We start from the raw sequence: 226,808 nt of genomic DNA, 5'->3' as shown, positions 1-226,808 counted from the left end.
TTGAACATTTTCTGAACCCCCTCAGCACCCGACACCCCAGCTATATTAAGGACACCTACGATTTCATTGATAAAATCCGAACACTGCGCTTACCTGTAGAATGTCTATTGTTCACGATAGACATAGACAGTCTGTACACAAACATAGACACGTCGGCAGGGCTGGAAGCAGTCCAGGAGTGGTTTACCAGGTACCCGGATAAAAGCAGACCAGACAAACATTTATTAGATTTGTTAGAAATTAATTTGACAAAAAATGATTTTGAATTCAATTCGGAACTCTTTCTGCAAATTAAGGGAACGGCTATGGGAAAGCGATTTGCCCCCTCCTATGCCAATATTTTTATGGCTAAATGGGAGGAGGAAGCCCTGGCAGCCTGGCCTGTTAAACCACTTCACTATTACAGGTTCCTGGACGACATCTGGGGGGTCTGGCAGGGGTCAGAACAAGAATTTGAAAAATTTGTCAATCATCTTAATCACTTCAGCAAATCTATACGAGTCAAATACACACTACACTCATCCGAAGTTAATTTCTTGGACACAGTTACATACAAAGGGGAAGATTTCATAGAAACTCAACAATTGCAGGTCAGAGTCTACTTTAAGGACACAGACACCCACGCACTCCTACATAAGGAGAGCTTTCACCCGAAGCATACCTTTAAAGGGGTGATAAAGTCTCAGCTCCTGAGATTCCACAGAATATGCTCCAGGACCGAGGAATTTTGGAGGGCAACCAAAACACTATTTGGGGCACTCAGGAAACGGGGATATTCCCGCTCATTCCTGAGAGGGTGCCTGAGGAGATTCCTGACCTGCATAAGACGGAATGAGCAGACCCCACGAGAGGGCACTGAAATCATCCCCTTTGTGTCCACGTTCTCTGACGGCAGTACAGCCTTAAATAGAAAAATTAAAGAAAATTTCGACAAATTCATGACAGAGGGGGAAATCTTACATAAATACAGAGTCATTTCAGCCTATAGGAAAAACAACAATCTGAAAGATCTGTTGGTTAAAAGCAAATTAAGACCGCTACAGAAGAACAGAACGAGGGACATTACGAGGACCAGATTTCGACCCAAACGCTACATTACTAATCCCAACACAAAAGAAATTTTTACAATTCGGCCAATTTTAAATCTACGGGTCTCCAATTGTGTTTATTTAATTTATTGCAATAAATGCAATATGCAATATGTGGGGGAAACGGGGAATGCCCTGTCAGTGAGAATGACCCAACACCTCTATAATATCAGGAAGGGGAAGGAGACACACACATGGATCGTGCGGCATTTTCTGCACCATGGCCTGGGAGAACTGAGGTTTATGGGACTCCAACACAACAGGAACTGGTCCTGTAATGCCCGAAGACGGGCAGAAGGGGACTGGATCCAAAAGTTGGGCTCAAAACATCCGTGGGGACTGAATGAAAAGGGACAATGAGGATGACCAGTGATCTGACACTAGGCAGGCCCGTGCCAAACGTTGGTCTCAGTCCCTACTGGGACCACGGTTTGGGGACCCTAATCCTAACCCTAATCCTAATCTAAACTTAAACCTAACCCCAATCCTAATCCCAGCCCTAAACCTAACCTCAACCCAAACCCTAATCCCAACCCTAACCCCAACCCCAACCCTAACCCCAACCCCAACCCTAAACCTAACCCCAACCCTAAACCTAACCCCTAACCTAACCCTGATCCTAACCCTAACCCCAACCCTAACCCTAACCCCAACCCTAATCCCAACCCTAAACCTAACCCCAACCCTAATCCTAACCCTAACCAAAACCCTAATCCCAACCCTGATCCTAATCCTAACCCTAACCCCAACCCTAATCCTAACCCTAACCCCAACCCTATCCCCCAACCCTAATCCTAACCCTAAACCCAACCCCAACCCTAATCCTAACCCTAATCCTAACCCCAACCCTAACCCCAATCCTAATCCTAACCCTAACCCTAACCCCAACCCTAATCCTAACCCTAACCCTAATCCCAACCACAACCCTAATCCCAACCCTAAACCTAACCCCAACCCTGATCCTAACCCTAATCCCAACCCCAACCCTAATCCCAACCCCAGCCCTAATCCTAACCCCAACCCTAACCCCAACCCTAATCCTAAACCTAATCCTAACTCTAACCCCAACCCCAACCCTAATCCTAATCCAGCCAGTGCCGCCTGGAGCCATTTCTGGACATCCACCCAGGTCTCTTATTGGGCTAATCACCAGCACCTGGAAGGAAAAGAAAGAACAAAATATTAGATCACAATAACACAATTAATAAATAGGGAATTAACTGAACTAGGACATCAGTGATACACATTAGAGGACTATCACATCCCGGTCTAGGGAGAATCCTCATTGTAAATAATTAATATAGTATATTATTTTATTATATCATTATCCTATTATGATTACAGTGACATGTTCATTGAATGCTGTAGATAATTTTTAAGGCACCATGTTTTCATTGTTAAACTCTTTAATGTAAAAAAGTAGCTAAATTTATTAAGAAAAAACGTACAGAATTATTTTTCCAAATATTTTTAGTTTGAATTCAGAGCCCTTTTCAAATTGACCAATAGCGACTGAGAGTTTTTTGAATTTGGTCCGTTGGAGGAAAAGGGGCGGAGCCTCCTCTTTAAATAGGCAGCAGCTGCTACCAGGCACTCATTTGCCAGACCGAATTGTGCAGCAGCTATCACATTGCCATTGAGCCTTTCAGTTTAAAACTCACCCATCTTACTGTTTAATTTAATTGTTTGCCACCATTTAAATTTCACTCAAAATTCATTTGATTTTTTTTCTTTAAAGCATCTTTAATTTTATCTTCCCCTTAAAAACCTTTTTTTTCCTTTTATTTATTTTTTTCCCTTATATTTATTTTTGTTTAATTATTTGCCAAACCCCCCCCCCCCTTTTTTTTCATTTAAGACTCATTTGATTTATTTCATTTAAAGAATCTTTAATTCATTTTATCTTTCTTTCTTTTTAAAAAAAACAATTTTGTTCTGTATATTTATCTTTCACTTATTTTTCAACTTTTTTCTGAGAGAATAAATTCTATTCCAAAACACTATTTCTTTCAAGACCCATTTTGGTTGATTTCATTTAAAGAATCTTAAATTAATTTAATTTTTACGTTTTAAAAGAAACATTTTTGTTCTGTATATTTATCTCTCACTGATTTTTCACCTTTTTTCTGAGAGAATAATTTCTATTCCAAAGCACTCTATAAAAAAGTTCTCCTTTTTTACTATAAGGCAAGTCAATGCCTGATGAAGGTTTGAGATAAACCGAAACGTTGCGCAACTGACTTGCCTTTTCATTTCATTTCATTTAATCCAAAATGCCTTTTTATTTAGGACCAAGGGCTGGTCAATATAGACTAACTTCTAGACCAGCTTCTAGGCCTAATTATGTTTCTCCTCACCCCAGACTAGAACGGCATGAGCCTCTGTCTTTCCAGAGGAGTTACAGTGATGTTGTGGCTGGGAGGTATAGACCCCCACATAATACACAAATTTACTCTCAAGTGAGAAATTTTTGGAACCATGGGGAACGCCCTTCCAGGCGCTCCCCACAAAGAATAACCCCTTCTTCTCAATGGCTAAGACCTACACCTAGATCCTTGAGTGCAGGCCGTAAACGTGTGGATTTCCAGAGACCTAGATCTCTTCACAATAAATTCACACAAAAACAATCCCAACAAAAAGTGAGGTTTGAGAGCAGAGTTCAGAGATCCCACAGTAGACAAGATAACAAACCCTCACTTACTCACAATAAACAGGACCCAAATTACCAAAAGTTCAGATCGCTAGTTAAAAAAATATTCGAACTTCTTAGGTCACATCACCATCACCAAAAAGTCTTGAGGGACCAAAACACAGAGCCCACTACTTTTTCACGGCTCACACACTACCTTACAGAGGTGATTAAACCAGCTAAATTGACATCCCGAACCAAAACACTGATAGAGGGTAATGCAAAGAACTGGGCCTATACAACCAAATTGATCTTACAGGATCATTACGCCCAGTGCATTGCCGGGGAGGGAGAGGTTTTGGCTGATTGGATCGTGGATGACTGGAGGTCGGCTTTTGCCATTGCCGTAAAATGGTACCAGAATAAATTCAAAAAGAGACACATGGCAGAGCCGATCGAGGAGGTAAAAGCGCTGCTCACCTCACTAGCATGCAAACCTGATCGAGCTCCCCCGCCCACTGACATTGCCCCACAGGGGGAGGAAATTCCTAACACCACGGAATTTCCACCCCTCACCCGAAACTGGTACTCCCCTCCGCCAAGCCCTGACGCACTACCACCTCTGCAACTTAGCTCTTTACCACCTACACCGCTCCCACCCAGGACGCCCAGAAAGCCCAGAGTGGCCGTTAACAAACCAAAACCCCTAAAACAAAATCCGGCAGTAGTGAACGTGGATGACATCCCGGATATGTTCGCAATCAGTACATGCCCGACGACCCATGAGGTCACTGAGGCGGCCACTCCAGCAGGTATTCTGAAGCCTCGGAGCGCCACCCAGGACGTACTGTCACAAATTGTAACCGTTCACCACGAAATGCCCAATCCCCAACAGACAACTACTGCCGGTGATCTGTCGGTAGACTCTCTGCTCTGCATCTCAGAGCGGGACATAGAGCAGAGTCCTCTACCTATGCCCCAACTGACCCCAATTGTAACACCATCCCCATCACCTAGGGTATTCAAAGCCACCAGGCATTTGAGCACCTCTAGAAAAATGGTAAATTGGATGTTTACTGCCAAAAAAAAGTGGTGCATTGTGGGTGACTCTAACCTGAGCAGGATCCCTCCACATGATCTGGAGAACCTGCAAATAGACAGTTACCCGGGGGCTACATTTAGACATGCAGAGGCATTCATATCCAGGGCCAGTATACAAACCGAGGTGGAGACGATAGTCCTGGCCTTCGGTATAAACCACAGGGGTCAAAAGCAGAGGGAGACGGCAGTCAAACAACTCCAGAGGGCCGTAAAGATGACAAAAGAACGGTTTCCTCAAGCGGCCATATGGATCCCTCTGATCAATTACAGCCAAAACCTGAAAAAGGAAGAAAGAGATGTATTAGCAGGGTTAAATGCACACATTAAAAAAAACATGCCATACTTACCTCTGTTACCGGAGGCTCAATTCCAGGTCGGTCAGGACCAGATCCATTGGACGCCGAGCTGTGCTAAGTCAGTGTTGGAACACTGGTGCAACCACCTAAACTTCAAAGCCCTGTAAACCCTAGTTGGGGGCTACAGAGGGGTCTCGAGGTGGTAAACCTTTCTAAACACTTCAGACCCACTAAAGACCAATATAGGGTTCTAAACAAGGGCTTAACGTTTGTTCCAACACCGAAAATCGATAGGGACATGAAAAAACAACTCGCTCTTGATATGCAGCAGTATCATAGAAGACTGCTGCTAATGTCCTATTTTAGATACAGGGGCGAGACAGAACCTCTTCCCTTCACCCCAAAAGCCAGTTGGACTCCCAGGCTGTCCCAAGTCCCCAATCAGGTCAGAAAAGTAATCAGGGCCGATAAATATGCATTTAAAAGCCTATCGTGGAATCGGTCACAAAAATCTAACTTGAGTATCCCTGAAAGACGGGCGTTAGTCCAGCTCAGAAAAAACAAAAATGTGGTTATTAAACCGGCTGATAAAGGCAGTGCGGCGGTGATTATGGATAGAACTGCCTATATCCGGGAAGCTTATCGCCAACTAAATCAGCCACACTATTATCGGAAGCTGGACGAACCCCTATTTTTAAAAACAGGCCCAGAAATCAGGAGAATCCTGGAAAATTTGAAAGAAGAGGGTTTTATAAACAAAAAACAGTTAACTTACCTGATGGGATCAGACAATCCACGCCCAAGACTTTTTTACCTCCTTCCCAAGATCCACAAGGATCCCGAATCATGGAGCGTCCCATTTGAGATGCCTCCGGGCCGCCCCATTGTCTCCGACTGTGGTAGTGACACCTATGCGACAGCGGAGTACATTGAACATTTTCTGAACCCCCTCAGCACCCGACACCCCAGCTATATTAAGGACACCTACGATTTCATTGATAAAATCCGAACACTGCGCTTACCTGTAGAATGTCTATTGTTCACGATAGACATAGACAGTCTGTACACAAACATAGACACGTCGGCAGGGCTGGAAGCAGTCCAGGAGTGGTTTACCAGGTACCCGGATAAAAGCAGACCAGACAAACATTTATTAGATTTGTTAGAAATTAATTTGACAAAAAATGATTTTGAATTCAATTCGGAACTCTTTCTGCAAATTAAGGGAACGGCTATGGGAAAGCGATTTGCCCCCTCCTATGCCAATATTTTTATGGCTAAATGGGAGGAGGAAGCCCTGGCAGCCTGGCCTGTTAAACCACTTCACTATTACAGGTTCCTGGACGACATCTGGGGGGTCTGGCAGGGGTCAGAACAAGAATTTGAAAAATTTGTCAATCATCTTAATCACTTCAGCAAATCTATACGAGTCAAATACACACTACACTCATCCGAAGTTAATTTCTTGGACACAGTTACATACAAAGGGGAAGATTTCATAGAAACTCAACAATTGCAGGTCAGAGTCTACTTTAAGGACACAGACACCCACGCACTCCTACATAAGGAGAGCTTTCACCCGAAGCATACCTTTAAAGGGGTGATAAAGTCTCAGCTCCTGAGATTCCACAGAATATGCTCCAGGACCGAGGAATTTTGGAGGGCAACCAAAACACTATTTGGGGCACTCAGGAAACGGGGATATTCCCGCTCATTCCTGAGAGGGTGCCTGAGGAGATTCCTGACCTGCATAAGACGGAATGAGCAGACCCCACGAGAGGGCACTGAAATCATCCCCTTTGTGTCCACGTTCTCTGACGGCAGTACAGCCTTAAATAGAAAAATTAAAGAAAATTTCGACAAATTCATGACAGAGGGGGAAATCTTACATAAATACAGAGTCATTTCAGCCTATAGGAAAAACAACAATCTGAAAGATCTGTTGGTTAAAAGCAAATTAAGACCGCTACAGAAGAACAGAACGAGGGACATTACGAGGACCAGATTTCGACCCAAACGCTACATTACTAATCCCAACACAAAAGAAATTTTTACAATTCGGCCAATTTTAAATCTACGGGTCTCCAATTGTGTTTATTTAATTTATTGCAATAAATGCAATATGCAATATGTGGGGGAAACGGGGAATGCCCTGTCAGTGAGAATGACCCAACACCTCTATAATATCAGGAAGGGGAAGGAGACACACACATGGATCGTGCGGCATTTTCTGCACCATGGCCTGGGAGAACTGAGGTTTATGGGACTCCAACACAACAGGAACTGGTCCTGTAATGCCCGAAGACGGGCAGAAGGGGACTGGATCCAAAAGTTGGGCTCAAAACATCCGTGGGGACTGAATGAAAAGGGACAATGAGGATGACCAGTGATCTGACACTAGGCAGGCCCGTGCCAAACGTTGGTCTCAGTCCCTACTGGGACCACGGTTTGGGGACCCTAATCCTAACCCTAATCCTAATCTAAACTTAAACCTAACCCCAATCCTAATCCCAGCCCTAAACCTAACCTCAACCCAAACCCTAATCCCAACCCTAACCCCAACCCCAACCCTAACCCCAACCCCAACCCTAAACCTAACCCCAACCCTAAACCTAACCCCTAACCTAACCCTGATCCTAACCCTAACCCCAACCCTAACCCTAACCCTAACCCCAACCCTAATCCCAACCCTAAACCTAACCCCAACCCTAATCCTAACCCTAACCAAAACCCTAATCCCAACCCTGATCCTAACCCTAACCCCAACCCTAATCCTAACCCTAACCCCAACCCTATCCCCCAACCCTAATCCTAACCCTAAACCCAACCCCAACCCTAATCCTAACCCTAATCCTAACCCCAACCCTAACCCCAATCCTAATCCTAACCCTAACCCTAACCCCAACCCTAATCCTAACCCTAACCCTAATCCCAACCACAACCCTAATCCCAACCCTAAACCTAACCCCAACCCTGATCCTAACCCTAATCCCAACCCCAACCCTAATCCCAACCCCAGCCCTAATCCTAACCCCAACCCTAACCCCAACCCTAATCCTAAACCTAATCCTAACTCTAACCCCAACCCCAACCCTAATCCTAATCCAGCCAGTGCCGCCTGGAGCCATTTCTGGACATCCACCCAGGTCTCTTATTGGGCTAATCACCAGCACCTGGAAGGAAAAGAAAGAACAAAATATTAGATCACAATAACACAATTAATAAATAGGGAATTAACTGAACTAGGACATCAGTGATACACATTAGAGGACTATCACATCCCGGTCTAGGGAGAATCCTCATTGTAAATAATTAATATAGTATATTATTTTATTATATCATTATCCTATTATGATTACAGTGACATGTTCATTGAATGCTGTAGATAATTTTTAAGGCACCATGTTTTCATTGTTAAACTCTTTAATGTAAAAAAGTAGCTAAATTTATTAAGAAAAAACGTACAGAATTATTTTTCCAAATATTTTTAGTTTGAATTCAGAGCCCTTTTCAAATTGACCAATAGCGACTGAGAGTTTTTTGAATTTGGTCCGTTGGAGGAAAAGGGGCGGAGCCTCCTCTTTAAATAGGCAGCAGCTGCTACCAGGCACTCATTTGCCAGACCGAATTGTGCAGCAGCTATCACATTGCCATTGAGCCTTTCAGTTTAAAACTCACCCATCTTACTGTTTAATTTAATTGTTTGCCACCATTTAAATTTCACTCAAAATTCATTTGATTTTTTTTCTTTAAAGCATCTTTAATTTTATCTTCCCCTTAAAAACCTTTTTTTTCCTTTTATTTATTTTTTTCCCTTATATTTATTTTTGTTTAATTATTTGCCAAACCCCCCCCCCCCTTTTTTTTCATTTAAGACTCATTTGATTTATTTCATTTAAAGAATCTTTAATTCATTTTATCTTTCTTTCTTTTTAAAAAAAACAATTTTGTTCTGTATATTTATCTTTCACTTATTTTTCAACTTTTTTCTGAGAGAATAAATTCTATTCCAAAACACTATTTCTTTCAAGACCCATTTTGGTTGATTTCATTTAAAGAATCTTAAATTAATTTAATTTTTACGTTTTAAAAGAAACATTTTTGTTCTGTATATTTATCTCTCACTGATTTTTCACCTTTTTTCTGAGAGAATAATTTCTATTCCAAAGCACTCTATAAAAAAGTTCTCCTTTTTTACTATAAGGCAAGTCAATGCCTGATGAAGGTTTGAGATAAACCGAAACGTTGCGCAACTGACTTGCCTTTTCATTTCATTTCATTTAATCCAAAATGCCTTTTTATTTAGGACCAAGGGCTGGTCAATATAGACTAACTTCTAGACCAGCTTCTAGGCCTAATTATGTTTCTCCTCACCCCAGACTAGAACGGCATGAGCCTCTGTCTTTCCAGAGGAGTTACAGTGATGTTGTGGCTGGGAGGTATAGACCCCCACATAATACACAAATTTACTCTCAAGTGAGAAATTTTTGGAACCATGGGGAACGCCCTTCCAGGCGCTCCCCACAAAGAATAACCCCTTCTTCTCAATGGCTAAGACCTACACCTAGATCCTTGAGTGCAGGCCGTAAACGTGTGGATTTCCAGAGACCTAGATCTCTTCACAATAAATTCACACAAAAACAATCCCAACAAAAAGTGAGGTTTGAGAGCAGAGTTCAGAGATCCCACAGTAGACAAGATAACAAACCCTCACTTACTCACAATAAACAGGACCCAAATTACCAAAAGTTCAGATCGCTAGTTAAAAAAATATTCGAACTTCTTAGGTCACATCACCATCACCAAAAAGTCTTGAGGGACCAAAACACAGAGCCCACTACTTTTTCACGGCTCACACACTACCTTACAGAGGTGATTAAACCAGCTAAATTGACATCCCGAACCAAAACACTGATAGAGGGTAATGCAAAGAACTGGGCCTATACAACCAAATTGATCTTACAGGATCATTACGCCCAGTGCATTGCCGGGGAGGGAGAGGTTTTGGCTGATTGGATCGTGGATGACTGGAGGTCGGCTTTTGCCATTGCCGTAAAATGGTACCAGAATAAATTCAAAAAGAGACACATGGCAGAGCCGATCGAGGAGGTAAAAGCGCTGCTCACCTCACTAGCATGCAAACCTGATCGAGCTCCCCCGCCCACTGACATTGCCCCACAGGGGGAGGAAATTCCTAACACCACGGAATTTCCACCCCTCACCCGAAACTGGTACTCCCCTCCGCCAAGCCCTGACGCACTACCACCTCTGCAACTTAGCTCTTTACCACCTACACCGCTCCCACCCAGGACGCCCAGAAAGCCCAGAGTGGCCGTTAACAAACCAAAACCCCTAAAACAAAATCCGGCAGTAGTGAACGTGGATGACATCCCGGATATGTTCGCAATCAGTACATGCCCGACGACCCATGAGGTCACTGAGGCGGCCACTCCAGCAGGTATTCTGAAGCCTCGGAGCGCCACCCAGGACGTACTGTCACAAATTGTAACCGTTCACCACGAAATGCCCAATCCCCAACAGACAACTACTGCCGGTGATCTGTCGGTAGACTCTCTGCTCTGCATCTCAGAGCGGGACATAGAGCAGAGTCCTCTACCTATGCCCCAACTGACCCCAATTGTAACACCATCCCCATCACCTAGGGTATTCAAAGCCACCAGGCATTTGAGCACCTCTAGAAAAATGGTAAATTGGATGTTTACTGCCAAAAAAAAGTGGTGCATTGTGGGTGACTCTAACCTGAGCAGGATCCCTCCACATGATCTGGAGAACCTGCAAATAGACAGTTACCCGGGGGCTACATTTAGACATGCAGAGGCATTCATATCCAGGGCCAGTATACAAACCGAGGTGGAGACGATAGTCCTGGCCTTCGGTATAAACCACAGGGGTCAAAAGCAGAGGGAGACGGCAGTCAAACAACTCCAGAGGGCCGTAAAGATGACAAAAGAACGGTTTCCTCAAGCGGCCATATGGATCCCTCTGATCAATTACAGCCAAAACCTGAAAAAGGAAGAAAGAGATGTATTAGCAGGGTTAAATGCACACATTAAAAAAAACATGCCATACTTACCTCTGTTACCGGAGGCTCAATTCCAGGTCGGTCAGGACCAGATCCATTGGACGCCGAGCTGTGCTAAGTCAGTGTTGGAACACTGGTGCAACCACCTAAACTTCAAAGCCCTGTAAACCCTAGTTGGGGGCTACAGAGGGGTCTCGAGGTGGTAAACCTTTCTAAACACTTCAGACCCACTAAAGACCAATATAGGGTTCTAAACAAGGGCTTAACGTTTGTTCCAACACCGAAAATCGATAGGGACATGAAAAAACAACTCGCTCTTGATATGCAGCAGTATCATAGAAGACTGCTGCTAATGTCCTATTTTAGATACAGGGGCGAGACAGAACCTCTTCCCTTCACCCCAAAAGCCAGTTGGACTCCCAGGCTGTCCCAAGTCCCCAATCAGGTCAGAAAAGTAATCAGGGCCGATAAATATGCATTTAAAAGCCTATCGTGGAATCGGTCACAAAAATCTAACTTGAGTATCCCTGAAAGACGGGCGTTAGTCCAGCTCAGAAAAAACAAAAATGTGGTTATTAAACCGGCTGATAAAGGCAGTGCGGCGGTGATTATGGATAGAACTGCCTATATCCGGGAAGCTTATCGCCAACTAAATCAGCCACACTATTATCGGAAGCTGGACGAACCCCTATTTTTAAAAACAGGCCCAGAAATCAGGAGAATCCTGGAAAATTTGAAAGAAGAGGGTTTTATAAACAAAAAACAGTTAACTTACCTGATGGGATCAGACAATCCACGCCCAAGACTTTTTTACCTCCTTCCCAAGATCCACAAGGATCCCGAATCATGGAGCGTCCCATTTGAGATGCCTCCGGGCCGCCCCATTGTCTCCGACTGTGGTAGTGACACCTATGCGACAGCGGAGTACATTGAACATTTTCTGAACCCCCTCAGCACCCGACACCCCAGCTATATTAAGGACACCTACGATTTCATTGATAAAATCCGAACACTGCGCTTACCTGTAGAATGTCTATTGTTCACGATAGACATAGACAGTCTGTACACAAACATAGACACGTCGGCAGGGCTGGAAGCAGTCCAGGAGTGGTTTACCAGGTACCCGGATAAAAGCAGACCAGACAAACATTTATTAGATTTGTTAGAAATTAATTTGACAAAAAATGATTTTGAATTCAATTCGGAACTCTTTCTGCAAATTAAGGGAACGGCTATGGGAAAGCGATTTGCCCCCTCCTATGCCAATATTTTTATGGCTAAATGGGAGGAGGAAGCCCTGGCAGCCTGGCCTGTTAAACCACTTCACTATTACAGGTTCCTGGACGACATCTGGGGGGTCTGGCAGGGGTCAGAACAAGAATTTGAAAAATTTGTCAATCATCTTAATCACTTCAGCAAATCTATACGAGTCAAATACACACTACACTCATCCGAAGTTAATTTCTTGGACACAGTTACATACAAAGGGGAAGATTTCATAGAAACTCAACAATTGCAGGTCAGAGTCTACTTTAAGGACACAGACACCCACGCACTCCTACATAAGGAGAGCTTTCACCCGAAGCATACCTTTAAAGGGGTGATAAAGTCTCAGCTCCTGAGATTCCACAGAATATGCTCCAGGACCGAGGAATTTTGGAGGGCAACCAAAACACTATTTGGGGCACTCAGGAAACGGGGATATTCCCGCTCATTCCTGAGAGGGTGCCTGAGGAGATTCCTGACCTGCATAAGACGGAATGAGCAGACCCCACGAGAGGGCACTGAAATCATCCCCTTTGTGTCCACGTTCTCTGACGGCAGTACAGCCTTAAATAGAAAAATTAAAGAAAATTTCGACAAATTCATGACAGAGGGGGAAATCTTACATAAATACAGAGTCATTTCAGCCTATAGGAAAAACAACAATCTGAAAGATCTGTTGGTTAAAAGCAAATTAAGACCGCTACAGAAGAACAGAACGAGGGACATTACGAGGACCAGATTTCGACCCAAACGCTACATTACTAATCCCAACACAAAAGAAATTTTTACAATTCGGCCAATTTTAAATCTACGGGTCTCCAATTGTGTTTATTTAATTTATTGCAATAAATGCAATATGCAATATGTGGGGGAAACGGGGAATGCCCTGTCAGTGAGAATGACCCAACACCTCTATAATATCAGGAAGGGGAAGGAGACACACACATGGATCGTGCGGCATTTTCTGCACCATGGCCTGGGAGAACTGAGGTTTATGGGACTCCAACACAACAGGAACTGGTCCTGTAATGCCCGAAGACGGGCAGAAGGGGACTGGATCCAAAAGTTGGGCTCAAAACATCCGTGGGGACTGAATGAAAAGGGACAATGAGGATGACCAGTGATCTGACACTAGGCAGGCCCGTGCCAAACGTTGGTCTCAGTCCCTACTGGGACCACGGTTTGGGGACCCTAATCCTAACCCTAATCCTAATCTAAACTTAAACCTAACCCCAATCCTAATCCCAGCCCTAAACCTAACCTCAACCCAAACCCTAATCCCAACCCTAACCCCAACCCCAACCCTAACCCCAACCCCAACCCTAAACCTAACCCCAACCCTAAACCTAACCCCTAACCTAACCCTGATCCTAACCCTAACCCCAACCCTAACCCTAACCCTAACCCCAACCCTAATCCCAACCCTAAACCTAACCCCAACCCTAATCCTAACCCTAACCAAAACCCTAATCCCAACCCTGATCCTAACCCTAACCCCAACCCTAATCCTAACCCTAACCCCAACCCTATCCCCCAACCCTAATCCTAACCCTAAACCCAACCCCAACCCTAATCCTAACCCTAATCCTAACCCCAACCCTAACCCCAATCCTAATCCTAACCCTAACCCTAACCCCAACCCTAATCCTAACCCTAACCCTAATCCCAACCACAACCCTAATCCCAACCCTAAACCTAACCCCAACCCTGATCCTAACCCTAATCCCAACCCCAACCCTAATCCCAACCCCAGCCCTAATCCTAACCCCAACCCTAACCCCAACCCTAATCCTAAACCTAATCCTAACTCTAACCCCAACCCCAACCCTAATCCTAATCCAGCCAGTGCCGCCTGGAGCCATTTCTGGACATCCACCCAGGTCTCTTATTGGGCTAATCACCAGCACCTGGAAGGAAAAGAAAGAACAAAATATTAGATCACAATAACACAATTAATAAATAGGGAATTAACTGAACTAGGACATCAGTGATACACATTAGAGGACTATCACATCCCGGTCTAGGGAGAATCCTCATTGTAAATAATTAATATAGTATATTATTTTATTATATCATTATCCTATTATGATTACAGTGACATGTTCATTGAATGCTGTAGATAATTTTTAAGGCACCATGTTTTCATTGTTAAACTCTTTAATGTAAAAAAGTAGCTAAATTTATTAAGAAAAAACGTACAGAATTATTTTTCCAAATATTTTTAGTTTGAATTCAGAGCCCTTTTCAAATTGACCAATAGCGACTGAGAGTTTTTTGAATTTGGTCCGTTGGAGGAAAAGGGGCGGAGCCTCCTCTTTAAATAGGCAGCAGCTGCTACCAGGCACTCATTTGCCAGACCGAATTGTGCAGCAGCTATCACATTGCCATTGAGCCTTTCAGTTTAAAACTCACCCATCTTACTGTTTAATTTAATTGTTTGCCACCATTTAAATTTCACTCAAAATTCATTTGATTTTTTTTCTTTAAAGCATCTTTAATTTTATCTTCCCCTTAAAAACCTTTTTTTTCCTTTTATTTATTTTTTTCCCTTATATTTATTTTTGTTTAATTATTTGCCAAACCCCCCCCCCCCTTTTTTTTCATTTAAGACTCATTTGATTTATTTCATTTAAAGAATCTTTAATTCATTTTATCTTTCTTTCTTTTTAAAAAAAACAATTTTGTTCTGTATATTTATCTTTCACTTATTTTTCAACTTTTTTCTGAGAGAATAAATTCTATTCCAAAACACTATTTCTTTCAAGACCCATTTTGGTTGATTTCATTTAAAGAATCTTAAATTAATTTAATTTTTACGTTTTAAAAGAAACATTTTTGTTCTGTATATTTATCTCTCACTGATTTTTCACCTTTTTTCTGAGAGAATAATTTCTATTCCAAAGCACTCTATAAAAAAGTTCTCCTTTTTTACTATAAGGCAAGTCAATGCCTGATGAAGGTTTGAGATAAACCGAAACGTTGCGCAACTGACTTGCCTTTTCATTTCATTTCATTTAATCCAAAATGCCTTTTTATTTAGGACCAAGGGCTGGTCAATATAGACTAACTTCTAGACCAGCTTCTAGGCCTAATTATGTTTCTCCTCACCCCAGACTAGAACGGCATGAGCCTCTGTCTTTCCAGAGGAGTTACAGTGATGTTGTGGCTGGGAGGTATAGACCCCCACATAATACACAAATTTACTCTCAAGTGAGAAATTTTTGGAACCATGGGGAACGCCCTTCCAGGCGCTCCCCACAAAGAATAACCCCTTCTTCTCAATGGCTAAGACCTACACCTAGATCCTTGAGTGCAGGCCGTAAACGTGTGGATTTCCAGAGACCTAGATCTCTTCACAATAAATTCACACAAAAACAATCCCAACAAAAAGTGAGGTTTGAGAGCAGAGTTCAGAGATCCCACAGTAGACAAGATAACAAACCCTCACTTACTCACAATAAACAGGACCCAAATTACCAAAAGTTCAGATCGCTAGTTAAAAAAATATTCGAACTTCTTAGGTCACATCACCATCACCAAAAAGTCTTGAGGGACCAAAACACAGAGCCCACTACTTTTTCACGGCTCACACACTACCTTACAGAGGTGATTAAACCAGCTAAATTGACATCCCGAACCAAAACACTGATAGAGGGTAATGCAAAGAACTGGGCCTATACAACCAAATTGATCTTACAGGATCATTACGCCCAGTGCATTGCCGGGGAGGGAGAGGTTTTGGCTGATTGGATCGTGGATGACTGGAGGTCGGCTTTTGCCATTGCCGTAAAATGGTACCAGAATAAATTCAAAAAGAGACACATGGCAGAGCCGATCGAGGAGGTAAAAGCGCTGCTCACCTCACTAGCATGCAAACCTGATCGAGCTCCCCCGCCCACTGACATTGCCCCACAGGGGGAGGAAATTCCTAACACCACGGAATTTCCACCCCTCACCCGAAACTGGTACTCCCCTCCGCCAAGCCCTGACGCACTACCACCTCTGCAACTTAGCTCTTTACCACCTACACCGCTCCCACCCAGGACGCCCAGAAAGCCCAGAGTGGCCGTTAACAAACCAAAACCCCTAAAACAAAATCCGGCAGTAGTGAACGTGGATGACATCCCGGATATGTTCGCAATCAGTACATGCCCGACGACCCATGAGGTCACTGAGGCGGCCACTCCAGCAGGTATTCTGAAGCCTCGGAGCGCCACCCAGGACGTACTGTCACAAATTGTAACCGTTCACCACGAAATGCCCAATCCCCAACAGACAACTACTGCCGGTGATCTGTCGGTAGACTCTCTGCTCTGCATCTCAGAGCGGGACATAGAGCAGAGTCCTCTACCTATGCCCCAACTGACCCCAATTGTAACACCATCCCCATCACCTAGGGTATTCAAAGCCACCAGGCATTTGAGCACCTCTAGAAAAATGGTAAATTGGATGTTTACTGCCAAAAAAAAGTGGTGCATTGTGGGTGACTCTAACCTGAGCAGGATCCCTCCACATGATCTGGAGAACCTGCAAATAGACAGTTACCCGGGGGCTACATTTAGACATGCAGAGGCATTCATATCCAGGGCCAGTATACAAACCGAGGTGGAGACGATAGTCCTGGCCTTCGGTATAAACCACAGGGGTCAAAAGCAGAGGGAGACGGCAGTCAAACAACTCCAGAGGGCCGTAAAGATGACAAAAGAACGGTTTCCTCAAGCGGCCATATGGATCCCTCTGATCAATTACAGCCAAAACCTGAAAAAGGAAGAAAGAGATGTATTAGCAGGGTTAAATGCACACATTAAAAAAAACATGCCATACTTACCTCTGTTACCGGAGGCTCAATTCCAGGTCGGTCAGGACCAGATCCATTGGACGCCGAGCTGTGCTAAGTCAGTGTTGGAACACTGGTGCAACCACCTAAACTTCAAAGCCCTGTAAACCCTAGTTGGGGGCTACAGAGGGGTCTCGAGGTGGTAAACCTTTCTAAACACTTCAGACCCACTAAAGACCAATATAGGGTTCTAAACAAGGGCTTAACGTTTGTTCCAACACCGAAAATCGATAGGGACATGAAAAAACAACTCGCTCTTGATATGCAGCAGTATCATAGAAGACTGCTGCTAATGTCCTATTTTAGATACAGGGGCGAGACAGAACCTCTTCCCTTCACCCCAAAAGCCAGTTGGACTCCCAGGCTGTCCCAAGTCCCCAATCAGGTCAGAAAAGTAATCAGGGCCGATAAATATGCATTTAAAAGCCTATCGTGGAATCGGTCACAAAAATCTAACTTGAGTATCCCTGAAAGACGGGCGTTAGTCCAGCTCAGAAAAAACAAAAATGTGGTTATTAAACCGGCTGATAAAGGCAGTGCGGCGGTGATTATGGATAGAACTGCCTATATCCGGGAAGCTTATCGCCAACTAAATCAGCCACACTATTATCGGAAGCTGGACGAACCCCTATTTTTAAAAACAGGCCCAGAAATCAGGAGAATCCTGGAAAATTTGAAAGAAGAGGGTTTTATAAACAAAAAACAGTTAACTTACCTGATGGGATCAGACAATCCACGCCCAAGACTTTTTTACCTCCTTCCCAAGATCCACAAGGATCCCGAATCATGGAGCGTCCCATTTGAGATGCCTCCGGGCCGCCCCATTGTCTCCGACTGTGGTAGTGACACCTATGCGACAGCGGAGTACATTGAACATTTTCTGAACCCCCTCAGCACCCGACACCCCAGCTATATTAAGGACACCTACGATTTCATTGATAAAATCCGAACACTGCGCTTACCTGTAGAATGTCTATTGTTCACGATAGACATAGACAGTCTGTACACAAACATAGACACGTCGGCAGGGCTGGAAGCAGTCCAGGAGTGGTTTACCAGGTACCCGGATAAAAGCAGACCAGACAAACATTTATTAGATTTGTTAGAAATTAATTTGACAAAAAATGATTTTGAATTCAATTCGGAACTCTTTCTGCAAATTAAGGGAACGGCTATGGGAAAGCGATTTGCCCCCTCCTATGCCAATATTTTTATGGCTAAATGGGAGGAGGAAGCCCTGGCAGCCTGGCCTGTTAAACCACTTCACTATTACAGGTTCCTGGACGACATCTGGGGGGTCTGGCAGGGGTCAGAACAAGAATTTGAAAAATTTGTCAATCATCTTAATCACTTCAGCAAATCTATACGAGTCAAATACACACTACACTCATCCGAAGTTAATTTCTTGGACACAGTTACATACAAAGGGGAAGATTTCATAGAAACTCAACAATTGCAGGTCAGAGTCTACTTTAAGGACACAGACACCCACGCACTCCTACATAAGGAGAGCTTTCACCCGAAGCATACCTTTAAAGGGGTGATAAAGTCTCAGCTCCTGAGATTCCACAGAATATGCTCCAGGACCGAGGAATTTTGGAGGGCAACCAAAACACTATTTGGGGCACTCAGGAAACGGGGATATTCCCGCTCATTCCTGAGAGGGTGCCTGAGGAGATTCCTGACCTGCATAAGACGGAATGAGCAGACCCCACGAGAGGGCACTGAAATCATCCCCTTTGTGTCCACGTTCTCTGACGGCAGTACAGCCTTAAATAGAAAAATTAAAGAAAATTTCGACAAATTCATGACAGAGGGGGAAATCTTACATAAATACAGAGTCATTTCAGCCTATAGGAAAAACAACAATCTGAAAGATCTGTTGGTTAAAAGCAAATTAAGACCGCTACAGAAGAACAGAACGAGGGACATTACGAGGACCAGATTTCGACCCAAACGCTACATTACTAATCCCAACACAAAAGAAATTTTTACAATTCGGCCAATTTTAAATCTACGGGTCTCCAATTGTGTTTATTTAATTTATTGCAATAAATGCAATATGCAATATGTGGGGGAAACGGGGAATGCCCTGTCAGTGAGAATGACCCAACACCTCTATAATATCAGGAAGGGGAAGGAGACACACACATGGATCGTGCGGCATTTTCTGCACCATGGCCTGGGAGAACTGAGGTTTATGGGACTCCAACACAACAGGAACTGGTCCTGTAATGCCCGAAGACGGGCAGAAGGGGACTGGATCCAAAAGTTGGGCTCAAAACATCCGTGGGGACTGAATGAAAAGGGACAATGAGGATGACCAGTGATCTGACACTAGGCAGGCCCGTGCCAAACGTTGGTCTCAGTCCCTACTGGGACCACGGTTTGGGGACCCTAATCCCAACCCTAATCCTAATCTAAGCTTAAACCTAACCCCAATCCTAATCCCAGCCCTAAACCTAACCTCAACCCAAACCCTAATCCCAACCCTAACCCCAACCCTAAACCTAACCCCTAACCTAACCCTGATCCTAACCCTAACCCCAACCCTAACCCTAACCCTAACCCCAACCCTAATCCCAACCCTAAACCTAACCCCAACCCTAATCCTAACCCTAACCAAAACCCTAATCCCAACCCTGATCCTAATCCTAACCCTAACCCCAACCCTAATCCTAACCCTAACCCCAACCCTAACCCCAACCCTAATCCTAACCCTAAACCCAACCCCAACCCTAATCCTAACCCTAATCCTAACCCTAATCCTAACCCTAACCCTAACCCCAATCCTAATCCTAACCCTAACCCTAACCCTAACCCCAACCCTAATCCTAACCCTAACCCTATCCCTAACCCCAACCACAACCCTAATCCCAACCCTAAACCTAACCCCAACCCTGATCCTAACCCTAATCCCAACCCCAACCCTAATCCCAACCCCAGCCCTAATCCTAACCCCAACCCTAACCCCAACCCTAATCCTAAACCTAATCCTAACTCTAACCCCAACCCCAACCCCAACCCCAACCCCAACCCTAATCCCAATCCTAATCCTAACCCTAACCCTAACCCCAACCCTAATCCTAACCCTAACCCTAATCCCAACCACAACCCTAATCCCAACCCTAAACCTAACCCCAACCCTGATCCTAACCCTAATCCCAACCCCAACCCTAATCCCAACCCCAGCCCTAATCCTAACCCCAACCCTAACCCCAACCCTAATCCTAAACCTAATCCTAACTCTAACCCCAACCCCAACCCTAATCCTAATCCAGCCAGTGCCGCCTGGAGCCATTTCTGGACATCCACCCAGGTCTCTTATTGGGCTAATCACCAGCACCTGGAAGGAAAAGAAAGAACAAAATATTAGATCACAATAACACAATTAATAAATAGGGAATTAACTGAACTAGGACATCAGTGATACACATTAGAGGACTATCACATCCCGGTCTAGGGAGAATCCTCATTGTAAATAATTAATATAGTATATTATTTTATTATATCATTATCCTATTATGATTACAGTGACATGTTCATTGAATGCTGTAGATAATTTTTAAGGCACCATGTTTTCATTGTTAAACTCTTTAATGTAAAAAAGTAGCTAAATTTATTAAGAAAAAACGTACAGAATTATTTTTCCAAATATTTTTAGTTTGAATTCAGAGCCCTTTTCAAATTGACCAATAGCGACTGAGAGTTTTTTGAATTTGGTCCGTTGGAGGAAAAGGGGCGGAGCCTCCTCTTTAAATAGGCAGCAGCTGCTACCAGGCACTCATTTGCCAGACCGAATTGTGCAGCAGCTATCACATTGCCATTGAGCCTTTCAGTTTAAAACTCACCCATCTTACTGTTTAATTTAATTGTTTGCCACCATTTAAATTTCACTCAAAATTCATTTGATTTTTTTTCTTTAAAGCATCTTTAATTTTATCTTCCCCTTAAAAACCTTTTTTTTCCTTTTATTTATTTTTTTCCCTTATATTTATTTTTGTTTAATTATTTGCCAAACCCCCCCCCCCTTTTTTTTCATTTAAGACTCATTTGATTTATTTCATTTAAAGAATCTTTAATTCATTTTATCTTTCTTTCTTTTTAAAAAAAACAATTTTGTTCTGTATATTTATCTTTCACTTATTTTTCAACTTTTTTCTGAGAGAATAAATTCTATTCCAAAACACTATTTCTTTCAAGACCCATTTTGGTTGATTTCATTTAAAGAATCTTAAATTAATTTAATTTTTACGTTTTAAAAGAAACATTTTTGTTCTGTATATTTATCTCTCACTGATTTTTCACCTTTTTTCTGAGAGAATAATTTCTATTCCAAAGCACTCTATAAAAAAGTTCTCCTTTTTTACTATAAGGCAAGTCAATGCCTGATGAAGGTTTGAGATAAACCGAAACGTTGCGCAACTGACTTGCCTTTTCATTTCATTTCATTTAATCCAAAATGCCTTTTTATTTAGGACCAAGGGCTGGTCAATATAGACTAACTTCTAGACCAGCTTCTAGGCCTAATTATGTTTCTCCTCACCCCAGACTAGAACGGCATGAGCCTCTGTCTTTCCAGAGGAGTTACAGTGATGTTGTGGCTGGGAGGTATAGACCCCCACATAATACACAAATTTACTCTCAAGTGAGAAATTTTTGGAACCATGGGGAACGCCCTTCCAGGCGCTCCCCACAAAGAATAACCCCTTCTTCTCAATGGCTAAGACCTACACCTAGATCCTTGAGTGCAGGCCGTAAACGTGTGGATTTCCAGAGACCTAGATCTCTTCACAATAAATTCACACAAAAACAATCCCAACAAAAAGTGAGGTTTGAGAGCAGAGTTCAGAGATCCCACAGTAGACAAGATAACAAACCCTCACTTACTCACAATAAACAGGACCCAAATTACCAAAAGTTCAGATCGCTAGTTAAAAAAATATTCGAACTTCTTAGGTCACATCACCATCACCAAAAAGTCTTGAGGGACCAAAACACAGAGCCCACTACTTTTTCACGGCTCACACACTACCTTACAGAGGTGATTAAACCAGCTAAATTGACATCCCGAACCAAAACACTGATAGAGGGTAATGCAAAGAACTGGGCCTATACAACCAAATTGATCTTACAGGATCATTACGCCCAGTGCATTGCCGGGGAGGGAGAGGTTTTGGCTGATTGGATCGTGGATGACTGGAGGTCGGCTTTTGCCATTGCCGTAAAATGGTACCAGAATAAATTCAAAAAGAGACACATGGCAGAGCCGATCGAGGAGGTAAAAGCGCTGCTCACCTCACTAGCATGCAAACCTGATCGAGCCCCCCCGCCCACTGACATTGCCCCACAGGGGGAGGAAATTCCTAACACCACGGAATTTCCACCCCTCACCCGAAACTGGTACTCCCCTCCGCCAAGCCCTGACGCACTACCACCTCTGCAACTTAGCTCTTTACCACCTACACCGCTCCCACCCAGGACGCCCAGAAAGCCCAGAGTGGCCGTTAACAAACCAAAACCCCTAAAACAAAATCCGGCAGTAGTGAACGTGGATGACATCCCGGATATGTTCGCAATCAGTACATGCCCGACGACCCATGAGGTCACTGAGGCGGCCACTCCAGCAGGTATTCTGAAGCCTCGGAGCGCCACCCAGGACGTACTGTCACAAATTGTAACCGTTCACCACGAAATGCCCAATCCCCAACAGACAACTACTGCCGGTGATCTGTCGGTAGACTCTCTGCTCTGCATCTCAGAGCGGGACATAGAGCAGAGTCCTCTACCTATGCCCCAACTGACCCCAATTGTAACACCATCCCCATCACCTAGGGTATTCAAAGCCACCAGGCATTTGAGCACCTCTAGAAAAATGGTAAATTGGATGTTTACTGCCAAAAAAAAGTGGTGCATTGTGGGTGACTCTAACCTGAGCAGGATCCCTCCACATGATCTGGAGAACCTGCAAATAGACAGTTACCCGGGGGCTACATTTAGACATGCAGAGGCATTCATATCCAGGGCCAGTATACAAACCGAGGTGGAGACGATAGTCCTGGCCTTCGGTATAAACCACAGGGGTCAAAAGCAGAGGGAGACGGCAGTCAAACAACTCCAGAGGGCCGTAAAGATGACAAAAGAACGGTTTCCTCAAGCGGCCATATGGATCCCTCTGATCAATTACAGCCAAAACCTGAAAAAGGAAGAAAGAGATGTATTAGCAGGGTTAAATGCACACATTAAAAAAAACATGCCATACTTACCTCTGTTACCGGAGGCTCAATTCCAGGTCGGTCAGGACCAGATCCATTGGACGCCGAGCTGTGCTAAGTCAGTGTTGGAACACTGGTGCAACCACCTAAACTTCAAAGCCCTGTAAACCCTAGTTGGGGGCTACAGAGGGGTCTCGAGGTGGTAAACCTTTCTAAACACTTCAGACCCACTAAAGACCAATATAGGGTTCTAAACAAGGGCTTAACGTTTGTTCCAACACCGAAAATCGATAGGGACATGAAAAAACAACTCGCTCTTGATATGCAGCAGTATCATAGAAGACTGCTGCTAATGTCCTATTTTAGATACAGGGGCGAGACAGAACCTCTTCCCTTCACCCCAAAAGCCAGTTGGACTCCCAGGCTGTCCCAAGTCCCCAATCAGGTCAGAAAAGTAATCAGGGCCGATAAATATGCATTTAAAAGCCTATCGTGGAATCGGTCACAAAAATCTAACTTGAGTATCCCTGAAAGACGGGCGTTAGTCCAGCTCAGAAAAAAACAAAAATGTGGTTATTAAACCGGCTGATAAAGGCAGTGCGGCGGTGATTATGGATAGAACTGCCTATATCCGGGAAGCTTATCGCCAACTAAATCAGCCACACTATTATCGGAAGCTGGACGAACCCCTATTTTTAAAAACAGGCCCAGAAATCAGGAGAATCCTGGAAAATTTGAAAGAAGAGGGTTTTATAAACAAAAAACAGTTAACTTACCTGATGGGATCAGACAATCCACGCCCAAGACTTTTTTACCTCCTTCCCAAGATCCACAAGGATCCCGAATCATGGAGCGTCCCATTTGAGATGCCTCCGGGCCGCCCCATTGTCTCCGACTGTGGTAGTGACACCTATGCGACAGCGGAGTACATTGAACATTTTCTGAACCCCCTCAGCACCCGACACCCCAGCTATATTAAGGACACCTACGATTTCATTGATAAAATCCGAACACTGCGCTTACCTGTAGAATGTCTATTGTTCACGATAGACATAGACAGTCTGTACACAAACATAGACACGTCGGCAGGGCTGGAAGCAGTCCAGGAGTGGTTTACCAGGTACCCGGATAAAAGCAGACCAGACAAACATTTATTAGATTTGTTAGAAATTAATTTGACAAAAAATGATTTTGAATTCAATTCGGAACTCTTTCTGCAAATTAAGGGAACGGCTATGGGAAAGCGATTTGCCCCCTCCTATGCCAATATTTTTATGGCTAAATGGGAGGAGGAAGCCCTGGCAGCCTGGCCTGTTAAACCACTTCACTATTACAGGTTCCTGGACGACATCTGGGGGGTCTGGCAGGGGTCAGAACAAGAATTTGAAAAATTTGTCAATCATCTTAATCACTTCAGCAAATCTATACGAGTCAAATACACACTACACTCATCCGAAGTTAATTTCTTGGACACAGTTACATACAAAGGGGAAGATTTCATAGAAACTCAACAATTGCAGGTCAGAGTCTACTTTAAGGACACAGACACCCACGCACTCCTACATAAGGAGAGCTTTCACCCGAAGCATACCTTTAAAGGGGTGATAAAGTCTCAGCTCCTGAGATTCCACAGAATATGCTCCAGGACCGAGGAATTTTGGAGGGCAACCAAAACACTATTTGGGGCACTCAGGAAACGGGGATATTCCCGCTCATTCCTGAGAGGGTGCCTGAGGAGATTCCTGACCTGCATAAGACGGAATGAGCAGACCCCACGAGAGGGCACTGAAATCATCCCCTTTGTGTCCACGTTCTCTGACGGCAGTACAGCCTTAAATAGAAAAATTAAAGAAAATTTCGACAAATTCATGACAGAGGGGGAAATCTTACATAAATACAGAGTCATTTCAGCCTATAGGAAAAACAACAATCTGAAAGATCTGTTGGTTAAAAGCAAATTAAGACCGCTACAGAAGAACAGAACGAGGGACATTACGAGGACCAGATTTCGACCCAAACGCTACATTACTAATCCCAACACAAAAGAAATTTTTACAATTCGGCCAATTTTAAATCTACGGGTCTCCAATTGTGTTTATTTAATTTATTGCAATAAATGCAATATGCAATATGTGGGGGAAACGGGGAATGCCCTGTCAGTGAGAATGACCCAACACCTCTATAATATCAGGAAGGGGAAGGAGACACACACATGGATCGTGCGGCATTTTCTGCACCATGGCCTGGGAGAACTGAGGTTTATGGGACTCCAACACAACAGGAACTGGTCCTGTAATGCCCGAAGACGGGCAGAAGGGGACTGGATCCAAAAGTTGGGCTCAAAACATCCGTGGGGACTGAATGAAAAGGGACAATGAGGATGACCAGTGATCTGACACTAGGCAGGCCCGTGCCAAACGTTGGTCTCAGTCCCTACTGGGACCACGGTTTGGGGACCCTAATCCTAACCCTAATCCTAATCTAAACTTAAACCTAACCCCAATCCTAATCCCAGCCCTAAACCTAACCTCAACCCAAACCCTAATCCCAACCCTAACCCCAACCCCAACCCTAACCCCAACCCCAACACTAAACCTAACCCCAACCCTAAACCTAACCCCTAACCTAACCCTGATCCTAACCCTAACCCCAACCCTAACCCTAACCCTAACCCCAACCCTAATCCCAACCCTAAACCTAACCCCAACCCTAATCCTAACCCTAACCAAAACCCCAATCCCAACCCTGATCCTAACCCTAACCCCAACCCTAATCCTAACCCTAACCCCAACCCTATCCCCCAACCCTAATCCTAACCCTAAACCCAACCCCAACCCTAATCCTAACCCTAATCCTAACCCCAACCCTAACCCCAATCCTAATCCTAACCCTAACCCTAACCCCAACCCTAATCCTAACCCTAACCCTAATCCCAACCACAACCCTAATCCCAACCCTAAACCTAACCCCAACCCTGATCCTAACCCTAATCCCAACCCCAACCCTAATCCCAACCCCAGCCCTAATCCTAACCCCAACCCTAACCCCAACCCTAATCCTAAACCTAATCCTAACTCTAACCCCAACCCCAACCCTAATCCTAATCCAGCCAGTGCCGCCTGGAGCCATTTCTGGACATCCACCCAGGTCTCTTATTGGGCTAATCACCAGCACCTGGAAGGAAAAGAAAGAACAAAATATTAGATCACAATAACACAATTAATAAATAGGGAATTAACTGAACTAGGACATCAGTGATACACATTAGAGGACTATCACATCCCGGTCTAGGGAGAATCCTCATTGTAAATAATTAATATAGTATATTATTTTATTATATCATTATCCTATTATGATTACAGTGACATGTTCATTGAATGCTGTAGATAATTTTTAAGGCACCATGTTTTCATTGTTAAACTCTTTAATGTAAAAAAGTAGCTAAATTTATTAAGAAAAAACGTACAGAATTATTTTTCCAAATATTTTTAGTTTGAATTCAGAGCCCTTTTCAAATTGACCAATAGCGACTGAGAGTTTTTTGAATTTGGTCTGTTGGAGGAAAAGGGGCGGAGCCTCCTCTTTAAATAGGCAGCAGCTGCTACCAGGCACTCATTTGCCAGACCGAATTGTGCAGCAGCTATCACATTGCCATTGAGCCTTTCAGTTTAAAACTCACCCATCTTACTGTTTAATTTAATTGTTTGCCACCATTTAAATTTCACTCAAAATTCATTTGATTTTTTTTCTTTAAAGCATCTTTAATTTTATCTTCCCCTTAAAAACCTTTTTTTTCCTTTTATTTATTTTTTTCCCTTATATTTATTTTTGTTTAATTATTTGCCAAACCCCCCCCCCTTTTTTTTCATTTAAGACTCATTTGATTTATTTCATTTAAAGAATCTTTAATTCATTTTATCTTTCTTTCTTTTTAAAAAAAACAATTTTGTTCTGTATATTTATCTTTCACTTATTTTTCAACTTTTTTCTGAGAGAATAAATTCTATTCCAAAACACTATTTCTTTCAAGACCCATTTTGGTTGATTTCATTTAAAGAATCTTAAATTAATTTAATTTTTACGTTTTAAAAGAAACATTTTTGTTCTGTATATTTATCTCTCACTGATTTTTCACCTTTTTTCTGAGAGAATAATTTCTATTCCAAAGCACTCTATAAAAAAGTTCTCCTTTTTTACTATAAGGCAAGTCAATGCCTGATGAAGGTTTGAGATAAACCGAAACGTTGCGCAACTGACTTGCCTTTTCATTTCATTTCATTTAATCCAAAATGCCTTTTTATTTAGGACCAAGGGCTGGTCAATATAGACTAACTTCTAGACCAGCTTCTAGGCCTAATTATGTTTCTCCTCACCCCAGACTAGAACGGCATGAGCCTCTGTCTTTCCAGAGGAGTTACAGTGATGTTGTGGCTGGGAGGTATAGACCCCCACATAATACACAAATTTACTCTCAAGTGAGAAATTTTTGGAACCATGGGGAACGCCCTTCCAGGCGCTCCCCACAAAGAATAACCCCTTCTTCTCAATGGCTAAGACCTACACCTAGATCCTTGAGTGCAGGCCGTAAACGTGTGGATTTCCAGAGACCTAGATCTCTTCACAATAAATTCACACAAAAACAATCCCAACAAAAAGTGAGGTTTGAGAGCAGAGTTCAGAGATCCCACAGTAGACAAGATAACAAACCCTCACTTACTCACAATAAACAGGACCCAAATTACCAAAAGTTCAGATCGCTAGTTAAAAAAATATTCGAACTTCTTAGGTCACATCACCATCACCAAAAAGTCTTGAGGGACCAAAACACAGAGCCCACTACTTTTTCACGGCTCACACACTACCTTACAGAGGTGATTAAACCAGCTAAATTGACATCCCGAACCAAAACACTGATAGAGGGTAATGCAAAGAACTGGGCCTATACAACCAAATTGATCTTACAGGATCATTACGCCCAGTGCATTGCCGGGGAGGGAGAGGTTTTGGCTGATTGGATCGTGGATGACTGGAGGTCGGCTTTTGCCATTGCCGTAAAATGGTACCAGAATAAATTCAAAAAGAGACACATGGCAGAGCCGATCGAGGAGGTAAAAGCGCTGCTCACCTCACTAGCATGCAAACCTGATCGAGCTCCCCCGCCCACTGACATTGCCCCACAGGGGGAGGAAATTCCTAACACCACGGAATTTCCACCCCTCACCCGAAACTGGTACTCCCCTCCGCCAAGCCCTGACGCACTACCACCTCTGCAACTTAGCTCTTTACCACCTACACCGCTCCCACCCAGGACGCCCAGAAAGCCCAGAGTGGCCGTTAACAAACCAAAACCCCTAAAACAAAATCCGGCAGTAGTGAACGTGGATGACATCCCGGATATGTTCGCAATCAGTACATGCCCGACGACCCATGAGGTCACTGAGGCGGCCACTCCAGCAGGTATTCTGAAGCCTCGGAGCGCCACCCAGGACGTACTGTCACAAATTGTAACCGTTCACCACGAAATGCCCAATCCCCAACAGACAACTACTGCCGGTGATCTGTCGGTAGACTCTCTGCTCTGCATCTCAGAGCGGGACATAGAGCAGAGTCCTCTACCTATGCCCCAACTGACCCCAATTGTAACACCATCCCCATCACCTAGGGTATTCAAAGCCACCAGGCATTTGAGCACCTCTAGAAAAATGGTAAATTGGATGTTTACTGCCAAAAAAAAGTGGTGCATTGTGGGTGACTCTAACCTGAGCAGGATCCCTCCACATGATCTGGAGAACCTGCAAATAGACAGTTACCCGGGGGCTACATTTAGACATGCAGAGGCATTCATATCCAGGGCCAGTATACAAACCGAGGTGGAGACGATAGTCCTGGCCTTCGGTATAAACCACAGGGGTCAAAAGCAGAGGGAGACGGCAGTCAAACAACTCCAGAGGGCCGTAAAGATGACAAAAGAACGGTTTCCTCAAGCGGCCATATGGATCCCTCTGATCAATTACAGCCAAAACCTGAAAAAGGAAGAAAGAGATGTATTAGCAGGGTTAAATGCACACATTAAAAAAAACATGCCATACTTACCTCTGTTACCGGAGGCTCAATTCCAGGTCGGTCAGGACCAGATCCATTGGACGCCGAGCTGTGCTAAGTCAGTGTTGGAACACTGGTGCAACCACCTAAACTTCAAAGCCCTGTAAACCCTAGTTGGGGGCTACAGAGGGGTCTCGAGGTGGTAAACCTTTCTAAACACTTCAGACCCACTAAAGACCAATATAGGGTTCTAAACAAGGGCTTAACGTTTGTTCCAACACCGAAAATCGATAGGGACATGAAAAAACAACTCGCTCTTGATATGCAGCAGTATCATAGAAGACTGCTGCTAATGTCCTATTTTAGATACAGGGGCGAGACAGAACCTCTTCCCTTCACCCCAAAAGCCAGTTGGACTCCCAGGCTGTCCCAAGTCCCCAATCAGGTCAGAAAAGTAATCAGGGCCGATAAATATGCATTTAAAAGCCTATCGTGGAATCGGTCACAAAAATCTAACTTGAGTATCCCTGAAAGACGGGCGTTAGTCCAGCTCAGAAAAAAACAAAAATGTGGTTATTAAACCGGCTGATAAAGGCAGTGCGGCGGTGATTATGGATAGAACTGCCTATATCCGGGAAGCTTATCGCCAACTAAATCAGCCACACTATTATCGGAAGCTGGACGAACCCCTATTTTTAAAAACAGGCCCAGAAATCAGGAGAATCCTGGAAAATTTGAAAGAAGAGGGTTTTATAAACAAAAAACAGTTAACTTACCTGATGGGATCAGACAATCCACGCCCAAGACTTTTTTACCTCCTTCCCAAGATCCACAAGGATCCCGAATCATGGAGCGTCCCATTTGAGATGCCTCCGGGCCGCCCCATTGTCTCCGACTGTGGTAGTGACACCTATGCGACAGCGGAGTACATTGAACATTTTCTGAACCCCCTCAGCACCCGACACCCCAGCTATATTAAGGACACCTACGATTTCATTGATAAAATCCGAACACTGCGCTTACCTGTAGAATGTCTATTGTTCACGATAGACATAGACAGTCTGTACACAAACATAGACACGTCGGCAGGGCTGGAAGCAGTCCAGGAGTGGTTTACCAGGTACCCGGATAAAAGCAGACCAGACAAACATTTATTAGATTTGTTAGAAATTAATTTGACAAAAAATGATTTTGAATTCAATTCGGAACTCTTTCTGCAAATTAAGGGAACGGCTATGGGAAAGCGATTTGCCCCCTCCTATGCCAATATTTTTATGGCTAAATGGGAGGAGGAAGCCCTGGCAGCCTGGCCTGTTAAACCACTTCACTATTACAGGTTCCTGGACGACATCTGGGGGGTCTGGCAGGGGTCAGAACAAGAATTTGAAAAATTTGTCAATCATCTTAATCACTTCAGCAAATCTATACGAGTCAAATACACACTACACTCATCCGAAGTTAATTTCTTGGACACAGTTACATACAAAGGGGAAGATTTCATAGAAACTCAACAATTGCAGGTCAGAGTCTACTTTAAGGACACAGACACCCACGCACTCCTACATAAGGAGAGCTTTCACCCGAAGCATACCTTTAAAGGGGTGATAAAGTCTCAGCTCCTGAGATTCCACAGAATATGCTCCAGGACCGAGGAATTTTGGAGGGCAACCAAAACACTATTTGGGGCACTCAGGAAACGGGGATATTCCCGCTCATTCCTGAGAGGGTGCCTGAGGAGATTCCTGACCTGCATAAGACGGAATGAGCAGACCCCACGAGAGGGCACTGAAATCATCCCCTTTGTGTCCACGTTCTCTGACGGCAGTACAGCCTTAAATAGAAAAATTAAAGAAAATTTCGACAAATTCATGACAGAGGGGGAAATCTTACATAAATACAGAGTCATTTCAGCCTATAGGAAAAACAACAATCTGAAAGATCTGTTGGTTAAAAGCAAATTAAGACCGCTACAGAAGAACAGAACGAGGGACATTACGAGGACCAGATTTCGACCCAAACGCTACATTACTAATCCCAACACAAAAGAAATTTTTACAATTCGGCCAATTTTAAATCTACGGGTCTCCAATTGTGTTTATTTAATTTATTGCAATAAATGCAATATGCAATATGTGGGGGAAACGGGGAATGCCCTGTCAGTGAGAATGACCCAACACCTCTATAATATCAGGAAGGGGAAGGAGACACACACATGGATCGTGCGGCATTTTCTGCACCATGGCCTGGGAGAACTGAGGTTTATGGGACTCCAACACAACAGGAACTGGTCCTGTAATGCCCGAAGACGGGCAGAAGGGGACTGGATCCAAAAGTTGGGCTCAAAACATCCGTGGGGACTGAATGAAAAGGGACAATGAGGATGACCAGTGATCTGACACTAGGCAGGCCCGTGCCAAACGTTGGTCTCAGTCCCTACTGGGACCACGGTTTGGGGACCCTAATCCTAACCCTAATCCTAATCTAAACTTAAACCTAACCCCAATCCTAATCCCAGCCCTAAACCTAACCTCAACCCAAACCCTAATCCCAACCCTAACCCCAACCCCAACCCTAACCCCAACCCCAACCCTAAACCTAACCCCAACCCTAAACCTAACCCCTAACCTAACCCTGATCCTAACCCTAACCCCAACCCTAACCCTAACCCTAACCCCAACCCTAATCCCAACCCTAAACCTAACCCCAACCCTAATCCTAACCCTAACCAAAACCCTAATCCCAACCCTGATCCTAATCCTAACCCTAACCCCAACCCTAATCCTAACCCTAACCCCAACCCTATCCCCCAACCCTAATCCTAACCCTAAACCCAACCCCAACCCTAATCCTAACCCTAATCCTAACCCCAACCCTAACCCCAATCCTAATCCTAACCCTAACCCTAACCCCAACCCTAATCCTAACCCTAACCCTAATCCCAACCACAACCCTAATCCCAACCCTAAACCTAACCCCAACCCTGATCCTAACCCTAATCCCAACCCCAACCCTAATCCCAACCCCAGCCCTAATCCTAACCCCAACCCTAACCCCAACCCTAATCCTAAACCTAATCCTAACTCTAACCCCAACCCCAACCCTAATCCTAATCATAACCCCAACCCTGATCCTAACCCTAATCCTAACCCTAACCCCAACCCTAATCCTAACCCTAACTCCAACCCCAACCCTAATCCCAACCCTAAACCTAACCCCAACCCTGATCCTAACCCTAATCCCATCCCCAACCCTAATCCCAACCCTAACCCTAACCCCAACCCTAATCCTAACCCTTAACCCCAACCGCTAACCCCAACCCTAACCCTAATCGGCCCGTGCCTCATGTTTGCAGTAAACTCAACTGTCCACAACTTCCTTTTTAGAATCGGTATAATAATTTTAATAAACACAAACTGTGGGGAACATGGAAAGATGGGTTTATTATTTTATTTATTTTATTTTTTCATTTATTAACATCAACATCACTTATTTATATCCAGATATTAATAAAAAACATTTTGTCATTTTTTGGAAAAGACAGCTTTTTTCTGATTGGTTTGGAGCTGTTTCTTTTTAAACTGGAGCATGGAAAAGGCTTCTATTGGCTCATTCAAATTGAGTCCCGCCCCCCACATTATAAAAAGGAACAACTGAGGATGCAGAATTTTATTCATTGCTTCCAGCTCTTTAGAGAGAAAGCCTCTAACACTTTTTGCATTCCAAAACCTTATATTCTGATCCTAAATACACATTGGTTTCTTTTCATTGTTTTATTTTTCAATATTGATTCATTTTTGGAGCTCATTGGTTTCAAGATTAGAACAAGCCTGCCTGAAGAAGGTTCCAAGAGAACCGAAACGTTGCAACGGCTTGTTCATTTTTGAATTTTTCACACACATATGTACAAAAAAATATCTCTATTTTCAATTTTGGAAAAAAAAGTTTGTTATTTTGATTTGTTTAAATTTTCATTTTCTAAAAAACTTTTTTTATTTGATTGGTTTATATTTACATTCATTTTATAGATAAAGAATTACTGATCACAGGGTTGGAGAACACTTGTGTAAAGTTTTAGATCATTCTCACCTCTATAACTGGTTTGAAATATATATAAAAAACATTTTTTATTTTCATTTTCTAAAAAAATTTTTTTTTTTTTTTTTTTTTTTTTTTTTTTATTTCATTATATTTACATTCATTTTATAGATAAAAATTACACAAAAAAACATACAAGACAGATTTTGAGTTATACTTTCCTGACTTCAATTTATTTAACAAGTCCTTGCTTTTGTTTTTTCACAAAAAATTTCCTAAATCATGGCTTTGCCACAGAGAGATGGTTGGACGGTGGTCACACATAAACGCAGGCATGCCATTCAGGGCACAGTCTGGCCTCTGCCCCGTCCGTACCACAATACTCAACATCATGCACAGGGAGAGAGAATGCTCTCCTATGCAGAAGCAGTTAAATATGGTGGCCACATGAGGGCAGCAAAGACCATAACTCACCATAGTGAGCCTTATCAGCGGTCTTACAGACCACAATTTTTTGAACCTCGGGCCCGTTCAGGACCCGGTACTTTGATGTTCTGGCAAAAATCCTTTTCGAAGGAACCAAGGGAGAGGGTGCAGGACAGAACACGGGCAGTTCGTTCACACCTGCAAAATAAAAACACAAATCAGAAACAAAACATAAAGCCCAAGCATTCAGATGACCCTAATTTTGTAGTAAAAACTCGCGCCTTATTTAAAATAATTAAATTGGTGCATCACAAAAACAACATCAGCCAGGAACAGCCTCCTGCAATTAATAAAATTGAAAAACACCTGTCGGAGGTCATCAAACCAGCTTTGCCAAACCCCACAACGCAAGCCTTTATTGAAGGCAATGCTAAAAACTGGGCCTACACCACCATGCTGATTCTTAAGAGCCATTATGAAGATGCATTGGTGGAGGAAATGGCTAAGCTCCAGCACGTTCCTTCCCAGGGCTGGGAGGAATGCTTTGATACGGCCATTCTGTGGGCTAAACGGGGTATTGGTAGAAGACTGAGGGACAAAACAATACATGAGGCTCATATGTTGGTAGGGGAGAAATGGCAGACCCCTGTTCCTGTTCCTGCTACCGATTCTGGGGAGAGGAGGGAGGAAGCGGAGACCCAAAGTGTCCCTCTTGCTCCTCCTCTCCTAGAAAACACAACGGCTAAAACCGTTACGGTACAGGCTTCGGTGCACACTGGGGAGGATGTACATTCTCTTTCGGGAATATCCACCCCATTAGTAATAAAACCGACTAAAACAGCGTCCACCATGACAGACCCGCTGAACGACTGGTCCCCTGTTAGGGAGGAGGACTCAGACAGCCGTTCAGACATTATGTTTAATTTCCCGGCCTCCCCAAAAGAACAACGGACTCCTCGCGTGCGTCTCAACCCCTGCGTCAGACAGGAACCAGACCTTATCCTTGTTGAGGACCAAGGGGAAGGCGAACAGGGCAATTTCAGCTCACAAAGAGTTACCCTGAGCCCCGACAAAGTCACTAGCCTCAGGACAGCCACACAGGCCCGTTTAAGTGTTGAACTCAACACACCTTCTGGAGTACAATGTGACTCCCAGGAGGACGGGCCTAACAGACACATAAACACGATCAGAAAAATGGTTGAATGGAAGCTGACTGTCCGAAAAAAATGGCTCATTATCGGAGACTCCAATCTGTCTAAAATCCCACCGTTTAAGAATCCTGACCTCCAAATAGAAAGTTACCCGGGGGCTACGTTCAGACACATCGAGGCTGTGATCAATAAAAATACTGCTTCCGCTGACGTGGAACACGTTATTTTGGCGTTAGGGATCAACAGCCGGACGCAGAATGCCAAAGACACTGCCATCAAACAGATGCAGGCGGCTTTGAGAGCGGCAAAAGAAAAGTTCCCTCTGGCACAAATTTGGGTTCCAGAGGTGAACTTTTCAGGAATGCTCCCAACAAGGGAGCAGACACAATTGACCGTCCTGAACGCCTATATCTGTGCCAACCTAAAACATATCCCAGCCCTGTCCAGAACTGAGTTCCACACGGAAAGTGACAATATACACTGGACAGTGGACACTGCCAGAAACATGCTCCAGCACTGGCTCGAATATTTAAAATAAATCTCCCCATAAGCCTGCATGCACAGGAGGGGAATCGAAATGTTGTCATCTTATCCAAAAAATTCCATATTACTCCCCCACAACTTAGCCTGCTCAACAGGGGTTTGACCTTCATTCCATCTGGCAAAATGAGCAGAAAACACCATGTAATGCAAACACGATTCGACCTACAACAATATCATAGGAGACTTAAATTGGCATCTTACTTTCAAAACGACGACGATTCAAATCCCCCTCCGTTTACACCCAAATCGAACTGGGTCCCACCTGCAGACAAATTACCCGCAGAACTTGGCACGTTATTTGAAAGGGATCTGGAATATTTTAAGAAATATTTCAGACCGTCCCGGGAAGAGCCTAACCTCACCCCGGCGGAAATTAATGCTCTAAAACAACTAAAGGACAATAAGCAGATGGTCATTAAACCTGCAGACAAGGGCAGTGCAATAGTAATATGGGACCGGGAACAATATTTATGGGAGGGATACAGACAATTGAACGACCCCAAATATTACAAGAAATTGGATAGACCCATTTATTTGGATACAATACCCATGGTTAAAGATATAGTCCAATCTCTATATTCAAAAAAATATATCAACGCAAAACAAAAGTCCTACCTGATGGGGAACGGGGAACCTAGAAATAGGAGGTTTTACATGCTCCCCAAAATACACAAAGACCCAGCTAAATGGAGCAAACCCTACGAAATTCCCCCAGGTAGGCCTATTGTATCCGATTGCGGCAGTGAAACGTACTACACGGCCGAATTCTTAGATTTTTACTTAAATCCCCTCTCGATTGGCCACCCCAGCTATATAAAAGACACGTATGATTTTGTCCAGAAAGTCAAAGGACTTAAAATTCCCCAAAAGGCTATCTTGTTCACTATGGACATAGATAGCCTTTACACAAACATTGACATCCAAGAAGGAATACAGGCCATTAAAAATATTTTCCAAAAAAATCCGGACACCTCCAGACCTGACAAAGAAATTATCCGATTATTAGACATAAATCTAAACCGAAATGATTTCGAGTTTAACGGGGAATTTTTCCTGCAAATCAAAGGCACGGCGATGGGCAAGAAGTTTGCCCCAGCCTATGCCAACATATTTATGGCAGAGTGGGAGGCTTCGGCCTTATCCCGATGCCACAAACAGCCCCTCCACTATTTCAGGTATCTGGACGATATCTGGGGAGTATGGACTCACTCTGAGGATGAATTCAAGGAATTTGTGACCACACTAAATAACCATAACCCATCTATAAAATTAAAATCCACCACCAGTCAGCTATCGATAGACTTTTTAGACACCACGACTTACAAAGGTCCAGATTTCAATTCGACACAAAAATTGGACATAAAAGTCTTCTTCAAAGAAACTGACACGCATGCCCTACTGCATAAAAGGAGTTTCCACCCCAAACACACTTACTCCGGCCTTATTAAGTCGCAACTCCTGAGGTTCCATCGCATATGCACCCGGGAACAGGACTTCACAGAAGCGACGCAAACCCTCTTTAAAGCACTCAGGCCCAGAGGATATAATAGGTCCTTCTTGAGGAAGGTTTTTAAATCCTACCGGACAAGAGGGACCCCGGCAGAGGGCACCAGCGTGCCCCTCGTCCTGACATTCTCCTCGGCCGCTCTGAAACTGACCAGAGAGGTAAAGTCTAATTTCCAGAGCATATTGGGACAAACACAAATATTTAAGGACCACAAAGTCATTGCAGCATTCAGAAAAAACAAAAGTTTACAGGACCATCTAATCAGAGCTAAACTTCATCCTCTCCATAACACGAAACCCAAACATCAGGGACAATATTGGGAACAAAAGGAATTCGTACAAAACAAATTCACAAAAGACGTTTTCTATACTCACCGATTAGGCACGGTACACAGTAAAAACTGCATTTATCTGGTCACCTGTAAACAATGTGGAGCCCAATATGTGGGAGAGACGGGCAACACCATTCTGGTTAGAATGACACAACATAAATACAATATCCTAAGAGAAAGAGAAAAGAACACTTATCTGGTACAGCACTTCCTGAGCCACGGATGGGGGTCCTTCCGGGTCACGGTCCTGGAGGCCAACCTGCAGTGGTCCGTGCTTCAGAGAAAAAGGGCAGAGAGAATTTGGATTAATAAATTAGGCACTACATATCCCCAAGGCCTGAATGAGAAGTGAATCCAGTTGAGTGAGCAACACTGATGGCCTGTGCACATAGGTTAGCACCTACCCTCCTAAGCCCTAACCCTAACCCTAACCCCAATCCTAACCCTAATCCTAACCCTAACCCAAACCCTAATCCTAACCCTAACCCTAACCCCAACCCTAATCATAACCCTAACCCCAACCCTGATCCTAACCCTAATCCTAACCCTAACCCCAACCCTAATCCTAACCCTAACCCCAACCCCAAACCTAATCCCAACCCTAAACAAAACCCCAACCCTGATCCTAACCCTAATCCCATCCCCAACCCTAATCCCAACCCTGATCCTAACCCCAACCCTAACCCTGATCCTAACCCCAACCCTGATCCTAACCCCAGCCCTAATCCTAACCCCAACCCTAACCCCAACCCTAATCCTAAACCTAATCCTAACCCCAACCCCAACCCCAACCCTAACCCTAACCCCAACCCCAACCCTAACCCTAACCCCAACCCCAACCCTAATCCTAACCCTAACCCTAACCCTAACCCCAACCCTAATCCTAACCCTTAACCCCAACCGCTAACCCTAACCCCTAACCCTAACCCTAACCCTAACCCTAACCCCTAACCCTAACCCTAACCCTAACCCTAACCCAACCCTAACCCTAATCCTAACCCTAACCCTAACCCTAACCCTAACCCTAACCCTAACCCCCTAACCCTAACCCCCTAACCCTAACCCCTAACCCTAACCCTAACCCCTAACCCTAAACCCTAACCCTAAACCCTAACCCTAACCCTAACCCCTAACCCCTAACCCCTAACCCTGACCCTGACCCTGACCCTAACCCTAACCCCTAACCCCTAACCCTAACCCTAACCCAGTAGAAGCTTGTTGGTCTGCATCGGGGTCATCCGCTGGGACTAACGGCCCCCACCCACCTCGCGGGGCAGAGAACTCTGCTAGAGTGGCTTGGGAAACCTTGCGGTGTTAACAAAGAGCCACTCGCAGAGAGGTAAGATTCTCAACTGCACCTACATGTAGGAAATAATAAAAAAATAAAGTAAAATAAAATTAATTAATTAATCAAGCAAACAAATAAAAATAATAAATAAATAAGTAAACCTATTTTAATATTAACAAGTAATGTTTAATATTTGTCATATTTAAGGCATGGTAACTTTATTATAAGTAACATTTTATTAGAAAAATCATCTCCAAACAAGCATGCTAGGGACACAAATAATTAACAAAAAACAAACAAACAAAAAAATTTAACAAATAAATAAATATATATAAATACTTAATTAAATTAATTAGTTAAACTAAGAATGAATATGGAAACACTGTCCAATTGGTTATGGGACACAAGCCGAGGACTGATCCACCTGCGGCTGGCCGCCTCAGACGAGGGTGTACAGTGTTTAAAAGGCCGAAACACCTGACGACTCTGATGTACACTGCTGATGATGTGTCCTGAAATTCATTAGATAAGGCTTAATATTCTAACACTGAAATTAAGTAATTTGTCTTTATTAAATTGAATTAATTAATAAGTTAAATTAAATTAACTAAAGTAATTAAAGCAGGATAAGATCAAACTTAAAACACTAAAACATATATATCAGCTACAAACCTTCCAGCCCGAAGCCCGATCGAGTTTTACTCGATTGGATTTGTTAAATTAGCAGGCCCCAAGCGGGTCCCCAATCCTGACATTGACCCTGACCCTAATCCTTACCCTAGCCCTGAAGTCTTGGCCCTATTCCTGTTACCTAACCCTAACCTTACCCTAACCCTGGAACCTTGGCCCTAATCCTAACACCTGACCCTAACCCCCACCTTAAGCCACCTGACCCTAAACCTTGAATCTCAGCCCTAAACCTAACACCTCACCCTAACACTTACCACTTACAATCCTTTTTCTCACACCTGCCCAGCCTTAGATTTGTCAAATGATGGTAAAAACGATGGGTAGGTGAGCAGAAATATGTCCATACAGACATAGGGGGTTGACCTGCTCAGTCTAGTGGCTCGCCCTCACTCTGCTCTCCCTCCCATAACACCTTAAACTAATCAAAATCCAACTGAAAGTCAACAGTGACAATTGAAAAGCCCAGTAGTTACCAGAGCTATAGCAGTGCTTCCTCGTGTGGCAGCAAACTCTGCTAGTGTGGCTTTGGGAAACCTTGGGGTGCTAACAAAGAGCAACTGGCGGTGAGGTGAGTTTTTCACGTTCACCTACGCTTAGAAATCATGAAACACAACAGGTGATAAATAAATAAACAAATAAATAAGTAAAACAATAAAATGAAAAATATATATGAATTTTTAACTTTAATAGTTAATATTAACAGCTAATGTTTGATATTTAAATGTTGACGTGTTCAAAGCATTGGTGTGCCATTGGAAGGCAAGTGCAGTAAAATATAACCTTGTGGGAGTTTATGCAGGAAAGTTGATCTGGGACCAAACAAATATGCTAGGTACACAAATAATTATTTAAATGAATATTTAAATAAATTATTAAATAACTTATTAATTGGATATGGGACACAAGCCGAGGACTGATCCACCTGCAGCTGGCCGCCTCAGCTCACTGAGCCTCACTGGCGTACAGTGTTTGAAAGGCCGAAACACCTGACGACTCTGAGGTACACTGCTGATGATGTGTCCTGAAATTCATTAAATAAGGCTTCATATCTTAACACTGAGACTAATTAAAGTAAAATAGGAGGAGGTTTAAAAGGCTAAAACATTTACATCAGCTCCAAATCTACCAGCTTAAAGCCTGATTGAGTTATGCTCGATTGGATTTGTTTAATTAGCAGACGGCAAGCAGGGGTTTGCTACAGGAACAATGGCAATGCTTAACAAGCACCGCCCCGTGCACTTTCCTTGGTTCCCTATTCAACCACGCAATAATCTTGCAATGGGGGGATCATTGTACTTCCACCACGCAGTGGTGACCCGAACCCCTAACCCTAACAACTTAAACACCTTAAACTTCACCCTAAACCCAGTCTTAACCCTACCTTATACTTTACCTCAGTCCTAAAACCAACCCTACACTTAATTCTAAAAAAAAAAAAAAGTCAACAACTAACTATGTGCCTAACTAATCCAGGCCTTCAGCATGAGACATGTTGTCTAGTCTTAGATTTAGGCCTGTTTGAGGACACAGGTAAAAAACAGATGAGGGACACCCATTAAAATCAGCAAATTTCCATGATGGACCCCTTCCTGTTCAATGCAGCTTCCACTGAGAGCAAGTACAAAATTAATTATTATTCCCACCCTTCATTATTATTCGCAGCACCTTTTCAATATTCGGAAAAGAAGATCTTGATCCTTTTTCACGTGACAACTTTGTGAATATCTGCAGTGATTTGAGCTATTCATGCACATTTTTTTCTTTTTACACTATTCCCTATCAATGACTTGGTTCAGCTTGGCTTCTTGCACTCCAATTCAGGGGGCAGCTACGCCAGTAGAAGCCTGATCTCTTTCCCGAGACTATTCCATAAGAGGTAGCTTTTGGAGTAAGGTAAGGAAAGAATCTGCTGTCATTTGCTTAACCCCTGGGGACCCAACCCAGTAGAAGCTTGATGACTTCCCGAAGGGTTCCAACACTTTGTGAGGTGGAGCAGGTAGGGAAGTCAACCAGGGTCATCTGGAGGTGACATATTGCATGGGACCTACCTCCTGGACCCCTGGTTTAGTAAGACAGGGCCTAACCAAGCAACTCGGATACCTTGCAGTGTTAATGAATAGAGGCATGGCAGAATAGATAGACAAATTTTGGCTGGATAGACCTAGTCGCAGGCTCTACTTGGGTGGCCCAGGAATCCTTGCAGTGTTGACAAGAGTCATTCTGGGCAGGGCAAGGTAAGTAGCCAGCCTCCCTGGGTCTATAAGGAAAGCACGCAGGGCAGTCGTCTGAGGCCAACAACACTTAAATGGGGCCAAGCCTTCTACCTGGTGACTAGCACCACTCACACACCAGTCCATTGTGCACCACACTTTGTTACAATTAGACAAACTCTTACTTTGGGTTCCTAATAAGTTTATTATAGGATATGTTAAAATTAGTGGACTTCTACCCATACTACTCTAGTCATAGTGAAAAATCCTTGGTAGATAGAGGCACTGTTTTATTCAATTAAATTTTGTTCAACCAACCTGATAGAGCTCGAAGCTGTTTATTTAAAAAAAATCATAGGTAAAAAAACTATACAAATGAAATTAAAAAGTGGCTATGGGATATAGGGCATGGTAACACCATTATAGATCAAATGCATAAAAATTTAACCTAGGGGAAGCATATCCAAAATTTAATAAAATGCTAGGGACACAAATTAAATAAATTAAAATTAATTACTAAATAAATTAATTAAAACAAACAAATAAATAAATAAACACCATCCAATTGGACAAGGGAAACAAGCCGAGGAGTGATCGACCTACGGCTGGCCACCTCAGACGAAGGTGTTTAAAGGCTGAAACACCTGATGACTCTGAGGTACATGTCCTTAAAAAAATACCTTAATTAGTCATTCCCTATTTAGCCATGATTTAGCTATAAAAAATAAACAAATAAACAAAAAAATAAATAAATAAAATTGTACATTGTAAATTCAGAAACCCTGACCCTAACCTTAACCCTAAACCCTAAAGTTAAAATCTTAGCCTTAGTCCTGACCCTAACCTTAAGACATAAAGGATTTTATTCTTTTCATAAACCTAACCTTCATAGCAATCCTAATCTGACCCTTAGGCTAGCCATGAATCATGAACATAATCCAAACCTCAACCCATTCTGGGATAAAATTTTGAATCTATAATCTTTAATACAACTGGAGAGAAATATGCAGTTTATTCAAATTAGACAGACTACAGAGGATTAAGGGAATAGGAGTTTTAAAATAAATTAGCAGACCCCAAGAGGGAGTTTCCTTGGTTCTCTATTCAACCACAAAATGGATTATTGTGATGGGGGAATCATTGTAACTTCACCAATACCTAACCCTTAACCATTAACTCTAACCCTTAACAATAACCATAACCTTTCCTTTCCATCTATACCTAACTCTAACATTTCTTGTTCCTCTATGGTTAACCATAACTTTTTTTTTTCCCTTCATACCAAACCATAATCTTTCATAATCTTTAAAAGCTAATCATAATTGTTTCTTTACTTTTATGCCAGGCCTTAATCAAATCAAGCCTGATCAAGCCTGAAAAATTTGACCAAGATGGCGGTGCGTACACATCGCGAGGCTCAGCGTCTCTCCAGATTTACCGTATTAGTGGTTATTTACCTACTAATCACCTGTATGTTCTTTCGATTTAGTCGTGCGATTTTAACATATGACAGCCAGTCGCTACTTAACATCAATTATGCATACACTAATTCTGTTTTGAACTATGTTTTTGACTTTGACCAGTTACCACCGGAGCTTGTGAGGAAGTCACCACACAGCGAGCCCCTTGGTCCGATCAGAAGAGTCTGGCGCCGGCACAGAGACCGTAAACAAAGACGGGGGAAACGTGGAGGGCTACAAGCTAAGCTAAGGCTAAATCCACACTGACCAGCGCTTCTGAGTGTTTTTCTCGCCAATGTTCGGTCCTTGACGAACAAACTGGATGAGCTTAGAATTTGGACACTTAGACAGGGACAGATTACGGACTGTAATATAATGGTTTTCTCAGAAACTTGGCTTAACAACGGCATCCCGAACAGCGTGCTGGAGCTGGAGGGGCCCGCTATTTTCAGGGCTGATAGAGAAGCAGCAGCCACAGGTAAAAACAGAAGTGGGGGCTTATGTATCTACGTAAACAAAACATGGTGCACTGTCTCTATCACTGTTGGTTCCTGTTGCTCTGCTGATCTTGAATACCTGATTATTAAGTGCAGACCCTTTTATTTACCACGTGAGTTACATGCGTTGTTGTGATAGCAGTGTATGTCCCCCTGGATGCAAAGGCTAATGTAGCCATGAAAGAACTTAGTGCTGCTATTAACAATCTGCAGACAGTGCACCCTGACAGAGCCCTTATCGTCGCTGGGGATTTTAATCACTGCAACTTAAGATCTGTTCTGCCACAGTTTCAACAGAATGTCGCCTGCTTCACTAGAGGACACAAAACTCTGGACAATGTATACACTAATGTGGCTAATGTTTACAAAGTCACACTCCTCCCCCACCTTGGACAATCTTACCTTCTTTCATTGTTTCTGCTGCCCAAGTTCTCTCCAATCATCAAATGTGTGTAACCCACAATCAGGATTGTTAAAGTCTGGCTGGACGGGGCTGACGCCACTCTCCAGCAGCAGTTCTCACACACTGACTGGAGTGAATTTGCTGACCAGGCCACCGTAGACTCAGACACCAACATTAACACCTACACCAACTCTGTTCTGGAGCACATCAACAGATGTGTGGACCAGGTGACCACACAGAAAACAATTATAATGTTCCCCAACCAGAAGCCCCGGATGAACTGTGAGGTTCGCCTTCTGTTCAAAGCACGCAACACAGCCTTCGGGTCCAGAGACAGGGAGGCCTACAGCATCGCCAGGACCAAACCGAGGAGGGGAATCTGCAAAGCCAAACATGAACACAAACAGCGGATTTGAGGTGCATTTCAACTCTGCTGACCCCAGGCGCATGTGGCAAGGGATTCAGGCCTTTACTGACCTCAAACCACTCAGCACGTCACCTCCAAAAAGCTCTGCCTTACTCCCAGACGAGCTCAACCACTGCTATGCATGTTTTAAAAAAAAGAGGATGGAGCCCATGCTCAAGGCTGAGCTACTACCAGGTGAGCAGCCACTCACTCTCTCCACCTCTGAAGTGTGTGCTTCTCTGAACAGGGTTAACACACATAAAGCAGCTGGTCCCGATGGCATCCCTGGCCGGGTATTTAGAGCCTGTTGCACTCACTCAGTGCTTCGAAAGGCTGGTCCCACCTCCAAGCCTGTCTACCTCCCACTCAGGATCCATACCAGTTCGCTTATCGCCGCAACAGGACAACAGAGGATGCCATCTCCACAGCACTCCATTCTGCTCTGACTCACCTGGACAACCCCAACACCCCTCTCCTATACTCTCTTTTCACCCATGACTGCATACCCTTACATGCTTCTAAATGCATTATCAAGTTTGCAGATGACACCATGGTGATAGGCCTGATCAGAGGTAATGATGAGATGGCTTACAGGGAGGAGATCCAGCACCTTGTGGCATGGTGCGGGGACAATAACCTGGAACTAAACAACAAAAAAACAAAGGAAGTCATCGTGGACTAGACGTGCTGGGAATCACGCTCCCATTCACATTAACCGTTATTTATACTGGCTCTGTTAAGAATGATTCTTATTTGTATCTTTGTATTTTATCTCTGCTTGTATTTTATTTTATTGTATTGTTTTAATTTGTATTTCACTGTATCTTAATTTATGTAAAGCGCTTTGAGATGCTAATTTAAAAGCGCTATATAAAATAAAGTTTATTAGTATTATTATTAACAGAGCTACTGTTGAGCGTGTACCCAGCTTTAAGTTCCTTGGGGTTCACATCTCTGAGGACCTCACCTGGTCCCTGAACTCCTCCTTTCTGGTTAAAAAGGCACAACAATGCCTTTATTTTCTGAGGATTATCATTATCAAAGAGGCCTCTCGCCCGAATCACGGACTATTTACCCTCCTCCCATCTGGAAGGCGCTACTGGTGCCTTAGCACCCGCACAAACAGACTGAGAAATAGCTTCTTCCCTGTGGCTGTTTCAACACCGAACAGCTGATCACACTGTACACTGTAATATCTGTTTTCAGTTACTTACTTCACTGTTTATTCACCTTGCTTCTTTGCACTACATAAATTATAATGCAGTTTTTGCACTACTGTACTTACATACATGCACATATGTGTGTGTGTGTGTATGTATGTGTATATATATATATATATATATATATGTGTGTGTGTGTGTGTGTATGTATGTACATATTCATTTGTATATCCTGTTCATATTCCTGTTATATTCTTAACTTGACTTCACCACTGTACATTGATTGTACATACATATATAGATCACATTTATCCCTATTTATAATACCTACTGCACCTCTTGTACATAAGTCATCCATTCCCCTGTACATTTCACCCTCATAGCTATATATCCTTATTTGTAATTAAATGTAAATATGCCACTAATGCACTTCTGGTTAGATGCTAACTGCATTTCATTGGCTTTACATTGTACTTTGAACAATGCTTATCAAATGCTGGCCCATGCACTTTGCTTGGTTCCCTATTACACCACACAATTAATTATTCTAATGGAGGCATCATTTTACTTTCACCAATACCTAAAACTAATCCTAAACCTAACCTCCCTAACCCTTTCCAGTGACACCAGCCCCATGCTTCTACAGTTCCAGAGATATAAGGCACTCTATTCAGGACTTTTTGGCCAAATAAAACTTCTTTCCCATTTTAAATGATGCCTGCACTGCTGCCACAGATCTAGTAGGCTTCAAAGTCAAATACTTGAAAGTCCCCATTTCAAAGACTTTTTTATGAAGAATAAGACTTCACAGAAATGGAGCCACTGTGGTCACCCACAGTTCACTCTCTTGGCCGGCCTTCTCATCTCAGCCATGGTCTTGGTTCACAAAATTGAAGCCCGATAGCTCTGGAGGGCAGTGGCTGAAATACACCTAACTTCTTTCTTAGCTCTTTATGGGAGTCTGTACTGATGTTAATGCTGCTGGATGTTTGGAAAAATTGTCATTGCCAAACAGATGGCAATGGTCAGAGGTACTCACATTCTTTGACATTGAGTTGCATTTTTGTGTAGCTGTCTACTTGTGACCAGATATCATTACTCCATTTAAATTTACATCATTTAGCAGATGTCCTTATATAAAGCATCCTTATGCTAGTTCATTAGTTCAGGGACTAAGAGTACCATCAGTCTAGGAATCCTTTTGGGATTTTAGTACGGCATGAAATAATACACAAGATAAGCATTTTTATAACAGATAAACAAAGTGCTTGGTGCTTGATAAATTCAAGTCCTTGGTGAAGACATAGATCTTTAGTCTTCATTTGCAGACAGCCAAGGTGAGACAATTCCACCACATAGTTTCCAGTACAGAGAAGAGTCTTGATGCATGTCTTCCTTGTACCCTGAGATGTGGTGAGTCCAATCAGGCTTTGCTAGACACTCAGAGGGCGTGAGGTGCACAGCAGGGTGTGATAAATGCTTTAAGATAAGCAGGTGCTGATCCATTTCTGGCTTTGTACACAAGCATCAGTGTTTTAAATCTGATGCAAGCAGCTACAGGAAGCCAGTGGAGGGAGCTTAGCAATGGAGTGGTGTGGGAGAACTTGGCAAGGTTGTGTAGCTGCACTGCAAACCAGTTGCAAAGGTTGGATGGCATGCAGAGGCAAATGTGCCACGGTCCAGTCTTGATGACAAGGGACAGAACAAGCACCCAAGTGCCCTCTGTGAATATAAATGGCCAGATCCTTCTGATTTTGTAAAGGAGAACCCTGGATGGATGAGTCAATTTAGCAATATTAGATGAGAATAATAGCCAGTTGTCTATGGTTACCCCCAAGGTTTTGACATGGGGATGCATCTCTGTTGTATTTTTCACGTTCTCTTCTACTGTATTTTCATTTTTCTTTCTCTCGAAGTGCGCTTTTGTATTTTGTCAAGACAGCCAGTGGAGGCCATTCACACCGGATCCACGCCGTCTGCAATAATATCAACAAATCTTCGACTAAGGTGCGTTAAACAACATGTCTAACATTCAGCTTGTTCAGTGTGTTGAGTGCAGGATGTTTAGTCACTCTTCCTCCGTCGTTAGTATTAGCTTTATTTGTGATAAATGCATGTTAGTTAGCTCTCTGATGGAGAAGATTGCAGCATTAGAGGTGCGCATCCAGACTCTAGAGAAGGTTAGTGAGAGTGAGAGCAGCGTAGTTTCTGTAGGGGAAAGTCTGGATGCCTCAGGCGGAGTTAGTAATCCCCCAACTCCGGCATTAGAGCCCTCACAGCGGGGCGAATGGGTGACGACTCGGTGGCATAATCGCAAAGCCAAAGCTAACGCTAAGGCTTGCCCACGGGAGCACCACTCCTCTCCGCTTCACGTGTCCAACAGGTTTGCTCTCCTCAGTGAAGCACCCGCTGAGAAACCTGAAAGAGCTCTGGTTATAGGTGACTCTATGTTAAGGCACGTGAAATTAGCTAGGCCTTTAGGGGCACCAGCAGCTTTAGTTAGGTGTATACCGGGAGCCAGGGCGCCAGACATAGCAGGTAATCTTAGGGTCTTAGGCAAGCACAGGTTCTGAAAGATAGTTTTTCATGTAGGAGCTAATGATATACGCCTTCGTCAGTCTGAGGTTACTAAGAGTAACTTGGTAGAGGTGTGTAAATTAGCGAAGGCGATGTCCGATGCTGTAGTATGCTCTGGCCCCATCCCAATGCGGCGTGGCGATGTAGCTTACAGCAGGTTATGGTCGCTGAACTGCTGGATGTCCAGGTGGTGCTCCGAAAACAATGTGGGCTTTATAGATAATTGGACTAACTTTGAGGGCAAGGCTGGCCTGTTAGGGCGGGACGGTGTCCATCCCACTCGGGAAGGTGCTGCTCTCATTTCTTGCAGCATAGCACATAGTCTCAGAACAGGCCTAGTTAATCGGTGACAATCCAGGGCCAAGGCCAGGGAGCAGACAAGCAGGCTAAACCGACCATCTGCTAGCTGCACTGAGTCGTCACTTAGGTTCCACCGTATTGAGACTGTGTCTGTTCCCCGAGCTAAACAAAATTATAGACATACTCAGACAGTTTGTTTTAGTAACCTAATTAACATTAAATTAAACCAAACCGAACGCATAGCCAGCACCGTTGATCTGAAGCTAGGACTGTTGAATATTAGATCTCTTACGTCTAAAGCGCTTATTGTTAATGAAACCATTACTGATCAGGAGTTTGATGTACTGTGTTTAAAAGAAACGTGGATTAAACCAAACGAGTTTGTAGCATTAAATGAAGCTAGTCCTCCCAGATGCAGTTACATACATCAGCCCCGTCTAACTGGCAGAGGAGGAGGCGTCGCAGTCATTTATAATGATAATCTAGCCGTCACACAAAAACCTAGTCATAAATTCAACGCATTTGAAGTTCTTTATTCTAACATAACATACGTAGCCACTAAAAATAAGTCTACCCAGGTGATTCCAGTAATTATTATTTACAGACCCCCAGGGCCATATTCTGAATTCCTGTGTGAATTTGCGGATTTCATCTCTAACCTGGTTGTTTCTTTAGATAAGGCATTAATTGTTGGAGACTTTAATATTCATTTTGATAATCCAGATGACCCTCTGAGAACAGCAGTTGTGTCCATTCTAGATTCTGTAGGGGTTAATCAGAATGTAATAGGACCCACCCATAGTGGTGGTCACACTCTTGATTTAATACTAACATTCGGATTAAATATAGAAAATATAGTCTCATGTCCACAGTCTGAAGCTATCTCAGATCATTACCTCATCTCATTTAAAATGTGTATTAATCATAGTATATGCACCTTGCCACGTCACCATGTCAAACGTACGTTCACGTCAACAACTGCACAGAGTTTTATCAGTAATCTTCCAGATTTATCAACCATGATTGGATCACCATCTGATCCCGAAGAACTTGACCAGGCAATTGAATGTTTAGAATCAATGTTCTGCAACCCGCTAGATAAGGTAGCTCCACTAAAAAGAAAAATAATTAGGGAGAAAAAGCTAGCACCCTGGTATAGCGATCACACACGAACTTTAAAACAGACCACTCGAAAACTTGAACGTAAATGGCGTCAAACTAACTTGGTAGTATTTCAAATAGCGTGGAAGGAGAGCCTTTTGAGCTATAAGAAAGCTCTTAGTGCTGCTAGATCAATGTATCTCTCCACCCTAATTGAAGATAACAGAAATAATCCTAGATTCCTATTTAATACTGTAGCAAAATTAACTAGGAATAAGACCACAATAGAAACACGCACACAATCATTATATAGCAGCGATGACTTCATGAATTTTTTCAATGGTAAAACAACTAGAATTAGATAAACAACTACAACACTTTACTCCCCTTGAAGAGACTGAACTAATTTCACTAATTTCATCATCAAAATCATCAACCTGTATGCTAGATCCTTTACCTACTTGTTTCCTCAAACAGATAATTCCTGAAACAATCAAACCTCTTTTAAGGATAATCAATTCTTCCCTTAGCATTGGCTATGTACCTAAATCTTTTAAATTAGCAGTTATCAAGCCCCTGATTAAAAAACCTGACCTTGACCCCTGTCAGCTGTCTAACTATAGACCAATATCAAACCTCCCCTTTATTTCCAAGGTCCTAGAAAAGGTTGTAGCACAGCAGCTATGCTCATACTTACATAGGAATAACATTCATGAAATGTATCAGTCAGGATTTAGGCCTCATCATAGCACAGAGACAGCACTGGTAAAAGTTGTAAATGACTTACTACTGGCCTCTGATCAGGGTTGTGTCTCCTTGCTGGTGCTGCTTGACCTTAGTGCAGCTTTTGATACCATTGATCATGCTATTCTCCTCAATAGACTAGAAAATGTAGTAGGCATTAAGGGAACAGCCCTTTCCTGGCTCAGGTCTTATTTGACTGATCGTTATCAGTTTGTAAAGGTAAATGGTGACTTCTCTTCTCATGCTAAGGTAAAGTTTGGTGTCCCGCAAGGCTCTGTTTTAGGCCCACTGCTCTTTTCTCTATATATGCTACCTCTGGGCAAAATTATCCGTAAGCATGGTATTAGCTTCCACTGTTATGCTGATGACACACAGTTGTATGTTTCAGCAAAGCCAGATGACAGACACCAGCTTAATAAAGTTGAGGAATGTGTAAAAGACATTAGAAACTGGATGCTTATTAACTTTCTCTTACTTAATTCTGACAAGACAGAAGTACTTGTACTAGGACCACATGCAGCTAGAAGTAAGCTTTCTGATTACATAATAACTCTGGATGGCCTTTCTGTTTCATCATGTGCAGCAGTAAAAGACCTTGGTGTGATTATCGACTCTAGTCTTTCTTTTGAAGCTCATGTAGATAATATAACTAGGATTGCTTTCTTTCATCTCAGAAATATTGCTAAAATAAGAAATATATTGTCACTACACGATGCAGAAAAATTAGTTCATGCTTTTGTTACCTCTAGGTTGGATTATTGTAATGCCTTACTGTCTGGATGTTCCAGTAGATGCATAAACAAGCTCCAGTTAGTCCAGAATGCAGCAGCGAGAGTCCTTACTAGAACCAGAAGATATGACCACATCACCCCTATCTTATCCACACTGCACTGGCAAATTTCATATTGATTATAAAATACTACTATTGACCTATAAAGCACTAAATGGTCTCGCGCCACAGTACCTGAGTGAACTTTTGGTCTTTTGTGATCCGTCACGCCTACTCAGATCAAAAGGTGCAGGCTATTTGTTGGTACCTCGAATAATGCGGGCTACAGCTGGGGGTAGAGCTTTCTCTTACAAAGCCCCACAGTTATGGAACAGCCTTCCACTTAGTGTTTGGGGCTCAGACACAGTCACAGTGTTTAAGTCTAGGCTGAAAACATATTTGTTTAGTCAAGCCTTTTGTGAATAGTTTTCTTAGGTACAGGGGCAGGTCTGGAGGGTTTCACAGGCATAGAGTGTTGTGGTGAACTGGGATGTTTGGATGCTGTCACCCCCCACTCTCACACGTTCACTCAGGTTTGTCGACGGTGGAGTGGCTGGCTGCCTTATGTCCCAGGGTGCCTTCATGTCTGTGTTAGCTTCTGGCTCTCCCTTTTAGTTATGCTGTCATAGCTAGTCTTGCCGGAGTCCCTGCTTGCACTCTGCATGCAAAGTACATCGTGCTTAACCATTAGAGGACAAAAGCTCACCTAACAATCTTTTCCTTTCTCTCCATCTCTCTCTCTCCCTCACTCTCTGTCGAGCTACACACGCTACTCCTGAGATGCCAGTGATGCCAGTGATCCTGACCCCTTCTGCTCCTCCTCGCTGCCTGACCCATCCTGATGCCCTACTTCTGGTTGGAGTTCTCATCGGTTGAGTTCGCTCGCTGCTGCTGGGGGTGGCCCCATATGGACTGCCTGAAGAACTGTTTGGATTGCTGGGGATGGTGCCACCTGGGGGCTGTGGAGATGGCTTGGGGATCACATATGGGGAGCTGTACTGTAATGGCTTGGGACTGCGATTGCTGTAGTGGCTTTGGGGCTGCAGTTGCCATGAGCAGCTTCATACTCAGGACTCCATCAGTGGACAGTGGATAGATTTTCAACCAGCCGGACTTCTTACAAAATCTGTGATGAATTTATTGGTTGCAAAATTGCACTATTTGTCCATATAGTACACAATAGAAGGGATTTATTTATAATCGCACTATCCGTTGCACCCAGATGAGGATGGGTTCCCTTTTTGAGCCTGGTTCCTCTCAAGGTTTCTTCCTCATATCATCTCGGGGAGTTTTTCCTTGCCACCGTCGCCACTGGCTTGCTCATTAGGGATAAATTCATGGTGATAAATTCAAATATTTACAATATATTTTTGTGGATCCATTTATAACTGTAAAGCTGCTTTGTGACAATGTCCATTGTTAAAAGCGCTATACAAATAAAATTGAATTGAATTGAATTGAATCTCAGTCTTGCTGGGATTTAGTTTCAGCTGATGACAAGATATCTGCCAGACATGTTGAGAAACATGAGTATCTTAGGAAGGAAGAGAAAGGATGAGTTGAGTGCCATAGGATAGGAGTGGTATGAAGGCGTAGGAGTAATATGAAAACCTCAGAGAGAGTGGGTCTAGAAAATGAATATGACCTTGCTGAGAGAGCAGATATAGAGGAAGAACAGAAGAGGACCCAGCACTGAGTCTTGTAGGACACCAGTACAGAGTCTGCACAGAGCAGATTTGGATACCCTCAATGTTACCTGATATGACCTTTTCTCCAGGTAAGAAGCAAACCATTGCCATGCTGTGCCCTGAATTACAAGATGCTTGAGGATGGACAGGAGAGTCTTATCCACAGTAGTACAATTCAGAATAATTTACAGTGAGGTCTCTAAGTGACACCCACAACATTGCCAGAGTCAGTGTCATCAAAAAATTAGAACTTTTCTTTGTCTACCCACTTGTTTGCAACAGTCTGTGTTTGGTCTATAGTGTGAGTTATACTTGCACTTAATGAGGATTAATAAACTGTTTCTTTGTTGGAGGCTCCACCATCTAAAGCAAGGCCAAATATACATCTGAAACACAAAGCAGACACTTTGTTTAGACAAAGTTAATTAGACACTGCAGCTGATAACAAGGATTATTATAAATTTCATTTTCTTACCTGACATCAAACAGAGGATGAAGGTGAAGATGGCATTCATTCTAAGTTTTCTAAGATCACCACACTAACTCCACGTCAGAAAAATAGTAAAGGTTCTGTTTTTTATTTCCCCCTCACTTTATCTGCCTGATTCTGTGACTGTACCTATCGCTCCAGTCTTTCTCGTTTAATATTCTCCACATTTATCCAGTCTCTCTCACTAAATGCTCTCAACACCTAAATCTTCGCCTGCTGTGTCGTGCATCACAGATGGTAAGGAATTCGACCTTGATCAAGTTGGTTAATTCGGGATCACTGTCAAATAAGACATTTATTCTGAATGATTTTTTCACGTCACAAGACTTGGATTTCTTATTTGTGACTGAGACATGGCTGAATGTTGGGGAGTTAACACCTTGTGCAGAACTTATTCTCCCAGATTGTAATTTTATTAACACTCCTCAGACTATTGGTAGGGGTGGAGGCATTGCAACCATTTTAAAAAGCAGTTTACAGTGTCGTATTTTAAGGACAGACATTTTTTTCCAGTTTTGAACTCCAAATGATTCATTTAAACATGACTGTTCCTGTGCTGTGTGTGGTGATTTATCGACCTCCAAAATATAATAACGATTTTATTTCTGAATTTTCTGAGTTCTTGGGGAAACCCTGCCTACATATGATAGAGTTTTAATTGTGGGAAATTTCAACATTTACGTTTGCTGCCCAGTAGATTCTCTGGCTAAAGACTCCTTAAATCTCATTGACTCTTTTAACTTGGTACAATCTGCAGAGGTCCTATGCATAAATATAGTCACACACTGGACCTTGTTTTATCCTTTGGTTGTCCTATCAGTTATACTGAACTTTGTGACACTGTACTCTCTGACCATAAGCCTGTGCTTTTTGGTGTTGCATTCCTGCATCAAAATATCGAACGTCACTCTCCTGCGCGCTTGTCTTGCGTCATTAACTTTTCGGTTATTGACCAATTTTCTTTAGCATATACAAATGCTCCGCATCTGTCTGTACTTGGAATTCCTCTGTCTCACTTGAGTTCGGAAGCTGTGCTTACTTTGTTTAATTCTACTCGTTCCACAATTTTGGACAATATTGCTCCTACGAAAGTTAAGCACGCTAAGCTTAAATCAGAGCCATGTATAAATGATGTTTCTCATGCTCTTAGACAGGCTTGTAGGAGAGCAGAGCGCAAATGGAAGAAGAATAAGTTGCAGGTGTCTTATGACATTCTAAAGGATTCTTTATTAACTTATCAGAAAACAGTCAAAGCAGTTAAGACAAAATATTTTTCTGATATTATTGTAAAAAAATAGACCCAGAGTCATAGACCCAGAGTTTTGTTTTCCACTATACAGTCATAGACCCACTATACACTATACAGGGAGTGGTAGCTCAGTGGTTAAGATGTTGGACTCCTGATCGGAAGGTTGAGTGTTCAAATCCCAGTACTGCCAAGCTGCCAATACTGGGCCCCTGAGCAAGGCCCTTAACCCTCAACTGCTCAGTTGTATAAATGAGATAATTATAAGTCGCTCTGGATAAGGGCGTCTGCCAAATGCCTTAAATGTAAATGTATATCTTCAACCTGTGAAGATACTAATCATGAGACCTTTATAGTCTAGTTGGACAGTCTGTGGGTATCCGAGGAACTGCATTGGAGTGGTTTAAATCATAGTTGAGTAACAGAAGTTTTTCAGTTCAGATGAGTGGGTTTACATCTAATGTTGCGCCCTCACATATGGGATTTCCCAAGGATCTGTCCTTGGCCCCATCCTGTTCTCATTGTATATGCTCCCAATTGGGTCTATCTTTATACACATACATGGTATGTAATAATAACTCTAACTCTTAAATCTTGAATGGCTCAATTTTTTTTCACACCTTAATGTAACCAAGACTTAGATTGTTGTATTTGGGGATTCTGATGGCACTTCAAAATGTAATGAAGGCCCTCTAGCTTTCTATAGTAAATTGATGGTGAAGAATTTTGGGGATAATATTTGACAGTTCTCTCAAATTCAACAAACAAACAAATGCTGTTGTCAAATCAAACTTTTTTCATCTACGATTACTGGCCAAAGTCAAGTCATTTCTTTTGTTTAATGACTTTGAAAGGGTGACACGTGCATTTGTATCCTCACACCTGGATTATTGTAACTCTCTTTATATAGGAGTTAGTCAATCATTTTTGTCACAACTGCAAGTGGTTCAAAATGCTGCTGCTAGACTACTGACGAGGACTTGTAAACGAGACTACATATCCCCTATACTAGCTACTCCTCACTGGCTGCCGGTCTGCTATAGAACCGAATTTAAGATCCTATTGTTAAATCCTTAAGGTGGTTAGCACATTGCTATCTTTCAGACCTTTTACATCTGCACAAGCCCCACAAATGTCTTAGGTCTGTGGGTCAGAGAATGTTGACTGTTACTAGATAGAACGTAATATATAAAATATAATCCAGGCTGAGGAAAGGAGACCACGCCTTGCAGTAGTGGCCCCAAAATGGTGGAATAGTCTACCCCTGCATATTAGAACAGCTCTGAATCTGGTAGCTTTTAAATCTCAATTAAAAACTTATCTTTTCACTAAAGCTTTTAATTAACCATGTTTGTTCTCATTGTCATATTTTATTTAGTTTAGTCTGAGTTACTCATTTTTTTTTTCAGCACATTGGTTGATAGTTTACTCTTTTTAATTGTGCTTTATAAATAATCATAGTCATTGTCAATGTACCATGTCTTTATCTACATCTTAAACAGGTGTTGGCCAATCTCACTTCCTCTTTTGATTAGTTGTGAAAGAGGTCCAAACCAACAACCATTTCAACAAATTCGTGTACAAACACTTTTACACTGTAGTGACTGTGTAATTGACTTGAATAGATGGAGCTTTTCTTTGCACTTGATGTTCCCCAGCTGCCTCAGGTCAGTTAAGCAAACAAATGAAGATTTACAGTTAAATATTAATATTCTCCCCATGGAGTATGTCTGTCTAGTACTAACAGAGTATCAACGCTGTCATCAAGTGCATATAACTCCATCCTTGTTATATTCTTGTTTAAGTAGTTGAGTGTATAGTGCAGTGCCAGAAGGCCACTGCTGCCATCTAGAGCACAACATGTTTAACAGTGGAAGACAGATACAGTATGACGAAACTGTGCATTCTTCGCTTTGGAAGAATCCATATGGAATTAATGACAGAGATGCTCAGAGCAAGGCTTTGACTGGACTGTAAAAGTTTATGACGTTATTCTGGGAAACATACCACCACATATTTAAATATTCTGAAGTTCTGAGCTCAGTGTCCTGCACACTGACCTCTCTGCTGTCTGTGCATGTAGTTGATGGCATTAATATGCTGGAGGATCTTTTTGTTGTCTTAGCTTAGGTTCATAGGTTCAGTGGTGTTATGTCTGCATTCCTGCTTTACCAGTTGAAATAGTTTGTAAAAAGTGCTCTCTTTTACATCAAAGGCCTTCTATGACCTGTAAATCTATGCTAAAATAATACAGCAGTCTGATTAAGAAGAATGCATTTTTATTCACACAGAAAGAAGGGAGATAGCTGTTGTCTTACATTAAAAATGTAATTCTTAAAATAGGGTTAATTGTACAAACAGGATTATTTGGGTTATCTGTTTTTATTATTTTTTACAATAATAATTTCTACAGGAATAACATGTGGCCATATCTAACCATGAAGTTTCAATGGGTTGCAAGGACTTCTAATTGCAAAAAAAAATTCAGTTGCTCTGATAAATTTATTTCCATCAGCAGTATGCCAAACTTGCATTCTGTGCATTCTGTGAGACAGATTTCACTCATAATATTTGAACAATACTGAAGAAGTTTTAATGTTACATCTCTTTTTGTTAGAGCCTACACTAAACATTGTTTGGAAAGATTGTGTATTGGAAACACTCTAAGATTACATACTCAGCAGGGGTGGACAAATCAGTAGCCCAGATTTCGTACAAGTTCAACAATGAGAGAAAGAAGATAAACGTTCCTTTCTACTGATGACTGCAAAACAAAAAAATTCATTTAGTACATATGGTAAAACATAATGTACTTCACAGTAGTCCAGTGCATGTTGTGGCTGTACCACATACTTCCAAATCTCACCGCCTGCTGCACTACACAGACCAACTAGGGATCTGTATGATTGTAGAACAACTTGTACTAGGTTGATTAGCATAAGTAACATTCAGTTGCGTGGAAATACTAATGAAACTAAGCAAAATAAATTGCAGAGCAAAGCCATGATTAAACATATCAAAAGAAAATAAAGATGTTAGCCAGACTTGAATCTTTATTTGTGATGTAAAGAGTGAACACCTCAGCTTGTAACCAAAACAATTGGCAACAACTGGGTGACTTTTCTTAAAGATTGCAAACGTGATGTGCTATATTGGAAACTTTATGAGATGAAGATGTGGAGTCTGTCTACACAGTTGTCTCCTCCACAGAAATTTATAAGCTGCTTTGTTTCACTTAGTTTGTATTAATGCAGCAAACTAGCCAGCCATGCATTATTCCTTACTTTAGTTACTAATTTTAGCCTCGTGAATTAGGATTCCAGGCTGAACAGGACTGGACAAGCACACTGGAGGTTTCATTTGGGGAGAAAACATGGAACAAAAGAACAACATTTCTAATGGAACAGAGGTTTGATATAAAGAACAAATATTACTAAACCTAATAATGACACAAAATCTTGTATCAGTAGATATTTTAGAAAATAAACTATAATCATATTAAAAAAATATAGGACAAAGGCTAATTGTGATTTTGAAGATTAAGACAATTTTGCATTGATTACAACATATATACCTAGATTAAAACCATACTGAAAGAAACAAAGGTTATAGATTATTCAAAAGATTAATTGTTTAAAGAATAAAAATTACATTAGATTAGTTATACCCCAAAATTTGTATTCAAACTAATAGACCTCATATGCAGAAACATAGGGAATCATCATAAACAAACATCTACAGAAAATGTATCAGAAAAATGTTGGTAATAAAATCTATAATAATAATTAATTATGACAATAGACTACATGCTGAATAACAGCAATTAGATGTGATTATATAAATTAGTGATAGTAGTTAAATGTTGATGTTATGTTGTGTGAAGAGAGTGTGTGATAGTCAAGAGTCCTACACACAGAAGGAGGAATGGTGCTCCAGCATGAAACCTAGATGCACCCGACACTGAAACACACACACAAACACACAAACAATTAGACATAAATGTTAGATAACATTTGTTTAACATCTTTTTGTATGTCATTACACTAGGACTGGGTATCATTTAAATTTAATACCACTGCCAGTAATTCATTCATTCCCAACCATATTCTTTGGTCATTACCCATAGCTCGTGACCATAAGTGAGAAAAGAGACATAGACTGACAGCTTCATCCACAATCTGAGCTCCTGTTTCATCACCACAGACTGGTGCAGCGACTGTAACACTACTGCTGCTGAAACGTCCGTTTATCAATACTGATACCAAAATGATTCTTGCTTGAAGGCTTACTGTACTATTTAATTTTTTTAATGTTCTAAGATAGAACATGCATCTTGTACATCTACTATGTGACAGTTGCTAACTTTAGGCATCTGGCTCTGGTATTTTAAGTAAACCTGAACTTTAGTTGAAAGTTCTTTGGCTGTCGCATCAAAATTCCAGGTTTTCAGGAGTAACATTTGTGCATGAGTATTGTTCTGACAGTCCCATTTGGTAATAGTTTATTAGTACCCAGGTCTAATGAACAGAATAATGTGGATGCTAATATAACAATAAACAGTAACAGTAATTAAAATACATAAATTATTATGACAAAAAATACAGTAAATGTGGAATTGAACACTACACTGGTGATAGGGTAAACTCTAGCTTACTGTAGCAGTGTGCTTTTTGATAAACAGTGTTCTTACCCTGAGCTGTGGTATTGGCAGAAGTCGTTTGGTTTGTCTGGCTGGTGGTGACAGTAGTGATTGTTGATTGAGATGTCACAGGGGGGATTTTGCCCCCAACTAGGCCAATGTTCAGGGTGTTCAAATCAGACTGGTACTGCTGAGCCACCCAGGACTGAACCACTGAGGACTTCTCAAACAGCTTCAGATCAACCAAATTCACCCCAAGTAGACCTTGCACTGTGCTCACATTTAAGACCTGAGTTGCACACAAAAACATCACAAATTTACATTTACATTTCTGGCATTTGGCAGATGCCCTTATCCAGAGCAACTTACATTTATCTCATTTATACAACTGAGCAGTTGAGGGTTAAGGGCCTTGCTCAAGGGCCCAACAGTGGCAGCTTGATTTGAACTTACAACCTTCTGATCAAATATTAACAAACATTTTTTTCATTATATTATTGTATCAAATAAAAAAATCTCAGCTATTAAGCTCCACTTTTCAGTAAAAAGGCAGCACCTCTGTGGGCAGATCTGCTAAATCAGCTGTATTGACATTTCATACCATGATAACCGCAGGGTTTAAATTCATGAAGGTGGTGATGTCCATGTTGACATTCTTGGTAGAAAGAGATTGTATATCTTGTACAGGAGCACCACCTACACACACACAGTTACATTAATTTGGTAAGTTTGAGTACTATAAAAGTACAGCGTGTCCCCAAAGTCTCCAAACATAGAGGAAATGAACACGTTTCAGCAAAATATCTTCCAAAATTTTTCATACTTAGTTTATATTATATTCTTTTTCAGATAGCCTTTAAAAATGCCTTTGACAAAAGAAGAACAAATTGAAATCATTCTCATGGCTGGATCAGAAAGCTGCCGCAAGGTTGCACATTATATGTGACACTGTTACCAAACTGGGAGACAAAGTTGGAAGAGATGACTCCGTGTGTGCAATGGCAATCATGTAGCAAAATGTAACATTTGTAAATAAAGTTACACTATGCTAAAAACTGTTAATTATCCCTATGTATGGAGCCTTTGTAGATTGTAGATTTGTAGTCCCATGTAGATTAGAGCTTGCCTTTATGGTTTTGTGATTGAGCATCAGCAAGAACATTATATTTTTTTAATGTTGATCCTGTTTCCTCCCAATTTTATCAATACTCATCCACATATTAGCCAGCTATAGGGAAGGGTGAAGTTTATCACATGCTTCCTCCAAGACACATGAAGCCAGCCAGCCACATCTTTTCAAACTTCTGCTCATGCTGCATCACATGGCTGGGTAACACACTCAGATGAGAGTCCTATCTGCCCACATACATGATCTCACAGATGCCCATGATTGGCTAAGCATTGCTCTGATTGATAGAGGAAAGAGTATGCCCCTCCCACCCAGAGAGCATTGCCAATTATGGTCCCTTGGTTTCCCTGCCACAGATGGCAATATAAGGCATGATTACTTTGCAAAATGTTATAGCTTTACTGTTCTAGGCAAATTTATAGGTTTTATGTACATGTGTATGAATGATGATTGTGGTTTTTTTTGTTTTGTAAAGTGAATGAGCATGTAATCATAGTGTTTGGCTTTGTGTGTGGAAGCTTGTTACCCAGGTAAGGCCCGATGAGTTGGTAATATATTCTGGCATTGCTGCGTTGTCTGCTGAATGAGGAGTTGCCAATGGTGTACAGAGCAGACTTCTGTTGAATGGAACATGAGGACAGATCCAGAGTGTTTGCATTCCTGCAAAGTGAAAAAATATAACATGATCCATTATTTTTTATGTTGGTTTTTAGAACTATTTTGCTAGATTCCTGAACAGAGCAACCAAATTAATTCCCCTATTGATAAAGATATAGCTCTACAAACATAGGAAACAAACATAACCACTTAGGACAAAGTACCTTTTCAAACAAATTTGAATACTATCCACTTCCCAACAAAATGGAAACTGTTTTAAAATGTAAATAATTATTTTTAAGATGAAATTAAGTAAGTCATAATGAGGATGAGCTATTTTTTAGATGTTTCTTAAACTTGGGTATATATCCTTGGCCAAAGAATAGGTTATTCTTTGCTTTAGTCCTGTAGCTGCAGTGCTTTTAGCCCTAGCTGCAGTGCTGTTAAAACTGTCAAACTCGGGCGAGGGCTCCCTCTGGCGGGCAGGTGACGGTGGTGATGCTACATAGACTCAAAAGCGGTCCCCATGTCAACTGGTTTTTAGCATGCTCTCTGTTTTTTCTTTTTTTGGTGTAGTTAAATAGGTTTGTAGCGTTATGGTTTGGGTCCTCAATTTGCTAATCTTTCTTTGCATATTTTGCAAATAGGTGTTTTTGTACCCTTTGTTGGGTAAAAATCCAAACCAGTTTCATATAACTGATGTTGATCTTTTTAAGCACTAACTGCTCCATCTATTCAGCCTACAGTATCAAACAGACCCCACAGAACACCACATAGAGACTCCTCCAGACATGGTGGTACACAAATGCCCCTACCGGCTACCTCAACACAAAAAAAAATGTGGTTCAGGGATGAACTCAATGCTATGCTTGACATGAGAGTAATATAGGAGTCCCACAGTGATCAGAGTAGCCCCATGGTGCCCAAGGCCAATGGGTCATTCCATTTTTTGTGTGGAAGTCAACATGGTGTCTAAATTTGACGCATACCCAATGAGATGCATTGATGAACTGTTCAATTGGTTAGGCACGGCTCACTTTTATTCGACACTGGATTTAACCAAGGGATATTGACAGAGTCCCTTGACTCCAACTCCACCTTTTCCACTCCGTTTGGGAAACATGAATTTGTCAACCTAACCCTAACCCTTCTGTTTGGGTTTTTTTTTGGACATTTCAATGTCTCATGGACAGAATACTCTGCCCACACAGTGCCAGTGTTGCTGCTTATTTAGATGACAGTGATTTATAGCAATTATTGGCAGCAGCATTTACAACATCTAAGAGCTGTCCTGAGATCCTTGAGATGGGAGGGCTCACAACAGTACAGTATCTGGGCCACAGGCAGGTGTGTCCCAAAATTGATAAGACAGCAGCAATGGGCAGGCCTGCCCAAGACCCAAGACCAAAAAGGGGGCGAGGCAGTTCTTGGGGCTGGCTGTTATTGCAGGTTTGTACCTAATTTTTTGGACGTCACCAGCCCACTGACTGACCTCACTAAAAAGGAGCACCAGATCCTTTCCAGTGGACAGAGCTGTGCCAGCGGGCTTTTTGCCAGGTAAATGTGGTTTTGTGTATGGGCCCACTGTTGCATTCTCATGACTTTTCTCTCCCTTTTGTTCTGCAGCCTGATGTGTCAGGTAGAGCTCTGGGGGCTGTTTTGTCCCAGGTGATCATGGGAGAGGAGGGGTGTTGGCTGCAGGCTAGATGTTTCCCCAGCCTGAGATGGGTGGTGGAGGTATGTGGCAGTGGGTGCGTGGTTGAGTGTCAGCTGTTGACGAAGAGAAGGCGAGTTGAACTGTCAAGTAATGTGTGATGATTCTCACCTGTGTGCGATCATAGCAAATTTGTTTATGTGTGGTTTTGTTTATCTTTTATGGGACGCCATGACCCGGAGAGAGAGAGAGAGCTGAGGTGAACTCTGTGTATTTGTGTTTGTGCATGTGTAAATGTGTAAAATGCTGATGAGCATTCACATAAAACAATAAAAATAAAAGAAGCATGAAACTTTGTAAAAAGTTGCCTGTCTCCTGCACAATGTGCACTCATTTTGGTCTCCAAACTGAAGATCCAGACTTTAAAATAAGAATCTGTGTATTTTGTGTGTTTATATTTGTGTATGACTGTGCATATATGTGTGTACTTACTTCAAGTTCTCAGAAGTGATATTTTCCAGTACACTGACATCCAAAGAACAGATATTGGAACCAACTGCATTTATTTCAGCAGTTCCCAGAGTGTGATTAGACACGCTCAGATACCTTGTAATCACTGCATTACTCTATAAAACACACACAAATTACTCTTTTACCAAATACATCCATATCTGAGAAGTACTTACATGTTAGGTTCTTAATGTCACTAGCTCCATTTAACAAGAAATCTACAGCCAGAAGTCATCATCTGATGTGATCTACTGTACCAGATGTACATCATAGTTCTCTCGCTCTCTCTCTCTCGCTCGCTCTCTCTCACACACACACACACACACACACACACACACTACTTCTTTATTACCATCTCTGGTGCCCAGTTTCCATTATTTGAGTTCATCAAAGAGGACAGTGTGTCAGTTACTGTTATCTTCCACTTGCTGATGTCATCAATTGTAGCCACACGAGACGTAGGGCCCAGGAGCTGTAGCACACTGTCATTAAGGCCTGATGGGTAGATCTACAGCAAACACACACACATATTACCAAATCAAACACCATATACAACCTAACAACTGTTCACAATCTCTTCTGTCCTACAGCATTTATAAGTCCAGTGTTCAGTGCTGCTGACCTGGTTTAACTTGTTTAGAATGACAGTCTGGAAACTGGTGTCCACCACTTTCTCAGTGATGGCTGCCAGGTTGTCTTGCAGGACAGTGATATTCAAACACAAATCAAACTGAGTGGAGTCATATCCCACAGGAAATGATGCGTCTGCAATTGTCACAGCTGTGATGTTGCCAGTGGTGCATACTGTTAGAGCCAGAGAGAGGGAAACAATTCGCATTCAGTGCTGAGATACAAAGAGCACGCACTGCAATCCTAGACTGTCCCTGATGTCTTTTTGATTTTGCATTATTAAAGACCACCTTTAATAACAAAATCACCTCATTGTGTCTGGGTATGTCTTTATGCTTTAAGCGCTGTTACCTGCAGCACGATGGACTCTGGACACTTTGGAGTTGCATTCCATAAAAAATTTCCTCAGTTTCTGTATCGGGGTCTTTTGATTCCTCAGGAAAGGCATGAATTTCTTCAAAAACATCTTTTTTAGATCCTACAGGGAAATTACACAACAATTCCAATCACTGGGGAATGTCTATTCTAAATAAAATATTACATAAACACAGAAAAGTTGGAGGTAAAATAGATAACAAATGTTAGCAAAATGATAGCAAAAAAGCTAATGTTTTTTAAGTACATTAAAGATTTATTTTAGTAAAGATTTACATACAGAGCTGAACTGTCCCCAGAAGTCTGATTTGAAATAGAGAGGCAGGATACTCAGCTGTTCCAGAGTCTGCGCATTCCACTTTAAAGGATTACTGATTAATGACAAATCAGTCATAAAAAATAAAGTTTTTATGCATATTTAACACAATACAATACAATTATATGTATATACACATACCACTTTATTTAAGACATGCAATTAAAGCTTGGTCTTTACTAAAAGATTCATCACAGTAAAGTTATGCAGCTGTTTGCACCAGTTGAAGGTAAGTACCATCATAGCCTAATTTGAACTAATTTGAAATGGCGAATAAGTCTGAGTATGAACTATTAAAAAATTCATGGTTGCACCAAGTAAGTTTCAACATATCCTTAAATTATAATGTAAAAAAAATTGCACAGTCCTGCTAGTAGTGTAATGTTTGCTGTTATTAACACATCTCAGTGATTGTGTTCAAATTGAACAATGTTACCATATGCAGTGTATAAGAGCATTAACCCTCATATTTGTATTTTGTTAGGAGAATTTCTTCAAGTGAATAGTTTCTTCATGGTCTATGATAACTAGACATGTATACCTCATAGAAATTCAGTTTCTATAATGGAACATATAACATATAGGTGTTATAAGACTACAAATTGGCTGTTTTAGCAAGCTCTTTAACTCTATAGTGCAATACGTCATCAAATTGAAATAATGGCAAGGTACACAACAAAAATATACATTAGTATAATTGTAACATGTTGTTCAGTGTATTCAAATGTGGAATAAGTTTGTAGGGGTTAGCTATTTTTCATTGTTTTGGTTTGTTACCAAAATGCTGTTAAATTTGTCACAGAAGAGCCCAAGCAGTAGAATAGGACACGTGAATATCAGTATAAAATCAATGATAAATTGAGTCACCACTTAATTGCAAAGCACAAGCCTTTTGCTTTTGTTCCTATATCTATGGTTAAAATATAACTAACTTGATGTAAATAAAATAAACTGAAAAAAGATTGACATTAACCACTTCTTTATGTCTCAACACATTTCGATCATGAATGTACAGTGGGGTCCAAAAGTCTGAGATCATTAGTGAAAATGCTTCTGCTAGACATTCTTTTTCAATTTAACACAAATGTTTTAATTACAGATGATATTATCAGCAACAACTTAAGTGAAACATAGAATCCTAAAAATATTTACAGGAATTTCATAGTTTCTTTGTATTTATTATATCCCCTTTTTGCTTTAATGACAGTATGCACTCAAACCCATGCTTCAATAGATGAGATAAGGAAAATCTGACCTTTTGTACAAAGGAGTTAGCATAGTCAATATCACAAATGCGCTTAAATTTAAATAGTGACCTAGAAATTGTGCAACATTCCTTTTTTTTTACGATTTTCAAAATTCTAAAACTTTATCTTTATTTCCAGTTTTAAATTTTAAAAAATCCCAGTTTTTCAATGTGGTCTCAGACTTTTAGCCCCCACTGTAAATATTGTTTGTTTGGATTATGTTTGATTGGCTGGTGAAGGTGAAATATAGCACTCTCTGTGACAAAGTTTTCATCTATGATCACCTTACACAATACTAGTTATATACATTAAGTATCTGTGGTGCAACCGAAATTCAGAGGAGTTTTAAACAAACTCCTCTCAGCTTATGGTTTAGAATCAACTCTAACTTACAGTAACACTTACATTCAGCTGGTGTAACTGGCCCCTGAACCTTTTTTTCTACCTCTGGTCTATTTTCAGATTTCGCTTTAAGCTCTCACTCTCACCCATAAGAGGTGTTTCCACTGAGGAGTAGTGACTGTATAGCAGTGATCTGAGAGTCAGAAAGATCTCCACAGTTCTTCAGTTTCTCCAAAATGAGAGGGTGAGAGTTCTGGATGTAGGAGGAGTCCAGTGTGCAGGCCATATTCCCTAGAACCTCCACCTGATCCCTGGTCAGACTCACACCAGATATACCCTACAACATCATAAACCATGCAGAAAAGTCATGCAGAGGCACACAGGCTGGTTTCTGATGTATGTAGGTCTGTATGTTAGCGAGCTGTCCTGTGTGATTTAAGTGAACGAGTCAGTTGCATGTGTGAATTGTAAGGATTACTCTGTATTAAATTATTAAATTACAATTTTTATTGGCTATAAGCTAGCATCTTGTAACATTAAAGGACAGGGATATGCAATTGAAATGCCTTGTGCTTTAGGAAGCATAATGCACCTACGATAAGATGTGTGCAAGGTTTTAGAAATTTTTTATTCTTTTTCTCTTAGCAGTTGGGCTTCTGGGTCTTGTAGTAGTAATGTTGCTATGTAGTTCAAATGTTGCTATGTTTTCCAAAGCATTTCAGTTCCAATAATCAGTGCATGGACTATGAAATAATTTTTTCTACTTTTTGTATTATAAGTAATTGTACAGTTTGTATCTGTGCTTATTACCAGGCATTCCCGTGCATTGTTGAACAGGGTGGCTGCTTTATTGAGAACACTTGAAGGAACAAAGAAATCTGCTCTTCCCAAAGCAGTGAAATATGATCTGCAATTCCCATGCTTCACTTTGTCATAGCTATGTTAACACACACGCACACACACCCACACACACACACAAGTAAAGCATAACATATAATATATAAAACAATTCCACAAAAAAATCCAAATATGCAACATAGCAACCAATACAGATGAATACAGTGTGCATTTTATTTTACACACCTGTAGTAGAGGAGCATGTCAGAAGGGACATCAGTGAAGTTCTCAGAGTCTTCTTTCATGTTGTTGTACATGCAGGTCAGCTACAACAGAGAACACCTTGAATTATGCACTGTTACATTCAGCATCCTTTTTACTTTACTTCAATTTACCACGCCACTCTCATGGCATCGATAACTTCAAACAATCTCAAAAATATTTAACATGTATGATGCATGACGGTTTCAGAAAACTGTTGCTACACCAACATTTGCCCTTATTTTTCAGATGTTCTCCCATGGTTAAACCTAGTTGGCTAATGTAAGGTAACATGACAGTCAATGTATGTAACTTGCTAAAAAGTGTTAGCTGATTAACAAATTAACCAGCAATATTTAACCTGGACTTTAATCTGTCTACAGGAAACAAATTTTAACTGTTAATGCAAAATGCAAAGTTACTGTTACCTGCCCGGAGATTTTTATTATTGTTTTTTTTATTAACAGCACATCCCCAAGAGTTTTATTTCTCTTATGGCATGGCAATTTACCAACAATTACAATTTTTATTTATTAATGAAAGACACATCAAACTTTTTATCCATTTAGAGTTACATTTAAAGTTGTGGAACGTCAGTGAAACGAGTTAGTTCCTGTTCTCACTGGCGAATAATTTTAATATATAGCATCTGCTATAAAAGTACCTGTGAATGAACCATTACATAGAAACAATAACACATAAGAACAAGCAGATTAATATAGACCAGTAATCTGCCTTTCAGCTGACACTCCATCATAACCATGTGAGGAAATAATAGAAAATTAATCCTGATCAGATTTTAGAATTCATCTGCAATGTAGTGCTATACATTTTAAAGCATGAAAAATCTTGAACAACCTGACATAAAACAGGTGTATTAAAATGCTCAACTGCTAGCATTCATGATTAAAATGAACTCATTCTGGAAGAATATCAGAGTGTATGTACCTGAGCCTCTTTCAGGAGGACCTTGTCTCTGCCTGCACGTGGTCTACAGGCTTTCACCAGATCTTTGATTTTCTGCCGTGGGAGAGTCTGAACTGAGCTGCAGGTGAATCCCTGCAGTACTGATGCTGACAGACTATGGGGGGAACCAACACACATACACAAACACATAAACACACATACACACACTTGAACACCTTGATTTTCAACACCAAAAAGATATGCGATAAACCATAATATTATAATGCTTAGCTGGACATGTACAGCTGTTGCTCACACACTGTGGACCTATTCTGGCAGTAAATATTTATATAATGAAAAAAATATGTATAAGAATATGTGTTTTTAACTCACTTTTCTGGATTATCACTGGCACTGGTCACTGCACCAAAAAACATCAAAGCCTGGTAAAAAAAAAAAAAAAAACAAAGAATTCAACAGTTATTAATTTTTTACACATATCATGACTCCACAAGCATTACATGTCTTAATGTGTAACAAGTTACTCTATTCCATACAAAAGCAATTTATATGTTCTACTGTTTGAAATCCTTTCTGAAGTATTTAATTGTGTGTATGTTCTGTTACCTGTTCATGACTCCAGCTCTTGTTATTAACAAGTGAAACCTCAACAGAGCTCAGAGATGACAGTAGAATAACTGGGATATACATGACCAGTGCATCTGGGACATTCTCTATCACTTTGGTCTGGTCTACAGAGATGATCTGAAAGAGTATACATGTGTGTGTGTGTGTGTGTGTGTGTATATATATATATATCACATTTTGTTATAATTATTTATAAAAACTGTGATAGAATATGGCATATACGCATGTGTGATTGCGAGATGTGAGTACCTGCTGGACATAGGTTTCTTGTAGAATAACTGGTGCTGACAGAATATTATTGATGAATGTTGGATTCTGGGATAAAGACAGAAGCTGAGAAGATGGGATGCTGGAGATGGTTGCAGAGGGAACTCCTTCAATTAGCGTGCCCAGAGATAACAGAGAGGAGGCACTGCTAATCTGTTAACAAAAACAATAGCCAATCAGATTACAGCTCAACAAATTCCAACCAAAACTCAACCTAAAATCAACTGTTCTCTTTTAAGTGCATGCTATATTTACACCATATAGGAGTTGCAACCTTCTTTAAACATACCCCACATTTCAGGGGGTTGAAATTGAACTTGACAAATGACTGCTTAGTGGCTTGGTCTTCTATGTAGTGTTGCATCATTATGAACATTCATAAAAATGTGTGCTAAGAAAGGCATTTGATTCTGGATGTGGAATTTGCATCTGGAATCTGTCCAGATGGCAAGTAACTGACTGAAAGGTAACTGAAAGGTAATATTTCTCCACTCGAACAATTGCATCTTCGGTTCTACTGAAAGGTAGGAATTAAAAAAAAACTCTATGGCAAAACACCTGACAGGAAGACACTCCCATATTATAGAAACATTTTTGTGTTGGGTAGTGTGCAGTGTACACTCACATTTAAGCCTGCACTAATGATGCTCTGGATGAGGGCATTTGCTTGGCCCTGGTTCCAGCCACTGACGTTACTAAGTGTAGGCAGAGCATTGGTTATCACACTGTAGGAAGCAGAATTTATCTGGCCAACAGTCAGGCCAACACTCTGGCTGCCAAGCAGCTGAACTGTAGATGCCGACAAAGTAGAAAACTTCGCCACAAGTGTTGCTGTGATCTGAGAGAAAAGGAGGATGGGAAACTTACACTGTTACAGAATGATTGATTAGACATGCTCATTCAAATGGTAGAAAATCTGGTACCATTATTGGGATTGGTATTCAAAATGGACTGATTACCTCTGGATTGGTTTCACTGCAGAATTTGTTGATGCTCGACACAATGGTCTGACTGTCTGCATCTCCAAGAGGAACAAACACAGAGCCAGGGGCTTTACAGAGAAGTCCATCTGGTAATCTGCACACAAACACACACATGGAGTCTGATCAGCGTCTGCCTATATACATAACAAAGATGAAGGACTTGCACCTGATACTTCCTGTTAATCAAGAAACCATGTACTACACCATTTTTCCAAGCTATACATTAATTTTAGTTTTTGTTGTAGTCTATAGTGCAGGGGTGTATTAATGTTGACCACTAGTGAAAATGTTCTGAGAGCACTAGTGAAAATGCCTCAATTTTACATTCTTTTCTAATTTAATACAACAATTTTCTTTACATTACATTACATTAATTTACAAATTAAATTATTTACAACAACTTGAGTGAAAAGTAAAATCTTTATTTTAAAGTTTCCTCTTTCTACCGACAAATAGTCACTGCACAGTTGTGTGGTTGAACAGACAATGCCAAAACAGTCGACTCTTAAAAATTTCTTGCTAAAAGCAGGGAACTTTGATCAGCCTAATTGAGACAGTGAGGAACACGGTGCACAGGTGGTTTGCATAACATAGCAACATTTGAAATTTGGCTTAATTAATTTGAATATTAAAAAAAAAATTAATTTGGCATAAATTGACTCCGAATATGCCTACATTATCAAACATAAATTTTGATGTAACTTTTGGACTTAAGTTGCTGACTCTGAACAGGGTTGTATGTTAATAAATATTTTCTCAACAGAACACTCAGTCCTCACAGTCCAGAATATGTCAATTCTGCAAAAATCATCAACTTTTGTCAGGGTCTATGGGCAGTTTCCTTCACAGGCCTTTACTCAAACCTATAGACCGTTGATTTCTTCAAGACCTGCCTCCCTCTTTGGTTTTGTACTATAATCCTGGCTTGTCACACTACCCAAACTATAAAACAGCCATGAAGATGACAAAATTAATATTCATGAAGTAATAGTCTTTATGGTTGCATACTTAACAAAATGACTCCAAAAAGTACCAAACTTTTACCAAAAAGTACTCATATAATAAGGTTTTGGTCTCAACAGGATTGCCTCTTTTAAATGAATTTTACCAAACATTCTGCAGTGTTCTGTCATTCTAGGACTTGAATTGGGCACCCCTAGTTAGTGATTCAATTGTGGATTTTGAAATTAGAGATTAGTATTATATAGTGTACATATAATGCTTCACCTGAGAGGGTTAAAGTTGGGATTCTGGATGTATAATTGAGTTGTGTAGTATTCTGTGACACTGGCTGCAATTTCTGAGTTATTAAACAACTGAAGATTTTCCGAATTCTCCAGGAACACACCAATCTACAGGACACAATAAAAACACAATCAATAAACTGTGAGGTCATTGTGTGTTTACATATTTTGCATTCCATATGTGTATACACTTTATTAGGAACACCTGTACACCTGCACATTCATGCAGTTATCTAATCAGCCAATCATGTGGCAGCAGCACAGTGCATAAAATCATGCAAATACAGGCCAAGAGCTTCGGTTAATGTTCACATCAAACATCAGAATGAAGAAAAAATGTGATCTCTGTGACTTTAACTGTGGTATGGTTGTTGGTAACAGAGGGGCTGGTTTGAGTATTTCAGAAACTACTGATCTCCTGGGATTTTCACACACAGCAGTCATTATATCTCTATAGTTTAGCGGGATTGGAAAGACCAGGTGATTTTTTTCCCCAGACTTCATCTGGCCAGTTTGGGTGAGTGTGTGCCCATGATAGCCTCAGATTCCTGTTCTTGGCTGACAGGATTTGAACCCAGTGTGGTCTTCTGCTGTGGTAGCTCATCCACCTTTTCTGCTCACCATAATTGTAAAAAGTCATTATATGAGTTACGATATCCTTTCTGGCAGCTCGAACCAATCTGGCCATTTTCCTCTGATATCTCTTATCAACAAGATATGATCTATCTTATCTGATATCTCTTATCTTTTCTGTCCGTAGAACTTGCTCACTAAATGTTTTTGTTTTTTGCACCATTCTGTGTAAACTCTAGAGATTGTTCCCAGGAGGATCTTCCCAGGAGATCAGTAGTTTCTGAAACTCTCAAACCAGCCCTTGTGGCACCAACATCCATGCCTCGATTAAAGTCACAGAGATCCCATTCTGATGTTTGATTTGAATATTAACTAAAGCTCTTGATCTGCATCTGCATGATTTTATGTATTGCACTGCTGCCATCTGATATATTATATATTAGGCATGAGATGATACATTAAAGCCGAGACGAGATGATTTTGACACAAATAAAATTACATTTTTATATATTTATTTTTTAATGACAACAAATCTAACCACCGCAACATCAATACAGTGTATTATAAGAAATGTGAGCAGGATTTATAATATAAGGTGTAATTTTCGCATATTATTATTATTATTGTTATTTTATTCTTTTTCAGTGTGATAAATGTATATCATGGTAATTTTATTAATATGGAAAGATGATCATAGATTGTGCCTTAAATGATTCAGGTGATTTCATCCACCTGAAATGCATGAGCATGTCACATTTACTAATTTAATTGTACAGATGAGGAAAAAATAATTGTGAATATTGCCTCATTCCACTGAAATTAATTTCTGGCTATGCCACTGCCAGCACAACACACAACATGCTTCTGAATCATTTCTAGATGCAAGTGTGACTTACATTAAGCAGAGTATGCAGGCGTTGATTTAACCCATGTTTCAGACCACAGCCAGGCCAGCTGCAGTAGAAACTGGAGTGCATGGATATATGGCAGTTTATGGTAACTACCTTCAGATGGCTATGCTACGAATCTGCTGTGAATTATGAATAATGTGAAAACATTGGGCAGTAGTGTACTGTGTGTATGTGTGTGTGTGTGTGTGTGTGTGTGTGTGTGTGTGTGGTGTGAGAATATATATATACATTATATGGCCAAAAGTATGTGGACGCCTGACCATCACACCCATATGGGGGCCTTCCCCAAACTGTTGGCACAACATGTAAAGCACACAGGTGTCTAAAATGTCTTTGGATGCTGTAGCATTGACTGTTCCCCTTTTCTGGAACTAAAGGGCCCAAACCTGTTCCAGCATGACAATGTCCCTGTGCACAAAGCGAGCTCCATAAAGACATGGTTTGCCAAGGTCGATGTGAAAGATCTTGAGCAGCCTGCACAGAGCCCTGACCTAAACCCCAATGAACACTTTTGGGATGATTTGGAATGTTAACTGTGAGCCAGGCCTTCTCGTCCAAATTCATTGTCTGATCTCAAAAATGTTCTTTTGACTGAATGGCACAAATTTGCACAAACTTACTCCAAAAAAGAAAGCCTGGAGTGGAGTCTGTTATGGCAATTTTTGAACAGGTCGGGTCAGGTGTCCACATACTTTTGGCCATATAGTGTACATATATACAGTGGGGTCCAAAAGTCTGAGACCACATTTGGGATTTTTGTTTTTCAATTAAAATTGGAAATAAACAGAAACAGAATTTTTAAATATTTAAAACAAAGAAAGTAATGTTTAATATCTTGAATATTTAATATTCAAGATTCTGCACTATTTCTATTTAAATGTAAATAGATTTGTGATATTGACCTTGTTAACTGCTTTGTACAAAAGGCCAGAATCTCATCAGGCCTAATTTCTTCTATAGGAGTGCATGCACATGTGACACTCTGATGGATTTGATTTAAAATGGATCATAAGATTTTGCACAAATTTGTGGAGTCAACTGGAGTTGACACTGTCATTAAACCAAAAAGGGGACATATCAAATACTAAGAAGCTCTGAAATGGAAATATATGGATATATATATATATATATATATATATATATATATATATATATATATATATATATATATATACAGTCAGGTCCATAAATATTGGGACAGTGACACAGTTTTGGTAATTTTGCCTCTGTACACCACCACAGTGGATTTGAAATGAAGCAGTCAAGATGTGACTGAAGCATAGACTTTCAGCTTTAATTCAAGGGGTTTAACAAAAATATTGCATTAACCGTTTAGGAATTACAGCCATTTTTTACAGAGTTCCTCCATTTTCACAGGCTCAAAAGTAATGGGACAAACTAATATAATCATAAATATTAGGATTATTTTTATTACTTGGAGGTACATCCTTTGCAGTCAATGACTACCTGAAGTCTGGACCCCATGGACATCACCAAATGCTGAGTTTCCTCCCTTGAGATGATTTGCCAGGTCTTTACTGCAGCCATCTTCAGTTGCTGCTTGTTTGTGGGTCTTTCTGCCTTCAGATTTGTCTTCAGTAAGTGAAAAGCAGCTCAGTTGGGTTGAGGTCAGGTGACTGACTCGGCCATTTAAGAACATTTAATTTCCAAGCTCTTGGGCTGCTTTCACAGTATGTTTTGGGTTGTTATCCATCTGTACTGTGAAGCGCTGTCCTATCAGTTTTGCAGCATTTGACTGAATCTGAGCAGAAAGTATAGCTCTGTACACTTTAGAATTCATCCTGCTACTTCTATCAACAGTCACATTATCAATAAACCCCAGTGACCCAGTTCCATTGGCAGCCAAACATGCCCATGCCATAACACTGCCTCCACATGTTTGACGGATGATGTGGTATGCTTTGGATCATGAGCCCTTCCTTTCCTTCTCCATACTTTTCTCTTCCCATCATTCTGGTACAAGTTAATCTTGCATCAGAACTGGTCAGGCTTTTTTTAGAGGTTTTTTAGCAAAGTCTAATCTGGCCTTTGTGTTCTTGAGCGTTACCAGCGGTTTGTATCTTGAGGTAAACCGTCTGTATTTACATTCATGAAGGTGGCTCTTGATTGTAGACTTTGACAATGATAGGCCTACCTCCTCCAGAGTGTTCCTGACTTGGCTAGATGTTGTGAAGGGGTTATTCTTCAATAAGAAAAGAATTCTGCAATCATCCACTTTAGTTGTTTTCTGTGGTCTCCCAGGCCTTTTGGTGTTGCTGAGCTCGCCAGTGCATTCCTTCTTTTTAAGAATGTACCAAATTGTTGATTTGGCCCTCCTAAAGTTCCTGCTATCTCTCTGATAGGTCTGTTTTGGTCTTTCAGCCTAATGATGGCCTCCTTCACTTGCATCAACACCTCTTTGGACGGCATACTGAGAGTTCCCATGAACAGCTACCAAATGCAAATTCAACACTTGGAATCAGCTCCAGACCTTTTATCTCCTTAATTTATCATGATATAAGGAGGAAACAGGCCACAGCTGGCCATGAAACTGCTTATCAGTCAATTGTCCCATTACTTTTGAGCCTGTGAAAATGGAGAAACTCTGTAAAAAATGGCTGTAATTCCTAAACGGTTAATGCAATATTTTTGTTAAACCCCTTGAATTAAAGCTGAAAGTCTACACTTCAGTCACATCTTGACTGCTTCATTTCAAATCCACTGTGGTGGTGTACAGAGGCAAAATTACCAAAACTGTGTCACTGTCCCAATATTTATGGACCTGACTGTATATGTGTGTGTGTGTGTGTATACAATAATATACAGTAATTTATGATGAAAATTGTTGTATTAAATTAGAAAGGAATGCAAAATAGAAGTATTTGCACTAGTGCTCTCAGACTTTTGGATCCCATGTGTGTGTGCATGTTTGTGTTACCTTGCTATCTGATATAAATGACTGGAGATCGGTGAGGGTGATGAAGGTGATGAAGAATCCAATGTTATGAGCAAACCAGGCAGTAGAGTTCAATAGAGGATCTGAGGAGCTATAGCAGTGGGGACTGCCATCTGAAAGATATACACAGATAGACATGTAGACATAGAAATTTGCACACAGAAAGACTAATTAAAACTAATGTGCTGTACTATTTAGCAGAGAGAGAAAGAAGTGTAGTTATTCATACCACTGCTTTTGAGATAGATCTTTATAGAGCTGTACACATCAGCTGGGGTGAAATCGGTTGCGGAAAAAGTGTAGTTGTCCCCCAGAATAGACACCCTGCTCAAAAACGCATTTATATATAGGTGATTTTAGTACAGATCCTCAATTTTTTAGCCAAGAGACAGGGGGCAGTGTTTGTGCTGACAGCCCTGTGTAATGGTACATCAAACAAATACTCACAGTTTCCTGTATGACAGACAGGAGGCGCCACTGAGCTGAGCAGAGCTGATGAGCTGAGAACTGAGGTAGGGCAGGTAGTGAACCAGTGTGACCTTAAACCACTGTTCTACATCAGCCTGAGATGAGGCATTGAGAGCACGAGGCCACACACACTCCAACGTGTGGCTGGCCAAAGCTGAGGATAAAACAGACTCCTGTAGAGAGAAACAGGGATTATTCTATGAGCTAATCCTGATATAATAAAGGCAAGTAATCCAGATGGACTAAAAGGGTATGTGAAATGAAGACAGGTGTACCATCTCCAGGTATTGATTGGTTCTATTGTAGTTGTTGAGGAGTGTGCAGAGCTCAGAACCATCAATCACTGTGTTTGGCCTGTTCAGAAACTCTCCGAGTTCTTCCGGAGAGATGGAGCCCAAAAGCTAGAGGACACAGAGCAGAGACAACACACTCGTTACAGAGGGAGATGTTGACAGTTCATTGGCTGCCGCTTAAACTATTAGTGAGCGACTCACTGACACGATCAGTGTTATACAGCAGAAATACCTCTGGCTGTCGGTCAGCTGGGATCAGAGACAGGAAATCTTTCAGGTCAGGGAATCCAAAATTGAGGAACATCTGTTTCAGGAACATGTAGAAGCTTCCTCTGCTGTAGCAGCTCAGGCCTGTGAGGCAATATAGGGCACTAATGAAAAAAGTCTGTGCTGAATTCAGATTGATATTAGACCAGTGAATGTGGGACACTCCTGACTTAGCCCAAATTCTTCATCTGCCAATCACATCTACTGATCACTGCCTGCACACTGGACTAGGCTGAGTCAGCAAATACACAAGCAAGAACACGCACACTTGAAACAAACCCCCCCCCCCCCAACACACACACACACACACAGACCTTGGCTGGACTGGTACTTGAGATAGTCTTGTGTGTAATTGAAGACAGTATCGGACTGTGTTGCGGAGAGGTCACTGTACACATTATCAAGTCCTTTCACTCTGTAAACACAACGACATAGAAGTAAACAAGTTAAAAATCAAAGAAAGTAAAGAATAGATCTGTGCGTTCACGTTGAGGAGGAGCTCACATCTCTCTGTAGGAGTCACAGCTGATGTTCATGGGGATGATCGACAGGGTGTTTGGACCAATCCCAGGAAGGAAGAAGGAAAGGTAAGTCTGGAACCACAGGGCAAAGTCCCCTGGGCTGAAACTTTGGAAGTGAGGCACCAGATCCAAGAGTGTCATGTTCAGAATGGTGTGTGATATTGCTGAAGGAATGCTAGTCATGTTCATCTGCAAACACACAGCAGCACGGATTAACAGTCTGGACACACTCGGACTTCATCGATTAGTATGCATAGAATAAACGTGTCTTATTGCGAAAAGAAATGTGCCCTGGTTTGTAGACTACAGAGATCCTCACTTGTATTGCAGTCTGGTGGAAGACTGTGAAGAAGCTGCCAAGTTGATTCCGATCTAAAGATGTGATCACACTGCTAAACACCTCTCTAAACACAGAGTCATTTCCCAACACTCCTGAATCCGGCTGCAAGATGAACTGTGCCTTCTGCTCACTGGACAGTAAGCCTAACACTGCAACCTGCAGGACAAAACATGCATTTCACACATTCTGTTCACACCAGCTCAGTGGTACAGCAGCTGCCTGCCCTCTCCACCAAAATCCAGAGGCCAACTGGTACTACTATAGTCAATTGCAAACTCACAAGAAACATAAAGTTGGTGCAACTTTGATGTTACTCACGCTGGAGAAATTTGCATTTAGAATTTTGAGCTTTTCCAAGGGGGCATAATTGGAGAAATTGCCAAGGTTCTTTTCAAGCCACTTATTGCTGCCAGAAGTGTTGGAACGACAGCCAGGGTCTACAAAGATCACAGACCATTAGTTAAATTAACCAGAACATTCTCAATGGCTCTTGGTTTATTTCATTCAGGCAATCAATTGGCTTAATCTCAACAGGCTAAAACAAGTAGAAGACTGCCAGCTTTCTCTAGTAGAACAATTAAAAGGGGCCTATGTACCTGGGAGGTCAACTCTTGACAGGAAGGGAAAGATGAATGAAGTAAAGACCAACTGCTTCTGTTCCTCTTTCATGAGTGATTCTTGACTGCTAAGAGCTTCCACCCTAAGTTGGATGAGAACAGATCAGATTTTGTCATGAATTACTTCATCTTCATGTCCTAAATAACACATGCAGAGTTCTAAAATTCCATTGTCCATACTTACACAATCTGGTAGCTCTCACAGCTGAAGCTTTTGGAACTGAGGCTGGACAGAAAGTCTGCGGACACTGATGACAAAAATGGTCTGAGCCTCATCTGGAACCACTCAGTGATGAAAGCGGCATTCATCAGCTGTGCTGCAGTGAAGTCCTTGATTATCACCTCCCAGATGGCATCAAGTATATTTGAGTCAGACCGAATGCTGCTGTGGGTCTACACGAATGAGTACATACTTCAGTGCATAGCAGTGCACAAATGTTTTTTTGTTTTTTTTTTTTAACTACAGCACCAATCAAATTTTCATACCATGTGTGAAAACCTGTCCAGTACATCATCCAAAGGTGCAGGAAAATTCTGGAAGAAAAGCTTCCATGTTTCTTTAGAGTAGTTCAGGCTACTTGGCAGTTTGCATGTGAGCAGTGTGGCCAGATCATCAGAGGACAGAACAACAACCTTGAAAGACAAGAAACAGAGGTTTCTGTGGTCAACTCATCTTCTGCGTAAAAGGACTGAACCTGAGAAGAGGTATTTTGTTCATAGAGGACTCACTGATGAACAGGCATAGGCAGGAATCCTGAAGTTACACAGTACTGCAGAAACATTTCCAGATGCGAACTCGCTATCAAGTGGGTGACTGTGCAGAAAAAAGAATAATGTTATACATCTACTAAAAACTTTCTCTATAAAGTTTGCTCCTTTTCCATTTGATAAAAAAGCTCACCTGTCTACACCATAACAAGGGTTGTGGTTGATGATGCCAAGATTCAGTGTGTTCAGATCAGATTGGTTCTGTCGTGACACCCAGGACTGAACCACTGAGGAGTTCTCAAACAGCTTCAGATCAGCTATGTTTACCCCCATTAGATTCCTCACTGTGCTCACATTCAGGATCTGGCACACACAAAAACAGTTTTCATCAAGTTCATCTGCAGTTTTCTTTATTTTACTTCTTATAACTCAAGCATCCACTATGTTCAGTTTATGTTTTATACCTTGAGAACAGCAGGGTCCAGACTAATGAATATGGTGATGTCCATACTGATGTTCTGGGTAGAAAGAGCTTGTATATCCTCCACAGGAGCTCCACCTACACACACACACACACACACACACACACACACATGTTAACAACTAAATTCATGGTGTGTGGGTGTGTGTGTGTGTGTGGGTGTGGGTGTGTGTGTGGGTGGGTGCATGTGGGTGTGCATATGTGCATGCGTTTGTGCAGCTACTTTTCATTCAATCCAACTACTGCTGTTCTAAAACACTACACCTGTGTGTGTTTAGTATTTCTGTGTATGTGGATGATTGTTTTACCCAGGTAAGGTCTCATAATTTGGTAGTATGCTTTGCTGCGTTGATTGCTGAATGAAGTGTTGGCTGTGATGTACAGAGCGGATTTCTGTTCGATGGAACATGAGGAAAGATCTGGAAACAGGACCTCCCTGCATAGAGAAAAGAAATGTAAACTATATGTGCAGTAATGCACTCAAATTATTCTCAAATCTCTTTATTCATCCATGTTTGTGTATGTATGTACCTATGAGTTTGTACTTACTTTAGGCTCTCAGCATTGATATTTTCCAGTACACTGATGTTTAAAGTACAGATGTTGGAACCAAATGCATTTATTTCAGCACTTCCCAGAGAGCGATTCCCCATGCTCAGATACCTCATAATAACCGCTTTACTCTACAAAATACACAAACATTATTCTAGTAGCAAGCACATGAGTGTCTGAGGATTGAAAATGCTTAACTAGTATGGTTTTGATCTATTACTGGTTTAAACAAACTCTGACATACTTTAAGTTTAAGATAAAGACCAGACCTGGAGCTCCACCTTCTTCTTCTACACCAACTGTAGGAAAAGTAAACACTTCCCTTCATACTAAAATTTCTCTCTCTCTCTCTCTCTCTCTGAAGGATCATAGATAATCCCTCTCACCCTCTATGAAGGATGGCAGATATTGTCTCACTTTCTCTGTAGGATCTCAGACAATCTCAATCTCTTTCTCTGTCTCTCCCAGAGGTGTTGAAAACATGGTCTTAATTCACAAATTGGTTGTAATACACATGAAGACAACACTGTGGTTGTACCCACAGTAGTAATCAATCCAAAAAATTTTTTACAGGTCTCACACACACACACACACACACATACACACCCTTCTATTACCTTTTCTGGTTCCCAGAGTCCACCATTTGAGTCCATCAAAGAGGACAGTGTGTCAATTATGGTAATGTTCCACTTGCTAATGTCATCAATAGTGGCCACACGAGAAGTGGAACCCAGTAGCTGCAGCACACCATCATTAAGGCCTGATGGGTAAATCTACACATGCACACAAAATCAACAATTTATTATATACCACCTAACACACACTGTGCAAAATGTTGTGTGGGTGAATCCACCATACACACAAAGACAGACATTAAACTCACAACACAAAAACAAACCCTGTTTGACAGGGGTACATTTTCAAAACATACAATATGCAAGTATCTTATTTAAACCGACACTGTCAGTAATGTCAGAATTTTATGACTGAAAGGCACAAACAACCTCCTCTTTCGTGTAGTGCTACTGTAGTGCTAAAGAGTCCCAGTGTCACAGTGTTCAGTGCTGCTGACCTGGTTTAACTTGTTCAGAATGACGGTCTGGAAGCTGGTGTCCACCACTTTCTCAGTGATGGCTGCCAGGTTGTTCTGCAGGACAGCGATGTCCAGATACAGATCAAACTGGGTGGAGTTAAAGCCGAAAGGAAACGACGCATCTGCAATTGTCACCGCTGTGATGTTGCTCACTGTTAGACACAGAACAAAGTTAATCACTGAAGGACAGAATCTAAAATATATCCCTGTATCTCAGTGCTTTTTACACTGTAAAGTACTTTTACCTGTAGCACTTTCTGAGTTGCATTCTGTAAAGAATGTCCTTAGCTTCTTCATCGGGATCTTCTGCTTCCTCAGGACTGAAAAGAACTTCCTCCTTACATTCTTCAACAATGGGCACACACAGATAACATTAAATTAGTCCCAAAAGGTCTAACATTGGGTCAATAAATCAATCACAAGCGCAAATTTAAAACTGAACAGGTTTACATACAAAGCTAAGTGTGTTGCAGAGGTCTGACTTGAAATAGACAGCCAGGATGCTGAGTTGCTCCACGGTCTGCTCATTCCACATTGAGGGATTACTGATTTTAAAAAAAATGTCTATGAGATCTTATTCATATCTAATACAATACAGTTATAGACACAAATCATTTCATTTGGTTTATGCCATTTTAACACCAAGCCTAACATTATTAGAACAATTTAAATGCAGTGACGGTTCAGAAATATTTTTCTACAGCTGAACCAAATTCAAAGGTATGCACTGATCTGCAAAAATCTTTGTCTCACCCATAAGCGGTGTTCCCACTGAGGAGCAAAGACTGTACAGCAGTGATCTGAGAATCAGAAAGATCTCCACAGTTCTTCAGTTTCTCCAAAATGAGAGGGTGAGAGTTCTGGATGTAGGAGGGGTTCAGTGTGCAGGCCATATTCCCCAGAACCTCCACCTGATAACTGGTCAGGCTCACACCAGATATACCCTACAATGTCAAAAACCACGAAGGAGTGTCACATTAAAACGCAGAATCTGTAAGAACGGGGGTCCTTGTGAGGATTCCAATGTTTAGTGTCAAGATCTCTGACTGTCTTATGTTTGAACATTTGAATTATGATCTCAGAGATTTGGAGTTCTTGTCTGAAATGTTGCGTTTGCCTCAAGACAGTTTAGTGTCTCCTGAGTGACTGAGCGATTTCCATCACCGCACCCTCTATGCCCAAAACTTTCTTTTCAGTATTTAGAGGTCAGCAAACCTGAGTACAATTCCTGATCTGGGAACCACCCAAAAGCATTCTATTGTTGTTCTATGTCACAGTCGGAATTGAACTTTGCTCACATGGATTTTCATATGACTGCTATGCTGATGACACTTGATGACACTTGATGACACTGATGACACTTGATGCTGACTGCTAACATCAGGAGGATCTTGAGGCCATTTCTATCCACAAAGCTCACTCAGGTGCTTGTTCATTCCCTCATCATCTTGAGACTGGACTACTGAATGTCGCAGTTCTGCCCCTGCATACTGCATACCACCCGCCCCCTGCAACTGATCAAGAGTGCAGCTGCCAGACTTGTTTTCAACCTTTGCTCCCTCCAATGGCTTTCTGTTGCTACTGCATCAGATTTAAAACACAAAGACAAAAACGGACAAGCACATGCATACCTGAAGGCACTTATCACAGACCACTCTCTACCATACTCACTGGCTGTCTTCAAACAAAAAAAAACTCAAGACCCAACTCTTCACCAAGCCCTTGTATTAAAACTTCCATTAAACAAATCCCTTGTCTTTTGTCTCTGTTTTTTATTCTGTACTAACCACCAATACAGTTTCAGCTGAATGGTATTCTTACTTCCTATTCATAGACATAGTGAATTAGCGTATTAATATATGTTTTTGATAGGGCACAAAGCACTAATGTAAGTCACTCTGTAGAAGGGAATCTGATAAATGCCGTAAATGTATATTTCAACATTGGAATTTCATGAGACACAAATTGATTGAAAGATTGGGTGACTTGTTTTCCGTAATATTTAAGTGCTAATATTGAGTGTTGGTCTATGAACATGTTATTGTGTATGTTTTACCAGGCAGTCCTTTGCATCATTGAACAGGATGGTCTTTTTGTCAAGGCCGTGGGAAAGAACGGAGAAATCTGCTCTGCCCAGGGCAGAGAAATATGACCGACAGTTCTCCTTCTGTATCTTCTCATAGCTACAACACACACACACACACATTACAGATAGCATATGACCCATATTCTTAACCTCAGATATTTGAAAATTGGGAATGCAGGGGAAGTGTGCCTTATCTTTTATATACGGTACATTGTGTATGTGAACGTGTTACACACCTGTAGTACAGAAGCATATCAGAGGGGACGTCAGTAAAGCTAACAAATGGATCGTCTTTCACGTAGTTGTACATGCAGGTCAGCTGAAACACAAAACGCACCGTGACTGTGTGGTATCTCAGGTACCAGTAAAAGTTTGGGTCCACTTGCTACCTGTGTTTCAGACTGTGTGCGGAATGTGAATGAATATCAGAGTGTATGTACCTGAGCCTCTTTCAGGAGGACCTTGTCTCTGCCTGCACGAGGTCTACAGGCTTTCACTAGATCTTTGGCTTTCTGCTGTGGGAGAGTCTGAACTGAGCTGCAGGAGAATCCCTGCAGTATTGATGCTGACAGACTGTGGGGAGAAACACACACACAGTCACACACAGACATACACACACTGATGAACCAAAACACGACATCTTATTGGACTCTCGCAGAATCATATGCGTTATCTGGATTGTTCGCCCAATAGTTATTTACACTGCCTATGTAAGCGAGTCAGGCTGTGTGTGTGTGTGTGTGTGTCTGTTTCTAACTCACTCTTCTGGATTATCACTGGCATTGGCCACTGCACCAAACAACATCATAGCCTGGTAAAAATCAAACAAAAAAATTCAAAATTTTATTGATTCGTTTTACCCCCCGAGATCCAAACTTGACAGGAATTCAGACCTCTGTAAGTGCTGTGATCACAGTCAAGCCATGTTACTCTAGGTTTTCAGTATAACAAAGTGATTTACATTTCTCTGACAATGTGGGTCTGTTCAGTTACCTGTTCATGACTCCAGCTCTTGTTATTGATGAGTGAAACGTCAAAAGAGCTCAGTGAGGTCAGTAGAACAAGTGGAATATACATCACGAGTGCATCCGGAACATTCTGTAGCACTTCAGTTTGGTCTACAGAGATTACCTGGGAGAAAGTGTGGGAGCAGACCTTCAACTTTTCCAGAATAAACAAACTGCATTCTGAACAAAGGATTGATTTTAAATTAAATTAAACTGGTATAGAACACAGTAATGTAAATCTCCATTTCAGTAATGTGCTGTAATGTATTTTGCATGTGTGTGTGCGTGTGTGTGTGTTCTGTGTGTGTAAGAGAGAGAATACCTTCTGGACAAATGTCTTTTGCAGAATAACTGGTGCTGACAGAATGTTATTGATGAATGTTGGATTCTGCGATAAAGACAGAAGCTGAGACGATGGGATGATGGAGATGGTTGCAGAGGGAACGCCGCCGATGAGTGTTCCCAGGGACTCCAGAGAGGAGGCACTGCTGATCTGTGAGGCAAAACAATCAGATCTTCAACTTTAAAAAAAGGAAAAAAAAAATATGAATCTGCTGTTTTGGATCTGAACGCAGGGAGTATTTAAGGGAGTATTTAACTTACAGCACTTTTCTTTATATACAGTGTAGTTGGTTAGTATTTGAACAGTAATACAATTTTGTTCTTTACAGGGGGATTTGGTGAAATTGCTCTAAACAGACTTGGTCTCGCTTCCAGTATCGTAGACTGACGTTCTTGACAAGTGTACAGTGTACACTCACATTAAAGCCTGCACTAATGATGCTCTGGATCAGGGCATTCACTTGGCCCTGGTCCCAGCCACTGATGTTACTGAGTGTAGACAGAGCACTGTTTATCACACTGGAGGGGGTGGAGCTTATCTGGCCCACAGTCAGGCCCACACACTGGCTGCCCAAAGATTGGATGGTGGATGCAGATACACTGGGGAACTTTGCTACCAGCACCGCTGTGACCTGAGAGGAGAAGAGGATTATAGTTAGCTTGCACTTTGACAGAATAACTGACTGACAGGGTCTCATTGATTGATCACCTCTGGATTCATTTCTGTGCAGAAGTTGTTGATGCTCGTCAGGATGGTCTTGATGTCTGCATCTCCAAGATGAACAAACGTGGAGGAAGGAGTTCGACACAGCAGCTCAGCTGGCAATCTATAAGATCACAAACAACCTTTTAAAAATGCGTACAAAGATATTTATCCTTGTATGTAGTCCGTTACCTAAGGGGGTTGAATTGATGAGGCTGGATGAATGAATAGAATTTATAGTTAACAATAGTTGTTAGTGTGGAGTGTTACCCGAGTGGGCTGAAGTCAGGATTCTGGATGTATAACTCTGTTGTGTAGTACTCCAGGACACTGGCTGAAATTCCTGGGTTGTTGAACAGCTGAAGATTTTCTGCGTTCTGCAGGAACACACTCGTCTAAAGGACACAATAAAACACACACATTAATACGTCACTATGGGTGTGTGTTGTGTTAGGTAGATAATACATTATATGTAGATGAGCAGAAATAATCATGTGTGTAAATGTCTGAATGACTAACATGTATGATTACAGGTATGTTTGTTTGTTGGTGTGTGAGTTTGTGTGTGTGTGTGTGTGTGTGTTAGTATGTTACCATGTTTCCTGGTAGGAATGACTGCAGGTCAGCGAGGTTAATGAAAGTGATGAAGAATCCGATGTTGTCAGCAAACCAGGCAGTGGAGTTCAGAAGAGGATCTGAGGAGTTATAGCAGCGGGGGCTGCCATCTGCAAGATACACATACAGATAGTTATGTTGAGACTCACATACTGTGCACACACAATTATAGGAAATGAAGCGTGGATTGCTTGGATTGAAGGATATGCAGTACTATTCAGCAGAGAGAGAGAGAGAGAGAGAGAGAGAGAGAGAGAGAAGAGAGATGTAGTTATTCTTACCGCTGCTGTTCAGATACACTTTTATGGAGCTATACACATCAGCTGGGGTGAAATCAGTTGTGTAAAAATTGTAGTTGTCCCCCAGGATAGACACCCTGCTCACAAACACACACAAACACACATTTATACATACATACATATATACGTATAGAAGTGATTTTAGTACAGATCCTCAATTTTTTAGCCAAGAGACAGGGGGCAGTGTTTGTGCTGACAGCCCTGTGTAATGGTACATCAAACAAATACTCACAGTTTCCTGTATGACAGACAGGAGGCTCCACTGAGCTGGGCAGAGCTGATGAGCTGAGAACTGAGGTAGGGCAGGTAGTGAACCAGTGTGACCTTAAACCACTGTTCTACATCAGCCTGAGATGAGGCATTGAGAGCACGAGGCCACACACACTCCAACGTGTGGCTGGCCAAAGCTGAGGATAAAACAGACTCCTGTAGAGAGAAACAGGGATTATTCTATGAGCTAATCCTGATATAATAAAGGCAAGTAATCCATATGGACTAAAAGGGTATGTGAAATGAAGACAGGTGTACCATCTCCAGGTATTGATTGGTTCTATTGTAGTTGTTGAGGAGTGTGCAGAGCTCAGAACCATCAATCACTGTGTTTGGCCTGTTCAGAAACTCTCCGAGTTCTTCCGGAGAGATGGAGCCCAAAAGCTAGAGGACACAGAGCAGAGACAACACACTCGTTACAGAGGGAGATGTTGACAGTTCATTGGCTGCCGCTTAAACTATTAGTGAGCGACTCACTGACACGATCAGTGTTATACAGCAGAAATACCTCTGGCTGTCGGTCAGCTGGGATCAGAGACAGGAAATCTTTCAGGTCAGGGAATCCAAAATTGAGGAACATCTGTTTCAGGAACATGTAGAAGCTTCCGCTGCTGTAGCAGCTCAGGCCTGTGAGGCAATATAGGCCACTAATGAAAAAAGTCTGTGCTGAATTCAGATTGATTTTAGATCAGTGAATGTCGGACACTCCTGACTTAGCCCAAATTCTTCATCTGCCAATCACATCTACTGATCACTGCCTGCACACTGGACTAGGCTGAGTCAGCAAATACACAAGCAAGAACACACTTGAAACAAACCCCCGCCCCCCCCCCCACCAACACACACACACACACACACACACACACACAGACCTTGGCTGGACTGGTACTTGAGATAGTCTTGTGTGTAATTGAAGACAGTATCGGACTGTGTTGCAGAGAGGTCACTGTACACATTATCAAGTCCTTTCACTCTGTAAACACAACGACATAGAAGTAAACAAGTTAAAAATCAAAGAAAGTAAAGAATAGATCTGTGCATTCACGTTGAGGAGGAGCTCACATCTCTCTGTAGGAGTCACAGCTGATGTTCATGGGGATGATCGACAGGGTGTTTGGACCAATCCCAGGAAGGAAGAAGGAAAGGTAAGTCTGGAACCACAGGGCAAAGTCCCCTGGGCTGAAACTTTGGAAGTGAGGCACCAGATCCAAGAGTGTCATGTTCAGAATGGTGTGTGATATTGCTGAAGGAATGCTAGTCATGTTCATCTGCAAACACACAGCAGCACGGATTAACAGTCTGGACACACTCGGACTTCATCGATTAGTATGCATAGAATAAACGTGTCTTATTGCGAAAAGAAATGTGCCCTGGTTTGTAGACTACAGAGATCCTCACTTGTATTGCAGTCTGGTGGAAGACTGTGAAGAAGCTGCCAAGTTGATTCCGATCTAAAGATGTGATCACACTGCTAAACACCTCTCTAAACACAGAGTCATTTCCCAACACTCCTGAATCCGGCTGCAAGATGAACTGTGCCTTCTGCTCACTGGACAGTAAGCCTAACACTGCAACCTGCAGGACAAAACATGCATTTCACACATTCTGTTCACACCAGCTCAGTGGTACAGCAGCTGCCTGCCCTCTCCACCAAAATCCAGAGGCCAACTTGTACTACTATAGTCAATTGCAAACTCACAAGAAACATAAAGTTGGTGCAACTTTGATGTTACTCACGCTGGAGAAATTTGCATTTAGAATTTTGAGCTTTTCCAAGGGGGCATAATTGGAGAAATTGCCAAGGTTCTTTTCAAGCCACTTATTGCTGCCAGAAGTGTTGGAACGACAGCCAGGGTCTACAAAGATCACAGACCATTAGTTAAATTAACCAGAACATTCTCAATGGCTCTTGGTTTATTTCATTCAGGCAATCAATTGGCTTAATCTCAACAGGCTAAAACAAGTAGAAGACTGCCAGCTTTCTCTAGTAGAACAATTAAAAGGGGCCTATGTACCTGGGAGGTCAACTCTTGACAGGAAGGGAAAGATGAATGAAGTAAAGACCAACTGCTTCTGTTCCTCTTTCATGAGTGATTCTTGACTGCTAAGAGCTTCCACCCTAAGTTGGATGAGAACAGAATTACTTCATCTTCATGTCCTAAATAACACATGCAGAGTTCTAAAATTCCATTGTCTATACTTACACAATCTGGTAGCTCTCACAGCTGAAGCTTTTGGAACTGAGGCTGGACAGAAAGTCTGCGGACACTGATGACAAAAATGGTCTGAGCCTCATCTGGAACCACTCAGTGATGAAAGCGGCATTCATCAGCTGTGCTGCAGTGAAGTCCTTGATTATCACCTCCCAGATGGCATCAAGTATATTTGAGTCAGACCGAATGCTGCTGTGGGTCTACATGAATGAGTACATACTTCAGTGCATAGCAGTGCACAAATGTTTTTTTTTTTTTTTTTTAACTACAGCACCAATCAAATTTTCATACCATGTGTGAAAACCTGTCCAGTACATCATCCAAAGGTGCAGGAAAATTCTGGAAGAAAAGCTTCCATGTTTCTTTAGAGTAGTTCAGGCTACTTGGCAGTTTGCATGTGAGCAGTGGGCCAGATCATCAGAGGACAGAACAACAACCTTGAAAGACAAGAAACAGAGGTTTCTGTGGTCAACTCATCTTCTGCGTAAAAGGACTGAACCTGAGAAGAGGTATTTTGTTCATAGAGGACTCACTGATGAACAGGCATAGGCAGGAATCCTGAAGTTACACAGTACTGCAGAAACATTTCCAGATGCGAACTCGCTATCAAGTGGGTGACTGTGCAGAAAAAAGAATAATGTTATACATCTACTAAAAACTTTCTCTATAAAGTTTGCTCCTTTTCCATTTGATAAAAAAGCTCACCTGTCTACACCATAACAAGGGTTGTGGTTGATGATGCCAAGATTCAGTGTGTTCAGATCAGATTGGTTCTGTCGTGACACCCAGGACTGAACCACTGAGGAGTTCTCAAACAGCTTCAGATCAGCTATGTTTACCCCCATTAGATTCCTCACTGTGCTCACATTCAGGATCTGGCACACACAAAAACAGTTTTCATCAAGTTCATCTGCAGTTTTCTTTATTTTACTTCTTATAACTCAAGCATCCACTATGTTCAGTTTATGTTTTATACCTTGAGAACAGCAGGGTCCAGACTAATGAATATGGTGATGTCCATGCTGATGTTCTGGGTAGAAAGAGCTTGTATATCCTCCACAGGAGCTCCACCTATACACACACACACACACACACACACACACACATACACACACATGTTAACAACTAAATTCATGGTGTGTGGGTGTGTGTGTGTGTGTGGGTGTGTGTGTGTGTGTGTGTGGGTGGGTGCATGCGGGTGTGCATATGTGCATGCGTTTGTGCAGCTACTTTTCATTCAATCCAACTACTGCTGTTCTAAAACACTACACCTGTGTGTGTTTAGTATTTCTGTGTATGTGGATGATTGTTTTACCCAGGTAAGGTCTCATAATTTGGTAGTATGCTTTGCTGCGTTGATTGCTGAATGAAGTGTTGGCTGTGACGTACAGAGCGGATTTCTGTTCGATGGTACATGAGGAAAGATCTGGAAACAGGACCTCCCTGCATAGAGAAAAAAAATGTAAACTATATGAGCAGTAATGCACTCAAATTATTCTCAAATCTCTTTATTCATCCATGTTTGTGTATGTATGTACCTGTGAGTTTGTACTTACTTTAGGCTCTCAGCATTGATATTTTCCAGTACACTGATGTTTAAAGTACAGATGTTGGAACCAACTGCATTTATTTCAGCACTTCCCAGAGAGCGATTCCCCATGCTCAGATACCTCATAATAACCGCTTTACTCTACAAAATACACAAACATTATTCTAGTAGCAAGCACATGAGTGTCTGAGGATTGAAAATGCTTAACTAGTATGGTTTTGATCTATTACTGGTTTAAACAAACTCTGACATACTTTAAGTTTAAGATAAAGACCAGACCTGGAGCTCCACCTTCTTCTTCTACACCAACTGTAGGAAAAGTAAACACTTCCCTTCATACTAAAATTTCTCTCTCTCTCTCTCTCTCTCTCTCTCTCTCTGAAGGATCATAGATAATCCCTCTCACCCTCTATGAAGGATGGCAGATATTGTCTCACTTTCTCTGAAGGATCTCAGACAATCTCAATCTCTTTCTCTGTCTCTCCCAGAGGTGTTGAAAACATGGTCTTAATTCACAAATTGGTTGTAATACACATGAAGACAACACTGTGGTTGTACCCACAGTAGTAATCAATCCAAAAAATTTTTTACAGGTCTCACACACACACGCACACACACACACACATACACACCCTTCTATTACCTTTTCTGGTTCCCAGAGTCCACCATTTGAGTCCATCAAAGAGGACAGTGTGTCAATTATGGTAATGTTCCACTTGCTAATATCATCAATAGTGGCCACACGAGAAGTGGAACCCAGTAGCTGCAGCACACCATCATTAAGGCCTGATGGGTATATCTACACATGCACACAAAATCAACAATTTATTATATACCACCTAACACACACTGTCCAAAATGTTGTGTGGGTGAATCCACCATACACACAAAGACAGACATTAAACACACAACACAAAAACAAACCCTGTTTGACAGGGGTACATTTTCAGAACATACAATATGCAAGTATCATATTTAAACCGACACTGTCAGTAATGTCAGAATTTTATGACTGAAAGGCACAAACAACCTCCTCTTTCGTGTAGTGCTACTGTAGTGCTAAAGAGTCCCAGTGTCACAGTGTTCAGTGCTGCTGACCTGGTTTAACTTGTTCAGAATGATGGTCTGGAAGCTGGTGTCCACCACTTTCTCAGTGATGGCTGCCAGGTTGTTCTGCAGGACAGCGATGTCCAGATACAGATCAAACTGGGTGGAGTTAAAGCCGAAAGGAAACGACGCATCTGCAATTGTCACCGCTGTGATGTTGCTCACTGTTAGACACAGAACAAAGTTAATCACTGAAGGACAGAATCTAAAATATATCCCTGTATCTCAGTGCTTTTTACACTGTAAAGTACTTTTACCTGTAGCACTTTCTGAGTTGCATTCTGTAAAGAATGTCCTTAGCTTCTTCATCGGGATCTTCTGCTTCCTCAGGACTGAAAAGAACTTCCGCCTTACATTCTTCAACAATGCACACACAGAGATAACATTAAATTCGTCCCAAAAGGTCTAACATTGGGTCAATAAATCAAGCGCAAATTTAAAACTGAACAGGTTTACATACAAAGCTAAGTGTGTTGCAGAGGTCTGATTTGAAATAGACAGCCAGGATGCTGAGTTGCTCCACGGTCTGCTCATTCCACGTTGAGGGATTACTGATTTTAAAAAAAATGTCTATGAGATCTTATTCATATCTAATACAATACAGTTATAGACACAAATCATTTCATTTGGTTTATGCCATTTTAACACCAAGCCTAACATTATTAGAACAATTTAAATGCAGTGACGGTTCAGAAATATTTTTCTACAGCTGAACCAAATTCAAAGGTATGCACTGATCTGCAAAAATCTCTGTCTCACCCATAAGCGGTGTTCCCACTGAGGAGCAAAGACTGTACAGCAGTGATCTGAGAATCAGAAAGATCTCCACAGTTCTTCAGTTTCTCCAAAATGAGAGGGTGAGAGTTCTGGATGTAGGAGGGGTTCAGTGTGCAGGCCATATTCCCCAGAACCTCCACCTGATAACTGGTCAGGCTCACACCAGATATACCCTACAATGTCAAAAACCACGAAGGAGTGTCACATTAAAACGCAGAATCTGTAAGAACGGGGGTCCTTGTGAGGATTCCAATGTTTAGTGTCAAGATCTCTGACTGTCTTATGTTTGAACATTTGAATTATGATCTCAGAGATTTGGAGTTCTTGTCTGAAATGTTGCGTTTGCCTCAAGACAGTTTAGTGTCTCCTGAGTGACTGAGCGATTTCCATCACCACACCCTCTATGCCCAAAACTTTCTTTTCAGTATTTAGAGGTCAGCAAACCTGAGTACAATTCCTGATCTGGGAACCACCCAAAAGCATTCTATTGTTGTTCTATGTCACAGTCGGAATTGAACTTTGCTCACATGGATTTTCATATGACTGCTATGCTGATGACACTTGATGACACTTGATGACACTGATGACACTTGATGCTGACTGCTAACATCAGGAGGATCTTGAGGCCATTTCTATCCACAAAGCTCACTCAGGTGCTTGTTCATTCCCTCATCATCTTGAGACTGGACTACTGAATGTCGCAGTTCTGCCCCTGCATACTGCATACCACCCGCCCCCTGCAACTGATCAAGAGTGCAGCTGCCAGACTTGTTTTCAACCTTTGCTCCCTCCAATGGCTTTCTGTTGCTACTGCATCAGATTTAAAACACAAAGACAAAAACGGACAAGCACATGCATACCTGAAGGCACTTATCACAGACCACTCTCTACCATACTCACTGGCTGTCTTCAAACAAAAAAAAACTCAAGACCCAACTCTTCACCAAGCCCTTGTATTAAAACTTCCATTAAACAAATCCCTTGTCTTTTGTCTCTGTTTTTTATTCTGTACTAACCACCAATACAGTTTCAGCTGAATGGTATTCTTACTTCCTATTCATAGACATAGTGAATTAGCGTATTAATATATGTTTTTGATAGGGCACAAAGCACTAATGTAAGTCACTCTGTAGAAGGGAATCTGATAAATGCCGTAAATGTATATTTCAACATTGGAATTTCATGAGACACAAATTGATTGAAAGATTGGGTGACTTGTTTTCCGTAATATTTAAGTGCTAATATTGAGTGTTGGTCTATGAACATGTTATTGTGTATGTTTTACCAGGCAGTCCTTTGCATCATTGAACAGGATGGTCTTTTTGTCAAGGCCGTGGGAAAGAACGGAGAAATCTGCTCTGCCCAGGGCAGAGAAATATGACAGACAGTTCTCCTTCTGTATCTTCTCATAGCTACAACACACACACACACACATTACAGATAGCATATGACCCATATTCTTAACCTCAGATATTTGAAAATTGGGAATGCAGGGGAAGTGTGCCTTATCTTTTATATACGGTACATTGTGTATGTGAACGTGTTACACACCTGTAGTACAGAAGCATATCAGAGGGGACGTCAGTAAAGCTAACAAATGGATCGTCTTTCACGTAGCTGTACATGCAGGTCAGCTGAAACACAAAACGCACCGTGACTGTGTGGTATCTCAGGTACCAGTAAAAGTTTGGGTCCACTTGCTACCTGTGTTTCAGACTGTGTGCGGAATGTGAATGAATATCAGAGTGTATGTACCTGAGCCTCTTTCAGGAGGACCTTGTCTCTGCCTGCACGAGGTCTACAGGCTTTCACTAGATCTTTGGCTTTCTGCTGTGGGAGAGTCTGAACTGAGCTGCAGGAGAATCCCTGCAGTATTGATGCTGACAGACTGTGGGGAGAAACACACACACAGTCACACACAGACATACACACACCGATGAACCAAAACACAACATCTTATTGGACTCTGGCAGAATCATATGCGTTATCTGGATTGTTCGCCCAATAGTTATTTACACTGCCTATGTAAGCGAGTCAGGCTGTGTGTGTGTGTGTGTGTGTGTGTGTGTGTGTGTGTGTCTGTTTCTAACTCACTCTTCTGGATTATCACTGGCATTGGCCACTGCACCAAACAACATCATAGCCTGGTAAAAATCAAACAAAAAAATTCAAAATTTTATTGATTCGTTTTACACCCCGAGATCCAAACTTGACAGGAATTCAGACCTCTGTAAGTGCTGTGATCACAGTCAAGCCATGTTACTCTAGGTTTTCAGTATAACAAAGTGATTTACATTTCTCTGACAATGTGGGTCTGTTCAGTTACCTGTTCATGACTCCAGCTCTTGTTATTGATGAGTGAAACGTCAAAAGAGCTCAGTGAGGTCAGTAGAACAAGTGGAATATACATCACGAGTGCATCCGGAACATTCTGTAGCACTTCAGTTTGGTCTACAGAGATTACCTGGGAGAAAGTGTGGGAGCAGACCTTCAACTTTTCCAGACTAAACAAACTGCATTCTGAACAAAGGATTGATTTTAAATTAAATTAAACTGGTATAGAACACAGTAATGTAAATCTCCATTTCAGTAATGTGCTGTAATGTATTTTGCATGTGTGTGTGCGTGTGTGTGTGTTCTGTGTGTGTAAGAGAGAGAATACCTTCTGGACAAATGTCTTTTGCAGAATAACTGGTGCTGACAGAATGTTATTGATGAATGTTGGATTCTGCGATAAAGACAGAAGCTGAGACGATGGGATGATGGAGATGGTTGCAGAGGGAACGCCGCCGATGAGTGTTCCCAGGGACTCCAGAGAGGAGGCACTGCTGATCTGTGAGGCAAAACAATCAGATCTTCAACTTTAAAAAAAGGAAAAAAAAAATATGAATCTGCTGTTTTGGATCTGAACGCAGGGAGTATTTAAGGGAGTATTTAACTTACAGCACTTTTCTTTATATACAGTGTAGTTGGTTAGTATTTGAACAGTAATACAATTTTGTTCTTTACAGGGGGATTTGGTGAAATTGCTCTAAACAGACTTGGTCTCGCTTCCAGTATCGTAGACTGACGTTCTTGACAAGTGTACAGTGTACACTCACATTAAAGCCTGCACTAATGATGCTCTGGATCAGGGCATTCACTTGGCCCTGGTCCCAGCCACTGATGTTACTGAGTGTAGACAGAGCACTGTTTATCACACTGGAGGGGGTGGAGCTTATCTGGCCCACAGTCAGGCCCACACACTGGCTGCCCAAAGATTGGATGGTGGATGCAGATACACTGGGGAACTTTGCTACCAGCACCGCTGTGACCTGAGAGGAGAAGAGGATTATAGTTAGCTTGCACTTTGACAGAATAACTGACTGACAGGGTCTCATTGATTGATCACCTCTGGATTCATTTCTGTGCAGAAGTTGTTGATGCTCGTCAGGATGGTCTTGATGTCTGCATCTCCAAGATGAACAAACGTGGAGGAAGGAGTTCGACACAGCAGCTCAGCTGGCAATCTATAAGATCACAAACAACCTTTTAAAAATGCGTACAAAGATATTTATCCTTGTATGTAGTCCGTTACCTAAGGGGGTTGAATTGATGAGGCTGGTTGAATAAATAGAATAAGTAGTTGTTAGTGTGGAGTGTTACCCGAGTGGGCTGAAGTCAGGATTCTGGATGTATAACTCTGTTGTGTAGTACTCCAGGACACTGGCTGAAATTCCTGGGTTGTTGAACAGCTGAAGATTTTCTGCGTTCTGCAGGAACACACTCGTCTAAAGGACACAATAAAACACACACATTAATACGTCACTATGGGTGTGTGTTGTGTTAGGTAGATAATACATTATATGTAGATGAGCAGAAATAATCATGTGTGTAAATGTCTGAATGACTAACATGTATGATTACAGGTATGTTTGTTTGTTGGTGTGTGAGTTTGTGTGTGTGTGTGTGTGTGTGTTAGTATGTTACCATGTTTCCTGGTAGGAATGACTGCAGGTCAGCGAGGTTAATGAAAGTGATGAAGAATCCGATGTTGTCAGCAAACCAGGCAGTGGAGTTCAGAAGAGGATCTGAGGAGTTATAGCAGCGGGGGCTGCCATCTGCAAGATACACATACAGATAGTTATGTTGAGACTCACATACTGTGCACACACAATTATAGGAAATGAAGCGTGGATTGCTTGGATTGAAGGATATGCAGTACTATTCAGCAGAGAGAGAGAGAGAGAGAGAGAGAGAGAGAGAGAAGAGAGATGTAGTTATTCTTACCGCTGCTGTTCAGATACACTTTTATGGAGCTATACACATCAGCTGGGGTGAAATCAGTTGTGTAAAAATTGTAGTTGTCCCCCAGGATAGACACCCTGCTCACAAACACACACAAACACACATTTATACATACATACATATATACGTATAGAAGTGATTTTAGTACAGATCCTCAATTTTTTAGCCAAGAGACAGGGGGCAGTGTTTGTGCTGACAGCCCTGTGTAATGGTACATCAAACAAATACTCACAGTTTCCTGTATGACAGACAGGAGGCTCCACTGAGCTGGGCAGAGCTGATGAGCTGAGAACTGAGGTAGGGCAGGTAGTGAACCAGTGTGACCTTAAACCACTGTTCTACATCAGCCTGAGATGAGGCATTGAGAGCACGAGGCCACACACACTCCAACGTGTGGCTGGCCAAAGCTGAGGATAAAACAGACTCCTGTAGAGAGAAACAGGGATTATTCTATGAGCTAATCCTGATATAATAAAGGCAAGTAATCCAGATGGACTAAAAGGGTATGTGAAATGAAGACAGGTGTACCATCTCCAGGTATTGATTGGTTCTATTGTAGTTGTTGAGGAGTGTGCAGAGCTCAGAACCATCAATCACTGTGTTTGGCCTGTTCAGAAACTCTCCGAGTTCTTCCGGAGAGATGGAGCCCAAAAGCTAGAGGACACAGAGCAGAGACAACACACTCGTTACAGAGGGAGATGTTGACAGTTCATTGGCTGCCGCTTAAACTATTAGTGAGCGACTCACTGACATGATCAGTGTTATACAGCAGAAATACCTCTGGCTGTCGGTCAGCTGGGATCAGAGACAGGAAATCTTTCAGGTCAGGGAATCCAAAATTGAGGAACATCTGTTTCAGGAACATGTAGAAGCTTCCTCTGCTGTAGCAGCTCAGGCCTGTGAGGCAATATAGGCCACTAATGAAAAAAGTCTGTGCTGAATTCAGATTGATTTTAGACCAGTGAATGTGGGACACTCCTGACTTAGCCCAAATTCTTCATCTGCCAATCACATCTACTGATCAATGCCTGCACACTGGACTAGGCTGAGTCAGCAAATACACAAGCAAGAACACACTTGAAACAAACCCCTGCCCCCCCCCCCCCACCAACACACACACACACACACACACACACACACACAGACCTTGGCTGGACTGGTACTTGAGATAGTCTTGTGTGTAATTGAAGACAGTATCGGACTGTGTTGCAGAGAGGTCACTGTACACATTATCAAGTCCTTTCACTCTGTAAACACAACGACATAGAAGTAAACAAGTTAAAAATCAAAGAAAGTAAAGAATAGATCTGTGCATTCACGTTGAGGAGGAGCTCACATCTCTCTGTAGGAGTCACAGCTGATGTTCATGGGGATGATCGACAGGGTGTTTGGACCAATCCCAGGAAGGAAGAAGGAAAGGTAAGTCTGGAACCACAGGGCAAAGTCCCCTGGGCTGAAACTTTGGAAGTGAGGCACCAGATCCAAGAGTGTCATGTTCAGAATGGTGTGTGCTGAAGGAATGCTAGTCATGTTCATCTGCAAACACACAGCAGCACGGATTAACAGTCTGGACACACTCGGACTTCATCGATTAGTATGCATAGAATAAACGTGTCTTATTGCGAAAAGAAATGTGCACTGGTTTGTAGACTACAGAGATCCTCACTTGTATTGCAGTCTGGTGGAAGACTGTGAAGAAGCTGCCAAGTTGATTCCGATCTAAAGATGTGATCACACTGCTAAACACCTCTCTAAACACAGAGTCATTTCCCAACACTCCTGAATCCGGCTGCAAGATGAACTGTGCCTTCTGCTCACTGGACAGTAAGCCTAACACTGCAACCTGCAGGACAAAACATGCATTTCACACATTCTGTTCACACCAGCTCAGTGGTACAGCAGCTGCCTGCCCTCTCCACCAAAATCCAGAGGCCAACTGGTACTACTATAGTCAATTGCAAACTCACAAGAAACATAAAGTTGGTGCAACTTTGATGTTACTCACGCTGGAGAAATTTGCATTTAGAATTTTGAGCTTTTCCAAGGGGGCATAATTGGAGAAATTGCCAAGGTTCTTTTCAAGCCACTTATTGCTGCCAGAAGTGTTGGAACGACAGCCAGGGTCTACAAAGATCACAGACCATTAGTTAAATTAACCAGAACATTCTCAATGGCTCTTGGTTTATTTCATTCAGGCAATCAATTGGCTTAATCTCAACAGGCTAAAACAAGTAGAAGACTGCCAGCTTTCTCTAGTAGAACAATTAAAAGGGGCCTATGTACCTGGGAGGTCAACTCTTGACAGGAAGGGAAAGATGAATGAAGTAAAGACCAACTGCTTCTGTTCCTCTTTCATGAGTGATTCTTGACTGCTAAGAGCTTCCACCCTAAGTTGGATGAGAACAGAATTACTTCATCTTCATGTCCTAAATAACACATGCAGAGTTCTAAAATTCCATTGTCTATACTTACACAATCTGGTAGCTCTCACAGCTGAAGCTTTTGGAACTGAGGCTGGACAGAAAGTCTGCGGACACTGATGACAAAAATGGTCTGAGCCTCATCTGGAACCACTCAGTGATGAAAGCGGCATTCATCAGCTGTGCTGCAGTGAAGTCCTTGATTATCACCTCCCAGATGGCATCAAGTATATTTGAGTCAGACCGAATGCTGCTGTGGGTCTACATGAATGAGTACATACTTCAGTGCATAGCAGTGCACAAATGTTTTTTTTTTTTTTTTTTAACTACAGCACCAATCAAATTTTCATACCATGTGTGAAAACCTGTCCAGTACATCATCCAAAGGTGCAGGAAAATTCTGGAAGAAAAGCTTCCATGTTTCTTTAGAGTAGTTCAGGCTACTTGGCAGTTTGCATGTGAGCAGTGTGGCCAGATCATCAGAGGACAGAACAACAACCTTGAAAGACAAGAAACAGAGGTTTCTGTGGTCAACTCATCTTCTGCGTAAAAGGACTGAACCTGAGAAGAGGTATTTTGTTCATAGAGGACTCACTGATGAACAGGCATAGGCAGGAATCCTGAAGTTACACAGTACTGCAGAAACATTTCCAGATGCGAACTCGCTATCAAGTGGGTGACTGTGCAGAAAAAAGAATAATGTTATACATCTACTAAAAACTTTCTCTATAAAGTTTGCTCCTTTTCCATTTGATAAAAAAGCTCACCTGTCTACACCATAACAAGGGTTGTGGTTGATGATGCCAAGATTCAGTGTGTTCAGATCAGATTGGTTCTGTCGTGACACCCAGGACTGAACCACTGAGGAGTTCTCAAACAGCTTCAGATCAGCTATGTTTACCCCCATTAGATTCCTCACTGTGCTCACATTCAGGATCTGGCACACACAAAAACAGTTTTCATCAAGTTCATCTGCAGTTTTCTTTATTTTACTTCTTATAACTCAAGCATCCACTATGTTCAGTTTATGTTTTATACCTTGAGAACAGCAGGGTCCAGACTAATGAATATGGTGATGTCCATGCTGATGTTCTGGGTAGAAAGAGCTTGTATATCCTCCACAGGAGCTCCACCTATACACACACACACACACACACACACACACACACATACACACACATGTTAACAACTAAATTCATGGTGTGTGGGTGTGTGTGTGTGTGTGGGTGTGTGTGTGTGTGTGTGTGGGTGGGTGCATGCGGGTGTGCATATGTGCATGCGTTTGTGCAGCTACTTTTCATTCAATCCAACTACTGCTGTTCTAAAACACTACACCTGTGTGTGTTTAGTATTTCTGTGTATGTGGATGATTGTTTTACCCAGGTAAGGTCTCATAATTTGGTAGTATGCTTTGCTGCGTTGATTGCTGAATGAAGTGTTGGCTGTGACGTACAGAGCGGATTTCTGTTCGATGGTACATGAGGAAAGATCTGGAAACAGGACCTCCCTGCATAGAGAAAAAAAATGTAAACTATATGAGCAGTAATGCACTCAAATTATTCTCAAATCTCTTTATTCATCCATGTTTGTGTATGTATGTACCTGTGAGTTTGTACTTACTTTAGGCTCTCAGCATTGATATTTTCCAGTACACTGATGTTTAAAGTACAGATGTTGGAACCAACTGCATTTATTTCAGCACTTCCCAGAGAGCGATTCCCCATGCTCAGATACCTCATAATAACCGCTTTACTCTACAAAATACACAAACATTATTCTAGTAGCAAGCACATGAGTGTCTGAGGATTGAAAATGCTTAACTAGTATGGTTTTGATCTATTACTGGTTTAAACAAACTCTGACATACTTTAAGTTTAAGATAAAGACCAGACCTGGAGCTCCACCTTCTTCTTCTACACCAACTGTAGGAAAAGTAAACACTTCCCTTCATACTAAAATTTCTCTCTCTCTCTCTCTCTCTCTCTCTCTCTGAAGGATCATAGATAATCCCTCTCACCCTCTATGAAGGATGGCAGATATTGTCTCACTTTCTCTGAAGGATCTCAGACAATCTCAATCTCTTTCTCTGTCTCTCCCAGAGGTGTTGAAAACATGGTCTTAATTCACAAATTGGTTGTAATACACATGAAGACAACACTGTGGTTGTACCCACAGTAGTAATCAATCCAAAAAATTTTTTACAGGTCTCACACACACACGCACACACACACACACATACACACCCTTCTATTACCTTTTCTGGTTCCCAGAGTCCACCATTTGAGTCCATCAAAGAGGACAGTGTGTCAATTATGGTAATGTTCCACTTGCTAATATCATCAATAGTGGCCACACGAGAAGTGGAACCCAGTAGCTGCAGCACACCATCATTAAGGCCTGATGGGTATATCTACACATGCACACAAAATCAACAATTTATTATATACCACCTAACACACACTGTCCAAAATGTTGTGTGGGTGAATCCACCATACACACAAAGACAGACATTAAACACACAACACAAAAACAAACCCTGTTTGACAGGGGTACATTTTCAGAACATACAATATGCAAGTATCATATTTAAACCGACACTGTCAGTAATGTCAGAATTTTATGACTGAAAGGCACAAACAACCTCCTCTTTCGTGTAGTGCTACTGTAGTGCTAAAGAGTCCCAGTGTCACAGTGTTCAGTGCTGCTGACCTGGTTTAACTTGTTCAGAATGATGGTCTGGAAGCTGGTGTCCACCACTTTCTCAGTGATGGCTGCCAGGTTGTTCTGCAGGACAGCGATGTCCAGATACAGATCAAACTGGGTGGAGTTAAAGCCGAAAGGAAACGACGCATCTGCAATTGTCACCGCTGTGATGTTGCTCACTGTTAGACACAGAACAAAGTTAATCACTGAAGGACAGAATCTAAAATATATCCCTGTATCTCAGTGCTTTTTACACTGTAAAGTACTTTTACCTGTAGCACTTTCTGAGTTGCATTCTGTAAAGAATGTCCTTAGCTTCTTCATCGGGATCTTCTGCTTCCTCAGGACTGAAAAGAACTTCCGCCTTACATTCTTCAACAATGCACACACAGAGATAACATTAAATTCGTCCCAAAAGGTCTAACATTGGGTCAATAAATCAAGCGCAAATTTAAAACTGAACAGGTTTACATACAAAGCTAAGTGTGTTGCAGAGGTCTGATTTGAAATAGACAGCCAGGATGCTGAGTTGCTCCACGGTCTGCTCATTCCACGTTGAGGGATTACTGATTTTAAAAAAAATGTCTATGAGATCTTATTCATATCTAATACAATACAGTTATAGACACAAATCATTTCATTTGGTTTATGCCATTTTAACACCAAGCCTAACATTATTAGAACAATTTAAATGCAGTGACGGTTCAGAAATATTTTTCTACAGCTGAACCAAATTCAAAGGTATGCACTGATCTGCAAAAATCTCTGTCTCACCCATAAGCGGTGTTCCCACTGAGGAGCAAAGACTGTACAGCAGTGATCTGAGAATCAGAAAGATCTCCACAGTTCTTCAGTTTCTCCAAAATGAGAGGGTGAGAGTTCTGGATGTAGGAGGGGTTCAGTGTGCAGGCCATATTCCCCAGAACCTCCACCTGATAACTGGTCAGGCTCACACCAGATATACCCTACAATGTCAAAAACCACGAAGGAGTGTCACATTAAAACGCAGAATCTGTAAGAACGGGGGTCCTTGTGAGGATTCCAATGTTTAGTGTCAAGATCTCTGACTGTCTTATGTTTGAACATTTGAATTATGATCTCAGAGATTTGGAGTTCTTGTCTGAAATGTTGCGTTTGCCTCAAGACAGTTTAGTGTCTCCTGAGTGACTGAGCGATTTCCATCACCGCACCCTCTATGCCCAAAACTTTCTTTTCAGTATTTAGAGGTCAGCAAACCTGAGTACAATTCCTGATCTGGGAACCACCCAAAAGCATTCTATTGTTGTTCTATGTCACAGTCGGAATTGAACTTTGCTCACATGGATTTTCATATGACTGCTATGCTGATGACACTTGATGACACTTGATGACACTGATGACACTTGATGCTGACTGCTAACATCAGGAGGATCTTGAGGCCATTTCTATCCACAAAGCTCACTCAGGTGCTTGTTCATTCCCTCATCATCTTGAGACTGGACTACTGAATGTCGCAGTTCTGCCCCTGCATACTGCATACCACCCGCCCCCTGCAACTGATCAAGAGTGCAGCTGCCAGACTTGTTTTCAACCTTTGCTCCCTCCAATGGCTTTCTGTTGCTACTGCATCAGATTTAAAACACAAAGACAAAAACGGACAAGCACATGCATACCTGAAGGCACTTATCACAGACCACTCTCTACCATACTCACTGGCTGTCTTCAAACAAAAAAAAACTCAAGACCCAACTCTTCACCAAGCCCTTGTATTAAAACTTCCATTAAACAAATCCCTTGTCTTTTGTCTCTGTTTTTTATTCTGTACTAACCACCAATACAGTTTCAGCTGAATGGTATTCTTACTTCCTATTCATAGACATAGTGAATTAGCGTATTAATATATGTTTTTGATAGGGCACAAAGCACTAATGTAAGTCACTCTGTAGAAGGGAATCTGATAAATGCCGTAAATGTATATTTCAACATTGGAATTTCATGAGACACAAATTGACTGAAAGATTGGGTGACTTGTTTTCCGTAATATTTAAGTGCTAATATTGAGTGTTGGTCTATGAACATGTTATTGTGTATGTTTTACCAGGCAGTCCTTTGCATCATTGAACAGGATGGTCTTTTTGTCAAGGCCGTGGGAAAGAACGGAGAAATCTGCTCTGCCCAGGGCAGAGAAATATGACCGACAGTTCTCCTTCTGTATCTTCTCATAGCTACAACACACACACACACACATTACAGATAGCATATGACCCATATTCTTAACCTCAGATATTTGAAAATTGGGAATGCAGGGGAAGTGTGCCTTATCTTTTATATACGGTACATTGTGTATGTGAACGTGTTACACACCTGTAGTACAGAAGCATATCAGAGGGGACGTCAGTAAAGCTAACAAATGGATCGTCTTTCACGTAGCTGTACATGCAGGTCAGCTGAAACACAAAACGCACCGTGACTGTGTGGTATCTCAGGTACCAGTAAAAGTTTGGGTCCACTTGCTACCTGTGTTTCAGACTGTGTGCGGAATGTGAATGAATATCAGAGTGTATGTACCTGAGCCTCTTTCAGGAGGACCTTGTCTCTGCCTGCACGAGGTCTACAGGCTTTCACTAGATCTTTGGCTTTCTGCTGTGGGAGAGTCTGAACTGAGCTGCAGGAGAATCCCTGCAGTATTGATGCTGACAGACTGTGGGGAGAAACACACACACAGTCACACACAGACATACACACACCGATGAACCAAAACACAACATCTTATTGGACTCTGGCAGAATCATATGCGTTATCTGGATTGTTCGCCCAATAGTTATTTACACTGCCTATGTAAGCGAGTCAGGCTGTGTGTGTGTGTGTGTGTGTGTGTGTGTGTGTCTGTTTCTAACTCACTCTTCTGGATTATCACTGGCATTGGCCACTGCACCAAACAACATCATAGCCTGGTAAAAATCAAACAAAAAAATTCAAAATTTTATTGATTCGTTTTACACCCCGAGATCCAAACTTGACAGGAATTCAGACCTCTGTAAGTGCTGTGATCACAGTCAAGCCATGTTATTCTAGGTTTTCAGTATAACAAAGTGATTTACATTTCTCTGACAATGTGGGTCTGTTCAGTTACCTGTTCATGACTCCAGCTCTTGTTATTGATGAGTGAAATGTCAAAAGAGCTCAGTGAGGTCAGTAGAACAAGTGGAATATACATCACGAGTGCATCCGGAACATTCTGTAGCACTTCAGTTTGGTCTACAGAGATTACCTGGGAGAAAGTGTGGGAGCAGACCTTCAACTTTTCCACACTAAACAAACTGCATTCTGAACAAAGGATTGATTTTAAATTAAACTGGTATAGAACACAGTAATGTAAATCTCCATTTTAGTAATGTGCTGTAATGTATTTTGCATGTGTGTGTGCGTGTGTGTGTGTGTGTTCTGTGTGTGTAAGAGAGAGAATACCTTCTGGACAAATGTCTTTTGCAGAATAACTGGTGCTGACAGAATGTTATTGATGAATGTTGGATTCTGCGATAAAGACAGAAGCTGAGACGATGGGATGATGGTGATGGTTGCAGAGGGAACGCCGCCGATGAGTGTTCCCAGGGACTCCAGAGAGGAGGCACTGCTGATCTGTGAGGCAAAACAATCAGATCTTCAACTTTAAAAAAAGGAAAAAAAAAATATGAATCTGCTGTTTTGGATCTGAACGCAGGGAGTATTTAAGGGAGTATTTAACTTACAGCACTTTTCTTTATATACAGTGTAGTTGGTTAGTATTTGAACAGTAATACAATTTTGTTCTTTACAGGGGGATTTGGTGAAATTGCTCTAAACAGACTTGGTCTCGCTTCCAGTATCGTAGACTGACGTTCTTGACAAGTGTACAGTGTACACTCACATTAAAGCCTGCACTAATGATGCTCTGGATCAGGGCATTCACTTGGCCCTGGTCCCAGCCACTGATGTTACTGAGTGTAGACAGAGCACTGTTTATCACACTGGAGGGGGTGGAGCTTATCTGGCCCACAGTCAGGCCCACACACTGGCTGCCCAAAGATTGGATGGTGGATGCAGATACACTGGGGAACTTTGCTACCAGCACCGCTGTGACCTGAGAGGAGAAGAGGATTATAGTTAGCTTGCACTTTGACAGAATAACTGACTGACAGGGTCTCATTGATTGATCACCTCTGGATTCATTTCTGTGCAGAAGTTGTTGATGCTCGTCAGGATGGTCTTGATGTCTGCATCTCCAAGATGAACAAACGCGGAGGAAGGAGTTCGACACAGCAGCTCAGCTGGCAATCTATAAGATCACAAACAACCTTTTAAAAATGCGTACAAATATATTTATTGCTTGTATGTAGTCCGTTACCTAAGGGGGTTGAATTGATGAGGCTGGATGAATAAATAGAATAAGTAGTTGTTAGTGTGGAGTGTTACCCGAGTGGGCTGAAGTCAGGATTCTGGATGTATAACTCTGTTGTGTAGTACTCCAGGACACTGGCTGAAATTCCTGGGTTGTTGAACAGCTGAAGATTTTCTGCATTCTGCAGGAACACACTCGTCTAAAGGACACAATAAAACACACACATTAATACGTCACTATGGGTGTGTGTTGTGTTAGGTAGATAATACATTATATGTAGATGAGCAGAAATAATCATGTGTGTAAATGTCTGAATGACTAACATGTATGATTACAGGTATGTTTGTTTGTTGGTGTGTGAGTTTTTGTGTGTGTGTGTGTGTGTGTTAGTATGTTACCATGTTTCCTGGTAGGAATGACTGCAGGTCAGCGAGGTTAATGAAAGTGATGAAGAATCCGATGTGGTCAGCAAACCAGGCAGTGGAGTTCAGAAGAGGATCTGAGGAGTTATAGCAGCGGGGGCTGCCATCTGCAAGATACACATACAGATAGTTATGTTGAGACTCACATACTGTGCACACACAATTATAGGAAATGAAGCGTGGATTGCTTGGATTGAAGGATATGCAGTACTATTCAGCAGAGAGAGAGAGAGAGAGAGAGAGAGAGAGAGAGAGAAGAGAGATGTAGTTATTCTTACCGCTGCTGTTCAGATACACTTTTATGGAGCTATACACATCAGCTGGGGTGAAATCAGTTGTGTAAAAATTGTAGTTGTCCCCCAGGATAGACACCCTGCTCACAAACACACACAAACACACATTTATACATACATACATATATACGTATAGAAGTGATTTTAGTACAGATCCTCAATTTTTTAGCCAAGAGACAGGGGGCAGTGTTTGTGCTGACAGCCCTGTGTAATGGTACATCAAACAAATACTCACAGTTTCCTGTATGACAGACAGGAGGCTCCACTGAGCTGGGCAGAGCTGATGAGCTGAGAACTGAGGTAGGGCAGGTAGTGAACCAGTGTGACCTTAAACCACTGTTCTACATCAGCCTGAGATGAGGCATTGAGAGCACGAGGCCACACACACTCCAACGTGTGGCTGGCCAAAGCTGAGGATAAAACAGACTCCTGTAGAGAGAAACAGGGGTTATTCTATGAGCTAATCCTGATATAATAAAGGCAAGTAATCCAGATGGACTAAAAGGGTATGTGAAATGAAGACAGGTGTACCATCTCCAGGTATTGATTGGTTCTATTGTAGTTGTTGAGGAGTGTGCAGAGCTCAGAACCATCAATTACTGTGTTTGGCCTGTTCAGAAACTCTCTGAGTTCTTCCGGAGAGATGGAGCCCAAAAGCTAGAGGACACAGAGCAGAGACAACACACTCGTTACAGAGGGAGATGTTGACAGTTCATTGGCTGCCGCTTAAACTATTAGTGAGCGACTCACTGACACGATCAGTGTTGTAGAGCAGAAATACCTCTGCCTGTCTGTCAGCTGGGATCAGAGACAGGAAATCTTTCAGGTCAGGGAATCCAAAATTGAGGAACATCTGTTTCAGGAGCATGTAGAAGCTTCCTCTGCTGTAGCAGCTCAGGCCTGTGAGGCAATATAGGCCACTAATGAAAAAAGTCTGTGCTGAATTCAGATTGATTTTAGATCAGTGAATGTGGGACACTCCTGACTTAGCCCAAATTCTTCATCTGCCAATCACATCTACTGATCACTGCCTGCACACTGGACTAGGCTGAGTCAGCAAATACACAAGCAAGAACATGCACACTTGAAACAAACCCCCCCCCCCAACACACACACACACACACACACACACAGACCTTGGCTGGACTGGTACTTGAGATAGTCTTGTGTGTAATTGAAGACAGTATCGGACTGTGTTGTGGAGAGGTCACTGTACACATTATCAAGTCCTTTCACTCTGTAAACACAACGACATAGAAGTAAACAAGTTAAAAATCAAAGAAAGTAAAGAATTGATCTGTGCGTTCATGTTGAGGAGGAGCTCACATCTCTCTGTAGGAGTCACAGCTGATGTTCATGGGGATGATCGACAGGGTGTTTGGACCAATCCCAGAAAGGAAGAAGGAAAGGTAAGTCTGGAACCACAGGGCAAAGTCCCCTGGGCTGAAACTTTGGAAGTGAGGCACCAGATCCAAGAGTGTCATGTTCAGAATGGTGTGTGATATTGCTGAAGGAATGCTAGTCATGTTCATCTGCAAACACACAGCAGCACGGATTAACAGTCTGGACACACTCGGACTTCATCAATTAGTATGCATAGAATAAACGTGTCTTATTGCGAAAAGAAATGTGCCCTGGTTTGTAGACTACAGAGATCCTCACTTGTATTGCAGTCTGGTGGAAGACTGTGAAGAAGCTGCCAAGTTGATTCCGACCTAAAGATGTGATCACACTGCTAAACACCTCTCTAAACACAGAGTCATTTCCCAACACTCCTGAATCTGGCTGCAAGATGAACTGTGCCTTCTGCTCACTGGACAGTAAGCCTAACACTGCAACCTGCAGGACAAAACACACATGTCAAGTTTACACCACATCTTCTGAGCTGTGCTAAAAAGTAACATGGAGACAGTGGTACATAACAGCTGAGAGTTCTTCCCCAACAAAGTCTTGAAAATAGCTGTTACTGCTGATTTATAGCTCATAGAAAACCCATAATGAATGTGCATGATCTTACTTACACTGGAGAAATTTGCATTTAGAATTTTAATCTGATCCAAGGGGGCATAATTGGAGAATTTGCCAAGGTTCTTTTCAAGCCAGTTATTGCTGCCGTAAGTGTTGGAAACACAGCCAGGATCTAAAATAATCAGAGACCAGTATGGTAATCAATCAAATCAGACAAGTCAAAGACTGCCAGTTTTCTGTATTAAAACAAGTAAAAGGGGTCTATGTACCTGGCAGGTCAGCTCTTGAGAGAAAGGGAAAGATGAAAGAAGTAACGACAGACTGCTTTTGTTCCACCTTCATGAGTGACTCTTGACTACTAAGAGCCTTCACCCTAAATTGGATGAAAACAGATCAGATTTTGTCGTGAAGTACTTCATCGCTATGTCCCAAATAAGACCTATAGAGTGCTCACATTCATACTTACACAATTTGGTAGGTCTCACAGCTGAACTTCTTGGAACTGAGGCTAGAAAGAAAGTCTATGGACACTGATGACAAAAAGGGCCTGAGCTTCATCTGGAACCACTTGTTGACAAAAGTGGCATTCTTCAGCTGTGTTGCGGTGAATTCATTGATTATCACCTCCCCGATAGCATTAAGTATACTTGGGTCAGCCTCAACACTGCTGAGGGTCTACAAGAAAAAATACTTACAATATATAGTTCCAAAGAAATTTTTATTTTTATACTACAGTGCCACTCAAATTTTCATACCACATTGTAAACCTTGTCCAGGGCTTCATCCAAAGGTGCAGGGAAATTGTGGAAGAAAAGTTTCCAAACTTCTTGAGGGTACTTTATGCTGCCTGTCAGTTTACATGTTAGCACTTTGGCTAGATCATCAGTGGACAGAACAGCAACCTTGAAACACAAGAACATGCAAGATGAAAAGATTTTTATGTAGTCAAATGACAGACAAACAATTATTAAACAAGGCTCAAATTCAGGACAGGAATTTTGCAACTGGTTATTAGATGGCTCACTGATGAACAGGCATATTCAGTGATGCTGAAGTTGCACAGTACTGCAGAAGCATTTCCATACAAGAGCGTAGTCTCAATTGCTTGACTGTGGAGAAAATAAGTAAATTATTACAGGAAGAATTATTGTCTTGTTACTACTTTCTAAATTACACACTTTTTTGATTTTATCAAACCACAGCTCACCTGTCTACACCATGACATGGGTTGACAGTGACACTGGACATGTTTTCAAATGAAGTGGTAATTTTGATACTTGTAGAGGGAGAAGCAGTGGTGGTAAGGAGGGCATTGGTAGTCGTGTTGACATTTGTCCCAATAGGAGTGCTGATTTCAAAACTTGTAGTGGGGGATGCAGTGGTGGTTAGGCTGGTATTGGTAGTGGCAGTCATGTTGACATTTGTTCCAACAGAAGTGCCGAATTCAAAACTTTTAGTGAGGGATGCAGTGGTGATTAGGCTCGTATTTGTAGTGGCAAGCGTGTTGACATTTGTTCCAATAGAAGGGGTGATTTCGAAACTTGTAGTGAGGGAAGCAGTGGTGGTTAGGCTGGTATTGGTAGTGGCAGGCGTGTTGACATTTGTTCCAACAGAAGAGCGGATTTCAAAACTTGTAGTGGGGGATGCAGTGGTGGTTAGGCTGATATTGGTAGTGGCAGGCGTGTTCACTGTTGTTCCAAAAGAAGTGCTGATTTCAAAACTTGTAGTGGCGGAAGCAGTGTTGGTTAGGCTGGTATTGGTAGTGGCAGGCGTGTTGACATTTGTTCCAATAGAAGGGGTGATTTCAAAACTTGTAGTGGGGGATGCAGTGGTGGTTAGGCTGGTATTGGTAGTGGAAAGCGTGTTGACATTTGTCCCAACAGAAGGGGTGATTTGAAAACTTTTAGTGAGGGATGCAGTGGTGGTTAGGCTGGTATTGGTAGTCGCAGACAAGTTGACATTTGTTCCAATAGAAGGGGTGATTTCGAAACTTGTAGTGAGGGAAGCAGTGGTGGTTAGGCTGGTATTGGTAGTGGCAGGCGTGTTGACATTTGTTCCAACAGAAGAGCGGATTTCAAAACTTGTAGTGGGGGATGCAGTGGTGGTTAGGCTGATATTGGTAGTGGCAGGCGTGTTCACTGTTGTTCCAAAAGAAGTGCTGATTTCAAAACTTGTAGTGGCGGAAGCAGTGTTGGTTAGGCTGGTATTGGTAGTGGCAGGCATGTTGACATTTGTTCCAATAGAAGGGGTGATTTCAAAACTTGTAGTGGGGGATGCAGTGGTGGTTAGGCTGGTATTGGTAGTGGAAAGCGTGTTGACATTTGTCCCAACAGAAGGGGTGATTTGAAAACTTTTAGTGAGGGATGCAGTGGTGGTTAGGCTGGTATTGGTAGTCGCAGACAAGTTGACATTTGTTCCAATAGAAGGGGTGATTTCGAAACTTGTAGTGGGGGAAGCAGTGGTGGTTAGGATGGTATTGGTAGTCGCAGGCGTCTTCACATTTGTTCCAATAGAAGGGGTGATTTCAAAACTTGTAGTGGGGGATGCAGTTGTGGTTAGGCTGGTATTGGTAGTGGCAGGGGTGTTGACAGTGGTTCGAAAAGAAGTGCTGATTTCAAAACTTTTAGTGGGGGAAGCAGTGGTGGTTAGGATGGTATTGGTAGTCGCAGACATGTTGACATTTGTTCCAATAGAAGGGGTGATTTCGAAACTTCTAGTGGAGGAAGCAGTGGTGGTTAGGATGGTATTGGTAGTCGCAGACATGTTGACATTTGTTCCAACAGAAGGGGTGATTTCGAAACTTGTAGTGGGGGAAGCAGTGGTGGTTAGGCTGCTATTGGTAGTGGCAGTCATGTTGACATTTGTTCCAACAGAAGTGCTGATTTCAAAACTTTTAGTGGGGGATGGAGTGGTGGTTAGGCTGGTATTGGTAGTGGCAAGCATGTTGACATTTGTTCCAATAGAAGGGGTGATTTCAATACTTGTAGTGGGGGAAGCAGTGGTGGTTAGGCTGGTAATGGTAGTGGCAGGGGTGTTGACAGTTGTTCCAAAAGAAGTGCTGATTTCAAAACTTTTAGTGGGGGAAGCAGTGGTGGTTAGGCTGGTATTTGTAGGGGCAAGCATGTTTACATTTGTTCCAACAGAAGTGCTGATTTCAAAACTTGTAGTGGGTGAAGCAGTGGTGGTTAGGCTGGTATTGGTAGTGGCAGGCGTGTTGACATTTGTTCCAATAGAATGGGTGATTTCAAAACTTGTAGTGAGGGATGCAGTGGTGATTAGGCTCGTATTTGTAGTGGCAAGTGTATTGACATTTGTTCCAACAGAAGTGCTGATTTCAAAACTTTTAGTGGCGGAAGCAGTGTTGGTTAGGCTGGTATTGGTAGTGGCAAGTGTGTTGACATTTGTTCCAATAGAAGGGGTGATTTCGAAACTTGTAGTGAGGGAAGCAGTGGTGGTTAGGCTGGTATTGGTAGTGGAAAGCGTGTTGACATTTGTCCCAACAGAAGGGGTGATTTCAAAACTTTTAGTGAGGGATGCAGTGGTGGTTAGGCTGGTATTGGTAGTGGCAGGCGTGTTAAAATTTGTTCCAAGAGGAGTGCTGATTTCGAAACTTGTAGTGCGGGATGCAGTGGTGGTTAGGATGGTATTGGTAGTGGCAGGCGTGTTAAAATTTGTTCCAATAGAAGGGGTGATTTCAAAACTTGTAGCATGGGATGCAGTGGTGGTTAGGCTGGTATTGGTAGTGGAAGGCGTATTGACATTTGTTCCAAGAGTAGTGCTGATTTCAAAACTTGTAGTGGGGGAAGCAGTGGTGGTTAGGCTGCTATTGGTAGTGGCAGACATGTTGACATTTGTTCCAATAGAAGGGGTGATTTCAAAACTTGTAGTGGGGGATGCAGTGGTGGTTAGGCTGGTATTGGTAGTTGAAGGCGTGTTGACATTTGTTCCAAGGGTAGTGCTGATTTCAAAACTTGTAGTAGGGGAAGCAGTGGTGGTTAGGATGGTATTGGTAGTGGCAGGTGTCTTCACATTTGTTCCAATAGAAGGGGTAATTTCAAAACTTGTAGTGGGGGATGCAGTTGTGGTTAGGCTGATATTGGTAGTGGCAGGCATGTTGACATTTGTTCCAATAGAAGGGGTGATTTCAAAACTTGTAGTGGGGGAAGCAGTGGTGGTTAGGCTGCTATTGGCAGTGGCAGTCATGTTGACATTTGTTCCAACAGAAGTGCTGATTTCGAAACTTGTAGTAGGGGAAGCAGTGGTGGTTAGGATGGTATTGGTAGTGGCAGGCGTCTTCACATTTGTTCCAATAGAAGGTGTAATTTCAAAACTTGTAGTGGGGGATGCAGTCGTGGTTAGGCTGCTATTGGTAGTGGCAGTCATGTTGAAATTTGTTCCAACAGAAGTGCTGATTTCAAAACTTGTAGTGGGGGAAGCAGTGGTGGTTAGGCTGATATTGGTAGTGGCAGTCATGTTGACATTTGTTCCAAGAGGAGTGCTGATTTCAAAACTTGTGGTGGGGGATGCAGTGGTGGTTAGGCTGGTATTGGTAGGGGCAGGCATGTTGACATTTGTTCCAACAGAAGAGCTGATTTCAAAACTTATAGTGGGGGATGCAGTAGTGGTTAGGCTGGTATTGGTAGTGGCAGGCATGTTGACATTTGTTCCAACAGAAGAGCTGATTTCAAAACTTTTAGTGGGGGATGCAGTGGTGGTTAGGCTGGTATTGGTAGTGGCAGGCGTGTTGACATTTGTTCCAATAGAAGGGGTGATTTTAAAACTTGTGGTGGGGGATGCAGTGGTGGTTAGGCTGGCATTGGTAGTGGCAAGCGTGTTGACATTTGTTCCAACAGAAGTGCTGATTTCAAAACTTGTAGTGGCAGATGTAGTGGTGGTTAGGCTGGTATTGGTAGTCGCAGGCGTGTTGACAGTTGTTCCAAGAGTAGTGCTGATGTCAAAACTTGTAGTGGGGGAAGCAGTGGTGGTTAGGCTGGTATTGGTAGTGGCAGGTGTGTTCACATTTGGTCCAACAGAAGAGCTGATTTCAAAACTTGTAGTGAGGGATGCAGTGGTGGTTAGGCTGGTATTGGTAGTGGCAGCCGTGTTGACATTTGTTCCAACAGAAGTGCTGATTTCAAAACTTGTAGTGGCAGATGCAGTGGTGGTTAGGCTGGTATTGGTAGTGGCAGGCGTGTTGACATTTGTTCCAAGAGGAGTGCTGATTTCAAAACTTGTAGTGGGGGAAGCAGTGGTGGTTAGGCTCATATTGGTAGTGGCAGGCGTGTTCACTGTTGTTCCAAGAGAAGTGCTGATTTCAAAACTTGTAGTGGGTGAAGCAGTGGTGGTTAGGCTGGCATTGGTAGTGGCAAGCGTGTTGACATTCGTTCCAATAGAAGGGGTGATTTCAAATCTTGTGGTGGGGGATGCAGTGGTGGTTAGGCTGCTATTGGTAGTGGCAGGCGTGTTGACATTTGTTCCAAGAGGAGTGCTGATTTCAAAACCTTTAGTGGGGGATGCAGTAGTGGTTAGGATGGTATTGGTAGTGGCAGGCGTGTTGACATTTGTTCCAATAGAAGGGGTGATTTTGAAACTTGTAGTGGGGAAAGCAGTGGTGGTTAGGATGGTATTGGTAGTGGCAGGTGTGTTGACATTTGGTCCAACAGAAGAGCTGATTTCAAAACTTGTAGTGGGGGATGCAGTGGTGGTTAGGCTCGTATTTGTAGTGGCAAGTGTATTGACATTTGTTCCAACAGAAGTGCTGATTTCAAAACTTTTAGTGGCGGAAGCAGTGTTGGTTAGGCTGGTATTGGTAGTGGCAAGTGTGTTGACATTTGTTCCAATAGAAGGGGTGATTTCGAAACTTGTAGTGAGGGAAGCAGTGGTGGTTAGGCTGGTATTGGTAGTGGAAAGCGTGTTGACATTTGTCCCAACAGAAGGGGTGATTTCAAAACTTTTAGTGAGGGATGCAGTGGTGGTTAGGCTGGTATTGGTAGTGGCAGGCGTGTTAAAATTTGTTCCAAGAGGAGTGCTGATTTCGAAACTTGTAGTGCGGGATGCAGTGGTGGTTAGGATGGTATTGGTAGTGGCAGGCGTGTTAAAATTTGTTCCAATAGAAGGGGTGATTTCAAAACTTGTAGCATGGGATGCAGTGGTGGTTAGGCTGGTATTGGTAGTGGAAGGCGTATTGACATTTGTTCCAAGAGTAGTGCTGATTTCAAAACTTGTAGTGGGGGAAGCAGTGGTGGTTAGGCTGCTATTGGTAGTGGCAGACATGTTGACATTTGTTCCAATAGAAGGGGTGATTTCAAAACTTGTAGTGGGGGATGCAGTGGTGGTTAGGCTGGTATTGGTAGTTGAAGGCGTGTTGACATTTGTTCCAAGGGTAGTGCTGATTTCAAAACTTGTAGTAGCGGAAGCAGTGGTGGTTAGGATGGTATTGGTAGTGGCAGGTGTCTTCACATTTGTTCCAATAGAAGGGGTAATTTCAAAACTTGTAGTGGGGGATGCAGTTGTGGTTAGGCTGATATTGGTAGTGGCAGGCATGTTGACATTTGTTCCAATAGAAGGGGTGATTTCAATACTTGTAGTGGGGGAAGCAGTGGTGGTTAGGCTGCTATTGGCAGTGGCAGTCATGTTGACATTTGTTCCAACAGAAGTGCTGATTTCGAAACTTGTAGTAGGGGAAGCAGTGGTGGTTAGGATGGTATTGGTAGTGGCAGGTGTCTTCACATTTGTTCCAATAGAAGGTGTAATTTCAAAACTTGTAGTGGGGGATGCAGTCGTGGTTAGGCTGCTATTGGTAGTGGCAGTCATGTTGAAATTTGTTCCAACAGAAGTGCTGATTTCAAAACTTGTAGTGGGGGAAGCAGTGGTGGTTAGGCTGATATTGGTAGTGGCAGTCATGTTGACATTTGTTCCAAGAGGAGTGCTGATTTCAAAACTTGTGGTGGGGGATGCAGTGGTGGTTAGGCTGGTATTGGTAGGGGCAGGCGTGTTAAAATTTGGTCCAAGAGGAGTGCTGATTTCGAAACTTGTAGTGCGGGATGCAGTGGTGGTTAGGATGGTATTGGTAGGGGCAGGCATGTTGACATTTGTTCCAACAGAAGAGCTGATTTCAAAACTTTTAGTGGGGGATGCAGTGGTGGTTAGGCTGGTATTGGTAGTGGCAGGCGTGTTGACATTTGTTCCAATAGAAGGGGTGATTTTAAAACTTGTGGTGGGGGATGCAGTGGTGGTTAGGCTGGCATTGGTAGTGGCAAGCGTGTTGACATTTGTTCCAACAGAAGTGCTGATTTCAAAACTTGTAGTGGCAGATGTAGTGGTGGTTAGGCTGGTATTGGTAGTCGCAGGCATGTTGACAGTTGTTCCAAGAGTAGTGCTGATGTCAAAACTTGTAGTGGGGGAAGCAGTGGTGGTTAGGCTGCTATTGGTAGTGGCAGGTGTGTTCACATTTGTTCCAACAGAAGTGCTGATTTCAAAACTTGTAGTGGGGGAAGCAGTGGTGGTTAGGCTGGCATTGGTAGTGGCAAGCGTGTTGACATTCGTTCCAATAAAAGGGGTGATTTCAAAACTTGTGGTGGGGGATGCAGTGGTGGTTAGGCTGCTATTGGTAGTGGCAGGCGTGTTGACATTTGTTCCAACAGGAGTGCTGATTTCAAAACCTTTAGTGGGGGATGCAGTAGTGGTTAGGATGGTATTGGTAGTGGCAGGCATGTTGACATTTGTTCCAATAGAAGGGGTGATTTTGAAACTTGTAGTGGGGAAAGCAGTGGTGGTTAGGATGGTATTGGTAGTGGCAAGCGTGTTGACATTTGTTCCAACAGAAGTGCTGATTTCAAAACTTGTAGTGGGGGAAGCAGTGGTGGTTAGGCTGGCATTGGTAGTGGCAAGCGTGTTGACATTCGTTCCAATAGAAGGGGTGATTTCAAATCTTGTGGTGGGGGATGCAGTGGTGGTTAGGCTGCTATTGGTAGTGGCAGGCGTGTTGACATTTGTTCCAAGAGGAGTGCTGATTTCAAAACCTTTAGTGGGGGATGCAGTAGTGGTTAGGATGGTATTGGTAGTGGCAGGCGTGTTGACATTTGTTCCAATAGAAGGGGTGATTTTGAAACTTGTAGTGGGGAAAGCAGTGGTGGTTAGGATGGTATTGGTAGTGGCAGGTGTGTTGACATTTGGTCCAACAGAAGAGCTGATTTCAAAACTTGTAGTGGGGGATGCAGTGGTGGTTAGGCTGGTATTGGTAGTGGCAGCCGTGTTGACATTTGTTCCAACAGAAGTGCTGATTTCAAAACTTGTAGTGGCAGATGCAGTGGTGGTTAGGCTGGTATTGGTAGTGGCAGGCGTGTTGACATTTGTTCCAAGAGGAGTGCTGATTTCAACACTTGTAGTGGGGGAAGCAGTGGTGGTTAGGCTGATATTGGTAGTGGCAGGCGTGTTCACTGTTGTTCCAAAAGAAGTGCTGATTTCAAAACTTGTAGTGGGGGATGCAGTGGTGGTTAGGATGGTATTGGTAGTGGCAAGCGTGTTGACATTTGTTCCAACAGAAGTGCTGATTTCAAAACTTGTAGTGGGTGAAGCAGTGGTGGTTAGGCTGGCATTGGTAGTGGCAAGCGTGTTGACATTCGTTCCAATAGAAGGGGTGATTTCAAAACTTGTGGTGGGGGATGCAGTGGTGGTTAGGCTGCTATTGGTAGTGGCAGGCGTGTTGACATTTGTTCCAATAGAAGGGGTAATTTTAAAACTTGTGGTGCGGGATGCAGTGGTGGTTAGGATGGTATTGGTAGTGGCAAGCGTGTTGACATTTGTTCCAACAGAAGTGCTGATTTCAAAACTTGTAGTGGGGGAAGCAGTGGTGGTTAGGCTGGCATTGGTATTGGCAAGCGTGTTGACATTCGTTCCAATAGAAGGGGTGATTTCAAATCTTGTGGTGGGGGATGCAGTGGTGGTTAGGCTGGTATTGGTAGTGGCAGGCGTGTTGACATTTGTTCCCACAGAAGTGCTGATTTCAAAACCTTTAGTGGGGGATGCAGTAGTGGTTAGGATGGTATTGGTAGTGGCAGGCGTGTTGACATTTGTTCCAATAGAAGGGGTGATTTTGAAACTTGTAGTGGGGAAAGCAGTGGTGGTGAGTTTGGTGTTGGTAGTGGCAGGTATGTTGATAATTGTAGTCATTGTAGTAAAATTGGTGACACTAGATATGGCAGTGTCAGTAGCTGTTCTGGTACTAGGAGTGGCTGTACTGATGATGGCAGTATAATTATTGCTGTTGGTTTTGATGATGCCAATATTCAGCATATCTAAATCAGACTGGTTCTGTTGTGACACCCAGGACTGAACCACTGAAGAGTGCTCAAACAGCTTCAAGTCAGCCACATTTACCCCCATTAGAGCTTGCGCTGTCATCACATTCAGGGCCTAACACACACACACACACACACACACACACACACACACACAATGCATTTTCTGTCTTAATTCAAAACCAGCTATTTCTCAACACATTTTTCACATTTTCATATGTAAAAATTGAAAAAACTTTTCTTTTTGTATTTCATACCTTAAGAACAGCAGAGCTCAGACTAGTGAACACGGTGATGTCCATGCTGATGTTATGAGTTGAAAGGGCTTGTATGTCCTCCAGTGGAGCTCCACCTAAACATACATATGTTAAAACCTAAACTAAATTTACTGTAAGATCCCCCCTCTACAGATAACACAAACACAACACAAAGATCAAAACTTAAAAGCAAAATGTATAGCAAACATAAAAGCTAAATGTTTTTCATTATCTATATCTATGAATTACATTTTATATTTTTACTTAAAATCTGTCCGGGGACAGATGGAGTGTCATTGGACATTTCTCAGCCTTCAAATTAAACTTTGTTAATGTTGCTCTTAGCCAAAGCTTTTTTTGACATTTATCTTGCTTGAATCTTTCAGTTTCCATCCTGGGCTTTTCCCTTCTGCATGATGTTAGCTATTCCCCTCAGAGGTGTCCCCTATAACACCTCTCAGTTATCCAGTGTTGTCTGTGCTAGCTCATTGTCCACTATTTTCCAAATTCAATGTTCGTCTCTGGTTATTTATCTCAAAACTAAGGAAAAGGAGGGAGTAAGACCCCTAGCTATCCAGTTTGGATGTACATGACTTGAGCTGAACATGACCACAGAATAATAGAGAAGGGGGGCTTTGACTGAGGAAGTCCAGGCCATTTTGAATCAGGAAAACCTAAACCCTTTCTAGCAGAGGAAAGGCTGTGATGGGGGTTTGGGGGGGAAACTTTTTTCCCATATCCTTAGCCACTAGTGTATTTCACTCTGCCGCCATCTCTTGTGAGGTCCAGCAACATAGTCAATATGAAGGGACAATATGAAGAAGAAACCTTGAGAGGAACCAGATTCAAAAGGGAACCCATCCTCAGCTGGGTGACACCGGATAGTGCAATTATAAATAATTCTCTTCTATTACTGTATACTATATGGTCAAAAAGTTCAATTCTGTAACCACAAAAGTTCACTGTATTTTACACAGGAAGTCTATTTTGTTGAAGTTACCAATTGTTCACTGTTGGAGACTTGAGTGCAAAACTGTTTGTGGAAATTGCAGTCCTAGATCTATCATAGCAATTGTAGTCCTAAGCCACTGTGGAAAAACTCTTCATATCAGTTGAAGTCCAAAGCCATTTTGATGGTTTCTATGCGGTACCGTCCACAGTGATGTAACTTTGGGCTGTCCATGTGGGGCCATCCTCAGCACCAGTGGATGGTTTCCAAGTGATGAGAAATCCAACCAGAAATAGGGCATCAGGATGGATCATGCAGGTCCAGAGAGCAGAAGGGATCAGGATCACTGGCATCTCAGGAGTAGCATGTATAGCTCATCATCTAGCCTTTGTGCCTCTCATTTGGCAAACAGTTGTATACTTTGCTGTTCCCTCTCATTTTTTTTTTTTAGAGTGTGCAATTATGCTAGGTAATTGAATGTTCCACCTGCATGGTGACTGAGTTACCTTTTTATGCTACCTGTCTCTTTACTGTCATCTTCAGTACATCAGGTGCTTTGCTTAGTACTTGGCCTGTTTTCCCAGAAAAAACACATCCCTTGATCTGGTGATGTTTTTCTTCTTTAAATATCCAGTTTTAGTGAGCCCGTACCCAAAATAGCCTCAGATTCCTGGTCTTGGCTGACAGGAGTGGAACCCAGTGTAGTCTTCTGCTATTGTAGCCCATCCAAGGTTTGATGTGTTGTGCATTCTGAGATGCTAGTAAAGGCAGATGTAAAGTGCTGTTATTTGAGTTAGCATAGCCTAGCCTGCCTGTCTGGAACCATTTATTTGCAGAATTGATGCTCAGTGAATGTTATTTTCCCCACATCATACTATGTAAATTCTAGAGACTGTTGAGCAGAAAATCCCAAGAAACAGCAGAAAAATATAACCCAAACCAGCATGTTTGGCACCAACAACCATGTAATGGTCAATGACAACTGAAGATCTTGATCTGTATGCGCATGATTTTTATTTTGGTGATTGGATGTTTGCATGAATAAGCAGGTGCATAGGTGTGCATATTGTCGGGTGAGGATATATTATATATTTGAGTATGTTGTGTACATATGTGAGCATGTATTTTACCCAGGTAAGGACTCATGAGTTGGTAGTAGGTTTTGGCATTGCTGCGTTGATTGCTGAATGAAGAGTTGGCGATGATGTACAGAGCAGATTTCTGCTCAATGGAACATGAGGACAGATCTGGAGACAGGACTGCCCTGCATAGAGAACAAAATGTAAACTACATGAGCACTGCTGTATTTGAATTATTCCCAAATCTCTTTATTTTGTTTATCCATGTTTGTGTATGTATGTACATGTGAGTGTGCACTTACTTCAGACTCTCAGCAGTGATACTTTCCAGTACACTGATGTCTAAAGTACAGATGTTGGAACCAACTACATTTATTTCGGTACTTCCCAGAGAGGGATTCCCCATGCTCAGATACCTCATAATCACCGCTTTACTCTACAAAATACACAAAAAATTATTCCTGTAGCAAGCATATCAGCGTATGAGCATTAAAATGTTCAAATAAAATGTTTTTATGTCTTAAACGACTTATGAAATAGTTTAAGAACTGAAGCAGCAGTTTAACCAGAACTGATGCTCAACCTTCTTCCTACATACCTTGGTATACACATCCATCTCAATTATAGTGATGATGTTTTGAACGTCATGGTGCTTCACATCAACTGTACAAAATGTAAACACTTCCCATCATAATAAAATATTTCTCTCGCTCTTTCTCTCTCTCTGGGAAAGAACGCAGATGCCCTCTCACTCCCTGTCTCTCTGAGTGATCACAAATGCACTCTCTGTTTCTCCCTCTCTCTGAAGGATTGCAGATGCACTCTCTGTTTCTTTTAAGGATAGAAGATTCTGGCTCTCTCTCTCTACCTCTCGCAGGAACGCAGATATTGTCTCACTTGTTCTGAAGGATCTGAGATGACCTCTGTACCTTTCTCCGTCTCTCCCAAGGTGTTAAAAACATGGTCTTAATTCACAAATTGGTTGTAATACATCACGGCAGTAATCAATCCCAAACATTTTTTTACAGGTCACACACACACACACACACACAGACACACAAACACCCTTCTATTACCTTTTCTGGTTCCCAGAGTCCACCATTTGAGTCCATCAAAGAGGACAGTGTGTCAATTATGGTAATGTTCCACTTGCTAATGTCATCAGTTGTTGCCACACGAGAAGCGGAACCCAGTAGCTGCAGCACACCATCATTAAGGCCTGATGGGTAAATCTACACATGCACACAAAATCAACAATTTATTATATACCACCTAACACACACTGTCCAAAATGTTGTGTGGGTGAATCCACCATACACACAAAGACAGACATTAAACTCACAACACAAAAACAAACCCTGTTTGACAGGGGTACATTTTCAAAACATAAAATATGCAAGTATCATATTTAAACCGACACTGTCAGTAATGTCAGAATTTTATGACTGAAAGGCACAAACAACCTCCTCTTTCGTGTAGTGCTACTGTAGTGCTAAAGAGTCCCAGTGTCACAGTGTTCAGTGCTGCTGACCTGGTTTAACTTGTTCAGAATGACGGTCTGGAAGCTGGTGTCCACCACTTTCTCAGTGATGGCTGCCAGGTTGTTCTGCAGGACAGCGATGTCCAGATACAGATCAAACTGGGTGGAGTTAAAGCCGAAAGGAAACGACGCATCTGCAATTGTCACCGCTGTGATGTTGCTCACTGTTAGACACAGAACAAAGTTAAAAATATATCCCTGTATCTCAGTGCTTTTTACACTGTAAAGCACTTTTACCTGTAGCGCTTTCTGAGTTGCATTCTGTAAAGAATGTCCTTAGCTTCTTCATCGGGATCTTCTGCTTCCTCAGGACTGAAAAGAACTTCCTCCTTACATTCTTCAACAATGCGCACACACAGACATAACATTAAATTAGTCCCAAAAGGTCTAACATTGGGTCAATAAATCAATCACAAACACAAATTTAAAACTGAACAGGTTTACATACAAAGCTAAGTGTGTTGCAGAGGTCTGATTTGAAATAGACAGCCAGGATGCTGAGTTGCTCCACGGTCTGCTCATTCCACGTTGAGGGATTACTGATTAAAAAAAACAATGTTTATGAGATCTTATTCATATCTAATACAATACAGTTATAGACACAAATAATTTCATTTGGTTTATGCCATTTTAACACCAAGCCTAACATTATTAGAACAATTTAAATGCAGTGACGGTTCAGAAATATTTTTCTACAGCTGAACCAAATTCAAAGGTATGCACTGATCTGCAAAAATCTCACTCTCACCCATAAGCGGTGTTCCCACTGAGGAGCAAAGACTGTACAGCAGTGATCTGAGAATCAGAAAGATCTCCACAGTTCTTCAGTTTCTCCAAAATGAGAGGGTGAGAGTTCTGGATGTAGGAGGGGTCCAGTGTGCAGGCCATATTCCCCAGAATCTCCACCTGATAACTGGTCAGGCTCACACCAGATATACCCTACAATGTCAAAAACCACGAAGGAGTGTCACATTAAAACGCAGAATCTGTAAGAACAGGGGTTCTTGTGAGGATTCCAATGTTTAGTGTCAAGATCTCTGAAATGTTGCGTTTGCCTCAAGACAGTTTACTGTCTCCTGAGTGTTTGAGCGATTTCTATCACCGCACCCTCTATGCCCAAAACTTTCTTTTCAGTATTTAGAGGTCAGCAAACCTGAGTATAATTCCTGAGAACCACCCAAAAGCATTCTATTGTTGTTCTATGTCACAGTTGGAATTGAACTTTGCTGACGTGGATTATCATATGAGTGCTATGCTGATGACACTTGATGTCTCCTTTCCTCCTTTAGACAATCGTTTTTCTGAACAGAGCATGTAGTAGATGGCAGCTCATCAGCTGAAACTAAATCCCAGCAAGACTGAGTGTTGGCCAGAGTGTTGCTGTTGTGGAGATGCATGCCCACATCAAGATCTTTAGATCTCCTTGGACAACTCTCAGATCTCAACCTTGGGGTATTTCTGGACAATCAATTGTCCTTCACTACTCATATTGCTAAGCTGACTGCTAACATCAGGAGGATCTTGAGGCCATTTCTATCCACAAAGCTCACTCAGGTGCTTGTTCATTCCCTCATCATCTTGAGACTGGACTACTGAATGTCGCAGTTCTGCCCCTGCAAACTGCATATCACCCGCCCCCTGCAACTGATCAAGAGTGCAGCTGCCAGACTCGTTTTCAACCTTTCCAGATTCTCCCACACCAACCCAATGTTGTGCTCCCGCCACTGGCTTTCTGTAGCTACTGCATCAGTTTTAAAACACAAAGACAAAGACGGACAAGCACATGCATACCTGAAGGCACTTATCACAGACCACTCTCTACCATACTCTGGCTGTCTTCAAACAAAAAAAAAACTCAAGACCCAATTCGTGTTTTTTATTCTGTACTAACCACCAACACGGTTTCAGCTGAATGGTATTTTTACTTCCTATTCATAGACATAGTGAATTAGCGTATTAATATATGTTTTTGATAGGGCACAAAGCACTAATGTAAGTCACTCTGTAGAAGGGAATCTGATAAATGCCGTAAATGTATATTTCAACATTGGAATTTCATGAGACACAAATTGATTGAAAGATTGGGTGACTTGTTTTCCGTAATATTTAAGTGCTAATATTGAGTGTTGGTCTATGAACATGTTATTGTGTATGTTTTACCAGGCAGTCCTTTGCATCATTGAACAGGATGGTCTTTTTGTCAAGGCCGTGGGAAAGAACGGAGAAATCTGCTCTGCCCAGGGCAGAGAAATATGACCGACAGTTCTCCTTCTGTATCTTCTCATAGCTACAACACACACACACACACATTACAGATAGCATATGACCCATATTCTTAACCTCAGATATTTGAAAATTGGGAATGCAGGGGAAGTGTGCCTTATCTTTTATATACGGTACATTGTGTATGTGAACGTGTTACACACCTGTAGTACAGAAGCATATCAGAGGGGACGTCAGTAAAGCTAACAAATGGATCGTCTTTCACGTAGCTGTACATGCAGGTCAGCTGAAACACAAAACGCACCGTGACTGTGTGGTATCTCAGGTACCAGTAAAAGTTTGGGTCCACTTGCTACCTGTGTTTCAGACTGTGTGCGGAATGTGAATGAATATCAGAGTGTATGTACCTGAGCCTCTTTCAGGAGGACCTTGTCTCTGCCTGCACGAGGTCTACAGGCTTTCACTAGATCTTTGGCTTTCTGCTGTGGGAGAGTCTGAACTGAGCTGCAGGAGAATCCCTGCAGTATTGATGCTGACAGACTGTGGGGAGAAACACACACAGTCACACACAGACATACACACACCGATGAACCAAAACACAACATCTTATTGGACTCTGGCAGAATCATATGCGTTATCTGGATTGTTCGCCCAATAGTTATTTACACTGCCTATGTAAGCGAGTCAGGCTGTGTGTGTGTGTGTGTGTGTGTGTCTGTTTCTAACTCACTCTTCTGGATTATCACTGGCATTGGCCACTGCACCAAACAACATCATAGCCTGGTAAAAATCAAACAAAAAAATTCAAAATTTTATTGATTCGTTTTACACCCCGAGATCCAAACTTGACAGGAATTCAGACCTCTGTAAGTGCTGTGATCACAGTCAAGCCATGTTACTCTAGGTTTTCAGTATAACAAAGTGATTTACATTTCTCTGACAATGTGGGTCTGTTCAGTTACCTGTTCATGACTCCAGCTCTTGTTATTGATGAGTGAAACGTCAAAAGAGCTCAGTGAGGTCAGTAGAACAAGTGGAATATACATCACGAGTGCATCCGGAACATTCTGTAGCACTTCAGTTTGGTCTACAGAGATTACCTGGGAGAAAGTGTGGGAGCAGACCTTCAACTTTTCCAGACTAAACAAACTGCATTCTGAACAAAGGATTGATTTTAAATTAAACTGGTATAGAACACAGTAATGTAAATCTCCATTTTAGTAATGTGCTGTAATGTATTTTGCATGTGTGTGTGCGTGTGTGTGTGTGTGTTCTGTGTGTGTAAGAGAGAGAATACCTTCTGGACAAATGTCTTTTGCAGAATAACTGGTGCTGACAGAATGTTATTGATGAATGTTGGATTCTGCGATAAAGACAGAAGCTGAGACGATGGGATGATGGTGATGGTTGCAGAGGGAACGCCGCCGATGAGTGTTCCCAGGGACTCCAGAGAGGAGGCACTGCTGATCTGTGAGGCAAAACAATCAGATCTTCAACTTTAAAAAAAGGAAAAAAAAAATATGAATCTGCTGTTTTGGATCTGAACGCAGGGAGTATTTAAGGGAGTATTTAACTTACAGCACTTTTCTTTATATACAGTGTAGTTGGTTAGTATTTGAACAGTAATACAATTTTGTTCTTTACAGGGGGATTTGGTGAAATTGCTCTAAACAGACTTGGTCTCGCTTCCAGTATCGTAGACTGACGTTCTTGACAAGTGTACAGTGTACACTCACATTAAAGCCTGCACTAATGATGCTCTGGATCAGGGCATTCACTTGGCCCTGGTCCCAGCCACTGATGTTACTGAGTGTAGACAGAGCACTGTTTATCACACTGGAGGGGGTGGAGCTTATCTGGCCCACAGTCAGGCCCACACACTGGCTGCCCAAAGATTGGATGGTGGATGCAGATACACTGGGGAACTTTGCTACCAGCACCGCTGTGACCTGAGAGGAGAAGAGGATTATAGTTAGCTTGCACTTTGACAGAATAACTGACTGACAGGGTCTCATTGATTGATCACCTCTGGATTCATTTCTGTGCAGAAGTTGTTGATGCTCGTCAGGATGGTCTTGATGTCTGCATCTCCAAGATGAACAAACGTGGAGGAAGGAGTTCGACACAGCAGCTCAGCTGGCAATCTATAAGATCACAAACAACCTTTTAAAAATGCGTACAAAGATATTTATCCTTGTATGTAGTCCGTTACCTAAGGGGGTTGAATTGATGAGGCTGGATGAATGAATAGAATTTATAGTTAACAATAGTTGTTAGTGTGGAGTGTTACCCGAGTGGGCTGAAGTCAGGATTCTGGATGTATAACTCTGTTGTGTAGTACTCCAGGACACTGGCTGAAATTCCTGGGTTGTTGAACAGCTGAAGATTTTCTGCGTTCTGCAGGAACACACTCGTCTAAAGGACACAATAAAACACACACATTAATACGTCACTATGGGTGTGTGTTGTGTTAGGTAGATAATACATTATATGTAGATGAGCAGAAATAATCATGTGTGTAAATGTCTGAATGACTAACATGTATGATTACAGGTATGTTTGTTTGTTGGTGTGTGAGTTTGTGTGTGTGTGTGTGTTAGTATGTTACCATGTTTCCTGGTAGGAATGACTGCAGGTCAGCGAGGTTAATGAAAGTGATGAAGAATCCGATGTTGTCAGCAAACCAGGCAGTGGAGTTCAGAAGAGGATCTGAGGAGTTATAGCAGCGGGGGCTGCCATCTGCAAGATACACATACAGATAGTTATGTTGAGACTCACATACTGTGCACACACAATTATAGGAAATGAAGCGTGGATTGCTTGGATTGAAGGATATGCAGTACTATTCAGCAGAGAGAGAGAGAGAGAGAGAGAGAGAGAGAGAGAGAGAGAGAGAAGAGAGATGTAGTTATTCTTACCGCTGCTGTTCAGATACACTTTTATGGAGCTATACACATCAGCTGGGGTGAAATCAGTTGTGTAAAAATTGTAGTTGTCCCCCAGGATAGACACCCTGCTCACAAACACACACAAACACACATTTATACATACATACATATATACGTATAGAAGTGATTTTAGTACAGATCCTCAATTTTTTAGCCAAGAGACAGGGGGCAGTGTTTGTGCTGACAGCCCTGTGTAATGGTACATCAAACAAATACTCACAGTTTCCTGTATGACAGACAGGAGGCTCCACTGAGCTGGGCAGAGCTGATGAGCTGAGAACTGAGGTAGGGCAGGTAGTGAACCAGTGTGACCTTAAACCACTGTTCTACATCAGCCTGAGATGAGGCATTGAGAGCACGAGGCCACACACACTCCAACGTGTGGCTGGCCAAAGCTGAGGATAAAACAGACTCCTGTAGAGAGAAACAGGGATTATTCTATGAGCTAATCCTGATATAATAAAGGCAAGTAATCCAGATGGACTAAAAGGGTATGTGAAATGAAGACAGGTGTACCATCTCCAGGTATTGATTGGTTCTATTGTAGTTGTTGAGGAGTGTGCAGAGCTCAGAACCATCAATCACTGTGTTTGGCCTGTTCAGAAACTCTCCGAGTTCTTCCGGAGAGATGGAGCCCAAAAGCTAGAGGACACAGAGCAGAGACAACACACTCGTTACAGAGGGAGATGTTGACAGTTCATTGGCTGCCGCTTAAACTATTAGTGAGCAACTCACTGACATGATCAGTGTTATAGAGCAGAAATACCTCTGGCTGTCGGTCAGCTGGGATCAGAGACAGGAAATCTTTCAGGTCAGGGAATCCAAAATTGAGGAACATCTGTTTCAGGAACATGTAGAAGCTTCCTCTGCTGTAGCAGCTCAGGCCTGTGAGGCAATATAGGCCACTAATGAAAAAAGTCTGTGCTGAATTCAGATTGATTTTAGACCAGTGAATGTGGGACACTCCTGACTTAGCCCAAATTCTTCATCTGCCAATCACATCTACTGATCACTGCCTGCACACTGGACTAGGCTGAGTCAGCAAATACACAAGCAAGAACACACTTGAAACAAACCCCCGCCCCCCCCCCCCCCCCACCAACACACACACACACACACACACACACACACACACACACACACACACACACACAGACCTTGGCTGGACTGGTACTTGAGATAGTCTTGTGTGTAATTGAAGACAGTATCGGACTGTGTTGCAGAGAGGTCACTGTACACATTATCAAGTCCTTTCACTCTGTAAACACAACGACATAGAAGTAAACAAGTTAAAAATCAAAGAAAGTAAAGAATTGATCTGTGCATTCACGTTGAGGAGGAGCTCACATCTCTCTGTAGGAGTCACAGCTGATGTTCATGGGGATGATCGACAGGGTGTTTGGACCAATCCCAGGAAGGAAGAAGGAAAGGTAAGTCTGGAACCACAGGGCAAAGTCCCCTGGGCTGAAACTTTGGAAGTGAGGCACCAGATCCAAGAGTGTCATGTTCAGAATGGTGTGTGATATTGCTGAAGGAATGCTAGTCATGTTCATCTGCAAACACACAGCAGCACGGATTAACAGTCTGGACACACTCGGACTTCATCGATTAGTATGCATAGAATAAACGTGTCTTATTGCGAAAAGAAATGTGCCCTGGTTTGTAGACTACAGAGATCCTCACTTGTATTGCAGTCTGGTGGAAGACTGTGAAGAAGCTGCCAAGTTGATTCCGATCTAAAGATGTGATCACACTGCTAAACACCTCTCTAAACACAGAGTCATTTCCCAACACTCCTGAATCCGGCTGCAAGATGAACTGTGCCTTCTGCTCACTGGACAGTAAGCCTAACACTGCAACCTGCAGGACAAAACATGCATTTCACACATTCTGTTCACACCAGCTCAGTGGTACAGCAGCTGCCTGCCCTCTCCACCAAAATCCAGAGGCCAACTGGTACTACTATAGTCAATTGCAAACTCACAAGAAACATAAAGTTGGTGCAACTTTGATGTTACTCACGCTGGAGAAATTTGCATTTAGAATTTTGAGCTTTTCCAAGGGGGCATAATTGGAGAAATTGCCAAGGTTCTTTTCAAGCCACTTATTGCTGCCAGAAGTGTTGGAACGACAGCCAGGGTCTACAAAGATCACAGACCATTAGTTAAATTAACCAGAACATTCTCAATGGCTCTTGGTTTATTTCATTCAGGCAATCAATTGGCTTAATCTCAACAGGCTAAAACAAGTAGAAGACTGCCAGCTTTCTCTAGTAGAACAATTAAAAGGGGCCTATGTACCTGGGAGGTCAACTCTTGACAGGAAGGGAAAGATGAATGAAGTAAAGACCAACTGCTTCTGTTCCTCTTTCATGAGTGATTCTTGACTGCTAAGAGCTTCCACCCTAAGTTGGATGAGAACAGATCAGATTTTGTCATGAATTACTTCATCTTCATGTCCTAAATAACACATGCAGAGTTCTAAAATTCCATTGTCTATACTTACACAATCTGGTAGCTCTCACAGCTGAAGCTTTTGGAACTGAGGCTGGACAGAAAGTCTGCGGACACTGATGACAAAAATGGTCTGAGCCTCATCTGGAACCACTCAGTGATGAAAGCGGCATTCATCAGCTGTGCTGCAGTGAAGTCCTTGATTATCACCTCCCAGATGGCATCAAGTATATTTGAGTCAGACCGAATGCTGCTGTGGGTCTACATGAATGAGTACATACTTCAGTGCATAGCAGTGCACAAATGTTTTTTTTTTTTTTTTTTAACTACAGCACCAATCAAATTTTCATACCATGTGTGAAAACCTGTCCAGTACATCATCCAAAGGTGCAGGAAAATTCTGGAAGAAAAGCTTCCATGTTTCTTTAGAGTAGTTCAGGCTACTTGGCAGTTTGCATGTGAGCAGTGTGGCCAGATCATCAGAGGACAGAACAACAACCTTGAAAGACAAGAAACAGAGGTTTCTGTGGTCAACTCATCTTCTGCGTAAAAGGACTGAACCTGAGAAGAGGTATTTTGTTCATAGAGGACTCACTGATGAACAGGCATAGGCAGGAATCCTGAAGTTACACAGTACTGCAGAAACATTTCCAGATGCGAACTCGCTATCAAGTGGGTGACTGTGCAGAAAAAAGAATAATGTTATACATCTACTAAAAACTTTCTCTATAAAGTTTGCTCCTTTTCCATTTGATAAAAAAGCTCACCTGTCTACACCATAACAAGGGTTGTGGTTGATGATGCCAAGATTCAGTGTGTTCAGATCAGATTGGTTCTGTCGTGACACCCAGGACTGAACCACTGAGGAGTTCTCAAACAGCTTCAGATCAGCTATGTTTACCCCCATTAGATTCCTCACTGTGCTCACATTCAGGATCTGGCACACACAAAAACAGTTTTCATCAAGTTCATCTGCAGTTTTCTTTATTTTACTTCTTATAACTCAAGCATCCACTATGTTCAGTTTATGTTTTATACCTTGAGAACAGCAGGGTCCAGACTAATGAATATGGTGATGTCCATGCTGATGTTCTGGGTAGAAAGAGCTTGTATATCCTCCACAGGAGCTCCACCTATACACACACACACACACACACACACACATACACACACATGTTAACAACTAAATTCATGGTGTGTGGGTGTGTGTGTGTGTGTGGGTGTGTGTGTGTGTGTGTGTGTGGGTGGGTGCATGCGGGTGTGCATATGTGCATGCGTTTGTGCAGCTACTTTTCATTCAATCCAACTACTGCTGTTCTAAAACACTACACCTGTGTGTGTTTAGTATTTCTGTGTATGTGGATGATTGTTTTACCCAGGTAAGGTCTCATAATTTGGTAGTATGCTTTGCTGCGTTGATTGCTGAATGAAGTGTTGGCTGTGATGTACAGAGCGGATTTCTGTTCGATGGTACATGAGGAAAGATCTGGAAACAGGACCTCCCTGCATAGAGAAAAAAAATGTAAACTATATGAGCAGTAATGCACTCAAATTATTCTCAAATCTCTTTATTCATCCATGTTTGTGTATGTATGTACCTGTGAGTTTGTACTTACTTTAGGCTCTCAGCATTGATATTTTCCAGTACACTGATGTTTAAAGTACAGATGTTGGAACCAACTGCATTTATTTCAGCACTTCCCAGAGAGCGATTCCCCATGCTCAGATACCTCATAATAACCGCTTTACTCTACAAAATACACAAACATTATTCTAGTAGCAAGCACATGAGTGTCTGAGGATTGAAAATGCTTAACTAGTATGGTTTTGATCTATTACTGGTTTAAACAAACTCTGACATACTTTAAGTTTAAGATAAAGACCAGACCTGGAGCTCCACCTTCTTCTTCTACACCAACTGTAGGAAAAGTAAACACTTCCCTTCATTCTAAAATTTCTCTCTCTCTCTCTCTCTCTCTCTCTCTCTCTGAAGGATCATAGATAATCCCTCTCACCCTCTATGAAGGATGGCAGATATTGTCTCACTTTCTCTGAAGGATCTCAGACAATCTCAATCTCTTTCTCTGTCTCTCCCAGAGGTGTTGAAAACATGGTCTTAATTCACAAATTGGTTGTAATACACATGAAGACAACACTGTGGTTGTACCCACAGTAGTAATCAATCCAAAAATTTTTTTACAGGTCTCACACACACACGCACACACACACACACATACACACCCTTCTATTACCTTTTCTGGTTCCCAGAGTCCACCATTTGAGTCCATCAAAGAGGACAGTGTGTCAATTATGGTAATGTTCCACTTGCTAATATCATCAATAGTGGCCACACGAGAAGTGGAACCCAGTAGCTGCAGCACACCATCATTAAGGCCTGATGGGTATATCTACACATGCACACAAAATCAACAATTTATTATATACCACCTAACACACACTGTCCAAAATGTTGTGTGGGTGAATCCACCATACACACAAAGACAGACATTAAACACACAACACAAAAACAAACCCTGTTTGACAGGGGTACATTTTCAGAACATACAATATGCAAGTATCATATTTAAACCGACACTGTCAGTAATGTCAGAATTTTATGACTGAAAGGCACAAACAACCTCCTCTTTCGTGTAGTGCTACTGTAGTGCTAAAGAGTCCCAGTGTCACAGTGTTCAGTGCTGCTGACCTGGTTTAACTTGTTCAGAATGATGGTCTGGAAGCTGGTGTCCACCACTTTCTCAGTGATGGCTGCCAGGTTGTTCTGCAGGACAGCGATGTCCAGATACAGATCAAACTGGGTGGAGTTAAAGCCGAAAGGAAACGACGCATCTGCAATTGTCACCGCTGTGATGTTGCTCACTGTTAGACACAGAACAAAGTTAATCACTGAAGGACAGAATCTAAAATATATCCCTGTATCTCAGTGCTTTTTACACTGTAAAGTACTTTTACCTGTAGCACTTTCTGAGTTGCATTCTGTAAAGAATGTCCTTAGCTTCTTCATCGGGATCTTCTGCTTCCTCAGGACTGAAAAGAACTTCCGCCTTACATTCTTCAACAATGCACACACAGAGATAACATTAAATTCGTCCCAAAAGGTCTAACATTGGGTCAATAAATCAAGCGCAAATTTAAAACTGAACAGGTTTACATACAAAGCTAAGTGTGTTGCAGAGGTCTGATTTGAAATAGACAGCCAGGATGCTGAGTTGCTCCACGGTCTGCTCATTCCACGTTGAGGGATTACTGATTTTAAAAAAAATGTCTATGAGATCTTATTCATATCTAATACAATACAGTTATAGACACAAATCATTTCATTTGGTTTATGCCATTTTAACACCAAGCCTAACATTATTAGAACAATTTAAATGCAGTGACGGTTCAGAAATATTTTTCTACAGCTGAACCAAATTCAAAGGTATGCACTGATCTGCAAAAATCTCTGTCTCACCCATAAGCGGTGTTCCCACTGAGGAGCAAAGACTGTACAGCAGTGATCTGAGAATCAGAAAGATCTCCACAGTTCTTCAGTTTCTCCAAAATGAGAGGGTGAGAGTTCTGGATGTAGGAGGGGTTCAGTGTGCAGGCCATATTCCCCAGAACCTCCACCTGATAACTGGTCAGGCTCACACCAGATATACCCTACAATGTCAAAAACCACGAAGGAGTGTCACATTAAAACGCAGAATCTGTAAGAACGGGGGTCCTTGTGAGGATTCCAATGTTTAGTGTCAAGATCTCTGACTGTCTTATGTTTGAACATTTGAATTATGATCTCAGAGATTTGGAGTTCTTGTCTGAAATGTTGCGTTTGCCTCAAGACAGTTTAGTGTCTCCTGAGTGACTGAGCGATTTCCATCACCGCACCCTCTATGCCCAAAACTTTCTTTTCAGTATTTAGAGGTCAGCAAACCTGAGTACAATTCCTGATCTGGGAACCACCCAAAAGCATTCTATTGTTGTTCTATGTCACAGTCGGAATTGAACTTTGCTCACATGGATTTTCATATGACTGCTATGCTGATGACACTTGATGACACTTGATGACACTGATGACACTTGATGCTGACTGCTAACATCAGGAGGATCTTGAGGCCATTTCTATCCACAAAGCTCACTCAGGTGCTTGTTCATTCCCTCATCATCTTGAGACTGGACTACTGAATGTCGCAGTTCTGCCCCTGCATACTGCATACCACCCGCCCCCTGCAACTGATCAAGAGTGCAGCTGCCAGACTTGTTTTCAACCTTTGCTCCCTCCAATGGCTTTCTGTTGCTACTGCATCAGATTTAAAACACAAAGACAAAAACGGACAAGCACATGCATACCTGAAGGCACTTATCACAGACCACTCTCTACCATACTCACTGGCTGTCTTCAAACAAAAAAAAACTCAAGACCCAACTCTTCACCAAGCCCTTGTATTAAAACTTCCATTAAACAAATCCCTTGTCTTTTGTCTCTGTTTTTTATTCTGTACTAACCACCAATACAGTTTCAGCTGAATGGTATTCTTACTTCCTATTCATAGACATAGTGAATTAGCGTATTAATATATGTTTTTGATAGGGCACAAAGCACTAATGTAAGTCACTCTGTAGAAGGGAATCTGATAAATGCCGTAAATGTATATTTCAACATTGGAATTTCATGAGACACAAATTGATTGAAAGATTGGGTGACTTGTTTTCCGTAATATTTAAGTGCTAATATTGAGTGTTGGTCTATGAACATGTTATTGTGTATGTTTTACCAGGCAGTCCTTTGCATCATTGAACAGGATGGTCTTTTTGTCAAGGCCGTGGGAAAGAACGGAGAAATCTGCTCTGCCCAGGGCAGAGAAATATGACCGACAGTTCTCCTTCTGTATCTTCTCATAGCTACAACACACACACACACACATTACAGATAGCATATGACCCATATTCTTAACCTCAGATATTTGAAAATTGGGAATGCAGGGGAAGTGTGCCTTATCTTTTATATACGGTACATTGTGTATGTGAACGTGTTACACACCTGTAGTACAGAAGCATATCAGAGGGGACGTCAGTAAAGCTAACAAATGGATCGTCTTTCACGTAGCTGTACATGCAGGTCAGCTGAAACACAAAACGCACCGTGACTGTGTGGTATCTCAGGTACCAGTAAAAGTTTGGGTCCACTTGCTACCTGTGTTTCAGACTGTGTGCGGAATGTGAATGAATATCAGAGTGTATGTACCTGAGCCTCTTTCAGGAGGACCTTGTCTCTGCCTGCACGAGGTCTACAGGCTTTCACTAGATCTTTGGCTTTCTGCTGTGGGAGAGTCTGAACTGAGCTGCAGGAGAATCCCTGCAGTATTGATGCTGACAGACTGTGGGGAGAAACACACACACAGTCACACACAGACATACACACACCGATGAACCAAAACACAACATCTTATTGGACTCTGGCAGAATCATATGCGTTATCTGGATTGTTCGCCCAATAGTTATTTACACTGCCTATGTAAGCGAGTCAGGCTGTGTGTGTGTGTGTGTGTGTGTGTGTGTGTGTCTGTTTCTAACTCACTCTTCTGGATTATCACTGGCATTGGCCACTGCACCAAACAACATCATAGCCTGGTAAAAATCAAACAAAAAAATTCAAAATTTTATTGATTCGTTTTACACCCCGAGATCCAAACTTGACAGGAATTCAGACCTCTGTAAGTGCTGTGATCACAGTCAAGCCATGTTACTCTAGGTTTTCAGTATAACAAAGTGATTTACATTTCTCTGACAATGTGGGTCTGTTCAGTTACCTGTTCATGACTCCAGCTCTTGTTATTGATGAGTGAAATGTCAAAAGACCTCAGTGAGGTCAGTAGAACAAGTGGAATATACATCACGAGTGCATCCGGAACATTCTGTAGCACTTCAGTTTGGTCTACAGAGATTACCTGGGAGAAAGTGTGGGAGCAGACCTTCAACTTTTCCACACTAAACAAACTGCATTCTGAACAAAGGATTGATTTTAAATTAAACTGGTATAGAACACAGTAATGTAAATCTCCATTTTAGTAATGTGCTGTAATGTATTTTGCATGTGTGTGTGCGTGTGTGTGTGTGTGTTCTGTGTGTGTAAGAGAGAGAATACCTTCTGGACAAATGTCTTTTGCAGAATAACTGGTGCTGACAGAATGTTATTGATGAATGTTGGATTCTGCGATAAAGACAGAAGCTGAGACGACGGGATGATGGTGATGGTTGCAGAGGGAACGCCGCCGATGAGTGTTCCCAGGGACTCCAGAGAGGAGGCACTGCTGATCTGTGAGGCAAAACAATCAGATCTTCAACTTTAAAAAAAGGACAAAAAAAATATGAATCTGCTGTTTTGGATCTGAACGCAGGGAGTATTTAAGGGAGTATTTAACTTACAGCACTTTTCTTTATATACAGTGTAGTTGGTTAGTATTTGAACAGTAATACAATTTTGTTCTTTACAGGGGGATTTGGTGAAATTGCTCTAAACAGACTTGGTCTCGCTTCCAGTATCGTAGACTGACGTTCTTGACAAGTGTACAGTGTACACTCACATTAAAGCCTGCACTAATGATGCTCTGGATCAGGGCATTCACTTGGCCCTGGTCCCAGCCACTGATGTTACTGAGTGTAGACAGAGCACTGTTTATCACACTGGAGGGGGTGGAGCTTATCTGGCCCACAGTCAGGCCCACACACTGGCTGCCCAAAGATTGGATGGTGGATGCAGATACACTGGGGAACTTTGCTACCAGCACCGCTGTGACCTGAGAGGAGAAGAGGATTATAGTTAGCTTGCACTTTGACAGAATAACTGACTGACAGGGTCTCATTGATTGATCACCTCTGGATTCATTTCTGTGCAGAAGTTGTTGATGCTCGTCAGGATGGTCTTGATGTCTGCATCTCCAAGATGAACAAACGCGGAGGAAGGAGTTCGACACAGCAGCTCAGCTGGCAATCTATAAGATCACAAACAACCTTTTAAAAATGCGTACAAATATATTTATTGCTTGTATGTAGTCCGTTACCTAAGGGGGTTGAATTGATGAGGCTGGATGAATAAATAGAATAAGTAGTTGTTAGTGTGGAGTGTTACCCGAGTGGGCTGAAGTCAGGATTCTGGATGTATAACTCTGTTGTGTAGTACTCCAGGACACTGGCTGAAATTCCTGGGTTGTTGAACAGCTGAAGATTTTCTGCATTCTGCAGGAACACACTCGTCTAAAGGACACAATAAAACACACACATTAATACGTCACTATGGGTGTGTGTTGTGTTAGGTAGATAATACATTATATGTAGATGAGCAGAAATAATCATGTGTGTAAATGTCTGAATGACTAACATGTATGATTACAGGTATGTTTGTTTGTTGGTGTGTGAGTTTTTGTGTGTGTGTGTGTGTGTGTTAGTATGTTACCATGTTTCCTGGTAGGAATGACTGCAGGTCAGCGAGGTTAATGAAAGTGATGAAGAATCCGATGTGGTCAGCAAACCAGGCAGTGGAGTTCAGAAGAGGATCTGAGGAGTTATAGCAGCGGGGGCTGCCATCTGCAAGATACACATACAGATAGTTATGTTGAGACTCACATACTGTGCACACACAATTATAGGAAATGAAGCGTGGATTGCTTGGATTGAAGGATATGCAGTACTATTCAGCAGAGAGAGAGAGAGAGAGAGAGAGAGAGAGAGAGAGAGAAGAGAGATGTAGTTATTCTTACCGCTGCTGTTCAGATACACTTTTATGGAGCTATACACATCAGCTGGGGTGAAATCAGTTGTGTAAAAATTGTAGTTGTCCCCCAGGATAGACACCCTGCTCACAAACACACACAAACACACATTTATACATACATACATATATACGTATAGAAGTGATTTTAGTACAGATCCTCAATTTTTTAGCCAAGAGACAGGGGGCAGTGTTTGTGCTGACAGCCCTGTGTAATGGTACATCAAACAAATACTCACAGTTTCCTGTATGACAGACAGGAGGCTCCACTGAGCTGGGCAGAGCTGATGAGCTGAGAACTGAGGTAGGGCAGGTAGTGAACCAGTGTGACCTTAAACCACTGTTCTACATCAGCCTGAGATGAGGCATTGAGAGCACGAGGCCACACACACTCCAACGTGTGGCTGGCCAAAGCTGAGGATAAAACAGACTCCTGTAGAGAGAAACAGGGGTTATTCTATGAGCTAATCCTGATATAATAAAGGCAAGTAATCCAGATGGACTAAAAGGGTATGTGAAATGAAGACAGGTGTACCATCTCCAGGTATTGATTGGTTCTATTGTAGTTGTTGAGGAGTGTGCAGAGCTCAGAACCATCAATTACTGTGTTTGGCCTGTTCAGAAACTCTCTGAGTTCTTCCGGAGAGATGGAGCCCAAAAGCTAGAGGACACAGAGCAGAGACAACACACTCGTTACAGAGGGAGATGTTGACAGTTCATTGGCTGCCGCTTAAACTATTAGTGAGCGACTCACTGACACGATCAGTGTTGTAGAGCAGAAATACCTCTGCCTGTCTGTCAGCTGGGATCAGAGACAGGAAATCTTTCAGGTCAGGGAATCCAAAATTGAGGAACATCTGTTTCAGGAGCATGTAGAAGCTTCCTCTGCTGTAGCAGCTCAGGCCTGTGAGGCAATATAGGCCACTAATGAAAAAAGTCTGTGCTGAATTCAGATTGATTTTAGATCAGTGAATGTGGGACACTCCTGACTTAGCCCAAATTCTTCATCTGCCAATCACATCTACTGATCACTGCCTGCACACTGGACTAGGCTGAGTCAGCAAATACACAAGCAAGAACATGCACACTTGAAACAAACCCCCCCCCCCAACACACACACACACACACACACACACACAGACCTTGGCTGGACTGGTACTTGAGATAGTCTTGTGTGTAATTGAAGACAGTATCGGACTGTGTTGTGGAGAGGTCACTGTACACATTATCAAGTCCTTTCACTCTGTAAACACAACGACATAGAAGTAAACAAGTTAAAAATCAAAGAAAGTAAAGAATTGATCTGTGCGTTCATGTTGAGGAGGAGCTCACATCTCTCTGTAGGAGTCACAGCTGATGTTCATGGGGATGATCGACAGGGTGTTTGGACCAATCCCAGAAAGGAAGAAGGAAAGGTAAGTCTGGAACCACAGGGCAAAGTCCCCTGGGCTGAAACTTTGGAAGTGAGGCACCAGATCCAAGAGTGTCATGTTCAGAATGGTGTGTGATATTGCTGAAGGAATGCTAGTCATGTTCATCTGCAAACACACAGCAGCACGGATTAACAGTCTGGACACACTCGGACTTCATCAATTAGTATGCATAGAATAAACGTGTCTTATTGCGAAAAGAAATGTGCCCTGGTTTGTAGACTACAGAGATCCTCACTTGTATTGCAGTCTGGTGGAAGACTGTGAAGAAGCTGCCAAGTTGATTCCGACCTAAAGATGTGATCACACTGCTAAACACCTCTCTAAACACAGAGTCATTTCCCAACACTCCTGAATCTGGCTGCAAGATGAACTGTGCCTTCTGCTCACTGGACAGTAAGCCTAACACTGCAACCTGCAGGACAAAACACACATGTCAAGTTTACACCACATCTTCTGAGCTGTGCTAAAAAGTAACATGGAGACAGTGGTACATAACAGCTGAGAGTTCTTCCCCAACAAAGTCTTGAAAATAGCTGTTACTGCTGATTTATAGCTCATAGAAAACCCATAATGAATGTGCATGATCTTACTTACACTGGAGAAATTTGCATTTAGAATTTTAATCTGATCCAAGGGGGCATAATTGGAGAATTTGCCAAGGTTCTTTTCAAGCCAGTTATTGCTGCCGTAAGTGTTGGAAACACAGCCAGGATCTAAAATAATCAGAGACCAGTATGGTAATCAATCAAATCAGACAAGTCAAAGACTGCCAGTTTTCTGTATTAAAACAAGTAAAAGGGGTCTATGTACCTGGCAGGTCAGCTCTTGAGAGAAAGGGAAAGATGAAAGAAGTAACGACAGACTGCTTTTGTTCCACCTTCATGAGTGACTCTTGACTACTAAGAGCCTTCACCCTAAATTGGATGAAAACAGATCAGATTTTGTCGTGAAGTACTTCATCGCTATGTCCCAAATAAGACCTATAGAGTGCTCACATTCATACTTACACAATTTGGTAGGTCTCACAGCTGAACTTCTTGGAACTGAGGCTAGAAAGAAAGTCTATGGACACTGATGACAAAAAGGGCCTGAGCTTCATCTGGAACCACTTGTTGACAAAAGTGGCATTCTTCAGCTGTGTTGCGGTGAATTCATTGATTATCACCTCCCCGATAGCATTAAGTATACTTGGGTCAGCCTCAACACTGCTGAGGGTCTACAAGAAAAAATACTTACAATATATAGTTCCAAAGAAATTTTTATTTTTATACTACAGTGCCACTCAAATTTTCATACCACATTGTAAACCTTGTCCAGGGCTTCATCCAAAGGTGCAGGGAAATTGTGGAAGAAAAGTTTCCAAACTTCTTGAGGGTACTTTATGCTGCCTGTCAGTTTACATGTTAGCACTTTGGCTAGATCATCAGTGGACAGAACAGCAACCTTGAAACACAAGAACATGCAAGATGAAAAGATTTTTATGTAGTCAAATGACAGACAAACAATTATTAAACAAGGCTCAAATTCAGGACAGGAATTTTGCAACTGGTTATTAGATGGCTCACTGATGAACAGGCATATTCAGTGATGCTGAAGTTGCACAGTACTGCAGAAGCATTTCCATACAAGAGCGTAGTCTCAATTGCTTGACTGTGGAGAAAATAAGTAAATTATTACAGGAAGAATTATTGTCTTGTTACTACTTTCTAAATTACACACTTTTTTGATTTTATCAAACCACAGCTCACCTGTCTACACCATGACATGGGTTGACAGTGACACTGGACATGTTTTCAAATGAAGTGGTAATTTTGATACTTGTAGAGGGAGAAGCAGTGGTGGTAAGGAGGGCATTGGTAGTCGTGTTGACATTTGTCCCAATAGGAGTGCTGATTTCAAAACTTGTAGTGGGGGATGCAGTGGTGGTTAGGCTGGTATTGGTAGTGGCAGTCATGTTGACATTTGTTCCAACAGAAGTGCCGAATTCAAAACTTTTAGTGAGGGATGCAGTGGTGATTAGGCTCGTATTTGTAGTGGCAAGCGTGTTGACATTTGTTCCAATAGAAGGGGTGATTTCGAAACTTGTAGTGAGGGAAGCAGTGGTGGTTAGGCTGGTATTGGTAGTGGCAGGCGTGTTGACATTTGTTCCAACAGAAGAGCGGATTTCAAAACTTGTAGTGGGGGATGCAGTGGTGGTTAGGCTGATATTGGTAGTGGCAGGCGTGTTCACTGTTGTTCCAAAAGAAGTGCTGATTTCAAAACTTGTAGTGGCGGAAGCAGTGTTGGTTAGGCTGGTATTGGTAGTGGCAGGCGTGTTGACATTTGTTCCAATAGAAGGGGTGATTTCAAAACTTGTAGTGGGGGATGCAGTGGTGGTTAGGCTGGTATTGGTAGTGGAAAGCGTGTTGACATTTGTCCCAACAGAAGGGGTGATTTGAAAACTTTTAGTGAGGGATGCAGTGGTGGTTAGGCTGGTATTGGTAGTCGCAGACAAGTTGACATTTGTTCCAATAGAAGGGGTGATTTCGAAACTTGTAGTGAGGGAAGCAGTGGTGGTTAGGCTGGTATTGGTAGTGGCAGGCGTGTTGACATTTGTTCCAACAGAAGAGCGGATTTCAAAACTTGTAGTGGGGGATGCAGTGGTGGTTAGGCTGATATTGGTAGTGGCAGGCGTGTTCACTGTTGTTCCAAAAGAAGTGCTGATTTCAAAACTTGTAGTGGCGGAAGCAGTGTTGGTTAGGCTGGTATTGGTAGTGGCAGGCATGTTGACATTTGTTCCAATAGAAGGGGTGATTTCAAAACTTGTAGTGGGGGATGCAGTGGTGGTTAGGCTGGTATTGGTAGTGGAAAGCGTGTTGACATTTGTCCCAACAGAAGGGGTGATTTGAAAACTTTTAGTGAGGGATGCAGTGGTGGTTAGGCTGGTATTGGTAGTCGCAGACAAGTTGACATTTGTTCCAATAGAAGGGGTGATTTCGAAACTTGTAGTGGGGGAAGCAGTGGTGGTTAGGATGGTATTGGTAGTCGCAGGCGTCTTCACATTTGTTCCAATAGAAGGGGTGATTTCAAAACTTGTAGTGGGGGATGCAGTTGTGGTTAGGCTGGTATTGGTAGTGGCAGGGGTGTTGACAGTGGTTCGAAAAGAAGTGCTGATTTCAAAACTTTTAGTGGGGGAAGCAGTGGTGGTTAGGATGGTATTGGTAGTCGCAGACATGTTGACATTTGTTCCAATAGAAGGGGTGATTTCGAAACTTCTAGTGGAGGAAGCAGTGGTGGTTAGGATGGTATTGGTAGTCGCAGACATGTTGACATTTGTTCCAACAGAAGGGGTGATTTCGAAACTTGTAGTGGGGGAAGCAGTGGTGGTTAGGCTGCTATTGGTAGTGGCAGTCATGTTGACATTTGTTCCAACAGAAGTGCTGATTTCAAAACTTTTAGTGGGGGATGGAGTGGTGGTTAGGCTGGTATTGGTAGTGGCAAGCATGTTGACATTTGTTCCAATAGAAGGGGTGATTTCAATACTTGTAGTGGGGGAAGCAGTGGTGGTTAGGCTGGTAATGGTAGTGGCAGGGGTGTTGACAGTTGTTCCAAAAGAAGTGCTGATTTCAAAACTTTTAGTGGGGGAAGCAGTGGTGGTTAGGCTGGTATTTGTAGGGGCAAGCATGTTTACATTTGTTCCAACAGAAGTGCTGATTTCAAAACTTGTAGTGGGTGAAGCAGTGGTGGTTAGGCTGGTATTGGTAGTGGCAGGCGTGTTGACATTTGTTCCAATAGAATGGGTGATTTCAAAACTTGTAGTGAGGGATGCAGTGGTGATTAGGCTCGTATTTGTAGTGGCAAGTGTATTGACATTTGTTCCAACAGAAGTGCTGATTTCAAAACTTTTAGTGGCGGAAGCAGTGTTGGTTAGGCTGGTATTGGTAGTGGCAAGTGTGTTGACATTTGTTCCAATAGAAGGGGTGATTTCGAAACTTGTAGTGAGGGAAGCAGTGGTGGTTAGGCTGGTATTGGTAGTGGAAAGCGTGTTGACATTTGTCCCAACAGAAGGGGTGATTTCAAAACTTTTAGTGAGGGATGCAGTGGTGGTTAGGCTGGTATTGGTAGTGGCAGGCGTGTTAAAATTTGTTCCAAGAGGAGTGCTGATTTCGAAACTTGTAGTGCGGGATGCAGTGGTGGTTAGGATGGTATTGGTAGTGGCAGGCGTGTTAAAATTTGTTCCAATAGAAGGGGTGATTTCAAAACTTGTAGCATGGGATGCAGTGGTGGTTAGGCTGGTATTGGTAGTGGAAGGCGTATTGACATTTGTTCCAAGAGTAGTGCTGATTTCAAAACTTGTAGTGGGGGAAGCAGTGGTGGTTAGGCTGCTATTGGTAGTGGCAGACATGTTGACATTTGTTCCAATAGAAGGGGTGATTTCAAAACTTGTAGTGGGGGATGCAGTGGTGGTTAGGCTGGTATTGGTAGTTGAAGGCGTGTTGACATTTGTTCCAAGGGTAGTGCTGATTTCAAAACTTGTAGTAGGGGAAGCAGTGGTGGTTAGGATGGTATTGGTAGTGGCAGGTGTCTTCACATTTGTTCCAATAGAAGGGGTAATTTCAAAACTTGTAGTGGGGGATGCAGTTGTGGTTAGGCTGATATTGGTAGTGGCAGGCATGTTGACATTTGTTCCAATAGAAGGGGTGATTTCAAAACTTGTAGTGGGGGAAGCAGTGGTGGTTAGGCTGCTATTGGCAGTGGCAGTCATGTTGACATTTGTTCCAACAGAAGTGCTGATTTCGAAACTTGTAGTAGGGGAAGCAGTGGTGGTTAGGATGGTATTGGTAGTGGCAGGCGTCTTCACATTTGTTCCAATAGAAGGTGTAATTTCAAAACTTGTAGTGGGGGATGCAGTCGTGGTTAGGCTGCTATTGGTAGTGGCAGTCATGTTGAAATTTGTTCCAACAGAAGTGCTGATTTCAAAACTTGTAGTGGGGGAAGCAGTGGTGGTTAGGCTGATATTGGTAGTGGCAGTCATGTTGACATTTGTTCCAAGAGGAGTGCTGATTTCAAAACTTGTGGTGGGGGATGCAGTGGTGGTTAGGCTGGTATTGGTAGGGGCAGGCATGTTGACATTTGTTCCAACAGAAGAGCTGATTTCAAAACTTATAGTGGGGGATGCAGTAGTGGTTAGGCTGGTATTGGTAGTGGCAGGCATGTTGACATTTGTTCCAACAGAAGAGCTGATTTCAAAACTTTTAGTGGGGGATGCAGTGGTGGTTAGGCTGGTATTGGTAGTGGCAGGCGTGTTGACATTTGTTCCAATAGAAGGGGTGATTTTAAAACTTGTGGTGGGGGATGCAGTGGTGGTTAGGCTGGCATTGGTAGTGGCAAGCGTGTTGACATTTGTTCCAACAGAAGTGCTGATTTCAAAACTTGTAGTGGCAGATGTAGTGGTGGTTAGGCTGGTATTGGTAGTCGCAGGCGTGTTGACAGTTGTTCCAAGAGTAGTGCTGATGTCAAAACTTGTAGTGGGGGAAGCAGTGGTGGTTAGGCTGGTATTGGTAGTGGCAGGTGTGTTCACATTTGGTCCAACAGAAGAGCTGATTTCAAAACTTGTAGTGAGGGATGCAGTGGTGGTTAGGCTGGTATTGGTAGTGGCAGCCGTGTTGACATTTGTTCCAACAGAAGTGCTGATTTCAAAACTTGTAGTGGCAGATGCAGTGGTGGTTAGGCTGGTATTGGTAGTGGCAGGCGTGTTGACATTTGTTCCAAGAGGAGTGCTGATTTCAAAACTTGTAGTGGGGGAAGCAGTGGTGGTTAGGCTCATATTGGTAGTGGCAGGCGTGTTCACTGTTGTTCCAAGAGAAGTGCTGATTTCAAAACTTGTAGTGGGTGAAGCAGTGGTGGTTAGGCTGGCATTGGTAGTGGCAAGCGTGTTGACATTCGTTCCAATAAAAGGGGTGATTTCAAAACTTGTGGTGGGGGATGCAGTGGTGGTTAGGCTGCTATTGGTAGTGGCAGGCGTGTTGACATTTGTTCCAAGAGGAGTGCTGATTTCAAAACCTTTAGTGGGGGATGCAGTAGTGGTTAGGATGGTATTGGTAGTGGCAGGCATGTTGACATTTGTTCCAATAGAAGGGGTGATTTTGAAACTTGTAGTGGGGAAAGCAGTGGTGGTTAGGATGGTATTGGTAGTGGCAAGCGTGTTGACATTTGTTCCAACAGAAGTGCTGATTTCAAAACTTGTAGTGGGGGAAGCAGTGGTGGTTAGGCTGGCATTGGTAGTGGCAAGCGTGTTGACATTCGTTCCAATAGAAGGGGTGATTTCAAATCTTGTGGTGGGGGATGCAGTGGTGGTTAGGCTGCTATTGGTAGTGGCAGGCGTGTTGACATTTGTTCCAAGAGGAGTGCTGATTTCAAAACCTTTAGTGGGGGATGCAGTAGTGGTTAGGATGGTATTGGTAGTGGCAGGCGTGTTGACATTTGTTCCAATAGAAGGGGTGATTTTGAAACTTGTAGTGGGGAAAGCAGTGGTGGTTAGGATGGTATTGGTAGTGGCAGGTGTGTTGACATTTGGTCCAACAGAAGAGCTGATTTCAAAACTTGTAGTGGGGGATGCAGTGGTGGTTAGGCTCGTATTTGTAGTGGCAAGTGTATTGACATTTGTTCCAACAGAAGTGCTGATTTCAAAACTTTTAGTGGCGGAAGCAGTGTTGGTTAGGCTGGTATTGGTAGTGGCAAGTGTGTTGACATTTGTTCCAATAGAAGGGGTGATTTCGAAACTTGTAGTGAGGGAAGCAGTGGTGGTTAGGCTGGTATTGGTAGTGGAAAGCGTGTTGACATTTGTCCCAACAGAAGGGGTGATTTCAAAACTTTTAGTGAGGGATGCAGTGGTGGTTAGGCTGGTATTGGTAGTGGCAGGCGTGTTAAAATTTGTTCCAAGAGGAGTGCTGATTTCGAAACTTGTAGTGCGGGATGCAGTGGTGGTTAGGATGGTATTGGTAGTGGCAGGCGTGTTAAAATTTGTTCCAATAGAAGGGGTGATTTCAAAACTTGTAGCATGGGATGCAGTGGTGGTTAGGCTGGTATTGGTAGTGGAAGGCGTATTGACATTTGTTCCAAGAGTAGTGCTGATTTCAAAACTTGTAGTGGGGGAAGCAGTGGTGGTTAGGCTGCTATTGGTAGTGGCAGACATGTTGACATTTGTTCCAATAGAAGGGGTGATTTCAAAACTTGTAGTGGGGGATGCAGTGGTGGTTAGGCTGGTATTGGTAGTTGAAGGCGTGTTGACATTTGTTCCAAGGGTAGTGCTGATTTCAAAACTTGTAGTAGCGGAAGCAGTGGTGGTTAGGATGGTATTGGTAGTGGCAGGTGTCTTCACATTTGTTCCAATAGAAGGGGTAATTTCAAAACTTGTAGTGGGGGATGCAGTTGTGGTTAGGCTGATATTGGTAGTGGCAGGCATGTTGACATTTGTTCCAATAGAAGGGGTGATTTCAATACTTGTAGTGGGGGAAGCAGTGGTGGTTAGGCTGCTATTGGCAGTGGCAGTCATGTTGACATTTGTTCCAACAGAAGTGCTGATTTCGAAACTTGTAGTAGGGGAAGCAGTGGTGGTTAGGATGGTATTGGTAGTGGCAGGTGTCTTCACATTTGTTCCAATAGAAGGTGTAATTTCAAAACTTGTAGTGGGGGATGCAGTCGTGGTTAGGCTGCTATTGGTAGTGGCAGTCATGTTGAAATTTGTTCCAACAGAAGTGCTGATTTCAAAACTTGTAGTGGGGGAAGCAGTGGTGGTTAGGCTGATATTGGTAGTGGCAGTCATGTTGACATTTGTTCCAAGAGGAGTGCTGATTTCAAAACTTGTGGTGGGGGATGCAGTGGTGGTTAGGCTGGTATTGGTAGGGGCAGGCGTGTTAAAATTTGGTCCAAGAGGAGTGCTGATTTCGAAACTTGTAGTGCGGGATGCAGTGGTGGTTAGGATGGTATTGGTAGGGGCAGGCATGTTGACATTTGTTCCAACAGAAGAGCTGATTTCAAAACTTTTAGTGGGGGATGCAGTGGTGGTTAGGCTGGTATTGGTAGTGGCAGGCGTGTTGACATTTGTTCCAATAGAAGGGGTGATTTTAAAACTTGTGGTGGGGGATGCAGTGGTGGTTAGGCTGGCATTGGTAGTGGCAAGCGTGTTGACATTTGTTCCAACAGAAGTGCTGATTTCAAAACTTGTAGTGGCAGATGTAGTGGTGGTTAGGCTGGTATTGGTAGTCGCAGGCATGTTGACAGTTGTTCCAAGAGTAGTGCTGATGTCAAAACTTGTAGTGGGGGAAGCAGTGGTGGTTAGGCTGCTATTGGTAGTGGCAGGTGTGTTCACATTTGTTCCAACAGAAGTGCTGATTTCAAAACTTGTAGTGGGGGAAGCAGTGGTGGTTAGGCTGGCATTGGTAGTGGCAAGCGTGTTGACATTCGTTCCAATAAAAGGGGTGATTTCAAAACTTGTGGTGGGGGATGCAGTGGTGGTTAGGCTGCTATTGGTAGTGGCAGGCGTGTTGACATTTGTTCCAACAGGAGTGCTGATTTCAAAACCTTTAGTGGGGGATGCAGTAGTGGTTAGGATGGTATTGGTAGTGGCAGGCATGTTGACATTTGTTCCAATAGAAGGGGTGATTTTGAAACTTGTAGTGGGGAAAGCAGTGGTGGTTAGGATGGTATTGGTAGTGGCAAGCGTGTTGACATTTGTTCCAACAGAAGTGCTGATTTCAAAACTTGTAGTGGGGGAAGCAGTGGTGGTTAGGCTGGCATTGGTAGTGGCAAGCGTGTTGACATTCGTTCCAATAGAAGGGGTGATTTCAAATCTTGTGGTGGGGGATGCAGTGGTGGTTAGGCTGCTATTGGTAGTGGCAGGCGTGTTGACATTTGTTCCAAGAGGAGTGCTGATTTCAAAACCTTTAGTGGGGGATGCAGTAGTGGTTAGGATGGTATTGGTAGTGGCAGGCGTGTTGACATTTGTTCCAATAGAAGGGGTGATTTTGAAACTTGTAGTGGGGAAAGCAGTGGTGGTTAGGATGGTATTGGTAGTGGCAGGTGTGTTGACATTTGGTCCAACAGAAGAGCTGATTTCAAAACTTGTAGTGGGGGATGCAGTGGTGGTTAGGCTGGTATTGGTAGTGGCAGCCGTGTTGACATTTGTTCCAACAGAAGTGCTGATTTCAAAACTTGTAGTGGCAGATGCAGTGGTGGTTAGGCTGGTATTGGTAGTGGCAGGCGTGTTGACATTTGTTCCAAGAGGAGTGCTGATTTCAACACTTGTAGTGGGGGAAGCAGTGGTGGTTAGGCTGATATTGGTAGTGGCAGGCGTGTTCACTGTTGTTCCAAAAGAAGTGCTGATTTCAAAACTTGTAGTGGGGGATGCAGTGGTGGTTAGGATGGTATTGGTAGTGGCAAGCGTGTTGACATTTGTTCCAACAGAAGTGCTGATTTCAAAACTTGTAGTGGGTGAAGCAGTGGTGGTTAGGCTGGCATTGGTAGTGGCAAGCGTGTTGACATTCGTTCCAATAGAAGGGGTGATTTCAAAACTTGTGGTGGGGGATGCAGTGGTGGTTAGGCTGCTATTGGTAGTGGCAGGCGTGTTGACATTTGTTCCAATAGAAGGGGTAATTTTAAAACTTGTGGTGCGGGATGCAGTGGTGGTTAGGATGGTATTGGTAGTGGCAAGCGTGTTGACATTTGTTCCAACAGAAGTGCTGATTTCAAAACTTGTAGTGGGGGAAGCAGTGGTGGTTAGGCTGGCATTGGTATTGGCAAGCGTGTTGACATTCGTTCCAATAGAAGGGGTGATTTCAAATCTTGTGGTGGGGGATGCAGTGGTGGTTAGGCTGGTATTGGTAGTGGCAGGCGTGTTGACATTTGTTCCCACAGAAGTGCTGATTTCAAAACCTTTAGTGGGGGATGCAGTAGTGGTTAGGATGGTATTGGTAGTGGCAGGCGTGTTGACATTTGTTCCAATAGAAGGGGTGATTTTGAAACTTGTAGTGGGGAAAGCAGTGGTGGTGAGTTTGGTGTTGGTAGTGGCAGGTATGTTGATAATTGTAGTCATTGTAGTAAAATTGGTGACACTAGATATGGCAGTGTCAGTAGCTGTTCTGGTACTAGGAGTGGCTGTACTGATGATGGCAGTATAATTATTGCTGTTGGTTTTGATGATGCCAATATTCAGCATATCTAAATCAGACTGGTTCTGTTGTGACACCCAGGACTGAACCACTGAAGAGTGCTCAAACAGCTTCAAGTCAGCCACATTTACCCCCATTAGAGCTTGCGCTGTCATCACATTCAGGGCCTAACACACACACACACACACACACACACACACACACACACAATGCATTTTCTGTCTTAATTCAAAACCAGCTATTTCTCAACACATTTTTCACATTTTCATATGTAAAAATTGAAAAAACTTTTCTTTTTGTATTTCATACCTTAAGAACAGCAGAGCTCAGACTAGTGAACACGGTGATGTCCATGCTGATGTTATGAGTTGAAAGGGCTTGTATGTCCTCCAGTGGAGCTCCACCTAAACATACATATGTTAAAACCTAAACTAAATTTACTGTAAGATCCCCCCTCTACAGATAACACAAACACAACACAAAGATCAAAACTTAAAAGCAAAATGTATAGCAAACATAAAAGCTAAATGTTTTTCATTATCTATATCTATGAATTACATTTTATATTTTTACTTAAAATCTGTCCGGGGACAGATGGAGTGTCATTGGACATTTCTCAGCCTTCAAATTAAACTTTGTTAATGTTGCTCTTAGCCAAAGCTTTTTTTGACATTTATCTTGCTTGAATCTTTCAGTTTCCATCCTGGGCTTTTCCCTTCTGCATGATGTTAGCTATTCCCCTCAGAGGTGTCCCCTATAACACCTCTCAGTTATCCAGTGTTGTCTGTGCTAGCTCATTGTCCACTATTTTCCAAATTCAATGTTCGTCTCTGGTTATTTATCTCAAAACTAAGGAAAAGGAGGGAGTAAGACCCCTAGCTATCCAGTTTGGATGTACATGACTTGAGCTGAACATGACCACAGAATAATAGAGAAGGGGGGCTTTGACTGAGGAAGTCCAGGCCATTTTGAATCAGGAAAACCTAAACCCTTTCTAGCAGAGGAAAGGCTGTGATGGGGGTTTGGGGGGGAAACTTTTTTCCCATATCCTTAGCCACTAGTGTATTTCACTCTGCCGCCATCTCTTGTGAGGTCCAGCAACATAGTCAATATGAAGGGACAATATGAAGAAGAAACCTTGAGAGGAACCAGATTCAAAAGGGAACCCATCCTCAGCTGGGTGACACCGGATAGTGCAATTATAAATAATTCTCTTCTATTACTGTATACTATATGGTCAAAAAGTTCAATTCTGTAACCACAAAAGTTCACTGTATTTTACACAGGAAGTCTATTTTGTTGAAGTTACCAATTGTTCACTGTTGGAGACTTGAGTGCAAAACTGTTTGTGGAAATTGCAGTCCTAGATCTATCATAGCAATTGTAGTCCTAAGCCACTGTGGAAAAACTCTTCATATCAGTTGAAGTCCAAAGCCATTTTGATGGTTTCTATGCGGTACCGTCCACAGTGATGTAACTTTGGGCTGTCCATGTGGGGCCATCCTCAGCACCAGTGGATGGTTTCCAAGTGATGAGAAATCCAACCAGAAATAGGGCATCAGGATGGATCATGCAGGTCCAGAGAGCAGAAGGGATCAGGATCACTGGCATCTCAGGAGTAGCATGTATAGCTCATCATCTAGCCTTTGTGCCTCTCATTTGGCAAACAGTTGTATACTTTGCTGTTCCCTCTCATTTTTTTTTTTTAGAGTGTGCAATTATGCTAGGTAATTGAATGTTCCACCTGCATGGTGACTGAGTTACCTTTTTATGCTACCTGTCTCTTTACTGTCATCTTCAGTACATCAGGTGCTTTGCTTAGTACTTGGCCTGTTTTCCCAGAAAAAACACATCCCTTGATCTGGTGATGTTTTTCTTCTTTAAATATCCAGTTTTAGTGAGCCCGTACCCAAAATAGCCTCAGATTCCTGGTCTTGGCTGACAGGAGTGGAACCCAGTGTAGTCTTCTGCTATTGTAGCCCATCCAAGGTTTGATGTGTTGTGCATTCTGAGATGCTAGTAAAGGCAGATGTAAAGTGCTGTTATTTGAGTTAGCATAGCCTAGCCTGCCTGTCTGGAACCATTTATTTGCAGAATTGATGCTCAGTGAATGTTATTTTCCCCACATCATACTATGTAAATTCTAGAGACTGTTGAGCAGAAAATCCCAAGAAACAGCAGAAAAATATAACCCAAACCAGCATGTTTGGCACCAACAACCATGTAATGGTCAATGACAACTGAAGATCTTGATCTGTATGCGCATGATTTTTATTTTGGTGATTGGATGTTTGCATGAATAAGCAGGTGCATAGGTGTGCATATTGTCGGGTGAGGATATATTATATATTTGAGTATGTTGTGTACATATGTGAGCATGTATTTTACCCAGGTAAGGACTCATGAGTTGGTAGTAGGTTTTGGCATTGCTGCGTTGATTGCTGAATGAAGAGTTGGCGATGATGTACAGAGCAGATTTCTGCTCAATGGAACATGAGGACAGATCTGGAGACAGGACTGCCCTGCATAGAGAACAAAATGTAAACTACATGAGCACTGCTGTATTTGAATTATTCCCAAATCTCTTTATTTTGTTTATCCATGTTTGTGTATGTATGTACATGTGAGTGTGCACTTACTTCAGACTCTCAGCAGTGATACTTTCCAGTACACTGATGTCTAAAGTACAGATGTTGGAACCAACTACATTTATTTCGGTACTTCCCAGAGAGGGATTCCCCATGCTCAGATACCTCATAATCACCGCTTTACTCTACAAAATACACAAAAAATTATTCCTGTAGCAAGCATATCAGCGTATGAGCATTAAAATGTTCAAATAAAATGTTTTTATGTCTTAAACGACTTATGAAATAGTTTAAGAACTGAAGCAGCAGTTTAACCAGAACTGATGCTCAACCTTCTTCCTACATACCTTGGTATACACATCCATCTCAATTATAGTGATGATGTTTTGAACGTCATGGTGCTTCACATCAACTGTACAAAATGTAAACACTTCCCATCATAATAAAATATTTCTCTCGCTCTTTCTCTCTCTCTGGGAAAGAACGCAGATGCCCTCTCACTCCCTGTCTCTCTGAGTGATCACAAATGCACTCTCTGTTTCTCCCTCTCTCTGAAGGATTGCAGATGCACTCTCTGTTTCTTTTAAGGATAGAAGATTCTGGCTCTCTCTCTCTACCTCTCGCAGGAACGCAGATATTGTCTCACTTGTTCTGAAGGATCTGAGATGACCTCTGTACCTTTCTCCGTCTCTCCCAAGGTGTTAAAAACATGGTCTTAATTCACAAATTGGTTGTAATACATCACGGCAGTAATCAATCCCAAACATTTTTTTACAGGTCACACACACACACACACACACAGACACACAAACACCCTTCTATTACCTTTTCTGGTTCCCAGAGTCCACCATTTGAGTCCATCAAAGAGGACAGTGTGTCAATTATGGTAATGTTCCACTTGCTAATGTCATCAGTTGTTGCCACACGAGAAGCGGAACCCAGTAGCTGCAGCACACCATCATTAAGGCCTGATGGGTAAATCTACACATGCACACAAAATCAACAATTTATTATATACCACCTAACACACACTGTCCAAAATGTTGTGTGGGTGAATCCACCATACACACAAAGACAGACATTAAACTCACAACACAAAAACAAACCCTGTTTGACAGGGGTACATTTTCAAAACATAAAATATGCAAGTATCATATTTAAACCGACACTGTCAGTAATGTCAGAATTTTATGACTGAAAGGCACAAACAACCTCCTCTTTCGTGTAGTGCTACTGTAGTGCTAAAGAGTCCCAGTGTCACAGTGTTCAGTGCTGCTGACCTGGTTTAACTTGTTCAGAATGACGGTCTGGAAGCTGGTGTCCACCACTTTCTCAGTGATGGCTGCCAGGTTGTTCTGCAGGACAGCGATGTCCAGATACAGATCAAACTGGGTGGAGTTAAAGCCGAAAGGAAACGACGCATCTGCAATTGTCACCGCTGTGATGTTGCTCACTGTTAGACACAGAACAAAGTTAAAAATATATCCCTGTATCTCAGTGCTTTTTACACTGTAAAGCACTTTTACCTGTAGCGCTTTCTGAGTTGCATTCTGTAAAGAATGTCCTTAGCTTCTTCATCGGGATCTTCTGCTTCCTCAGGACTGAAAAGAACTTCCTCCTTACATTCTTCAACAATGCGCACACACAGACATAACATTAAATTAGTCCCAAAAGGTCTAACATTGGGTCAATAAATCAATCACAAACACAAATTTAAAACTGAACAGGTTTACATACAAAGCTAAGTGTGTTGCAGAGGTCTGATTTGAAATAGACAGCCAGGATGCTGAGTTGCTCCACGGTCTGCTCATTCCACGTTGAGGGATTACTGATTAAAAAAAACAATGTTTATGAGATCTTATTCATATCTAATACAATACAGTTATAGACACAAATAATTTCATTTGGTTTATGCCATTTTAACACCAAGCCTAACATTATTAGAACAATTTAAATGCAGTGACGGTTCAGAAATATTTTTCTACAGCTGAACCAAATTCAAAGGTATGCACTGATCTGCAAAAATCTCACTCTCACCCATAAGCGGTGTTCCCACTGAGGAGCAAAGACTGTACAGCAGTGATCTGAGAATCAGAAAGATCTCCACAGTTCTTCAGTTTCTCCAAAATGAGAGGGTGAGAGTTCTGGATGTAGGAGGGGTCCAGTGTGCAGGCCATATTCCCCAGAATCTCCACCTGATAACTGGTCAGGCTCACACCAGATATACCCTACAATGTCAAAAACCACGAAGGAGTGTCACATTAAAACGCAGAATCTGTAAGAACAGGGGTTCTTGTGAGGATTCCAATGTTTAGTGTCAAGATCTCTGAAATGTTGCGTTTGCCTCAAGACAGTTTACTGTCTCCTGAGTGTTTGAGCGATTTCTATCACCGCACCCTCTATGCCCAAAACTTTCTTTTCAGTATTTAGAGGTCAGCAAACCTGAGTATAATTCCTGAGAACCACCCAAAAGCATTCTATTGTTGTTCTATGTCACAGTTGGAATTGAACTTTGCTGACGTGGATTATCATATGAGTGCTATGCTGATGACACTTGATGTCTCCTTTCCTCCTTTAGACAATCGTTTTTCTGAACAGAGCATGTAGTAGATGGCAGCTCATCAGCTGAAACTAAATCCCAGCAAGACTGAGTGTTGGCCAGAGTGTTGCTGTTGTGGAGATGCATGCCCACATCAAGATCTTTAGATCTCCTTGGACAACTCTCAGATCTCAACCTTGGGGTATTTCTGGACAATCAATTGTCCTTCACTACTCATATTGCTAAGCTGACTGCTAACATCAGGAGGATCTTGAGGCCATTTCTATCCACAAAGCTCACTCAGGTGCTTGTTCATTCCCTCATCATCTTGAGACTGGACTACTGAATGTCGCAGTTCTGCCCCTGCAAACTGCATATCACCCGCCCCCTGCAACTGATCAAGAGTGCAGCTGCCAGACTCGTTTTCAACCTTTCCAGATTCTCCCACACCAACCCAATGTTGTGCTCCCGCCACTGGCTTTCTGTAGCTACTGCATCAGTTTTAAAACACAAAGACAAAGACGGACAAGCACATGCATACCTGAAGGCACTTATCACAGACCACTCTCTACCATACTCTGGCTGTCTTCAAACAAAAAAAAAACTCAAGACCCAATTCGTGTTTTTTATTCTGTACTAACCACCAACACGGTTTCAGCTGAATGGTATTTTTACTTCCTATTCATAGACATAGTGAATTAGCGTATTAATATATGTTTTTGATAGGGCACAAAGCACTAATGTAAGTCACTCTGTAGAAGGGAATCTGATAAATGCCGTAAATGTATATTTCAACATTGGAATTTCATGAGACACAAATTGATTGAAAGATTGGGTGACTTGTTTTCCGTAATATTTAAGTGCTAATATTGAGTGTTGGTCTATGAACATGTTATTGTGTATGTTTTACCAGGCAGTCCTTTGCATCATTGAACAGGATGGTCTTTTTGTCAAGGCCGTGGGAAAGAACGGAGAAATCTGCTCTGCCCAGGGCAGAGAAATATGACCGACAGTTCTCCTTCTGTATCTTCTCATAGCTACAACACACACACACACACATTACAGATAGCATATGACCCATATTCTTAACCTCAGATATTTGAAAATTGGGAATGCAGGGGAAGTGTGCCTTATCTTTTATATACGGTACATTGTGTATGTGAACGTGTTACACACCTGTAGTACAGAAGCATATCAGAGGGGACGTCAGTAAAGCTAACAAATGGATCGTCTTTCACGTAGCTGTACATGCAGGTCAGCTGAAACACAAAACGCACCGTGACTGTGTGGTATCTCAGGTACCAGTAAAAGTTTGGGTCCACTTGCTACCTGTGTTTCAGACTGTGTGCGGAATGTGAATGAATATCAGAGTGTATGTACCTGAGCCTCTTTCAGGAGGACCTTGTCTCTGCCTGCACGAGGTCTACAGGCTTTCACTAGATCTTTGGCTTTCTGCTGTGGGAGAGTCTGAACTGAGCTGCAGGAGAATCCCTGCAGTATTGATGCTGACAGACTGTGGGGAGAAACACACACAGTCACACACAGACATACACACACCGATGAACCAAAACACAACATCTTATTGGACTCTGGCAGAATCATATGCGTTATCTGGATTGTTCGCCCAATAGTTATTTACACTGCCTATGTAAGCGAGTCAGGCTGTGTGTGTGTGTGTGTGTGTGTGTCTGTTTCTAACTCACTCTTCTGGATTATCACTGGCATTGGCCACTGCACCAAACAACATCATAGCCTGGTAAAAATCAAACAAAAAAATTCAAAATTTTATTGATTCGTTTTACACCCCGAGATCCAAACTTGACAGGAATTCAGACCTCTGTAAGTGCTGTGATCACAGTCAAGCCATGTTACTCTAGGTTTTCAGTATAACAAAGTGATTTACATTTCTCTGACAATGTGGGTCTGTTCAGTTACCTGTTCATGACTCCAGCTCTTGTTATTGATGAGTGAAACGTCAAAAGAGCTCAGTGAGGTCAGTAGAACAAGTGGAATATACATCACGAGTGCATCCGGAACATTCTGTAGCACTTCAGTTTGGTCTACAGAGATTACCTGGGAGAAAGTGTGGGAGCAGACCTTCAACTTTTCCAGACTAAACAAACTGCATTCTGAACAAAGGATTGATTTTAAATTAAACTGGTATAGAACACAGTAATGTAAATCTCCATTTTAGTAATGTGCTGTAATGTATTTTGCATGTGTGTGTGCGTGTGTGTGTGTGTGTTCTGTGTGTGTAAGAGAGAGAATACCTTCTGGACAAATGTCTTTTGCAGAATAACTGGTGCTGACAGAATGTTATTGATGAATGTTGGATTCTGCGATAAAGACAGAAGCTGAGACGATGGGATGATGGTGATGGTTGCAGAGGGAACGCCGCCGATGAGTGTTCCCAGGGACTCCAGAGAGGAGGCACTGCTGATCTGTGAGGCAAAACAATCAGATCTTCAACTTTAAAAAAAGGAAAAAAAAAATATGAATCTGCTGTTTTGGATCTGAACGCAGGGAGTATTTAAGGGAGTATTTAACTTACAGCACTTTTCTTTATATACAGTGTAGTTGGTTAGTATTTGAACAGTAATACAATTTTGTTCTTTACAGGGGGATTTGGTGAAATTGCTCTAAACAGACTTGGTCTCGCTTCCAGTATCGTAGACTGACGTTCTTGACAAGTGTACAGTGTACACTCACATTAAAGCCTGCACTAATGATGCTCTGGATCAGGGCATTCACTTGGCCCTGGTCCCAGCCACTGATGTTACTGAGTGTAGACAGAGCACTGTTTATCACACTGGAGGGGGTGGAGCTTATCTGGCCCACAGTCAGGCCCACACACTGGCTGCCCAAAGATTGGATGGTGGATGCAGATACACTGGGGAACTTTGCTACCAGCACCGCTGTGACCTGAGAGGAGAAGAGGATTATAGTTAGCTTGCACTTTGACAGAATAACTGACTGACAGGGTCTCATTGATTGATCACCTCTGGATTCATTTCTGTGCAGAAGTTGTTGATGCTCGTCAGGATGGTCTTGATGTCTGCATCTCCAAGATGAACAAACGTGGAGGAAGGAGTTCGACACAGCAGCTCAGCTGGCAATCTATAAGATCACAAACAACCTTTTAAAAATGCGTACAAAGATATTTATCCTTGTATGTAGTCCGTTACCTAAGGGGGTTGAATTGATGAGGCTGGATGAATGAATAGAATTTATAGTTAACAATAGTTGTTAGTGTGGAGTGTTACCCGAGTGGGCTGAAGTCAGGATTCTGGATGTATAACTCTGTTGTGTAGTACTCCAGGACACTGGCTGAAATTCCTGGGTTGTTGAACAGCTGAAGATTTTCTGCGTTCTGCAGGAACACACTCGTCTAAAGGACACAATAAAACACACACATTAATACGTCACTATGGGTGTGTGTTGTGTTAGGTAGATAATACATTATATGTAGATGAGCAGAAATAATCATGTGTGTAAATGTCTGAATGACTAACATGTATGATTACAGGTATGTTTGTTTGTTGGTGTGTGAGTTTGTGTGTGTGTGTGTGTTAGTATGTTACCATGTTTCCTGGTAGGAATGACTGCAGGTCAGCGAGGTTAATGAAAGTGATGAAGAATCCGATGTTGTCAGCAAACCAGGCAGTGGAGTTCAGAAGAGGATCTGAGGAGTTATAGCAGCGGGGGCTGCCATCTGCAAGATACACATACAGATAGTTATGTTGAGACTCACATACTGTGCACACACAATTATAGGAAATGAAGCGTGGATTGCTTGGATTGAAGGATATGCAGTACTATTCAGCAGAGAGAGAGAGAGAGAGAGAGAGAGAGAGAGAGAGAGAGAGAGAAGAGAGATGTAGTTATTCTTACCGCTGCTGTTCAGATACACTTTTATGGAGCTATACACATCAGCTGGGGTGAAATCAGTTGTGTAAAAATTGTAGTTGTCCCCCAGGATAGACACCCTGCTCACAAACACACACAAACACACATTTATACATACATACATATATACGTATAGAAGTGATTTTAGTACAGATCCTCAATTTTTTAGCCAAGAGACAGGGGGCAGTGTTTGTGCTGACAGCCCTGTGTAATGGTACATCAAACAAATACTCACAGTTTCCTGTATGACAGACAGGAGGCTCCACTGAGCTGGGCAGAGCTGATGAGCTGAGAACTGAGGTAGGGCAGGTAGTGAACCAGTGTGACCTTAAACCACTGTTCTACATCAGCCTGAGATGAGGCATTGAGAGCACGAGGCCACACACACTCCAACGTGTGGCTGGCCAAAGCTGAGGATAAAACAGACTCCTGTAGAGAGAAACAGGGATTATTCTATGAGCTAATCCTGATATAATAAAGGCAAGTAATCCAGATGGACTAAAAGGGTATGTGAAATGAAGACAGGTGTACCATCTCCAGGTATTGATTGGTTCTATTGTAGTTGTTGAGGAGTGTGCAGAGCTCAGAACCATCAATCACTGTGTTTGGCCTGTTCAGAAACTCTCCGAGTTCTTCCGGAGAGATGGAGCCCAAAAGCTAGAGGACACAGAGCAGAGACAACACACTCGTTACAGAGGGAGATGTTGACAGTTCATTGGCTGCCGCTTAAACTATTAGTGAGCAACTCACTGACATGATCAGTGTTATAGAGCAGAAATACCTCTGGCTGTCGGTCAGCTGGGATCAGAGACAGGAAATCTTTCAGGTCAGGGAATCCAAAATTGAGGAACATCTGTTTCAGGAACATGTAGAAGCTTCCTCTGCTGTAGCAGCTCAGGCCTGTGAGGCAATATAGGCCACTAATGAAAAAAGTCTGTGCTGAATTCAGATTGATTTTAGACCAGTGAATGTGGGACACTCCTGACTTAGCCCAAATTCTTCATCTGCCAATCACATCTACTGATCACTGCCTGCACACTGGACTAGGCTGAGTCAGCAAATACACAAGCAAGAACACACTTGAAACAAACCCCCGCCCCCCCCCCCCCCCACCAACACACACACACACACACACACACACACACACACACACACACACACACAGACCTTGGCTGGACTGGTACTTGAGATAGTCTTGTGTGTAATTGAAGACAGTATCGGACTGTGTTGCAGAGAGGTCACTGTACACATTATCAAGTCCTTTCACTCTGTAAACACAACGACATAGAAGTAAACAAGTTAAAAATCAAAGAAAGTAAAGAATAGATCTGTGCATTCACGTTGAGGAGGAGCTCACATCTCTCTGTAGGAGTCACAGCTGATGTTCATGGGGATGATCGACAGGGTGTTTGGACCAATCCCAGGAAGGAAGAAGGAAAGGTAAGTCTGGAACCACAGGGCAAAGTCCCCTGGGCTGAAACTTTGGAAGTGAGGCACCAGATCCAAGAGTGTCATGTTCAGAATGGTGTGTGATATTGCTGAAGGAATGCTAGTCATGTTCATCTGCAAACACACAGCAGCACGGATTAACAGTCTGGACACACTCGGACTTCATCGATTAGTATGCATAGAATAAACGTGTCTTATTGCGAAAAGAAATGTGCCCTGGTTTGTAGACTACAGAGATCCTCACTTGTATTGCAGTCTGGTGGAAGACTGTGAAGAAGCTGCCAAGTTGATTCCGATCTAAAGATGTGATCACACTGCTAAACACCTCTCTAAACACAGAGTCATTTCCCAACACTCCTGAATCCGGCTGCAAGATGAACTGTGCCTTCTGCTCACTGGACAGTAAGCCTAACACTGCAACCTGCAGGACAAAACATGCATTTCACACATTCTGTTCACACCAGCTCAGTGGTACAGCAGCTGCCTGCCCTCTCCACCAAAATCCAGAGGCCAACTGGTACTACTATAGTCAATTGCAAACTCACAAGAAACATAAAGTTGGTGCAACTTTGATGTTACTCACGCTGGAGAAATTTGCATTTAGAATTTTGAGCTTTTCCAAGGGGGCATAATTGGAGAAATTGCCAAGGTTCTTTTCAAGCCACTTATTGCTGCCAGAAGTGTTGGAACGACAGCCAGGGTCTACAAAGATCACAGACCATTAGTTAAATTAACCAGAACATTCTCAATGGCTCTTGGTTTATTTCATTCAGGCAATCAATTGGCTTAATCTCAACAGGCTAAAACAAGTAGAAGACTGCCAGCTTTCTCTAGTAGAACAATTAAAAGGGGCCTATGTACCTGGGAGGTCAACTCTTGACAGGAAGGGAAAGATGAATGAAGTAAAGACCAACTGCTTCTGTTCCTCTTTCATGAGTGATTCTTGACTGCTAAGAGCTTCCACCCTAAGTTGGATGAGAACAGATCAGATTTTGTCATGAATTACTTCATCTTCATGTCCTAAATAACACATGCAGAGTTCTAAAATTCCATTGTCTATACTTACACAATCTGGTAGCTCTCACAGCTGAAGCTTTTGGAACTGAGGCTGGACAGAAAGTCTGCGGACACTGATGACAAAAATGGTCTGAGCCTCATCTGGAACCACTCAGTGATGAAAGCGGCATTCATCAGCTGTGCTGCAGTGAAGTCCTTGATTATCACCTCCCAGATGGCATCAAGTATATTTGAGTCAGACCGAATGCTGCTGTGGGTCTACATGAATGAGTACATACTTCAGTGCATAGCAGTGCACAAATGTTTTTTTTTTTTTTTTTTAACTACAGCACCAATCAAATTTTCATACCATGTGTGAAAACCTGTCCAGTACATCATCCAAAGGTGCAGGAAAATTCTGGAAGAAAAGCTTCCATGTTTCTTTAGAGTAGTTCAGGCTACTTGGCAGTTTGCATGTGAGCAGTGTGGCCAGATCATCAGAGGACAGAACAACAACCTTGAAAGACAAGAAACAGAGGTTTCTGTGGTCAACTCATCTTCTGCGTAAAAGGACTGAACCTGAGAAGAGGTATTTTGTTCATAGAGGACTCACTGATGAACAGGCATAGGCAGGAATCCTGAAGTTACACAGTACTGCAGAAACATTTCCAGATGCGAACTCGCTATCAAGTGGGTGACTGTGCAGAAAAAAGAATAATGTTATACATCTACTAAAAACTTTCTCTATAAAGTTTGCTCCTTTTCCATTTGATAAAAAAGCTCACCTGTCTACACCATAACAAGGGTTGTGGTTGATGATGCCAAGATTCAGTGTGTTCAGATCAGATTGGTTCTGTCGTGACACCCAGGACTGAACCACTGAGGAGTTCTCAAACAGCTTCAGATCAGCTATGTTTACCCCCATTAGATTCCTCACTGTGCTCACATTCAGGATCTGGCACACACAAAAACAGTTTTCATCAAGTTCATCTGCAGTTTTCTTTATTTTACTTCTTATAACTCAAGCATCCACTATGTTCAGTTTATGTTTTATACCTTGAGAACAGCAGGGTCCAGACTAATGAATATGGTGATGTCCATGCTGATGTTCTGGGTAGAAAGAGCTTGTATATCCTCCACAGGAGCTCCACCTATACACACACACACACACACACACACACATACACACACATGTTAACAACTAAATTCATGGTGTGTGGGTGTGTGTGTGTGTGTGGGTGTGTGTGTGTGTGTGTGTGTGGGTGGGTGCATGCGGGTGTGCATATGTGCATGCGTTTGTGCAGCTACTTTTCATTCAATCCAACTACTGCTGTTCTAAAACACTACACCTGTGTGTGTTTAGTATTTCTGTGTATGTGGATGATTGTTTTACCCAGGTAAGGTCTCATAATTTGGTAGTATGCTTTGCTGCGTTGATTGCTGAATGAAGTGTTGGCTGTGACGTACAGAGCGGATTTCTGTTCGATGGTACATGAGGAAAGATCTGGAAACAGGACCTCCCTGCATAGAGAAAAAAAATGTAAACTATATGAGCAGTAATGCACTCAAATTATTCTCAAATCTCTTTATTCATCCATGTTTGTGTATGTATGTACCTGTGAGTTTGTACTTACTTTAGGCTCTCAGCATTGATATTTTCCAGTACACTGATGTTTAAAGTACAGATGTTGGAACCAACTGCATTTATTTCAGCACTTCCCAGAGAGCGATTCCCCATGCTCAGATACCTCATAATAACCGCTTTACTCTACAAAATACACAAACATTATTCTAGTAGCAAGCACATGAGTGTCTGAGGATTGAAAATGCTTAACTAGTATGGTTTTGATCTATTACTGGTTTAAACAAACTCTGACATACTTTAAGTTTAAGATAAAGACCAGACCTGGAGCTCCACCTTCTTCTTCTACACCAACTGTAGGAAAAGTAAACACTTCCCTTCATTCTAAAATTTCTCTCTCTCTCTCTCTCTCTCTCTCTCTCTCTCTGAAGGATCATAGATAATCCCTCTCACCCTCTATGAAGGATGGCAGATATTGTCTCACTTTCTCTGAAGGATCTCAGACAATCTCAATCTCTTTCTCTGTCTCTCCCAGAGGTGTTGAAAACATGGTCTTAATTCACAAATTGGTTGTAATACACATGAAGACAACACTGTGGTTGTACCCACAGTAGTAATCAATCCAAAAATTTTTTTACAGGTCTCACACACACACGCACACACACACACACATACACACCCTTCTATTACCTTTTCTGGTTCCCAGAGTCCACCATTTGAGTCCATCAAAGAGGACAGTGTGTCAATTATGGTAATGTTCCACTTGCTAATATCATCAATAGTGGCCACACGAGAAGTGGAACCCAGTAGCTGCAGCACACCATCATTAAGGCCTGATGGGTATATCTACACATGCACACAAAATCAACAATTTATTATATACCACCTAACACACACTGTCCAAAATGTTGTGTGGGTGAATCCACCATACACACAAAGACAGACATTAAACACACAACACAAAAACAAACCCTGTTTGACAGGGGTACATTTTCAGAACATACAATATGCAAGTATCATATTTAAACCGACACTGTCAGTAATGTCAGAATTTTATGACTGAAAGGCACAAACAACCTCCTCTTTCGTGTAGTGCTACTGTAGTGCTAAAGAGTCCCAGTGTCACAGTGTTCAGTGCTGCTGACCTGGTTTAACTTGTTCAGAATGATGGTCTGGAAGCTGGTGTCCACCACTTTCTCAGTGATGGCTGCCAGGTTGTTCTGCAGGACAGCGATGTCCAGATACAGATCAAACTGGGTGGAGTTAAAGCCGAAAGGAAACGACGCATCTGCAATTGTCACCGCTGTGATGTTGCTCACTGTTAGACACAGAACAAAGTTAATCACTGAAGGACAGAATCTAAAATATATCCCTGTATCTCAGTGCTTTTTACACTGTAAAGTACTTTTACCTGTAGCACTTTCTGAGTTGCATTCTGTAAAGAATGTCCTTAGCTTCTTCATCGGGATCTTCTGCTTCCTCAGGACTGAAAAGAACTTCCGCCTTACATTCTTCAACAATGCACACACAGAGATAACATTAAATTCGTCCCAAAAGGTCTAACATTGGGTCAATAAATCAAGCGCAAATTTAAAACTGAACAGGTTTACATACAAAGCTAAGTGTGTTGCAGAGGTCTGATTTGAAATAGACAGCCAGGATGCTGAGTTGCTCCACGGTCTGCTCATTCCACGTTGAGGGATTACTGATTTTAAAAAAAATGTCTATGAGATCTTATTCATATCTAATACAATACAGTTATAGACACAAATCATTTCATTTGGTTTATGCCATTTTAACACCAAGCCTAACATTATTAGAACAATTTAAATGCAGTGACGGTTCAGAAATATTTTTCTACAGCTGAACCAAATTCAAAGGTATGCACTGATCTGCAAAAATCTCTGTCTCACCCATAAGCGGTGTTCCCACTGAGGAGCAAAGACTGTACAGCAGTGATCTGAGAATCAGAAAGATCTCCACAGTTCTTCAGTTTCTCCAAAATGAGAGGGTGAGAGTTCTGGATGTAGGAGGGGTTCAGTGTGCAGGCCATATTCCCCAGAACCTCCACCTGATAACTGGTCAGGCTCACACCAGATATACCCTACAATGTCAAAAACCACGAAGGAGTGTCACATTAAAACGCAGAATCTGTAAGAACGGGGGTCCTTGTGAGGATTCCAATGTTTAGTGTCAAGATCTCTGACTGTCTTATGTTTGAACATTTGAATTATGATCTCAGAGATTTGGAGTTCTTGTCTGAAATGTTGCGTTTGCCTCAAGACAGTTTAGTGTCTCCTGAGTGACTGAGCGATTTCCATCACCACACCCTCTATGCCCAAAACTTTCTTTTCAGTATTTAGAGGTCAGCAAACCTGAGTACAATTCCTGATCTGGGAACCACCCAAAAGCATTCTATTGTTGTTCTATGTCACAGTCGGAATTTAACTTTGCTCACATGGATTTTCATATGACTGCTATGCTGATGACACTTGATGACACTTGATGACACTGATGACACTTGATGCTGACTGCTAACATCAGGAGGATCTTGAGGCCATTTCTATCCACAAAGCTCACTCAGGTGCTTGTTCATTCCCTCATCATCTTGAGACTGGACTACTGAATGTCGCAGTTCTGCCCCTGCATACTGCATACCACCCGCCCCCTGCAACTGATCAAGAGTGCAGCTGCCAGACTTGTTTTCAACCTTTGCTCCCTCCAATGGCTTTCTGTTGCTACTGCATCAGATTTAAAACACAAAGACAAAAACGGACAAGCACATGCATACCTGAAGGCACTTATCACAGACCACTCTCTACCATACTCACTGGCTGTCTTCAAACAAAAAAAAACTCAAGACCCAACTCTTCACCAAGCCCTTGTATTAAAACTTCCATTAAACAAATCCCTTGTCTTTTGTCTCTGTTTTTTATTCTGTACTAACCACCAATACAGTTTCAGCTGAATGGTATTCTTACTTCCTATTCATAGACATAGTGAATTAGCGTATTAATATATGTTTTTGATAGGGCACAAAGCACTAATGTAAGTCACTCTGTAGAAGGGAATCTGATAAATGCCGTAAATGTATATTTCAACATTGGAATTTCATGAGACACAAATTGATTGAAAGATTGGGTGACTTGTTTTCCGTAATATTTAAGTGCTAATATTGAGTGTTGGTCTATGAACATGTTATTGTGTATGTTTTACCAGGCAGTCCTTTGCATCATTGAACAGGATGGTCTTTTTGTCAAGGCCGTGGGAAAGAACGGAGAAATCTGCTCTGCCCAGGGCAGAGAAATATGACCGACAGTTCTCCTTCTGTATCTTCTCATAGCTACAACACACACACACACACATTACAGATAGCATATGACCCATATTCTTAACCTCAGATATTTGAAAATTGGGAATGCAGGGGAAGTGTGCCTTATCTTTTATATACGGTACATTGTGTATGTGAACGTGTTACACACCTGTAGTACAGAAGCATATCAGAGGGGACGTCAGTAAAGCTAACAAATGGATCGTCTTTCACGTAGCTGTACATGCAGGTCAGCTGAAACACAAAACGCACCGTGACTGTGTGGTATCTCAGGTACCAGTAAAAGTTTGGGTCCACTTGCTACCTGTGTTTCAGACTGTGTGCGGAATGTGAATGAATATCAGAGTGTATGTACCTGAGCCTCTTTCAGGAGGACCTTGTCTCTGCCTGCACGAGGTCTACAGGCTTTCACTAGATCTTTGGCTTTCTGCTGTGGGAGAGTCTGAACTGAGCTGCAGGAGAATCCCTGCAGTATTGATGCTGACAGACTGTGGGGAGAAACACACACACAGTCACACACAGACATACACACACCGATGAACCAAAACACAACATCTTATTGGACTCTGGCAGAATCATATGCGTTATCTGGATTGTTCGCCCAATAGTTATTTACACTGCCTATGTAAGCGAGTCAGGCTGTGTGTGTGTGTGTGTGTGTGTGTGTGTGTGTCTGTTTCTAACTCACTCTTCTGGATTATCACTGGCATTGGCCACTGCACCAAACAACATCATAGCCTGGTAAAAATCAAACAAAAAAATTCAAAATTTTATTGATTCGTTTTACACCCCGAGATCCAAACTTGACAGGAATTCAGACCTCTGTAAGTGCTGTGATCACAGTCAAGCCATGTTACTCTAGGTTTTCAGTATAACAAAGTGATTTACATTTCTCTGACAATGTGGGTCTGTTCAGTTACCTGTTCATGACTCCAGCTCTTGTTATTGATGAGTGAAATGTCAAAAGACCTCAGTGAGGTCAGTAGAACAAGTGGAATATACATCACGAGTGCATCCGGAACATTCTGTAGCACTTCAGTTTGGTCTACAGAGATTACCTGGGAGAAAGTGTGGGAGCAGACCTTCAACTTTTCCACACTAAACAAACTGCATTCTGAACAAAGGATTGATTTTAAATTAAACTGGTATAGAACACAGTAATGTAAATCTCCATTTTAGTAATGTGCTGTAATGTATTTTGCATGTGTGTGTGCGTGTGTGTGTGTGTGTTCTGTGTGTGTAAGAGAGAGAATACCTTCTGGACAAATGTCTTTTGCAGAATAACTGGTGCTGACAGAATGTTATTGATGAATGTTGGATTCTGCGATAAAGACAGAAGCTGAGACGACGGGATGATGGTGATGGTTGCAGAGGGAACGCCGCCGATGAGTGTTCCCAGGGACTCCAGAGAGGAGGCACTGCTGATCTGTGAGGCAAAACAATCAGATCTTCAACTTTAAAAAAAGGAAAAAAAAAATATGAATCTGCTGTTTTGGATCTGAACGCAGGGAGTATTTAAGGGAGTATTTAACTTACAGCACTTTTCTTTATATACAGTGTAGTTGGTTAGTATTTGAACAGTAATACAATTTTGTTCTTTACAGGGGGATTTGGTGAAATTGCTCTAAACAGACTTGGTCTCGCTTCCAGTATCGTAGACTGACGTTCTTGACAAGTGTACAGTGTACACTCACATTAAAGCCTGCACTAATGATGCTCTGGATCAGGGCATTCACTTGGCCCTGGTCCCAGCCACTGATGTTACTGAGTGTAGACAGAGCACTGTTTATCACACTGGAGGGGGTGGAGCTTATCTGGCCCACAGTCAGGCCCACACACTGGCTGCCCAAAGATTGGATGGTGGATGCAGATACACTGGGGAACTTTGCTACCAGCACCGCTGTGACCTGAGAGGAGAAGAGGATTATAGTTAGCTTGCACTTTGACAGAATAACTGACTGACAGGGTCTCATTGATTGATCACCTCTGGATTCATTTCTGTGCAGAAGTTGTTGATGCTCGTCAGGATGGTCTTGATGTCTGCATCTCCAAGATGAACAAACGCGGAGGAAGGAGTTCGACACAGCAGCTCAGCTGGCAATCTATAAGATCACAAACAACCTTTTAAAAATGCGTACAAATATATTTATTGCTTGTATGTAGTCCGTTACCTAAGGGGGTTGAATTGATGAGGCTGGATGAATAAATAGAATAAGTAGTTGTTAGTGTGGAGTGTTACCCGAGTGGGCTGAAGTCAGGATTCTGGATGTATAACTCTGTTGTGTAGTACTCCAGGACACTGGCTGAAATTCCTGGGTTGTTGAACAGCTGAAGATTTTCTGCATTCTGCAGGAACACACTCGTCTAAAGGACACAATAAAACACACACATTAATACGTCACTATGGGTGTGTGTTGTGTTAGGTAGATAATACATTATATGTAGATGAGCAGAAATAATCATGTGTGTAAATGTCTGAATGACTAACATGTATGATTACAGGTATGTTTGTTTGTTGGTGTGTGAGTTTTTGTGTGTGTGTGTGTGTGTGTTAGTATGTTACCATGTTTCCTGGTAGGAATGACTGCAGGTCAGCGAGGTTAATGAAAGTGATGAAGAATCCGATGTGGTCAGCAAACCAGGCAGTGGAGTTCAGAAGAGGATCTGAGGAGTTATAGCAGCGGGGGCTGCCATCTGCAAGATACACATACAGATAGTTATGTTGAGACTCACATACTGTGCACACACAATTATAGGAAATGAAGCGTGGATTGCTTGGATTGAAGGATATGCAGTACTATTCAGCAGAGAGAGAGAGAGAGAGAGAGAGAGAGAGAGAGAGAGAAGAGAGATGTAGTTATTCTTACCGCTGCTGTTCAGATACACTTTTATGGAGCTATACACATCAGCTGGGGTGAAATCAGTTGTGTAAAAATTGTAGTTGTCCCCCAGGATAGACACCCTGCTCACAAACACACACAAACACACATTTATACATACATACATATATACGTATAGAAGTGATTTTAGTACAGATCCTCAATTTTTTAGCCAAGAGACAGGGGGCAGTGTTTGTGCTGACAGCCCTGTGTAATGGTACATCAAACAAATACTCACAGTTTCCTGTATGACAGACAGGAGGCTCCACTGAGCTGGGCAGAGCTGATGAGCTGAGAACTGAGGTAGGGCAGGTAGTGAACCAGTGTGACCTTAAACCACTGTTCTACATCAGCCTGAGATGAGGCATTGAGAGCACGAGGCCACACACACTCCAACGTGTGGCTGGCCAAAGCTGAGGATAAAACAGACTCCTGTAGAGAGAAACAGGGGTTATTCTATGAGCTAATCCTGATATAATAAAGGCAAGTAATCCAGATGGACTAAAAGGGTATGTGAAATGAAGACAGGTGTACCATCTCCAGGTATTGATTGGTTCTATTGTAGTTGTTGAGGAGTGTGCAGAGCTCAGAACCATCAATTACTGTGTTTGGCCTGTTCAGAAACTCTCTGAGTTCTTCCGGAGAGATGGAGCCCAAAAGCTAGAGGACACAGAGCAGAGACAACACACTCGTTACAGAGGGAGATGTTGACAGTTCATTGGCTGCCGCTTAAACTATTAGTGAGCGACTCACTGACACGATCAGTGTTGTAGAGCAGAAATACCTCTGCCTGTCTGTCAGCTGGGATCAGAGACAGGAAATCTTTCAGGTCAGGGAATCCAAAATTGAGGAACATCTGTTTCAGGAGCATGTAGAAGCTTCCTCTGCTGTAGCAGCTCAGGCCTGTGAGGCAATATAGGCCACTAATGAAAAAAGTCTGTGCTGAATTCAGATTGATTTTAGATCAGTGAATGTGGGACACTCCTGACTTAGCCCAAATTCTTCATCTGCCAATCACATCTACTGATCACTGCCTGCACACTGGACTAGGCTGAGTCAGCAAATACACAAGCAAGAACATGCACACTTGAAACAAACCCCCCCCCCCAACACACACACACACACACACACACACAGACCTTGGCTGGACTGGTACTTGAGATAGTCTTGTGTGTAATTGAAGACAGTATCGGACTGTGTTGTGGAGAGGTCACTGTACACATTATCAAGTCCTTTCACTCTGTAAACACAACGACATAGAAGTAAACAAGTTAAAAATCAAAGAAAGTAAAGAATTGATCTGTGCGTTCATGTTGAGGAGGAGCTCACATCTCTCTGTAGGAGTCACAGCTGATGTTCATGGGGATGATCGACAGGGTGTTTGGACCAATCCCAGAAAGGAAGAAGGAAAGGTAAGTCTGGAACCACAGGGCAAAGTCCCCTGGGCTGAAACTTTGGAAGTGAGGCACCAGATCCAAGAGTGTCATGTTCAGAATGGTGTGTGATATTGCTGAAGGAATGCTAGTCATGTTCATCTGCAAACACACAGCAGCACGGATTAACAGTCTGGACACACTCGGACTTCATCAATTAGTATGCATAGAATAAACGTGTCTTATTGCGAAAAGAAATGTGCCCTGGTTTGTAGACTACAGAGATCCTCACTTGTATTGCAGTCTGGTGGAAGACTGTGAAGAAGCTGCCAAGTTGATTCCGACCTAAAGATGTGATCACACTGCTAAACACCTCTCTAAACACAGAGTCATTTCCCAACACTCCTGAATCTGGCTGCAAGATGAACTGTGCCTTCTGCTCACTGGACAGTAAGCCTAACACTGCAACCTGCAGGACAAAACACACATGTCAAGTTTACACCACATCTTCTGAGCTGTGCTAAAAAGTAACATGGAGACAGTGGTACATAACAGCTGAGAGTTCTTCCCCAACAAAGTCTTGAAAATAGCTGTTACTGCTGATTTATAGCTCATAGAAAACCCATAATGAATGTGCATGATCTTACTTACACTGGAGAAATTTGCATTTAGAATTTTAATCTGATCCAAGGGGGCATAATTGGAGAATTTGCCAAGGTTCTTTTCAAGCCAGTTATTGCTGCCGTAAGTGTTGGAAACACAGCCAGGATCTAAAATAATCAGAGACCAGTATGGTAATCAATCAAATCAGACAAGTCAAAGACTGCCAGTTTTCTGTATTAAAACAAGTAAAAGGGGTCTATGTACCTGGCAGGTCAGCTCTTGAGAGAAAGGGAAAGATGAAAGAAGTAACGACAGACTGCTTTTGTTCCACCTTCATGAGTGACTCTTGACTACTAAGAGCCTTCACCCTAAATTGGATGAAAACAGATCAGATTTTGTCGTGAAGTACTTCATCGCTATGTCCCAAATAAGACCTATAGAGTGCTCACATTCATACTTACACAATTTGGTAGGTCTCACAGCTGAACTTCTTGGAACTGAGGCTAGAAAGAAAGTCTATGGACACTGATGACAAAAAGGGCCTGAGCTTCATCTGGAACCACTTGTTGACAAAAGTGGCATTCTTCAGCTGTGTTGCGGTGAATTCATTGATTATCACCTCCCCGATAGCATTAAGTATACTTGGGTCAGCCTCAACACTGCTGAGGGTCTACAAGAAAAAATACTTACAATATATAGTTCCAAAGAAATTTTTATTTTTATACTACAGTGCCACTCAAATTTTCATACCACATTGTAAACCTTGTCCAGGGCTTCATCCAAAGGTGCAGGGAAATTGTGGAAGAAAAGTTTCCAAACTTCTTGAGGGTACTTTATGCTGCCTGTCAGTTTACATGTTAGCACTTTGGCTAGATCATCAGTGGACAGAACAGCAACCTTGAAACACAAGAACATGCAAGATGAAAAGATTTTTATGTAGTCAAATGACAGACAAACAATTATTAAACAAGGCTCAAATTCAGGACAGGAATTTTGCAACTGGTTATTAGATGGCTCACTGATGAACAGGCATATTCAGTGATGCTGAAGTTGCACAGTACTGCAGAAGCATTTCCATACAAGAGCGTAGTCTCAATTGCTTGACTGTGGAGAAAATAAGTAAATTATTACAGGAAGAATTATTGTCTTGTTACTACTTTCTAAATTACACACTTTTTTGATTTTATCAAACCACAGCTCACCTGTCTACACCATGACATGGGTTGACAGTGACACTGGACATGTTTTCAAATGAAGTGGTAATTTTGATACTTGTAGAGGGAGAAGCAGTGGTGGTAAGGAGGGCATTGGTAGTCGTGTTGACATTTGTCCCAATAGGAGTGCTGATTTCAAAACTTGTAGTGGGGGATGCAGTGGTGGTTAGGCTGGTATTGGTAGTGGCAGTCATGTTGACATTTGTTCCAACAGAAGTGCCGAATTCAAAACTTTTAGTGAGGGATGCAGTGGTGATTAGGCTCGTATTTGTAGTGGCAAGCGTGTTGACATTTGTTCCAATAGAAGGGGTGATTTCGAAACTTGTAGTGAGGGAAGCAGTGGTGGTTAGGCTGGTATTGGTAGTGGCAGGCGTGTTGACATTTGTTCCAACAGAAGAGCGGATTTCAAAACTTGTAGTGGGGGATGCAGTGGTGGTTAGGCTGATATTGGTAGTGGCAGGCGTGTTCACTGTTGTTCCAAAAGAAGTGCTGATTTCAAAACTTGTAGTGGCGGAAGCAGTGTTGGTTAGGCTGGTATTGGTAGTGGCAGGCGTGTTGACATTTGTTCCAATAGAAGGGGTGATTTCAAAACTTGTAGTGGGGGATGCAGTGGTGGTTAGGCTGGTATTGGTAGTGGAAAGCGTGTTGACATTTGTCCCAACAGAAGGGGTGATTTGAAAACTTTTAGTGAGGGATGCAGTGGTGGTTAGGCTGGTATTGGTAGTCGCAGACAAGTTGACATTTGTTCCAATAGAAGGGGTGATTTCGAAACTTGTAGTGAGGGAAGCAGTGGTGGTTAGGCTGGTATTGGTAGTGGCAGGCGTGTTGACATTTGTTCCAACAGAAGAGCGGATTTCAAAACTTGTAGTGGGGGATGCAGTGGTGGTTAGGCTGATATTGGTAGTGGCAGGCGTGTTCACTGTTGTTCCAAAAGAAGTGCTGATTTCAAAACTTGTAGTGGCGGAAGCAGTGTTGGTTAGGCTGGTATTGGTAGTGGCAGGCGTGTTGACATTTGTTCCAATAGAAGGGGTGATTTCAAAACTTGTAGTGGGGGATGCAGTGGTGGTTAGGCTGGTATTGGTAGTGGAAAGCGTGTTGACATTTGTCCCAACAGAAGGGGTGATTTGAAAACTTTTAGTGAGGGATGCAGTGGTGGTTAGGCTGGTATTGGTAGTCGCAGACAAGTTGACATTTGTTCCAATAGAAGGGGTGATTTCGAAACTTGTAGTGGGGGAAGCAGTGGTGGTTAGGATGGTATTGGTAGTCGCAGGCGTCTTCACATTTGTTCCAATAGAAGGGGTGATTTCAAAACTTGTAGTGGGGGATGCAGTTGTGGTTAGGCTGGTATTGGTAGTGGCAGGGGTGTTGACAGTGGTTCGAAAAGAAGTGCTGATTTCAAAACTTTTAGTGGGGGAAGCAGTGGTGGTTAGGATGGTATTGGTAGTCGCAGACATGTTGACATTTGTTCCAATAGAAGGGGTGATTTCGAAACTTCTAGTGGAGGAAGCAGTGGTGGTTAGGATGGTATTGGTAGTCGCAGACATGTTGACATTTGTTCCAACAGAAGGGGTGATTTCGAAACTTGTAGTGGGGGAAGCAGTGGTGGTTAGGCTGCTATTGGTAGTGGCAGTCATGTTGACATTTGTTCCAACAGAAGTGCTGATTTCAAAACTTTTAGTGGGGGATGGAGTGGTGGTTAGGCTGGTATTGGTAGTGGCAAGCATGTTGACATTTGTTCCAATAGAAGGGGTGATTTCAATACTTGTAGTGGGGGAAGCAGTGGTGGTTAGGCTGGTAATGGTAGTGGCAGGGGTGTTGACAGTTGTTCCAAAAGAAGTGCTGATTTCAAAACTTTTAGTGGGGGAAGCAGTGGTGGTTAGGCTGGTATTTGTAGGGGCAAGCATGTTTACATTTGTTCCAACAGAAGTGCTGATTTCAAAACTTGTAGTGGGTGAAGCAGTGGTGGTTAGGCTGGTATTGGTAGTGGCAGGCGTGTTGACATTTGTTCCAATAGAATGGGTGATTTCAAAACTTGTAGTGAGGGATGCAGTGGTGATTAGGCTCGTATTTGTAGTGGCAAGTGTATTGACATTTGTTCCAACAGAAGTGCTGATTTCAAAACTTTTAGTGGCGGAAGCAGTGTTGGTTAGGCTGGTATTGGTAGTGGCAAGTGTGTTGACATTTGTTCCAATAGAAGGGGTGATTTCGAAACTTGTAGTGAGGGAAGCAGTGGTGGTTAGGCTGGTATTGGTAGTGGAAAGCGTGTTGACATTTGTCCCAACAGAAGGGGTGATTTCAAAACTTTTAGTGAGGGATGCAGTGGTGGTTAGGCTGGTATTGGTAGTGGCAGGCGTGTTAAAATTTGTTCCAAGAGGAGTGCTGATTTCGAAACTTGTAGTGCGGGATGCAGTGGTGGTTAGGATGGTATTGGTAGTGGCAGGCGTGTTAAAATTTGTTCCAATAGAAGGGGTGATTTCAAAACTTGTAGCATGGGATGCAGTGGTGGTTAGGCTGGTATTGGTAGTGGAAGGCGTATTGACATTTGTTCCAAGAGTAGTGCTGATTTCAAAACTTGTAGTGGGGGAAGCAGTGGTGGTTAGGCTGCTATTGGTAGTGGCAGACATGTTGACATTTGTTCCAATAGAAGGGGTGATTTCAAAACTTGTAGTGGGGGATGCAGTGGTGGTTAGGCTGGTATTGGTAGTTGAAGGCGTGTTGACATTTGTTCCAAGGGTAGTGCTGATTTCAAAACTTGTAGTAGGGGAAGCAGTGGTGGTTAGGATGGTATTGGTAGTGGCAGGTGTCTTCACATTTGTTCCAATAGAAGGGGTAATTTCAAAACTTGTAGTGGGGGATGCAGTTGTGGTTAGGCTGATATTGGTAGTGGCAGGCATGTTGACATTTGTTCCAATAGAAGGGGTGATTTCAAAACTTGTAGTGGGGGAAGCAGTGGTGGTTAGGCTGCTATTGGCAGTGGCAGTCATGTTGACATTTGTTCCAACAGAAGTGCTGATTTCGAAACTTGTAGTAGGGGAAGCAGTGGTGGTTAGGATGGTATTGGTAGTGGCAGGCGTCTTCACATTTGTTCCAATAGAAGGTGTAATTTCAAAACTTGTAGTGGGGGATGCAGTCGTGGTTAGGCTGCTATTGGTAGTGGCAGTCATGTTGAAATTTGTTCCAACAGAAGTGCTGATTTCAAAACTTGTAGTGGGGGAAGCAGTGGTGGTTAGGCTGATATTGGTAGTGGCAGTCATGTTGACATTTGTTCCAAGAGGAGTGCTGATTTCAAAACTTGTGGTGGGGGATGCAGTGGTGGTTAGGCTGGTATTGGTAGGGGCAGGCATGTTGACATTTGTTCCAACAGAAGAGCTGATTTCAAAACTTATAGTGGGGGATGCAGTAGTGGTTAGGCTGGTATTGGTAGTGGCAGGCATGTTGACATTTGTTCCAACAGAAGAGCTGATTTCAAAACTTTTAGTGGGGGATGCAGTGGTGGTTAGGCTGGTATTGGTAGTGGCAGGCGTGTTGACATTTGTTCCAATAGAAGGGGTGATTTTAAAACTTGTGGTGGGGGATGCAGTGGTGGTTAGGCTGGCATTGGTAGTGGCAAGCGTGTTGACATTTGTTCCAACAGAAGTGCTGATTTCAAAACTTGTAGTGGCAGATGTAGTGGTGGTTAGGCTGGTATTGGTAGTCGCAGGCGTGTTGACAGTTGTTCCAAGAGTAGTGCTGATGTCAAAACTTGTAGTGGGGGAAGCAGTGGTGGTTAGGCTGGTATTGGTAGTGGCAGGTGTGTTCACATTTGGTCCAACAGAAGAGCTGATTTCAAAACTTGTAGTGAGGGATGCAGTGGTGGTTAGGCTGGTATTGGTAGTGGCAGCCGTGTTGACATTTGTTCCAACAGAAGTGCTGATTTCAAAACTTGTAGTGGCAGATGCAGTGGTGGTTAGGCTGGTATTGGTAGTGGCAGGCGTGTTGACATTTGTTCCAAGAGGAGTGCTGATTTCAAAACTTGTAGTGGGGGAAGCAGTGGTGGTTAGGCTCATATTGGTAGTGGCAGGCGTGTTCACTGTTGTTCCAAGAGAAGTGCTGATTTCAAAACTTGTAGTGGGTGAAGCAGTGGTGGTTAGGCTGGCATTGGTAGTGGCAAGCGTGTTGACATTCGTTCCAATAAAAGGGGTGATTTCAAAACTTGTGGTGGGGGATGCAGTGGTGGTTAGGCTGCTATTGGTAGTGGCAGGCGTGTTGACATTTGTTCCAAGAGGAGTGCTGATTTCAAAACCTTTAGTGGGGGATGCAGTAGTGGTTAGGATGGTATTGGTAGTGGCAGGCATGTTGACATTTGTTCCAATAGAAGGGGTGATTTTGAAACTTGTAGTGGGGAAAGCAGTGGTGGTTAGGATGGTATTGGTAGTGGCAAGCGTGTTGACATTTGTTCCAACAGAAGTGCTGATTTCAAAACTTGTAGTGGGGGAAGCAGTGGTGGTTAGGCTGGCATTGGTAGTGGCAAGCGTGTTGACATTCGTTCCAATAGAAGGGGTGATTTCAAATCTTGTGGTGGGGGATGCAGTGGTGGTTAGGCTGCTATTGGTAGTGGCAGGCGTGTTGACATTTGTTCCAAGAGGAGTGCTGATTTCAAAACCTTTAGTGGGGGATGCAGTAGTGGTTAGGATGGTATTGGTAGTGGCAGGCGTGTTGACATTTGTTCCAATAGAAGGGGTGATTTTGAAACTTGTAGTGGGGAAAGCAGTGGTGGTTAGGATGGTATTGGTAGTGGCAGGTGTGTTGACATTTGGTCCAACAGAAGAGCTGATTTCAAAACTTGTAGTGGGGGATGCAGTGGTGGTTAGGCTCGTATTTGTAGTGGCAAGTGTATTGACATTTGTTCCAACAGAAGTGCTGATTTCAAAACTTTTAGTGGCGGAAGCAGTGTTGGTTAGGCTGGTATTGGTAGTGGCAAGTGTGTTGACATTTGTTCCAATAGAAGGGGTGATTTCGAAACTTGTAGTGAGGGAAGCAGTGGTGGTTAGGCTGGTATTGGTAGTGGAAAGCGTGTTGACATTTGTCCCAACAGAAGGGGTGATTTCAAAACTTTTAGTGAGGGATGCAGTGGTGGTTAGGCTGGTATTGGTAGTGGCAGGCGTGTTAAAATTTGTTCCAAGAGGAGTGCTGATTTCGAAACTTGTAGTGCGGGATGCAGTGGTGGTTAGGATGGTATTGGTAGTGGCAGGCGTGTTAAAATTTGTTCCAATAGAAGGGGTGATTTCAAAACTTGTAGCATGGGATGCAGTGGTGGTTAGGCTGGTATTGGTAGTGGAAGGCGTATTGACATTTGTTCCAAGAGTAGTGCTGATTTCAAAACTTGTAGTGGGGGAAGCAGTGGTGGTTAGGCTGCTATTGGTAGTGGCAGACATGTTGACATTTGTTCCAATAGAAGGGGTGATTTCAAAACTTGTAGTGGGGGATGCAGTGGTGGTTAGGCTGGTATTGGTAGTTGAAGGCGTGTTGACATTTGTTCCAAGGGTAGTGCTGATTTCAAAACTTGTAGTAGCGGAAGCAGTGGTGGTTAGGATGGTATTGGTAGTGGCAGGTGTCTTCACATTTGTTCCAATAGAAGGGGTAATTTCAAAACTTGTAGTGGGGGATGCAGTTGTGGTTAGGCTGATATTGGTAGTGGCAGGCATGTTGACATTTGTTCCAATAGAAGGGGTGATTTCAATACTTGTAGTGGGGGAAGCAGTGGTGGTTAGGCTGCTATTGGCAGTGGCAGTCATGTTGACATTTGTTCCAACAGAAGTGCTGATTTCGAAACTTGTAGTAGGGGAAGCAGTGGTGGTTAGGATGGTATTGGTAGTGGCAGGTGTCTTCACATTTGTTCCAATAGAAGGTGTAATTTCAAAACTTGTAGTGGGGGATGCAGTCGTGGTTAGGCTGCTATTGGTAGTGGCAGTCATGTTGAAATTTGTTCCAACAGAAGTGCTGATTTCAAAACTTGTAGTGGGGGAAGCAGTGGTGGTTAGGCTGATATTGGTAGTGGCAGTCATGTTGACATTTGTTCCAAGAGGAGTGCTGATTTCAAAACTTGTGGTGGGGGATGCAGTGGTGGTTAGGCTGGTATTGGTAGGGGCAGGCGTGTTAAAATTTGGTCCAAGAGGAGTGCTGATTTCGAAACTTGTAGTGCGGGATGCAGTGGTGGTTAGGATGGTATTGGTAGGGGCAGGCATGTTGACATTTGTTCCAACAGAAGAGCTGATTTCAAAACTTTTAGTGGGGGATGCAGTGGTGGTTAGGCTGGTATTGGTAGTGGCAGGCGTGTTGACATTTGTTCCAATAGAAGGGGTGATTTTAAAACTTGTGGTGGGGGATGCAGTGGTGGTTAGGCTGGCATTGGTAGTGGCAAGCGTGTTGACATTTGTTCCAACAGAAGTGCTGATTTCAAAACTTGTAGTGGCAGATGTAGTGGTGGTTAGGCTGGTATTGGTAGTCGCAGGCGTGTTGACAGTTGTTCCAAGAGTAGTGCTGATGTCAAAACTTGTAGTGGGGGAAGCAGTGGTGGTTAGGCTGCTATTGGTAGTGGCAGGTGTGTTCACATTTGTTCCAACAGAAGTGCTGATTTCAAAACTTGTAGTGGGGGAAGCAGTGGTGGTTAGGCTGGCATTGGTAGTGGCAAGCGTGTTGACATTCGTTCCAATAAAAGGGGTGATTTCAAAACTTGTGGTGGGGGATGCAGTGGTGGTTAGGCTGCTATTGGTAGTGGCAGGCGTGTTGACATTTGTTCCAACAGGAGTGCTGATTTCAAAACCTTTAGTGGGGGATGCAGTAGTGGTTAGGATGGTATTGGTAGTGGCAGGCATGTTGACATTTGTTCCAATAGAAGGGGTGATTTTGAAACTTGTAGTGGGGAAAGCAGTGGTGGTTAGGATGGTATTGGTAGTGGCAAGCGTGTTGACATTTGTTCCAACAGAAGTGCTGATTTCAAAACTTGTAGTGGGGGAAGCAGTGGTGGTTAGGCTGGCATTGGTAGTGGCAAGCGTGTTGACATTCGTTCCAATAGAAGGGGTGATTTCAAATCTTGTGGTGGGGGATGCAGTGGTGGTTAGGCTGCTATTGGTAGTGGCAGGCGTGTTGACATTTGTTCCAAGAGGAGTGCTGATTTCAAAACCTTTAGTGGGGGATGCAGTAGTGGTTAGGATGGTATTGGTAGTGGCAGGCGTGTTGACATTTGTTCCAATAGAAGGGGTGATTTTGAAACTTGTAGTGGGGAAAGCAGTGGTGGTTAGGATGGTATTGGTAGTGGCAGGTGTGTTGACATTTGGTCCAACAGAAGAGCTGATTTCAAAACTTGTAGTGGGGGATGCAGTGGTGGTTAGGCTGGTATTGGTAGTGGCAGCCGTGTTGACATTTGTTCCAACAGAAGTGCTGATTTCAAAACTTGTAGTGGCAGATGCAGTGGTGGTTAGGCTGGTATTGGTAGTGGCAGGCGTGTTGACATTTGTTCCAAGAGGAGTGCTGATTTCAACACTTGTAGTGGGGGAAGCAGTGGTGGTTAGGCTGATATTGGTAGTGGCAGGCGTGTTCACTGTTGTTCCAAAAGAAGTGCTGATTTCAAAACTTGTAGTGGGGGATGCAGTGGTGGTTAGGATGGTATTGGTAGTGGCAAGCGTGTTGACATTTGTTCCAACAGAAGTGCTGATTTCAAAACTTGTAGTGGGTGAAGCAGTGGTGGTTAGGCTGGCATTGGTAGTGGCAAGCGTGTTGACATTCGTTCCAATAGAAGGGGTGATTTCAAAACTTGTGGTGGGGGATGCAGTGGTGGTTAGGCTGCTATTGGTAGTGGCAGGCGTGTTGACATTTGTTCCAATAGAAGGGGTAATTTTAAAACTTGTGGTGCGGGATGCAGTGGTGGTTAGGATGGTATTGGTAGTGGCAAGCGTGTTGACATTTGTTCCAACAGAAGTGCTGATTTCAAAACTTGTAGTGGGGGAAGCAGTGGTGGTTAGGCTGGCATTGGTATTGGCAAGCGTGTTGACATTCGTTCCAATAGAAGGGGTGATTTCAAATCTTGTGGTGGGGGATGCAGTGGTGGTTAGGCTGGTATTGGTAGTGGCAGGCGTGTTGACATTTGTTCCCACAGAAGTGCTGATTTCAAAACCTTTAGTGGGGGATGCAGTAGTGGTTAGGATGGTATTGGTAGTGGCAGGCGTGTTGACATTTGTTCCAATAGAAGGGGTGATTTTGAAACTTGTAGTGGGGAAAGCAGTGGTGGTGAGTTTGGTGTTGGTAGTGGCAGGTATGTTGATAATTGTAGTCATTGTAGTAAAATTGGTGACACTAGATATGGCAGTGTCAGTAGCTGTTCTGGTACTAGGAGTGGCTGTACTGATGATGGCAGTATAATTATTGCTGTTGGTTTTGATGATGCCAATATTCAGCATATCTAAATCAGACTGGTTCTGTTGTGACACCCAGGACTGAACCACTGAAGAGTGCTCAAACAGCTTCAAGTCAGCCACATTTACCCCCATTAGAGCTTGCGCTGTCATCACATTCAGGGCCTAACACACACACACACACACACACACACACACACACACACACAATGCATTTTCTGTCTTAATTCAAAACCAGCTATTTCTCAACACATTTTTCACATTTTCATATGTAAAAATTGAAAAAACTTTTCTTTTTGTATTTCATACCTTAAGAACAGCAGAGCTCAGACTAGTGAACACGGTGATGTCCATGCTGATGTTATGAGTTGAAAGGGCTTGTATGTCCTCCAGTGGAGCTCCACCTAAACATACATATGTTAAAACCTAAACTAAATTTACTGTAAGATCCCCCCTCTACAGATAACACAAACACAACACAAAGATCAAAACTTAAAAGCAAAATGTATAGCAAACATAAAAGCTAAATGTTTTTCATTATCTATATCTATGAATTACATTTTATATTTTTACTTAAAATCTGTCCGGGGACAGATGGAGTGTCATTGGACATTTCTCAGCCTTCAAATTAAACTTTGTTAATGTTGCTCTTAGCCAAAGCTTTTTTTGACATTTATCTTGCTTGAATCTTTCAGTTTCCATCCTGGGCTTTTCCCTTCTGCATGATGTTAGCTATTCCCCTCAGAGGTGTCCCCTATAACACCTCTCAGTTATCCAGTGTTGTCTGTGCTAGCTCATTGTCCACTATTTTCCAAATTCAATGTTCGTCTCTGGTTATTTATCTCAAAACTAAGGAAAAGGAGGGAGTAAGACCCCTAGCTATCCAGTTTGGATGTACATGACTTGAGCTGAACATGACCACAGAATAATAGAGAAGGGGGGCTTTGACTGAGGAAGTCCAGGCCATTTTGAATCAGGAAAACCTAAACCCTTTCTAGCAGAGGAAAGGCTGTGATGGGGGTTTGGGGGGGAAACTTTTTTCCCATATCCTTAGCCACTAGTGTATTTCACTCTGCCGCCATCTCTTGTGAGGTCCAGCAACATAGTCAATATGAAGGGACAATATGAAGAAGAAACCTTGAGAGGAACCAGATTCAAAAGGGAACCCATCCTCAGCTGGGTGACACCGGATAGTGCAATTATAAATAATTCTCTTCTATTACTGTATACTATATGGTCAAAAAGTTCAATTCTGTAACCACAAAAGTTCACTGTATTTTACACAGGAAGTCTATTTTGTTGAAGTTACCAATTGTTCACTGTTGGAGACTTGAGTGCAAAACTGTTTGTGGAAATTGCAGTCCTAGATCTATCATAGCAATTGTAGTCCTAAGCCACTGTGGAAAAACTCTTCATATCAGTTGAAGTCCAAAGCCATTTTGATGGTTTCTATGCGGTACCGTCCACAGTGATGTAACTTTGGGCTGTCCATGTGGGGCCATCCTCAGCACCAGTGGATGGTTTCCAAGTGATGAGAAATCCAACCAGAAATAGGGCATCAGGATGGATCATGCAGGTCCAGAGAGCAGAAGGGATCAGGATCACTGGCATCTCAGGAGTAGCATGTATAGCTCATCATCTAGCCTTTGTGCCTCTCATTTGGCAAACAGTTGTATACTTTGCTGTTCCCTCTCATTTTTTTTTTTTAGAGTGTGCAATTATGCTAGGTAATTGAATGTTCCACCTGCATGGTGACTGAGTTACCTTTTTATGCTACCTGTCTCTTTACTGTCATCTTCAGTACATCAGGTGCTTTGCTTAGTACTTGGCCTGTTTTCCCAGAAAAAACACATCCCTTGATCTGGTGATGTTTTTCTTCTTTAAATATCCAGTTTTAGTGAGCCCGTACCCAAAATAGCCTCAGATTCCTGGTCTTGGCTGACAGGAGTGGAACCCAGTGTAGTCTTCTGCTATTGTAGCCCATCCAAGGTTTGATGTGTTGTGCATTCTGAGATGCTAGTAAAGGCAGATGTAAAGTGCTGTTATTTGAGTTAGCATAGCCTAGCCTGCCTGTCTGGAACCATTTATTTGCAGAATTGATGCTCAGTGAATGTTATTTTCCCCACATCATACTATGTAAATTCTAGAGACTGTTGAGCAGAAAATCCCAAGAAACAGCAGAAAAATATAACCCAAACCAGCATGTTTGGCACCAACAACCATGTAATGGTCAATGACAACTGAAGATCTTGATCTGTATGCGCATGATTTTTATTTTGGTGATTGGATGTTTGCATGAATAAGCAGGTGCATAGGTATGCATATTGTCGGGTGAGGATATATTATATATTTGAGTATGTTGTGTACATATGTGAGCATGTATTTTACCCAGGTAAGGACTCATGAGTTGGTAGTAGGTTTTGGCATTGCTGCGTTGATTGCTGAATGAAGAGTTGGCGATGATGTACAGAGCAGATTTCTGCTCAATGGAACATGAGGACAGATCTGGAGACAGGACTGCCCTGCATAGAGAACAAAATGTAAACTACATGAGCACTGCTGTATTTGAATTATTCCCAAATCTCTTTATTTTGTTTATCCATGTTTGTGTATGTATGTACATGTGAGTGTGCACTTACTTCAGACTCTCAGCAGTGATACTTTCCAGTACACTGATGTCTAAAGTACAGATGTTGGAACCAACTACATTTATTTCGGTACTTCCCAGAGAGGGATTCCCCATGCTCAGATACCTCATAATCACCGCTTTACTCTACAAAATACACAAAAAATTATTCCTGTAGCAAGCATATCAGCGTATGAGCATTAAAATGTTCAAATAAAATGTTTTTATGTCTTAAACGACTTATGAAATAGTTTAAGAACTGAAGCAGCAGTTTAACCAGAACTGATGCTCAACCTTCTTCCTACATACCTTGGTATACACATCCATCTCAATTATAGTGATGATGTTTTGAACGTCATGGTGCTTCACATCAACTGTACAAAATGTAAACACTTCCCATCATAATAAAATATTTCTCTCGCTCTTTCTCTCTCTCTGGGAAAGAACGCAGATGCCCTCTCACTCCCTGTCTCTCTGAGTGATCACAAATGCACTCTCTGTTTCTCCCTCTCTCTGAAGGATTGCAGATGCACTCTCTGTTTCTTTTAAGGATAGAAGATTCTGGCTCTCTCTCTCTACCTCTCGCAGGAACGCAGATATTGTCTCACTTGTTCTGAAGGATCTGAGATGACCTCTGTACCTTTCTCCGTCTCTCCCAAGGTGTTAAAAACATGGTCTTAATTCACAAATTGGTTGTAATACATCACGGCAGTAATCAATCCCAAACATTTTTTTACAGGTCACACACACACACACACACACAGACACACAAACACCCTTCTATTACCTTTTCTGGTTCCCAGAGTCCACCATTTGAGTCCATCAAAGAGGACAGTGTGTCAATTATGGTAATGTTCCACTTGCTAATGTCATCAGTTGTTGCCACACGAGAAGCGGAACCCAGTAGCTGCAGCACACCATCATTAAGGCCTGATGGGTAAATCTACACATGCACACAAAATCAACAATTTATTATATACCACCTAACACACACTGTCCAAAATGTTGTGTGGGTGAATCCACCATACACACAAAGACAGACATTAAACTCACAACACAAAAACAAACCCTGTTTGACAGGGGTACATTTTCAAAACATAAAATATGCAAGTATCATATTTAAACCGACACTGTCAGTAATGTCAGAATTTTATGACTGAAAGGCACAAACAACCTCCTCTTTCGTGTAGTGCTACTGTAGTGCTAAAGAGTCCCAGTGTCACAGTGTTCAGTGCTGCTGACCTGGTTTAACTTGTTCAGAATGACGGTCTGGAAGCTGGTGTCCACCACTTTCTCAGTGATGGCTGCCAGGTTGTTCTGCAGGACAGCGATGTCCAGATACAGATCAAACTGGGTGGAGTTAAAGCCGAAAGGAAACGACGCATCTGCAATTGTCACCGCTGTGATGTTGCTCACTGTTAGACACAGAACAAAGTTAAAAATATATCCCTGTATCTCAGTGCTTTTTACACTGTAAAGCACTTTTACCTGTAGCGCTTTCTGAGTTGCATTCTGTAAAGAATGTCCTTAGCTTCTTCATCGGGATCTTCTGCTTCCTCAGGACTGAAAAGAACTTCCTCCTTACATTCTTCAACAATGCGCACACACAGACATAACATTAAATTAGTCCCAAAAGGTCTAACATTGGGTCAATAAATCAATCACAAACACAAATTTAAAACTGAACAGGTTTACATACAAAGCTAAGTGTGTTGCAGAGGTCTGATTTGAAATAGACAGCCAGGATGCTGAGTTGCTCCACGGTCTGCTCATTCCACGTTGAGGGATTACTGATTAAAAAAAACAATGTTTATGAGATCTTATTCATATCTAATACAATACAGTTATAGACACAAATAATTTCATTTGGTTTATGCCATTTTAACACCAAGCCTAACATTATTAGAACAATTTAAATGCAGTGACGGTTCAGAAATATTTTTCTACAGCTGAACCAAATTCAAAGGTATGCACTGATCTGCAAAAATCTCACTCTCACCCATAAGCGGTGTTCCCACTGAGGAGCAAAGACTGTACAGCAGTGATCTGAGAATCAGAAAGATCTCCACAGTTCTTCAGTTTCTCCAAAATGAGAGGGTGAGAGTTCTGGATGTAGGAGGGGTCCAGTGTGCAGGCCATATTCCCCAGAATCTCCACCTGATAACTGGTCAGGCTCACACCAGATATACCCTACAATGTCAAAAACCACGAAGGAGTGTCACATTAAAACGCAGAATCTGTAAGAACAGGGGTTCTTGTGAGGATTCCAATGTTTAGTGTCAAGATCTCTGAAATGTTGCGTTTGCCTCAAGACAGTTTACTGTCTCCTGAGTGTTTGAGCGATTTCTATCACCGCACCCTCTATGCCCAAAACTTTCTTTTCAGTATTTAGAGGTCAGCAAACCTGAGTATAATTCCTGAGAACCACCCAAAAGCATTCTATTGTTGTTCTATGTCACAGTTGGAATTGAACTTTGCTGACGTGGATTATCATATGAGTGCTATGCTGATGACACTTGATGTCTCCTTTCCTCCTTTAGACAATCGTTTTTCTGAACAGAGCATGTAGTAGATGGCAGCTCATCAGCTGAAACTAAATCCCAGCAAGACTGAGTGTTGGCCAGAGTGTTGCTGTTGTGGAGATGCATGCCCACATCAAGATCTTTAGATCTCCTTGGACAACTCTCAGATCTCAACCTTGGGGTATTTCTGGACAATCAATTGTCCTTCACTACTCATATTGCTAAGCTGACTGCTAACATCAGGAGGATCTTGAGGCCATTTCTATCCACAAAGCTCACTCAGGTGCTTGTTCATTCCCTCATCATCTTGAGACTGGACTACTGAATGTCGCAGTTCTGCCCCTGCAAACTGCATATCACCCGCCCCCTGCAACTGATCAAGAGTGCAGCTGCCAGACTCGTTTTCAACCTTTCCAGATTCTCCCACACCAACCCAATGTTGTGCTCCCGCCACTGGCTTTCTGTAGCTACTGCATCAGTTTTAAAACACAAAGACAAAGACGGACAAGCACATGCATACCTGAAGGCACTTATCACAGACCACTCTCTACCATACTCTGGCTGTCTTCAAACAAAAAAAAAACTCAAGACCCAATTCGTGTTTTTTATTCTGTACTAACCACCAACACGGTTTCAGCTGAATGGTATTTTTACTTCCTATTCATAGACATAGTGAATTAGCGTATTAATATATGTTTTTGATAGGGCACAAAGCACTAATGTAAGTCACTCTGTAGAAGGGAATCTGATAAATGCCGTAAATGTATATTTCAACATTGGAATTTCATGAGACACAAATTGATTGAAAGATTGGGTGACTTGTTTTCCGTAATATTTAAGTGCTAATATTGAGTGTTGGTCTATGAACATGTTATTGTGTATGTTTTACCAGGCAGTCCTTTGCATCATTGAACAGGATGGTCTTTTTGTCAAGGCCGTGGGAAAGAACGGAGAAATCTGCTCTGCCCAGGGCAGAGAAATATGACCGACAGTTCTCCTTCTGTATCTTCTCATAGCTACAACACACACACACACACATTACAGATAGCATATGACCCATATTCTTAACCTCAGATATTTGAAAATTGGGAATGCAGGGGAAGTGTGCCTTATCTTTTATATACGGTACATTGTGTATGTGAACGTGTTACACACCTGTAGTACAGAAGCATATCAGAGGGGACGTCAGTAAAGCTAACAAATGGATCGTCTTTCACGTAGCTGTACATGCAGGTCAGCTGAAACACAAAACGCACCGTGACTGTGTGGTATCTCAGGTACCAGTAAAAGTTTGGGTCCACTTGCTACCTGTGTTTCAGACTGTGTGCGGAATGTGAATGAATATCAGAGTGTATGTACCTGAGCCTCTTTCAGGAGGACCTTGTCTCTGCCTGCACGAGGTCTACAGGCTTTCACTAGATCTTTGGCTTTCTGCTGTGGGAGAGTCTGAACTGAGCTGCAGGAGAATCCCTGCAGTATTGATGCTGACAGACTGTGGGGAGAAACACACACAGTCACACACAGACATACACACACCGATGAACCAAAACACAACATCTTATTGGACTCTGGCAGAATCATATGCGTTATCTGGATTGTTCGCCCAATAGTTATTTACACTGCCTATGTAAGCGAGTCAGGCTGTGTGTGTGTGTGTGTGTGTCTGTTTCTAACTCACTCTTCTGGATTATCACTGGCATTGGCCACTGCACCAAACAACATCATAGCCTGGTAAAAATCAAACAAAAAAATTCAAAATTTTATTGATTCGTTTTACACCCCGAGATCCAAACTTGACAGGAATTCAGACCTCTGTAAGTGCTGTGATCACAGTCAAGCCATGTTACTCTAGGTTTTCAGTATAACAAAGTGATTTACATTTCTCTGACAATGTGGGTCTGTTCAGTTACCTGTTCATGACTCCAGCTCTTGTTATTGATGAGTGAAACGTCAAAAGAGCTCAGTGAGGTCAGTAGAACAAGTGGAATATACATCACGAGTGCATCCGGAACATTCTGTAGCACTTCAGTTTGGTCTACAGAGATTACCTGGGAGAAAGTGTGGGAGCAGACCTTCAACTTTTCCAGACTAAACAAACTGCATTCTGAACAAAGGATTGATTTTAAATTAAACTGGTATAGAACACAGTAATGTAAATCTCCATTTTAGTAATGTGCTGTAATGTATTTTGCATGTGTGTGTGCGTGTGTGTGTGTGTGTTCTGTGTGTGTAAGAGAGAGAATACCTTCTGGACAAATGTCTTTTGCAGAATAACTGGTGCTGACAGAATGTTATTGATGAATGTTGGATTCTGCGATAAAGACAGAAGCTGAGACGATGGGATGATGGTGATGGTTGCAGAGGGAACGCCGCCGATGAGTGTTCCCAGGGACTCCAGAGAGGAGGCACTGCTGATCTGTGAGGCAAAACAATCAGATCTTCAACTTTAAAAAAAGGAAAAAAAAAATATGAATCTGCTGTTTTGGATCTGAACGCAGGGAGTATTTAAGGGAGTATTTAACTTACAGCACTTTTCTTTATATACAGTGTAGTTGGTTAGTATTTGAACAGTAATACAATTTTGTTCTTTACAGGGGGATTTGGTGAAATTGCTCTAAACAGACTTGGTCTCGCTTCCAGTATCGTAGACTGACGTTCTTGACAAGTGTACAGTGTACACTCACATTAAAGCCTGCACTAATGATGCTCTGGATCAGGGCATTCACTTGGCCCTGGTCCCAGCCACTGATGTTACTGAGTGTAGACAGAGCACTGTTTATCACACTGGAGGGGGTGGAGCTTATCTGGCCCACAGTCAGGCCCACACACTGGCTGCCCAAAGATTGGATGGTGGATGCAGATACACTGGGGAACTTTGCTACCAGCACCGCTGTGACCTGAGAGGAGAAGAGGATTATAGTTAGCTTGCACTTTGACAGAATAACTGACTGACAGGGTCTCATTGATTGATCACCTCTGGATTCATTTCTGTGCAGAAGTTGTTGATGCTCGTCAGGATGGTCTTGATGTCTGCATCTCCAAGATGAACAAACGTGGAGGAAGGAGTTCGACACAGCAGCTCAGCTGGCAATCTATAAGATCACAAACAACCTTTTAAAAATGCGTACAAAGATATTTATCCTTGTATGTAGTCCGTTACCTAAGGGGGTTGAATTGATGAGGCTGGATGAATAAATAGAATTTATAGTTAACAATAGTTGTTAGTGTGGAGTGTTACCCGAGTGGGCTGAAGTCAGGATTCTGGATGTATAACTCTGTTGTGTAGTACTCCAGGACACTGGCTGAAATTCCTGGGTTGTTGAACAGCTGAAGATTTTCTGCGTTCTGCAGGAACACACTCGTCTAAAGGACACAATAAAACACACACATTAATACGTCACTATGGGTGTGTGTTGTGTTAGGTAGATAATACATTATATGTAGATGAGCAGAAATAATCATGTGTGTAAATGTCTGAATGACTAACATGTATGATTACAGGTATGTTTGTTTGTTGGTGTGTGAGTTTGTGTGTGTGTGTGTGTTAGTATGTTACCATGTTTCCTGGTAGGAATGACTGCAGGTCAGCGAGGTTAATGAAAGTGATGAAGAATCCGATGTTGTCAGCAAACCAGGCAGTGGAGTTCAGAAGAGGATCTGAGGAGTTATAGCAGCGGGGGCTGCCATCTGCAAGATACACATACAGATAGTTATGTTGAGACTCACATACTGTGCACACACAATTATAGGAAATGAAGCGTGGATTGCTTGGATTGAAGGATATGCAGTACTATTCAGCAGAGAGAGAGAGAGAGAGAGAGAGAGAGAGAGAGAGAGAAGAGAGATGTAGTTATTCTTACCGCTGCTGTTCAGATACACTTTTATGGAGCTATACACATCAGCTGGGGTGAAATCAGTTGTGTAAAAATTGTAGTTGTCCCCCAGGATAGACACCCTGCTCACAAACACACACAAACACACATTTATACATACATACATATATACGTATAGAAGTGATTTTAGTACAGATCCTCAATTTTTTAGCCAAGAGACAGGGGGCAGTGTTTGTGCTGACAGCCCTGTGTAATGGTACATCAAACAAATACTCACAGTTTCCTGTATGACAGACAGGAGGCTCCACTGAGCTGGGCAGAGCTGATGAGCTGAGAACTGAGGTAGGGCAGGTAGTGAACCAGTGTGACCTTAAACCACTGTTCTACATCAGCCTGAGATGAGGCATTGAGAGCACGAGGCCACACACACTCCAACGTGTGGCTGGCCAAAGCTGAGGATAAAACAGACTCCTGTAGAGAGAAACAGGGATTATTCTATGAGCTAATCCTGATATAATAAAGGCAAGTAATCCAGATGGACTAAAAGGGTATGTGAAATGAAGACAGGTGTACCATCTCCAGGTATTGATTGGTTCTATTGTAGTTGTTGAGGAGTGTGCAGAGCTCAGAACCATCAATCACTGTGTTTGGCCTGTTCAGAAACTCTCCGAGTTCTTCCGGAGAGATGGAGCCCAAAAGCTAGAGGACACAGAGCAGAGACAACACACTCGTTACAGAGGGAGATGTTGACAGTTCATTGGCTGCCGCTTAAACTATTAGTGAGCAACTCACTGACATGATCAGTGTTATAGAGCAGAAATACCTCTGGCTGTCGGTCAGCTGGGATCAGAGACAGGAAATCTTTCAGGTCAGGGAATCCAAAATTGAGGAACATCTGTTTCAGGAACATGTAGAAGCTTCCTCTGCTGTAGCAGCTCAGGCCTGTGAGGCAATATAGGCCACTAATGAAAAAAGTCTGTGCTGAATTCAGATTGATTTTAGACCAGTGAATGTGGGACACTCCTGACTTAGCCCAAATTCTTCATCTGCCAATCACATCTACTGATCACTGCCTGCACACTGGACTAGGCTGAGTCAGCAAATACACAAGCAAGAACACACTTGAAACAAACCCCCGCCCCCCCCCCCCCCCACCAACACACACACACACACACACACACACACACACACACACACAGACCTTGGCTGGACTGGTACTTGAGATAGTCTTGTGTGTAATTGAAGACAGTATCGGACTGTGTTGCAGAGAGGTCACTGTACACATTATCAAGTCCTTTCACTCTGTAAACACAACGACATAGAAGTAAACAAGTTAAAAATCAAAGAAAGTAAAGAATAGATCTGTGCATTCACGTTGAGGAGGAGCTCACATCTCTCTGTAGGAGTCACAGCTGATGTTCATGGGGATGATCGACAGGGTGTTTGGACCAATCCCAGGAAGGAAGAAGGAAAGGTAAGTCTGGAACCACAGGGCAAAGTCCCCTGGGCTGAAACTTTGGAAGTGAGGCACCAGATCCAAGAGTGTCATGTTCAGAATGGTGTGTGATATTGCTGAAGGAATGCTAGTCATGTTCATCTGCAAACACACAGCAGCACGGATTAACAGTCTGGACACACTCGGACTTCATCGATTAGTATGCATAGAATAAACGTGTCTTATTGCGAAAAGAAATGTGCCCTGGTTTGTAGACTACAGAGATCCTCACTTGTATTGCAGTCTGGTGGAAGACTGTGAAGAAGCTGCCAAGTTGATTCCGATCTAAAGATGTGATCACACTGCTAAACACCTCTCTAAACACAGAGTCATTTCCCAACACTCCTGAATCCGGCTGCAAGATGAACTGTGCCTTCTGCTCACTGGACAGTAAGCCTAACACTGCAACCTGCAGGACAAAACATGCATTTCACACATTCTGTTCACACCAGCTCAGTGGTACAGCAGCTGCCTGCCCTCTCCACCAAAATCCAGAGGCCAACTGGTACTACTATAGTCAATTGCAAACTCACAAGAAACATAAAGTTGGTGCAACTTTGATGTTACTCACGCTGGAGAAATTTGCATTTAGAATTTTGAGCTTTTCCAAGGGGGCATAATTGGAGAAATTGCCAAGGTTCTTTTCAAGCCACTTATTGCTGCCAGAAGTGTTGGAACGACAGCCAGGGTCTACAAAGATCACAGACCATTAGTTAAATTAACCAGAACATTCTCAATGGCTCTTGGTTTATTTCATTCAGGCAATCAATTGGCTTAATCTCAACAGGCTAAAACAAGTAGAAGACTGCCAGCTTTCTCTAGTAGAACAATTAAAAGGGGCCTATGTACCTGGGAGGTCAACTCTTGACAGGAAGGGAAAGATGAATGAAGTAAAGACCAACTGCTTCTGTTCCTCTTTCATGAGTGATTCTTGACTGCTAAGAGCTTCCACCCTAAGTTGGATGAGAACAGATCAGATTTTGTCATGAATTACTTCATCTTCATGTCCTAAATAACACATGCAGAGTTCTAAAATTCCATTGTCTATACTTACACAATCTCGTAGCTCTCACAGCTGAAGCTTTTGGAACTGAGGCTGGACAGAAAGTCTGCGGACACTGATGACAAAAATGGTCTGAGCCTCATCTGGAACCACTCAGTGATGAAAGCGGCATTCATCAGCTGTGCTGCAGTGAAGTCCTTGATTATCACCTCCCAGATGGCATCAAGTATATTTGAGTCAGACCGAATGCTGCTGTGGGTCTACATGAATGAGTACATACTTCAGTGCATAGCAGTGCACAAATGTTTTTTTTTTTTTTTTTTAACTACAGCACCAATCAAATTTTCATACCATGTGTGAAAACCTGTCCAGTACATCATCCAAAGGTGCAGGAAAATTCTGGAAGAAAAGCTTCCATGTTTCTTTAGAGTAGTTCAGGCTACTTGGCAGTTTGCATGTGAGCAGTGTGGCCAGATCATCAGAGGACAGAACAACAACCTTGAAAGACAAGAAACAGAGGTTTCTGTGGTCAACTCATCTTCTGCGTAAAAGGACTGAACCTGAGAAGAGGTATTTTGTTCATAGAGGACTCACTGATGAACAGGCATAGGCAGGAATCCTGAAGTTACACAGTACTGCAGAAACATTTCCAGATGCGAACTCGCTATCAAGTGGGTGACTGTGCAGAAAAAAGAATAATGTTATACATCTACTAAAAACTTTCTCTATAAAGTTTGCTCCTTTTCCATTTGATAAAAAAGCTCACCTGTCTACACCATAACAAGGGTTGTGGTTGATGATGCCAAGATTCAGTGTGTTCAGATCAGATTGGTTCTGTCGTGACACCCAGGACTGAACCACTGAGGAGTTCTCAAACAGCTTCAGATCAGCTATGTTTACCCCCATTAGATTCCTCACTGTGCTCACATTCAGGATCTGGCACACACAAAAACAGTTTTCATCAAGTTCATCTGCAGTTTTCTTTATTTTACTTCTTATAACTCAAGCATCCACTATGTTCAGTTTATGTTTTATACCTTGAGAACAGCAGGGTCCAGACTAATGAATATGGTGATGTCCATGCTGATGTTCTGGGTAGAAAGAGCTTGTATATCCTCCACAGGAGCTCCACCTATACACACACACACACACACACACACACACATACACACACATGTTAACAACTAAATTCATGGTGTGTGGGTGTGTGTGTGTGTGTGGGTGTGTGTGTGTGTGTGTGTGGGTGGGTGCATGCGGGTGTGCATATGTGCATGCGTTTGTGCAGCTACTTTTCATTCAATCCAACTACTGCTGTTCTAAAACACTACACCTGTGTGTGTTTAGTATTTCTGTGTATGTGGATGATTGTTTTACCCAGGTAAGGTCTCATAATTTGGTAGTATGCTTTGCTGCGTTGATTGCTGAATGAAGTGTTGGCTGTGACGTACAGAGCGGATTTCTGTTCGATGGTACATGAGGAAAGATCTGGAAACAGGACCTCCCTGCATAGAGAAAAAAAATGTAAACTATATGAGCAGTAATGCACTCAAATTATTCTCAAATCTCTTTATTCATCCATGTTTGTGTATGTATGTACCTGTGAGTTTGTACTTACTTTAGGCTCTCAGCATTGATATTTTCCAGTACACTGATGTTTAAAGTACAGATGTTGGAACCAACTGCATTTATTTCAGCACTTCCCAGAGAGCGATTCCCCATGCTCAGATACCTCATAATAACCGCTTTACTCTACAAAATACACAAACATTATTCTAGTAGCAAGCACATGAGTGTCTGAGGATTGAAAATGCTTAACTAGTATGGTTTTGATCTATTACTGGTTTAAACAAACTCTGACATACTTTAAGTTTAAGATAAAGACCAGACCTGGAGCTCCACCTTCTTCTTCTACACCAACTGTAGGAAAAGTAAACACTTCCCTTCATTCTAAAATTTCTCTCTCTCTCTCTCTCTCTCTCTCTCTCTCTGAAGGATCATAGATAATCCCTCTCACCCTCTATGAAGGATGGCAGATATTGTCTCACTTTCTCTGAAGGATCTCAGACAATCTCAATCTCTTTCTCTGTCTCTCCCAGAGGTGTTGAAAACATGGTCTTAATTCACAAATTGGTTGTAATACACATGAAGACAACACTGTGGTTGTACCCACAGTAGTAATCAATCCAAAAAATTTTTTACAGGTCTCACACACACACGCACACACACACACACATACACACCCTTCTATTACCTTTTCTGGTTCCCAGAGTCCACCATTTGAGTCCATCAAAGAGGACAGTGTGTCAATTATGGTAATGTTCCACTTGCTAATATCATCAATAGTGGCCACACGAGAAGTGGAACCCAGTAGCTGCAGCACACCATCATTAAGGCCTGATGGGTATATCTACACATGCACACAAAATCAACAATTTATTATATACCACCTAACACACACTGTCCAAAATGTTGTGTGGGTGAATCCACCATACACACAAAGACAGACATTAAACACACAACACAAAAACAAACCCTGTTTGACAGGGGTACATTTTCAGAACATACAATATGCAAGTATCATATTTAAACCGACACTGTCAGTAATGTCAGAATTTTATGACTGAAAGGCACAAACAACCTCCTCTTTCGTGTAGTGCTACTGTAGTGCTAAAGAGTCCCAGTGTCACAGTGTTCAGTGCTGCTGACCTGGTTTAACTTGTTCAGAATGATGGTCTGGAAGCTGGTGTCCACCACTTTCTCAGTGATGGCTGCCAGGTTGTTCTGCAGGACAGCGATGTCCAGATACAGATCAAACTGGGTGGAGTTAAAGCCGAAAGGAAACGACGCATCTGCAATTGTCACCGCTGTGATGTTGCTCACTGTTAGACACAGAACAAAGTTAATCACTGAAGGACAGAATCTAAAATATATCCCTGTATCTCAGTGCTTTTTACACTGTAAAGTACTTTTACCTGTAGCACTTTCTGAGTTGCATTCTGTAAAGAATGTCCTTAGCTTCTTCATCGGGATCTTCTGCTTCCTCAGGACTGAAAAGAACTTCCGCCTTACATTCTTCAACAATGCACACACAGAGATAACATTAAATTCGTCCCAAAAGGTCTAACATTGGGTCAATAAATCAAGCGCAAATTTAAAACTGAACAGGTTTACATACAAAGCTAAGTGTGTTGCAGAGGTCTGATTTGAAATAGACAGCCAGGATGCTGAGTTGCTCCACGGTCTGCTCATTCCACGTTGAGGGATTACTGATTTAAAAAAAAATGTCTATGAGATCTTATTCATATCTAATACAATACAGTTATAGACACAAATCATTTCATTTGGTTTATGCCATTTTAACACCAAGCCTAACATTATTAGAACAATTTAAATGCAGTGACGGTTCAGAAATATTTTTCTACAGCTGAACCAAATTCAAAGGTATGCACTGATCTGCAAAAATCTCTGTCTCACCCATAAGCGGTGTTCCCACTGAGGAGCAAAGACTGTACAGCAGTGATCTGAGAATCAGAAAGATCTCCACAGTTCTTCAGTTTCTCCAAAATGAGAGGGTGAGAGTTCTGGATGTAGGAGGGGTTCAGTGTGCAGGCCATATTCCCCAGAACCTCCACCTGATAACTGGTCAGGCTCACACCAGATATACCCTACAATGTCAAAAACCACGAAGGAGTGTCACATTAAAACGCAGAATCTGTAAGAACGGGGGTCCTTGTGAGGATTCCAATGTTTAGTGTCAAGATCTCTGACTGTCTTATGTTTGAACATTTGAATTATGATCTCAGAGATTTGGAGTTCTTGTCTGAAATGTTGCGTTTGCCTCAAGACAGTTTAGTGTCTCCTGAGTGACTGAGCGATTTCCATCACCACACCCTCTATGCCCAAAACTTTCTTTTCAGTATTTAGAGGTCAGCAAACCTGAGTACAATTCCTGATCTGGGAACCACCCAAAAGCATTCTATTGTTGTTCTATGTCACAGTCGGAATTTAACTTTGCTCACATGGATTTTCATATGACTGCTATGCTGATGACACTTGATGACACTTGATGACACTGATGACACTTGATGCTGACTGCTAACATCAGGAGGATCTTGAGGCCATTTCTATCCACAAAGCTCACTCAGGTGCTTGTTCATTCCCTCATCATCTTGAGACTGGACTACTGAATGTCGCAGTTCTGCCCCTGCATACTGCATACCACCCGCCCCCTGCAACTGATCAAGAGTGCAGCTGCCAGACTTGTTTTCAACCTTTGCTCCCTCCAATGGCTTTCTGTTGCTACTGCATCAGATTTAAAACACAAAGACAAAAACGGACAAGCACATGCATACCTGAAGGCACTTATCACAGACCACTCTCTACCATACTCACTGGCTGTCTTCAAACAAAAAAAAACTCAAGACCCAACTCTTCACCAAGCCCTTGTATTAAAACTTCCATTAAACAAATCCCTTGTCTTTTGTCTCTGTTTTTTATTCTGTACTAACCACCAATACAGTTTCAGCTGAATGGTATTCTTACTTCCTATTCATAGACATAGTGAATTAGCGTATTAATATATGTTTTTGATAGGGCACAAAGCACTAATGTAAGTCACTCTGTAGAAGGGAATCTGATAAATGCCGTAAATGTATATTTCAACATTGGAATTTCATGAGACACAAATTGATTGAAAGATTGGGTGACTTGTTTTCCGTAATATTTAAGTGCTAATATTGAGTGTTGGTCTATGAACATGTTATTGTGTATGTTTTACCAGGCAGTCCTTTGCATCATTGAACAGGATGGTCTTTTTGTCAAGGCCGTGGGAAAGAACGGAGAAATCTGCTCTGCCCAGGGCAGAGAAATATGACCGACAGTTCTCCTTCTGTATCTTCTCATAGCTACAACACACACACACACACATTACAGATAGCATATGACCCATATTCTTAACCTCAGATATTTGAAAATTGGGAATGCAGGGGAAGTGTGCCTTATCTTTTATATACGGTACATTGTGTATGTGAACGTGTTACACACCTGTAGTACAGAAGCATATCAGAGGGGACGTCAGTAAAGCTAACAAATGGATCGTCTTTCACGTAGCTGTACATGCAGGTCAGCTGAAACACAAAACGCACCGTGACTGTGTGGTATCTCAGGTACCAGTAAAAGTTTGGGTCCACTTGCTACCTGTGTTTCAGACTGTGTGCGGAATGTGAATGAATATCAGAGTGTATGTACCTGAGCCTCTTTCAGGAGGACCTTGTCTCTGCCTGCACGAGGTCTACAGGCTTTCACTAGATCTTTGGCTTTCTGCTGTGGGAGAGTCTGAACTGAGCTGCAGGAGAATCCCTGCAGTATTGATGCTGACAGACTGTGGGGAGAAACACACACACAGTCACACACAGACATACACACACCGATGAACCAAAACACAACATCTTATTGGACTCTGGCAGAATCATATGCGTTATCTGGATTGTTCGCCCAATAGTTATTTACACTGCCTATGTAAGCGAGTCAGGCTGTGTGTGTGTGTGTGTGTGTGTGTGTGTGTGTCTGTTTCTAACTCACTCTTCTGGATTATCACTGGCATTGGCCACTGCACCAAACAACATCATAGCCTGGTAAAAATCAAACAAAAAAATTCAAAATTTTATTGATTCGTTTTACACCCCGAGATCCAAACTTGACAGGAATTCAGACCTCTGTAAGTGCTGTGATCACAGTCAAGCCATGTTACTCTAGGTTTTCAGTATAACAAAGTGATTTACATTTCTCTGACAATGTGGGTCTGTTCAGTTACCTGTTCATGACTCCAGCTCTTGTTATTGATGAGTGAAATGTCAAAAGACCTCAGTGAGGTCAGTAGAACAAGTGGAATATACATCACGAGTGCATCCGGAACATTCTGTAGCACTTCAGTTTGGTCTACAGAGATTACCTGGGAGAAAGTGTGGGAGCAGACCTTCAACTTTTCCACACTAAACAAACTGCATTCTGAACAAAGGATTGATTTTAAATTAAACTGGTATAGAACACAGTAATGTAAATCTCCATTTTAGTAATGTGCTGTAATGTATTTTGCATGTGTGTGTGCGTGTGTGTGTGTGTGTTCTGTGTGTGTAAGAGAGAGAATACCTTCTGGACAAATGTCTTTTGCAGAATAACTGGTGCTGACAGAATGTTATTGATGAATGTTGGATTCTGCGATAAAGACAGAAGCTGAGACGACGGGATGATGGTGATGGTTGCAGAGGGAACGCCGCCGATGAGTGTTCCCAGGGACTCCAGAGAGGAGGCACTGCTGATCTGTGAGGCAAAACAATCAGATCTTCAACTTTAAAAAAAGGAAAAAAAAAATATGAATCTGCTGTTTTGGATCTGAACGCAGGGAGTATTTAAGGGAGTATTTAACTTACAGCACTTTTCTTTATATACAGTGTAGTTGGTTAGTATTTGAACAGTAATACAATTTTGTTCTTTACAGGGGGATTTGGTGAAATTGCTCTAAACAGACTTGGTCTCGCTTCCAGTATCGTAGACTGACGTTCTTGACAAGTGTACAGTGTACACTCACATTAAAGCCTGCACTAATGATGCTCTGGATCAGGGCATTCACTTGGCCCTGGTCCCAGCCACTGATGTTACTGAGTGTAGACAGAGCACTGTTTATCACACTGGAGGGGGTGGAGCTTATCTGGCCCACAGTCAGGCCCACACACTGGCTGCCCAAAGATTGGATGGTGGATGCAGATACACTGGGGAACTTTGCTACCAGCACCGCTGTGACCTGAGAGGAGAAGAGGATTATAGTTAGCTTGCACTTTGACAGAATAACTGACTGACAGGGTCTCATTGATTGATCACCTCTGGATTCATTTCTGTGCAGAAGTTGTTGATGCTCGTCAGGATGGTCTTGATGTCTGCATCTCCAAGATGAACAAACGCGGAGGAAGGAGTTCGACACAGCAGCTCAGCTGGCAATCTATAAGATCACAAACAACCTTTTAAAAATGCGTACAAATATATTTATTGCTTGTATGTAGTCCGTTACCTAAGGGGGTTGAATTGATGAGGCTGGATGAATAAATAGAATAAGTAGTTGTTAGTGTGGAGTGTTACCCGAGTGGGCTGAAGTCAGGATTCTGGATGTATAACTCTGTTGTGTAGTACTCCAGGACACTGGCTGAAATTCCTGGGTTGTTGAACAGCTGAAGATTTTCTGCATTCTGCAGGAACACACTCGTCTAAAGGACACAATAAAACACACACATTAATACGTCACTATGGGTGTGTGTTGTGTTAGGTAGATAATACATTATATGTAGATGAGCAGAAATAATCATGTGTGTAAATGTCTGAATGACTAACATGTATGATTACAGGTATGTTTGTTTGTTGGTGTGTGAGTTTTTGTGTGTGTGTGTGTGTGTGTTAGTATGTTACCATGTTTCCTGGTAGGAATGACTGCAGGTCAGCGAGGTTAATGAAAGTGATGAAGAATCCGATGTGGTCAGCAAACCAGGCAGTGGAGTTCAGAAGAGGATCTGAGGAGTTATAGCAGCGGGGGCTGCCATCTGCAAGATACACATACAGATAGTTATGTTGAGACTCACATACTGTGCACACACAATTATAGGAAATGAAGCGTGGATTGCTTGGATTGAAGGATATGCAGTACTATTCAGCAGAGAGAGAGAGAGAGAGAGAGAGAGAGAGAGAGAGAAGAGAGATGTAGTTATTCTTACCGCTGCTGTTCAGATACACTTTTATGGAGCTATACACATCAGCTGGGGTGAAATCAGTTGTGTAAAAATTGTAGTTGTCCCCCAGGATAGACACCCTGCTCACAAACACACACAAACACACATTTATACATACATACATATATACGTATAGAAGTGATTTTAGTACAGATCCTCAATTTTTTAGCCAAGAGACAGGGGGCAGTGTTTGTGCTGACAGCCCTGTGTAATGGTACATCAAACAAATACTCACAGTTTCCTGTATGACAGACAGGAGGCTCCACTGAGCTGGGCAGAGCTGATGAGCTGAGAACTGAGGTAGGGCAGGTAGTGAACCAGTGTGACCTTAAACCACTGTTCTACATCAGCCTGAGATGAGGCATTGAGAGCACGAGGCCACACACACTCCAACGTGTGGCTGGCCAAAGCTGAGGATAAAACAGACTCCTGTAGAGAGAAACAGGGGTTATTCTATGAGCTAATCCTGATATAATAAAGGCAAGTAATCCAGATGGACTAAAAGGGTATGTGAAATGAAGACAGGTGTACCATCTCCAGGTATTGATTGGTTCTATTGTAGTTGTTGAGGAGTGTGCAGAGCTCAGAACCATCAATTACTGTGTTTGGCCTGTTCAGAAACTCTCTGAGTTCTTCCGGAGAGATGGAGCCCAAAAGCTAGAGGACACAGAGCAGAGACAACACACTCGTTACAGAGGGAGATGTTGACAGTTCATTGGCTGCCGCTTAAACTATTAGTGAGCGACTCACTGACACGATCAGTGTTGTAGAGCAGAAATACCTCTGCCTGTCTGTCAGCTGGGATCAGAGACAGGAAATCTTTCAGGTCAGGGAATCCAAAATTGAGGAACATCTGTTTCAGGAGCATGTAGAAGCTTCCTCTGCTGTAGCAGCTCAGGCCTGTGAGGCAATATAGGCCACTAATGAAAAAAGTCTGTGCTGAATTCAGATTGATTTTAGATCAGTGAATGTGGGACACTCCTGACTTAGCCCAAATTCTTCATCTGCCAATCACATCTACTGATCACTGCCTGCACACTGGACTAGGCTGAGTCAGCAAATACACAAGCAAGAACATGCACACTTGAAACAAACCCCCCCCCCAACACACACACACACACACACACACACAGACCTTGGCTGGACTGGTACTTGAGATAGTCTTGTGTGTAATTGAAGACAGTATCGGACTGTGTTGTGGAGAGGTCACTGTACACATTATCAAGTCCTTTCACTCTGTAAACACAACGACATAGAAGTAAACAAGTTAAAAATCAAAGAAAGTAAAGAATTGATCTGTGCGTTCATGTTGAGGAGGAGCTCACATCTCTCTGTAGGAGTCACAGCTGATGTTCATGGGGATGATCGACAGGGTGTTTGGACCAATCCCAGAAAGGAAGAAGGAAAGGTAAGTCTGGAACCACAGGGCAAAGTCCCCTGGGCTGAAACTTTGGAAGTGAGGCACCAGATCCAAGAGTGTCATGTTCAGAATGGTGTGTGATATTGCTGAAGGAATGCTAGTCATGTTCATCTGCAAACACACAGCAGCACGGATTAACAGTCTGGACACACTCGGACTTCATCAATTAGTATGCATAGAATAAACGTGTCTTATTGCGAAAAGAAATGTGCCCTGGTTTGTAGACTACAGAGATCCTCACTTGTATTGCAGTCTGGTGGAAGACTGTGAAGAAGCTGCCAAGTTGATTCCGACCTAAAGATGTGATCACACTGCTAAACACCTCTCTAAACACAGAGTCATTTCCCAACACTCCTGAATCTGGCTGCAAGATGAACTGTGCCTTCTGCTCACTGGACAGTAAGCCTAACACTGCAACCTGCAGGACAAAACACACATGTCAAGTTTACACCACATCTTCTGAGCTGTGCTAAAAAGTAACATGGAGACAGTGGTACATAACAGCTGAGAGTTCTTCCCCAACAAAGTCTTGAAAATAGCTGTTACTGCTGATTTATAGCTCATAGAAAACCCATAATGAATGTGCATGATCTTACTTACACTGGAGAAATTTGCATTTAGAATTTTAATCTGATCCAAGGGGGCATAATTGGAGAATTTGCCAAGGTTCTTTTCAAGCCAGTTATTGCTGCCGTAAGTGTTGGAAACACAGCCAGGATCTAAAATAATCAGAGACCAGTATGGTAATCAATCAAATCAGACAAGTCAAAGACTGCCAGTTTTCTGTATTAAAACAAGTAAAAGGGGTCTATGTACCTGGCAGGTCAGCTCTTGAGAGAAAGGGAAAGATGAAAGAAGTAACGACAGACTGCTTTTGTTCCACCTTCATGAGTGACTCTTGACTACTAAGAGCCTTCACCCTAAATTGGATGAAAACAGATCAGATTTTGTCGTGAAGTACTTCATCGCTATGTCCCAAATAAGACCTATAGAGTGCTCACATTCATACTTACACAATTTGGTAGGTCTCACAGCTGAACTTCTTGGAACTGAGGCTAGAAAGAAAGTCTATGGACACTGATGACAAAAAGGGCCTGAGCTTCATCTGGAACCACTTGTTGACAAAAGTGGCATTCTTCAGCTGTGTTGCGGTGAATTCATTGATTATCACCTCCCCGATAGCATTAAGTATACTTGGGTCAGCCTCAACACTGCTGAGGGTCTACAAGAAAAAATACTTACAATATATAGTTCCAAAGAAATTTTTATTTTTATACTACAGTGCCACTCAAATTTTCATACCACATTGTAAACCTTGTCCAGGGCTTCATCCAAAGGTGCAGGGAAATTGTGGAAGAAAAGTTTCCAAACTTCTTGAGGGTACTTTATGCTGCCTGTCAGTTTACATGTTAGCACTTTGGCTAGATCATCAGTGGACAGAACAGCAACCTTGAAACACAAGAACATGCAAGATGAAAAGATTTTTATGTAGTCAAATGACAGACAAACAATTATTAAACAAGGCTCAAATTCAGGACAGGAATTTTGCAACTGGTTATTAGATGGCTCACTGATGAACAGGCATATTCAGTGATGCTGAAGTTGCACAGTACTGCAGAAGCATTTCCATACAAGAGCGTAGTCTCAATTGCTTGACTGTGGAGAAAATAAGTAAATTATTACAGGAAGAATTATTGTCTTGTTACTACTTTCTAAATTACACACTTTTTTGATTTTATCAAACCACAGCTCACCTGTCTACACCATGACATGGGTTGACAGTGACACTGGACATGTTTTCAAATGAAGTGGTAATTTTGATACTTGTAGAGGGAGAAGCAGTGGTGGTAAGGAGGGCATTGGTAGTCGTGTTGACATTTGTCCCAATAGGAGTGCTGATTTCAAAACTTGTAGTGGGGGATGCAGTGGTGGTTAGGCTGGTATTGGTAGTGGCAGTCATGTTGACATTTGTTCCAACAGAAGTGCCGAATTCAAAACTTTTAGTGAGGGATGCAGTGGTGATTAGGCTCGTATTTGTAGTGGCAAGCGTGTTGACATTTGTTCCAATAGAAGGGGTGATTTCGAAACTTGTAGTGAGGGAAGCAGTGGTGGTTAGGCTGGTATTGGTAGTGGCAGGCGTGTTGACATTTGTTCCAACAGAAGAGCTGATTTCAAAACTTGTAGTGGGGGATGCAGTGGTGGTTAGGCTGATATTGGTAGTGGCAGGCGTGTTCACTGTTGTTCCAAAAGAAGTGCTGATTTCAAAACTTGTAGTGGCGGAAGCAGTGTTGGTTAGGCTGGTATTGGTAGTGGCAGGCGTGTTGACATTTGTTCCAATAGAAGGGGTGATTTCAAAACTTGTAGTGGGGGATGCAGTGGTGGTTAGGCTGGTATTGGTAGTGGAAAGCGTGTTGACATTTGTTCCAATAGAAGGGGTGATTTTGAAACTTGTAGTGGGGGAAGCAGTGGTGGTTAGGATGGTATTGGTAGTCGCAGACATGTTGACATTTGTTCCAATAGAAGGGGTGATTTCGAAACTTCTAGTGGAGGAAGCAGTGGTGGTTAGGATGGTATTGGTAGTCGCAGACATGTTGACATTTGTTCCAACAGAAGGGGTGATTTCGAAACTTGTAGTGGGGGAAGCAGTGGTGGTTAGGCTGCTATTGGTAGTGGCAGTCATGTTGACATTTGTTCCAACAGAAGTGCTGATTTCAAAACTTTTAGTGGGGGATGGAGTGGTGGTTAGGCTGGTATTGGTAGTGGCAAGCATGTTGACATTTGTTCCAATAGAAGGGGTGATTTCAATACTTGTAGTGGGGGAAGCAGTGGTGGTTAGGCTGGTAATGGTAGTGGCAGGGGTGTTGACAGTTGTTCCAAAAGAAGTGCTGATTTCAAAACTTTTAGTGGGGGAAGCAGTGGTGGTTAGGCTGGTATTTGTAGGGGCAAGCATGTTTACATTTGTTCCAACAGAAGTGCTGATTTCAAAACTTGTAGTGGGTGAAGCAGTGGTGGTTAGGCTGGTATTGGTAGTGGCAGGCGTGTTGACATTTGTTCCAATAGAATGGGTGATTTCAAAACTTGTAGTGAGGGATGCAGTGGTGATTAGGCTCGTATTTGTAGTGGCAAGTGTATTGACATTTGTTCCAACAGAAGTGCTGATTTCAAAACTTTTAGTGGCGGAAGCAGTGTTGGTTAGGCTGGTATTGGTAGTGGCAAGTGTGTTGACATTTGTTCCAATAGAAGGGGTGATTTCGAAACTTGTAGTGAGGGAAGCAGTGGTGGTTAGGCTGGTATTGGTAGTGGAAAGCGTGTTGACATTTGTCCCAACAGAAGGGGTGATTTCAAAACTTTTAGTGAGGGATGCAGTGGTGGTTAGGCTGGTATTGGTAGTGGCAGGCGTGTTAAAATTTGTTCCAAGAGGAGTGCTGATTTCGAAACTTGTAGTGCGGGATGCAGTGGTGGTTAGGATGGTATTGGTAGTGGCAGGCGTGTTAAAATTTGTTCCAATAGAAGGGGTGATTTCAAAACTTGTAGCATGGGATGCAGTGGTGGTTAGGCTGGTATTGGTAGTGGAAGGCGTATTGACATTTGTTCCAAGAGTAGTGCTGATTTCAAAACTTGTAGTGGGGGAAGCAGTGGTGGTTAGGCTGCTATTGGTAGTGGCAGACATGTTGACATTTGTTCCAATAGAAGGGGTGATTTCAAAACTTGTAGTGGGGGATGCAGTGGTGGTTAGGCTGGTATTGGTAGTTGAAGGCGTGTTGACATTTGTTCCAAGGGTAGTGCTGATTTCAAAACTTGTAGTAGGGGAAGCAGTGGTGGTTAGGATGGTATTGGTAGTGGCAGGTGTCTTCACATTTGTTCCAATAGAAGGGGTAATTTCAAAACTTGTAGTGGGGGATGCAGTTGTGGTTAGGCTGATATTGGTAGTGGCAGGCATGTTGACATTTGTTCCAATAGAAGGGGTGATTTCAATACTTGTAGTGGGGGAAGCAGTGGTGGTTAGGCTGCTATTGGCAGTGGCAGTCATGTTGACATTTGTTCCAACAGAAGTGCTGATTTCGAAACTTGTAGTAGGGGAAGCAGTGGTGGTTAGGATGGTATTGGTAGTGGCAGGCGTCTTCACATTTGTTCCAATAGAAGGTGTAATTTCAAAACTTGTAGTGGGGGATGCAGTCGTGGTTAGGCTGCTATTGGTAGTGGCAGTCATGTTGAAATTTGTTCCAACAGAAGTGCTGATTTCAAAACTTGTAGTGGGGGAAGCAGTGGTGGTTAGGCTGATATTGGTAGTGGCAGTCATGTTGACATTTGTTCCAAGAGGAGTGCTGATTTCAAAACTTGTGGTGGGGGATGCAGTGGTGGTTAGGCTGGTATTGGTAGGGGCAGGCATGTTGACATTTGTTCCAACAGAAGAGCTGATTTCAAAACTTATAGTGGGGGATGCAGTGGTGGTTAGGCTGGTATTGGTAGTGGCAGGCGTGTTGACATTTGTTCCAATAGAAGGGGTGATTTTAAAACTTGTGGTGGGTGAAGCAGTGGTGGTTAGGCTGGCATTGGTAGTGGCAAGCGTGTTGACATTTGTTCCAACAGAAGTGCTGATTTCAAAACTTGTAGTGGCAGATGTAGTGGTGGTTAGGCTGGTATTGGTAGTCGCAGGCGTGTTGACAGTTGTTCCAAGAGTAGTGCTGATGTCAAAACTTGTAGTGGGGGAAGCAGTGGTGGTTAGGCTGGTATTGGTAGTGGCAGGTGTGTTCACATTTGGTCCAACAGAAGAGCTGATTTCAAAACTTGTAGTGAGGGATGCAGTGGTGGTTAGGCTGGTATTGGTAGTGGCAGCCGTGTTGACATTTGTTCCAACAGAAGTGCTGATTTCAAAACTTGTAGTGGCAGATGCAGTGGTGGTTAGGCTGGTATTGGTAGTGGCAGGCGTGTTGACATTTGTTCCAAGAGGAGTGCTGATTTCAAAACTTGTAGTGGGGGAAGCAGTGGTGGTTAGGCTCATATTGGTAGTGGCAGGCGTGTTCACTGTTGTTCCAAGAGAAGTGCTGATTTCAAAACTTGTAGTGGGTGAAGCAGTGGTGGTTAGGCTGGTATTGGTAGTGGCAGGCGTGTTGACATTTGTTCCAATAGAAGGGGTGATTTTAAAACTTGTGGTGGGGGATGCAGTGGTGGTTAGGCTGGCATTGGTAGTGGCAAGCGTGTTGACATTTGTTCCAACAGAAGTGCTGATTTCAAAACTTGTAGTGGCAGATGTAGTGGTGGTTAGGCTGGTATTGGTAGTCGCAGGCGTGTTGACAGTTGTTCCAAGAGTAGTGCTGATGTCAAAACTTGTAGTGGGGGAAGCAGTGGTGGTTATGCTGCTATTGGTAGTGGCAGGTGTGTTCACATTTGTTCCAACAGAAGTGCTGATTTCAAAACTTGTAGTGGGGGAAGCAGTGGTGGTTAGGCTCATATTGGTAGTGGCAGGCGTGTTCACTGTTGTTCCAAGAGAAGTGCTGATTTCAAAACTTGTAGTGGGGGAAGCAGTGGTGGTTAGGCTGGCATTGGTAGTGGCAAGCGTGTTGACATTCGTTCCAATAAAAGGGGTGATTTCAAAACTTGTGGTGGGGGATGCAGTGGTGGTTAGGCTGCTATTGGTAGTGGCAGGCGTGTTGACATTTGTTCCAAGAGGAGTGCTGATTTCAAAACCTTTAGTGGGGGATGCAGTAGTGGTTAGGATGGTATTGGTAGTGGCAGGCATGTTGACATTTGTTCCAATAGAAGGGGTGATTTCAAAACTTGTAGTGGGGGAAGCAGTGGTGGTTAGGCTGGCATTGGTAGTGGCAAGCGTGTTGACATTCGTTCCAATAGAAGGGGTGATTTCAAATCTTGTGGTGGGGGATGCAGTGGTGGTTAGGCTGCTATTGGTAGTGGCAGGCGTGTTGACATTTGTTCCAAGAGGAGTGCTGATTTCAAAACCTTTAGTGGGGGATGCAGTAGTGGTTAGGATGGTATTGGTAGTGGCAGGCGTGTTGACATTTGTTCCAATAGAACGGGTGATTTTGAAACTTGTAGTGGGGAAAGCAGTGGTGGTTAGGATGGTATTGGTAGTGGCAGGTGTGTTGACATTTGGTCCAACAGAAGAGCTGATTTCAAAACTTGTAGTGGGGGATGCAGTGGTGGTTAGGCTGGTATTGGTAGTGGCAGCCGTGTTGACATTTGTTCCAACAGAAGTGCTGATTTCAAAACTTGTAGTGGCAGATGCAGTGGTGGTTAGGCTGGTATTGGTAGTGGCAGGCGTGTTGACATTTGTTCCAAGAGGAGTGCTGATTTCAACACTTGTAGTGGGGGAAGCAGTGGTGGTTAGGCTGATATTGGTAGTGGCAGGCGTGTTCACTGTTGTTCCAAAAGAAGTGCTGATTTCAAAACTTGTAGTGGGGGATGCAGTGGTGGTTAGGATGGTATTGGTAGTGGCAAGCGTGTTGACATTTGTTCCAACAGAAGTGCTGATTTCAAAACTTGTAGTGGGTGAAGCAGTGGTGGTTAGGCTGGCATTGGTAGTGGCAAGCGTGTTGACATTCGTTCCAATAGAAGGGGTGATTTCAAAACTTGTGGTGGGGGATGCAGTGGTGGTTAGGCTGCTATTGGTAGTGGCAGGCGTGTTGACATTTGTTCCAATAGAAGGGGTGATTTTAAAACTTGTGGTGCGGGATGCAGTGGTGGTTAGGATGGTATTGGTAGTGGCAAGCGTGTTGACATTTGTTCCAACAGAAGTGCTGATTTCAAAACTTGTAGTGGGGGAAGCAGTGGTGGTTAGGCTGGCATTGGTATTGGCAAGCGTGTTGACATTCGTTCCAATAGAAGGGGTGATTTCAAATCTTGTGGTGGGGGATGCAGTGGTGGTTAGGCTGGTATTGGTAGTGGCAGGCGTGTTGACATTTGTTCCCACAGAAGTGCTGATTTCAAAACCTTTAGTGGGGGATGCAGTAGTGGTTAGGATGGTATTGGTAGTGGCAAGCGTGTTGACATTTGTTCCAACAGAAGTGCTGATTTCAAAACTTGTAGTGGGGGAAGCAGTGGTGGTTAGGCTGGCATTGGTATTGGCAAGCGTGTTGACATTCGTTCCAATAGAAGGGGTGATTTCAAATCTTGTGGTGGGGGATGCAGTGGTGGTTAGGCTGGTATTGGTAGTGGCAGGCGTGTTGACATTTGTTCCCACAGAAGTGCTGATTTCAAAACCTTTAGTGGGGGATGCAGTAGTGGTTAGGATGGTATTGGTAGTGGCAGGCGTGTTGACATTTGTTCCAATAGAAGGGGTGATTTTGAAACTTGTAGTGGGGAAAGCAGTGGTGGTGAGTTTGGTGTTGGTAGTGGCAGGTATGTTGATAATTGTAGTCATTGTAGTAAAATTGGTGACACTAGATATGGCAGTGTCAGTAGCTGTTCTGGTACTAGGAGTGGCTGTACTGATGATGGCAGTATAATTATTGCTGTTGGTTTTGATGATGCCAATATTCAGCATATCTAAATCAGACTGGTTCTGTTGTGACACCCAGGACTGAACCACTGAAGAGTGCTCAAACAGCTTCAAGTCAGCCACATTTACCCCCATTAGAGCTTGCGCTGTCATCACATTCAGGGCCTAACACACACACACACACACACACACACACACACACAATGCATTTTCTGTCTTAATTCAAAACCAGCTATTTCTCAACACATTTTTCACATTTTCATATGTAAAAATTGAAAAAACTTTTCTTTTTGTATTTCATACCTTAAGAACAGCAGAGCTCAGACTAGTGAACACGGTGATGTCCATGCTGATGTTATGAGTTGAAAGGGCTTGTATGTCCTCCAGTGGAGCTCCACCTAAACATACATATGTTAAAACCTAAACTAAATTTACTGTAAGATCCCCCCTCTACAGATAACACAAACACAACACAAAGATCAAAACTTAAAAGCAAAATGTATAGCAAACATAAAAGCTAAATGTTTTTCATTATCTATATCTATGAATTACATTTTATATTTTTACTTAAAATCTGTCCGGGGACAGATGGAGTGTCATTGGACATTTCTCAGCCTTCAAATTAAACTTTGTTAATGTTGCTCTTAGCCAAAGCTTTTTTTGACATTTATCTTGCTTGAATCTTTCAGTTTCCATCCTGGGCTTTTCCCTTCTGCATGATGTTAGCTATTCCCCTCAGAGGTGTCCCCTATAACACCTCTCAGTTATCCAGTGTTGTCTGTGCTAGCTCATTGTCCACTATTTTCCAAATTCAATGTTCGTCTCTGGTTATTTATCTCAAAACTAAGGAAAAGGAGGGAGTAAGACCCCTAGCTATCCAGTTTGGATGTACATGACTTGAGCTGAACATGACCACAGAATAATAGAGAAGGGGGGCTTTGACTGAGGAAGTCCAGGCCATTTTGAATCAGGAAAACCTAAACCCTTTCTAGCAGAGGAAAGGCTGTGATGGGGGTTTGGGGGGGAAACTTTTTTCCCATATCCTTAGCCACTAGTGTATTTCACTCTGCCGCCATCTCTTGTGAGATCCAGCAACATAGTCAATATGAAGGGACAATATGAAGAAGAAACCTTGAGAGGAACCAGATTCAAAAGGGAACCCATCCTCAGCTGGGTGACACCGGATAGTGCAATTATAAATAATTCTCTTCTATTACTGTATACTATATGGTCAAAAAGTTCAATTCTGTAACCACAAAAGTTCACTGTATTTTACACAGGAAGTCTATTTTGTTGAAGTTACCAATTGTTCACTGTTGGAGACTTGAGTGCAAAACTGTTTGTGGAAATTGCAGTCCTAGATCTATCATAGCAATTGTAGTCCTAAGCCACTGTGGAAAAACTCTTCATATCAGTTGAAGTCCAAAGCCATTTTGATGGTTTCTATGCGGTACCGTCCACAGTGATGTAACTTTGGGCTGTCCATGTGGGGCCATCCTCAGCACCAGTGGATGGTTTCCAAGTGATGAGAAATCCAACCAGAAATAGGGCATCAGGATGGATCATGCAGGTCCAGAGAGCAGAAGGGATCAGGATCACTGGCATCTCAGGAGTAGCATGTATAGCTCATCATCTAGCCTTTGTGCCTCTCATTTGGCAAACAGTTGTATACTTTGCTGTTCCCTCTCATTTTTTTTTTTTAGAGTGTGCAATTATGCTAGGTAATTGAATGTTCCACCTGCATGGTGACTGAGTTACCTTTTTATGCTACCTGTCTCTTTACTGTCATCTTCAGTACATCAGGTGCTTTGCTTAGTACTTGGCCTGTTTTCCCAGAAAAAACACATCCCTTGATCTGGTGATGTTTTTCTTCTTTAAATATCCAGTTTTAGTGAGCCCGTACCCAAAATAGCCTCAGATTCCTGGTCTTGGCTGACAGGAGTGGAACCCAGTGTAGTCTTCTGCTATTGTAGCCCATCCAAGGTTTGATGTGTTGTGCATTCTGAGATGCTAGTAAAGGCAGATGTAAAGTGCTGTTATTTGAGTTAGCATAGCCTAGCCTGCCTGTCTGGAACCATTTATTTGCAGAATTGATGCTCAGTGAATGTTATTTTCCCCACATCATACTATGTAAATTCTAGAGACTGTTGAGCAGAAAATCCCAAGAAACAGCAGAAAAATATAACCCAAACCAGCATGTTTGGCACCAACAACCATGTAATGGTCAATGACAACTGAAGATCTTGATCTGTATGCGCATGATTTTTATTTTGGTGATTGGATGTTTGCATGAATAAGCAGGTGCATAGGTGTGCATATTGTCGGGTGAGGATATATTATATATTTGAGTATGTTGTGTACATATGTGAGCATGTATTTTACCCAGGTAAGGACTCATGAGTTGGTAGTAGGTTTTGGCATTGCTGCGTTGATTGCTGAATGAAGAGTTGGCGATGATGTACAGAGCAGATTTCTGCTCAATGGAACATGAGGACAGATCTGGAGACAGGACTGCCCTGCATAGAGAACAAAATGTAAACTACATGAGCACTGCTGTATTTGAATTATTCCCAAATCTCTTTATTTTGTTTATCCTTGTTTGTGTATGTATGTACATGTGAGTGTGCACTTACTTCAGACTCTCAGCAGTGATACTTTCCAGTACACTGATGTCTAAAGTACAGATGTTGGAACCAACTACATTTATTTCGGTACTTCCCAGAGAGGGATTCCCCATGCTCAGATACCTCATAATCACCGCTTTACTCTACAAAATACACAAAAAATTATTCCTGTAGCAAGCATATCAGCGTATGAGCATTAAAATGTTCAAATAAAATGTTTTTATGTCTTAAACGACTTATGAAATAGTTTAAGAACTGAAGCAGCAGTTTAACCAGAACTGATGCTCAACCTTCTTCCTACATACCTTGGTATACACATCCATCTCAATTATAGTGATGATGTTTTGAACGTCATGGTGCTTCACATCAACTGTACAAAATGTAAACACTTCCCATCATAATAAAATATTTCTCTCGCTCTTTCTCTCTCTCTGGGAAAGAACGCAGATGCCCTCTCACTCCCTGTCTCTCTGAGTGATCACAAATGCACTCTCTGTTTCTCCCTCTCTCTGAAGGATTGCAGATGCACTCTCTGTTTCTTTTAAGGATAGAAGATTCTGGCTCTCTCTCTCTACCTCTCGCAGGAACGCAGATATTGTCTCACTTGTTCTGAAGGATCTGAGATGACCTCTGTACCTTTCTCCGTCTCTCCCAAGGTGTTAAAAACATGGTCTTAATTCACAAATTGGTTGTAATACATCACGGCAGTAATCAATCCCAAACATTTTTTTACAGGTCACACACACACACACACACACAGACACACAAACACCCTTCTATTACCTTTTCTGGTTCCCAGAGTCCACCATTTGAGTCCATCAAAGAGGACAGTGTGTCAATTATGGTAATGTTCCACTTGCTAATGTCATCAGTTGTTGCCACACGAGAAGCGGAACCCAGTAGCTGCAGCACACCATCATTAAGGCCTGATGGGTAAATCTACACATGCACACAAAATCAACAATTTATTATATACCACCTAACACACACTGTCCAAAATGTTGTGTGGGTGAATCCACCATACACACAAAGACAGACATTAAACTCACAACACAAAAACAAACCCTGTTTGACAGGGGTACATTTTCAAAACATAAAATATGCAAGTATCATATTTAAACCGACACTGTCAGTAATGTCAGAATTTTATGACTGAAAGGCACAAACAACCTCCTCTTTCGTGTAGTGCTACTGTAGTGCTAAAGAGTCCCAGTGTCACAGTGTTCAGTGCTGCTGACCTGGTTTAACTTGTTCAGAATGACGGTCTGGAAGCTGGTGTCCACCACTTTCTCAGTGATGGCTGCCAGGTTGTTCTGCAGGACAGCGATGTCCAGATACAGATCAAACTGGGTGGAGTTAAAGCCGAAAGGAAACGACGCATCTGCAATTGTCACCGCTGTGATGTTGCTCACTGTTAGACACAGAACAAAGTTAAAAATATATCCCTGTATCTCAGTGCTTTTTACACTGTAAAGCACTTTTACCTGTAGCGCTTTCTGAGTTGCATTCTGTAAAGAATGTCCTTAGCTTCTTCATCGGGATCTTCTGCTTCCTCAGGACTGAAAAGAACTTCCTCCTTACATTCTTCAACAATGCGCACACACAGACATAACATTAAATTAGTCCCAAAAGGTCTAACATTGGGTCAATAAATCAATCACAAACACAAATTTAAAACTGAACAGGTTTACATACAAAGCTAAGTGTGTTGCAGAGGTCTGATTTGAAATAGACAGCCAGGATGCTGAGTTGCTCCACGGTCTGCTCATTCCACGTTGAGGGATTACTGATTAAAAAAAACAATGTGTATGAGATCTTATTCATATCTAATACAATACAGTTATAGACACAAATAATTTCATTTGGTTTATGCCATTTTAACACCAAGCCTAACATTATTAGAACAATTTAAATGCAGTGACGGTTCAGAAATATTTTTCTACAGCTGAACCAAATTCAAAGGTATGCACTGATCTGCAAAAATCTCACTCTCACCCATAAGCGGTGTTCCCACTGAGGAGCAAAGACTGTACAGCAGTGATCTGAGAATCAGAAAGATCTCCACAGTTCTTCAGTTTCTCCAAAATGAGAGGGTGAGAGTTCTGGATGTAGGAGGGGTCCAGTGTGCAGGCCATATTCCCCAGAATCTCCACCTGATAACTGGTCAGGCTCACACCAGATATACCCTACAATGTCAAAAACCACGAAGGAGTGTCACATTAAAACGCAGAATCTGTAAGAACAGGGGTTCTTGTGAGGATTCCAATGTTTAGTGTCAAGATCTCTGAAATGTTGCGTTTGCCTCAAGACAGTTTACTGTCTCCTGAGTGTTTGAGCGATTTCTATCACCGCACCCTCTATGCCCAAAACTTTCTTTTCAGTATTTAGAGGTCAGCAAACCTGAGTATAATTCCTGAGAACCACCCAAAAGCATTCTATTGTTGTTCTATGTCACAGTTGGAATTGAACTTTGCTGACGTGGATTATCATATGAGTGCTATGCTGATGACACTTGATGTCTCCTTTCCTCCTTTAGACAATCGTTTTTCTGAACAGAGCATGTAGTAGATGGCAGCTCATCAGCTGAAACTAAATCCCAGCAAGACTGAGTGTTGGCCAGAGTGTTGCTGTTGTGGAGATGCATGCCCACATCAAGATCTTTAGATCTCCTTGGACAACTCTCAGATCTCAACCTTGGGGTATTTCTGGACAATCAATTGTCCTTCACTACTCATATTGCTAAGCTGACTGCTAACATCAGGAGGATCTTGAGGCCATTTCTATCCACAAAGCTCACTCAGGTGCTTGTTCATTCCCTCATCATCTTGAGACTGGACTACTGAATGTCGCAGTTCTGCCCCTGCAAACTGCATACCACCCGCCCCCTGCAACTGATCAAGAGTGCAGCTGCCAGACTCGTTTTCAACCTTTCCAGATTCTCCCACACCAACCCAATGTTGTGCTCCCGCCACTGGCTTTCTGTAGCTACTGCATCAGTTTTAAAACACAAAGACAAAGACGGACAAGCACATGCATACCTGAAGGCACTTATCACAGACCACTCTCTACCATACTCTGGCTGTCTTCAAACAAAAAAAAAACTCAAGACCCAATTCGTGTTTTTTATTCTGTACTAACCACCAACACGGTTTCAGCTGAATGGTATTTTTACTTCCTATTCATCGACATAGTGAATTAGCATATTAATATATGTTTTTGATAGGGCACAAAGCACTAATGTAAGTCACTCTGTAGAAGGGAATCTGATAAATGCTATAAATGTATATTTCAACATTGGAATTTCATGAGACACAAATTGATTGAAAGATTGGGTGACTTGTTTTCCGTAATATTTAAGTGCTAATATTGAGTGTTGGTCTATGAACATGTTATTGTGTATGTTTTACCAGGCAGTCCTTTGCATCATTGAACAGGATGGTCTTTTTGTCAAGGCCGTGGGAAAGAACGGAGAAATCTGCTCTGCCCAGGGCAGAGAAATATGACCGACAGTTCTCCTTCTGTATCTTCTCATAGCTACAACACACACACACACACATTACAGATAGCATATGACCCATATTCTTAACCTCAGATATTTGAAAATTGGGAATGCAGGGGAAGTGTGCCTTATCTTTTATATACGGTACATTGTGTATGTGAACGTGTTACACACCTGTAGTACAGAAGCATATCAGAGGGGACGTCAGTAAAGCTAACAAATGGATCGTCTTTCACGTAGCTGTACATGCAGGTCAGCTGAAACACAAAACGCACCGTGACTGTGTGGTATCTCAGGTACCAGTAAAAGTTTGGGTCCACTTGCTACCTGTGTTTCAGACTGTGTGCGGAATGTGAATGAATATCAGAGTGTATGTACCTGAGCCTCTTTCAGGAGGACCTTGTCTCTGCCTGCACGAGGTCTACAGGCTTTCACTAGATCTTTGGCTTTCTGCTGTGGGAGAGTCTGAACTGAGCTGCAGGAGAATCCCTGCAGTATTGATGCTGACAGACTGTGGGGAGAAACACACACAGTCACACACAGACATACACACACCGATGAACCAAAACACAACATCTTATTGGACTCTGGCAGAATCATATGCGTTATCTGGATTGTTCGCCCAATAGTTATTTACACTGCCTATGTAAGCGAGTCAGGCTGTGTGTGTGTGTGTGTGTGTGTGTGTCTGTTTCTAACTCACTCTTCTGGATTATCACTGGCATTGGCCACTGCACCAAACAACATCATAGCCTGGTAAAAATCAAACAAAAAAATTCAAAATTTTATTGATTCGTTTTACACCCCGAGATCCAAACTTGACAGGAATTCAGACCTCTGTAAGTGCTGTGATCACAGTCAAGCCATGTTACTCTAGGTTTTCAGTATAACAAAGTGATTTACATTTCTCTGACAATGTGGGTCTGTTCAGTTACCTGTTCATGACTCCAGCTCTTGTTATTGATGAGTGAAACGTCAAAAGAGCTCAGTGAGGTCAGTAGAACAAGTGGAATATACATCACGAGTGCATCCGGAACATTCTGTAGCACTTCAGTTTGGTCTACAGAGATTACCTGGGAGAAAGTGTGGGAGCAGACCTTCAACTTTTCCAGACTAAACAAACTGCATTCTGAACAAAGGATTGATTTTAAATTAAACTGGTATAGAACACAGTAATGTAAATCTCCATTTTAGTAATGTGCTGTAATGTATTTTGCATGTGTGTGTGCGTGTGTGTGTGTGTGTTCTGTGTGTGTAAGAGAGAGAATACCTTCTGGACAAATGTCTTTTGCAGAATAACTGGTGCTGACAGAATGTTATTGATGAATGTTGGATTCTGCGATAAAGACAGAAGCTGAGACGATGGGATGATGGTGATGGTTGCAGAGGGAACGCCGCCGATGAGTGTTCCCAGGGACTCCAGAGAGGAGGCACTGCTGATCTGTGAGGCAAAACAATCAGATCTTCAACTTTAAAAAAAGGAAAAAAAAAATATGAATCTGCTGTTTTGGATCTGAACGCAGGGAGTATTTAAGGGAGTATTTAACTTACAGCACTTTTCTTTATATACAGTGTAGTTGGTTAGTATTTGAACAGTAATACAATTTTGTTCTTTACAGGGGGATTTGGTGAAATTGCTCTAAACAGACTTGGTCTCGCTTCCAGTATCGTAGACTGACGTTCTTGACAAGTGTACAGTGTACACTCACATTAAAGCCTGCACTAATGATGCTCTGGATCAGGGCATTCACTTGGCCCTGGTCCCAGCCACTGATGTTACTGAGTGTAGACAGAGCACTGTTTATCACACTGGAGGGGGTGGAGCTTATCTGGCCCACAGTCAGGCCCACACACTGGCTGCCCAAAGATTGGATGGTGGATGCAGATACACTGGGGAACTTTGCTACCAGCACCGCTGTGACCTGAGAGGAGAAGAGGATTATAGTTAGCTTGCACTTTGACAGAATAACTGACTGACAGGATCTCATTGATTGATCACCTCTGGATTCATTTCTGTGCAGAAGTTGTTGATGCTCGTCAGGATGGTCTTGATGTCTGCATCTCCAAGATGAACAAACGCGGAGGAAGGAGTTCGACACAGCAGCTCAGCTGGCAATCTATAAGATCACAAACAACCTTTTAAAAATGCGTACAAATATATTTATTGCTTGTATGTAGTCCGTTACCTAAGGGGGTTGAATTGATGAGGCTGGATGAATAAATAGAATAAGTAGTTGTTAGTGTGGAGTGTTACCCGAGTGGGCTGAAGTCAGGATTCTGGATGTATAACTCTGTTGTGTAGTACTCCAGGACACTGGCTGAAATTCCTGGGTTGTTGAACAGCTGAAGATTTTCTGCATTCTGCAGGAACACACTCGTCTAAAGGACACAATAAAACACACACATTAATACGTCACTATGGGTGTGTGTTGTGTTAGGTAGATAATACATTATATGTAGATGAGCAGAAATAATCATGTGTGTAAATGTCTGAATGACTAACATGTATGATTACAGGTATGTTTGTTTGTTGGTGTGTGAGTTTTTGTGTGTGTGTGTGTGTGTGTTAGTATGTTACCATGTTTCCTGGTAGGAATGACTGCAGGTCAGCGAGGTTAATGAAAGTGATGAAGAATCCGATGTTGTCAGCAAACCAGGCAGTGGAGTTCAGAAGAGGATCTGAGGAGTTATAGCAGCGGGGGCTGCCATCTGCAAGATACACATACAGATAGTTATGTTGAGACTCACATACTGTGCACACACAATTATAGGAAATGAAGCGTGGATTGCTTGGATTGAAGGATATGCAGTACTATTCAGCAGAGAGAGAGAGAGAGAGAGAGAGAGAGAGAGAGAAGAGAGATGTAGTTATTCTTACCGCTGCTGTTCAGATACACTTTTATGGAGCTATACACATCAGCTGGGGTGAAATCAGTTGTGTAAAAATTGTAGTTGTCCCCCAGGATAGACACCCTGCTCACAAACACACACAAACACACATTTATACATACATACATATATACGTATAGAAGTGATTTTAGTACAGATCCTCAATTTTTTAGCCAAGAGACAGGGGGCAGTGTTTGTGCTGACAGCCCTGTGTAATGGTACATCAAACAAATACTCACAGTTTCCTGTATGACAGACAGGAGGCTCCACTGAGCTGGGCAGAGCTGATGAGCTGAGAACTGAGGTAGGGCAGGTAGTGAACCAGTGTGACCTTAAACCACTGTTCTACATCAGCCTGAGATGAGGCATTGAGAGCACGAGGCCACACACACTCCAACGTGTGGCTGGCCAAAGCTGAGGATAAAACAGACTCCTGTAGAGAGAAACAGGGGTTATTCTATGAGCTAATCCTGATATAATAAAGGCAAGTAATCCAGATGGACTAAAAGGGTATGTGAAATGAAGACAGGTGTACCATCTCCAGGTATTGATTGGTTCTATTGTAGTTGTTGAGGAGTGTGCAGAGCTCAGAACCATCAATCACTGTGTTTGGCCTGTTCAGAAACTCTCCGAGTTCTTCCGGAGAGATGGAGCCCAAAAGCTAGAGGACACAGAGCAGAGACAACACACTCATTACAGAGGGAGATGTTGACAGTTCATTGGCTGCCGCTTAAACTATTATTGAGCGACTCACTGACACGATCAGTGTTATACAGCAGAAATACCTCTGGCTGTCGGTCAGCTGGGATCAGAGACAGGAAATCTTTCAGGTCAGAGAATCCAAAATTGAGGAACATCTGTTTCAGGAACATGTAGAAGCTTCCTCTGCTGTAGCAGCTCAGGCCTGTGAGGCAATATAGGGCACTAATGAAAAAAGTCTGTGCTGAATTCAGATTGATATTAGACCAGTGAATGTGGGACACTCCTGACTTAGCCCAAATTCTTCATCTGCCAATCACATCTACTGATCACTGCCTGCACACTGGACTAGGCTGAGTCAGCAAATACACAAGCAAGAACACGCACACTTGAAACAAACCCCCCCCCCCCCCAACACACACACACACAGACCTTGGCTGGACTGGTACTTGAGATAGTCTTGTGTGTAATTGAAGACAGTATCGGACTGTGTTGCGGAGAGGTCACTGTACACATTATCAAGTCCTTTCACTCTGTAAACACAACGACATAGAAGTAAACAAGTTAAAAATCAAAGAAAGTAAAGAATAGATCTGTGCGTTCACGTTGAGGAGGAGCTCACATCTCTCTGTAGGAGTCACAGCTGATGTTCATGGGGATGATCGACAGGGTGTTTGGACCAATCCCAGAAAGGAAGAAGGAAAGGTAAGTCTGGAACCACAGGGCAAAGTCCCCTGGGCTGAAACTTTGGAAGTGAGGCACCAGATCCAAGAGTGTCATGTTCAGAATGGTGTGCGATATTGCTGAAGGAATGCTAGTCATGTTCATCTGCAAACACACAGCAGCACGGATTAACAGTCTGGACACACTCGGACTTCATCGATTAGTATGCATAGAATAAACGTGTCTTATTGCGAAAAGAAATGTGCCCTGGTTTGTAGACTACAGAGATCCTCACTTGTATTGCAGTCTGGTGGAAGACTGTGAAGAAGCTGCCAAGTTGATTCCGATCTAAAGATGTGATCACCCTGCTAAACACCTCTCTAAACACAGAGTCATTTCCCAACACTCCTGAATCCGGCTGCAAGATGAACTGTGCCTTCTGCTCACTGGACAATAAGCCTAACACTGCAACCTGCAGGACAAAACATGCATTTCACACATTCTGTTCACACCAGCTCAGTGGTACAGCAGCTGCCTGCCCTCTCCACCAAAATCCAGAGGCCAACTGGTACTACTATAGTCAATTGCAAACTCACAAGAAACATAAAGTTGGTCCAACTTTGATGTTACTCACGCTGGAGAAATTTGCATTTAGAATTTTGAGCTTTTCCAAGGGGGCATAATTGGAGAAATTGCCAAGGTTCTTTTCAAGCCACTTATTGCTGCCAGAAGTGTTGGAACGACAGCCAGGGTCTACAAAGATCACAGACCATTAGTTAAATTAATCAGAACATTCTCAATGGCTCTTGGTTTATTTCATTCAGGCAATCAATTGGCTTAATCTCAACAGGCTAAAACAAGTAGAAGACTGCCAGCTTTCTCTAGTAGAACAATTAAAAGGGGCCTATGTACCTGGGAGGTCAACTCTTGACAGGAAGGGAAAGATGAATGAAGTAAAGACCAACTGCTTCTGTTCCTCTTTCATGAGTGATTCTTGACTGCTAAGAGCTTCCACCCTAAGTTGGATGAGAACAGATCAGATTTTGTCATGAATTACTTCATCTTCATGTCCTAAATAACACATGCAGAGTTCTAAAATTCCATTGTCCATACTTACACAATCTGGTAGCTCTCACAGCTGAAGCTTTTGGAACTGAGGCTGGACAGAAAGTCTGCGGACACTGATGACAAAAATGGTCTGAGCCTCATCTGGAACCACTCAGTGATGAAAGCGGCATTCATCAGCTGTGCTGCAGTGAAGTCCTTGATTATCACCTCCCAGATGGCATCAAGTATATTTGAGTCAGACCGAATGCTGCTGTGGGTCTACATGAATGAGTACATACTTCAGTGCATAGCAGTGCACAAATGTTTTTTTTTTTTTTTTTTAACTACAGCACCAATCAAATTTTCATACCATGTGTGAAAACCTGTCCAGTACATCATCCAAAGGTGCAGGAAAATTCTGGAAGAAAAGCTTCCATGTTTCTTTAGAGTAGTTCAGGCTACTTGGCAGTTTGCATGTGAGCAGTGTGGCCAGATCATCAGAGGACAGAACAACAACCTTGAAAGACAAGAAACAGAGGTTTCTGTGGTCAACTCATCTTCTGCGTAAAAGGACTGAACCTGAGGAGAGGTATTTTGTTCATAGAGGACTCACTGATGAACAGGCATAGGCAGGAATCCTGAAGTTACACAGTACTGCAGAAACATTTCCAGATGCGAACTCGCTATCAAGTGGGTGACTGTGCAGAAAAAAGAATAATGTTATACATCTACTAAAAACTTTCTCTATAAAGTTTGCTCCTTTTCCATTTGATAAAAAAGCTGACCTGTCTACACCATAACAAGGGTTGTGGTTGATGACGCCAAGATTCAGTGTGTTCAGATCAGATTGGTTCTGTCGTGACACCCAGGACTGAACCACTGAGGAGTTCTCAAACAGCTTCAGATCAGCTATGTTTACCCCCATTAGATTCCTCACTGTGCTCACATTCAGGATCTGGCACACACAAAAACAGTTTTCATCAAGTTCATCTGCAGTTTTCTTTATTTTACTTCTTATAACTCAAGCATCCACTATGTTCAGTTTATGTTTTATACCTTGAGAACAGCAGGGTCCAGACTAATGAATATGGTGATGTCCATGCTGACGTTCTGGGTAGAAAGAGCTTGTATATCCTCCACAGGAGCTCCACCTATACACACACACACACACACACACACACACACACACGTTAACAACTAAATTCATGGTGTGTGTGTGTGTGTGTGTGTGGGTGTGGGTGTGTGTGTGTGTGTGTGTGTGTGTGGGTGTGTGTGGGTGGGTGGGTGCATGCGTTTGTGCAGCTACTTTTCATTCAATCCAACTACTGCTGTTCTAAAACACTACACCTGTGTGTGTTTAGTATTTCTGTGTATGTGGATGATTGTTTTACCCAGGTAAGGTCTCATAATTTGGTAGTATGCTTTGCTGCGTTGATTGCTGAATGAAGTGTTGGCTGTGATGTACAGAGCGGATTTCTGTTCGATGGTACATGAGGAAAGATCTGGAAACAGGACCTCCCTGCATAGAGAAAGAAAATGTAAACTATATGAGCAGTAATGCACTCAAATTATTCTCAAATCTCTTTATTCATCCATGTTTGTGTATGTATGTACCTGTGAGTTTGTACTTACTTTAGGCTCTCAGAATTGATATTTTCCAGTACACTGATGTTTAAAGTACAGATGTTGGAACCAACTGCATTTATTTCAGCACTTCCCAGAGAGCGATTCCCCATGCTCAGATACCTCATAATAACCGCTTTACTCTACAAAATACACAAACATTATTCTAGTAGCAAGCACATGAGTGTCTGAGGATTGAAAATGCTTAACTAGTATGGTTTTGATCTATTACTGGTTTAAACAAACTCTGACATACTTTAAGTTTAAGATAAAGACCAGACCTGGAGCTCCACCTTCTTCTTCTACACCAACTGTAGGAAAAGTAAACACTTCCCTTCATACTAAAATTTCTCTCTCTCTCTCTCTCTCTCTCTCTCTCTCTGAAGGATCATAGATAATCCCTCTCACCCTCTATGAAGGATGGCAGATATTGTCTCACTTTCTCTGAAGGATCTCACACAATCTCAATCTCTTTCTCTGTCTCTCCCAGAGGTGTTGAAAACATGGTCTTAATTCACAAATTGGTTGTAATACACATGAAGACAACACTGTGGTTGTACCCACAGTAGTAATCAATCCAAAAAATTTTTTACAGGTCTAAGACACACACACACACACACACCCTTCTATTACCTTTTCTGGTTCCCAGAGTCCACCATTTGAGTCCATCAAAGAGGACAGTGTGTCAATTATGGTAATGTTCCACTTGCTAATGTCATCAATAGTGGCCACACGAGAAGTGGAACCCAGTAGCTGCAGCACACCATCATTAAGGCCTGATGGGTAAATCTACACATGCACACAAAATCAACAATTTATTATATACCACCTAACACACACTGTCCAAAATGTTGTGTGGGTGAATCCACCATACACACAAAGACAGACATTAAACTCACAACACAAAAACAAACCCTGTTTGACAGGGGTACATTTTCAAAACATAAAATATGCAAGTATCATATTTAAACCGACACTGTCAGTAATGTCAGAATTTTATGACTGAAAGGCACAAACAACCTCCTCTTTCGTGTAGTGCTACTGTAGTGCTAAAGAGTCCCAGTGTCACAGTGTTCAGTGCTGCTGACCTGGTTTAACTTGTTCAGAATGACGGTCTGGAAGCTGGTGTCCACCACTTTCTCAGTGATGGCTGCCAGGTTGTTCTGCAGGACAGCGATGTCCAGATACAGATCAAACTGGGTGGAGTTAAAGCCGAAAGGAAACGACGCATCTGCAATTGTCACCGCTGTGATGTTGCTCACTGTTAGACACAGAACAAAGTTAATCACTGAAGGACAGAATCTAAAATATATCCCTGTATCTCAGTGCTTTTTACACTGTAAAGTACTGTTACCTGTAGCGCTTTCTGAGTTGCATTCTGTAAAGAATGTCCTTAGCTTCTTCATCGGGATCTTCTGCTTCCTCAGGACTGAAAAGAACTTCCGCCTTACATTCTTCAACAATGCACACACAGAGATAACATTAAATTCGTCCCAAAAGGTCTAACATTGGGTCAATAAATCAATCACAAGCGCAAATTTAAAACTGAACAGGTTTACATACAAAGCTAAGTGTGTTGCAGAGGTCTGATTTGAAATAGACAGCCAGGATGCTGAGTTGCTCCACGGTCTGCTCATTCCACGTTGAGGGATTACTGATTTTAAAAAAAATGTCTATGAGATCTTATTCATAGCTAATACAATACAGTTATAGACACAAATCATTTCATTTGGTTTATGCCATTTTAACACCAAGCCTAACATTATTAGAACAATTTAAATGCAGTGACGGTTCAGAAATATTTTTCTACAGCTGAACCAAATTCAAAGGTATGCACTGATCTGCAAAAATCTCTGTCTCACCCATAAGCGGTGTTCCCACTGAGGAGCAAAGACTGTACAGCAGTGATCTGAGAATCAGAAAGATCTCCACAGTTCTTCAGTTTCTCCAAAATGAGAGGGTGAGAGTTCTGGATGTAGGAGGGGTTCAGTGTGCAGGCCATATTCCCCAGAACCTCCACCTGATAACTGGTCAGGCTCACACCAGATATACCCTACAATGTCAAAAACCACGAAGGAGTGTCACATTAAAACGCAGAATCTGTAAGAACGGGGGTCCTTGTGAGGATTCCAATGTTTAGTGTCAAGATCTCTGACTGTCTTATGTTTGAACATTTGAATTATGATCTCAGAGATTTGGAGTTCTTGTCTGAAATGTTGCGTTTGCGTCAAGACAGTTTAGTGTCTCCTGAGTGAGTGAGCGATTTCCATCACCGCACCCTCTATGCCCAAAACTTTCTTTTCAGTATTTAGAGGTCAGCAAAACTGAGTACAATTCCTGATCTGGGAACCACCCAAAAGCATTCTATTGTTGTTCTATGTCACAGTCGGAATTGAACTTTGCTCACATGGATTTTCATATGACTGCTATGCTGATGACACTTGATGCATCCTCTCCTTTCCTCCTTTAGACAATCATTTTTCTGAATAGAGCATGTAGTAGATGGCAGCCCATCAGCTGAAACTAAATCCCAGCAAGACTGAGTGTTGGCCAGAGTGTTGCTGTTGTGGAGATGCATGCCCACATCAAGAGCTTGAGATCTCCATGGACAACTCTCAGATCCCAACATCTCACAATGCATGCAACCTTGGGGTATTTCTGGACAATCAATTGTCCTTCACTACTCATATTGCTAAGCTGACTGCTAACATCAGAAGGATCTTGAGGCCATTTCTATCCACAAAGCTCACTCAGGTCCTTGTTCATTCCCTCATCATCTTGAGACTGGACTACTGAATGTCGCAGTTCTGCCCCTGCATACTGCATACCACCCGCCCCCTGCAACTGATCAAGAGTGCAGCTGCCAGACTTGTTTTCAACCTTTGCTCCCTCCAATGGCTTTCTGTTGCTACTGCATCAGATTTAAAACACAAAGACAAAAACGGACAAGCACATGCATACCTGAAGGCACTTATCACAGCCCACTCTCTACCATACTCACTGGCTGTCTTCAAACAAAAAAAAAACTCAAGACCCAACTCTTCACCAAGCCCTTGTATTAAAACTTCCATTAAACAAATCCCTTGTCTTTTGTCTCTGTTTTTTATTCTGTACTAACCACCAATACAGTTTCAGCTGAATGGTATTCTTACTTCCTATTCATAGACATAGTGAATTAACGTATTAATATATGTTTTTGATAGGGCACAAAGCACTAATGTAAGTCACTCTGTAGAAGGGAATCTGATAAATGCTGTAAATGTATATTTCAACATTGGAATTTCATGAGACACAAATTGATTGAAAGATTGGGTGACTTGTTTTCCGTAATATTTAAGTGCTAATATTGAGTGTTGGTCTATGAACATGTTATTGTGTATGTTTTACCAGGCAGTCCTTTGCATCATTGAACAGGATTGTCTTTTTGTCAAGGCCGTGGGAAAGAACGGCGAAATCTGCTCTGCCCAGGGCAGAGAAATATGACCGACAGTTCTCCTTCTGTATCTTCTCATAGCTACAACACACACACACACACATTACAGATAGCATATGACCCATATTCTTAACCTCAGATATTTGAAAATTGGGAATGCAGGGGAAGTGTGCCTTATCTTTTATATACGGTACATTGTGTATGTGAACGTGTTACACACCTGTAGTACAGAAGCATATCAGAGGGGACGTCAGTAAAGCTAACAAATGGATCGTCTTTCACGTAGTTGTACATGCAGGTCAGCTGAAACACAAAACGCACCGTGACTGTGTGGTATCTCAGGTACCAGTAAAAGTTTGGGTCCACTTGCTACCTCTGTTTCAGACTGTGTGCGGAATGTGAATGAATATCAGAGTGTATGTACCTGAGCCTCTTTCAGGAGGACCTTGTCTCTGCCTGCACGAGGTCTACAGGCTTTCACTAGATCTTTGGCTTTCTGCTGTGGGAGAGTCTGAACTGAGCTGCAGGAGAATCCCTGCAGTATTGATGCTGACAGACTGTGGGGAGAAACACACACACAGTCACACACAGACATACACACACTGATGAACCAAAACACGACATCTTATTGGACTCTGGCAGAATCATATGCGTTATCTGGATTGTTCGCCCAATAGTTATTTACACTGCCTATGTAAGCGAGTCAGGCTGTGTGTGTGTGTGTGTGTGTGTGTGTTTCTAACTCACTCTTCTGGATTATCACTGGCATTGGCCACTGCACCAAACAACATCATAGCCTGGTAAAAATCAAACAAAAAAATTCAAAATTTTATTGATTCGTTTTACACCCCGAGATCCAAACTTGACAGGAATTCAGACCTCTGTAAGTGCTGTGATCACAGTCAAGCCATGTTACTCTAGGTTTTCAGTATAACAAAGTGATTTACATTTCTCTGACAATGTGGGTCTGTTCAGTTACCTGTTCATGACTCCAGTTCTTGTTATTGATGAGTGAAACGTCAAAAGAGCTCAGTGAGGTCAGTAGAACAAGTGGAATATACATCACGAGTGCATCCGGAACATTCTGTAGCACTTCAGTTTGGTCTACAGAGATTACCTGGGAGAAAGTGTGGGAGCAGACCTTCAACTTTTCCAGACTAAACAAACTGCATTCTGAACAAAGGATTGATTTTAAATTAAATTAAACTGGTATAGAACACAGTAATGTAAATCTCCATTTCAGTAATGTGCTGTAATGTATTTTGCATGTGTGTGTGCGTGTGTGTGTGTTCTGTGTGTGTAAGAGAGAGAATACCTTCTGGACAAATGTCTTTTGCAGAATAACTGGTGCTGACAGAATGTTATTGATGAATGTTGGATTCTGCGATAAAGACAGAAGCTGAGACGATGGGATGATGGAGATGGTTGCAGAGGGAACGCCGCCGATGAGTGTTCCCAGGGACTCCAGAGAGGAGGCACTGCTGATCTGTGAGGCAAAACAATCAGATCTTCAACTTTAAAAAAAGGAAAAAAAAAATATGAATCTGCTGTTTTGGATCTGAACGCAGGGAGTATTTAAGGGAGTATTTAACTTACAGCACTTTTCTTTATATACAGTGTAGTTGGTTAGTATTTGAACAGTAATACAATTTTGTTCTTTACAGGGGGATTTGGTGAAATTGCTCTAAACAGACTTGGTCTCGCTTTCAGTATCGTAGACTGACATTCTTGACAAGTGTACAGTGTACACTCACATTAAAGCCTGCACTAATGATGCTCTGGATCAGGGCATTCACTTGGCCCTGGTCCCAGCCACTGATGTTACTGAGTGTAGACAGAGCACTGTTTATCACACTGGAGGGGGTGGAGCTTATCTGGCCCACAGTCAGGCCCACACACTGGCTGCCCAAAGATTGGATGGTGGATGCAGATACACTGGGGAACTTTGCTACCAGCACCGCTGTGACCTGAGAGGAGAAGAGGATTATAGTTAGCTTGCACTTTGACAGAATAACTGACTGACAGGGTCTCATTGATTGATCACCTCTGGATTCATTTCTGTGCAGAAGTTGTTGATGCTCGTCAGGATGGTCTTGATGTCTGCATCTCCAAGATGAACAAACGTGGAGGAAGGAGTTCGACACAGCAGCTCAGCTGGCAATCTATAAGATCACAAACAACCTTTTAAAAATGCGTACAAAGATATTTATCCTTGTATGTAGTCCGTTACCTAAGGGGGTTGAATTGATGAGGCTGGATGAATAAATAGAATAAGTAGTTGTTAGTGTGGAGTGTTACCCGAGTGGGCTGAAGTCAGGATTCTGGATGTATAACTCTGTTGTGTAGTACTCCAGGACACTGGCTGAAATTCCTGGGTTGTTGAACAGCTGAAGATTTTCTGCATTCTGCAGGAACACACTCGTCTAAAGGACACAATAAAACACACACATTAATACGTCACTATGGGTGTGTGTTGTGTTAGGTAGATAATACATTATATGTAGATGAGCAGAAATAATCATGTGTGTAAATGTCTGAATGACTAACATGTATGATTACAGGTATGTTTGTTTGTTGGTGTGTGAGTTTGTGTGTGTGTGTGTGTGTGTGTGTGTGTGTTAGTATGTTACCATGTTTCCTGGTAGGAATGACTGCAGGTCAGCGAGGTTAATGAAAGTAATGAAGAATCCGATGTTGTCAGCAAACCAGGCAGTGGAGTTCAGAAGAGGATCTGAGGAGTTATAGCAGCGGGGGCTGCCATCTGCAAGATACACATACAGATAGTTATGTTGAGACTCACATACTGTGCACACACAATTATAGGAAATGAAGCATGGATTGCTTGGATTGAAGGATATGCAGTAGTATTCAGCAGAGAGAGAGAGAGAGAGAGAGAGAGAAGAGAGATGTAGTTATTCTTACCGCTGCTGTT

The 226,808-nt window shown here is 42.4% G+C and overlaps 31 protein-coding genes and 1 long non-coding RNA gene across 33 annotated transcripts; all 32 read right to left on the bottom strand.

The window, feature by feature from the left end:
* Positions 1-33,717: 33,717 nt before the first annotated feature.
* On the bottom strand, positions 33,718-37,876 carry LOC128318777 (uncharacterized). The gene is made up of 3 exons (XR_008302223.1): positions 37,554-37,876; positions 37,107-37,325; positions 33,718-34,176 (listed from the first exon to the last, which is right to left on the bottom strand). It is a non-coding gene; the product is annotated as an uncharacterized LOC128318777 (long non-coding RNA).
* An 18,657-nt stretch (positions 37,877-56,533) lies between these two features.
* LOC117597902 (uncharacterized) lies at positions 56,534-79,689 on the bottom strand. Its single transcript, XM_053237266.1, has 35 exons — positions 79,568-79,689; positions 79,243-79,337; positions 78,972-79,141; positions 78,800-78,884; positions 78,557-78,703; positions 78,255-78,463; positions 78,050-78,153; positions 77,772-77,890; positions 77,433-77,609; positions 77,097-77,302; positions 76,907-77,007; positions 76,558-76,676; positions 76,308-76,433; positions 76,012-76,205; positions 75,794-75,888; positions 75,547-75,677; positions 71,108-71,232; positions 69,857-69,974; positions 69,523-69,735; positions 68,880-69,050; positions 68,610-68,747; positions 68,376-68,425; positions 68,025-68,157; positions 67,062-67,141; positions 66,789-66,915; positions 66,125-66,315; positions 64,354-64,444; positions 64,050-64,176; positions 63,691-63,872; positions 63,421-63,576; positions 63,051-63,184; positions 60,834-60,967; positions 59,780-59,874; positions 59,230-59,467; positions 56,534-58,499 (listed from the first exon to the last, which is right to left on the bottom strand). The coding sequence occupies exons 1-35, from the start codon at positions 79,581-79,583 to the stop codon at positions 58,408-58,410; spliced, it is 4,689 nt and encodes a 1,562-aa protein (XP_053093241.1). The 5' UTR covers positions 79,584-79,689; the 3' UTR covers positions 56,534-58,407.
* Positions 79,690-79,789: 100 nt separating this feature from the next.
* Positions 79,790-83,258, bottom strand: LOC128318957 (mesothelin-like protein). The gene is made up of 7 exons (XM_053237267.1): positions 82,961-83,258; positions 81,658-81,848; positions 81,359-81,449; positions 81,150-81,249; positions 80,884-81,056; positions 80,429-80,584; positions 79,790-79,942 (listed from the first exon to the last, which is right to left on the bottom strand). Exons 1-7 carry the CDS (start codon positions 83,129-83,131, stop codon positions 79,805-79,807), a joined length of 1,020 nt encoding a protein of 339 aa, XP_053093242.1. The 5' UTR covers positions 83,132-83,258; the 3' UTR covers positions 79,790-79,804.
* A 1,642-nt stretch (positions 83,259-84,900) lies between these two features.
* Positions 84,901-86,998, bottom strand: LOC128318958 (uncharacterized). The gene is made up of 7 exons (XM_053237268.1): positions 86,735-86,998; positions 86,485-86,610; positions 86,189-86,382; positions 85,939-86,033; positions 85,637-85,767; positions 85,313-85,437; positions 84,901-85,166 (listed from the first exon to the last, which is right to left on the bottom strand). The coding sequence occupies exons 1-7, from the start codon at positions 86,819-86,821 to the stop codon at positions 85,034-85,036; spliced, it is 891 nt and encodes a 296-aa protein (XP_053093243.1). The 5' UTR covers positions 86,822-86,998; the 3' UTR covers positions 84,901-85,033.
* Positions 86,997-88,861, bottom strand: LOC128318765 (uncharacterized). Its single transcript, XM_053236595.1, has 8 exons — positions 88,731-88,861; positions 88,431-88,639; positions 88,242-88,345; positions 87,964-88,082; positions 87,625-87,801; positions 87,289-87,494; positions 87,099-87,199; positions 86,997-87,001 (listed from the first exon to the last, which is right to left on the bottom strand). The coding sequence occupies exons 1-8, from the start codon at positions 88,731-88,733 to the stop codon at positions 86,997-86,999; spliced, it is 924 nt and encodes a 307-aa protein (XP_053092570.1). The 5' UTR covers positions 88,734-88,861.
* Positions 88,862-88,872: 11 nt separating this feature from the next.
* LOC128318929 (mesothelin-like protein) lies at positions 88,873-89,536 on the bottom strand. The gene is made up of 3 exons (XM_053237122.1): positions 89,416-89,536; positions 89,145-89,314; positions 88,873-89,057 (listed from the first exon to the last, which is right to left on the bottom strand). The coding sequence occupies exons 1-3, from the start codon at positions 89,458-89,460 to the stop codon at positions 88,958-88,960; spliced, it is 315 nt and encodes a 104-aa protein (XP_053093097.1). The 5' UTR covers positions 89,461-89,536; the 3' UTR covers positions 88,873-88,957.
* A 106-nt stretch (positions 89,537-89,642) lies between these two features.
* Positions 89,643-93,245, bottom strand: LOC128318791 (mesothelin-like protein). Its single transcript, XM_053236678.1, has 8 exons — positions 93,158-93,245; positions 91,855-92,045; positions 91,556-91,646; positions 91,353-91,452; positions 91,087-91,259; positions 90,632-90,787; positions 89,996-90,129; positions 89,643-89,882 (listed from the first exon to the last, which is right to left on the bottom strand). The coding sequence occupies exons 2-8, from the start codon at positions 91,992-91,994 to the stop codon at positions 89,705-89,707; spliced, it is 972 nt and encodes a 323-aa protein (XP_053092653.1). The 5' UTR covers positions 91,995-92,045; positions 93,158-93,245; the 3' UTR covers positions 89,643-89,704.
* A 1,870-nt stretch (positions 93,246-95,115) lies between these two features.
* On the bottom strand, positions 95,116-97,156 carry LOC128318790 (uncharacterized). The gene is made up of 7 exons (XM_053236677.1): positions 96,938-97,156; positions 96,688-96,813; positions 96,392-96,585; positions 96,142-96,236; positions 95,842-95,972; positions 95,518-95,642; positions 95,116-95,381 (listed from the first exon to the last, which is right to left on the bottom strand). The coding sequence occupies exons 1-7, from the start codon at positions 97,022-97,024 to the stop codon at positions 95,249-95,251; spliced, it is 891 nt and encodes a 296-aa protein (XP_053092652.1). The 5' UTR covers positions 97,025-97,156; the 3' UTR covers positions 95,116-95,248.
* Positions 97,157-97,199: 43 nt separating this feature from the next.
* LOC128318764 (uncharacterized) lies at positions 97,200-99,738 on the bottom strand. The gene is made up of 11 exons (XM_053236594.1): positions 99,618-99,738; positions 99,347-99,516; positions 99,175-99,259; positions 98,932-99,078; positions 98,632-98,840; positions 98,443-98,546; positions 98,165-98,283; positions 97,826-98,002; positions 97,496-97,695; positions 97,306-97,406; positions 97,200-97,204 (listed from the first exon to the last, which is right to left on the bottom strand). Exons 1-11 carry the CDS (start codon positions 99,660-99,662, stop codon positions 97,200-97,202), a joined length of 1,362 nt encoding a protein of 453 aa, XP_053092569.1. The 5' UTR covers positions 99,663-99,738.
* A 103-nt stretch (positions 99,739-99,841) lies between these two features.
* On the bottom strand, positions 99,842-104,223 carry LOC128318922 (mesothelin-like protein). Its single transcript, XM_053237112.1, has 10 exons — positions 104,163-104,223; positions 103,830-103,962; positions 103,360-103,708; positions 102,057-102,247; positions 101,758-101,848; positions 101,555-101,654; positions 101,289-101,461; positions 100,834-100,989; positions 100,200-100,333; positions 99,842-100,086 (listed from the first exon to the last, which is right to left on the bottom strand). Exons 3-10 carry the CDS (start codon positions 103,528-103,530, stop codon positions 99,909-99,911), a joined length of 1,194 nt encoding a protein of 397 aa, XP_053093087.1. The 5' UTR covers positions 103,531-103,708; positions 103,830-103,962; positions 104,163-104,223; the 3' UTR covers positions 99,842-99,908.
* Positions 104,224-107,661: 3,438 nt separating this feature from the next.
* Positions 107,662-109,890, bottom strand: LOC128318933 (uncharacterized). Its single transcript, XM_053237129.1, has 8 exons — positions 109,530-109,890; positions 109,347-109,431; positions 109,078-109,224; positions 108,789-108,997; positions 108,592-108,695; positions 108,376-108,494; positions 108,017-108,193; positions 107,662-107,886 (listed from the first exon to the last, which is right to left on the bottom strand). Exons 1-8 carry the CDS (start codon positions 109,733-109,735, stop codon positions 107,677-107,679), a joined length of 1,257 nt encoding a protein of 418 aa, XP_053093104.1. The 5' UTR covers positions 109,736-109,890; the 3' UTR covers positions 107,662-107,676.
* Positions 109,891-115,076: 5,186 nt separating this feature from the next.
* Positions 115,077-123,806, bottom strand: LOC128318763 (mesothelin-like protein). Its single transcript, XM_053236593.1, has 10 exons — positions 122,195-123,806; positions 121,895-121,985; positions 121,684-121,783; positions 121,438-121,610; positions 120,983-121,138; positions 120,209-120,342; positions 119,958-120,091; positions 117,879-117,973; positions 117,170-117,736; positions 115,077-115,115 (listed from the first exon to the last, which is right to left on the bottom strand). Exons 1-10 carry the CDS (start codon positions 122,332-122,334, stop codon positions 115,077-115,079), a joined length of 1,629 nt encoding a protein of 542 aa, XP_053092568.1. The 5' UTR covers positions 122,335-123,806.
* A 1,741-nt stretch (positions 123,807-125,547) lies between these two features.
* LOC128318779 (uncharacterized) lies at positions 125,548-127,661 on the bottom strand. Its single transcript, XM_053236642.1, has 7 exons — positions 127,384-127,661; positions 127,134-127,259; positions 126,838-127,031; positions 126,588-126,682; positions 126,278-126,408; positions 125,960-126,084; positions 125,548-125,813 (listed from the first exon to the last, which is right to left on the bottom strand). The coding sequence occupies exons 1-7, from the start codon at positions 127,468-127,470 to the stop codon at positions 125,681-125,683; spliced, it is 891 nt and encodes a 296-aa protein (XP_053092617.1). The 5' UTR covers positions 127,471-127,661; the 3' UTR covers positions 125,548-125,680.
* On the bottom strand, positions 127,646-130,209 carry LOC128318762 (uncharacterized). Its single transcript, XM_053236592.1, has 11 exons — positions 130,109-130,209; positions 129,838-130,007; positions 129,666-129,750; positions 129,423-129,569; positions 129,123-129,331; positions 128,918-129,021; positions 128,640-128,758; positions 128,301-128,477; positions 127,965-128,170; positions 127,775-127,875; positions 127,646-127,650 (listed from the first exon to the last, which is right to left on the bottom strand). Exons 1-11 carry the CDS (start codon positions 130,151-130,153, stop codon positions 127,646-127,648), a joined length of 1,368 nt encoding a protein of 455 aa, XP_053092567.1. The 5' UTR covers positions 130,154-130,209.
* A 107-nt stretch (positions 130,210-130,316) lies between these two features.
* LOC128318783 (mesothelin-like protein) lies at positions 130,317-134,833 on the bottom strand. Its single transcript, XM_053236654.1, has 10 exons — positions 134,652-134,833; positions 134,319-134,451; positions 133,849-134,197; positions 132,546-132,736; positions 132,247-132,337; positions 132,044-132,143; positions 131,778-131,950; positions 131,323-131,478; positions 130,687-130,820; positions 130,317-130,573 (listed from the first exon to the last, which is right to left on the bottom strand). Exons 3-10 carry the CDS (start codon positions 134,017-134,019, stop codon positions 130,396-130,398), a joined length of 1,194 nt encoding a protein of 397 aa, XP_053092629.1. The 5' UTR covers positions 134,020-134,197; positions 134,319-134,451; positions 134,652-134,833; the 3' UTR covers positions 130,317-130,395.
* A 3,321-nt stretch (positions 134,834-138,154) lies between these two features.
* LOC128318927 (uncharacterized) lies at positions 138,155-140,393 on the bottom strand. The gene is made up of 8 exons (XM_053237120.1): positions 140,023-140,393; positions 139,840-139,924; positions 139,571-139,717; positions 139,282-139,490; positions 139,085-139,188; positions 138,869-138,987; positions 138,510-138,686; positions 138,155-138,379 (listed from the first exon to the last, which is right to left on the bottom strand). Exons 1-8 carry the CDS (start codon positions 140,226-140,228, stop codon positions 138,170-138,172), a joined length of 1,257 nt encoding a protein of 418 aa, XP_053093095.1. The 5' UTR covers positions 140,229-140,393; the 3' UTR covers positions 138,155-138,169.
* Positions 140,394-145,929: 5,536 nt separating this feature from the next.
* LOC128318761 (mesothelin-like protein) lies at positions 145,930-154,658 on the bottom strand. Its single transcript, XM_053236591.1, has 10 exons — positions 153,048-154,658; positions 152,748-152,838; positions 152,537-152,636; positions 152,291-152,463; positions 151,836-151,991; positions 151,062-151,195; positions 150,811-150,944; positions 148,732-148,826; positions 148,023-148,589; positions 145,930-145,968 (listed from the first exon to the last, which is right to left on the bottom strand). The coding sequence occupies exons 1-10, from the start codon at positions 153,185-153,187 to the stop codon at positions 145,930-145,932; spliced, it is 1,629 nt and encodes a 542-aa protein (XP_053092566.1). The 5' UTR covers positions 153,188-154,658.
* Positions 154,659-156,400: 1,742 nt separating this feature from the next.
* On the bottom strand, positions 156,401-158,514 carry LOC128318778 (uncharacterized). The gene is made up of 7 exons (XM_053236641.1): positions 158,237-158,514; positions 157,987-158,112; positions 157,691-157,884; positions 157,441-157,535; positions 157,131-157,261; positions 156,813-156,937; positions 156,401-156,666 (listed from the first exon to the last, which is right to left on the bottom strand). The coding sequence occupies exons 1-7, from the start codon at positions 158,321-158,323 to the stop codon at positions 156,534-156,536; spliced, it is 891 nt and encodes a 296-aa protein (XP_053092616.1). The 5' UTR covers positions 158,324-158,514; the 3' UTR covers positions 156,401-156,533.
* Positions 158,499-161,057, bottom strand: LOC128318760 (uncharacterized). The gene is made up of 11 exons (XM_053236590.1): positions 160,957-161,057; positions 160,686-160,855; positions 160,514-160,598; positions 160,271-160,417; positions 159,971-160,179; positions 159,766-159,869; positions 159,488-159,606; positions 159,149-159,325; positions 158,813-159,018; positions 158,623-158,723; positions 158,499-158,503 (listed from the first exon to the last, which is right to left on the bottom strand). Exons 1-11 carry the CDS (start codon positions 160,999-161,001, stop codon positions 158,499-158,501), a joined length of 1,368 nt encoding a protein of 455 aa, XP_053092565.1. The 5' UTR covers positions 161,002-161,057.
* Positions 161,058-161,147: 90 nt separating this feature from the next.
* Positions 161,148-165,686, bottom strand: LOC128318784 (mesothelin-like protein). Its single transcript, XM_053236655.1, has 10 exons — positions 165,502-165,686; positions 165,169-165,301; positions 164,699-165,047; positions 163,396-163,586; positions 163,097-163,187; positions 162,894-162,993; positions 162,628-162,800; positions 162,173-162,328; positions 161,535-161,668; positions 161,148-161,421 (listed from the first exon to the last, which is right to left on the bottom strand). The coding sequence occupies exons 3-10, from the start codon at positions 164,867-164,869 to the stop codon at positions 161,244-161,246; spliced, it is 1,194 nt and encodes a 397-aa protein (XP_053092630.1). The 5' UTR covers positions 164,870-165,047; positions 165,169-165,301; positions 165,502-165,686; the 3' UTR covers positions 161,148-161,243.
* A 3,316-nt stretch (positions 165,687-169,002) lies between these two features.
* Positions 169,003-171,241, bottom strand: LOC128318926 (uncharacterized). Its single transcript, XM_053237119.1, has 8 exons — positions 170,871-171,241; positions 170,688-170,772; positions 170,419-170,565; positions 170,130-170,338; positions 169,933-170,036; positions 169,717-169,835; positions 169,358-169,534; positions 169,003-169,227 (listed from the first exon to the last, which is right to left on the bottom strand). Exons 1-8 carry the CDS (start codon positions 171,074-171,076, stop codon positions 169,018-169,020), a joined length of 1,257 nt encoding a protein of 418 aa, XP_053093094.1. The 5' UTR covers positions 171,077-171,241; the 3' UTR covers positions 169,003-169,017.
* A 6,076-nt stretch (positions 171,242-177,317) lies between these two features.
* Positions 177,318-185,508, bottom strand: LOC128318759 (mesothelin-like protein). The gene is made up of 10 exons (XM_053236589.1): positions 183,898-185,508; positions 183,598-183,688; positions 183,387-183,486; positions 183,141-183,313; positions 182,686-182,841; positions 181,912-182,045; positions 181,661-181,794; positions 179,582-179,676; positions 178,871-179,437; positions 177,318-177,401 (listed from the first exon to the last, which is right to left on the bottom strand). Exons 1-10 carry the CDS (start codon positions 184,035-184,037, stop codon positions 177,318-177,320), a joined length of 1,674 nt encoding a protein of 557 aa, XP_053092564.1. The 5' UTR covers positions 184,038-185,508.
* Positions 185,509-187,246: 1,738 nt separating this feature from the next.
* Positions 187,247-189,355, bottom strand: LOC128318780 (uncharacterized). The gene is made up of 7 exons (XM_053236643.1): positions 189,077-189,355; positions 188,827-188,952; positions 188,531-188,724; positions 188,281-188,375; positions 187,977-188,107; positions 187,659-187,783; positions 187,247-187,512 (listed from the first exon to the last, which is right to left on the bottom strand). Exons 1-7 carry the CDS (start codon positions 189,161-189,163, stop codon positions 187,380-187,382), a joined length of 891 nt encoding a protein of 296 aa, XP_053092618.1. The 5' UTR covers positions 189,164-189,355; the 3' UTR covers positions 187,247-187,379.
* Positions 189,339-191,934, bottom strand: LOC128318758 (uncharacterized). Its single transcript, XM_053236588.1, has 11 exons — positions 191,789-191,934; positions 191,518-191,687; positions 191,346-191,430; positions 191,103-191,249; positions 190,803-191,011; positions 190,598-190,701; positions 190,320-190,438; positions 189,981-190,157; positions 189,645-189,850; positions 189,455-189,555; positions 189,339-189,343 (listed from the first exon to the last, which is right to left on the bottom strand). Exons 1-11 carry the CDS (start codon positions 191,915-191,917, stop codon positions 189,339-189,341), a joined length of 1,452 nt encoding a protein of 483 aa, XP_053092563.1. The 5' UTR covers positions 191,918-191,934.
* A 21-nt stretch (positions 191,935-191,955) lies between these two features.
* Positions 191,956-196,517, bottom strand: LOC128318785 (mesothelin-like protein). The gene is made up of 10 exons (XM_053236656.1): positions 196,332-196,517; positions 195,999-196,131; positions 195,529-195,877; positions 194,226-194,416; positions 193,927-194,017; positions 193,724-193,823; positions 193,458-193,630; positions 193,003-193,158; positions 192,367-192,500; positions 191,956-192,253 (listed from the first exon to the last, which is right to left on the bottom strand). Exons 3-10 carry the CDS (start codon positions 195,697-195,699, stop codon positions 192,076-192,078), a joined length of 1,194 nt encoding a protein of 397 aa, XP_053092631.1. The 5' UTR covers positions 195,700-195,877; positions 195,999-196,131; positions 196,332-196,517; the 3' UTR covers positions 191,956-192,075.
* Positions 196,518-199,829: 3,312 nt separating this feature from the next.
* LOC128318928 (uncharacterized) lies at positions 199,830-202,041 on the bottom strand. The gene is made up of 8 exons (XM_053237121.1): positions 201,698-202,041; positions 201,515-201,599; positions 201,246-201,392; positions 200,957-201,165; positions 200,760-200,863; positions 200,544-200,662; positions 200,185-200,361; positions 199,830-200,054 (listed from the first exon to the last, which is right to left on the bottom strand). Exons 1-8 carry the CDS (start codon positions 201,901-201,903, stop codon positions 199,845-199,847), a joined length of 1,257 nt encoding a protein of 418 aa, XP_053093096.1. The 5' UTR covers positions 201,904-202,041; the 3' UTR covers positions 199,830-199,844.
* Positions 202,042-205,174: 3,133 nt separating this feature from the next.
* Positions 205,175-212,312, bottom strand: LOC128318757 (mesothelin-like protein). The gene is made up of 10 exons (XM_053236587.1): positions 212,019-212,312; positions 211,719-211,809; positions 211,508-211,607; positions 211,262-211,434; positions 210,807-210,962; positions 210,033-210,166; positions 209,782-209,915; positions 207,703-207,797; positions 206,998-207,564; positions 205,175-205,258 (listed from the first exon to the last, which is right to left on the bottom strand). The coding sequence occupies exons 1-10, from the start codon at positions 212,156-212,158 to the stop codon at positions 205,175-205,177; spliced, it is 1,674 nt and encodes a 557-aa protein (XP_053092562.1). The 5' UTR covers positions 212,159-212,312.
* Positions 212,313-213,532: 1,220 nt separating this feature from the next.
* Positions 213,533-215,533, bottom strand: LOC128318756 (uncharacterized). Its single transcript, XM_053236586.1, has 7 exons — positions 215,522-215,533; positions 215,232-215,444; positions 214,793-214,963; positions 214,458-214,595; positions 214,226-214,275; positions 213,901-214,033; positions 213,533-213,779 (listed from the first exon to the last, which is right to left on the bottom strand). Exons 1-7 carry the CDS (start codon positions 215,531-215,533, stop codon positions 213,651-213,653), a joined length of 846 nt encoding a protein of 281 aa, XP_053092561.1. The 3' UTR covers positions 213,533-213,650.
* Positions 215,534-215,705: 172 nt separating this feature from the next.
* Positions 215,706-217,890, bottom strand: LOC128318755 (uncharacterized). Its single transcript, XM_053236585.1, has 8 exons — positions 217,733-217,890; positions 217,543-217,643; positions 217,197-217,315; positions 216,947-217,072; positions 216,651-216,844; positions 216,401-216,495; positions 216,101-216,231; positions 215,706-215,901 (listed from the first exon to the last, which is right to left on the bottom strand). The coding sequence occupies exons 1-8, from the start codon at positions 217,888-217,890 to the stop codon at positions 215,773-215,775; spliced, it is 1,053 nt and encodes a 350-aa protein (XP_053092560.1). The 3' UTR covers positions 215,706-215,772.
* LOC128318932 (uncharacterized) lies at positions 217,541-219,944 on the bottom strand. Its single transcript, XM_053237123.1, has 8 exons — positions 219,877-219,944; positions 219,606-219,775; positions 219,434-219,518; positions 219,191-219,337; positions 218,891-219,099; positions 218,686-218,789; positions 218,408-218,526; positions 217,541-218,245 (listed from the first exon to the last, which is right to left on the bottom strand). Exons 1-8 carry the CDS (start codon positions 219,919-219,921, stop codon positions 217,994-217,996), a joined length of 1,131 nt encoding a protein of 376 aa, XP_053093098.1. The 5' UTR covers positions 219,922-219,944; the 3' UTR covers positions 217,541-217,993.
* A 171-nt stretch (positions 219,945-220,115) lies between these two features.
* LOC128318936 (mesothelin-like protein) lies at positions 220,116-222,979 on the bottom strand. The gene is made up of 7 exons (XM_053237134.1): positions 222,306-222,979; positions 222,007-222,097; positions 221,798-221,897; positions 221,532-221,704; positions 221,077-221,232; positions 220,453-220,586; positions 220,116-220,339 (listed from the first exon to the last, which is right to left on the bottom strand). Exons 1-7 carry the CDS (start codon positions 222,443-222,445, stop codon positions 220,162-220,164), a joined length of 972 nt encoding a protein of 323 aa, XP_053093109.1. The 5' UTR covers positions 222,446-222,979; the 3' UTR covers positions 220,116-220,161.
* Positions 222,980-223,759: 780 nt separating this feature from the next.
* LOC128318935 (uncharacterized) lies at positions 223,760-226,317 on the bottom strand. Of its 2 annotated transcripts, XM_053237133.1 has the most exons (7): positions 226,175-226,317; positions 225,631-226,038; positions 225,192-225,362; positions 224,856-224,993; positions 224,624-224,673; positions 224,301-224,433; positions 223,760-224,179 (listed from the first exon to the last, which is right to left on the bottom strand). In XM_053237133.1, the coding sequence occupies exons 2-7, from the start codon at positions 225,907-225,909 to the stop codon at positions 224,051-224,053; spliced, it is 900 nt and encodes a 299-aa protein (XP_053093108.1). In that variant the 5' UTR covers positions 225,910-226,038; positions 226,175-226,317; the 3' UTR covers positions 223,760-224,050. The 2 variants fall into 2 exon arrangements, with proteins under 2 accessions (XP_053093108.1, XP_053093107.1); XM_053237132.1 differs by having other exon boundaries at positions 225,631-226,313.
* Between the last annotated feature and the right edge of the window lie 491 nt (positions 226,318-226,808).

The sequence above is a fragment of the Pangasianodon hypophthalmus genome, chromosome 9 (genome assembly GCF_027358585.1).
Source record: "Pangasianodon hypophthalmus isolate fPanHyp1 chromosome 9, fPanHyp1.pri, whole genome shotgun sequence".
Taxonomy (NCBI): domain Eukaryota; kingdom Metazoa; phylum Chordata; class Actinopteri; order Siluriformes; family Pangasiidae; genus Pangasianodon; species Pangasianodon hypophthalmus.
The sequence above is the reverse complement of the archived record's forward strand: the minus strand, read 5'-3'. Positions and strand labels throughout refer to the sequence as shown.

Coding starts and splice junctions, on each gene's coding strand:
- LOC117597902 (XM_053237266.1), bottom strand. Junction 78,704..78,799: donor CTGCCTATGCCTGTTCATCA/GTGAGTCCTCTA, acceptor TTGTCTTTCAAG/GTTGTTGTTCTGTCCTCTGA. Junction 77,303..77,432: donor TCCACCAGACTGCAATACAA/GTGAGGATCTCT, acceptor GTGTGTTTGCAG/ATGAACATGACTAGCATTCC.
- LOC128318957 (XM_053237267.1), bottom strand. CDS start 83,131: ATGGGTCATATGCTATCTGTAATGTGTGTGTGTGTGTGTTGTAGCTAT. Junction 81,250..81,358: donor TCTGCAACACACTTAGCTTT/GTATGTAAACCT, acceptor CCATTGTTGAAG/AATGTAAGGAGGAAGTTCTT. Junction 79,943..80,428: donor GACTCTGGGAACCAGAAAAG/GTAATAGAAGGG, acceptor TGTATTTTGTAG/AGTAAAGCGGTTATTATGAG.
- LOC128318958 (XM_053237268.1), bottom strand. CDS start 86,821: ATGTTCCTGAAACAGATGTTCCTCAATTTTGGATTCCCTGACCTGAAA. Junction 85,768..85,938: donor AGTGTATCTGAACAGCAGCG/GTAAGAATAACT, acceptor TGTATCTTGCAG/ATGGCAGCCCCCGCTGCTAT. Junction 85,438..85,636: donor CATTCCTACCAGGAAACATG/GTAACATACTAA, acceptor TGTGTCCTTTAG/ACGAGTGTGTTCCTGCAGAA.
- LOC128318765 (XM_053236595.1), bottom strand. Junction 88,346..88,430: donor TGTGAGAGCTACCAGATTGT/GTAAGTATAGAC, acceptor CATCCAACTTAG/GGTGGAAGCTCTTAGCAGTC. Junction 87,200..87,288: donor TGTGACTCCTACAGAGAGAT/GTGAGCTCCTCC, acceptor TTGTGTTTACAG/AGTGAAAGGACTTGATAATG.
- LOC128318929 (XM_053237122.1), bottom strand. CDS start 89,460: ATGGACATCACCATATTCATTAGTCTGGACCCTGCTGTTCTCAAG. Junction 89,315..89,415: donor TGGACCCTGCTGTTCTCAAG/GTATAAAACATA, acceptor TGTGTGTGCCAG/ATCCTGAATGTGAGCACAGT. Junction 89,058..89,144: donor CCTTGTTATGGTGTAGACAG/GTGAGCTTTTTT, acceptor TTTTCTGCACAG/TCACCCACTTGATAGCGAGT.
- LOC128318791 (XM_053236678.1), bottom strand. CDS start 91,994: ATGGCCTGCACACTGAACCCCTCCTACATCCAGAACTCTCACCCTCTC. Junction 91,647..91,854: donor AGTGGGAACACCGCTTATGG/GTGAGACAGAGA, acceptor TTTTAAAATCAG/TAATCCCTCAACGTGGAATG. Junction 91,453..91,555: donor TCTGCAACACACTTAGCTTT/GTATGTAAACCT, acceptor GCATTGTTGAAG/AATGTAAGGCGGAAGTTCTT.
- LOC128318790 (XM_053236677.1), bottom strand. CDS start 97,024: ATGTTCCTGAAACAGATGTTCCTCAATTTTGGATTCCCTGACCTGAAA. Junction 96,237..96,391: donor TGTCTGTCATACAGGAAACT/GTGAGTATTTGT, acceptor GTTTGTGAGCAG/GGTGTCTATCCTGGGGGACA. Junction 95,973..96,141: donor AGTGTATCTGAACAGCAGCG/GTAAGAATAACT, acceptor TGTATCTTGCAG/ATGGCAGCCCCCGCTGCTAT.
- LOC128318764 (XM_053236594.1), bottom strand. CDS start 99,662: ATGGACATCACCATATTCATTAGTCTGGACCCTGCTGTTCTCAAG. Junction 98,547..98,631: donor TGTGAGAGCTACCAGATTGT/GTAAGTATAGAC, acceptor CATCCAACTTAG/GGTGGAAGCTCTTAGCAGTC. Junction 97,407..97,495: donor TGTGACTCCTACAGAGAGAT/GTGAGCTCCTCC, acceptor TTGTGTTTACAG/AGTGAAAGGACTTGATAATG.
- LOC128318922 (XM_053237112.1), bottom strand. CDS start 103,530: ATGGGTCATATGCTATCTGTAATGTGTGTGTGTGTGTGTTGTAGCTAT. Junction 100,990..101,288: donor TTCTGAACAAGTTAAACCAG/GTCAGCAGCACT, acceptor GTGCATGTGTAG/ATATACCCATCAGGCCTTAA. Junction 100,087..100,199: donor ATCAATGCTGAGAGCCTAAA/GTAAGTACAAAC, acceptor TTCTCTATGCAG/GGAGGTCCTGTTTCCAGATC.
- LOC128318933 (XM_053237129.1), bottom strand. CDS start 109,735: ATGACTGCCACTACCAATACCAGCCTAACCACCACTGCATCCCCCACT. Junction 108,495..108,591: donor CTCAAGAGCTGACCTGCCAG/GTACATAGACCC, acceptor TGATTATTTTAG/ATCCTGGCTGTGTTTCCAAC. Junction 108,194..108,375: donor TAAATGCAAATTTCTCCAGT/GTAAGTAAGATC, acceptor TTTGTCCTGCAG/GTTGCAGTGTTAGGCTTACT.
- LOC128318763 (XM_053236593.1), bottom strand. CDS start 122,334: ATGGCCTGCACACTGGACCCCTCCTACATCCAGAACTCTCACCCTCTC. Junction 121,139..121,437: donor TTCTGAACAAGTTAAACCAG/GTCAGCAGCACT, acceptor GTGCATGTGTAG/ATTTACCCATCAGGCCTTAA. Junction 120,343..120,982: donor GACTCTGGGAACCAGAAAAG/GTAATAGAAGGG, acceptor TGTATTTTGTAG/AGTAAAGCGGTGATTATGAG.
- LOC128318779 (XM_053236642.1), bottom strand. CDS start 127,470: ATGTTCCTGAAACAGATGTTCCTCAATTTTGGATTCCCTGACCTGAAA. Junction 126,409..126,587: donor AGTGTATCTGAACAGCAGCG/GTAAGAATAACT, acceptor TGTATCTTGCAG/ATGGCAGCCCCCGCTGCTAT. Junction 125,814..125,959: donor CCTGACTTCAGCCCACTCGG/GTAACACTCCAC, acceptor GTGATCTTATAG/ATTGCCAGCTGAGCTGCTGT.
- LOC128318762 (XM_053236592.1), bottom strand. CDS start 130,153: ATGGACATCACCATATTCATTAGTCTGGACCCTGCTGTTCTCAAG. Junction 129,570..129,665: donor CTGCCTATGCCTGTTCATCA/GTGAGTCCTCTA, acceptor TTGTCTTTCAAG/GTTGTTGTTCTGTCCTCTGA. Junction 129,022..129,122: donor TGTGAGAGCTACCAGATTGT/GTAAGTATAGAC, acceptor CATCCAACTTAG/GGTGGAAGCTCTTAGCAGTC.
- LOC128318783 (XM_053236654.1), bottom strand. CDS start 134,019: ATGGGTCATATGCTATCTGTAATGTGTGTGTGTGTGTGTTGTAGCTAT. Junction 132,737..133,848: donor ATGATGCAAAGGACTGCCTG/GTAAAACATACA, acceptor TTGACATTGTAG/GGTATATCTGGTGTGAGCCT. Junction 132,144..132,246: donor TCTGCAACACACTTAGCTTT/GTATGTAAACCT, acceptor GCATTGTTGAAG/AATGTAAGGCGGAAGTTCTT.
- LOC128318927 (XM_053237120.1), bottom strand. CDS start 140,228: ATGACTGCCACTACCAATACCAGCCTAACCACCACTGCATCCCCCACT. Junction 139,491..139,570: donor TGGACAAGGTTTACAATGTG/GTATGAAAATTT, acceptor TTTTTCTTGTAG/ACCCTCAGCAGTGTTGAGGC. Junction 139,189..139,281: donor TGTGAGACCTACCAAATTGT/GTAAGTATGAAT, acceptor CATCCAATTTAG/GGTGAAGGCTCTTAGTAGTC.
- LOC128318761 (XM_053236591.1), bottom strand. CDS start 153,187: ATGGCCTGCACACTGGACCCCTCCTACATCCAGAACTCTCACCCTCTC. Junction 152,839..153,047: donor AGTGGGAACACCGCTTATGG/GTGAGAGTGAGA, acceptor TTTTTTAATCAG/TAATCCCTCAACGTGGAATG. Junction 148,590..148,731: donor TGAGCTCTGCTGTTCTTAAG/GTATGAAATACA, acceptor TGTGTGTGTTAG/GCCCTGAATGTGATGACAGC.
- LOC128318778 (XM_053236641.1), bottom strand. CDS start 158,323: ATGTTCCTGAAACAGATGTTCCTCAATTTTGGATTCCCTGACCTGAAA. Junction 157,885..157,986: donor CCAATCAATACCTGGAGATG/GTACACCTGTCT, acceptor TTCTCTCTACAG/GAGTCTGTTTTATCCTCAGC. Junction 157,536..157,690: donor TGTCTGTCATACAGGAAACT/GTGAGTATTTGT, acceptor GTTTGTGAGCAG/GGTGTCTATCCTGGGGGACA.
- LOC128318760 (XM_053236590.1), bottom strand. CDS start 161,001: ATGGACATCACCATATTCATTAGTCTGGACCCTGCTGTTCTCAAG. Junction 159,870..159,970: donor TGTGAGAGCTACCAGATTGT/GTAAGTATAGAC, acceptor CATCCAACTTAG/GGTGGAAGCTCTTAGCAGTC. Junction 158,724..158,812: donor TGTGACTCCTACAGAGAGAT/GTGAGCTCCTCC, acceptor TTGTGTTTACAG/AGTGAAAGGACTTGATAATG.
- LOC128318784 (XM_053236655.1), bottom strand. CDS start 164,869: ATGGGTCATATGCTATCTGTAATGTGTGTGTGTGTGTGTTGTAGCTAT. Junction 162,994..163,096: donor TCTGCAACACACTTAGCTTT/GTATGTAAACCT, acceptor GCATTGTTGAAG/AATGTAAGGCGGAAGTTCTT. Junction 161,669..162,172: donor GACTCTGGGAACCAGAAAAG/GTAATAGAAGGG, acceptor TGTATTTTGTAG/AGTAAAGCGGTTATTATGAG.
- LOC128318926 (XM_053237119.1), bottom strand. CDS start 171,076: ATGACTGCCACTACCAATACCAGCCTAACCACCACTGCATCCCCCACT. Junction 170,773..170,870: donor CCATGTCATGGTGTAGACAG/GTGAGCTGTGGT, acceptor TTTTCTCCACAG/TCAAGCAATTGAGACTACGC. Junction 169,836..169,932: donor CTCAAGAGCTGACCTGCCAG/GTACATAGACCC, acceptor TGATTATTTTAG/ATCCTGGCTGTGTTTCCAAC.
- LOC128318759 (XM_053236589.1), bottom strand. CDS start 184,037: ATGGCCTGCACACTGGACCCCTCCTACATCCAGAACTCTCACCCTCTC. Junction 182,842..183,140: donor TTCTGAACAAGTTAAACCAG/GTCAGCAGCACT, acceptor GTGCATGTGTAG/ATTTACCCATCAGGCCTTAA. Junction 181,795..181,911: donor ATCACTGCTGAGAGTCTGAA/GTAAGTGCACAC, acceptor TTCTCTATGCAG/GGCAGTCCTGTCTCCAGATC.
- LOC128318780 (XM_053236643.1), bottom strand. CDS start 189,163: ATGTTCCTGAAACAGATGTTCCTCAATTTTGGATTCCCTGACCTGAAA. Junction 188,953..189,076: donor CAGCTGACCGACAGCCAGAG/GTATTTCTGCTC, acceptor TGTGTCCTCTAG/CTTTTGGGCTCCATCTCTCC. Junction 188,376..188,530: donor TGTCTGTCATACAGGAAACT/GTGAGTATTTGT, acceptor GTTTGTGAGCAG/GGTGTCTATCCTGGGGGACA.
- LOC128318758 (XM_053236588.1), bottom strand. CDS start 191,917: ATGTGTGTGTGTGTGTGTGTGTGTGTGTGTATAGGTGGAGCTCCTGTG. Junction 190,439..190,597: donor GTCAAGAGTTGACCTCCCAG/GTACATAGGCCC, acceptor TGATCTTTGTAG/ACCCTGGCTGTCGTTCCAAC. Junction 190,158..190,319: donor TAAATGCAAATTTCTCCAGC/GTGAGTAACATC, acceptor TTTGTCCTGCAG/GTTGCAGTGTTAGGCTTACT.
- LOC128318785 (XM_053236656.1), bottom strand. CDS start 195,699: ATGGGTCATATGCTATCTGTAATGTGTGTGTGTGTGTGTTGTAGCTAT. Junction 193,631..193,723: donor CAACTCAGAAAGTGCTACAG/GTAAAAGTACTT, acceptor TGTGTCTAACAG/TGAGCAACATCACAGCGGTG. Junction 192,501..193,002: donor GACTCTGGGAACCAGAAAAG/GTAATAGAAGGG, acceptor TGTATTTTGTAG/AGTAAAGCGGTTATTATGAG.
- LOC128318928 (XM_053237121.1), bottom strand. CDS start 201,903: ATGACTGCCACTACCAATACCAGCCTAACCACCACTGCATCCCCCACT. Junction 201,600..201,697: donor CCATGTCATGGTGTAGACAG/GTGAGCTGTGGT, acceptor TTTTCTCCACAG/TCAAGCAATTGAGACTACGC. Junction 200,362..200,543: donor TAAATGCAAATTTCTCCAGT/GTAAGTAAGATC, acceptor TTTGTCCTGCAG/GTTGCAGTGTTAGGCTTACT.
- LOC128318757 (XM_053236587.1), bottom strand. CDS start 212,158: ATGGCCTGCACACTGGACCCCTCCTACATCCAGAACTCTCACCCTCTC. Junction 210,963..211,261: donor TTCTGAACAAGTTAAACCAG/GTCAGCAGCACT, acceptor GTGCATGTGTAG/ATTTACCCATCAGGCCTTAA. Junction 210,167..210,806: donor GACTCTGGGAACCAGAAAAG/GTAATAGAAGGG, acceptor TGTATTTTGTAG/AGTAAAGCGGTGATTATGAG.
- LOC128318756 (XM_053236586.1), bottom strand. Junction 214,964..215,231: donor TCATTAGTGCAGGCTTTAAT/GTGAGTGTACAC, acceptor TTTGCCTCACAG/ATCAGCAGTGCCTCCTCTCT. Junction 214,596..214,792: donor AAAAGACATTTGTCCAGAAG/GTATTCTCTCTC, acceptor ACTTTCTCCCAG/GTAATCTCTGTAGACCAAAC.
- LOC128318755 (XM_053236585.1), bottom strand. CDS start 217,890: ATGACACTCTTGGATCTGGTGCCTCACTTCCAAAGTTTCAGCCCAGGG. Junction 217,073..217,196: donor CAGCTGACCGACAGCCAGAG/GTATTTCTGCTG, acceptor TGTGTCCTCTAG/CTTTTGGGCTCCATCTCTCC. Junction 216,496..216,650: donor TGTCTGTCATACAGGAAACT/GTGAGTATTTGT, acceptor GTTTGTGAGCAG/GGTGTCTATCCTGGGGGACA.
- LOC128318932 (XM_053237123.1), bottom strand. CDS start 219,921: ATGGACATCACCATATTCATTAGTCTGGACCCTGCTGTTCTCAAG. Junction 219,519..219,605: donor CCTTGTTATGGTGTAGACAG/GTCAGCTTTTTT, acceptor TTTTCTGCACAG/TCACCCACTTGATAGCGAGT. Junction 218,790..218,890: donor TGTGAGAGCTACCAGATTGT/GTAAGTATGGAC, acceptor CATCCAACTTAG/GGTGGAAGCTCTTAGCAGTC.
- LOC128318936 (XM_053237134.1), bottom strand. CDS start 222,445: ATGGCCTGCACACTGAACCCCTCCTACATCCAGAACTCTCACCCTCTC. Junction 222,098..222,305: donor AGTGGGAACACCGCTTATGG/GTGAGACAGAGA, acceptor TTTTAAAATCAG/TAATCCCTCAACGTGGAATG. Junction 220,587..221,076: donor GACTCTGGGAACCAGAAAAG/GTAATAGAAGGG, acceptor TGTATTTTGTAG/AGTAAAGCGGTTATTATGAG.
- LOC128318935 (XM_053237133.1), bottom strand. CDS start 225,909: ATGAGACCCTGTCAGTCAGTTATTCTGTCAAAGTGCAAGCTAACTATA. Junction 224,434..224,623: donor GCCAGTGATAATCCAGAAGA/GTGAGTTAGAAA, acceptor TTCTCCCCACAG/TCTGTCAGCATCAATACTGC. Junction 224,180..224,300: donor TCCTCCTGAAAGAGGCTCAG/GTACATACACTC, acceptor TTTGTGTTTCAG/CTGACCTGCATGTACAACTA.